The sequence below is a fragment of the Telopea speciosissima genome, chromosome 2 (assembly GCF_018873765.1).
Source record: "Telopea speciosissima isolate NSW1024214 ecotype Mountain lineage chromosome 2, Tspe_v1, whole genome shotgun sequence".
Classification (NCBI taxonomy): domain Eukaryota; kingdom Viridiplantae; phylum Streptophyta; class Magnoliopsida; order Proteales; family Proteaceae; genus Telopea; species Telopea speciosissima.
Window position 1 is genome coordinate 78,790,138 of NC_057917.1, and position 253,078 is coordinate 79,043,215.

A 253,078-nucleotide genomic window follows, 5' to 3' on the forward strand; every position below is an offset into this window, starting at 1 on the left:
TTCTGGGAGAGTGAAGCAACGCCATTTTGGGTGTTCTTGCAAGATCTTCATTGTAACTTTCTGTGATTTATGTAGTGAAACATCTTCGCCTTCGCCCGTGGACGTAGCATACCATACTGGTGTGTGAACTATGTTAAATCTCCATGTCATTTTGCTCTGTTTTTTGTTTTTGTTCGAGTTTTGTTTGGTGTTTGTTCTAACAAATTCACATGTGATAATGACGATTTTTGACAATAACATCATTCAAGTTCATGTTCAATTTATTTTAAATTTTTTTGGTGTAAATAAAATCATTTTAAAAAAAAAAAAACTGTTGATCTAAAGAAGTTTTAAGAATAAGACATGGAAAAGAGGATTACAATTTCTAAATAAATTCTTACAAAAAAATTTTTCAAATATATCTACAGCGGTGTCATTTAGACAATTATATATGGAAAACCTTACCTTTTGTTGTTTGCCCCTTATCTAATTCCCAAAATTTATTTAATGTAAGAGTAATTTTGTCATTTCACATGGGCAAGCAAGAATAATTTTGTCATTTCACATGAGCAAGCAAGGGTAATCTTATCATTTCACATGAAAATGACGTAATGATAGATCACTTTCAATTTATTTTCCCCTTTTATTTATGTATAACTAAAATAATTTTATGAATAAGTTAAGGAGCAAAAAAGGTAAAGTTACAACTTTTTAGTTCGCTTACTTGGTGACAACGAGATACACCCATTAAACATTGGGAAACAATTCTCATAGTGTAAATAGGGATATCGATGTATCAGACTTGAGTCAAATTACCATCATTCCAAATCTAATTAGGAATGGTCCAATCCCATCTTAGAATCTGATGGAACATTCACATCAGATTGGGTGTGGGTTTAGTCTTACATCGGGCGTGTGTTGTGTATATCCGCTATTCCACTGTCTTAAAAATCGATTAACTTTTTCGGATTGGTGTGTGGTTTGTGTGATTACACTTTCATCAAAAAAAAAAAAAAAAACATTCACAATGTGATCCAAATTTGAATGGCCCTATCATGCAATATCTTATTATTAGTCTGTTTTTTTAACAAAATAATATCATAAGATAAAATATATTTTTGACAAAGACAAGAGGACAAATGAGACCTAAAAATGAAATTAATAAGTCTTAAAGAACTAAAAGTTATTAAATTTAAAAATTCACTTTAGATATTATGAGCTCCAAGGGTAGCTCAAGATGTCACTTGCAGCACAAGGGTGTTTTTTATTATTTTATTTTAGTTTTTTCAAATCAATTACCAAAACACTTTTTTATTCTTTTTCCTTTTCATCGATTATCACTAGTAGAATAGGGTACCCCTAATTCCCTACTCATACATTATATATGTGTTTGATTTGTTTAGTTATCAAATCATGAAAAGATTTGGGTCGAATCAATACGTAGAATCTCATGCTTGCTACATTAGGAAAGGGATAGGATCTCATTGAGATAATCTATTAAAGATGTTTATTAGATAATATTTTAATTCTCAATTAAAAAATATATATATATTTATTAATAAGTACACCTTGATTGATATAATATCACATGACAATCCTTCGGGCATGAAAAATATTACTGTCACCACTCACCATCATAGTCCACTGCAATTCCTTGTATATAGAATTTATACCGTCAATTGGGCCTCTAAAATGCTTTTAGAGCGGTAATCTGCAGATAGAAAACCACAATGATTTCAAATTTGATTTCAATAGTCTTGTATCCAGGCTGCCCCGACTCCAAAATCGTTGTTTGTTAACAAAGCGGGATACTATGTCAAACCCATGATATACTAAAGGTCAAGTAGCTTGATTCTCCATTCATGGTTCAAATCAAATTTGTGGGATGGCGGATCGACAGTTTCGTCCTTTCATCAAGTTAATGTTGTCATGCAGATTGAGCCCCAGGAGAGGCAAAGGATCATTTTCTTAACGTCAGACCCACGATCTACTAAATGGCAAATAGCTTGATTCTCCAATCATGGTTCAAATCAAATTTGTGGGATGACGGATGGTCTCATCCTCTCATCAAGATAACGTTGTTATACAAATTGAGCCTCGAGAGAGGCAACTTTTGGGATCAAACATATCAAGGTTTCATTTTTTTTTAAAACATTTTATAAATAATTTACAAAGTATTCCATTGGTACCAAATTTCATTCAATCATGTATAAATAATCTCTCTCTCTTCTCTCTCTCTCTCTCTCTCTCTCTCTCTCTCTCTCTCTCTCTCTCTCTAATGGAACCAGATTTCATTCAATCATGTATAAATAATCTCTCTCTCTCTCTTTTATATATTCTTCTTTTTGAAGGAAGTGAATTCCTTGTTGAGTGTCTCTTCATTCACAGCTAAACATATAGCTAGAGAGACATCAATCTTAGTACATCAAAGCCCGTACTGCTTAACCGCAATGACAAGGATCTCTTAGGTCTACGTGCTAATTATTGTTTTTAAATCAACATTGTTAGTAACACATAGGAATGCCCAATTCTATTTCTAGTCTATCAAGAATTTTTAGTTTAATTCCTAAGGACAATAATCGCCCACAAAGAACTGATGCTGCAATAAACTCTCCCTCCCCCTTCTAGAATCATTCGTTTTGGGTTGGGGTTTTTTTTTTTTTTTTTAGTAAATCCTTCTGGGTTGGGTCGAACTGTGCTTGTTGGGTCCGTATTGGTCAGTTTTTTTTTTTATGAAATCTTGACAGATTATGGGTTGGTTTGTAATTCAATTTATTTTTGTTTTAAGTAATTTTAAAAGGGACTTTATTAGAGAGAACAGAGAAGAAAGAGAATAAATCCCAAAAAAATAGATTATAGAAACAGTTTGTTTATGTAATCTTTTGGATGAGACCCATCAACTAAACAATTTTTTTTTAAGTCCTTATCACCCGAATATAAGACATGTGACGATTTAAGGACCCAAGCCCAGAGTTAATTAAGACCCCACCATTTTTTTTAAAACTCCTTCCATGGCCTATGAGCTCTTTCTTCAATTGCAAAAATAGTACATTTGAAGTAAGATTCATCTAAGACAGTTATATTTGAAGTAAAGACTCTTATAAAGACACCAAATCTTGGAGTGATCAAAGCAGAATCAACAAAATCAAATTATTATTTGGATCAAATCCTTAGTCTTTCAAGGATTCTTGCTCCTTTTATTCTCTTTAATTAAGAAATGGTTTTTTATTTTAAAAGACCAAACTATCCCCTTATTTAAAGGGTTTATACTTAATATGATTTAATAACAAGTGGTAGTAGAGTAATTTTGAGTAGGGGTGAGGGGTTCCAAGTAACAAATAATTGATATATGGCTGCCAATTAAGTTCTATTTATTATGGTTTGTTCCATTACCAAACCCTTAACCTACCATACCAAAACTGAATCAAAAACCAGAAGTTGGTGAAGTCCCCTTGTCACAAATTTTCAAACAGAATCCTTCTCTAAAACTATTTAAAAACAAAAGATCAAATAATTATTCTGTTCTTGTTACTTTATTATTATCATAACCATTTTTATAGATATTATTTGAAAGATTTTCAAAGTTCAATAATTGATTTACTTAGTATCTAAATATTTAGTTGATTTATTTAAGTTGTTAAGACTGAATTGGATTCTATTTCTTATTTAAATACATGAGAATGTGTCCCAAATTAGGATTGTTTGGATTATTGGAATAAGAAAAGATATTGAGAGAATATTTGAAAGAACTTGGTGTTTAATTTTATATGTTACCTGCCACTCTAATGGAAAGAGAGATATAGAGAAGAAAGACAATGAAATTTGGATGAAATAAGGATAATTAATCAAGGAGATCCATTAATTAAAGAATTAGGGTTTGTGATTCATCTGAAGTGGCTATTCTATACTACTCTTGTCTAATTGTGATTTTGCTAATTAAGATTCTTAGTTGGATTAGTTGTATGCATGAGTGGTGAGGGGAATATCCTAATTCACGTTCAAGACTACATCAATGTTGTGGGCCGAGGATGGGTCATCCTCTAGATTTGGTACCTGACTAGGCACCTTGGTAGTTCTCAATGATTCTATTCTTTTTCCAGATATGATCCTAAAGTGAAGAAAGATAATATCATGGATTTGTGTCTATCTCTCTCCTTCTCAAAACAAGGGGGTAGAGGTGTCTTTTCATATGGTGAAGAGAGAGATAGACTCATAGGAGTGCTGACATATACAGGCCACACTCCTGAACAGAGAACTTTCTCCCTATATATATACAGTGAGAACCAGAGCAAGGATGGGAAGAGGAAGTGGGATCCTCAAGAGATAGAGATCGATGTTCAACATCTATTGAAGATTGCTTGAAGTAGGCAGAAGAAATATGTTAGGAACTAGGCCGATACATCAAGTGGTCAAGTGCCTAGTGCACTTCATAGCTAGTGGTGCGTAAAGGCCCATTGCTATCGGGAGGTCTTGAGTTCAAGTCTCCTGGTTCACATCCGACATCCCTCCATACCTATCCAAAAAAAAAAAAAAGACCGATACATCAAAGGCTCCAAAGTTGATGGAACGCGTTAAATCAAACCCTTTAACCTATCACATACTAGGCTGGCTTAATCTAATGCCTATACACTAGATTGAACCTCATTAGGCACATAACAAAATATCTAGCCTGAGAGTTTTTCCTTAATGCGTTGCTGGTGATGAATGTGTAGCTAGTTGTAAAAAGGATGCTTGTCATGATTGTAATTGTTCTTTGGGAAAAATAACTCTGTCCGGGAGTGTGGCCTACGCTAGCATTCCCATGGGTCTATCTCTCTCCTCCCCATATGAAAAGACACCGCTGCCCCCTTGTTTTGATGAAGAGAGAGATAGACTCATTGGAGTGTTGGCGTAGGCCACACTCCCGGACAGAAAACTACTTCTCGTACTCTTTATAAGAAAAGTTTTCTGAATAGAGCAAACTACACAATCTTACAAGGTCATGTGTCGAATTCCAACCTTAAATTTGATTATTTACCCTTTAATGTAATCGCATAGCTAGCCTCCCATGTATTTTTCATGCGCTCCCTTTTGATTCATGCACCTTTGGTTGTCATAGATTTTCAATGCTTTATTTTGCCACTTGGTAAATTCTATTTAATTTTTTTTGATAAACAATTCCATTTAATTTGAAAATGCCTAAAGCCTAAAAGCCTTACACATGCCAAGCCTCATGCCATTGATTATTGAGGCAAAATGCTGATATTATCATATATTTTTCTTTTAAAAATGTTAATTATTTTCATTTTTGTATTTATTTTTTTTTTATGTCAATATGTCCGATATTTTTGGATAGACCTTTATTTATTTTCTTATTTATGTCAACATGTCAGATATTTCTGTATTTTTTTTTTAATTAATGAAGATCAATCGTCATGCCTCTAGGTTTATACCTCATCTTTTAGGCAAGTAAAATGCCTTAGAATATACTCTTTCATTTAAAAACGTGGACACGTGCTGGAGGACAAAGTTTTCCTCCACCCATAAAAGACGGTTCACCCACCACATGTCCTAGGGTTCACAAACCCCTCCTAGGGTTTTGGTACGTTCCAAAATACCCTCCCAATACCAATTCCCGTCCTCTCCTACCCTTCAATGAATGGGATCCCATTTATTGCGAGTGGAGGAAAACTTGGTACTTTTCTTAAAATCTTTTGGATCTAGATTTAATTCACTTATAAGATTTTAACTGATGAAATTTTCTAATTCAAGGCAATTAATTGTCGATTTAACAGTTTATGAATACACATGTAAAGGTAATTAATCATGGCGAAGAACCAAATCAAGTTCAATATACCATGACTCATATGGTTGAGATGAATACCCAAAGTTGAAATATTGCTTATTATATATATAGGGGCGATGTTCTTTGCCCAGGAATACATGAGGTGCAAACTGTGCCCAGACACATGGGGCAAGACGAGCTGGTCATTTTAGGGGGCGGATCATTATAAATTGAGGTTTTGTTGAACCAAGTTGAGTCTGAAGTAGTCAATCACAAAAATAAACTTTACATTAATTAATTGCAGTCACAATACAATACCTTCCAGCACAAAAGCGACCTCCCTAGCAACTAATATGTTAAAAGACCCCCTGTACAACACTAGAAACTCCATGTACCATAATTTCCATAACCATGGATGGTATGAATCTTTACAAATTACAAATATAATCAATTCCAAACCTGTAAAAATATCTCCAAATCCCTCACTACCCCACCCCATCCTTAATTTCATGACACATGATGTTCTCTCTCTCTCTTTGTCTTTGAAAATTCAATATGGGCTATTCCACATATTTGACAAACCCAACTCAGATAAAAAGCTTTCTGGACTTCCTTCACCTAAAATTGGAGACTCTTCCACCTTCAAATTGGTATCATACTTGCTGATGTGATTCAACACTGCTTTTATAACCCTTTTATCACAAGTTGGATTTGAGAAGGTATTCATATCATCAGATCCTCCCCCAAAATTGGTTAAATTACTCTTAGTGAGTACATTTGGTTCCATTTGAGCATAAGCTGACATGTTTGGGTTGGCCTGATTTTGAGCAAAACTGGAGAAGCAGGGCACTTGCTCATACTCAACTAGATTAGGTGGAGTTTGCTCAAAACTGATGTAGGAATCCATTAAAGGTGGAAGTGAAGAAGTTCCAGAGTCTTCATAGCAGTTTTCCACACTTGATTTGGCAGAAACTCCTCTATTTTTATAGAATACTCTACAAAGCACCCAATCTTCCTGCTTACACACACAAAAAGGAAAAAAAAAAAAAAAAAAAAAAGGGTCAGTTATGATTCCATATAAACAAAAAATAAAATAATCTATAGAAAAAAAAAAAAAAAAAAAGAATGTCTGCAACTATTTCTTAATTACTAGGTTAATTATTCCCATAACTGGGGTCAATTATTCATTACTTAATAAAATAGTAAGGAAAAATTTCCAAAATATACCAAAAATTGTCTTTTTCATTCTTGTGAATAGGAAGTGCTTGGTATCTAATTATACGAGCCAATTAAGGACAAAATATGGAATAAATTTTCTAATTGTGAAGACTTTTAGTGTTTTTTTTGTCCACAGGTGCAGTTGAGGAAGGCATATAAAAATTAAGAAAAAATTATTAATTTTGTCTTATATGATGTTTAATTAAAAATAACAACTTGGGTTTTTAGTAATAAGAATGAGAATTGAACCTGAAAAGAGTTTTTTGGTATTAGCTCTGGAGGTCCTTCAATCCTGAACTCATGCATGACCCAGTCTGTCTTTTTCCCTTTGGGTGCCCTCCCTTGGTAGAAAACTAGGGTTTTCCTCATACCCACAAGGGTCCCTTTCCTGATGATCTGTCTATCCTTTCCTGTGGCTTTCCAATATCCGGCCACTGTCGCTCGGTTTGTTCGAAGTCCGGTCGCATACTTCCGATCACGCTGATTGAAGAAATACCATTCCCTTCCTCCAACACAAGCCACTTCTAATCCACATAAGAATTGTATAATCAATTTACATAATCTAGGAAAATGTAATTAATGATGTTGTTAGTTAGATAGTTATATTCCAAAGATACAATGTAATTAGAATCTTTTAGTGTTAGTAGTTAATTTAATTCTTAATTAATTCCCTAATATGCCGGCATTGATTAATGGTACCAAAACATATATTATATGTCATAAGCTCATGAATTATGAAACCTAACCCTAATTAGTCTATATATGTCACACTCAACAACCTAACTATATATGAACTAGTTAAGAATTTTAATGGCTAATAGACACCATACTTAACAAGTGTGTGGTGATTGTGGGTTTAGGTTTTCTAAATGATTTTGACACTTGTGTTATTATCAAAAACTATCACAAAATGTGTACTATATAGGTGTAGTTGGGTTTATCATGTTTGTCTTAATTACTAGATTCTTGATCACAGAGATTGATTAGAAAGTCAACTCTCTTCATATCATTTTAAAAACTTTTTTAATGAATTTTTGAAAAAAAAGGAGCATTAATCATCTTTGAATTTGTTACCTCTAAGAAACTTCTTGAAGAATCTGTCAAGGCCTTGAAGGAAAAGGATTGATTATGCCCATTAAAGGGACATGACATGAAGAATTGAAGATATTTTAATTTCAAAAGATGAAGATGGTGAAGAAGTGTGGAATTCTGCAAATTTCTAACAAACCCATATTGAAATTTTGGAATGAATTCAAAGAAAAGATGAAGATGGTGAAGAAGTAGTAGTAGTAGTAGAATTCTCACCAGGAAGCTCCCAAGGCTCACACTTGTTCAAATCAACTTCAATCATCATAGGAGATTCTTCATAAGAGGAGTTGCTCATCCCTTTCCAATTATTGCCCATAATTTTTTTCATCAAGTAATCACATATTAGTTCTTCATCTCTTGGATGGAACCTAAAACCTGGTGGCAATTTTGCCTCCACCATACTTAGAAAGCTCATTTTCCCACAACCCAAACAACCCAAACAGAGAGAGAGAGATAGAGAGGCTTAAGAGAGTGAATCCCAAGAGAGAGAGGAGAGGAGAGGAGAGGAGAGAAGAGGAGAGGCTTAAGAGAGTGAATCCCAAATAAGGGAATGAAATGGGTATTATATAACAAGCCCGCCAAGTCAACTAATTCCAAGCATGAATCATGGATTTGAATAGTTTTTGTCTCATTTTCTACTCTCTTTTTTACCATTTTTGTTTTTCAATTTTTTATAATATAATTAGTGGAATAAGGGAAGTTTGTTAATTAGTGGTTAAATTGTTAAAAGAGGATAAAAGCTAGAGACGGGTCTTGAGCTCCTTCTCTTTGTTCTCTAGAGGTGGGACCCACTGACATGGTCTAAACTGGTAATCGCCAACTCACTGACGTGGAAATTTCTGGGGTCATTGCCCATTTTGTCTCCTCAAGATAGATAGAATGGATGGCACCGTCATCAACAGTAATCCCCAAGATTGGTAGGACCCATCACTTGCTGATGTCATCACCCAATTAAGTGTTCTTTTCAGATTTTTTCGTGGCATCCAAGTTTTGGGTTGTATCCTTTATTTAATTTATTTATTTAAGGCTTTATAAAAAATAAATTTTATTCAAATAGAAGTTTGTAGTCTTTATTCCAAACTTGGGTTTAAAGGAGGCTTAAGCATTGAAAGTTTACAAATAAAATGACAAATTAATCCTAATAAACAGGTACCTTTAGGCCTTATCAATAAATTAAAAAAAGGGTGGCATACTAGAGTGGCACTATTGATTATTGAACCAATTATTTTTTAGGGTAAAAGATCGTCGTCTAGTCACATAGCCTCTACATCAACACGGAACCGCATAGGAGCATCAAACATTAATGAGATTCTTTTTTATTTCAAGAGGGGATGGTTGTAATTTCGTACACTACTATGTGTGGTCGTAGGATCCACGTAATCTGGTAGAGTTCTTTTTCCCTACTTCTTAAAAAGGGAGGTTCTGTGACTTAGAAGCTTAGAAAAAACCGTAACAATGTGGTGCAATATATGGAATGTTCCATACATAGGAGAATTAAGAGATTTTCATGAGAGGAGGAGAGTGATGGAGAGAGATCTTTCAAGCAAGTGAATAGAATTGTTAACAAATTAAGTGCGATGGAATAGTTTCGTATATGAGAGGACAACAAGGTCATTTCATGTGAGAAGAAAAAGAGAGAGAGAGAAGCTCAAGTCAAATAAGGCTTGTGGTTAGCATTTTTTAGTAAAAAGAAAAGTATACTCTTAAAAATCATCAAAACATGATCCAGAGGGAAGCCTGGAACTTGGTCATTGACAGAATCCAAGCCCTAACTGATCCCCCTGCCAAGAGTTGTCATTTGATGGAAGTATATATGTGTACATGTTCATATCAAATTATTGGGTGAACATTATATAGAGCTTTCATTCAATAATGTTTAGACTGATAATCATGATCAAGACCCGTTGCACTAGGGTACACGCGGCGACACAAGATTGTACATGTTGTATACCCCTTATAATAGTCAAAAGAAAAATGATTATGAAAATTTTAATTCCCATGGCTGAGAAAAACCCAATTTTTTTTTCTTGTTATGAACTATGCCATGTGGCTTTGGTATACTGGTTAGTGTTTGAATCATATATAGAGTATGAAAATGATTATACTTGACAAAACAAAAAATATCCATTTGAGTTTAATGACCCTAATAATGGATTTTTCTTCCCTTTGTGGGTTCTCAAGAATTCACAACCTTATATAAATTTCTACTTGTAGAATTGATTATTCTTGTAAATGAAGATAAGAGAAAGGGAAAGAGATATCTTCACTTACTTGCTTTTGACTAACTCTTTGAATATGTTTCTCAAAATATATATAAGTGGAAAACAAAGAAATTGATGGGCATTTTGTATTTTGCACTTAGTCCTTTGTTTTGAAGAATATCCATGGAAGCAGTTATTGTCATCTCTTTTTTTGAGATAGATAAGTTATTGTCTTCCTTCCTAAACATTGGGAATTTATCTGAAATTCCATGTCATAGCAACCCAATTGAAGTGGTTTATAATTATTACAAATGTCTTCTAGTATGACAAGGATCACTTGTTTGGCAACACGTGATCCGGTGAGGCCACGCCACATGTCGATGATATATATGAGTGAGAGGAAAGATGAGAATTCTTACTTGTCTATGCCGTCCGTGTTCCTAACGGAATTCCTTGATGACTTTACGGCCTCAAAGACTAAAAACAGTCACTTAAATGATTAAAAATTATTTTAAGTTTAAATTACTTAAAGATAAGATTACTATTGATACGTTTCTTTTAAGTAATTGATAAACCTACCTGCTTTAAAGTTCCAAAATTCCTTGCTTTCAAATTATTTTATATGTGGGATTCATCTAGACAACATTTGGTTGTATAGGGAGACTTCAAAGTTCCCTTGTAGAAATTGGGCAGAAATGAAACCCAAATGATTATTTTTTATAAAGTGAAAAAAGGGCACAAGCCCACGATGTCAGAGTGGGAAACATGTGCGATGAAAATATGGAAAATAGATTCATTCAGTAAAAACTCACATTTTATCCGAGGAGAGAGTGTGCCAGACTCTACCAGTGTGAGCCCCACGGCTCATTTTGTTAGAGGGAATGAAAAGAAATTCCCACTTCTAGATAGTGCTCTTTTATTCATAATTTACACATAAAAAATGTTCTTAACATAAAATCATAACTTGGAATCATGGTGTTTTTTTTGTTATTCAAATACAGTGTTTCAGAGTAATCATTGATTCCCAGTCATGACTCAAGAAGTTGGAGGGGAGAAAAAAGCTCTGCGTGGGCCTCATTGTAGCTCCACCACCAACTTGCAATACAAAAGCACAATTTGTTAATAAAATATAACATATATATTATTATTATTATTTTCTTTTCAGTCTTTTCTAGTATTTAAAAAAAAAAAAAGTTGTGAATCCTCCATGAATAACTATATCTACCACGTGATAGTTTTCTTTGCTCTCAACTTTCTGAACATGTTATCTACATCACCAATTATTCATTCATCGAATTTTGTTATTATTATTATTATTTTGTGTGAAAAGAAAATTTCTTAATTAAATAAAAAAATGTATCTACATCAGCCCTAGTGGCTACAGGAATTATATATTCATCATTACAACAAATAAAAACATTCAAAAAATAAAATTAGTTTCGATGTTATATTAGTTTTCACCATGTTTCCATAGATTAGTAGATTGCTAGAAATACCAAGAAAAATCCAATACATGGTAGAGGTCAAGAATATTAATTCTTTAATTATCCAATAGTCAAGTTGTTTTGCAAAAATAATTTTTCCATGTGGAAAGAATAGTTTTGTCATGGACAGTAAAAGAAACCTTTTAATATGAAAAACCCGTGATGTTTCATTCCCCCTAGACAACTATTATTTAAAGGGATTTAAATGTGCAATGTGTTCATATTAAGTTAAAAATTACAATGAAAACTATATGCAATTTGGTTTTTAATCTTTTTTTTTAATGCAATTTTTTTTCTTAATTCTTCTTTTTTTTAATCTCTCTCCCTCTCCCTCTTTGGGTTTTTTTGGGGGCGGGAGATGGGAGCATTTCATATTTTGTCTTTCAACTTAGGCTCTCATCAGATCACAGAGCAACAAATTAAGGGTTGTTCTTGAGACCTATCATATCCTTTTTGACAAGTTTCAGACCTATGACAATGTGCCACGTATCAAAAACTCAAGAAATTTCCAATTTATTTAAGAATTTTTCAAGATTATTCATTGACTCCACTTCTAGAAGGCTGATTGAGAATCAATACAGAACAATGTGTTCATGATTTAGATAGTCTGCATCAGCTTTCACACGGCATTAAACACCCTACTGATTTAAGTTTTTTCTTTTTTAGCTTTTCATTGTAACCCTATAAAGAAAATGACCTTAATGGTTGAACTAGATGAAAATGAGAAAGAAAATTTGAGAGAAAGAATAATAGAGGAGAGGGTTCTCTGAGCAAGCGACATAGAGGAACATACCAATGAATTATGACAGAATGGTTTTATACATAGAAATACAACGAGATCATTTCATGTGCAGAGTAGAGAGACAAAGAAAAGAGAATGCTAGCATACCCTCCTCTAGATACTCAAAGAACCTTCTCTCATAAAGTTTTGAAATGCATAGAGCGGACCCAACTAGTTAAATGATGATGTTACCATTAAACTTTGATTTCTATTTTATCAGCTCCGCATATTTAATCTTCTATAATTTTGGGCTTCTAAATAAATCATAAAAGTTTTAGAAACTAAATATTAAATGGATCGTGCATATTTTAGTTTTCTTTGTTTAGGTTTTGGATTTAATTTTCAGTCACTCGTGATGAAAAGAGAACTTATTCACTCACCACGCTTGGTAGTTGGATGGGTCACTAGGGTGAGGGGGGTTTTTTTTTTTCTTTTTGTATGTTGGACCCAGTTTTCCTTCACCCATGTTGAAAAGAGAATGTATTCACTCACCATTTTTGACATTGGATGGGACATTAGGATTTAGGAAGAGTTAGATTTTTTTTTTTTTTTGGGGACATTATTTTCCTTCATTCATGATAAAAAGAGAATCTCTTCACCCATCACTATTGATAGTTTGATAGGACTCCTTAAACAGTGAAAATGATATTTTTAAACTTTGTACAACATGGAAAGAGTAATAATGAGATCACAATGGTAGGTGAACAAGAGAAAAACTTCCTCAAGTTTTAATACACGAATTGGACTTTCTAATAACTGTGAAATGGTAATTGCATTTAATGAAAAAACTCTCAAACCCTAAATTCAAACCATTGCATTCCAATATAATCACGTCTTTTTAACACTTAATATCCCTTTAGGACTATAGTACCAATAAAATTATATTAAGTTCACTACGTCCATACAACAAGCACCAGTGGTCTAGTGGTAGAATAGTACCCTGCCACGGTACAGACCTGGGTTTGATTCCCGGCTGGTGCAATGTATGCGGGGATTGCTCAGTTGGGAGAGCGTCAGATTGAAGATCTGAAGGTCGCGTGTTTGATCCATGCTCACCGCACGATATGTATATATATTTTTTAATTTTTTATTTTTGATGGACAAAAAAATAAAAATAAAAAGAGGAATCATTATTCCCTCCAATTCGCTGCCCCCTCCAATTCCTCACATGGGGCAGAAATGACCATCCTACTCCCTGTCCAAAAATATTGCTCAAGATGGAGTCCACTCCCCCCTGTTAGAGGAATTGGAGGTGCCAGGGGATAATTATTCAAAAAGAGGGTAAGTCCATGGATTCAAGAATCGGAATCGGATTTGTTTTGATACTCGCCCGGCCGATCCCCATCCAAAATCTAGGGTTAGAACAAATCTCATCTAATTTTGGTGGATTTGATATGATCCAAATCTCAATTCTACTATTTAAAACCTTAGATTAATCCCATGATACTATTTAAATTATTGAATCATTTTGTATTGGAAACTTCACTACAAAGCACATAAATACATCTCCCATTGTTGGATATTGACCTAAAAAGTCTTAATTGATATACAGGATCTTTCTCTTAATCAACTGCTTAACTATATAACAAACACATGTGATCTAAATATGCCTCTCTTTTTTTTTGGTAAACAAATATGCCTCTCTCTCACAGATACCATCTTCTGAGTCTCTCTACCAGGAAACCATAGCTGTCCATTTCATCTAATTTTAATTACTTAAATAATTAGAACTAAACGACAAATTAATCATACGTAATAACCATTTTATAGTGCCCTAACCTTACGTTTGCTATCGCATGCCACCGTCACCCCCACCTTTAATCTCCCTCTTAAAGTCTAATTAGATGCTCTAAACCATTTTCTCATGTAAAGCTGTCTTGTTCTAGATCGTCAAATAGCTAATTAATTAACATTAAACTAACCCACCCACTTGTTCCTTTAATTTAAGTTGGTTTATAGTTTTGTTGGAACATTTGGGGTAGAAAAAGTTAGGAATTGGGGAAGTGGGTCAAAAAGAGTGAGGTAACAAGATAGAGCTCAAATAGACCTGTCTTTTTCATTCCAACCTACCATTAGATTGAGCTTAATTTGGGGACAACTTAATTGGTACCTTTGGGGAAGTGTACTCGTTCCCACTTGAAGATCGATGGGCATTCCTCCAGGCAAAGTTGAACAATTCTAATGCCGAAAAAGAACTCTTTTCGAGAGCATGATTCTTGCGTTTAGACTCAACATGGGATGAAATGATAGTCCTGCCCTTGGTTGATGCTTCATCAGAGAACACTTTCCCAATTCTAATAATCAAGGATTATCAGAACTGCTTAAACAAGGCAAAACCCAGCATTAGAAAGAATTTGAGATTTAGCCCTAATGGAAAAACCACCACGTACATGCTAGTAAGATGATACAAATATAGACCCCATTAGGTGTATCAATCAGTCAGTTTGGTCCAGTTTTGGTCTATTTTGGGTTTGGTTTCGAGTATGTATCGGGTTGGGCTAACGGGCTCTCATATCAGTTCGGTTTGGACTGAACCAGTTAGTTTTGGTTGGTTCAACCGCTACGAACCAACATTTGACACCCCCTAATTAAAACAAACATGGTGCCCATCAATCAGCATATAATGCAATAGCACAAGTTAATCTACTAGCTGAGATAAAATTAAAAGTGGGGAGCTAGAGATAATGAAAGATACATCATATTTGGATAACCATAACCTCTTAACCTATCATCAGTCCCTAACCTCAATAATTATTTTGACCTTTCTTCTTCTTTCTGTCCAAACAACAACAATATGACATGCTTGCCAGAAGGCTTATAGGTCATCACTGAAAAGGATTGGGTTTCTATGTAACAGGTTTGCTCTCTCATGTAAGGATTCAAATCCCAAATTTGAAATGGTCATCACATGAGATTGACATCTTTGTATTGCAAGAGCCTAGTCCCTACCAAAACCTTTTCCTTTTGATCATCTAAGAAAGTGATATTTAGTTGTGTCAATTCATGAACAACAAAGGAATGCATTCTAAAGTTCTTCATAGGGAAATTTAAATCCAATCCGATCATTACCTCATTGTTGCAACACCTACCCATAACAATCCAACAAAAAGTCTCTAAAACTATGTGATTTTTGTTTGAACTTTTACCAAAACCCTAATAAAAGAAAAATAAACTAGCCACATCAAGTTTTAAGGGTGAATTTTACGCGAGTCCCAATAAATGGTATCAAAGCAGAGACGTGGAAACTTCGGTATGCCTCCGACAATGATAGAAAGAAAAAAAAAATCTCTTGTTCACTTGGACATAAGTTTTGCAAATATTTAATTTAATCAGATAAATTAATCTTTAATCAAATTGGCATCTTGTCACAACTAATAGCAATATATACAACCTAGATAAGGTCAAGGATCTATAGTATTGGATGTATTTTGGTATTAGACGACATGAATTTTTGGAGTATTCAGAAGGGATTTCAAATTTTTATTTGACTAGATGAAAAGAAGTATTATAGAATAGAATACAATATTAGACACAAGCACAGGTTACTAGTCAATCTATGAGGCTACCTCTTACAAGAAAAGTTGCCTAATCTTTTTTGTATGTTACTTCATATAATTCTTCTCTAACTGAATATACTAGGAATAATGAATCAAAATAAGTATATTCATATCTAAACTGAGGAGACCAAAGGTTTATAGAGATGATGTTAGATAGAAAGTCTATTATACAATCAGAAAGGAATAAAACACATCAGTTTTTCTGGATAAGTATTAACTAAGTCTTATTTAGGGTAGACCAACTTCTTAACAAAGCTAATTAGAAGACTCTTTACCATTTCTCAGCAACAATACAACTTGTTTCCATTAAAAGATTCTGGTCTCTCTCTCTCCAACAGTCTGCAACTTTGGGAACAGCCTTAAGCAATACGTTAAGACCTAATCAAAGAATAGATTATTCAAATAAATCTTGCTTAACTAAAACGTGGCTTCAAATCCTACTGTTTTGGTAAGGAAACTGCAACTGAAGATTGGTCTTTTTGGTATGTCTCATCACAATTTGTAAAATAGCAGATCTTGGGTTTTTTTTATTTTTTATTATTATTATTATTTTTAATAAATAAATAGCAGAAATTCTCTGAGTAAACCATTGATATTTCACCATAAGGAGGAGAAAAAAAAATCTGAGGTTGAAGGGGTTTTTCAGTTTTTCTTTATCTGCTTGTTCCGAGTAAACCAAATCCAACAGTTGTGATAATCTATAGGGAAAAAGAATGCTACCTAGGCGTGTGGCAAGCATGGCTCCTGTGTCTAGACAAAGTACCGCCCTGCCCCCATGGAAAGGAGGAAATCTCGCCTAAGCAGATGCTTACACACGCGTGTAGGCTCTAGAGGCCCAGGCATTTTCTGGCCCTAATCTATATTACTGACTCTGAAAGAACTTTTTTAGGTAAACGACTCTAATAGAACAAGCCCTGAAACAAAAACTAAACACTCATGAAGTCCCAGTTTTTTGCTGCAGTTAGGTTTTCATTTGGTTGGACCATGGTTGTTTCTGCTTCCAAACATGCTGTTCTTAGTTGATAGGAAAGGCCCCGGACCAGGGTTTCAACAATTGGGATTGGACTGATCCAGATTCTGGCTGATCCGAGTCATCTGATCCTTGTACAGAAACTAGGGTTAGGGCATGTTTTGGTCAAAATTTGGTGGATTTCTCAATAAACCTAACCAATTCCAATCCAATCCAATCGGGATCCCAATTCCGGGTTTTTAAACCCTGACCTGGGCCTTTTTATGCCTCCAAAAAGGATACTTTGCAACAGGTACTACCACCCGGTTCAACTTTGGGTTGTCAATCGGTCAGTTCGGGCTCAATCGGCTTCAGTGTGGTAATGGTGATCCAAAACCAAACCAATAAAGGAAGCTTTGTTTCCATTCGATTTGGTTTCCATAGACGTGTTTGGGATTTGGGTCCACTAAGAAGTAAAAACAACTTATCTTGCAAAGCATTGTCCCTAATCACCAAGAATTCTTTAAATTAGGATTAATATGAACCCATCTGATTTCAATGCCACAGATCCACCGAAAAATGAAAACGGTATTCTTGAGCACAAGTTAGGCCTCCTGCGAAATTATGCCATTGTCACCTTCGGTGGCACAGAATGGTATGGATAGCCCAGAGCTCCAGAAGTACCATTCTAGATTGTTACAACCGTTCTATCTCAAAAGCTCAAGCTTTTGAGTCCCCCAAGCACATATCAAGGATCAACACACCTCTTAAAAAAATTGTACATCAACAAAGCAACACAGATCAAACAAGGAGTTTGTGGATCCGCACAACTAGGGTTGTAGCACCTTCACAACAATGGACTCTATCGTATCCAGAAAAACAATGGGATTCTAACTGGCCTGCCACCATAAGAACTTCTAATACCGACTCACTAGCTAGTTCCAATTCTTTCCCGCCAAATCCATCTTCGCCATTAGTGTCACATCACAGATTGACTTTGAGATTTTCCCTCAAAATTGCACATGTTGAAGCATTATACTTCTCCAGATAGTTGAGCTATTCTCTACGGATGTCACCACCAATTAATTCACCTCTGCCTTGGTGGTTATCTTGCCGGTTGCCTTTGTTAGCAGATGATGCTTTCTAAATCATATTGCCATTGGAAAACCCTTTAAGATGGTTTAATCTGTATGCTGCACAAGTCAGCTACAGGGCGCACTAGCTAACGCTAGCGCCCTTATTTGGTTTAGTAAAGGGGGTCACCCTTTTAGTAAAGGGGGTCGCCCTAAATGAGTAAGGCTGGATTTCATCTCCTGCACCCTGATTTACAACCAGCCTGTGGTCAAGCTGGTCTAAGACCACCCCTGATTTACAACCCTAAAGCAGTCGAGCTGGTCTACGACCACCCCTGTAGTTTTCTTCGCAGGAGTGCGCATCCACGCACTTCCGTTTTCTACGCTGCTGCAGCATCATTTACGGATGAAGCCGAATCAGAGGTCTCTCGAGTCAGACCCAATCCAAATACACCCATAGCAAACGAATGCAACATGAACCCTCTCCCAGAAGTTTAAGATGAATAACAATGGAGGATGACATATGAAGCATTTGTAGTCCAAACAGGCCATAGTCACAATCCAAAGAATACTCACTTCCTGTGACAACATATGGACTACAGAGACAAATATCTTGTTTAACAATATGAATAATCCAGATAAAAAAACAATTGAGAGATACAAAGCACATGATAAGCCTTCAGCTCTTTGAAGCATCAACCTGCCAAAAAATAGGAAGAAAAAAAAAACAAAAATTACAGTAGTGCTTTGGGGACTCGGTACCAAAACATGCCTTTGCCCAATGCAAAGCACTCTGCTTGCATAACAAATCCCAAACCGGTACTTTTGCCGCCTATAAGCTCCGTGTGTAAACCTAAAAAACGAACCAAGAAACTTCAGAGCCTACGTACACAAGGACCAAGCACATAAATATCCAACCTACGTAACACATCCCCACCAATACGTTGCAGCAACCACAGCACAGATCTAAGGTCTTCACCATGAGAGTCAGCCCAGACCATAACCAAAAAGGCTCTTGAATGGGGCTAGCAGAAGCCCCAGTCACTGCCACTGTTCATTCGCCTTGCAAAAGGAAATGGCCATACATGATTCATGATCGATTATAGAAATCAACTAAAGTTCAAGGTCAAATTCATGGCACATCCCATCCAGCTGAATCTGTCAAAACTGAAGCACAAAAGAGATACCCATATGCCATATCCCTCTAATTCTGTTTAAAACATGATAGGCTCTAGCATGCAATACTTACATTCTGCAACATCCCCATAATGAAGAAGAAAAAACAGATGGGTTGTAGGTTTGTAATTTCTAACACAAGAAGTTCCTACTAACTGCAACTTATTTGACCAGTTAAATCCAATAGTTGAAATATCACTCCATAAAGTATGTTCATATAGAAAGACATAAAAAAGAACATGTGTGAACAAAGCAGAACCTATACATTTCATTGAAAAAACAAGCAAAGGTATGACATGTCATATCCAACATAATTTGTCTTTTTGACTTAACAATTCTGATGGAAGCAAAGATATGAAAACATGTTGTTAGACAGGAGGTTTTTATTCAGCATCCAAAAAATTGGGGTTCGATTTGAGACAAGGGTTTGGGAATCAAATATTAAAGGTGATACTGTATATTCTTTTTGGATTTCTATTTAAAATTAATTGGGTTGGTACAAGTTTCCCTTTTTTATTTTCACATCTTGAACAGTAGCCATGGAGGAGGAGCATTGGCATTCAAGTATGATCATAGCGGAGATGAATTAAAGTGTTGACAGGGGGGGGGGGGGGAAGATAAAAACAGGCTTTAGAATAGATTTATGGAGTCTGCATGGGTACTATAAACCATAAAAATCTTCAAGGCTCAACCTCATGAGAATAGGGTTGTGATGGATTCAATCTAACATCATCATAGATTTCAGAATCCTATCCACAATAGAATCATAGGGCTCACAACCAGCAGATTAAACACCTCAGATTAACCCAAACAAGGTCACATGTAGGTAACTAATAGTATGTCAACCCCTCAAAGCAGGATGAAAATCCAACGGTTGGATTCCAAGTTATTAGCAAAGGAATGAAAATAGAAACTAATCTCAGAATTGGAAACAGATTATAACTTCAAATCCCCAAGGCAGAATAACACAAGAACATGGACAGAATCAACACTCCATGAATCATATGTAAAAATCAGTTCATTCCCACAGCTAGATGTTTCAGATCAGCAATACACAAAATAGAAACTTTGGCTCGGATTTATTAACCATAAATGCACATCAACCCATAGGATAAAACAGTCCAGAATTCCAGTCAAAGGCAGCCTATGAATCTATGATTACCTCTTGGAAGCCTCAAAGCTGCTGATTAATCCCACAGCCAGAATCTAAGATCAATAACTCCACCAAAGTAGAAACTCAGAACAGAATTTAGAAACCAACAGTACTCCCTATCTGCAGGGTAGGTCAAACCTTAACCTTAATCGAAGGAAAGCTAGGGTAGAAACTCGTACACGTCAAAGTATTTCCTCATTCTAATACAGTGAAGAAATAGCATTATCTTACTGTCGCAGTCCAGCAATGGCAAAAACAGGAGCCACAGGGTACTGTTAACATGAATGAGTCCTCCAATCGATCTCTCTATCGTAATCAATACTCCTCTGCACTAGCACAACTGGGCAGCAGCTTAATCTCCAAGAACGGGTCTCGAGCAACTTCAATCCTTGCTGGAATTGCAAGGAATGTGAAAGAATAAGAAGGGATAAGACCAAGGCCTCTCACCTATGGCCTAGGTCAGTTTCTCACTATCCTAATGCCATCACACCACTGTTGCAAGGAGTCTCACCATGCACACTGTCTCTCACAGCAAAGGCAAACAAACAGTCAAATCTTTTCTAAACTTCAAAAATCGTGGGGTGTGTGTAGGCAGCCCCTCTTTTATTGATAAACAACAACCAATACCCACCCCCTTGCGTGGAGAGGGAGATCTCTCAACAAAATAGAAACTAGTCCTAGTATAAGATCTAACTTCTAGATACAACTCAAATAGAAACATTCACTAAATTAGAAACTACTACTAACATAAAGAGAATCTAAACAAAATAGAAACCGTAAAAGTCCTCCACACAGAGACTGTTTAACATGTAGTATTGGACCTAAATCGGGCCCACGAAAAATGGACCAATAGCTGGGCCCAAAGGCCTAGGCTGGCTGGCTGGTTGGTTCTTTCTTCTGCTCCACCCCCTTCGATCTACATAAGGTTGAACTCAGGCTCATTAAACATATGCAAAAGATAAGCTCACTTGACACGTTAAAGGATTTGCCAGGGTTACAGACAGCCTAGTTTGCCTCACTAAAGCTTCTTTCCAATGTCAAGCCTATATAACCTCCAGCCTATATAACCTCCTCTCCGCAGTTATCTCTTATCTGGAGTGAGCTTCAGTCTATCAGCAGAAGGTTGCCTTCTAGGGGAGATAGTGTCTCTTGGAATGCTAACAGCTCTCCTGCATTCTCCTCTAAAGGAGCTTGGAACCTTATCCGGCAGAAAGGTCCGATGGCTATTTGGAGGAAGCTTCTGTGGTTCAGGCATCACATCCCTAGGCACTGCTTCACTGCTTGGAGGGTCTTCACTGAATGTCTTCCTACGCAAGCCTTCCTTTGCAGGCGGCACATCCAGGTGTCCAGTTCTTGCTGCCTTTGTTGGAGCAACTCGGAAGACTTGGCTCATCTGTTCTTTGATTGTCCAGTCTCCAAGGCCATATGGAAAGGCATCCTCTCCAAATGCTGGCCTGCCCAAAGAAGGATTCTCAGTTTCTCTAGAGAATGGATTTGGGTTGACATGATCTATGGAGGAACTTCTGTGTGTGATTCAGTGGGAAAGATGGCTTTCTGTGCTGCTATTAGTCACATTTGGATGGAGAGGAATATTAGAAAATGGACCTCCAAATCGCGTATCTTTCAGCAGATATGGGATTCCATTTCCTTTGAAATCTCCTCAAAGCTGTTGTCTGCCCCTCCCTCTTTTTGTAAGGACACCCCAAGGAACAGGCTTATTGTTGTCTCCTGGGGTCTCTCTAATGTTTCTCTTCTAGCTTCTGTTAGCTAATGCTCTCCTAGCCTTGGGCTCTTGTATTCCCCCTTTGGGGGCCTTTCCTTTTTCTTTAGTAATTATATTCTTTATTCACCCAAAAAAAAAAAACCTCCAGCCTACAAGCCTAAAAAGAACAATTAAAACTCATACAAATCAAAATCATCAAGATTGAAAATTGTAAGTTATGGACATAGGGACTAAAGCTGCATATACAAAGATTTTAACTATAAAAAATAGGACCGAGTTTTCCTTTAGCCATGGTGAATGGGAATCCATTCACCGCGGGGCTTCAGATGCGCGTGGGAGGGTATTTTGAGGAACATACTAAAAACCTATAGGGATTTGTGAACCCTAGGATGTGTGGTGAACCTTCACTACATGAAAACTTTCTCCTAAAAAATATAATTCTTTATCTCTATGAGCAGAGCCCACCCTAAGTTTGGCAAAATGAGCTTGGGTCAAGGCACCAGCTGACCCAGCAAGCTAGAAAGTTGAGTCAGTGAACACAAACTTGTGTTCACAGCCCTAATTAAGGTGCATAATTTGTGAGTACAAAGGAAACCCTAACCATCCAATCTATATATTTCTTCTAATGGACTGGTGATGCAATCTGAGGAATTCAAAAAACCCGGATTGGATCGCTTATGGGCCCACCCGAACTAATATCAACTCAATTAAACAAGATAGTGGTAAAACTATAACAAGATGAAGTTTTCAAAGGAGGGTAGCAATTTGGTAATTAAGCAGAATCTTAAGGCCTACTTAGGAAGGTAAGGGACAGGGATGAGAAAAGGATTAGAATTAAAGGAAAAAATGGAATGAAACTAACTAATGGGACTAAACTGAATTAGAAATAAAGAGGCAGGGTATTTATGCAAATCACAACATAAAAAAAAACAACCTACAATTAGAGGTTGTCTTCAACCTTTCGACTGTGAGCAGGGAAGCGGTAAACCAGGTTCATAAAATTCGAGAGAATTCTCTCATAACAAGTCCAAACAAACTGGGATTTTGGGTACCTAATTACAACTAGTATTCTTCTGAAAATATAGAATTAGCAGTCCCAGAAGATTACGGAAATAAAGGATAAAATGTTCTGCTATCAAACCTGGCGGTTGGGGGGAAGAGAGAGAGGGCTTGAGTTTCAACTGGAAACTCCTACTTCCAGCAGGATATTGTGCTGGGAATCTGCAGGTAGGGTCGCCCTGAAGTAGCAATTTTAATCCCCAAGTTTAGAGTGAAAAAAGGAGACGCGAAACAGATTGAACAATTTCTCAAGGTTTGAACTTTTAGCCGGCAGCAGGGGAAAGTTATAAAAAATGAAATAGTAATGACTAAGGTGGGATGGAGAGAAGATTAGAGTAGATGAAGAAATAGATCGTGAATGAGGGAGATGGAAGCAAAGAATGGAGGAGAAGAAGAGGGGATCGATGAGGAACAAGGGAGACAACTACACAGAGCCACACTTGGCTCCAGCTACGGCAACAGCAACTCTACTAATTTCAATTCATTAATCTCTGTGTAGTATTGAGCTTCAGAATCATATATATAAAATAAAGACTCCTCTAAAATAGAAACTACTCTCTAACTAGGATACTTACTCAAACAAGTAAACTTGAAATAGGGAAACTATCTCCTACATAATCTACCAGAAATAAAACACAATAAAATAAAAGATTACAAGATATCCTCAAATAAATGAATCACTACTAGGCTACCAGAACTTATTAAACCAAAAACCCAGTTTAGGTCCGGTTCCCCTTGGTTTGGATCACCAAATCCGGTCGTGTTGGTCCAGCCACCATAGCGCTACTGCATCAACTGGTCAAAGTTTTCTTCCAACCACCTAGAAGAGTGATAAAAAAGATAGTTATAAAGTCAACAGGATCGACTCTAGGTATAGGAAATGCCATAGGTTGAACCTCTATGGTGGCTCCTAGCCCCCACATGAATTGTGAAAATAGGCATTGTCGTCAGACTGAATGCTCATGCTGTTGTCTCTCTATATATATAAATGCAAATGATATTGCCTTAAGTGTTTACTAAAAAAATATCAGAGGCAGAATTTTCATTGTCATGAGTTTTAGTATGTGTAACATGTCAACCATAGTTCAAGTAAAATTGATGGGAGGCATAGTCCAGACTTGCAGAACTTTTCAAGTAGGTAGTATTATGAACAGTGTAAGACTGACACACTTTATCTCTCATATTATTACTAGAAGATATCTTGAGAGAGAGCGAATAAATGCCTAAGGTTGAGCATGACTGGTCATCTGAAACACAATTTTTAGAATGAGAAAGAGAATTCTCAATCATTGAATCTAGAAAACCTGTCACATAAACCAATAAAGACTATCAACCAACAGTTTATCAATACACATTGTATGACTCATATGAATGTTCTGATTCCCACCATGGGGGCTCACATTGTATGATTCATATGAATGTATTGATCCCCATCATGGGGGCTCCCATTATGGTCAGCCTCTTATATTCCAATTTCCCACTGTGCTGATTATGCAACGGACATACACATATTTGATACATCAAATGGAGTGGTGAGCCTGACCAGCATCACGTATGGAGCTGTCATCGATCAAAACCAGCATCATGTATGGAGCTGTCATCGATCAAAACCATATAACAGTCTATCCAGAGGAAACTTCAATCCCTGGTCTCAAGATATAATGCAGAAATATAAGAACAATTACACAACTCAGTAAACCTCAAGTGAGTGAAGACATTACATTCTTCCAAATGCAGATTACTCTCTCGAACCCTCCTCTGCTGGTGAAGGTGAAAAGCTTTGCCTTGCCCCCAATTGAAGGCTTCTTTTCAAGACTTGTGAATCTACAAAGAACCTTTAAATGAAACAAAATGTGTTAGGTATTAAAGAAAATGAAAAAATAATAATAATAACAAAGATGATGATGGAAAGACCTGCAACTAGAGAAAGGCATCATTTGGTTGTGCCACCCAAATGCAAGTTCTACCAGTTCTCCCATATTGGAAACTATCCCACTCCACTTAGTTATTAAATTCCTTCTGTCATTGCCAATCAAGAGAGAGAGAGAGAGAGAGATGTACCCAGCCCATCGGGCAAAAGAATTTCATTTTTGAAGCAACACAATTTCTGTTTCATAGTGGTGGAGATGGATTTCTCTACATGCTAAGGTAGCTTCCTTAGGCTTTCAGAGGTGGATTCCTTCGATTCTGGGTAGATTCCAGGGGCTGTTCCTTTTGTTATTCTTGTGGCTTAATTTTAGTTTATGTATTGACCAGGTCAGTAACTGTTCTCCAATTTGTATGTTCTTTTTTCTGGTTGACATACTCTGCTTCTGCAATCTCTGTTCTCCAATTCATATGTTCCCCCACCCCCATCCTGTACATCTCCCTCCTCTCTCTCTCATCTATCCCCCTCTCCCCACCCCCACCCTGATCTCTGCAACTGCCTCATCTTCTGGAATTAATTAGATTGTAACAGGTGGAATGGGGATTCTAACCAAAAAACAGAGGGAGAAATGTATTGAGCATTGTTTGCAATTGGCTTCAAAAGATATGAAAAGGGATTTGAGATCTTTGAGTTCCTTCTGCGTGAAAGCTCTGAAGGAGAGAATGTGTAACATTGAAATGAGGAGAACAGAGAGCAAGGGCAAATAAAATGCAGGGAAGAGTTACATACTCGCAGAAAAGAAACGAGGATTGCTTGAAGCTGAGTGAGTGTTACCCATGTCTCTGGGCTGAGACATCCCTGGAGGCTTCTAGAGAGAAGGTCTCGGTTTGGGAGACGAAGAAGATGCTATTGCTTCCACTCTTGTCATTCGTCCGAGAAGGTTGCTAGTGAAAATGGGAGAGAGAAGAGGGCAAGGAGGAGGGGGAAAGAGAGAAGTGTTTCCATGTAACCAAATGCATTTCTAAATTGCATAAATACTACCCAAGAAGAGAAACAAAAAAAAATTCTGACTCAGAAATATTTCTATGGAATAGAAATGTTATCAAACAGGCCCTTAATGGCAAGCAAAATGGATCCCAAGCAACAATCTAGATTTTATGGAAATGAAAAGAAAACTACAAGGATCAGGCCAAAAGAAGCAGGTCCTGAGAAGAGAAAAAAGAACGAACATTAAATCCTTAATTATTCAAGATAAGAGAATTCCCTAAACTCCATTTAAGCCCTCTCCTTTGCATACACTAATTTAGCGGTATCACACTCTGGAAAAATTGCACCATTTTAATTGCAATCTTACCTATACCACAAGGTTCACTTCAGTATTACAAAACTAAGTCTCAGCCTAATCTGAATTCTATTTTGAAGCTATTGAATTTCTCCATCTTCCTTATGATCCTGCTTTCTGAAAATGTTGAACCTTTTCTGTTTTGCTCATCTCTTGTTCTTTCCCTATTCCTAGTTGGAGAACATTTTGCTAATCCTGTTTCCAGTATGATAATTGTCAGAATACACCTTGAATTTTCTAATCCTAGTTGCATTAGGATATCCAGTTCAACATTAGTTGCTCAGTGCAAATGGATCATTTCCTGTGGATTTTTTAATATTAGGTGCAATAGGATGGATCACAAGCTCCAATCTATTGACAATGGCCTGACAATGGTCCATGAACACAGCATAAAGAGAATCAAGGTGAAAAATAACTCATTTAAGTAGTCACTAGGAGATAGACAAGCTAAGCAGTCATTAAGTCATAGCAACTTTCATTTAACCCCTTGTACAACTTATTGGTGAAACACAAAGCGAAAAATACAAAATGAGCTGCAAGTAGAAGACTTCCCAATCTTAGCTTCTTTCAGCTAGTCCTTTAGAAAAATCATTTATATAAGAGTGGCAGTGAATAATATGTTACCAAAATTTATTTTCTTGGAGGGAGTAGTAAAGAAAAAAATTAAGAATCCAAAAAATAAAAAATCAGGTCTGAAGTTAGAGATCAACCTAGAGACGGAATTTTGAGAAGATTGTCCACATGTTCTCTGCGAAGGCATTCCATCCACTTCTCATCAACAGATTCCCATAACCTATCATGCAAGCAATTTGAAGATGAGTGGTGGGCAACAAAGGTTTCACAGAGGAATCCAGATATACAATACTGGAGCAAAAGCGTAAACCTTGAAGAAATCGACCACATGAGCGTCATATAGAGGTCTGTAAGGTCTGAGGAAATTTATAATCCGTTCTAGGTTTTTAGCTGCAGTCTCGCAAGAATACCTGCAATGGCGAGCCATCGAGCCATTGAAGAGTCTGAGACAGAAGTAGAGAAAGATGGGTCAAGGAAGGAAGGAAATTTCATCTTTCTAGTGGTGATCGTATATTTTTCGGGCCACGTGGTATTCTTTTAACCCAGTAAATTTAACTTAGGGATTATAAGTAAGAGTGGATAATGGGCCGTGGGTCCTCTCTATTGCTTAACCAATGTTAGGCTTGTTAGCCAATTGGGGTGGGCTTAAGTCCATTAAATATACGAAGGTTTTTTTATTTCTTTTATTTTTTAATTTTTTTAATTTTTTTAATTTTTTATCGCCTTCCCTTTTCTTTTGTGGGTAGGAATAATCTTTTGATGCAACTAATCCTACCTCGAAGTCATTCTAAATGAAGAGATTTTATGAGGTAGTGTTTAGTGGGGTCCAGATATTTTAGACATGATGTTCCCAACATCATTTTATCATTAGGGTAATGAATTGTTCGACACAAGTGTTACTGTTTTTTTAATATATATTTTTTTTGGTAAACAATTTTTTTAATACTAAATACTATGATAAAATTGATGTATAAAATACTCATAATTTATTTGACTTTGTAATTATTGTTAGAGCAATGGATTGACACATTGCTAGTGTGGAATGGAATCTCTCATGCCAAACCAATGAGGGCATGGAAGATGGCGCATGGTTCATATAGAGAATGCATGATACTTGCAACATAGAGATCATTTTTGCTTATTATTAATATACGTCAGTTTTTTTAACTAAGATACATTTTGACAAATTTATAGATAATCTTTTTTAGGCTAAAGTTTGTATGTATGGTCGTGTATGTGCACGGTCAACATTTAGAGAAGTCAGATGAGTATAAATGTCCATCCAAAATGACGATAACATCCCCACCCTTTTTTTTAATGGAAAAAAAAAATATTATTAAAAACTGAACAAAACTACAAAAGGTTAGACTTGATATAGTTTTGATAATCAAACTAACTGAAAAGGAATACTAGAGACGTTATCAATAGCTTCTACTAATTCTAAGAAAGGTCTGAGAAGATTCCAAGGTAATTTAAGGTAGTTTGTTGGTTTAAAATATTTACATAGGTATCTATTACAAAACTACACTTGATTGATCATAATTCTTGCTTCTTGAGTGCATTTCCATCCTTTGAGAATCTCAAAAAGTTCTGCTTCCGTTCATCATGAGTAGCAAGTTCACCTACATCTGTTAGCTTACTTTGTTCATCTAGCAAAGTGTTAAAAGTCCAGCTGGTTATTCTAAGGGCTGGTTCATATATGTTTGCACCAATTAAATCAGATAAATTCATTTTGATATTAGCAGATAATTTTGAGAAAGAAAGAGAGAGTGTGTTTTGTGTATAATTCAAATCAGATGAACCTCTAGCTGGAGGGTGAATATTTATAACAGATAGCCATTTTAAAACGTCCTGAAATATCAACATAGGGTCAGTCATAGAAGTACCTAAAATTACTTTATTCCTTCCATTCCAAATGAAATAGCAATTTACAATAAAAACAGAGAAGGACCAACTCATAGAGTGCTTATCGGATGCATGGGCTTCAAGGATAGAAGCATAGAGGTCAGTAATAGTGGGGGCTGTGAGATGTTCAATTCTCAGTCCAATAGGACCAAAAGCCCATATACGCTTAGTCCAATCACATGATAAGAAAAGATGTCATATGGATTCATTGACAGAACCACGGAAAACAGATGTAGGCTCAGGCATCCATTTCGAAAAAAAGGCTCGGACAGGGATCCCTACATGTGAGACATGCCAAAATAAGATTTTAAACCAAAAATGAATATTAATTTTCCAAAAAAAATTCCACCATTTGGATACTATGGGGCTATAATTTATTGGAGATGAAAGGAAGTTGGCAGTGATCTTTGTTGAAAACAACCCATTTCTCGAAAGGGGGCATCTCCAACAAGCATCAGAGTCTGATAGAGTGAGTTTAAGAACATTATTTGTAATAAGTAAAGAAAAGCAGGAGAAAAGTGAAGTATGATTCCAAGCATTATTAGAAAGTAAATCCTGAACAGTATTATAATTAATATTACAGTTCCTGATGTTGGCTAAGAAATTACCTGTGGGTGAAGGTATCCAGGGATCAACCCAACATGAAGTGGACTTACCATTCCCCACTTGACGAAACACCATGTTTTTCAAGTCTAGTAAAACAGAAGCAATGCTATTCCAAGTCCATGAGTATCGTTTTGCAATTGTTTTGGGATAAAAAATAGAGGTTTTTGAAAAATATTTGACTTTTAAAATTCTAGCCCAAATGGAATTAGATTCTGTAATAGGCCGCTATCCTAGTTTTAGGATCAAGGCTTTGTTATGCACAAATGATTTTCTAATTCCAAAACTACCAACTTTAGGATGTTGACAAATCTTGTCCCAACCAATTAAATGACATTTTTTCTTATCACTATGTTCATTATTCCATAATCGATTATAGATAGAATCCAATTCTTTGCACACTTCTTTCTTGGGGAAAAGAAAACAACATCCCCACCCTTCCTTTATGATGGAATAGACGAGAGAATATCCCGCGCATGAATACCATTATCTATTTTTTACCATTCTTTTCATATATCATAATAATTTATATTTATACAAGATAATTGTATCAACCTGCTTTGTGTATATTAAAGAGTGGTGTTAAAGAGGTTACCCCTTGAAATAAGTCTCCACATGGCAGCTCTAGGGCTTCTTTTGGTTGCTAATAGTATTAAAGAGTGACATTAAGGAGACTATCCTTTAAAATAAGTCTTCTCATGACTATTCTAGGGTTACTTTTGGTTGCCCGTGATTCTAAAACAAGCAATGTCCTAGGAACCACATTCTAGGAGGTCCTCTTCTTATTTTCAATATATACAAACCAGTATTAGTAGAAAAGTGCAGCAATTAATACACATCATACAACACAGTTTCATGATACAATATAAAAATCAATTATACAGATTAAAAAAACTAAAATCAAAATGAAACTTGTTTGATTCAGTTTGATTTCAACTTTCATGTACATGTTTAATTCAACTCATACACTTTTGATATTTTGGTTTAAACTATTCATTTTATTCGAATCATATATGTTTTCTTTATTTAGGTTCATTTTTATTTGATTTACTCCGATTTGATTCATATTGTTGATTTTTACCTTTTTTTTTTAAATTGAGTAAATTTTTATTTCTAAAATCAAAACCCATTCGATTTTTTGCAGATTCATTTTAAGGGTTGACTTTCAATTTCAATTCTAAATTGATAACCTTAAGTATGAATTTGTGGAAGGTGCTAGCGCATATTCTGCTCCCAGATAAAGAATACTCCCCCAAAGATAAAGCATATGTTGAAAGCTTCTTAAATTTTGTTTAGGTCAGCTAGCTTCTTTTTTTTTATATTGGTAAACACACAAAACCACACGCCAGCACCCCAAAGGTTAACTGACTTTTAGGGCCACAAAATGGTGTGTGTAAGGTCAGCCAACTTGAAGAGGTTTTCCAAGCATGGGATCTATTTTTGCCATTTGGAAGTGAAATTTGGAAATTATAAGTAGTAATTGATGGGAATCCTAACATAAGAAATAATAATGTGTAAGTAACACTAAGATCTAAACGAAAATTGACAAATTTGTAAACTTGGGAAGACGGTTCATATATAAGAGGCTCACATGTCAAGGAGGAGAGTATTATACTAGTAGAATGACCAGCATTTTCTCTAATTTAATTTAGGAAGATAGAAGTTTACGATATTGTACGCAATTGATGAGGAGGAGGTATGAGAGAAGAAGATTTCAAGAGATATAGACCTAGTCTGAAGACGTTCCAATAATATGATGGGAACACTTCTGTAGTGCAAAAATTGAATTGTTTATTTGCGATTGTGTTCTCGGAACAGTTTGGCTTTGTCTGTTTGCAAGGGAAATGAAGGGAAATATGTATTTCCTAAAGAGATATTTAAATTGCCTTTCAATCAAAATATCATGAAAGATTTTTCATGTAAAATATATTTTATTTCTTGATAAAATATTAAATTTCAATTCCCTTGCAACCTAATGGAACCTTTAGTTTTCACCCAAAAAATAAAAATAGAACCTCTAGACTACATTTGGATGCCAAGAAAAGAAAAGAAAAAAATATATATAATGAGACAAAAATTATAATGATGGAATGATTGATTTATGTGCTATCTCTTTCCTAAAGAGTTGATCCAACAATTGATTTATGTGTATCTTTTCAATATTTTTTAAATGTTTTGTTTTCTTTTTTTTCTCTTGACATCAAAACATAGCCTCAGGTGGAAATCCGACTTGCAACTGACACATGTGTGGATAATGGATTCAATTGGTTCTAATATTAGGATATTCTTTATGGGAAAAAAGATCAGTTGGTCATAATATTAAGATATTCTTTATGGGAAAAAGATAACTACATTGTACAAATTCCTTCATATCCTCCTCACATAATAAACAATAAGGACCCGGAATGACATTTCTTTCCCATTTTGACCATGATGGATGATACAATTTTCTATCATCATTAGTGGTAGTGTGTAGATTCTTTCTTAGTTCTTACACTGCCCTTGTAGGAAACTCTCTCTTGTTCTTTATATAAATGTGTTTGATTGTATAATTGGGTCTAGCACTTTAGTGTTAAGTTTTTCGAGAGTTCGAACCTGCTACCTAGAAAATTATTTGCTCCATTTCCTGCCTGGTCTAGTTCCCCAAGTCCCTCTAATAGGGGGTGGATCCCACTCGAGCAATGTGTTCGGACAGGGATAGGGTGGTCATTTTTACCCCCTATTAGATGGACTTGGGAAATGGACCAGACTGAAAAATGGAGCAAATAAAGATCCCTTCTACCCCGACCCTTCTTACAATAGTAGTAGTAATATAATAGTGTGGTTCAATGGGGCCCCTTAATGTTTCCTTGTGACTTGTGAGTGGGGCTTAGTATTAAAAAAGGGGCGTTGTTCTCTATGCTACAGCGCAGGTTGTGCTTAGGCACATGGGGTGGGTGCAATGACCAACCTGCCCCTGCACAGACTGCCCATGTGCCTGGCAGGCTGCGGCCGAACATTCTCCCATTGAAAAAACAAAAGTTTAGATTTTTCTCTCACGTGACAGATAATTAGATCACTCCTATTGTACGAAGGAGGGCAACATCGTAATAACATCAGTTTCATTATAACCAATGAGAGATTCACAAATCCTAATTGGCATCCACAAGTACAATCAAATCCTCAACTGTCTAGGTTTCAGCACTTACTCATTGTATTGAGAAACTATGGGCGCGTGCATCTCCACACGGACCACACCATTGCTGGCTTCCAAACTATGGACACGTGCATCTCCACATCCTTAACTGTCCAGGTTTCAGCTGAAGTATTCTATCTTTTTTTTTTTTTTTTTTGGCTATACTTTTTTGGCATCCAAACATGGCCTAAAAAGAAAAGATAATAAAGGAAGGAAAAAGAAAAGGTTAAGGCTTCGGTAATGGCTACTTCTAAACCAAGCCGCCTGGTCCAACCAATCTACCCAAAGGTCCAAACCCACATTTATTCCTTAATCCCAGCCTTTAGATTGGTATCTTCAGCTGATCCAACCTGGGTCCTTGCATGTATATCCTAAAGAAGAAAAAAGAAGAAAAGACTGGACCGGCCAACCAACCTGGATCACCCAGGCCCATCCAATCTACCAGAAAGGACGAAACCCACCTTTTATTCCAATCTGGGCCAGCTTTTTCTGGTCCAACCAAACCAAAACCTTGCCACCTAAGGGAAAAAGCAGGTTACAGTTGTCCGTATTTTTGTGTTTTAGTCATCACCCTGCATCCAAACAGTCCGCATGAAGTTCTGAGTTTGACCAATACAGAGAATCCCTAAAGTCAAACACGTTAAAGAGAATCGAATGGAACACGTATAAGGGCATGTCCGTAGTTCTAAAAATAATCAAGGGCAAAATAGACAAAGCGGTCACCTTTTTCAGCTTTTCTTAAATTTATTTTTTATTTTTTAAATGAAGAAGGGAAGGTATAGACAGTTTATAGTTTATACTTTATAGTATTATACATCGAGAAGAGAATTTTAAAGAGAGAGAGAGAGAGAGAGAGAGAGAGAGAGAGAGATCTCTTACTACAAAGAGACCTCTTGGTTGTGCTTAGACTCCTTAGAGTGGCTTTCATCGATTTCCGTCAAGTAGTGCGTCCCTGTAAGCCTCGTTAGTTAACCCTTGGTTTCTCTCTTTCTTCTCCTCTGTGTCTCTCTCTGTCTCTTACTCTATCTGCCCAACAGAGAATACCAACTTCCTTCCTGCACAAGGGGTCACAATCCAACCTCCTTTACATAAATTTTTTTTTATATTATAAATATTACGTGTATGTTTCAATATAGAAAAGAGAGAAAGTGAGGAAGAAGGGTGCAACAGGGCTTCATCTAATGTGGAAATTTAGCCGCTTTTAAGGTATCTTTCTTTCTTGGGCAGTTTCCATTGTAATTTTTTTTTTAAATTTAATCTTTATGGGTTATCTGTATTTCCTTTAAATGAAATATATTGGACAAATTGAGCAAATGGGTTTGCTGTATAATGGTTGTTCAGTCTTCGTATTTTTTATTTAATTTGTAGAATTTTGGGTGGTCAAGTCTGCCAGTTTTGGGTATTGTTTTTGTGTAATAATTTCGTTTCTAAATTGTTTATTTATCTTTACATTGATTCAAGATTTGACTGAATGTTTAGATTTTTCGTGCTTGGGTTTGGATGACCAGATTTGGTTGATCTCTGGTTTGAATTGACCCTTTTTGGTTGTTGGATTTCATAGGGTGATATGTCCTGATAGCAAAAGGGGTTTCCTTTTTGGATAGTTGGGTTTTGATATTTGACGGTTTTTAGATATTGAGAGCATATTTTGTTAATTTCTGAGGTTGCAACTTTCTCCTCCCTCTTTTTACCTTCTCCTTGTCTGGGATTTAATGCTGGAACTTCTTCTCTGGCAGTTTTAAAATTATGTATCTTCTGTGAATTGATTTTGGTCGCTCAGGATAGTGGCTGTTTGTTTCCTCACAAATTGAGAGAGTGAGAGTTAGGTTTCGTGATTTCTTCCAGTCAATAGAACAGTTTTTGCAGAAAAGCAGGATTCTGTGTTGTAGAGGTTAGTTTTCTTCTACGTCCCTGTTCAGATATAACAATCTATCTAGGGGTTTCATGGAAGATTTCCTGGTTGAGACATTCGCCTGGGATTCAAGTACATATATGTTTCTATCTACTGTATAGCCCTCATTCTTTCAAAGTTTTCTACTAGTGATGTGGAATTCCTCATTTAGATTAGAACTTAACATTGCATCCAGTTAGATCCAAGATCGGTTTACATGTGCTGTACTTGATAAGATCTTTTGTTCTAATTTTGGAATTAAGTCTGAAATAAATTAAAGATCTAATATTTATGCTTGTGCTCTTTCTGATGAAAATAGGTCCATTCTATTATCAGAAGGATTTTGAAAATATTACGTTGTTTCTCTAGTCATCTTATGTTATATTGCAAGGTAAGAATAAATTAACCAAGGCCACCCTTTGTCATACTGCAGGATTGTAGACTCTAGTTGGGTCATCCAGTGCAGGACGGAAAATAATGCCCTGAATTTAGCATTATGTGTAGATATGTTTGATAGATTAAGCTAGGGGTTCTTGTTTCACATGGAACAACTATAGTTTTAGCATTTTAGATTCATTCCCTGCGGATCAAGTAATCTTCTGGTTTCGTGCTTACTGTACCCTCGTAACGTTGGCTAAGATACACAGTCTAATTCTTAGTAGGGCCTGTGTGACAGTCTGAAAAATTCAATCCTACCCTGATAGAGACCCTTTAATGGACATTGTTGGAGAGGAGGAAAAAACAGTAGTGTGAGCGCTCATGTTAATCAAACTCTGCTGTGATTTATATGGCAATATTGTAATGGTTTTGTTGAAGAAAACTAACACAAAAGCTTAAGCTATTAAGTGGAGAGACTCAACTTATATATGAACGCATCTAAGGTCTTGGAGTTTTCCAATATGGGATTAATCCCAACACTCTCCCTTATGTGTTGCCCCCTTTTTTGGGTGGTAGTCATATGGCATGTGTGGCCCTTCTTTTGAGTGACCATACATAAATGTATTATTAATGTAGTGGATACCAGGTTAAAGAAGTTTAACTTAAAGGCTTAAGATTTTAGATGGAGAGTCTCAACCAGTATATGATGGCATCCAAGGTCCCAGAGTTTTCTAATGTGGGATTATTAATCCCAACACGTTTTTTACCTAAATTTCATTCCTCACTTTCTTTGTGATTTTTCATACTTTATTGGCTGCTGCTTATGAAGTTTGAAAAATTTAACCACATAATGACAGGATGGGAAAGGAAGAAAACAACAGTTGAGAATGGTCTTTTTTTTTAATCATTAAACTCGATTTGGGTTTATATGGAAGTGTTTAATGGTTTTAGATGTGAGTACAATTTATTGCCTTATAATAGAGTGTTTGCTGTGAGATAGATGACCAAAATTGGAATGCTAATTGGGCGGAGAATTTCATGTGTGGTAGCTGTAGATTTTTAAGTGTAAGATACATCCTAGTTGAGGTTCATTATTAGAAAAGTTATATGTCTTCTGGTTTAAAAATTTACAGTTTTGGGGGATGGGTTCATGTAAGCCTCGTAAAAGGAGGTATAGGTTCAGGTAAGTTGAGTCATCAGATGTTTGTGCACCACAGATAGGAGTTTCATTTCACAGGGTCTTTTATGGTTCACTCTACAATTTTGTTTTTTGAACTTCTCTACTACCATTGTGAATGGATCAGTTTTCTAAGGACTTCTTTACATGCCACATTGCCACCATATGCACTACGAGATATTGTGTTTTACTTGTAATTCCAGTACTATTTTAAACTTTTCATTTGTTTATGGTTTTTTTTTTCTCGCATTTTTCCCTTTTACAGTCAATTATTAATGGGGACAGAATGTGTCCATGGTTGTTTAAAAGAAGAACATCCTGGAATCACGAGTCATGAAAGTTTTCAGCATGATACTCCCTTTAGCATGAGTAGGGAATCCAACACTACTTCAGTAGTTTCTAGCAGTAATGTCATGGAAGCGAGTCAAGCGACCACCGAGATACCACTGGTAAAAATGGATGCTGAGCCTAGCAGTTGTAAGGAAGTGAAGGCTAAGCGATCACTTCGGTGTAGAAACTGGATAGATTATGGGGTATTTGATATTAGTTCTGAAGAGGAATCTGATAGTCAGAAATCCATGAAGGTTGTTTTTAAATTTATATTAGATGGCTTTCCCATATTTCAATGTCTATTGTTGTTGCTTAGTCGGTGTTTCAACTCACATTTTCTTAACGTCACCTGCTACCAACTATCGTTATCATATTTTCATGTTCATTTCCAGCTTAATACATTTTGGTAGCTTTAATAGCTACTCTTAGTTTTCGAAGATAATGCTTCAAGTTTCTTTGAAGAAAATCCCTAAGGAAATTGATGCTTTATACTTCTTTTCTGTCTTAAATCTTCTCCTAAAGGAAAATTTTATGTTTCTAAAATTTTAACATCTTATTTGGATGGTTAAGCTGGACTCAAGGTGCAACGTCATGGTTTTTGTTTAGATATCAGTCAATCAAGTGACGAGTTCAAGACCCAACAAATAATTGAGCATTTTTTGCGTTCCTTAACAGTGTCTGTCCTAAATTTAGTTGGCCCCTATTTGTTGGACAGTCACATTTTCTAAGTTTCAAAATCTGACCCTAGTTGAATAAGATAGTAATTGATATTAGAATTACAAATAATTAATGTTGTAATTATTACTTTATTTATTCTTTAAGCATGTACTTTACAGGGGTTTACAAAGTTGCTAATAGTCCCTGTTAGGAACTTTAACATGTCTAATAATTGAGATATGTGTTAAGTGGTTTGTACTATAGTTATTGTCTTACCAAAAGTAAGGGTGACTGTTAATTGGTTTCCCATATAAAAATCTGCTTTGACCCAATAGTTGAGCAGGATTGACTAGACCTTTGGATTTCATCTGGCTTTGGTTTCAAAACATTTACTAAATCATGATAGGTATCATGGATTCTGTAACGAAGGTGCATTTTAGCATACATAGGGAATAAATTTACAAGTTAACCATTACGTATCTCATTATAACTTTTCACTCAGGACCGAACGATGAGACGCAACCAGCGAAATGATGGCACCATTGAATGTTCAGGCAGTCCTCGAAGCCGAAAGGTATACTGACTCAGATGATTTGTAATGAAATATTATATTTATTTTCAATGGGCATAGTAGCTATATATTTATGTAGTTATACCTGAATACCTGTTGTTGGTTAAACCCCATGGGTAGAATACTGATAACCCTAACCCTAGTTGTTAAATTCATTCAGTGGCTATCTCTGAAATTTTGGTGAGACCTCTAAAATATGAAAAACTTAAAAAGTAGGAATAGTAAAGCATTAAAAAAGTTTAGCTCAAACAAAACATTAGTACTTTCAATACAATGTTGATAAAATAAAACAAAATTATCACATCCAAGGGTCTTGGACATACTGAATGGATTCAACAGGTTTATATGGAGTCCTGTGTGTGTGTGTGCGTGTGCAACAACAATGAGTTTGAATTTGATATCTTATGCACTTGACGATGGAGCCCATTGATGCAGATTTATCACCAAATTGGGCTTCTTTGCTCAGGAATAAGTCTAGGGTTGGGTTGTATACATGTTGGGCCTTTGATCCCATGGGTTTTCTATGCAATAGGCCACTTTTATGGGCCTATAATATGGGTAATTAGGTTGCATACGGGATTAGTTGTTTTGGTTCCATACTTAGGTTTGGATTGGGTTAAGCCTTTCTTTTTTAGTGTAGGAGTCTATTTTTGAGTTTTTTATATAGGTTGTAAGGGGAGCAAGTATTGAACGCGAATTTTGATATTAATGAAAAGCTTTTTGTCTTCTTCTCTAGTGAAGATTTTTGTCTTGTGTTTGATCTAATTGACAGCTTGCAGTATGAAGCCCGGGTGGATCGTTTGAAGGAATCAGTGTTTGATCCGATTGACACCTTGCGGTGGGAAGCCCGGGTGGTTCTTTTGAAGCTTTCTTGCAAGTCCAAGTTCTGATTTTTTTTCTTTCAAGGATCTTCATTCAAACAAGCTGTTGTCCAAGAAATTCTTCAACAACAGTGAGTTTGAATCATCCCAGACCCTATCCATTCTTCTTCTAATCCTCTAAACATCCCAAATCCCAAATCCCCCTTTATTTTTCTTGTTTTCCCAAAATCCTAAGATCTCCCCAGTCCATTCCAGCCATAGAAACCACCCCAAATTTGGATCAAATTCTCCTCTGCCCCCATAGAGAACTCGATCCAAGCCTGGTTCCTTTCTGACCACTCTAAACCCTAGAAATCTCAAATCTCCCTCTTTACAAAACCCAAACCCTAACCACATTCCTTTGCTGCCAATTCATTCCCGGGCCCTTCCATCCATTAATTCTTAACGTAACCTTCACTGGAAGACCCCCCAACATCAATTTGACCTAACCTACCATCAAACCCTAGATCCCACTAAACACTAACCCTAATTTGACTAAAATCACCTATTTTGACCTAGCCGAACTATCTGTTTAGATCACATCCTGGTTATTGGCTTCTAGTTGGATCCCTTCCAATCTAGATCTACATTACCCATTATCCAAGACCACCAGCTTTGCTTAATAAACAGTTTTCTTCTCACTATATGCTGTGCTTTCTTTAAATATTCAAGGAAACTAACTTTTGTGTTTTGGTTGTATTCTGGTCTATTCATTTGATGTGAATGTTGCTTCCTAGTTGTTTGGACAAAAAACCAGAGTATTTCATACCCCTTCACTATTGCTTAGATTTTAAATATAATCCTCTTTGATGGAGTGAGTAATGTAAGCTAGGGTTCGGTTAAGCAACTTAATCCCTTACAGTAGGATTGTCCAATCATGTCAACAGTCCCAATATGTTACCAGTCCCAGCAATTTAAATAACAGAAACTCTTCAAGGAAATAGTGCAGTAAAATACCCAATCATTACAGCCTTAACAACACCCAACAAAATTTAATATGAAGTCTAGATGCCAAAGGAATAAAAGAATCACATGCAGGTCTATTGCAGGACAGCTAACTGTTAGAACAACCAGAAACCCAACAGGTTCCAGAAATAGTAATTAAATTTTCTGATTGGAATGATGCCCTGTCGAGTGTAAGGAATAAAGTGTGGAATGCCTTCTCAAAATTACAGCCCAAACCAATGGCTGGATGTAGAGTTAGACCAGGATTTCAAAATTAGAAACGAAATTCAGAATTAGTAACTCACTGGTAGAAGTCAATCCGACCATTGAAATGGAATCAAATCACTGTTGAATGAAGGCAGAGATATGGTTAACATGATACTAGAGGGGTGTCTTCAATTGATGAAGAGTTCTATCAACTTGAAGTTTCTGCTAGTAATCTCCATATTAAAGGATGCCACAGAGTATAAGATCAAACTCCACACATCTGATCTGTTGAGGAGCTCAATAGGTCAGATTTCGAACACCAACAACACTTCCAAGAGCCTTCAAAGATGTCTCAGTAGCATCCAAACAGTAGCACCTTCGAATGTCTCTCTTTTGTTCATAGTTGCAGGTTTACAGAAAATAGAAAGTAAAATCGATAGAGAAGAAGATAGAAGATTGGGAAGAAGAAGGGGGGTAGGGATAAATGGTTCGAGTCTCTCATTCTCACCTAGGCATCTCACCTCGAGGTCTCTCACCCCACATAAGACTCTCTCCTACACTACTGCCTCTCACAGAACCCATGGTTAACAAATCAGATTTTTTTTTTTTCATTCATTCAAATCGTGGCCAATAAGATTCCATTCTCTCTATTTATAATGCTTAACATAGTTGTTACAAAATTAGCAACTCCCAATAGCGTGAGGAGGTTGCTTGGCTGCCAATAAAACTGAAAAAAGAAATCTGGAAAAATAGAAACTCTAGTTATTGACTCAACAACAATGCAAGAAAATAGAAACTAATAGATAATATCCTAACAAACATTGGCAGCATCTCATCCAAGCCTGCTGTCAATATTGGCCCCCAACACTATTCATGTTTACAGTACCCGTGTGAACAGTGTCTTCATCCTTTTCTTCTTAATGCTTTGATCTACATCAATGAGTCTAACACAAGATATTTGCCTAAGGAGTAGAATACACATCAGTGTCAGTCATTAAGGCTGCATTTGGTAACACTCTGGTGGAGTGTTTCTGGCACTTTCTTATAAAAAAGCATAGCAAGCAAGCTTGGTAGTACCGGTCCATTTTTGCATTCCCACAAAGTGAACTGAGCCGTCATAGTAGAAATGAAGAAGCATTTTAAAAATGCATTTTCACTATTGTAGCAAACCAACCTCGTGATGGCCCTCATCTTGATGAGTTGCATAAGACTACGATCCTGTGTGGAGGCCTAGATGTAAGTATAGAAGGCCCACAATGTGCTGGTGGCAGTCCAATGGGCTAAAAATAAGCTTTGGATAGTTATGTTACAGGTCGGGCCTTTTCTTTTTTCCTTCTTGGGTTTATAAGGGGTCTAATTTATAAGGCCATAAGGAGGGGGGTGTTGAAGTTAGGTTACAAGATTAGTAGTTAAGTATTTGAGTTAAATTAGGAGAAAGTTTCGAGATTTCAATTTTGGACCTAGTTGAAACTTGAAACTGAAATATTTTGGATTTCGACTTAAATTTGACCGAAACTCTGCATGTTTCAGGCTTTCAGCTGACCATTTTGATGGTCAAATGACCATATTTTAGACCGAAACTTCAAGGAAACCTGTCTAAGCATTTCTAAACATATTGGAAGTCATTAGTACTTTTAAAAGTTAATTGTAGAAAACCTAAAAGGGATTTTTATCAGCATTATTAGTGGTGATACTCTGCTCTATATCTGTATCCTCTGTTTAACTTCATGTTTCTCTCACGTCACTTTGTGGTTGGTGGGGGTGCACTAAATCAGTTTTTAATTCTCTGCTCTTACTTGATGACATTTATCCGAGTGAAATGAATCAAATGTTGAGATGTTCAACTAGGTATCTGCCAGATGGCTTCCACAAGAAGCATGCAGGCCAGACATTGAGGATGCTCCTGTTTTTCATCCCACTGAAGAGGTATCCTTTTGAGTATTTCGATCGAGGTTAGAAATTATTTTGGTGGCTTGGTTGAGTGACACATCATTGATTGTGTATCTTGATGTTCCATTCATCAGGAATTTGAAGATACACTTGGTTACATAGCAAAGATACGCAAGAAAGCTGAGCTGTATGGTATATGTCGGATTGTGCCGCCTCCTTCTTGGAAGCCACCCTGCCCTTTAAGAGAGAAGAACATATGGGAACATGCTAAATTTTCCACACGTGTTCTGCAAGTAGACTTACTTCAGAACAGGGAGCCCATGAGAAAGAAATCGAAAATCCGTAGCGAAAGGAAACGCAAAAGACGACGGCGTTCGAGGATGGGAACAACCCGGAGACGGACCAGTTCAGAAGCTTATGAAGCTAGTGAGTGTGTTGCATCTGAAACAGATGAGAAGTTTGGGTTCCAATCGGGTTTAGATTTCACACTTGAAGAATTTCAGAAATATGCGGATGATTTCAAGGATCGTTATTTTGGCATGAAGGATGCTGAAGAGAGCTTAAATTTTGTCAGTGTTGAACCCGATAAGCGTTGGATGCCATCGGTAGAAGATATTGAAGGTGAATTTTGGCGGATAATCGAGAAACCAACAGAAGAGGTTGAGGTATGGAAATATAGTTATGCAATATATTTATGTTTCAAGCAAACTTTCTCTGCCCTTGAATATACATGATTTCATATTGTATAATTGCAGGTTTACTATGGCGCTGATTTGGAAACCGGAGTGTTTGGAAGTGGATTTCCTAAGGCATCATCTTCAATAACTGGAAACAACTCAGATCGGCATGTGACGTCTGGGTGGAATTTAAATAACTTTCCTCGCCTGCCAGGATCTGTACTATGTTTTGAAAGAAGAGATATCTCAGGGGTTCTAGTGCCATGGTTATATATTGGGATGTGCTTCTCATCATTTTGTTGGGTGAGTCTACGGTCCCACTATGATCAAAGTTTTAAAAAGAAAGTTGTGAGAATATAGCATGATTTTTCGTTGTTCATATGTTTCTACTTTCTAGAATCTGATATAGCTGTGCTTATTCTTCATTACTTTCTTCTCTTTTTTCTTTTTACTACTAAATGTAATAATGATACAATATGTATTGAATTGATAAAAAATGTTCAATATTAAAACAGTCACAGAAGAAGATATACTGGATGACACAATTGGCATAAAGGTATCAAAGGCTTTTCCGTCGAATTCTTATGTTCAGTGAATATCATCTCCTGGAGAGGAATGTAAACCATTATAATGATTGTGATAGAACATTTTGAGTTTTGTATACGCAAAGCATCATAATATTGAATGTTACCATAAGAACAGAAGCGTAGATACCCAACTGATATTAAAAATAAAAAAGAAATAATGATACTTGTAGGAAGTGCTTTACGGATACTTGTACAGTTTAACCATATCTCTTGGGATGTTTTAAAAGAAAAGGGAAAACATCATCTCATAACAAATTCCTCATTATTATGTTTTTGCTATTGTCTTCCCCGAGTTATTTTGAATTTAAACTAGTCAATTACCTTACTGTCATTCATAGAAAACGATCCCATGTGTGTGCCATCTCATCTTATGCTCATGTCTATGTTTTACCAATGGTCTTCAGCCAGTTGGCAAAGAGTGGTTTCTTCTTGAACCATTTCTTCCATTTGGAAAAGAAAAATTGGAACATGTCACTCATACTTTCCATGTACGCAAGTATGCTAGATAGAGATGGTCATTGGTACTGTAAACTATACGATGCATTTCATTGCTCCAAATGCTTGAGGAAGTGGTTGTCCAGAAAAATATTTCTGAGAACCCTAGAGAACCCTTTTTCCATTGACAAATTTGTTACATTTTGAATGTTTTGACTTTCGAGTTCTGCAAAATGTTACCTATCTTGTAGCTAAAGTTCTAATTTTCCTTATCATAACTGACACCTTCTTCCTGCTTTCGGTTTTGCTGCTGTCAATAGCATGTTGAGGACCATCATCTCTACTCTCTAAACTATCACCATTGGGGTGATCCAAAATTATGGTATGGAGTACCTGGAAACAATGCGGTGGAATTTGAGAATTCCATGAGAAAGCATTTACCAGATCTGTTTGAAGAGCAACCCGACTTACTTCATGAACTGGTAAGTGATTGATATTTATCACATTTTGTTTGATCATGACTTGATCTGAAGTAATGCATGTTTTAAAACTGAAGATGGGTACAAAAATTTTGCACAGTTCAGGTGATGGACTTTGTGGACCTCAAATGAGAAATTTGCAATATTATTGTTCTAGTCTTCTAGGTTTGACTGAATTTCCATACTTTCCCTTGCTGACTTTGTACTGTTTCTTCTTTATAATAATAATAAAATTCATCATTTAAATTCAATTTTTTTTTGTTTATTTTCCTCAAAATTTTTGATTGAAAAATCACCCTTTGCATCTATCCTACAAAAATTAGAAACTTTGAGTGAGTCTAGATTCTGTACAAGAGGACTAAGAGCAGTATTCTTACCCTACCTATGCTTTGTACCTGCAACATTCATTGGTTCAGGATGCACAGATTCTGCATTGGAAACCTCTTCAGCTAATAACTTTTTTCAAACAAAATGATCTAACATCAATTCACAGGTGCGCTTTTGGACTGCCTGACATATTTTTAAATTTAAAAAAAGGGCGTAAGATTTGAGGAACTGGCTCCTATCCAGCCGTGGCAGGAGCTGGAGCGTCCAGCCCCGCTAAACGACAGTAAAAACAGGGGTGGGGTGGTCATTTCACATGTGGGGCCCAGGTGGGACTCACCTGTGAAATGACCACCCCCACCCCTGTTTTTGCTGTCGTTTAGCGGGGCTGGATGCTCCAGATCCCACCACGGCTGGACAGAATCCTTTTCCAAGATTTGATAGTTAGGAATATCAAAGAGATTAATATCTGGAATTGAAGATCAATTTGGTGGGTACCATTGTTGGTGATTTCTTTTGCCTCCCTATGACAGATGGCCTGTCTTCCCTACCCAAAAATTTGGTAATTTATATTTCACCATGTGAAACAGGTTACTCAATTATCCCCATCAGTTTTAAAATCTGAGGGTGTTCCAGTTTACCGAGTTGTCCAACATGCTGGAGAGTTTGTTCTCACATTTCCGCGGGCATATCACTCTGGCTTCAACTGTGGCTTCAATTGCGCAGAGGCTGTGAATGTTGCTCCAGTTGATTGGTTACCACATGGACAAAGTGCAGTGGAGCTCTACAGTGAGCAATGTCGCAAGACATCTATATCCCACGACAAGCTGCTTCTAGGGGCAGCTCGTGAAGCTGTACGGGCCTTGTGGGAGCTCTTAGTACTGAGGAAAGAAAGTATGGAGAATTTAAGTTGGAAAAGTTTTTGTGGTAAGGATGGGGTTCTCACAAAGACAATTAAGGTGAGTAGTTTTCTACATCTATGCTTTTATAAACTATGTAACTTATACTGAATTAGGTTTTAGTTGTGACTTGGGATTTCTGTTGATTTGTAGACCCGAGTTGATATGGAGCATGAAAGAAGAGACTCTCTTCCAATATTTTTGCGGTCCCGAAAAATGGACAGAGACTTCGATTCTACTGATGATAGAGAATGTTTTTCCTGCTTCTATGACTTACACCTATCTGCTGCAAGTTGCAAGTGCTCTCCTGACCGCTTTGCATGTCTTAAGCATGCAAACCTTCTCTGTTCATGTGAAATAGGCCAGAGGTGTATGATTTTTCGCTATGACTTGGATGAATTGGACACTCTTGTAGAAGCTTTAGAAGGACAATTGAATGCTGTTAGTCAATGGGCCTTGAAGGACCTTGGATTGGTTGGCATCAATCACACAGATGCTGGTGTCTGTAAGCTGGACCAAGAGAGAGAGACAATCGGGCCTGATTGTCTGGAGCACATGGAAAAAAAAATTTCTTGTTCCCAAGGAATAGATGAAGTCCCTTACATTAACAAGACTTGCAAATCTGATCATCATTATTCTTCTGAAGTTTCAAAACGGAAAAAGGGATTATCTAGTTTATGTGAATCTCTTGTCAAGCCAGAAGTAGAGAATGGGGTCTTGAATAAAGAAACTCTGATCATAAAAGATGAGGGAGGACCGCTGCCGGACAAGTATATTGATTTAAATCTTGAGGGTCCGCTGGATGAACATGGAAGTGGGGTGCAAGAAATGGCAGATGATGCTTATAATAAAAGCTCTCTTAGAGTTGCTGAGACCTGTCTATCAGTGGTTAAACAAGAGAAAGTTAATGGTTCAAATGTGTTAGTAGAAACCGAAACAGTGGGTCCTGACAGTAGTGGGAGGTCCCATCCTGTTCCTATTATTTCAATTTCTGATTCTGGCTCCTCAGTCTCTCGTAGTCGTTCTGCTGAGTTAAATTCTTCTTTTGTCCATTCCAACAAAAAGCACCCATCAAGTTCAAGGGATTCTGGAGAACAGTGTACTTGTAGTGGTAATAAGCTTTTTGGTGTTGACCTTTGGACTTCTCATCAGAATTCATCTTCACCCTCATGCACCACCATCACTAGAACTGAAACTAATGTTTCCAGTTCGACTTCTCTAAATGGACAAAATGGTCCAATGCAAACGTTAGATTTAAATGTTCAAGCTATAAGCTTTGGAGAAGTAGTACCCAGCAAGTTGTGGTGTAATAAGCGCACCATATTCCCGAAAGGTATGTTGCACTCAGTCCTCCCCCAGAAGCTCCTATGGCTTATTTGCCAACCCCATTTAGCAGCTTAAGGCTTAGTTGATTGGACTTAAGTTGTTCATTTTCCTGTGACTTGGCCTTGGCAGGGTTCAGGAGCCGTATCAGATTCTTTAGTGTGCTTGATCCAACACAGATGTGTAGCTATATTTCGGAAGTTCTGGATGCTGGCCTCCTTGGGCCTCTTTTCAAGGTGAAGTTTCTTTGTTCCGTTTCATGTTTTAGATAAATACTTGCAGTTTATAATAGAGGGGATATTCCATTTTTTGGATCCTTTTACATCATCCACTATAACTTTATTTATAGCTGCAAGAAATGTGTGTTTGTGAATACTGTGCGTCTATGTGACACAAGATTAAGCTCTCTTATGAATTATGATGATAAGACTTCACAAAAATAAAATAACCAATACAGAATGTGAATTGTCTTACTTGTATTTTAGACATAAAATTTTAGGTTTCAGTGCATGGCAAGTTCCTTTCACTTAGTCTTTCGTCTTTCATTTACTGTCATAATTTCAGAGGGACATCATTTACTTTCTATGAAAAATTCAGAATCTCTGTTACTCAAGTTATCATTATCTTGGCTTTGTCATGTTGCATTGCTATTCTTACAATTGAAAGCCATATTCCAGGTTATGGTTGAGGATTGCCCAAGTGAGGCCTTCACCAATGTCTCAGCTGAGAAGTGCTGGGAAATGGTGCTTGATAGACTAAAACAAGAAGTATTAAGACAGACAACACTTGGAAAAGGAGGACTGCCCCCTATGCACTGTTTGCAAAGTCTTGATGGGCTAGAAATGTTCGGGTTTTCATTTCCACCAATCATTCAGGTAAGTTCTTTAGGAACCTCGTCCACATTAGATGCTACCTCAGGGAAATTGCTTTATCTTTTTGATATAAAATTATAACAATCTGTTCTCTTTCTATTTAGCATATGAAATCCTTATAGCACTCATTGTTTAAAATTATGACAATTTATGGTTAAATTAATGATAGAAAATATGTTTATTGCCATATAGACTGGGGATAAAATAATGCAAGCAGAGTAAAAGCTTGCAGTTAATGGCCACAAAAGCAAACAAGATCTGGTTTCTAGATTCTAAACAGAACCCAATAACCTGCAAACACATCACTGCTGACCCAGAATACTAAATTAATTGATTTATCCTAGAAAACATTAAAATGAAAAAATCAGTGAATAAGATGAGAGGAAGTACTATTTACCACAAACAAATCAGAGATTTGCCATCTATCAAAGGAGAGAAAAAAAAAAAAAGAGGCAAGATTTGAGGTTTACCATCAAAGCATGGGATACCCATTCCCTTCTCAATGATTCACTAAAACCATTTAATTAGTCAACCATAATTAGTATGTTTATTTAGTCCTATGCATAGAAAGCTAATTAAACCATTCCATTAAGCGAGTTTTTTGGCTATATATATAGAAAGCTAATTTGACCCACTTTGGAACTGTTCCTATTAAAATAAAACTTACGGTTATCTGTTTGTCACTTGTTTATTCACTATGGTTTTGCAAATGAGGCATCACACCACTTTTTGGGCTTTTTTATTTGAACTGGATTACTCCTACAGATGTGTCAGATCTGCATTGTTTCTGGGATTCTATCTAATTGGCTCTAGTGGAAAGATTATGTGGAGATATACCATTGTGGAGATCCTATTGAGTATATGGGAGGAAAGGAACCTGATGTCTAGGGAGGTGACGAGGTCTCCAAGCAAGGTCTGTGACATTATAAAGAGAAGGAAAAAACATTGGCCTTCCAATCAATAAAAATTCAGAGGTACCCCACTGGATTACATATCCCACAGGGAGGTGGTGAGATTTGAATGGATGACTCCTTCAATGTCCTCTGTAAACTCAATTTTAAAGGTAGTAGTTGTGGCAATCCAGGCCCATATTGGGTGGATGGGGTGTTTAAGGGACATGTTGGGAATATATTACTAGCATTTTTGGGTCCCATTGGGAGAGGGGTCTCCAATACAGTAGAAATCAAAGTGGTCCTAAATGGGTTATCATTGTTTGCTTTAGTCATGGACCCACCTTATCATTGAAGGAGATTTGGCTTTGGTGGTAAAATGATTGTCCACGGATAAAGTCCCTTGGAATTTAGCACATCTTATTCGGGGAGCGAAATCTCTGTACAATCAGGCAAACATCTCATTTTCTCGGCAGCCTAGAAGTGTTAGTTCCTTAGTAGATGCATTAGCCAATTACTCAGTGACGGACTTTTTTTTGTTCTGTGTTTTTGTCATCACGCTCTAGTGAGGCTTCTTGTGTTTGGTGTAGAGTTTTCTCATGGCAAATGCCTAAATTTTGTTGTTATTTTATTAAAAAAAAAAAAAGAAGAAAATAATTAAACTGACTCTCACACCCCTAGACTGACTAGACATAACATAACTTAACCTAATCTAATAAAGTTACTAGCTAGGCCTCGCCAATTAAAGTTTCTATAAATATTTAAAACTTTTTGATCCCCTTCTCTAAATAATTGGATTTACCAATGGGCCTATTACATTTGAAACACATAAGCTTATAAGCCCAACTTGTATGTGACTGAAGCCAAAACCCCGTAAAGGCCAAAGTTCAACTTGAAAGACTGGTTGATCAAATGTGGGTTGACAGTTTTAAAGAATTATGTTTAACTATCAACTTGCATTTTAAGTTTCTGCTGAGTTAAATAACATTAAATCTGCTGTAATGATGTCTTTGTAAGGACAAATCCATAAGAGGGTGCCATTTTGAACTAAACTTTGTACCGCAATTGACAAGTTACTAGGATGAGAACCTCAAACTGTATGTAATATATAATATAGCATAACATGATCTTTGATCTGAATATTAACTAGAGCTTCTGCAGGCTATCGAGGCTCTTGATCCAAATCATCAATGCGTAGAGTACTGGAACCAGAAGCTGAGATCAAAAGGAGAAGATTTGAGTAATCTCCCTGCAGTGAGCTCTGTGGTTTTGGGCAATGGGAATGGTGGTGAGGGATGCCATTTACGATCAAGTTGTTCTACAGAGGAAACAAAACCGAAGATCTTTGGTCTAGACTTGACAAAACTGGATCAGAATAAATCAAATTCAGGAATCCATTCGGTTGATGAGGTGCAGTCTGTGTTGAGAGGATTGTTCCAGAAGGCAAATACTGATGAACTGAAGATGTTGCAGAGAATATTTTGCAGTAACTCATGGAGCACCGAATGGAAAGCGGCATGTAGAACTTTGAATCAAGAGATGGAAATGGCTATAAATAAAAAATGAAAAAAAAAGAAAAAAAGATAGCCACCATTTTTTTGTCAGGTTCCTCTTCACCCCCCCCCCCGGCGGCAACCCCTTGTATTCCCCTCTAAATCCCCCATTTTGTAGGTCGTTTCTTTCAAACCTTTTTGTTCTTTGCCTGCTCATGATCATATGGTTCTTCTTTCTGATCTCATTAACTTGTCATAATCCAGGCTTCTTGTGGATAATTATGAGTAGTGAAAATTTATTGACTTCTATTTTAGATGGCTGTTTCAATCTTTCAATTCTCTGCAATTTGGACTTGGGCTGGCATTTTCAGCAATTTAACTCAGAACTTTTGGGAAAGACAACGGGCAGATGTTCCATACACACCTATAGAGGTCTCATTTAGACATTCCATTACATGGTTTCGAACATTGGTATTGGATCATTCGTATCGGCTGATACTTGACCGATACTTGACCGATACTGTATCTAACAATCTGTGGCAAGGTTTTTTTTTTTTTTTTTTTTTGCAAGTAGAGGCTAAACCATCTAATATGGACCCGGTATTGGTATTGATCTTGGCCAAGATCGACACCGTTAACAATACGGATGCCGATACAAATACTTAAAACCAACACCCTTTGTCTAAAAGAGTAATTACAATCTCCATCAAATAGCCTTAACAGTTGTCTTTACTGAGTTGTTAATTTACCTCTGAAGTATGCAATCTTTGCATATCAAAACCAGTTATTCATCCATGTTATTTCTTGTGGGAGATCTATCTCCATTTTCTCAACCTCTTTTGTAGGTGTTTTCCTGTTGGCAGCATTGGCTTCATGTGGAGTTAGTTTCATTCAGAAATATTTATTAATAGATTGAGCTTGGAGCCTTGGACTACTGGTTTGGAGAATAATTCTTTTTATGGCAGAAAGGAGAGTAAGTTCAGCTCCTTTATAGGACCAACAGACAAATTTGAGTCATTTAAAGCTCCACTTGGTTAGGATTGAAGTGGAGAGGAAGAGAATTAGTAGTTGATATAAAGTGATATGGAAAATAGGTAGGATCCACTACACAGAGGAGGTAGGAGATGTAATCTTTCTTTCTTTGGGATTCCAGGGAAAACTGGAAAGTGATTACCAAACTGGATGGAACAATCCATATTTTATTAGTTGTTTGTAGTTTTCTTGGGGTCCTATCTTTGGAATTTAAGCTCGGCTCAGGGTGCATCCAACCGTTGGGCTGTGCCGCACACATCTCTAGGCATGCACCGAGGTGTGTGTGGCACAACTCAACTGCTGGATACCCCCTGGGCGTTGAGCTCACTGGAGACGATCCTGATCCCTACTTTTGTCATGCCTATGGGCTTTGTTTTTGTATTCTATTTTTATCTTAATCCAAAATAAATATTTTGTTCTTGGATCACCTCATTCTGTGGAGCTCTTTGGCAACTGCTTCTTCTATTAAGGAGAAGCAAGGCTATATAATTTATTTTGAACAGCTTGTTTTGTTCTCTTGTTTTATTAGAGGTCACATCTAATAATTCCTACCCAAAAAATAATTACCTAATAATTTTCTTCCAATGAGTTGGTTAAGAATGGTTTGGTGAGAAGGGAAAGCCCTTGTATTTTGGGAGAAGCAAGGCCATAACCCATTTTTAACAACTTGTTTTGTTCTTACCAAAAAAAAAAAAGAACAGCTTGTTTTGTTAGAGGACACATCTAATAATTCCTACCCAAAAAAGAAAATTATCGAATACTTCCCTTCCAATGAGTTGGTTAAGAATGGTTCAGTGAGAAGGATTGGATTCCTCTACGACGTAGGGTGCATCACACATTTTGTGGTGCGGCACCTCAGCTCAACACGTGGACAAGCTTTCCTTTGGACAACCTGGATTAAATTGCGAAAGCTAGGTGCACATGCGACGTACAGGAGGATTTCTGGATTTTGAAATTCGAATATCCAACTTGATGATCCAGGCCATCTAAAGAGGAGCTCGTCCACATGGTGACTTGTGGTGCCACGCCACAAGATGTGCAGCGCACCTTGCGACCTAGAGGAGCCCCATCCTGGTGAGAAAGCCCTTGTATTTTGGGAGAAGTAACGCTATAACCCATTTTGAACAACTTGTTGTGCTCTTACCCAAAGAAAAAGGACAAAAAAACATAAAAAAACAGCTTGTCTTATTAGAGGTCACGTCTAATAATTCCTACCCAAGAAATAAAATTACCTAATACTTCCCTTCCAATGAGTTGGCTAAGAATGGTTTGGTGAGAAAGCCCTTGTATTTTGGTTCAATGAGTTGGCTAGGAATGATTTGGTGAGAAAGCCCTTGTATTTTGGTACCCTCTCTTACATGTATTTATTTTCATGTTAATCACTTCACATTTCTACTTGACCAAGGGGCGTAACAATGCACGAGGTTCCTGCCATTGCAGGGTCTAGGGAAGGTTATAATATATGCAACCGTACCCTTGTTTTCGTAGAAAGGCTACAACCTTCCATACTCAAGCCCATGACTACTAGAAATGTGATGATCATTTTCAAAGATGTCCTCGTAAAATTGTTTATTTGCTAATATAATTTTTTATTTATTCTCTTTGAAAAGTTAGCTACTAATGACAAGTTAATTATATCTCGTCACCATTACAAAAATAAGGATTTAATTGATGACTAGTATATATCATTATGCTCCTATTTCAAACCCGAAGAATTCAAATATAAGATTAAGAGAACAATAACTACAAGCCATCAACTAAATCTTTGTTGTTATGGAAGTGCCAAGCATATTTGATTGTCACTAAAAACTTATTATAGTGAAAATTAAACAATCATATCTGACTAAAAGGATCCTTAATTACATCAATGATAATATACCTTTTAGACAATTAAGACAACCACAAAGCAAAGTGGAATCCTCCATGTAAAAGAGGGAGAGACCCACTTCATTTTTTGGTCAAAGAAAATAAAAACCATATTATATAGCATTCCGGGCCATATGGGCATATATGGCTAGAATTCCTCTCAACCAATAAAAATTGTTGTATTTGGTAATCTCCTTGATTTTCATACTAAGACTTTTAATATGCAATATTGACATGTAAACCACCCATTTATAAAAGCTAAAGATCAAGTTAGAGGGTTTAAACGGGGCCAAGTGACACACTTTTTGGTTCCTTTTTAGACTCTTTCATAATTATATTTATTATAAATAAGTAATATCTTATATATAATCTGATATTATATTTCAGCCATTTCATACTTAAGTAAGGGTTAATTATGCTTTTAACTGATATGGATTTAGTGTGTTAGGTATAGTTTGATCATGATCTGAAACGATAAAGTTTTCTTGTACTTAACTCTTAAGGTTGAAGTTTAAATACAAAAATATAAATAAGAATTGATTCATATTTAGGATTCATTTGGATATCATGTTGGATATGGATCCGTATTTATAGATTCAAATTGGAAATCATCCAAAAAATTAATTATAGATTGGCTGTTTTTGCTCACAGTTGAGAAAGTGCACAATAATAATTTATTGGTGCACGTGCATGGACCTACATGGAATGCATGCTAATACACTGTGGGGGTATTAGACTCTGAAATTTGACACATGTCTTATCTAAACTATGTCTTTTATCTCCAATGGTTAGAATAGATACATCATCTATCCACGTGGTAAAATATGTTTCTTGTGAAGCTTATTTATGTTCATCATGCATTCCTATATTTGTCAACTCTCCATTTATTGGTATGCACCTACTGTATAGTCTTTATTTTTCAAAATTTGATGATTTTGTCATTTGACTAATTACAATTAGGATTGTAAATAAATAGTTGAAATCCATTTTCATATTCGTGTTCATATCCATTTTAACACTATCCGAATCTATTAAAAAATTAAACGAATGCAAATACAGATAGGTTATAGTTATCTGAAAAATTATATTTACATGTAAACGGATAAAATTCAAGTATTAAGGCAGATCCCCCACCCACTGTGTAGGGGGAAAACAAATTTAAAATTACTATTTTGGAGCCAACTTTAAGCTTGTTCATTAATTTGATTTAGACCAAACCTCCCTGTTCCTTGAGAGTGAAGTCGCAGCAGATATTATGATCCACCATCATTTTCAAAGCCCATTAATTGCAAACGCTTTGATTGATTGAAAGGATTGATTTAAGGCCAAAGGTGGACAGACAGTTCAGTTTCAGTTCTATCTTCCTACTATCTTGTCAATTCTCATAGCCTCGTAGCCCCAACTCTACAAAAAAAACCCAATCCCCAGATTTTTGAACCATTAGAACGGACTGATTTGATCAACTCGCTCAACAAATCACCGCAGTTTTTGGTTTCTACCGTTTTGTACTGTCAATCGGTTGGACTAAACCGGTTTTGGTTTGTTACTAAATCAACTCAGTACCAATCCGTTAATGAGAACAAATTTTCAGTTTCAATCTAGTTTGAACTGATTTCTTTCTCCTTTTTTTTTTTTTTTTTTTGTGTGTTCTTGTTTCGTAATCGGGTTCATAATGGGTTTGGTCCTGTCTCATTTTTTATTCAGCTGGTCTGATTCGATTCTATAAAATCCCAACCTAAAACCAAACTGATAATAATTTGATCCGATCCAAGTTGAACTAGTTTGAGCTAAACATTGACACCTCTCTCTCTCTCTCGTGCGACATTGTGGCTCCCTCTTACTTTTCAATAATATGAAGAACATTTTAATAATTTAAATAGAAAAATTGTTAGGCAGGGGTGAAATAGGGCCGGGTTTTAAGACCCCAACCCAATCTTGAGTCCTCTTAAGTCAGATCACACCCAACCTGACCCTGAAGTCGAGGGGAGATATCTTAGCGCAAACCCAACCCCACTATGCTCATCCTAGCCCATCTTGACCTTGTTTGATGCTAGTCAAGTCGGGTTGGCCCTGATTTTTTGTCAGGGCTGGATTGACCTTTTTTTCTGGCCACTTGTGTCCTTATATGTACTAAAAAAAATGAGACATCATCAACATCAATCATTCTTAAAATTAATCCCAAAAGCTTAAAACCTTAAACATAATATGTAACAATTAATAGTGAAAGAATGTTGCTTGGTCACATGGCCTTGTGCCTAGACATAGCCTCCTGAAATGACTGCCCCATCGCATATAAAATGAAAAATCTCTTTATTGATATCCATGCGCATCCCCTCATTAGTCCCTGTGTTGGTGTAGTTTCCATGCGATCGAGCAACATTCTTCTTCCCTAGTTAATATATGGGAAAGAGAAAGCTACTTGGGCACGTGCAGATGGTGCAGTGTGTTGCCTCCACGCTCAGACACAGAGGCGCGTGAAATGATCGTCATGCTTCCATGAAAAGATAAAAAATCTCAGCGGTGCAGTGGTCATTTTGCATGCCCCTGTGTCTGGGCACCGCATGCGCCGATGTAGCGTTCTTTCTCCTTTAATATATAGTTGGGGGAGGGTTCTCTACTTGGCAACATGACCTTGTACTAGAGCGGGAGCATCGAGATTTTTTGCACACGGGGGTAGGGTGGTCATTTCACCTCCTTTGTGTTTGGGTGCAAACTCCACACTGCCAGGCAGGGGCTTTTCCCTTTATATAGTTATATGAAATCAGTGTACCATTGAACTGAGCCTGAGGCTTCAGTTGAGACCCAACCCGGTCCAACCTCGGGTCTGAAAAGCCCAGCCAGGACCTGTCCGGGTTGAGGGAGGGTTCAGATTCGTATCGTCAAACTAACACGGCTACACTCCTAGTATTAGGTAAACTGGCAACGTGGCGTAGAGGTTCCTTTGGGTTCGAGTGTCCGACAAAATCACAATATTGACTGGACCGAATATGGGGGGAACTTTTTGTTTTTTGTTTTTTGGTGAATGAATATGGGGAGAACCACAGTGTCAAAATACGCCGGTTTTTGTCTTGTTGTTTCAGCCCTCATCGTACGGTAGACAGTTACCCAGCAGATCCGACCTTTTGTCCGTATTAGCTGGGTAATTTTACGACACCACCCCCTACTAACTTTCAAGGACAGTTATCGTCATTGGAAAAGCTCTAGTTGAATTACAAAAACAACATCCAATTAAATGACAGGTGAGCGTGTTTCTGTAACTTCACAAAGCACGTGAGGAATTTCAGTTGTTGGCGTTTTGGGTTACCATCCTAACATTGTTAGGGATAGGTTCACGATGATCGATTGATGTCGGTAGATTTTTCTTTTATTCCATAATTATCCCTCCAACTTATTGAAAAATCTAATGGGAAGGTCATGTTTGTGAGGTTATTATTGTATTTTAGTTGTTTTGGTTCTTATCCGCTCCAAAACTCTTCCAACCGACACCGTCCCGTCAACTAGACTGCAACGGTTTCCGTTGAGGAACGTTTACTAACACACGGCCTGGGAAAAGCCACGTGTAGAAACTCTAGATAAGCACACTGCTCAAAATCTCTTCATGTGACAGCTGTCCAAAGAAGCCGCAAAAGCCGCTTTTCCAGATAAGGACGAAGGGGAAAAGGTAGCAGTTGATAGCCGTAGGATCTGGATGCTGATGAACGGTTGGGATGATTTAAGACATGGAGATAAGATTAGAGGAGCAGTAGCACTGTAGCAGTAGGCCAGAAGCCAGCTTTAACATTTTAAAAGTCACGTGCTTTGGCGATGGTCTCGAGGAGTCGTCAACGTCACGACGTCAAAGAGAACAAAAATAATCGCTGCCCGAATGCGTTAAAACTTCGTCGCCTTCCAAGAAAGAGCTCGAAGGAAAAGTACCGCCAAAAATTCAAACCAAGCAGGAAGTGGGTAGAAATCCAGTAAGAATCCGACCCGGTTGTTAATGGGATCTGGCTGTCTATAGCAGTATAGCTAGGATTAGAGATTAAGGGGATGGACCGATGGACTAACACCACCGACCACCGTTTTAGGTATCAGTATCGGATCCGTCGTATCAATGATTCGTATTGGTATCAATTATGAACGATGTCGATAACTGATTGATACGGATCGGTTAGTACGATATAAACATCCATTTTTTTTTGTTAACCAATGCTGTTTAGATCCCTCATTGATATCAACATTGATAATTTGATATCGCCGGCCACGGGTACTTGTACCAATCCTTGACTATTGAGACCTTAACTGTACCAATTCTTTTCTCTAAACTTTAAAAATGTGTGGATTCCTTTTGATGCCCTCTCTAAGTCTCTAACAAATTATAAGGGTCGGCCGGTATGATTTTTTATAGGCAAGAGATCATTGTTTGATCGTATATCTACATCAGCGTGTGGGTCAATGGGAGAGCACGCATCGTTATCTACCCGGGGGTAAGGGTATAGTTTCATGCTACCTTGTGAGAGGATTTAGGGGGCGTGACCAAGCAAGAATCTTTTTGTCTTTTTTATTTTTTTATTTTTTATTTTAAAAACATGGGATCAAATGGATTGGTATCTTTTTCAAATCACTTATTGGTGGTGGTAATCTGCAGATTTATTCCCACATTGACAACATAGGAAACCTTCCCATTTTAAAGGATCCTACTTTAAAGAAGGATACATCTTTTTGAACCAAAAGTGGTGAGAAAGAATCCATAACTTGCTTCTTTTTGTTGGGGGTGGAGAATGCTATCTAGTTATGCGATTTCTATACCTAGACACAGGAGTGTGTGAAAGTACCGTCTTACCTCTTGTGAAATTAAAAATCACATCTATATTGAAGCCATTGTGTGCACTCTGATTGACCCTTGTGCTGGTGGAGACACTACACAACTACACAACGATCTCTTTCTCTTTTTTTTCTTTAAATGCTTTCCTCCACTTAAGGTGAACTCTTAACCCAATTATTTATTTGAAGCTCTGAAATGCTCTTCATTGTTCCCAAAGTCTCATTCAAGTACAATGATGACTATTGGTTGAAGAGATTCCTTTTCATCGTGGGTGGAGAAAAACTCCGTCCTTTTTTGCCTATTGAATATCATTTTTCCCTTGAACAAGATTAAAAAATCATGTAATTTCATTTGTATTTTAAAAAAAAAAAAAATAACAAAACATTGACAACTCTTGAGAAATTGATACCACGTTATGCACTCTCATTGATCACTACACTGGTGCAGGGACTACACAACTGATCAACGTTCTCTTACCCATTTTAATTTGTGTTTTTCAAAACCTTGGAGACTAGTCAAACTTGGAATTGGACCTTTTTCCATTTTGATGCAAAACATATGAGCAAATCACATGATGAAAAAAAGGTGTCTAATGTAAACACATGTAGTGCTTATGTAATTATAGAAAATACATCTACATAATCTACTCTAAGGAAATTCGTTGGAGTGAATCAGCCACTGGTGAGAGGATTATTTTCCTTTTTCTTCATTAGAACAATGCAGATAGAGTCAACAACTTGGTCAAATTTTGGACTATATATAGTGTATTGAGACTAGAAGGAGATGCCATAGAGATCATGAACGTATTATGTATATTGACTGGATCCATGTTATAAACTTTATTTTGCAATAAGGTTAGGTTCAAGCTTGGCTTCTTAGCCCTCATGGTCTATGGTGGTAGATCTATGGCTACCACCAAGAGCTTCCCATCCTCATCCAAGATGAGAGAGCTCAACCCATTGCTTGGGATTGCAATGAGATAGAGATGCATCGGTATAGAACATGAAAGGTTACACATGTAGTGATACAAAAGTTTCAAGTTCCCTCAATGAGTTAAATTGGTGGACTCCTCTACTTGACGGACCTTTATCTGTTCCATTTCCTGGGCAGGTCCATTTTCCCAAATTCCTCTAATAGAGGGAGCCACAAAAGATCACCCTGCCCCTGCTCGAACACACTGACTGCCTGGATGGGGTCCACCTCCCTCTATTACAGGAACTTGAGGAAATGGAGCGGGCAGGAAATACCTACTTGACACTTTTGTTTGTCTTTGGTCACATTACTTACTCTCCAATATGGATCCCTACAGAAATTACTTACAACTAATATTGAATGAAACAACTCGATCTAAAGATAGCATATGCGAGTATAATTCAATATTTTACTAAAATTTAGATTAGATTATGATATTTTTAAGGCTGTGTTTGGTATGCATTCTAGGTCGATATGTTTTGTATTTTTGAATAATAAAAGCAACTCAAAGTATTTTTTGTTTTGAAATTCATTAATTTTTGGATTACAATATATGAAAAAACCAAACTCCATATCCACTTTTGCAAATCACTCAGAGTAATTTTTTTCATCTATCCTATCTGACTACCCAATCGCACTTTAATTACAACTAAATGGGCGGGGGAGGGGGGAGTGAAGACATTACTGACAAAGCACCAACCAACTAAGCAAGCAGTTGTCTTCCTCAAAGTAAATTTACTTTTGAGCCAAAATAAAATGGATATAAGAAACCAGATTTTAAGTCACTCCTTCCATTTCCTACCTAAATTCCCTTCTCAACTAATACAGTACTTTTGATAACAATTATTGTCTATAATGGAACAATTTGCTGGACACGAATTATAAACCCACTTCCTAATCAGAAACAAGTCATCCAAATGAACAACTTTAATTCAGTTTTCCTAGTTTTTAAACTTGTTTTGTTTTGTTTGGAGAAGTATCGTTGAAAGACTAGAGAGAAGAATGGTGAAGGTAAGATTCGATCTCAATTTTTTTCTATCTCAACGCATGTTAATTTGCTATTTAAATCCTATTTTCTACCATTTACCTAAACCTTATAGTTAATTAATTATTTGATTTAAAGAAATTTTTACCCTACTATTTGTTTTCTTAAGGCTTAAAGTGAAGGAGAAGGCCGAGATCAACTAGATCTATTATCAAACGCTTCAAGGTCAAGCACTGCTCGATTAATAATCAGATGTTTTCGGTATAAGGTAGTGGCTATGTTGGGACCAACAATTTATAACCGGATTCACCCATTAAAGTCAATTTTACCTAAATATAGGCCGTATATGACCATTTTAATGATCGTTGATAGACCACTTCATTAATTAGCATGTTTAAAGCCCGATTATGAACTAATATCCGACCAATCGAATCGAAATTTGTCCATCCCTGACCAATTGTGGCGTGATCACCTAACAAGCATAGACAATACAAAACCTTAAATTAACAAGGACCAATTAAGATTGATTGATAACCGATCAAACCCGACTAGTTGACACCCCTACTTATGCTTTTGAATTGAAGGATTATACACCCACCCCATGAGGAGGATTAGGTCATCACTATCAGATCGTAAAGTTCCTCCACCAACACAAGGGACAATGAAAGCATGTGTATGGGAAAAATTATCACCTCCAGTTTGCTGATCGGCCCAGTTCCCCAGTTCCTCTAATAGGGAGATGGTGGACCCCACCCGGGCAGGATGTTTGGGCATGGGTAGAGAGGTCATTTCAACCCCCCTTTGTTAGAGGAATTGGGGAACTGGGCCGGTCAGCAAACTGGAGGTGATAAAGATCCTGTGTATGGGGCATCTACCTAGATGAGATTTTTTATTTCATTGGGGGTTGGATGGTAATCTCTTATGCTCTTGTCTATGAGTCAGGATAACATTTTTTTTTTCATTACGAATTAGGTCATAGCTGCCTGGTCGTGTAGCCCCTGCACCAATACGGATCAGTGGCATGGGAATTGGTCATTTCACATACAATTTCGTATAGTCTTCTAATTCAATTTTGTCCTCTAGTGGGTTATATTTGACGCACTTAATTTCATTTTGTCGCAACTCGATGAGCTACGTGGCACTTGCTTTCTTTTGTCGCAACTCGCAAATGTCACTTTCGTAGTTCTCTGCACAACCAAGGGCAGAAACTGTTTAAGCTTTCCATCTAACAGAGAATTAGCCTACGTGGCCCTAAAAGCCACGTAAGCAACCAGTTGTCAGACTGAATCGAAAACTTGAAAGGTGGATCCGTGGTCCGCTTCAACTATAAAATACCAGTAGGACACACACCAAAGCATTTCCATACCCTAGTGGAGCGGGAACTACGACGCTTATCTCCGTCGCTCTTTGAGATTTCTCTCTCTATAGATCTAACGGTATATTCTTCGCCGGCGATTGTTTCAGGCGAATATTTGAGTTTTCTTTTCAAAACCATTATTTCAATTCGGATAGTTTTCCTTGGATTTTGGTATCCATTCGCTATTTCTGGTTGTGTTTTACTGGTTTCACGTGCTGCATGATCATCGGTAATGGCTTCGGCTTGCGTGAACAACATCGGAGTTTCGCCAGAGAGTTTCCTCGACTGTACTCCGACGTATCCGACGTACGGATGGTTGAGCCCTAGAATCTCTTTCAGTCGTGATTTCCCCGACGAAGAATCGAATGCGAAGACGTCGGCAACGGCTGAAAAGAAGTCGCATGAGAAACACGATCCCGAAGCTTACGGCAAGGATGTCGGAGATTTCGAGTTCAGGCTCGAAGATCCGGTGACAATGCTCCCGGCTGACGAGCTATTCTCCGATGGGAAGCTTATGCCTCTACAGCTTACAACGGTTCGTCCTTCTGTTGCTTCGACGGCGGTGACGTCTACTTCGGAGGAGATAAGGTCACCAGAGGCTGTCAAATCGCGCCGAAGAGCTGAGCTGTCCGGGACAGATCCGTACTTGTTCTCCCCTAAGGCGCCGAGGTGTTCGAGTAGATGGAGAGAGCTTTTAGGCTTGAAGAAGCTGCAGGGTAATCAAGCTAAGCAAGATTTTCAGAAGTCAGCTACGTCTTTCGCTTCTTCAAAGAATACTAACCCCAAGTCTTTGAAGCATTTCCTCCACAGAAACTCAAAATCTTCGTCAGCGGGTGTGGATTCTATGTTGAGCCTTCCGTTGCTGAGAGATTCTGATTCGGAGTCCATTTCTATTTCTTCCCGTCTTTCGCTTTCTTCTTCGTCTTCTTCTGGCCCCGACCATGAAGATCTCCCTAGGCTTTCCCTTGATTCGGATAAACCAAATCCGAGCCAAACAATTTCTCTGAGCAAGACCCCACTAAGGCTTAGAGTAGCGAAGCCAGCAACGGCGAGAAGTACCACTGCAATTGCAAGCGAGAACATTAGGCCTTTTGCGGCTGAGCATCCTACGGCGAGGGTCGGACGGAGCCCGATTCGCAGAGCTCCTGATTCAACCACTACTCCTGCTAGAGGGGTCTCTGTTGACAGTCCTCGGATGAACTCTTCTGGCAAAATCGTGTTTCAGAGCTTAGAGAGAAGCTCGAGCAGTCCGAGCAGCTTCAATGGTGGTCCGAGGATTAAACACAGAGGGATGGAAAGATCTTACTCTGCAAATGTCAGGATTTCCCCTGTTCTAAACGTTCCGGTCTGTTCACTTCGAGGATCGTCGAAGTCTGGTTCTGTCTTCGGGTTCGGGCAGTTGTTTTCTTCTCCACAGAAGAAGGATGGGACGTCCACCAAAGGCCACACCAACAGAAATCGCACTGACCGTAATTGATTTGGTTTCGGAGTAATTTGGTAACATTTTGAAAATTTTAACTTTCGTTTTTCTCCCACCCCCTCACCGTTCTTATGCTATTCCATTTTGCGGGGTCTTATTCGATTGAAGATATTAGATGTATATATGCGGGGCTTTCAGCTAATGTAGGATTTCTTCCATCCATCTGCAAAGGGTTGGGATCCTTTAGCTTTTCTGTTTCTTTGATTTCTTTTTATTTTGCTCTGTTTTTGCTGGTTCTTGTAATCTCTCCTTTGAAAAGGTAGTCAGTAAGAGATTTGATCCAGTTCACAAGATAATTTTTATTGTAAGTTTGCTGATTCTCTTTTGTGTATTTTGGTATATTCGTTGTGGATTTTACTAAGTTGTGCGTCTTCCTCTATACTGTTCTCAATAGCTTTTCCTGTTTATTTTATTTTTTCTTTTAATGAGTTTTTGGTGGTGCTGTTGATTCCTGCTGTATTTGCCATGTCTGTTTTAGCTTTTCCTGTTTATTTTATTTTTCTTTTAAAGTGGGTTAGGTCTCAGGTGTCTCAGGTTTTTTCCCCGGTTGAGATGGGTTGGTGCAGATTCCCATTGGCTCAAATTAATCCCTTCATGGTGAGTTTACCAATATTTGCAATCTTTTTTGGCTTTGTTGCTTGATGCTTCTTCTCCTTCTGAGCTTATTATTTGATGAACTCCTCATCTAGTGGGGTCATGATTTACATACCAAGGTTCCCTCATCATACGGTTCGTGAGGTTCCCTTAGGGATGCTTGACACATGTCAAACAAAAATCCAAGGGCTGGCTTTTCAAATATAGTTTAAGATGGTGGTTTCCAATGAACGTGTGATTCTGTCTCCACTCTCCTCTCTCCACTCTCCACTCTCCACTCTCCACTCTCCACTCTACTCTTTCCTCAAAACCAGACTTGCCTCTCTCCTCTCTCTATACTATTTTCAATTATAGTTTAAGATGGTGGATTTCTCTCTATCTCTATCTGTTTTGCTAAAAGATGGATCTCTAATTAAGGAGCTAAGGAACACTTGCTAAAGAAAAACCATGCATCCTGCATATGAGCTAAGGAACACTTGCTAAAGAATGATGGGATTATTAAAGAATGAGCTGCAGTGATTAATAATGAAGGTTCCTGTTTTGTTATTTTTAAAAAGATGTAAAAAAAAAGAGGCTTCAACTTCAATCTCCTCATTCCTATCCATTATCTCGGAATACTGTGGCATTAAAATTGAAGTTATAAGCAGGAAATTATTGACAAGAGTACATGAACAGGGAACTTTAATGATGACGGAAAGTCGAAAACAGTGTTGGCAAGAGTTTTAAGACTAAGAGGAGGCTTACAGAATTATGAGTTGGTAGGGCTTCTCAGTTTCTTCTTTCTACCAAGGAAGCTCTTGTGAGAAAAAGTGGCATCAATCTCAATTAGATTCTTTTGAATTGCAGTAAAGTTCCATTAAGAAGCTTAAACCCTCTTAGCCATTGCAAGCTTTATACTCTTTTTGCTTTTTGGGTAATAATTTATTGAAGAATTAGAAGGGAACAAGGGAACGGAAGAGGGGACATGAGGACTTGCTGCTTCAGGGAAAGGAGAACACCGTTGTTGGGTTATCGGAAAAGATGAGTACCTTCTTCAAAATCGCTGTTCTTAGTCAAATAAACTGCAAGACAATGTGATATTATTCATAAAAAGTATCAAATCTGAGAAAGAGAAATATAACGAGATCAGAGAGGACAGAAAATGAAAGCATAGAATAAACATGAAGAGTCTGGAAGTATAGAGAGGAGAGAGAAGAGCGTGGGAAAGAGGAAAGAGTGGAGAGAGGAGACGTGAAAGTTGCTGTTTCATTGAGAAACTGCAAAAGTGGAGAGAGGAGAGAGAAAAATCTGGTTTTGAAAAGAAGAGCAGAGTGAAGAGAACGGTTTTGAGGAAAGAGTGGAGAGAGGAGAGAGAGGAAGTCACTGCTTGTTTGGAAATCACCATCGTAAAGTATTTTACCTTACAATCGTTGGATTTCTCTCTGACATGTGTCGAGCATCCTGAGAAAAACCTTAGAACCGTATGGTGAGGCGTCCGTCCAAAAAAAAAAAAACCTTCTGAATCATGCATTGATATTCTATTTATGTTTTTTGACCGAGTCTGGGAAATGATGAAAAAGATAAATACGGATAAGCAGAGGCTCCAATGGTTGAGCTATGCTGAATGTTTTTGCACGTCAGTCTGATCCCAAAACAGTGTTTTCATGCCTTGTCTTTTATCCTGCGGTCTTGCGCAGTCTCTTCGCCTTTGTTGTCACTATCCTCCCCGTGCCCTGGTCTTATGCTAAAATACGCCGGTGTGCTTGATCTTTCAATTGGTCTCACTTCGATTCCTGTTTTTTGGACTGTGTGGAAGGCTACGACGCCAAGAGTACTGTGTCGACTCCCGAGTCCCGACTCTCCCGTCCTTAGATCTGTTCCATGTTCCCCATCTTATATTTTAGAGAGTATTTTCCCAAGGCAATTTAAGGTAATTTTAAATTTATTTTCTTTATCGGTGAGAACATGATTCTTTAATATGATTCACTATTTTCCTAGCGGTTATTATTATTATTTTTTGTTTGAATTTTTTAATTGAAGGGTATCAGTGAAGAGGTAACATGGTAATGGACGGTCGAGCTCTGAGTAGATTCCTCCGTCTTTAGTCCTCAACAATATCATATCATAAGCTAAAGACACTGCTGTCAAAGTGTCTTGTCTTTTGTTCTCTGTTTCTTCTTTTACTCTAGTGGAAGAGCCAAAGCACTTGCTCGCAGAGACATGAAATATTCCTGCCCTGTGTTTTTTCTCCATCACCACGTGGATTTTTTTGTCTTTCCACCAAGGAGAGGGGGGGGGGGGTTTGATTTGAAGCAAAAATAGAATGTGGACCCTGGTGGTGGATTCCTGATCCTCCATCAAAATCACATGGCCCCCACATCTCTCCATAGAGGACTCTCTGATCTTGCAGATGTATGGTATGCTTATCGACGGTCCAGTGTTGATATAGACATTCTTCCTCCCTCCCTCCCCCTTCTCAAGCCCTTAACATTATCATAAGCTACATTGAATTCCCAAGCTACCTTGTCTTGTAAGGCTCCTTCTTCCCTTATGTAAAGAGGCTGCTACCAGTCTGTGGCTAACAGTACAATTTTAATTGATTTTTCTTCCTTGGGGTGGTGGGTAAAAGCTTAACGAGTTGTTGGTCAGCCTATTGAAAATTTATGTGATCAATGGGCGTCTTTGATGCTGCCCTGTTGATATTGTTCAGTTCTACCTAATTGGTTATCACTGAACCCAGGATTTTTTGAATTTGATTAATGGATTTTAATGGGGCCACGACTGATACTAGTAAAAGGCACTGAGTCAGATAGGTGGAACTTCTATGTTCGGTGTAGCAGCAGCTCAAATCCAGGTGGGAAGAGATCCAGAGCAATTGAGCATTGAAAACGAAAACTGTCTAGACAGACCTAACCCCATAATAAAGGACTTCCTCTTGCCCACACTAAACCCTTCTTCCCCTTCTTTAATCTTTGGCACTGAACTCCCAAGTACACTAGGAGGAGGGGCTTGCCCAGTGGCCATTGTCTCCCACCATTCCACCTTTCTCTGTAGAATCACCCCATCTTCCCATTTGGGTACCTTTCAACACCGGCCATCTGAAAAGAAAAAAAAAAAGAAAGTGTCCTTTATCTTAGCTTTATAGCCTGTAAAAATACTGGCGATATATATATATATATATATATATATATATTGAAGATATAATATATGGTATTTTCAGAACTTTCATGTGGGGGATTCCTCTTTTATAATTTATTTTCCATTTCTGTCATTCCGGGAGGTCACATGAGGTGTCCGGTTACTAAATGTGGGTTTTTGTTGTTTCTTCCATTCATCCCAGTTTTGGGCCCCCGGCCCCCACTACAGATAATTTTGGATCTTTCTTTATAGATTTTGGGGTCATTGGTTGAGATTTTCTACATTGGTCTATGTGCAACTTTTGTATCTTTTTGGAACTAACTCAAGTGGGGTTGGTGGGGTCCATCCTAGCCCACTCAACCAGTTGAAAGACCAAGTCAACTTGTAATCATAGCGGGTCGTTTGTTAAGCCTGAAGCCAAATAAATGGTCTGGACTCTGGACCTTAACTAGTGTTTGGATGGGCCCCAAACAGGTGGTCTGGTTTTTTTTATTAGTTTGGATGGCCCACTTAGAAAATTTCTACACGGCTTAAATATTTGTCACATGGTTGGTTTCACTTCTACCAGAGTTAATTGAGTGACAAAATAAAGCTATCTTAAATCTAGATATATGGATGGTATATGTTATGTAAAAGTCTTAATGTGGGATTTTTTTTTTATTGACATCTCTCAAGTATTAAATAATTTGTATGTATATTTTTTTGTCCTTTTGAGTACAATACATTTTTGGGCGATTATGCTATGCCTAGGAGCAAAGGCTGCGCCTAGACACATGGGGTGGCCAGTGTAAATTGGGTTGAGGACATTACTACCAATGGGGGGTAATTACCGTTTAAAGGAGGGTGAAATAAGACATTATTGGTATCTTTCAAATATATTTAGGCTGTGTTTGGTACTAGGCAAATTTTGCAGTCTTGGATGATAAAAACAATTATTTTATCATCCAAGAATTTGAAAACAGTCTAAGATGCATTCCAAGAATGCATATCAAACGCAGCCTTGGAGGAAAAAGAAAAAAATAAAGGGTAAAATACACGTATCCCCCTATAATGCACCCAATATTCCTCGTACCCCTCTAAGCTTCTAATAAGTCCACGTACCACTCCTCAATATTCCACGTACCACCCCTGCTTTACCCCCCTAATGCCATTTAAGTCCACACAAGGTATTAAATGCTAAAAAAATACCAAATTACCCTTTCTTATATCTTTTCTAAAACTTGAAAAGACCTAATTGTCCTGATCTATTTGCTAAAATTTGAAAAGATCAAAATGCCCTCATCTTCCCCAAATCATCATCTTCTTTTTCATACCCACTACCTCTAACACCACCACCTCTACCACCACCGCCACCCACCATTAACCCATTAATTTACTATTCCAATCCCAGATAGAATTCATGAATATAAGGCGGCTGGCGCTTGTAGCATAGGGCAGCCAGCCAGCCATCTCAGACTCAGAGTCACACTCACACACAGTACAACTGAGATTTTGAATTCCCGTCCCACCAAAGCTGAAAATCACACATAAAAAAATATTAAAACTAAAATAAAAAAAGAAGAAGGAATCATCCAAAATCTGAGATTTTTCCCCGAAACACCTCCCACCTTTATCCTTCTGGTTTTTTGCTCTTTTAGTTTTGTCCCCTTCTATTACTCATTCTGCTTCTAATTTTTCCCCTTTTCTTCTTTTGTCTTTTTTAGGTTTTCGAATTAATTAACGATAGAAGAAAAATATATTGGTTCACAAGACACAGAAGTCATAGCACCACCTTCCCATGTCTCATTCTCTCTCTCTTTCCGCTACCGGTCCAATGGTTGTGAATGTTGAGTTTCCGTCTGGACTTGGGGAATTGGGAGGAAGAGAAAAAGAGAGAGATGGGTATGTGATTAGTACTAGTCCCATCTCGTTGATTGCCGCTCTTTTTGGTTGTTTTCTAATTCTCAGAATTTTTCTTTCTTTGTTCCTTTTTGTTCTCCATTTTCCCTTTCGTTTTTTCCTCCAATCAAGCTTAAATCCACCACCGCTCCCTTACCACATCTGCGGTGTTGGTGGAGGAATAGGCAAGGGAGGGGGACAGGTGGTGGAATTGATAAAGGTGGAGGAGTTGGAGGTGGGGTTTCACCAGTGGTGATGGTGTTAACGGTTGGTGGTGGTGGTGGTGGTGGGTATGTAAAAGAAGATGATGATTTGGGGAAGATGAGGGCATTTTGGTCTTTTCAAATTTTAGCAAATAGATCAGGGCAATTAGATCTTTTCAAGTTTTAAAAAAAATGTAAGAAAGGGTAGTTTGGTAATTTTTTAGCATTTAATATCTTGTGTGGACTTAAATGGTATTAGGGGGTAAAACAGGGGTGGTACGTGGAATATTGAGAGGTGGTACGTGGACTTATCAGAAGCTTAGGGGGTATGAGGAATATTGGGTGCATTATAGGGGGGTACGTGTACTTTACCCAAAAATAAGAGGTAAAGTTGGATGGGATGCAGGATAGGTTTCCCTCAGCTCTTTGTTGATATATGAGCCTGCCATTCAGGGGGGCAAGGTGGTCATTTTGTCTACCCCCATGTGTTTGGGCGTAGCTTGCTCCCCCGGCACAGAAACATTCTTTATATTTTTTCAGGTAAAACTATCATTGTAAATGTTTTTAGGTGAAGGCTCTTTGTGCTATTGGGGCAGGGTACGCTAGCATCTTTGTGTCTGTCTTCTCTTCTTCATATAAAATAAACTCGCTGCCCTCTAATGTACAATACCATTTTATCGCTTCTCAATTGCATTTGCTCAAAGATCCTTCTATGCTTTTAATAGCCAAATGTTGAGGGGAGGGGAGGGGAGGGGGGGGGGGGAGCGAGAGGATTCATGAGGGTGTTAATCGGTCTGGTTCTAGTTCTATTACATTTTGATAAGGTATAAATCAATACCAAACTAGATTGGAATAATCAGTCCAAAGCAAAATCGTTTGCATTCAGTTCGATTTTACTGGTTTCTAATATGCTTTTCTTATCCAGTTCATATTGGATTTGCATGCAGTTTGTAGTACTGGTTTTGAAGAACGGTTTGCAATTCTGATTTGCAATGTGTTTAACTCTGGTTCGCATTTGATTTCACTAGTGTACCCTTTAATTCGAGTATCTTTGCACCAAGTTTGAGAGCATGAACTAATAAGTTCAGAATAATTAAAGCTTATTTCTCAATATTTATTGTAGATTCCCTTACTGTCTAACATCATGAAAAAGCCACCTTTAAAATTCAGAACCAGCCTTTGGTTGATCATAAGTACAGAAAATTGAGTTTATTGTACCTATTTCATTTAGAATTGTCGATTTTCTGGTGTAAATCATACTGAACCTGGATGATAACTTAAGAAATCAGAATCGAGTCATTTATGCACGCAGTCCGATTTGATTATAAACAGTCATGTTTGATTTAGGTATTGGGTTCCAGTTCCATTTTGAAATCCTTAGGAGATCCTTAGGAGGGCTTTTGCAGGAGTAATTGACTTAATGATTTGATCAACTGCTTCATGGCCTCTATATTTTGTCCCTGGCTTGCTTGGAGTTGGGAAATAGCTTTGAAGTAATCTGGGTCTGGGGTCCTCTTCAGACCCAGATTATTGTGGGCTTTCAATTGTGGATGCTTTGATGGTTTCCTCTCCATACTGTGGGCTACAGCCTACAGGATTCCCATGTCTGGGACCACCCCAAAGCTTGTTGGTTCCCATGTCTTGTTTCTGCTTTTTCAAAAATAATGCATGGATGATTGGATTCTTCCCGACCCAGTACATAAAAAGAAATGGGTGTGGAAGACCGGATGCTTTATAACTTTATTTAGATGACTCAAAACCTATCGGGACAAGAAATTATATGTTTTATTTCTCACTCTTTTTTCATAAACATGTGTGATTATTATTATTATTATTATTTTTGATCGGTGCTAAGACTGTGCATGAACTGGCATATTTTGTTGACTGCAAAGGCAATATCAGGGCGTGTCAGAGTGGCATACTGAAGACCCCCAATCACGCTGCGATATAAAGTAAGGAACAATGAAGGTTATTTTAGAATTCCAACTAATAGGGAAAGTAATAATGACTCTAGATTCGTTGGTGATTCTTTACTTTTGATGAAGAAAACTTTTGTCTTATTATTATTAATTTTTTTGGTGGAATTGATGAATAAGGTAAATGATGCATACACTAATAGGGTGTAGTTAAATCTAATATGTTCACATTGTGGGTTGTAGAGCCAAAGATGGGGATGTGTGTGTGTGTGTGTGTGTGAGAGAGAGAGAGAGAGAGAACACATCAGGGGAGAGAATTGGGTTGCAATAACGGACGTGATGAACAACTGAGATGCAAAGAGGGGGATTCGAGGATCATAAAATGTTAGCATATAAGATTCTATTAGTGGAGAGATTTGGGTTGCAATAATGGACGTGATGAACGACTGAGATGCAAAGAGGGGGATTCACGGATCATAAAATTGTAATGGTAATTGATGGATGAATGTTATTCTTTGAAGATCTAATAATCTTCTGGTCCTGAGGTTTGTGGTGGCTCCTGGTGGTCTCTGTTCTTTTCAAAGATAGAGTTCTTGTGCTATTAGGGTTCCCTTTTCTTTTTACCCCCTAAAATTTAAACACGCACAGATCTACCTGAAAATTTTTCTCTGTGGTTTCCACACACAAAAAAATGGAGCTTAAGGTTCAAATAATATGCCACTTTCTTTTCAAAACTGTGCCCATATTTGAGCCTATATTGTTAAAGCTCTTTTAATGTGATTGGGTCTCAATCTTAGAAAAGGATTGGCTATAGATTAAGGCCAAATGTTCTGTGTGCCGGGAGTACAGGCTCCGTCCAGACACATGAGGGTGGTTGAATGATCACTCTGCCCCCTAAATGGCAAGCCCATATGTCTGGCGCAGGCTGCACTGCGACAAAGAGAACATCAGCCCATAGATTAATTGGGTGAAAAGTACTCAAGGTGATTAAACGATGAAAGCAGTCAAAATTAAACTTTGTGCCAAATTAAATTCATTAGAAAAAAGAAAGTAGTAACACAAACTTTATGCCAACAACTACTTGTGTGGAATCCATTCAACCCTTGCAAAGGAGTGGAAATCCTCATTCCAACTACTTGGGTAGAATATGTTCTACAGACACTGGGCTCTACTTGGGTTCCCAGGTTGAAGCCTTCTGTTTTGACCATTTTAATAGACTAAATTCAGCTTAAATTTTCTGCATTTTGGTTTGTTCGAATGTAGGAAAGTTGTCCACTTTATTTAAACAGCATTGGTTTGAGCATAAGGCTCGGGTCTACGCTTGAATGCGCTTTATTAGCCAAACCATAAACCAGATTTGGACCAAAGTACAAAAGGTTTTCTGGGTCAGCATCCTTAGAGTTAGAGAGGGTTCTCTAAACCAATTTGGCTCTCCGGCGGTTCAGCCCAGCAAAACAAGGGGTGTGGGTTTTTGGTCATTTCACAGGTGCGACCCAAGTGGGCCCCCTGTGAAATGACTATACCCCCCCTGTTTTTGCTGGGCTGGACCCTCCAGCTCTCGCCACGGCTGGACGAGAGCCAGATCCTCTCTAATCTGGGTGTTTATTCAGAGGCTCTATAATCTCAACCCAGGCCCAGCTATCCCGGGCACAGCCCAACCCAGATTGGCCTGCTGTGAACCAGAATGGCTTTGATTAAAACCCTAATAGTCCTTTTTTTTTTTTTTTTGTATAAATTTTAAATTTGCCCCATTTGAGGGCTAGGTAGGCCTGTTTAATCCTGGCGGGCCCTATTTTTTGCCTGTTATAATAAATCAAGAAAACATAGATCAATAATATATCAATAACATGTAACATATATAGACATTAAATTAAAAAAATAGCATTCATAAACAAACTTCAAAGTTAAGGACAAATACCATAACCAAGGAGAAAAGAAATGAAGAAATGAGGTTAACTATATTTTTACATATTTTTACATACAGGGTTAGGTTGGATTCAGAGATATTGAGGCCTCACTCAGCCTGATGCCACCGGGCCTAGAAATCTTAGCTCTAGCCCAGCCCAGCCCAGCCCAGCCCAGATCCTGTCGGGCTCAGGGCGGTATGGGCTCGCTAGCTCAAACTTTTACTCCTAGATTGGAGTGATTCCTTCCCTCCTCAGGTGATGAATAATAAATTGGATTTATAGTTTTGGTTCTGAAATATTTTGATTACAATATACAATATAATAAGAAGACAAAAAAAATTCAACCTTTGAAATGGGTTAGAAATTGGGAGTATTGAAGCTAATATGTTCTAAATGAGACATTTTCGTTCTATCATAAACCAAATGATCGGTTCATTGGTGGCATTTGGGTTTTCTATGTAACGAGGATTAAGTCTGGGCTAAAACCTATGAGTATTTCCACCCAAAAAATGTCAATGTGTGTCGTATTTATTATGTGAAGAGGGTATAAAATAATCTTCTCAAGGGCGGTGTAGCAATCATTTTTTCCTTGGGCGGCTGACAATGCCATGAAAACAAAGTTTATATTAGGAGGTAAAATGAAGAATCATTTTACTTTGGTTGTAAAAGGGGCAGCCTTACCCTTGCTTTTTCTGTTTCCAGATTTGAACCCGCCACCGCTGGAGGGGAGTTAGGTCCTATATCTTCATATGAAGAATTTGGATTGCAATGAAGCTTGATAGATTGACTATGAAAATATTCCCAAATTTTCAGCCCTAATGGATCTTACATATGATAGTTGTTTGGAACCTTAAGAAAAGCTTCTTATCCGAGCCCTAGATATACCCAATTCAAAGCTACTGAGCCTTTCTCAACTAATAATTGAGGAAATTTAATCTTCATAATTCAATATATACAAAAATGGATTAAATAATTAGACCACACAACTTGAACAAAATGAAAAAAAAAAAATTTAAAAAAATTTTTAAAAAAATCTAATACTGAATTGGAGTAAAATTTTAGCCTCTTTTGACATTTTACATTGTCTTTGATCATCCATTATTCTAACTAAAGTTTTATTATTTAAGTTTCCATTCACCCAAGGTGAATAGAGAATCTCTTCATCAATGGTGATGTAATGTTATAATTAGACTATGGTTTCATCATTAACTCTCACCTCCTATTCGTTCAAGGTTTGAAATAATCGTTTACAGATTAAGTGGATGTAAAGATTCTCTCTTCATCATGGGTGGAAAAAAAAAAGATTCTAATAATAAATAAAAAAAAGCCACAGATCTTTTTAGTGATGAGAATCGTCATGAAAACCTGCAAGTCTTAATTCAACCCATTATTTGGGTGCTGGACCTGACCCGACCTGACCCATTTCCATTGCTACCTACAAGAGGTGGTGGGGGTGAGGAGTTGGGTGATGGTGAGAGTCTTATTGTCATGGATGGCTAGAAACCGAAAGAGTAGTTGCATGTGCAGACAATGTGAACAGATATGCGCCTTATTTGTGTGTGTAGAGAAGTTAGGCAAATTGAAGGTTATCATGATATCATCCAATGTGAAACCTCTTACATTTTTTGTGGCCTCCAAAGTTTATCTACAGATCTAAACAATGCACCGTCCACAAACAAAAACCATATTAGCGACCCTAAGGTTTCACATGGAAATAATTCAAAATCTAGATTAAATTGAAAGACAAAAAGTGGTCCCCCCCAACCTCCATTTCTTCTCCTTCGTTCAACCTAAATTTTTAAATGATTAAGCCCATTATATTTGGATCTTGGGTTTAGGTAGCATAAAATTCCATAAATTACTGTTTATATTAATAAGTGAAATAAGTGATCGAAAGAAGAACATGTAGAGAGATAGAGAGGGGGCGAGGGGCACACCTGATTTGATAGTTTGAAATCTGAAGTCAGTAATTATAATTTTGGGACCCATGACAATACCATAATAATCCAACACAGCAGCAGCTTTCGTGAAGATATTTACACAAGACAAGACCCTTAGCAGCATGTTCCCTCTGGCATCCACAAAGTATAACAGCCCCGAGTCAACTCTGTTCGTTCTATAATTTACAATGCTTTTATTTTAGGTGAAATTTGTCATTTCACGATTTATTGTGGATAAGCTTATATTAATTAGTGGCTCACCTAATCTTATCACATACCAAAATCATGTGCCATGTGTTGGCATGCGACTCCATCTAAGTTTTTATTTTTATTTTTTAATGAAAGACTCCATATAAGTTTATATGCGCATTTGGGATTCTAAAGTGTTAATGTGCATGTTTTAATGGTCTTGGATTTTCAAAAGCAAACTAGACATAGGAGAAACAGACGTAAAGTTCTATCTATCTATTAGGCTTAGAAGAAGGTTGACGTCTCCCTCGTAACTCCGAAACCACCCACATTGTATAAGAAAATAAAATTGATCTTTCATTATCATCAATTGATTTTAGTATAACGGTAAACGTTTGATCTGAAAAATCAATAATTGATATCAAAATTAAGATCACATGTTCGAGTCACTCGATAAACATTGATGGGTGTGATTCTTGGGCCTTGAAGGCTAGAGTCTATAAAATTAAGAAAATTCCACCCCCTAATTGTTATTACATTCATTAAATTTCTACATGGGATGCCTTCCCATGAGTTATACTAAGCACCCTGAGTCGATCATCAGTACTTGAGTTCCTTAAACCTAACTCCGGAGTTCAGCCGGGCAGTGTCCGATTCTCTAACTAGGGAAGTAGGGAGTCATTCATTAAACCAGAGCCAAAATTGCTGACCTAAAAACCAGTCATTCACACCAACATGATTGTGAGACATGTAAAGCAGCTACTATTGAAGGGATAACCTGTGATGCCCTTATAAAAAATGTTTCTATGGCTGTATTTAGATTCCAATCGAATGACCTATGCACATCCATATTATTATAGTTTGATTCTAATCAGACGGTGATTGTGCCCTCATGATCTATATAATTGCATGAGTCACTATAGATACAAGTTCTGTCTGTAAGTGTGCCCAATCATGGGAGTCTTTCTCCTGTTTTAACCCACGTGTCAAAATGTTAGGGGGTGGTTGCGTAGACAATAATAGCTCACATACTATTTGTCTTGGTTCCAAAAAGGATTATAAAGCCGAGAAGTGTGAACAGATACGCCTGTTACAGAAACAATAAATGGATTTGGAATTTGATCTTCTTTTAAATTTCGAATATTCCATTCAAATCCTTCCAATCATGGCCTTATAAATACTCTCCAGTAACACCAAATCAAACATCATCGTTAACCCACTCAAAGAATTCCCTCAAAACTGTTTCTGTTGTGTCGATCGAGAGAGAGAGAAAGAAAGAGAGAATGAAGGCCACACTTTCAGGACTGCTTCACATTCTGGTGTTACAGCTTCTGCTTGTTCTATCTGCTTCGCAGGATTTCGATTTCTTCTACTTTGTTCAACAGGTGAGTTGGGTCTCTTCAGGTCAGAGAGAGAGAGAGAGAGAAAGATCACTTTATCTTCTTCTCCTCTTCTAGGGTTATTCTGAAACTTTTATGGAATCGATTCTCTAAATCAATTTTTTGTCTTTGAATTCAGTGGCCAGGGTCTTACTGTGATACAAAGCAGAGCTGCTGCTACCCAACAACAGGGAAGCCTGCATCAGATTTCGGCATTCATGGGCTTTGGCCCAATTACAATGACGGCTCTTATCCGTCCAACTGTGATCCCAGCAGCTCCTTCGACCCATCGGCGGTACTCTCTTTCTTCCCCCTTTCTACTTCTTCTGTTCTTTCTTACGAATTTGGAATCCTCAGATTCGAGTAGATTTAAGCTGAAAGCAGTTTCCAATAGATAGTTTGTAGATACACGCAAGGAAACAGTGAGGAACTGGTTTATGGGCTTTTGAGGGCTACTAATGGGCTACATTTGGGCCTTGTTTGTCCTTGACTGTTAAGTCGAAAATGCCCTTGAGATGCTTTTTGCTGACAAATTTAATGGTTCGATCGAGCAACCTGTCTGTTACTTCTCTTGTTTGCATTATGTGGGCTTTTTATCCATTGTGGGCCCAAACCTGTATCTTTCAAATTCAATTTTAGTATCCATTAAAAAATCCTATCTAGAGGATTTCATGGGATTTGGATTAGCCCATAGGAAATTACCAAAACCACACCGAATCTTTCCTAAAAAGAGTTTTTTTACGGTTAAAGCAAAAGCGGAAAGCCCACCACCTTTGTTTTCTTCCTTTTGCCAAAAATCTGGCCAAATTCCTCATCTAACGCAGAAAGGAAAAAAGTTTGTTTCAGTTTGGAGAAAGGGAAATTTTAATGTCTCCACAGCTAGTGACAACTGGATTTATCACAATTTGCCACTTTGAACTCATGAATATTGTTGGTTTTGTGTGATAGACCATCCCAAATCCATCTCTCTTCTCATGAAATTACAAAAGTGCCCCAATGGAATTTAAGAGCATTTTTGAAAGACCTACTCTGGTGATATGTCTAACTGTCACCAGCTAAGGGTCACAGTATTTAAACAGGGGCCTTTGAGGGCATATTTTGAGCTTTTGGCCCATTCATATATAAATGGGTATTGGGCCCATTTATCTCTGTTACTTTCATGGGTTAAACCCATGAGCTTGTAATGGATTAGTTTCTCTCTGATTACCTTACATGTTATGGTGCAGATCTCAGACCTAACCAGCAGTTTGAAGAGTAACTGGCCAACACTAGCTTGTCCAAGCAGCAATGGCCTGAAATTCTGGTCGCACGAATGGGAAAAACATGGGACCTGCTCGGAATCTGTCTTCGATCAACACGGATACTTTGAAACAACTCTCAACCTTAAGAAGAAAGTGGACCTCCTCCAAATCCTCGAAAACGCGGGTACATTTTCCTTCAAGAAATTAAACTTCAATTAATCTATTCTCATGCCCGGATCATTTTTTCATCAGGGAAAAATCAAAACTCTAGAGTAGCAATACCTGACATGAACATGGCCCATAAAAATATGATGTTAAAAATGTGTTATGTTCATGTTGGACTAGGGGTGTCAATTGGTCAATTCTGGTTTTGGGCTGGTAATGGGCCAAACTGAATCTAAACAGCCGAAGTTCAGTTTCAGTCCCGTTCGGTTTGGTCTGTTATCATGTGGGCTTAATGCCTTAACAAGCTCTTACTGGGCCTGGTCTAAATTAGATGGGCCAGGCCCATAATTGCCAACCTTACTGTTGAAACTCCTGATTGATCAAACTCTTAACAATTGCAGGAATCCAACCGGATGGGGGATTTTACAGCTTGGAAAGTATCAAGGGAGCCATAAGGGATGGAAGTGGATACTCTCCCGGAATAGAGTGCAATGTCGACGACTCCGGCAATACCCAGCTCTACCAAATATACCTTTGCGTGGATAAATCGGGGTCCTTCACCGAGTGTCCAGTATTCCCGAACAGCCGGTGCAGTTCAAAGATCGAATTCCCTTCTTTCTAATACATAACTAGTGAAGCAAGAGAGATCATGGATCCCCCTATTCCAATATTATTGACTTCGTAAATCAGTTTCTTGCCATTGGTGATAAATAAAATTTCATTGAGGTGATCTTCATGTATTTGTATCCAAATTATATAATTACACCACCAATCGATTAATCCATTAACATTTATTGACATTGCAACATAAAACCTTCATACTGAAGCATCTCATTCTTAAAGCACTACACTTCATTAAAGGGTTCCATCTTTACCTAATCCTTGCCATAGCTACCAAAATTGGGACCAGAAAAGAAAACGGAAATGGATGGTATGGGTTTTAAACAACATAAAATTTCGAACGGTATGATCGATAAAAAACGAGACAAAAAAAAGGCAGTATACACATATAAATTGAGAAACTATTACCTGAATACCTACAGCTAATGTTCTAAAATAACTATAATATCAAACATATATTCCACAACCCATTATAAGTTCCAAGACGCATGTCAAAATTCTTGTTGAACAATGTTGCTTGGCTATGGTGTTGTTCATTGTTTTACGACACAACCGACACACTCTTGGAACGATGCATGTTCAGTTGGAATTGGGAGTCATCGTTTTAGAAACCCTTATCAATAGATGCAGAAGTTTGTAGCTCAATTTCAAGGTACATGCATTGAATACGAGTTAAAGGCAGTAGCATGAAAAGTTTAGCCCTTTGAGTCAGCTTTATACCGACAAAAGAAACAGGTGGAGTTCGATAGTGAAAGATATGGTCAGTTAAGTAAGTCATTGTTTCAATAAGTCCAAGATCCTAAAAACGCCAAAAAAGGGAATGCTTGTTGTTTGCCACTTTCCCATATGTTTGGGAAACAAATGGCAAAACGTGTTTAAAAGAATAAAAAATGATTATGCGTTTACCATCGAATTTTGAACATGTTTTTACTAACTAGGATCCCTACACACTATCTCATACTTTGTTAAGCCAACGGTATAGGGAGTATAAATGTGAAACGACACTATTACCCTGATTGGATCCAATACAATGTTCCTCCCTCAGCCATGTACATTTCTTGATCCTTGACTTCCTCCACCTACTCCTTGCAATCCCTCCCGCCCTTTGCTACAAATACAAACACGCCCTACCTCTCTTGGTTTCACTCACAAAATATAAAGAGCTAAACAGTTCGACCAAATAATCAAAACAAGATGACTAAAATGTCAAAGGAAAATGGCCTCTAAGAAAAAGAGAATTTACAGCTAAACCCAAAAGACCCAACCCAATCTTAGCCCTCTAATCTGCTTAACCTAAAATTCGATCTTTACCATCTTGTATAACTAAGGCTCTCTACATAAACATAAATAGTTGTGTTTGGTATGATTTATGATTCCTATTTCTCATTAAAATAGATCAATATATAAATATTATTAACGAAAATTAGAACAAAGCCTCTCTTTTGCCCCTCTTTCTCTCTCCAACCCCACCCCACCCCACCCCACCCCACCCCACCCCCCACCCCACCCTACCCTACCCTGACCATAATATATAAATAGGATTCACTTAAGCATACCAAACCTATTTTTCATTATATAATCTATTATTTCTAGTAGTTACCAAATGATTATTGTTTATAGCCCATAATCTATTATCATAATTGGTTATTCATAAATAGGTCATAACTGTAAATATAAATTATGTCAAAGAGCGCATAAGACCTTTTTTTTTTTTTTAAATTCTTTTCATGCAGAAACATCCTTCAATGGATAAAAAGGGAGTACCCAATGCATGAGGGTCCCACTATTGCGGGGGTTTGGGCCTTTAGGGAGGATCATTATGTATGCAGCCTTACCCCTACTTTCGCAGTTGCACCAAGGCCACCCTCTCAAACAACCTTCAATGGGGATACATACCAAAATTTCATACCAATCAATAAAACCACGCACATTGTTTTATTGCAACAGAAAACCTTCATAACATAACATAACATAACATAACATAAGAAAGGGTCTTATTCATAAGAACTACTACTACTCTTCATAAAGAGTTTATTTGCTTCTTATATAACCATTACATATCATTATTTTCATACATGAAGTGGCTTTGATGGTGGGCTACCTCTGCAATGATCAATCGGACTGCAACCTCTTTGTGGAGGATTGGCTTGAATAGGTGGTGTGTTCGAAGGAGGACGATCTGCTCCTATAGCAGGGAACCCTATTTCTGCATAAATATGATATCCAGAACTGGAGATTGCAGAAATGCGTGAACCATGAGAGGCTTGCAGTAGCACTGCAAACAGCAGCAACCCAATAAGCAAGAGCCCAACAGTTTGGATGGAAGACCTGTGAGTTTTCTCCATTGTTATAGAGAGAGAGAGAGAGAGAGAGAGAGAGAGAGAGAGAGAGAGCAAAGAATGGATAGGGTAGAGAATTGGATATATTTACCACCTATTTATAACATAGTTTCTCCGAAAACATTTTAGGGTTCATAAAGGAATGTTTTTAAAACATTTGTCTAAAATAGGAATGCATTAACTAGGGTAAATGGGTAGTAATCATCTCTTATCAGTAATTTAGGATACTTTACATATATAAAGTAATGAAAATTACAAAAATGCCATAATATTCCTTCAAATCTAATTTATTCCGACCAAAATCCCTCCTCCTTCCATATATCTTTGTAGCATTCCTAATATGGATTATGAAAAGATTAGATTCATTAGTTTTTTTGGTAGTAGCTTCATAAAAATAATAGAATATCTACAAGGCAATGCCTCTCTCTCTCTCTCTCGCTATTGTAATCATGGTTCTGAATCTCGGATCGGATCGGCCGATATTGGCCCGATTGGATCGGTATCAGTCGAGGTCGATCCCGAGATTAGATTGATACAACAAGGTTTGACTGGATCATTCTTTGGATCGGCCAACTCGGTTGGATTGGCCGATCCGATTCGACTGAATTTTTTTTTTTTTTTCCAAAGTTTTTAGGTTTTTTTTTTTATTTTTTATATTATCTTGACCGATATTGACCGATACCAACCGATATTGACTGATCCGATCCGGATAATATCGGCCGATCTGATCCCAAGATCAAAACATCCACCAACTTTGGCCCATACATGATCCGATCCATAAAAAAACAATTTTGGGGGTGTTCTGACCGATTTGTATCGATCCGATCCCAATCCGAAAAGGTTTTAGGTAATGACCAATACCGAGTTTGATACCTGGATTTTGAATCTTGATTGTAATGCTTTTTATTGGGAAATTTAGCTGGCTACCTCTCATTCTACTAAACTTCCCTGCAAACTCTATCCTTTCACTCCTAGGAGAGATATCTCAGTAACTCAAATATATTGATATTAGGGTCTGTATGGCAACGTTTCTGTTTCAAATTAAATACTGTTTCTGAGTTAGAAACAGTTTTTTGTGTTTATGTGATTTTCGACATATCCTTCTCTACCCTATCCATTCTTTGCTCTATAACAATTAATGGAGAAAACTCTTCCATCCTAACCGTTGGGCTCTTGCTTGGGTTGCTGTTTGAAGTCCTACTGCAAGCCTCTCATGGTGCAAGCCGGCCTCATCTTTGATTAATTTGAAGTTTACAACCCTATTTTAGGTTATCAAATTATATAAAGAAGAGGGCATTAGAGTTGTTTCTCATTTCAATTCATGCAAAACTAAAAGTCATAATTTGATTTAAGTTTGGGAACAAAAAGGACAATTTAATTTTTGATGCTCCAAGTTTGAAATCTTTACAACAAAGTGTTCACATGCATTAAAGTTTACTACTATATATATGCTGTATAGTTTGACAACTGAATACATGTAAATGTGAACACAGGTCTCGATCTCCATAATGGGCAGAGTTTTTAATTAATAAGAAATCTCACATTATACCCTCATGATGCCGTGTCTGGTCCACAAGTTTTGAGGAAAAGAATCGAAATATATATATATATATAGGATAAGAAAAAGAGAAGAAATCAGTCCCAAATTTGTTTACTAGGTCGGCAACACGTGGCAAGTTATGAATGCCTCAGACCTGTAGAACAGTTTGGGACCAATGAGTACCCTCCTCCCCCAAAACAGAGTTTCATATATTGTTGAATACAATAGTATTAGCATGCAGAAACCAAGGTACGTATAGTATATTAACTAAACTAGAATTAATATTTAAACAGGGAAGTTGACTTACAGGATGAGATGCATGTTCATCATGCAATAATGAATGAATAATAGATTAATGTGATGCTTAAGGATATACTATGACGAATATACCCTTCAAATCTTTCTACTTTGGCCTATAAATATATGGCCACACAACCAATGTACCATCCATCAACAGAACCTAGAGACAGAGAGAGACAGAGAGAGAGAAGGATGAAGTCCAGAGTCGTCCTCATTCAGATTCTTGTGTTGCAACTCTTAGTAGTTGTGTGTGTTTCACAGAATTATGATTTCTTCTATTTTGTTCAGCAGGTAAGTTTGGGTCTCAAAGACCCACTTCAATTACCAGTGTAGTTTCATTCTTTCCTTAAGAAGAATTCTATAACTTTAAGGACTAACTCATTTATGTAATTCTCTTGTTGTATAGTGGCCGGGGTCGTACTGTGATACAAGTAATGGTTGTTGCTACCCTACAACAACAGGAAAGCCTGCAACAAACTTTAGCATCCATGGGCTTTGGCCTAATTATAATGATGCCTCCTATCCATCTAACTGTGATTCCAACTACCCTTTTGATCCATCACAGGTAGTATTACTCGATGAGTTCATGTTGAAGAAATAGAAAGTTCTTCATTGCTTAATTAATTTCTCTGATATCTTTTGTATGTTATGGTCTAGATCTCTGACTTGGTAAGTAGTCTGCAAATAAGCTGGCCATCACTTTCCTGTCCCAGCAGCGACGACACAAGTTTTTGGTCACACGAATGGGATAAACACGGTACCTGCTCTGAATCAGTCCTTAATGAACATGGTTACTTCGCAGCAGCTCTCAATCTTAAAGGCCAAGTGAACCTCCTCCAAATCCTCAAAAGCACAGGAATCCAACCAGATGGTGGATTTTACAATGTGAATAGTATCACACAAGCAATAGCAGGAGCAGTTGGATACACTCCTGGAATAGATTGCAACAAAGACACATCAGGCAACAGTCAGCTATACCAGATATACCTATGTGTAGACACTTCTGGAGCCAACTTCATTGAGTGCCCAATATTGCCAAGTACCAAATGTAGTTCAAGCATTGAATTCCCTTCTTTTTAACATTAAAATGGAACAGGGTTGGTTCTTCTAATGTACCAATTTAAGGCAATAAAAACTTGAATTTGTCTGCAGAGGATTGGATTTCCATTACATTAGTACAATCCCATGTGTTTCTCTGTACAGAATGTGTCTGGTAACTTACCAGTTATAAAAAGATTAGATTATTAGAACTTGAAAGAAAAACCAGGTAAATAACTCATTATCAATCAATATAGATAAGCATCAGAAGAATGCAATAAAATTTTCCTAATAATCTCAGTCATGCTCTTCGATTAAAGGTTGAGTCATCTTAGGTGATCGAATCCAAACAACATCGAAATCTTCGAACCTTGTCCAATTAGGCCAATACCTAATAGGATAGTACCTGCTGTCCTCAAGAGAATAAGAGTAACACCGATTTCCATATCGATGAATCCTTGGAAGATAGACATTATTCCTTGATATTCTTGGGATTTCAGATTCCAAAAGAGAACAAGCTTCACTCACAAAAAGAGTCTCACCCTCCAAGCTCCTTATCTCAACCCATCTATTCTCATACAAGTCTAACTTGAATATATTCGGGTTCCGAGGATAAAGCATGTGTACAAATAAAAGCTCTCCCTTGAATTCAGCCATGAATACAGCTCTCCACATATAATTCAGATCAGTAAAACGAATAGGCATAGGTGGAGGTACAGGAAGGATACTCCAAGTATATTCCTTTGGATCAAAAACCCCAATCATATTGAAATTGTGAGTATTCAAACAGTAAAACAATCCATTACAGAAAAATGGAGTTAACCCATAAACAGCAAATTGCAAGAGCTCATCCTGATAGAAGTGATTAATGGTAGTCCACTGTGAATCTCCGAAATGCCAAATGTTAATAGTAACACCTGGAAGTGTATCTGGATAAGTATCTCTAATTGCAAAAACCATGAAAGCAGGGGATGTTGGAGCACAAGATAAGGTAACTTCAAGTTCTTGAAATTGTTCAGGATCAAAATAAGGAAGATCAATTTTGGAGTTGGTGAAGGGATTTAGTAAGTAAATCCCAAGAATGTTGTTGGAAACTAAAAGCCAATCATCCTTGCTGGAGTAAATCACTGCATTTAATAACTCTGGGACTTGGTGAAAATAAGATTTCCTCTGTGAAGGATCAAAGAACTCGCAAATGGCATCGTCGTTAATTGGGTGGAACAAAAGAATTGGAGTTTGGTTGATCACCCGATGTGAACGATCCAGGGAATTCCAATTCTTACATACATATGAAAAACGAATGCTATCTTCCAGGGTGAGATTGGTTTCGATGAGCTTGAGGAGATCTGTTGGTAGGTCAGACCAGGGTCTCTGCTTTTCTACTGGAATTCCTTCTTCCAACCTATATACACACCATTAATAAGTCAATTAAGAACTGGAATAACAAAGAAAGAATATTTGAAAAACAAAGAGAGGAACCCAGTGAATTAACTCACAGTTTCTGCAATTTTTTAGTCTTATACTTCCTCTTTCGAGCCATTTTTGAATAACAATCAAAGTACCTAACTCTCTCTCTCTCTTCACCCCGACAGCCCACACACACACACAACCCCCTCCCTTTTGCAGAGAAGGAGGAGGCGTAGGGAGCATGTGAAAACCTGTGAAGTCTTCGTTTGTATATTATATAAAGGTCGAAGGAAGAGCAATTTAAAATGCCAATTCCTCTGAAAACAATACTTTTTCATGAAACGATGCCAAGAAAAAGGTACGTATCCAGAAGATGTGATGTTTCGAAGTACAGTAATGTCTGTTCCCTTGTTCGGACTTTAACGAATGTAAAACTGATCTCAGTGGTTCGTTGACTTTGGCTGACCCGAGTCCTACAAAATTCAATAAACCCAAGTGGAGTTCTACCTGCAATTTTGTCATGTGTATGTCGAACTCTTATACCCGTTTTGAAGATTGATCCACTTGGATATTTTTTGTTATGTTTTAAACAGGATTTTTTTTGAGGTTTGTGATGTTAGTAGAGGGCTTGAGCTGATAGATGGGAATAGATCATACTAGAAGGATTATTCATATATTATACCGGATCAGACTTGTTGTGTACGCAAGTGAAACAAGTGAAATTTGGAGGTTTTTGAGTTTAGGTTTCTAGGTGAGATTCTTGAGAGATCTCCATTTGTATCTTCTTCCATTTACATAGTGAAAGTTTCGTCTACCAAGTTTATTATTTAGTGATCAAATGTTCTCTTAATTTGTAGCAAGTTTCTCACCAAAAAAATTTTGTAGCAAGTTGAATTTTTTTTTTCCATGACATGTGATGCAAATTCATCACTCAAATAGGTTTATTTTATTAGAAATAAGTTAAGGGTTGGATTATATACATGTTGGGCCTTTGATCCCATTGGTTTTCTACGTAATAAATCATTTTAATGGGTCTAAAATATGGATACATAGGTTGCATACGGAATTAGTCCTATACTTAATAGGTTAAAGATTAGGTTAAGCTTTTTCTTTTTAGTGTAAGAGTCTAATTTTGAGTCTTTTATATAAGATTGTAAGGGGGCCAAGTATGGAATACGAATTTGATTAATGAAAAAGTTTTTGCTTGCTGCCATAGCTGTTGCTCTGCTCTGTTGAGTGAACCTTGTGAGTAATATCAAGGTGAAGGGTTGGTGGATTCTAGTGACTCATTGCATCTGTTCATGATCGGAAGGTTCTTCTTCAAGCTTCTTCAAGTTGATGCTAATATAGATCTTCAAGTCCAGTGAGTTTATTTAAATTCTTGCAATTCCCTTCTTCCTCTACTCCTCCAACCTAGCCCTAACCCATCCCATCGATTCCCCCTAACCCTAACTTCACTTAAACACTATTTAGCCTATTCCCTTCATCAATCATCATTAAACGTCATCCACAACCTTTATACTTTACTCGACAACAACCCTAATATCAATTCTCCATTGCAGCCTTATAATCCCTTAAACCCTAATTAAGCCCTACAGCCCCAACTTCAACCTAGACCTAACCACCCATCAAAATCTGATATTTTTATTTTCATTTCACTCCCCATACTGCCATTAACACTCGACCAGCTCACTTTCCCCAGATTCCATCTCTAAACCCTAGATTCTAAAAACACCCAATTTTTACAAGGCCTCTAACCTAAAACCCTAGATTTCCAACTTCATCCAAATCAAACCAAACTTATATTAATAGACTCCTAAAAACCTGCACATCATTACCAAATAAAACCCTAGTTCAAAACCCTAACCCTAACCCTAATTTTGTCCTAGTTTATCTATTCTGTCACCTTGATATTACTCACAAGAGGAGAAGAAGAAGTAAGAATTCACTTGAATCAGGAGCAATTTGGCCATTTCAAAATAACAGGGGAGAAGAAAAAGTAAGAATTCACTGGAATTAGAGGTAGAACTTCTGACAAGAGAGTTTGAGTAAATAGAGTAAGTTCAGGAGAATGAAAGAAATTTTCCTGAGAAAAAAACTAGTCATTACTTTACTTTTGGGTTTTTACACTATTTCCACTGGGGGTGCAAGTTTGGCCCTGCGAGCTAGAGCCCGCCCAAAAGCTAAGCTCAACAGGGCCTGGGTGGGCTTTTTAGCCCGTGGGCTGAGTTACCAGTGAGATTTCCAAACCTGGAGTAGAGCGGGCCTGTGTTTGGGTTGAGGTCTTTGTTGAGCCTGGTCCAGCTTGGCCTTGTATTATAAATATAAAATGCAAAATCATACATAATAGCCCCGGCCTTGCCTAGCCCTAACATGGCAAAACTAGAGCTTGAGAGGATCAATCAAGACCAAGCCAGATCAACTCGGACCAATTAGGGTCAATCACACTCCAGCTGGTTGGGTTGAGCCCGGTAGGGATGGGCCTGGGCTGTGCCTGTTATATCCCAGCCTGACTTCGGGCTATGCTGGGTCTAGGTTTTAAAAAATCCTGTACAGCCCAGCCCAGCCCTATTGCACCTCTAATTTCCAATCACTTCTTTGTTCTAACAAAAGGAACCCTAATTTTTGTGCATTTCTTAATTATGTGATTAACTTCATCTTCTTTTCTTTTCTTCCATGGGTGAAACGTGTAACCTATTTAGTTCAAAATTTGAGCCTGGGACAACCAACATGTAGCCTATTTATGATAAACTCTTACTTAGAACACAATTTTTTGCCATTATTTGAATAAATGTATATATCAACTATATGTAATGTGAATCTCAGAAGAGAACATTGTTTTGAAACCTTTTAGGCTAGAGAAGAGAAGATGCTTGAGGGGAAATCTATATGAATGAAACTATACTGTGACTCTATTAATTAGGATTTGACTAATCAGTATTAGCTAGGGATTACAAAGAACCCAACCCTACTAAGCATTACTAGATAGGGTATTAATCATATAAGGGTGGACTCCAGATTGCCTCTTTGTTTATGGAGGAGTCCTAGGTTTGCCCTTGATGGTCTATTTAATCCAATACCCTAAAGGCATACAATATTTTTCCGTGAAATAAATGAAACCTTAGCAAACTCCATTTGGACTGAAATTTGACATGTAAGCAAGAGGCCTTGGGGTCTACCTTTTCATACATTTCGGCCCCACCACCTGACATGTCATGTGGCAAAAATAGGTGAGCACCCATGTGTGTATGTGAGAGAGGGCCAAGTCAATAGTCCACATGGCAGAAAACCCATGATCAGATGACAAAGCCCATATAAAGGAACAATGGAGAGATCCATTTCTCTATAATGCAAGAACTACTTTTTTTGTTTTTTTGTTTTTTTCGCTTTTGTCATGGAAACATGTAGTAGGCTGTGATATCGATTATATATTATAAAATTTATGCATTACCAACTTATGATCTCCTCCATTCTGTTTTAAAAGAGAAAAAAAAAAAAAAAAAGACCAAATTTTTAATTGCAACAGGACATTGTGAACTGCCTGAGATTTACACAAACCTGGCCCAGGATTAGTTGGCTGGACTCAGTGTTAGAGAGTGGATAGAGAACATTGTTTTGAAAACTTTGTTTGATGTAAGATGAGCTTGAAGAAGTATGGGCTAGAGTTACACATTGGGCCAAGCTAACCTTTTTTCTTATAAGTGCAAAGAAAAGGTCCGTATTCGGCCCAGCTATAGTTTTAGGTTTTATTGGACTAGCTGATCCATGCTGTTGAGTACATGGATTTGTATTGAGGGCATGCATTCAACCAGGCCAAGTATTTGGATCGAATCGGGCGGATCAGAACCGGCCAAACACGGATCTATCTGAGACTTGCTAATATTTCATAGTATTGACTAAAGATTGTATAGGATTGGACCGGATGAGGATCAAGTTGCACAGATCCGGTATTGGAGGTTTAATTTCTTGTTTTAGATGAACGGGCTTTATATATGTTTGAAATATAGATGGATAGATCCACAGCTACCATTCTCTTCAAGTTCAAATGGGCATTGTGACACAACAAATCAAAGAGGTGTGAAGACACGCTTGGTCGAATGGGTCCTACATCCAAACACGTGAGTATGCAAAATTATCATCCAACCCCTCCTAAAAAAGGAAAGAAAAAAAAAACCATATGTATTGATGCTCCGGGTTCGATTTAGAGTTTCAATCAGGTCAGGCCATGGGTCAAATCACCACCCATATAAACCGGGCCGAATCCCAAACATTCATCCGGGTTTGATCAACACAGAGAATTGAAACCTTTTCCCCTTCTGGGATATAATACCCTTTTCTATCATTGGGTGTACTTTTGTTTCTTGTTGTAACAGTCAGAGATATCTTCTAATTGGTTACTCCTTGGGAAAGATAAAAGATAAAAGATGATCAAAATCAAATCCTCGAAACCCATTGGCCAATCAAAACACGACACAGTGTACTGGCATGGGCATTTTATAGACTAAAATCTCTTCTGGTCTGTGTTGCTCTCTTTCTGTTTTCTCTGACTATAGAAACCCTTTTGTCCTCTCAATCCAATCTCAAGTACCCATCTTTTAAAAACCTAACACACACTTTTAAGTACTATTGACCTCAATTTGACAAAAGGATAAAAGGGTCATTTTGCACTTATCCACTTGCATATATGTTGGTTTATCATTATGATGTCAATGCAATGGATTGTACGAGTTTCCAGTAACATAATGAATGGCCTACAAAAGGAGGTGACCACCTACACTTCCCAATTGGGTTCACCCATTTCTAGGAAAAACCTAATCATTAAAACCATGGCTAAAACTTTATGGCTATGAGAGATTGAGAGCTTAAATCACCCCAACAAAAATCCTGTTTTTCATAGTTTTTTCTTTTAAAATGGAAAATACAATCACCATACATATTTTTGTGCACTCCTTCTCACAAACACCCATGGATCTCATACACCATCTTCTCAATAAATGCACTTTGTATTGGACGATTCATCATCCTACTCTCCTATTGGTTGAGAATTATAATTTTGATGTCGAATGAAATCTTCTCTCATTTTTTTAGGCAAAAGTTTTTTTTGATTTGATGACCAAAGATTGAACAAAATGATATGGATTCATACACTAATAAAAAAAAAATACATTAGCATTTTTCATCTCTTATTGAACAAAGTTCGTGAAATACTACTCAACTCTTATCTTACCATCATCAATATTCCTTCTTTTTTGAACCATCGATCAGAGAACCTCTTCACCTTTTTTGCACCACCGGTCAGTACAGGGATTCTTTTCCACATCCCTTTACATCTTGATCATGTGAGTCTCACATTAACACATATTCTCTCTTCCTTGACCATATGAGACTTATATGGCTATACCAAACAAAATCGTTTCCCATGCGGTGATTCGTGTAGGATGGAAGATCCCATTCACCCAACTGTCGGCATGGGAAACCCTCTCCTTTCCTATTCCTCCTAGTCCTGCCTAGTTTGGTTCGTGAAGCTTCCTTGGCCCACTATTGCTTAATATCTGCACTAATGTATTGGATGGTATGAGGTCAGGAGCAATTGGACCAGATGGTTTCTTGTGATGGAACATGTGGTTGCCAATGTCGCTATATTGTGGGACTTGTAGGTCAATTACCAGTTCATGTTAATCCAAAACATTTATTGAGCATGAAAGCGAACTGTATGGCTGAGGTTTTGGTAATTTCTTGATCTACTTGAACATGTTTATGTTACATTAGGCAGCAACTTGCCAAATTGCTTCTCTTTTTTTGGGTTTGAACAACATGTCCAAATTGTTTCTCGTTTTTTTGGTTGAAATTTGGATGAGGGTCTTAAGTATTCAGCTAAAGGCAATTGTTCCTCTGAATGTGATGGCAAAGGCTTTTTTTCACTTTTTCATGACTTACTAAACTGGTCTATTAATGGTATAAAATGGAAAGTTTCAAAAATTGTATATATAGCATGCAGCTTCTATTCATAGACCGAAGGTTTACAATGTTATTTAGTTGGTCAAAGACTTCCTAAATGGTTTGTATTGAGAGCATGGTTCCTAATCTTGGAAATTGGATTGGAATCGGTCTCAGTCGATATCGATTTGGATCGCCCTGAATCGAGTCGGATCAGATAGATTTACCTTTGCTTTTAACAAAAATTGGTTTTTATTATTTTTTTACCCTTTGATCGTCCGATCTGAGATTACGAACCATGATTGGCACAGCTATGGCACATGAGGAGACATGCATGGGTGTGAGTTGTGGCTCGATAATAGCCCTTGTCTTGAAATAGAGTGTATGTAGTAACACCATGGCATCATGCTGTCATTATAGAAGAAAGAATAGGAGCGATTTGGAAAACCAATGAGTCGTGACAATTCAAAATATGACAATATAATTTTTCGTGGTAATTAATGTCTACTTCTCGAAAAGGATGAAAAACTTGATTAGAATTACCTTGTGGAAGGCTGGTGTGTGTCACCCTCCTTATTGCTAATGCATCCTAGCATGCAATCGTGGTTTGTCACAACAACACATTTTGTGCTGGGGGTTGGCCTCGCTGCATGCATTGACAACACAGGTATTTCATAGATGGATCCTATAGATGGGCACTCAGAGCGAGAGTGGCTGATGGGTGTTTCCCTTGTAGGTTTGGTTATTGACAAAGATCATGTTCAGCAGCAGCTGCTAGCATAATGTACTATCGAGTATGTGGAAGCTCAAGATTGTAGATGTACTAGCACTAATTATGCATCAATGCCACACAGGCTTAAGTGAATGGACTATCTGGCCAATGTATTATACGAGGGTGTGCCTATCTTGGAAAACACTTGGGTTCAGTGTGCCTAGGATGAGTCTATGTTGGTGTTAATTATCAGCACATCTTATGTGATAATGATGACTGATATGGACGAGTGTATCGTAGATCTGGCAAACCTTCAGTGTACATTGTGCTATTCAAGTGGTTCTATTTCTACATCTTAGGAACATGCATGATGGTTAGTTTAGTAATAGCCTTAAATTGGAATGGCATAAATGATAAACTAAAATGATTAAATAAAAGATTAACCCGATATTAGATGATGATATATACACGATCACTTATCATTTGGTTTGAAAAACTCAAAAAATAAAGGATAATTTAATTTGCCAAAAAAAACAAAAGAGTTTAAATTGATTTATGTGCCAATTTACAAAATCGCCCCATTCTCATACAATCATACTCCTCGATTGTTAAAAGGATAATTAATCCCAAATATGATAAGTCCAATCAACAAATGATAAGTCCTCTCCAGTACCTAATACACTGTCCATGGAAGCTTTTTCACTTTTTTTGTTTTCTTTCTTTTGAATTAATTACAGAACAAATTTGAAACCCACCAATGAAGATCATGATTTTAATTCTTATTATCCACAATTCTCTTTACAGTACCTAGTTCTTGATGCCTTCATATATTCCATGAACTGTTTGTTTCCATTTAATGCCTGCGAGCTTCATATGGTGTAGACAAAAGATGCCCATCTGTCAAAGATAGCTTTAAAATCTATGGACATCACAGAAATTTTTGATCGAAGAAGACGAAAGCAGCAACCTAAGTTGACCCACTGATCTACCGTCAGATTTGGTGACCCTCTGAGGGGTGACACGTACAGTAAGAGATGGATTGTCTGTCTAGTTATGAAAAACTCTCCCCCATCAGTCTCTCTCTCTCTATATATGACGTCTTCCATTCTACCTATAGCTAAAACGTTCTCAGTGAAGTTTAAGGTTCATACACTAACTACACACTTTGGAGTCTCTGGGAAGAATTTTCTGTGCATACCAAGCAGAAGGGGCTCTGAATCAGGTAAACTTGATTTCTTTCATTAATTTCCTTTTTGGTTTTTGGGTGCCTTTTCTTGTTTTGTCAAATTTAAGTTTTTGCTGAAAGACGTAAGAAAGGTTGAACGTTGGTAAGTGTTGGAATTCAGAAAGAATGCTTGCTAACAATGCAAATGGGTTTCTCTTGCTTCTTAATTTGCTTGTTTCTATTTGGGATTTTAATTTTTTCTTCTTTCCGGAACAACTATGGTTTCTGCTTTATCTTGACTCCTCTAGTGGATTATTTCTTGGGCTTCTTCTCTTGCTGCTAAAAATTCTTGCTTTTTAAAATTTTTTTAAGAAGTTCTAGATAGATGACCCAGTGATTCTGCAATTCATACTTATTTTTTATTGCATTTCTGTGAGTTATTTAGCCATTGTATTTTCTTACTTGCAGAATTTCTCGTCTATTCTTCTTCTTCTCCCTTTTTCGAAGTTAGTTTTACTTCAGTTTATTTTTTTTCCCATTTCTGTGGGGTTACTTTGGAATTATGTTTCCATATTTATACTTGCATTTATTTCTAAATTTTGCCTTTTTTGGGTTGCTTTTTTTTGTGGCTGTGACTTGGAGAATCTAAAACTGAGGCATTCTATTTAAGTGGTTTCGATAAGTTGGGTTTCTGTCCATTGCTTTTATGTCCCACGGCAACTTTCAAATTCCTTATTTGGGAATTTTGAAAAGGGCAGTTTTGATTCTTCTGTATAGTTGCATTTTATTGCTTTTGATCCTCATTCTTCTATTATAATGTAGGTTTTGGCACGCAGACCTTTTACTGTTTTTAGTTTTATAGTTTGGTACAATTATTTTTTGTCATGATTACGCTCTTGTACTGTGAGAGGTCTTGCTTTATTTATGCTGGTTTTTCATTTACTCATCTTTTCTTGTTTCCAGAGTAACTACTGTCTGCCGGCCCGTGAATCACTGTGTCTCCAAGTGGAATATGGAAGGTGATCTCCTCCCTCTGGGACAGCAGAGGAAATCCATGGGGTGAGTGGCAACTCTGTGTGTTTGTGTGTGTGTGTCTTTCTTATTTCAGCTTGCTCATTAGTTTCTGCTAAATGTTCTGATAGAAAAATAGGAAAAAATGAAGCTGTATTTGTTTGTCAAATTCAGTAGGGCTTATACTGTTATACATGCTTGACTTGATATACAGGCCTGACCACGAGCTTGTAGAGCTCTTGTGGAGAAATGGGCCAGTAGTGTTACAAAGCCGAACAAATAGAAAACCATGTCTCATTGCTAATGAGTCTAAACAAGTTCAAAAGACTGATCAATCGATGCTCAAGGGAAATGGGGCTTTTGGAAATTCAAGTAATTTGACTCAAGAAGATGATACGGCATCGTGGATCCAATACCCACTTGAAGATTCTCTGGAAAAGGACTTCTATGATTTCCTCTATGAGTTTCCAACTACCAATCCCCCTGAGGTTTATAAGCCATTCAAGCAATTTGAATATGTTAAATTTGGTGTGGCTGAGGAGAAGAATGTGGTGGTCACTAATAGTTCACTGAGATCACAACCACCCATTTTCAAACAATCAAATGACCCTTGTTTATCTGAAAATCAAATGCCTCCTCCAAGATTGCAAGTTCCTGCTTCAACCCAGCAAGATCCTAACTTGGATGAGATTGGAAGAGTTGTAAACTTTCCCCATTTTTCAAAGCCAATCAAGACTGCCTTAGGATCGGTAAAAGGATTAATTGGAGAGCAAGGACGGGAAAATGTGACAAGGGGTGAGGTTGGAGACTCCTCAGCCATGACTATTGGTTCAAGCCACTGCAGCAGCAACCATATTGCAACTGAGGCTAATTTGAGTCGAGTTTCCACTAAAGGAGTTTGCGTGACTGGCATATTGCCTGGACCAGCCAAAGGGAATGTTAGAAAAGTGTTTGCTAAGTGTGAGAGAGCACTAACTGGTTCCCTTGAGCCAACTGTTACTTCGTCTTCCGGTGGATCTGGGAGCAGTTTTGGAAGAGCAGGCAAACAGTCTAGTAGCACTCCTAGTAACAAGAGAAAGAGCAGAGATGCTGATGAATCTGAGTGCCTAAGTGAGGTAAAATCCCATTCCAATTATATAACTCTTGTTTATATGCATTTCAACATAGTTGAATTGCTGAGCTAATGGTATCATTTATATCATGCAGGAAGCAGAATTTGAATCAGCTGAGGCAAATAAGGCAGTTCAAAGAACTGGGTCTTCTCGCAAGAGCCGTGCTGCTGAGGTCCATAATCTGTCAGAGAGAGTAAGTTCAAATGAATAGCCTGTAAGTTTCTTTTGGCTGACTATATGAATAGCATTCTTATGGTATCTCTTTTATATGCAGAGGAGGAGGGACAGAATCAATGAGAAGATGAGGGCACTTCAAGAGCTTATACCACACTGTAACAAGGTCTGCTTTTCCGCTCTGGTTTTTTTGTCTAATTTCTCACAATAGCAAGAGCTATACCTGCTTGAAAGAATAAGTGTTCGATTGGTGGATTTAGCTGAAGCTCAATCTCAATTGGTGGCGTTTTCTGTTTCATCACTGTGCCTTTGAGTTGAAACCCTTCAAACCTTCAAGGGATTTTACAAATCTTTGGCATTGGCACCAGAACTGATGCAACTACCCTTCCTCTGGTCATGGAACCATCAGTGCAACACTGAAGCAATATGCTGGAGTTCAGTCCCAGTAACCATAGCAAGAATATTTTGTATTTTGTCAGAGTTGTCAAGTTTAGGGAGTCCTTAGTGTTGAATATGAAGTTTTGGCTCAAGGCTCAAGTCATCCCACATACACATCCATTACAGCAGGAGTAAATGGAATAATTTCTGCAATTTTAAAGTTGCTGATGTGATCAAAGATGCGAAAGAGAATTAAAAGTAAATTATACATTTTGTTACAACTTCTGAATATGTGCCACTCTATCATGCTCCCTGTCAAGGTTGTCACCTAGGCGACCTGGGCCTTTTTTTTTTAAATGGGCGCCTTGTTGGTGTTGCCTTAGTTTTGGACCCCACTCGACCACCTTGGTTCGCCTAGTGCTTTGAAAACTATGCTCCCTGTTGTCATAAGATCCTTATTTGATTACTTTGATGCTGAATTAATACTCATTCTACAGTCGGACAAAGCATCCATGCTAGATGAGGCGATCGAGTACTTGAAGTCACTTCAGTTACAAGTTCAGGTTAGAAACTTGGGGCCTCATAACAACATCCATTCTCATTCTTTCCTCTCAAAATTTCAAAAGATTAATGTTTATATATAATGTATGAATGAATTGAGAAGACACACTGAACATTCAGAGCACGATTTTAGTATACAGTATCGGCAGCCATATCAGTCACTGACGATGCTGATACCAATATGGATCGACCGTATCGGTCCATATCGGGCCGATATGGGATTGAAAAAAAAAAACAACTTACCTACAATCATTTCATTTTAGTCAATTCACAGATACCATGTCAGTCTAGTATCGGTATTGGTCACCGCAGATACCACTACAGATCCGCTGATACGATATCAATACCCAAATCCCTTTTCCAGAGCTATTCTCATTGTTAACTTGTACTTTTAGTTAAGTACTTTTTTTTTTTTCATGTCTGTCTGTATTAGTTAATGTGGATGGGGAGCGGAATGGCACCAATGATGTTTCCTGGTGTCCAACACTACATGTCACGAATGGGTATGGGAATGGGTCCACCTTCCTTGCTCTCTATGCACAGTCCAATGCAATTGCCAAGGGTCCCAATAGTTGATCAAGCAATATCTGCATCTCCCACACCAAACCAATCAGTGATGTGCCAACCCCAAGTCTTGAATCCAATTACTTTCCAAAACCAGATGCAAAATTCTAATTTCCCTGAACAGTATGCATACTACATGGGCTTCCACCAGCACATGCAACCTGCACCTCAGGTCTGTAGTCTTATATTTTTTTCTCTGAGATGTTTGTTTTGGTCTCTTGAATCCAATTAATTTCCAAAGCCAGATGCAAATTCTAACTCCCCTGATTATCTCCTTGATTTGTCTTCACAGTCAATGAATATGTTTGGATATGGTTCTCAAGTGGTGCCCCCAGGCCATAAAATGGTTCCTCCCATCACTAGTGGTGGACCCTGCAATGGAGGAATTCCAATCAACAATATTCAAAGCCACAAACTTGGTAAGACTATTTCCTTTTCTTATATATAATATTAAAAGTTGTGGAACTAATATTCTTAAGGAGAATTTTGAGTCAGCATATTTAGATGTTTAATGGATAAGGCATCAGTTTGGATGAAATCATACCTATCTTTAAGTTGAAGTTGGATACTTTTGTAAATGGATGCTTTTCCTTGAAGACTTGAGTTCTTAAGCTGTTATCATGGAGCAAGAATATTTGTTTAAAAAAAATGGAATTACAAAGACCTAACCACTTGTTTGCCTTTCCACCCTGTACCTTTAGGAGAACTGAAATGTTTGTGCTCAATACCTCACTCCTGAAGGGGAGATGTGGATCTTATGGTAGGGAATAGGTCTCATGGCTGGAAGCACTGTATATGTGGCTAGTCATGAAGATCCCTCACTTTATTGGCCACATATTTCCTTTACAATTCACATTGCTGGTAAATTTTTCCATGTAGGAGCGAAAACAAACGTGACACGTGGGAGAAAGTAAGAAACCATTGCCTATATTATATAATTTTGCTCTTTTTTAGTCATTTAAAAACCTGTCTTATTATTTGGTCTCATTCTAAGAAATGCTCAAATACAAACCTCTATAATGACTATCATCTGTGACGTTAACAGGTTAACCTCCGATAATTCATTTTTATCGTGATGCTAATGGTCCCCACAGTGAACAGAACACACCCGCCATGAGAACTTGAAGACATCAAGGCTTCCTCTAGGTCCTTCTGCATCCAGGGACCAATTGGAGCAATTAAATCGTTTGTCATGGTGGAGACAATTACTGAACTTCCATGATTATGACTTATGACTGCAAGAGTTGTGGTGAAGGGTCTCATACGTACATATCATCAATTAAATGGTGACAGAGAAGTCTTTGGACTATTTCAATCAAGCATTCAAGCTTCAAATCTGAGCTGTAAATTGATCTCTGGTTCAATTATCATAATGATCCCCCACTGAAATTTTGGAAAGAGATTCATGTTATTGTTTTGTATGAAAGTCTCAGTATGGGGCAATGTACAAAATTTGTAGCTGTTTCTAATATATGAGCACCTGGTCCTCTCTCTCAAACCTCTGGTTTTTTCTTAGTGTATTTGATTTTCTTATTCCATGGAACCCTTTTTGTTTTTTTTTTTTTTTTGGGGGGGGGGGGTGGGGAGGGGGAGTTTTCTCAGTAATCCATGCTGTTCAAATGATCCATCTCAGCTATGAAATTTATTAGTTAAAAAATGACAGATATGGATGATTTTTAGCCATTTTCTAACCTTCTTTGGAAGGTCAGAACGTAACATAACTGCCATACAGAAGGAGTGTCTTTTGCAAATGTTTGGAACTGATCCTTAGCAGATCACAATTTGTGATGTGGTTGTGTAGGATGTCTTTCAGCTTCAGCCATGAGTCTGTGACATCCAATAATGGCCAATGCCTTTGTTGTACCTTCTATTTCTAGTTTGGTTATATAGCTTGATCTAGGAAAAAGAGATACACTCTCAACTTAAAAGTATCCCTTAAAAATAAAAAACCAATCTCCAGAAGGAATTTACAGAGATTATTTTCCAATCCTTCTTATAATCTGCATTTGTAATGCAAAATAGTGAATATTTATCAAACACTTATTTTAGTCTCATTAGTATCTCTGCAACAACAAAGTGATAAACATTATACAAAAATCTTTTGTCTTGGATCATACTTGAATTATTTTGCTAGTTGGCAGTGGTCCCTTGATAATTATTAAATATAAAGCTAGCCAGCTACCTATTGATCTTGTGATATTTTGATTCTAGTTCACCCCACTTGTCCACAAGCAAAGACATGAACATGGATAAACTTCAATTCTTATTTTAATTCAAAAAAAATCTCAGTCCTTTTTCCCCCTCATTTTTTACTTCATTTTCCAGTTCTGAACATTATGCTTATTATCCAGTGCTTTGATCTGGAATCAATATATATATATCAATTATGTTTTCTATAGTAGGCTAAAAAATCTAAAACATTATCATTGAGACATTTTTATTCCCTGAACAACCAACAAGATCTTTACTATATCCACAACCTGATCTTGAAGAGGCCATGATATCTGGTATCATGTTTCCAACTAGCCAGGAGAAACAAGAACTAAGGAATTTCAAATTCATCAAGTGGCACTCATGAAAGAATCAATTTTCCCCCAGACCTCTTCCTGTCTCTTAAGAAAAGTTTCAGGATATATATATATATATATATCTGTCATCACCTATCCAAAGTTTCCTTGCTCACCTTCCTTGGATGATGGTAAGAAAATGACACCCAAATGAGGATGTTCTCTCTGATATTTTATTTACAGTGGTACTAAAGTTATGGATAGAACATGTTTGGTTTCTGAATCTAAATTATTGGTTCTGAGCAGGTTCTGTGATATGTAAGTCAAACAGAGCCAGAATTTGGTCTGGTTTGTGGGCTCAGAGTGAGAGAGAATATGTCAAGAAACAGATAACATTCATATATGGTGGTGCAGACAGGTCCCTCTTTCTTCCACCTTTTATTTGATGTTGAAAGCTATGTCCAAAGGGGGGGGGGGTCCTACCTCAAAATATGGCTTCAGTTTCATGGTCAGATTTTTTCTAAGATTCCCTCTATCCACAAGTTGAGTTCTTTGATCATGTTCAGATATTTTTCTTATTATCATACTTAATTCTTTTGTCTTTGAAATAAACAATTAATTGGCTCAGTTGACATTTTTAAGATTAATATTTTTTTAATTATTAGTGTCCTTTCTTCTCCCTAATCATGGGGAGGATTAATAAAGAATAATATTAATTAATCAATGGTAATGCGGCGAATCGGCAACTTAATCGTTTAGTCTCTAATCGTAATCCAATCAAGATTTGGATTATCTTAACATTCTTTCCTTAAAAGTATTCTAAATGAAAGTCTAGTTGAAAAGAATAAATTCTTTTCGACCCTGACATTAGTAGATAAACAATATTCCATCAAATTTTTTAAAAGTTGGTTTCAGCCAATGAACTGGAAGTGGACGATTCACTTGTTGATAATTTAATAGCCCAATCCGATATCAAAATAATCTGAAATATATCCAAAAAAATTTAATATCACAAATTAAGCTGGTGATATTCCACCATAAGCTGATGATAGTCCACCATAAACCCGCGAAAATCTCTTGAGCCTGGCCAAAAAACCAGAAAAATGCCGGCTATTTGAAATATTATTATGGTTAGGTTGAGCAAGGCAAGCCCAGAATGAGACTGGGATGGGCTCGGTCCAGATCCCAGCCATCCCAAGTGCCCAACTGCACTTTAGGTACCCAATTGGGCCTATCCATGTAAACAAGAAGTCTAAAACATTAGTGTGTTAAAAGAGAGAATTTGATATCTCATTTATCAGGTCCCATGGATCAAGTCCCACCTTGGAGGCCCATACGTGGACCTGATCTGTGCTCCAATCCATAAATGGTTTGAACTCCATTGACGAGTCATGTGGATTCCATCAGTGCACTTACAAGATGGTTCTCGTACGTGAACCTGAGCCAACCTCTCTATTGACTGTTCCATACCATTTTGGGAGAGGGCTTGTTACATAGACAGTTTGCAGTTTCATGCCTTGGAGGAGGGACATTATAGGAAAACAATAAAAATAAGAGGGGCATATAAGACACTTTACAGGGGTGATGTTACAAATTCACATCCTCTACTTCTGCCTGCCCTTACTGCCATGTGCGCCCCATACACAAGCAAGGCGGAAGTTACTGCCTTACCCTCGCTCGGGCAGGGGTAAGGCGGTAACTTTCGCCTTGCTTGTGTGTGGGCACAAGGCAGTACCGGGTAGGGTGAAAGTAGAGGATGTGAACTCGGGCAGGGGTAAAGCGGTAACTTTTGCTTTACTTGTGTGTGGGGTGCACACGGCAGTAGGGGCAGACGGAAGTAGATGATGTGAACTTGCTATAGTAATCAAAGTCTTAAGAGGGGTGCCTACATACAATTTTGAAATTGAGCTAAGGCTGTGCAAATTTTTTGCCCAACAATATTTAAGCCTCTTGTGGTTAGATCATTGAGTCATCGAATTTTTTAAAAGTATTAGTCTCTTAGTCCGTTTTATCCAAATCTTTCTTTTTTTTTTTTTTTTTCATATCCAAACTTATTAAAATTGAATTATGTTGTCTATCTCTCTCCTAAAATCCAAATTTTTTGAATTTTTTTGTTCTTTTCTTTTCTTCACATCCAAATATTGCCTAAGGTCCATTACCATTACACAGATAGGGATCGGGGCCAGGAATCGGTATCATCCAATACCGATCCGGATCCACCGATCCAAGAACGATACCTCAAAGGCTCAAACCATGCAGGGATGGTATTTCCGGCCCAACCAGCCGGGAAATCGGTGACCTTCACCCGGTCCCATTCCTGGGTGGGTCGAAAGTCCGGGTCTCTAAACAAGACGGCGAGAAAGAATACAGAGAAAAGCGAGCGAGAGGAGTTCACGCCAAACGCCATAAACCCTAAACCCTAAAGCCTTTTAGGCATCACTGCCTTCACTAATCACTGTCTCTCCAAGTCTGCTTCAACATGGGTGCTCGAGGTTCAGGTTTCTGCTCTGTAATAACCCCTCTCAATTCTTCAGCTTTGATTTTGGGTTTCTTTCAAAGTGTTTGATTGTTGTGGTGATCACAGATAATAGCGACAACGATGAAGTGATGGAAGGAGAGGAGATGGAAGAGGCAAACGCTCCCTTCTCCAAATCTCGGAAAAAAGCAAGGAAGCATGTGGAGCAATTACAAAGGCTTCAAGAAAAGGTGGAGTCTGTTTCTTCTTGTGCATTAATTCTGTTCAATTTCAATTCATCTTAGATTTCTATTAGATGAGGACACCTATATTGCATCCCCCCCCCCCCTCACAATCATCTATTATTTGGAGTTGTAGACGATAATTCATTTATGTACTGAGAAGGGTCTGTTGGAAGACTATTTAGTATGGAAGGAGCTAGAGTCGAATCTGTGGCAACAGGAGTATGTAAAATAATACTGGGTTTTAATCCATACTGGTGTCAGTTAAGATTTATGTTTATGTTATTTGCCCCTTCGAAAGGTAATGTTTGTACTGATTTGTCAATTTGAATTTGTGATATGCATTATTCGTGGAATTTTGAGAAAAAAAATGACAGAGTAGAACTGAATGGTGAATTCGGAAGTGCTTGAATAGAGGTTTTGAAAAGTTTTAGGATGTTTTGATATTTTGAAACTTAAATTAAGAATAAATCTGGGCTTGGCGTCAAATCTTCCTTCATATTAAAAATGCACGAAACTGTTGTAGAAAAGTTGGAAACTGATTTGCATTTCTTTTATCTAATGTAATTTCCTGTGAGCCTATGATGTTTCTGAACACTTCCTGGGCTGTGCCTCTTTCCTCTTTCATTTTTTTTTTGTATTTTCCTTCGTCCATTTGTCATTTTTCATTTTTCACTTCTCATATCATTTTCCCATTCTTCTCCTTCACTTCACAGTTTTTACCTACTTTGTTTGATTGGATCCATATAGCCGACCCCATTAAGTTGGGATAAGGCTGAGTTTGTTGTTGTTTAGACCCTAAGGTCTCCTGTTCACATGTCAAGTTTCAGCCCAAAAAAGGTTGGGCAAGTGGAAAAGTAAACATTGAAAATCCAATGGTGAAATGAAAATAATGGACATCTGAAAAAATCAAAATACTACGGAAAAATATGCCAATACATTGGAGGCTATGTGATTCAATTTGAGTCTGAAAGTCTATGCATGGCTAATCCAGGCCATTTTCCAAATATCCAACGGTTAGATATGCCACATCACTCTTCCACATCACACAACTAGGTAGGCCGTGAAGAGCCTAGATGGAATTGATCAACTCCACAGTCCAGGGAAATTTTTTTCTTAGTTTGTACCTATGATGGAGCAGGGTTTGTCTTTAATTAACTTAGCACGTTGGGTTCTTCATATTTGTGCACGGTACATCAATCCTGTAGTTGGACAGCTTTGCATCTTCTGGCTGATGATTTGAAATTAAGTTCATCTTGATGATGGCAGTATATATCAAAAAGCGTACCCAGTGCACGAGGCTCCCGCCACTGCGGGGTCTGGGGAGGGTCATAATGTACGCAGCCTTACCCCTGTTTTCATAGAGAGGCTGTTTCCAGACTCAACCCAGTGAGGCGATTACCACTTGGTCACAATGGAGCAACCTTTACCGTTGCACCGAGGCCCGCCCTCTCTTGATGATGGCAGTAAATATCGGAATAAACTGCGAAAATTCCACCTACAACAGTATATGAAATTGAAATGTCATTGGGTTGCTTCTAGAATTATCTTTCACTACTGAAACTTTTTTTTTCCCGTTTTACAATAAACAATCACAGAAATTTATTAATCGTAGAAGGAATGATAAAAAGATCCCAAAGACAATAGAAAAGCACCCAAAATAACACGAGCATGGAGGATTACATCCAGGATTACAACCTTTAGAGGAGAAAGATTCTCCCGTCTGTCCATGACAATGAATTTCCAAAACTCCTCAACCTATGAACACCCTGCTTAGCCAATTGATCCGCCATTTCATTTGTTGATCTTGGCTTCCAGCTGAACAAGCAGTCCATGTGACTGTAAAACCAAATATCTGACATGCCTAAATACATGATTAAATTTAAACCTCCACAGAACCAAAGTGCTAAAATTCATCCAAACCAAAACAGTTGCTGAATCTCCTTTCACCACAATGTCATGAAGCCCCTCCCTTACAGCATGCTCAAGTTCAATCTGCAGAGAGTTCACCTCCAACATAACTAAAACATTTTTAGTTTTGTATAACAATTCCATGTCCTATTTGCCATTATGTGTGCATGCATGGTCTTGGTGCCAGTCTTGTTGTTGAGTCTTTTCAATTTTTTTTTTCCACAGGACCCAGAATTCTATGAGTTCTTGAAGGAGCATGATAAGGAGCTTCTAGAATTTGATGATGACATTGATGTGAGTGCCCGCTGCAATATTGCACATTTTACTTTTAATTCCTTATGCGGTTATACTCACAAAAAAGATAATGTTGACTATCTGTTTGTGTGTAGCAAGATACTGAAACTGATGTGGATGAAAAAGCACTGCAAGAAGATGATGAAACTGATGTGGATGAAAAAGCACTGCAAGAAGATGATGAAACTGACGTGTATGACAAAGAGCATCGGGCTGGTGTTAGAAGGACTGTACAAGAACCAACAAAGAATGTAATTACAATGGCAATGGTTGATTCCTGGTGTAGTGCAATCAAAGAAAATAGCAAGCTAGGCGCTATCCGTTCACTTATGCGAGCTTTTAGGACTGCTTGTCATCATGGTGATGATGGGGGAGAGGAGCCTTCATCAAAATTTAGCATCCTGTCTAGCAGTGTCTTCAATAAAATCATGTTGTTTGTTCTAAATGAGATGGATGTAATTCTTCGCAGATTGTTGAAATTTCCTGCTTCTGGAGGAAAGAAAGAAGCCATAATAAATTTGAAGAGCACCAGGCAGTGGAAAAATCATGGCAATTTAGTGAAGTCATATCTTGGAAATGCCCTCCATGTGTTAAATCAAATGACAGACACGGAAATGATTTCATTCACTTTAAGGCGTCTGAGATACTCATCCGTATTTTTGGCTGCCTTCCCAAGCTTCTTAAGGAAGTATATTAAGGTATGGAGAAATCTGCATGGTGTTTGTTTACCTTCCATCTGAATGTTTATTTGCTTGCTAGATTTAGTCAGTGGCAATGTCTCAGACAAGAGAGTGGAATGTGGATGGAATACATGAGATTTACATAACTTAAGGCAGATAACAATTACTTTATTGACGTATCATGCCTTAAGTAATCTTTGAGAATAATGAAGGAATGCTACCCTATAATTGTACTTATGGTACTACAGGGTTTGTGCTTCACATTCGTATCAAATGCAGTGGGCTCCAGATCATCCAATCATTGGTTCGTTCATTACTCACCTGACTAGCTTAAGTGATTGGATATTTTAAATAAGCCAATCAGGATGATTTGAAATCAAAATCAGGATAGTAGCACTCGAACAGTGCACTTTATGTCTGTACTCTGTTTGATATTTTATTGTGATACTACATTGGAATCTGAAAATTTCCGTTATTGTGATTTTTTAATTTTCTCTAGTTAATTTGTTGAATGACTTGTATGACTTACTTTCTTCAGGTCACTCTTCACTTTTGGGGTACTGGGGGTGGTGCCCTTCCAGTTGTCTCTTTTCTGTTTATAAGAGATTTGTGCATTCGGGTAGGAGCAGATTGTTTGGATGAGTGCTTCAAAGGACTATACAAGGCCTATGTTTTGAATTGCCAGTCTGTAAATGCAACAAAGTTGCAGCATCTTCAATTTCTTGCAAACTGTGTCATTGAACTATGTGGAGTGGACCTACCAATTGCATACCAGCATGCCTTTGTTTTCATTCGACAGTTGGCTATGATTTTGCGAGAGGCACTTAATATGAAAACCAAGGTATGATTTTGCAGTGAAATGAAGAGAGGAATTTGATCATCATAAGATTAGGTGCTTAATATGAAAAATATTGTTTCTCCAGCCATTAGTGGGTTGCTCTCCCAAATGGTCTGTTTACTTCTTCATCTCTTACCATGTTCGTACGTAAAGCTGTTTTATTTTTGTTCTTTTTATTTTCATTATTATTGTAATGGAATCTTTCAATCATGAGCAGACTAACATTTCTTGTGCCCCTTTGTTGCTAGGAAATAATTTATTTCCCCATTTATATCACTGGGCATTTTCTCCTTAAACCTTTTATATTGCCTGGAATTAAGAAAATTAAGGCTTTTATCTAGTTCCCATTTCCTGAAAAGTACTTAGAGTAGTAGCATATTGCATCTACCACCCAAGAATGAATGAACTCTAAGTGAGGGAAGCTCTCTGATCAGTTGCCCTGTTAGAATACAACCTGAAATTTCTTTCGTCCGGCTAGATGTAGCCTTTTTGTTGGTAGCCAGGTGGATACCATGTACCTAATTGTGTCCAGTAAATTTTTTTTGATTTTGTTAGGAATCATATAAGAAGGTATATGGATGGAAGTTCATGAGTTGCCTTGAGCTTTGGACTGGAGCTATATGTGCCTATAGTTCTGAACCTGATTTTCAACCTCTTGCATACCCACTGACCCAAATAATTTCTGGGGTGGCTCGTATGGTTCCAACTGCCCGTTACTTTCCGCTCAGGTTGAGGTGTGCTAGAATGCTCAACAGAATTGCAGCCTCCACTAGTATGTTTGTCCCTGTTTCCTTCCTCCTGCTGGATATGCTGGAGATGAAAGAACTGAATAGGCGCCCCACTGGAGGTGTTGGCAAAGCTGTTGATCTACATACCCTATTGAAGGTAAAGTTTATTTTAAAGTTTCTATGCTGTTAACCTGTTGCGTTGTAGAAGCTCCATTGTCTCAGGATTCTTGGGAAACTTCTTATGGCAGGTCCAGAAGCCTGTATTGAAGACACGTGCATTTCAGGAGGCATGTGTGTTCTCGGTTATTGAAGAACTTGCTGAACATTTAGCTCAATGGAGCTATTCCATTGCTTTCTTTGAGTTGGCATTTATTCCAACTGTACGATTGCGAAGCTTTTGCAAAATTACCAAAGTTGAGAGGTTTCGGCGAGAAATGAGGGAGCTTATTTGTCAGGTGCATGCCTGTGCTTAACATGTCCTATGTTTTTTAACAAACATGCTTCTATTTCTCAACAATGTTGCTCCCTTCCCTTGTTTCCAATGCCACAGATTGAGGCCAATGCTGAATTTACAAATTCAAGACGTATGACTGTTTCGTTTTTACCGAATGATCCTGCCGCAGCATCATTTCTTGAGGTTTGTATTACCATGTTCGCTTCCTTCCCTGGTATGCACAGATATGATCAAAGAAATAGAACATTCATGTTCTGCACTATTTTGCTATTTATATGGAGTTGTTTTGATCCATTCAGTTGGAGAGTATTGTGCATAAACTATGGACCTCTTAAAATCATAAAATGTACTTTTGGTTGAATAGATGTGGAGCATAAAGTCCTTATATTGGATGCTTAGGATCATCCAAACATTATTTTATTCTGGCTGACTGGTATTCATCCACGACAGAGCATGCAAATTGAGGATTCACAGATTAGAAATTTTGGTGACCCATGTGATCCCATTGTGTGCATGGACATATTTTGATTCTTCTATGGATTAAATCCTTACTCTCCTCGCCCTGGATGTGTTTTCTTGCTTTGGTCCCATTGGTAAATTATCAAACATTTTCTTTCATGTTAGGCTGAGAAAGAATCAGGAACCAGCCCTTTGTCGCAATATGTTGTTACTCTGCGCCAAAGAGCACAACAAAGAAGTGATTCGATGGTGGAATCAAGGTTTGGATCCATCTGTTTTGCCATGTCTAAAATCCATAGTAAAAAAATGCTTCTGAATAAATTTTAATTGTATTGTCAGTGTTATCGTTGGAGCACACTCGTCTGTCTTTGGCCGTAAGAAATCAGAATCTGATGATGACGACGATGTTCAGGATGAAGAAGAAGGTGCTGCAGTATTTAGCTCATCCTGGTTACCAGGAAGCAGTACCAAGTATGATCCAATTGTGTTAGCTTATGCATTTTATGCCTGTCACCCCTACAAAAATTGGTTGGACTGAAATGTTTCTTAATGCAGGAGTGAAAACCTAAAGCAGGTGAAGTCAAAGAAAAGGAAGAGACATGGGAAACAGCAAGAAGAGGTAGCGTTAGATGAGGATGTTGTGGAGGAGTTGGTATTAAGTTCAGACGAAGATGATTCGATGAGTGACACCGCTTTTACAGAGGAAGAGGATAAATCAAGATTGGTGTCTTCAAAACAGGGAACACAGAAACAGAAACCTTTCAAGGATTCGTCAAAAAATAAAGGACACTCCCATGGCAAGAAGCCAAAGAAGAGGAAGAGAACTAAACAGGCAAAGTAGCAGGTGTTGAACTAGTTTAACAGTAAGGGAAACCAAGTGAAAGATCAAACAAATGGTTCTGAATCAATTGAGCATAAATGCAGTGAATGAAAAGGTAACAAAATCCCCATCTCCTAGATACATTTGGCAAACCTGTGGTTCTATTGGCCACTTCTTCCTCTCTGAAGTGTGTCATTAAGTTTTTTGACTCATGGAAATTTTGGACTCATCTTCCACAGTAAGACTATAAACTGTGGTGGATGGAAGTTTCCATTCAAGGAGAAATAGGGTTGTGGAGGAAAGGTTGATCGATTGCAATGTGACTAATCTTAAAAGATTGATCAATTGTGGAAACCATGAACACTATTCTCATGAGCAATTTTGTCATGTAATCTGCTGAATAATTTGCTTCTCTATGAGCATGGATAATATGGAACAATTTTGTCATGCGTAATATCCTTGATCACCTTTACCATTCTCCATGAGCATGCAGAAATATTTAGGATGCTTTTGAATTATCACAAGGCACAGAGAAAGATTGCAAGCATCTCTCATCATTCACTAATTGTATAGCTTCTTGGATTACTACAAGTGCAATCTCCCTAGAACTACATTCAATTCCCTTGATTCTACCTTTGTGGTCCTTAACGACACAATTGCAAAGGAGACACCAGTGCATCAAAATTTACTTTCACGAAGGATCTATTTGCTGTAAATATATTTTCCTTATGTGCTCTATTTTAAAGGCAATAATCACTCCTGTGTCCATTTGTATACACACATTAACAACCATAGTAATCACCATCACACTCAAAGCTGCCAAGTTTCCATAGGGCTCGGATGTCCCCATAGTCCCTATTGAGGGCATATAAAACCCAATGGAGGTGCACAATAGTGCAGTGCCAGTGAGCTTGAAGAGTTGATCCTCAACTCTAGGCATGGTTGTGGTAAGATCACCTGGGATTTTTATGGCTATTGCTAGTACCGTCATGGTGAATGCGTTCATTGGAAACAATTTACATGGCAGAAATGGTTTCTTACGAATGAATAATCCATATACCAAATCAAAGGTCATGCAAAAAAAACATACCATTGTTGCAGCCGCAATGTACGAGCCAATCAAGGGAATGGGCGAACCATACCATTTTGTAATCAGTTGTCCATCAACACACCCTCCTCCTTTCCCCATTTTGCTTCTTCTTTTTGTCTGTCTTCTTCCTTCAACAAATTGAAACAATGAACATTACATGTGTGAAGAACTGAAATATATATATATAGTTCTGCAAGTCGACGAGAAACCTTAAAGTATGCTTCCATTCAAACAGGCAGGTGGGGACAGTACGTAATAAGAAAAGAAAAAGTTCAATACTTTTGCATATCAGAAGCCCAATTCATTAAATCATATCCTTGTCATTGATATAAAAGACATATTATCTACTGATATCAGAAACTATATCATAATAATGAATACACAAAACATAATATACAACAAAAAAAAAAAAAAAAAAAAATTTAAAACAATGAAAAATCAGAATAGAACTAAGAAATTTCTACTACCTCTAAAATGAACATATATAAAATCTTGGATAAAGTTCTTTGCACTGGGGGCATAGGGTATGCCCAGACCCATGGGGGTGGGTGAAATGACCAACCCCCCCCCCCCCCCAATGACTCAAACCTTGCCCCATGTACTTGGACGTAATTTGCACCTAGATGCGCTCCTGGACAGAGAACGTGCGCCCATAAAAATCAATCTAGAAAATAGTGTAGAGATACAAAATCCTAAGATATCAAAAGCCTTTGGGGGCACCCTTCAAGCTGAAAACCCTCTCCGTCTCCCCTAATTAAATGTCTAATATGCCCCTACTAGCATTTTAGTGTCAATTTTTTTAAAGGTGTTATTACTCTTCATTATTTTTTAAATCATCAAAGCAATGGATTTTTTTTTTTTGGGGTTAAAAATTAAAAGAATGGATGCATAAATAAAAGAGGTGACAAACGATAAGTTTAACCCAACTCTTTTATAAAGTGATTCTCAGTTCACAGTGTTTTTTAATAATGAAAGCTAGATTAGTAGCCCCGATGATGGACGCATAAATAAAAGAGGCGACAAACGATAAGAATAACCCAACTCTTTTAATAAAGTGATTCTCAATTCACAGATTTTTTTGGAAAAATTACATATCTATCCCCTGTACTTTAGCCTAATTACATTTTTTCCACTTAATTTTCTCTAATTACATACCTCTCCCTTTTACTTTGATAAAATTATTATTACACTCTTGCCGTTAACATCCGTCTGTTAAGTACTGATGTGGTGTAGTTAGATTTTTCATAATCCCAAACTAACCCTGGGTTATCCTTGTGAGATGACCATTTACCCTTTTGATTAAAAACGAAAATAAGAAAGTATGACTTACCTTTTCTTCTATCTCCCAACTTCATCCTCAACCTCTGAACCTTGATATCGCCGGCGACGATACCCCCTTCATCCTTTTCATACACCATTTAAGTAGTATTTCTTCATTTGCCTTCACCTATCATGTATCCCACTTATTAATTTTTATTTCTCCTGGATTATTTAAGAAGTGGATTTCGCAGAGATAGTAAGATACTGACAGAGAGGCAAAGGTAGTCCCATGTTTGTCTGTTTCTTCGCTTAATCCTTATTATTGCCTACATTCCTCAATTTGTCTCTAATTTTGAGGCGAGGTCTTGTCGTTTCCCTGATGAACGAGTTGATTTCTAGTTTTGTGAAGGAGGATCTTCTAACAAACTGAAACCCAGATCCTTTCGAGCCTTGAGAATCAGGTCTCGAAGCATTAAAGCCTTTCAGGGAGATGGGTTCTTGAGTAATTTTTTTCCCCTTCCAAGTCCTGTAGTTTGTTTGGGTTCAATCTCTGATGCGGAAGAAAGATCTGCTTTTTATTGGTTTACATGGTGTGAGCAGTCTATTGGATTCTGCTAATTTCATCTTCAGACTTGTGGCAGTGCTGGAATTCTATTTTTGGAGAGAGATCAATTATCAAGATCCTCAATTAAGTTTTATCCACACAGCAGATCATCATCAATTTTTCAGGGTAAATTCATCCTCACTAGAAGGCCACTCGACGTCTCGACCTACTTCTGGAGCTGACCTTGCCGATCCTATGTTTTTGCTGTCAGACTCACTCCATGCGATACCCTGTTTTAGGGTAGTTTTTTAGGAAGGTTATTTTTACAATTACTCTTGATCTTGTCAGCAGATCTTATTGAATTTTAGGGGTTTTATTTACCTTCTATAAAGGGTCCTTCTATATCAATTAGAAGCCAGTCTGGACTCCTGTTCTCTGGTAATACTTTTCTCCCTATCCACCCAGCGGTCCCTGTTTTCACCCTCTCTTTTTTTGGTAATCAATTTCAGCAGTGTCTCTAGTTTATCAGATCAATCTGAGATTTCAGGGTTTTGTTCCCTATTCTGGTGGATCTTTCGATCATAGTTTGGTGGTCATCTGCTACCATCATAATTTGGTGGTTTCTTTTTGAAGAATTCTCTTGGCAAGGCAAATTTTTATCTCTCTGTTGGTTCATGCAGTAAATGATTGGGACCTTTCCTCTGCTAAATTTGGATCCGGGCCGTAGCCATTGGAGGGGTTTTACGTGGCGGTGGTTGTTGAGAGGGAGATGGTTCTTTTGCTTGGGGATTTGAGTAAAGTGGCAAACAAGAAGACCATCGCGGCTTCTGTTTCTTCCAATGTCGTCTTCATGGCCAAGAGAGAGCACATTTTTGGGAAGAAGGTCTATGGTACCAAGGCTCAGATCTGTGACAATGGGCAAATCCATAATGTCAGAATCGAGTGCGACATGGTAGGCCTGAGCGACCCATGCCTTTCGATTCACATGGACAGTAAGATGGTGATGCAGGTGAAGCGCCTTAGGTGGAAATTTAGGGGCAACCAGACCATCTTGGTGGATGGGCTCCCTGTGGAAGTTTTTTGGGATGTTCACAATGGCTCTTTGGGACAGCTTTGTGGAATATTCCCTAACCTTCGCTGGAGATGGCTTGCTTCGTTTCGGCCGGCCTGAGTTTGCAGGAGTAGTTGCCTGGAGGTTGCTGGAAATGAACAAAGAACAAACCCTAATCGTTCTCCTGCAAGGGTAATATTGGCATTGCATTTTTAAAATTTTAGTAAAGGATAATATTGTTTTTTCCAATCATTAACTAACAACAGGCTATCTAACACCTTCACCCAAAAGCGGTCGAAGTGTAATTGGAGAAAAATGCAAGAAAGAAAAGTATAATTAGCCCAAAATACAGGGGAGGGATATATAATTTTCTCTCGTTTTTTAATAATGAAAGCTAGGTTAGTGGCCCCGATGATGGATGAATAAATAAATAAAAGAGCTGACAAAGGATAAGAATTGGATTTTTTTTTTAATTTTTAATAATGAAAGCTAGGTTGGTAGCCCCGATGATTCTTCTTTTCAGTTCTCCATCTTTTTTTTTTATAATGCATGTAAGAAACCTATTTCTACAATAATAATTATAGATTGTTATAATAAACTAATGGATAAACTAATGGATAAATTATACGTCACTCCCTGATTTTCAAATGAAACTCAGATACTTAAATCATCTTCTAGTTTAAATCTCAATATAACAAAATAGTCTCTACAATTAGTTTTATATTGTTAAGTGATGATATCAACGTTAAATAAATTTAAATCCTTAAAATCTCTAACTTTCTCTTTCTTCGATCTTTCCGGAGAATCCACATTCTCTCCACCGTTCAAAAAAGCAGATAGAGATAGAACGGAAAATAAAAACAAAATCCAATCCACATAAACGATTCCAAAAAGGATTATTTTTCAATTAGAAAAAATGGAAAAAGATATATGGAATTAACGAGGTGGACACATCGACATTATTTTATCTCAAAAGCTTCAAAAGAAACAAGAATAAACAGATAAAGACAAGATTAGAAATTTTGTTTCTTCTTATTCTCAAAAGTAAAATTGAAATCAAAAGAAGGAGAATTCGGTCATCATATTCCCTTACCGAAGATAAGTTTGTATCCAGATTGCTTAGTCTGTCGCTTCGCGGGTGAAGACCGACTTACTCCGCGTGTCAACTGTCGGGATTTGTCCATTTTATGAGCAACTTACATCGATGGATAACACCTTCCACGGCTCCAATTGATTGAATCAATCTCAGAAAACGAAAGAGAGAATTTCAGATTTGAGGTTTTGGCGTTTTGCTCGATTTAACTCTATTGATGAACCTGATAGCCCTATCTCTGTTTCTTCAGATTTGGCTGTTTTTGGTTTTTTTTCCGGAGTTTGTTCATCATCTTTATGTGTTCACATAACTGAAGTTTCACTTTGATTAGACTTGCAGAACATAGAGGAAAGGGTGGAGAAAGAGGGGGAGGGGGTAGTGATGATTGCACGGGGAAGAGCATGGTGTGGGATGGGGCTGCACGGCGGTAATGGTGGTAATAGTGATGGCGTCGTGGTGGTGGTGGATGGGGCAATGGTGGTGGTGATTTAGGGTATAATTGAAAATATCAAAATTGGTCTCTTGAATATAATTTACAAGCTTTGGGTAACTAAAGTGCATTTTCTACCAACGTTGAGTACCTCAATTGTCATTGTTTATCTTATTATGATTGAAGTTAAAATTATCATTTCATTTTTTGGTTTGATTTAAGTTAACACCATTAATTTAGAGGGGATGATTTGAGTATTTTAAGTTATCAGGGGGTGAATTGAGTTTCGTTTGAAAATCACCAGGGGGGTGTCATATAATATACCCTAAACTAATTAAACTTCTGCAAGAGTGGGCTATCAAGCTCTAAAGAATTGGTTGACAATACAAAGTCAAAGTCTTAGTATGATAGAACCATGGAATTTCGAAGGGGAGCTGAGACTTGATATGAGGCTAGGCTAAGGTCAAAGATCTCTCCATCCAAATGGTTAGTTTGCCAATTTGACTCTTTTTTTGTTTTGGGAAAAGGTTCTCTGTCTGGGAGTGTGGCCTATGCCAGCACTCCCATGAGTCTATCTCTCTCATCCCCATGTGAAAAGACACCTCTGCCCCTTTGTTTTAGGGAGGAGAGAGATAGACACATGGGAGTGTTGGCATAGGCCACACTCCCGTACAGAAAACTGTTTCCCTTTTTTTTTTTTAATATAAAAAAAGAAAAGAAAAATAGATTAGGAAAGAGAGCTGTCTACATTTCTCCATTTAATACAAAATGTTGCCTTGTTTGGTGAAGCAAAATGAATCAAAAAGTTAGTAAGAGTCAACAGGTTAGGATCCTGATGAAATAAAAGAGGAACTCTTGAGGTAATATCCGAGATCTTCAAAAGTTGTGGGACCAAAAGCCAAGGTCATGGGATTTTTGGAACAAGAAGAAGATCGAGCATCCCTTCATTCAAGCACCAAACCGCCATATTTTTCATGTTTAGTCTCACAGCATGGTCAAAACCCTTTAACAGACTTAGAATTATTGGCTCCAAAAAATGACCTGTGTCCAAAAAACCTGCAACGATCAAAACAATATGTCCTTCTAAGAGAATGTAGGAAGTCCACCCAACTCTATCTAGGACTGAGTTAGAAGTTCCAAGTTCCTGTGCAGATCAAGAAAGGATAATGTAACTTAGATAACATCTTAAGTACATCAGAAATAGAAATACCAAAATTATCCTGAATAGATATAACACTGAGAATAATAGGGGATGGGGGTGGATATTAAAATCACTCAAGACATTTTTCAGAATACATGTCGGGCAGATTTTATAATCCCATGAGTTATTTTGTTTTGGTGATGCCAAATAAAATAACAAATTATAATAAAATCGAAACAAAAAAAAAAACACTTAAGAATTGGTTTGCCAATTTAACTTAAGTAGCCCTCTATATAGTAGATATTTGGTGGAACTTTGATTTAGGGAAGTAATCACGAATAGGGATAGAATTCACTTTACTCTAGGCAATTTTTCCCTGAATGGGCCATGAAGAATTTCCTTTCTATTGATATATATACTTTGGGCAAGTGTCATTACATGGCTTAACATAGGAATTTCAATCTACATAGCCCATCTGGTTTTGTCATTTCGAAAAGTAATGCGGCAATTCCAACTGAGACATAACGTAAGTCTTTCATTAGTCACTTGTTAGATTCCAAAGTCAAATTCAATCATAGAACCCTCCCCCTAAGCCTATAAACGGATCAGATTTGACTCGGATATTGATCAGATGTGATCGAATCCGAACATTTTCTGGCCGAATACGGATACCTCTAAACAGATTCTGATGCGAATCGAATTCAGATTTTTGACCATTTGTTTACATCTCTGTCTTGTATAACCAAGACCTTCCTCTCCCCAGTGGATACAATTCACTCTCAATCCATATCTCTTAGATCATGATTCTATTTTCCTCATATTCTAGAACCTGTTGAATCTTCAAAAACCCTCAAGATCTTTATTTACTTAATTTTTTATTATTAAGTATTCAGATTTTCAAATGGATTTTTATCGGAATATCTCTAAACGAATACAAATGTACTTAAACAGATATAGATGCGGATCGAATTCAGATTTTCGGTTATCCATTTACAATGCTTCCCCTCCCCCCCCAACTAAAATAATTTTTTTTTTCTTGACATTTTCCTTAAGGCTCGATTTGGTTGTAAGGGAAATTAAAGGGCAGGTTTGTAATCATTACCTCAAAAGATAATATTATTAACTCAAAATCATTCTATATTTGATTATAAAAATTCACTTTGCATTCATCTAAATCCGTTGGATTTGAAAAGTAAAATAAAAGTTACATTTAAAAAAAAACTTATTACTAAAAATATTAAGAAATTTAAGTAATTTATACAATCATGTTCAATAATGATTACCAAACTTTTCTTTTTGGGTCTAAAAATTCACTTCCCTTAACTTTAATTTCCCTTGCAATCAATCGGAGCCTTATACATGCAGCCATGAATTTCCTTCAAACACAAGGATGAAATTTCCATCATCCCATGCCAAAGTACATGTTTTTAGAAATCGTGCCTCATTTTGGATCAAGCCCCATTTGAGAGTCCATCCCTTGTTTCCCATTTGACTAACATGTCAAATTTCATACTCAAATTCAATCAAACACCCTATGTATGTCGATGCATCCCTACATTTCTCAATTGTCCATTTTTTGGCACGCATTCTCTCAGTAGTCCTTAATTTTGCAATACTTGACTTTGCCACTTAACACAACTCTGATTTGGATAAAACTTGACATGTAACAGGGACCCTAGGATCCACCTATTATGGCATCTGGGCTCACCCATTGTAAACCCTGAAGAATGGAGCACATCCTAACAGAATAAAAGGACTTGCTTCTCTAATGTGGTTCCATATTAACCAAATTTATTTTCAATCCTAGGAAAACGGCATTAATAATAAAAGTAGAAAGCGAAAAAATACATACCAAGTTTTAAAACTTCATTCACTGATCTAAACCATCTCAATCTAACAAGGTGTGAAGGACTGGAACATGGAGAAGTAATCACTCGATTGAGAGCCAGACTGATGTCAATATACATTCATGGAACCCCACCTATTTGGACTGTTTGCAGATGATGATTGATATCAACTTCAACTTAACTACTTATCAACTGGAACCAAACACAACAGCCCTGCAGCTGAATATGCCAATGGAAAAGCACATGATCAGGTATAGTTCACAGAAGCAAGAGCATCAGAGCAGGTCTGAACAACGCTATGCAATTTGGTTGTAGACAAGTAGAGGTGGTTTCAGATTGTCAGGAAACTGTTCATCTTTAGCAGCATAATGGATACTTGGACTGGCAATCCTGTTCTACATGATATTTGTAATATTAAAGGGGAATCCAACAATAATACCCAAGAGGCTGAGAAGGTGAAACCAAACTGAACTAGAAAATGTGCAGTGCCTAAACAGATGAGATAACAATCAGGAGTTCAGAACCAGAATTTTTTCTGCTTTCATACTCAGTTCAGTACCCATTTCTACAGAGTTGCACTGAACTGGGTAGTCCATTCTACCTCAACTAGGCATCTCAGCCTTGTTTCAAATACAAACCCTTCCCCCACCAAAAAAAACCCAACAACAACAACAACAAAGGAAGCAGAATCTCATCTAATCAATCAATACAAGTTTCCTGCAAACTGCAAAAACCAACCATGTTCCTGAAACAGGTTTAGGCAATCAAAACCACATTGAGTCATGTTACTCAGCAGTTGTATGGCCATCCGATTTTAAAACTGAGGGATGGAGAAAACCTGTTCTTGCCAAACACAAAGATTTGCATTGGTGTTACTTCATTTGAAAGATCCAAACACCTGACTGTGATGAAACCTTCGTTAATTTGAACCTTTATGCTTTTTTCCCCACCCACATCAGTATGCCCCTCAAGTAAGCTTTTCCTAAATAGTTTGGTTGAGGTCAGATTTTCCATAAAATACTGAAGAAGGTACATCACATTTTCACCTTTCTTTATGAATTTAGTGAAGGACTTTAAGGTCACAGAAACTAGTCAAACATTTCTTCACAATGACTGGTTGGAACCAGAATAAGAAAAGTTAAAGATTAAAAATAATAAAGCAAAAAAAGAGGACAATGTTCTTTATGATTCACACGTAAATGGAGACATCAGTCCCCAAACATTACTAGCACTTGAATCATTGACTTCAATTTAACAATCTCAACAGAAAGAAAATTTAACTGGTCAATTGGTATCCAAAAGGGGGCAAAATCAGAGGAATCCACAGATTATCATGTTGCTCATTACAGCAAGAAAAATGTGATAAATTTAAACCAACTATTCAATATACTTTTCTTCAAAACAAGGCTGAGGTTTACAGCCACAAAAACCTTTCCGCAAAATCAAATTGAAGAGTCAAACACTAACAAGTATAGCTTGGTACAGAATACAAACTATTTCCTTCCTCTACTAAGCCTCTGAAGGTGATAATTGATGCTTCCCCAAGGCTTTCTACTCTTCCCAGTCTGCAATTGTCAAGAATGATGGGAAAATTGGATTAATTTGATTCCACAGAAAAGAATAAGCAAATTGTACCAGTCATAGATGGATTAAATGATGTAAGTTCCATATTCCAAAGAGAGAAAGTTTCCTCAAGTGTATTGATGCTATAAGAAATTAAAACCTGAGCATCCATGCAGGCACTAAGAAGTTCCTTCTGCCGAACACATTTACCGTCATTGTTCTGGTTCAGCGCCAAACAATTCAGGAAGGTTACCATCTCCTTCATGCAAGGCTTCCTAAGAGTTCCAAACTTCTTTGGATTTATATACAAACCACCTTGTTTTCGACCCATCTCTCTTAGACCTACAGAATGCAAGCAAAAAGTTGCTAGCTTAACTGATAAATTGCGACCCAAATTATATTTAAAAGAGGGTTTCAAATTTCATTATAACTTGGGGCAGGAAACAGAAGGATGAAAAACAATAAAAGGCACACTCATGATAAAACATAAAATCATAACAAATTCTTTACTCATGAAAAAAAACCCAACACTTCCTTGTTTCTCTTTATTCATTTATTCTACTTGGTAATTGATTATGCTCTTCCTTGAAAAAGTTGGAGGTTTCCCATTGTTAAGTGAACTTAAGGTGAAAAAAAAAACCCAAGGTAGTTAAGAGACTTGACAATAATTAGAATTCAGTAAGCAAGAAAAGAAAGGATTACTCCCCTCCTTAGAATTGAGGCTACTGGATGAACAACAAATTTGAGATCAACAGATAAAAAAGGATTGTATTACTTTGATGTACCAATAGAGCATGTACAAAAGGGAAAAGCATTCACTACTCCTAAGATATACTCCTGAGACTATGAAACCTATTCCTTACGTTCAACAAATGTAAAACTTATACCCTTATCAGATCCCAAATGTTATGTATGCAGTACAGGGCCTTACATCTCAACTCTCAAAAATCCTTCATAGTCCAAAAGTGTAAAGGGGGTGAAAAAGACTGATCACCAATTTATATTATTAGATCTGAGGCAGTTGTGGAACATGCACTTTGCATCTTAAGTGCAGTGAAAAATTCAAAACCAACTAGAATACCTGACGGGTTTCTAGAAGCCCAAGGAACTAGGTTTCGGAAACTTGGATTAAATGAGAATCACAGTGACAGGTTTAGAAACCAGAATTCAGAATAAATTGAATAACAATTAATCCAAGAATCGAAATGGGATAATAATCTCGTTGAATGTCAGAATAATGGAGAAAAATAACTTCCCAACTTCTGGACCGAATCTGATGGACGGGTCTGAAGTTTTGGGATAGTCCTACTGGGGTTAAGATTCTAGAAGCACAACTCAAATTAGCAATCCAAACCAGTATATTCAGGAAACTTCAGACAACAATAATTATGAACTGATTTTATGGATAAACAATGCCTTGTGTTAAGTTATGTACATGTACTGCAGGGGTATTTATGTCATTTACCTTGTAGTACAGTTGGTGGTGATGTTCTTTGTTTATGACCACGATAGGGGGAGTGTCCCTATCGGGATATAGGTTAGCTTAGTCAGTAGTTTGCTATTAGTTTAAGTCTTACTTTTATTCTTCTTGTAATTAGTAGGATTCTTACTAACAGTCTAATTGCAAAGTTATAAAAAACTGCAGGGTACCACGGTAGACTAGGTCTGAATCTATCGTGGTTCAGCACATACTCTCTCCCATTGTTCAATCTCTCTTCTACTTTGCAGGTATTAGTTTCAGATCTTGTTTCGCTACAAAACTATAACAGCAAGCAGAAATCAGATCTGAAAGATCAGCCACGAAACAGAAGAATTCAGAAAATCTTAGTGAGAGAAGGATTTGAAAATAGGACTTTTTACGTTCAAAACAGTAGCAGAGCTTTAGAACAGAAACCAAAAGCTTAATATGAAATCAGATTTGACTTCCAACGCTTAAAATTTAAATTAAAAAAATTCCTTGTTGGAATAAGAATTCAAAAAACTTGAAGTAAAACTGGGTTTTATGCCAAGATCAGCACACCAGAACATTAATGGAAGTTAAAACTTTAAACAAAAGGATAGCAATTTCGGACCATTAACTAGAAACAGATTCGGCAACTAAAAGATATGAATGAAAGAAAAGTTATGTTACTTGGAATCGATGGAAGGATTACAGAACAGAAGAAGAAGAATAGAATAAGAGGATAAGACCAGGCTTCTCACCTAGCCTTGCTGGAATCCCTCAAGCGTATTGGAGTCTAACCAATAGAATAGTTGAATTCCACAACCAGATTCTGAATCCCACAGAAAAAAGCAGCAAAAAGCCATCTTCATTCATCAATAGATTCGTGTACAAGGCTGGACCCCCTTACAAACTCAAACACTAAAAAGAAAAGATCTAAACCAATCCTTAACTAATACGGTAACATACACTAACAAGGAAACTAAAATAATGAAAGAAACTGATTCAAAGCAGGACTGGACTTATAGAATTCTAATCCAGCCTAACTAAAACACTTTATAACTATTAAAATAAGTAAATACACTTAACTTATTCCATGGCCTAGCTTTTACCCATATTATAGGCTCATTAAAGTGTCCCTTTACAATGAAAACACATTGGATCAAAGGCTCAACACATACATAATCCAACCCAAAGCTTGTTTCCACTAAAATAAGCCCAATTGTGATTTATCTGCATTAATACCTTTCAAATCTAAACAGCAGGTCTTTGAAAACCAAACCGTTTAAACCATTAGAACCATTGATCTGTCCTTGTTCTGGTTGTACCAATTTCTGGAGCCACTTTTCACTGGAAAACATGGTTTTCGTCAAAGACTGTTCAATTCAATAGTCAAACTAGACAACTGGACCAGACATTCCTAGGTTCATTGGTCAAGCTAGACCAAAGTGGAGAATAAAATCTAAATTTCTAAAGCCTAAGGCTAAAGTCAAGGTTCATACTCGGAAACACTAGAATTATTTTTTAACTAAATGGACGTGTCTGCTGATTTCATAGTCCTCACAATAGGCTTCATCGTCATAGTATGAGTTATTTGAGCAACAAGATTCAGCTCTTCTCCATAATCCTCGTTAGGCTCTTCAGCTACCCATGTACTGCAGCTGCAATGGGTCTTCTAGTAGGGCACTGGTTTGACTTATGCCAAAATTTATCACGCCAACAGCACTTTGTGCCTCTTAAGATCTTCAATTGGGGCTTTACCTTTATTATCTGTCCTCTAACTGTTAGTCCTATTGTTGGTCACAGGCATGGTTACCAGCTTATTGGATCTGCTGTTATAATTTTTGGATTTTTCGTCTACCACATTTTCAATGAAAGTTTGTTGATTGGGTCCAGTTCTCTTCCACATGTAAGGCCTTCTGGAATCAATCTTTACATCGTATATAGCAATGAGATTCAAGGCTTTCTTAATCTTTGGATTGAAGCCATTCTCGAAATACCAGAGTATATCCACTATCTTCATCTATGCTACACCTTGACAAGAGCTCATCAAATTTCTTCATATAAATCTATAAATTACCATCTTAAGGTCAGAATTAGAGCATACAACTTGCTCTGAAAATCTTCGGGCAAGTATTTATCTTTAAGCTTTTGCTTCATTACTTCCCAGGTTGTTGGTGCTTGATGACTGCACTTAAGCTTTTTTTTCAAGGTATTTTCACCATGTCTTTGTTTAAGCTGTGAGCCTGGCCCTGGCATATCTAATTTTTCTATCTTTTGACATGGTCTGCCAATCAAAGAAATCCTCAAGCAAAGCAATCCAATCTAGAAATACTACAGGATCCATCTTTCCAGTAAAATCAGCAACCTTAAGATGTAAACTTCTCAGTTATATAACTTGCTTTTCAGGTCCATCCTCTTCTAACATGGTACGAATAAGTTCAACTAGAGATCCCCTCTGACATGTATTATTCCTTAGAGATCCATTGGCTACTTTAGGAACTGCTTGAACATTCACTGGGATACCTGCAGCTGGTATGTACTGGAATGTTTATCATCAACATCCACGTGTTCTATTTGGTCTTCAAAGTTGTCGCGGAGAATCCCTCCAACTGTAAGTTTCTGTCTAGATTCAGGAGAAGTAAGTCTTTCATCAAAATAGTCCATTTTTCTAATATCCTAATGAGAAGTTCATCTCTTTGCCTATCAGTAAACAAGCCTCAATAATTTCTTCCATGCCTAGTTCACATCCTCTCAAACAAGCTCTTACACCAATTTGGTGCAGCTAGAAGAACTCCAAACTTCAATGAACGCAGGTCCAAATCCCGCAAGTACTAGGAGAAAATTATCACACCCCAAAAGGTTTGTTGGATCATATTATGATAAGGGATTACAGAAGGAAGAAACTTTGAGAATTCATTCTCTTTCAATAGGGAGGAAATTAAAGAAACAACTTGAATTAACTCACAATTCAATGAGACCAAGTTCCCTGTAAACCCTATGAAGCATGATGTTCACAAAAGGCCGATTACCCTCTCAAAACAACAGGTGCAACTTCACTAGAATTAATTTCTGGTCAGACTTCAGAGTATGAATTTTTTGACCTAAATTCAATGCATAAAACAGCAAGAGAATTAAAGGAAATTAAACAAGCACATGCAAACAGTAATTGCAGAACACAAAAAGGATGAATCAAATTGAAATTCAATCAAGATATCTCGAAATCAGATTATACCTACAGACTGGTAAGCTGTTCGTGCACAGAACTGAAGCAAATCAATATAACAGAATTCGAATTGAGAAAGAAAATAATCTGACCTCTCGAAATTGATGAGAACTAAGATGAACAAATCTAAAAAAAAAAAACTTGATCATGTTCGCTGGAAGTAAAAAAAGAAAAAAGAATAAAATTGAGGAGGGGGTGTGGGGGGAAGTGTGGGCATTAAGAATCCTAAACCTCACTATTCATTAAATCTGACGCCTCTAAAGAGCTAAACACCAATAGAGAAAACACATTACACATTACCTGAAGTTTCCCAACTAGAAGTATTAAGATTGATCTAACAAAACCACAAAACCAACACTTATTCATTTAATGGAGCCCATGGCAGAGATTAAAACCCAGTGAGAGATCTCCTATTGCTTCATATATTTTCTTAATCGAAAGTAATTAAGCAAACAGAAAAGCCTATCGCAGGTTCTGAAATCTGGGCATGAAGAGAACTGCATCAACATAGATGGGCAAATTGGGCATCTGGGGTCGAACGTAAACACCCATTAAATACAGAAAAGAGAAAAAAAGGCTCATTTAGCTTCTATGTCAATCAGATTCCCGCAATGAAATACAGAAACCAAGTGGGGAAAAAAAATCAAAGGTTCAACTCGGAGAATCAGCCAGAAAGAGCTCAGAAACATACCAGTGACGTCGTTCAGAGTGAGTCACGGTTATCGCTACAAACGCGTTCGCCCGAGGAAGAGAGGGAGATTACGTGTTTGGTTATATTCCGATACCCATTGATTTGTTAGTTTAGGGGTGTCAAAACTCAAAACGGAGGCCGAGCCGGAAAACCAAAAATTGATCCGATCGAACTGCATATGGGTTTCGATTCGGGTTTTTTTTTGGGGGGTTTAGATGGATTAGCTATTGGTCCAATTCGATTTGGCCCAATATATACTAAAAACCAATAAGATTGTTTGACACTCTTGAAATTGTGAAATGGAAGTAGGAGCAACAACTGTTTGACAATTCGGGAGTTGTGAAATCAAGGTTTCAAAATTCGAGATATAGGATCGAAATGGAGGCACAAATTGAAGTATTTTATGTCCGTAGTGCATAAGGCAGCTTGTTGACCCAAACTATATTAGTATGAATCATCTTTTGTAAGATTCTTTTGATATTTTTGTTAGTTGCTTCCACTGTGGGATTTATTTGTGACGTATATACTGAAGAAATGTGTCTCTTGATATTAAACTTTTTATATAATACCCTCATCTTTGAAATGTGAATCTTGATTCGATATCAATTCATGTGGTAAACCATGTTGATGGATGATGTTCTCATTAATAAACTAAACTAATCTAGATGTTGTATGTTTGGCATATGTTTATGTGTCTATTCACTTGGTAAAGTAATCTAAAACAATTAAAATGTATTCATGAAGATTAGAAGATTTGAAAATAATCAATTATATCTATGTCCTAGATGACGAATGACCATGGAGAATTCAACGTGTGCAGCTTAAAAGGTGGTATATATCTCAAAAGTATTAGATATTTGCCAATTTAATACATAACCACCCTCTGAACTACACACATTGAGCTCTTCATAACCATTCTCCAATTGAGGCATAGATGTTATTAGAAAAATAGTCCTCATGTCATTTAATGGTCAGGAATTCATATTAGTGGAAATTGACTATTTTACAAAATGAGTATTCGGGATTTTTCCAAAGAAGGCAGTATCCGGTCCATCTATAATCTGGATGTGGCCGGTTCGCTTTTGATACAGCCGGCTCAACCATCTAAGTAGACTTGGTAGAATCTGGAAGACTTGATAGCAAGTAAGATAGTTGATTCACATTCTATCGCTGGTCAGTGAAAAATGAGTTTATTTTTTTAGTTCTCAAACTGGTTTCTTTGATTTCGTCTCGAACTTGAGTTCTCATTTTTTTATGGGTTGAGGATGGAATCGATAGATTATCTACCCCAATCATCGGACCTCTCTCCGTCGATTCTTTCCTTCCTCGGAGAGAAATTTCAGAAAGAGGAGGATCTGCAAAAGGCCACTGGTCTTGTTTTGGAGCTGCAGAAACGATGCTCTGATTTGGATCACAATCTCATTAGTCTGAATCAGAGACTCGAAACAAGTGTTGTTGCTTATGCTTCACACTCGGAACGAATTTGTGGTCTTTTCGATGGAATAAAGGCCAAACTAAGCGATCTTAGGTCATCAACTCGCGTTTCTGGATCTTTTTTAGGTTCGCATAGCTTTCCTTTTCAGTTGTCTCACCAATTTTTTAAAAAAAAATATTCTGATGTGAGGATAGCTCATAGTAAAATCTTCTGGGTCTGTTTAGATGGAAGGGAAGGGAAAGATTTGGGGAGAGCTGAACAGATTTTGGTGGAAGAGCTTCCTACACTGGCAAAAGAAGTGGCTAGGGTGGAGGCTGTTCGCATCTATGCAGGTGAGTTCTTCAACTCCATTTTTTTGTATATCCAAATTTATTCCCCTCGAAAAAATATTTGATGGTTGAAATTCTTCTGTTTTAAAAACCACATTTCTTAAGACCTTAATGGGTAACTGAAGTGAGAACAGTACCTGGTCAGTGGACTCCATCCCTAAGAACTTCAAATAAGCATCTCTGCTAATAACAAATTGTTTCTCATTGTCATGGAAAGGTTAACATTTGGCAAATAACATCTTTGACCATTGTTTGACACCTTTTTATGCTCTATCGTAGATAGAACTCATCTTTAATTATGAGAACAATACAGAAGTATAATTGTGGAAAAATTAAAATGAGAGACTTTCAGCTTATAATTGAGGAGATAAAGGAATAGGGATCATGCATTCATGCATTACAGAAACATGCATTCCCAAAATCTTTAGCCAAACGTTGTTTATCATGGATCCTGAAAATTGTTACTTTGACCTTTATGCTCAGGTGTTTAGTGGAAGTTATTTGCTGCATTATTGTAACCCTGGTACTAGTAGAGATGAGCATTGGTTAGCCAGAGCATCTCCTGCAAGTAACACATCACTTTTATGGCTAGTTATGATGAAATGTGGGCAAATGATCTCCACACCATGAGACCAGGTGAGGGGGTTGAAGTTAAAGAGAAGACAGTGATGGATGGGGAAAGGATAATAGTAGATGAAGATATTAATTCTGGTTGTGGTTTAGAATGATGTTAGAAGAAGAAAGAAGAAATATTGGAATATGTGGAATCAGGTAAAGATGATGATCCTAAGGTTGAAATAATTTATAATCAGAGAATAATGCTATTATTAAAGTTTTAGAAGAATGCAAACAGGAGATGGGACAGCTATTAGGGAACAAAAGTTTCTCAATCAGGAATTCATATGTTCAGGTAACAATGGAGGATGTCTGAATGATGTTCGAGCCATTGTTCTTGATCTGGTAGATGTTCCCAAAGTAAAGCCAGATTTGATGCACTGAAGTAATCCAGTGGTGTTGCTGGAGAATCCTTCGCTCACATTTGTTTTTTTGAATGGATGGAACATTATGAGATTGTGAGGCAAGATTTCACATACTTTGCCCTACAATTCTCATGTCAATTCTATGATCATGTTTCAAATTTCCTTTTCAATAAATTTTGAAAAGCTTATGGTCCAAAATTCTTGGTTGATTCATGCTCCCCACTTCATTTAGTTTTGTTTTCGGATTGAGTCTAGTCAAATATGGTGTTATTTTGGGTTGTCGATTATTTTAGGTGTCATTTCCTTTTCTTTTCTTTTCTTTTTTTTTGGGGGGGTGGGGGATGGGGTTTGACTTCATTTCTTGTCTGTCTTCAGCATTATTGCTCAAGTTTTTTTCTGCCTCCACAAAGCATTTTTTTACACCTTCTTAGAAAGGTAAAATGTTTGCCCCTTCCTACCCCCCTCATAAACTAGAAGAAACACTATGTGATGTAATATTTTCTGCTTTGAGATCTGATATCTACACTCTTGCCAGATGATTCTTGAAAGTTGCAACTTCAGGTTATAGCAATGCAATCTGTTCCCTTCTTGCATTTGAGATTTTTCATTTCTGTCCAAATGGCTATATTTGCATCACCAGTCACCTAAACATGTGATCTACTGTATTCTGCGCAAGAGAATATTAATTTATGTTGCTTTTCTATTATTTGAAGATGTGCAAGTATGTTGTGATTGATGTTGTGAACATTTAAGTTTAATTGGCCTTGGGAATTGAACTTCTCATGTTTTTTCGAGGAAATATGAGGCAACAATCAGGGTCTGTAAGGAGGAACTGCCACTTGTAGAACTCTTGGTTCTTATGCAAGGAGAAGTCCCCATCTTATCTTTATTTTACCTTTTGGTAGTTAAGCTGAAGTTCAGGTTCAAAATTTTTATCAGAAGTTTGCATTTTAGGTCGATGAAACCTGACCAAAAGATATAGGATTTCAATTACACCCGCTTTACATCTGCTGTATATTGGTAACAGAATGTGGGCGAAAGATATACGGGTCTGATGGCCTCCTTCCTTGTATGTTATCTCATTATTTATCGAAAGTTCTGATGGTTAACCTGTAGGATATCCTCTAGGCCAAAAGGTGATATTATCAGATTGTCCAGGTTCATACTTGAAGATCCACTAGTCATAGTGGTCAACGCTGAATCAAATTGTAGTATCCCATGAGTTAATGTTGAATCGAATCAGGATTTGAAGAATGAATCGTATGTTTCAAAATGATTCTCCAAAACAATAGGAAAAAATGCAGAAAATTATAGAAAAACTGAAACAAATAAAGAACTAATTTTCCTTATAATTTAATGCATATGCATCTTTGACCACTCGAGCCAACCTTCCTCAATAATTAGGTGTTCCCAAGATCATTCCGCCTTCACTTCCCGTAGTCGGGGCACTTCGTGAACAAGCACTAATCAATGCTCAGCTCATCTCATTCCCTGTATTTCTCTCAAATTGAGAAAAAAATATTAATGATCCCCTACTACATCTCTGTCGAATTTTATATCAAAATAGCAGAAACAGCTATGTTTCAATGGGTCAGATCCACTTACTTTTTCTTTTGTCCATTAACTGAAAACCATATAATATTGTTTGGAAGCTCATACAGTGATACTGATATTGTACAAGATTCACATTATATTCCTGTGTAAACATCCCCATAGAATGAGTGGACGTAACAACTAAAAGCAATTAAGAAAACCAAGAAATTGAAGTCTCCACCGAAACCTCCTCAAATCACCTCCATGTGTTGCTTCTAAGTAAGAGGAAATAAAGACAACAAACATAATCAAAATCCATTAGGTATTGAAGATATCTACGTTTTGGGTTTTAGGGAAGAAAAGCTAGTTGTGGGTTTTAGGGAAGAAAAGATTGCGAAAATCCCTGATTCATGCTCAAAGGAACGCCAAACAGAAAAATAGGATCTTTCAAACCTTTGGAAAAGTGTTAAGAGGGGTTAAAGAAAAGAAGAAGAATTGAGCAAAGCAACAAAAGAAATTAAAAGAATGAGTTTTGTTCTGACCGAGTTGACTGATTCCAATGAGTCCAGCTAGAATGTGACTCACCAGGTGAATCTGAATTGGCTTCGCACTGAATTGTATTGAAACGTAGGATCCAAACTATGAATTGGATCGATTTTAAAATAGAGATACCAATCCTCTAAAGTTTTCAGTTTTTAGTTTTCTCTTTCCTTGTTTTAATCTTTTGACAGTCTGAACATCTAATTGGGTAACGTATTGGCTCGGAGATAGCTTGTGGTACTCATTTAGAAGTGAATCCCAACTTCTTGTCTTTGGCACTGTCAGAGTATGTTATTACTTGACTACACTGGGTACCCTTCGTGTTTTCCTGTCAACCTTATCCCTTTTGTAGAAGTTATTATTCACCTGCATTGCCACCTAATTCTTTATATTGGTTGTGGTTTGATGATGAAAATTGCTTTATTGTTTTAAATCTTTCAGTATTTTATTTATTTCTTTGCTTCCTCTCTCCCAGAGACAGCGCTGAAACTTGACACTCTGGTTGGGGATATCGAAGATGCTGTCTCTTCTACCATGACCGGACACTTAAGGAAGCATCGTTCCGTGGCCAATTCAGAAGTGAGCACATTATCAATGATTGAGAGAGCTGAATAACAAAATCAATTTTCTTTTGCAGACTCTTAATTGTCTTCTTGATTTGTTTACCATAACTGCAGGAATTGCGTATGCATGCTATTGAATCTCTTAAACTCGTTGAGGATGTCTTATCCTCAGTTGCAAAGAGCCGGCCCCAGTGGACGCGTCTTGTCGCGGCCGTTGATAACAGAGTTGATCGAGGTTTGGCCATTTTAAGACCCCAGGCAATTGCAGATCACCGGGCCCTTCTTGTTTCCCTTGGATGGCCACCACCCTTGTCTAATTTGAATTCTCCAAATGCCAATGAAGGAAAACCATCTGAGGTCTTGAATCCGCTTTTCACAATGCGAGGGGAACTGAAAAAACAATATTGTGAAAATTTTCTCGCCTTGTGCAGTCTGCAGGAAGTGCAAAGGCAGAGGAAATATCGGCAACTTGAGGGACATAACCGAGAAGTTGCATTGCACCAACCACTTTGGGCAATTGAGGAACTTGTGAATCCTATCTCATTGTCATCCCAACGCCATTTCTTGAAGTGGGTAGATAAACCAGAATTTATTTTTGCTCTTATATATAAGGTTACCAGGGATTTTGTTGATTCCATGGATGAGTTGTTGCAACCATTGGTTGATGAAGCTAGGCTAATGGGTTACAGTTGTAGAGAAGAATGGATATCAGCAATGGTAGCCTCATTATCGACGTACTTGGCAAAAGAAATCTTTCCTTCTTATGTTGGCCAACTGGAGGAGGATAGTGTCACTGGTGTTCCATCACAGGCTAGGATGGCATGGCTGCACCTTGTCGACCAAATGATTGCTTTTGACAAGCGAGTTCAATCGCTGATTGTACATTCCGGAACCTTGCTTTCTATCAAGGAAGACGAGAACTTACAGAGAATTTCTTCGATGTCTGTCTTTTGTGATCGTCCCGACTGGCTTGAGTTATGGGCCGAGCTGGAGCTTAGTGAAACACGTGATAAGTTGAAGCCTGAGTTGGAAAATGAGAGAAGGTGGACAACCATAGTTCAGGGGACAGTTCTATCAGGATCTGAAGATTACAAATCTCCTGCAGTTGCCAGTGATTTTATCTATCGTTTATCTGCCATCATCGAACGTTGCCGGCCACTTCCAAGCATTCCATTGAGAGCAAAGTTTGTCAGATTAGCAGTTGCACCCATCATTCATGAATTTCTCGACTGTCTACTTCATAGATGCCAAGAAGCAGATGGGTTGACTGCTCTAGCAGATGATGATGCCCTAATCAAGGTTACAAACTCAATCAATGCTTCTCGATGTTGTGAATCTGTTCTGAAAGAATGGTGTGAGGACATTTTCTTTCTTGAGATGATGTCTGACCAGGATTGTCAAATGGGAATAAAATCTGATGACAGTTTAACTGCAGAAACAAATGAAGGACCTGTGAGTAATATTTTTGATGAGGAAATTATGAAGTTGGAGGATTTCAGAAAAGATTGGGTAGTTAAAATATCAACTGCTGTTTTGAGGGGATTTGATGCACAGTCTCGCGAGTATGTCAAGAACCGAAAGCAGTGGCACGAGAAAGAGGAAGAAGGTTGGACAGTTTCAAAGACTTTTGTTGGGGCTCTGGATCATCTGCAAGGAAAGATACTGAAACTTGAAGAGGGTTTGAATGGGATTGATTTTGTCACAGCCTGGAGAAGTGTGGCTTCTGGGGTGGATCGGTTATTTTTTAATGGGGTTTTACTTAACAATGTGAAGTTCTATGATGGGGGTGTTCAGAGACTTGGGGGTGATTTGGAGGTTTTATTTGGAGTATTTAGGGCTTGGTGTTTGAGACCTGAAGGATTTTTCCCAAGGTTGAGTGAGGGTTTGAAGCTGCTGAGGATGGGAGAGAAGCAGTTGAAAGAGTATCTGGAGGTAGATAAAGAAAAATGGTTGAAGGAGAATGGGTTAAGACATCTTAGTGTAACAGAGGTAGAAAAGATTGTGAAGAATAGGGTCTTCATAAGTTAAAGGCTCTTTTATGTGGATAGGGGGTCTTCATGGATTAAAAGCTCACCTAGGTAGTCATTGTGTGAAGGTTCTTTAGGCATTCCTTTTATTATTTTTTTTTGGGACAAATTTTTATGGTCGCAATTTTCAATCTCTTACTCAAAATAAGGGAGAGAAGGTAGTTCATGAGGTTTCTTGTTGATGTTGAATATCTTGTACATGGCCTGTGAGATCCCTCATCTACCGTCTTCTACTTCCCACCCCAACCTGTTTGATTATGTAAGACTACCCAAAATTCTTTTAAACTCGTGTAAAAATAAAACCATAAGAATGTTATTTTCAAGAACATTATTGTTGGGTGGGAAAGTGACACTGTTATATCCATTCTCAACACACACAGACACACTGATGTTATCATTGACTTTCTATGCTTTCTACTAGTTCTCAGCCAATTCTCATCACCAATAGAAGCTTTAAAATTTCAAACAAAAGAGGCAGGTTGGGCATCTATGATTATGTTCAACATAATCCTCTGTTTCAATTTTCATGAATTAGACTGTGCAAGAAATCCACCAGAAGCAGAGTCTAGGTAGTGGGCCTGCGGTCGCTCGACCAAGACCGACCAAATACTAAGACTGATCGTTTATAGCCCAATTAAGCCAATTTACCCAATTCTAGCATTTTATGATCCATTTAAAGACCTTTTATAGCCCAATTAGTCAATTGGTCCGTTTAAATCTTGATTACTTGAGCTTGATTATCGACCGGGCCCAACTGCTTGACACCCCTAACGGGGAGAGTAATTACTCCCCAAGGACGTTATTTGCCCACCACGCATCCTATCCTTGACTACCAACTATCCCCATTATTTCATTATTTTTTCTTTTTCTTATTGGACACCCCTTAAGGTGTCAAATAATTTGTAATCTTACTTTTTTTTATCATTTTAGTTAAAGATACATTTTTTTTTAAAATAAAGGTAAATCCTATCATTTCATATGTATACACTCCAAAAAATGTGCAAGACAATAGCAATTTTTCATAATGACACTATGGTAAGTCATTTTCACATGTATCATTTCAAGTTATCTATACAACTACAAATATCTGTCTTTTGTCCTTTTTTATCCCTCTCCTAATGCCATCTTATTATCACTCTTACCGACTTTGGTTGATTGCAATGGAAATTAAAAAGGTAAAGAAGTGAAATTTTCAAACCTAAAACAAGAAATTTTTGTAATTATTACCCCAGACCACATGATTATATAACTTTTGGTCACCCAATGAATCACTAACTTCAAATCATTTCATATTTGCTATTTTTGTTTACCAAAAGAAAATCATTCCATATTTGGTTATTAAATTCTAGTTTACTTTACATCCAAATCTCTTGAATATTAATTATAAAAATTACATCTAAAAAGTATCATTACGAAATATGTTAAAAAAGATTTAGGGTAGGAGATCATGCTTGGTTGTGTAACTCTTACACCAAGGTGGGGGCTAATGAGAATGCGTGCACATGGTATCAACATGGATGGGTTTTTTTATTTCATCAGGAACAAAATGGTAAATTTTTGCGCTCTTATGTCTATACTCTAGACTCTAGAGCGATCAAGCAAGATTCTTTTTTCCAAACTTTAATATTTGATACAATCATGTTAGACTAATGAATAAAAAATTTCTTTCTCTAAGTTTGAAATCACTTCCCTTCAATTTCCCAGACTGCAAGTGCCGGCAATGTCTCCCCCTGTGTTTTAGTGTTTGAATGCAAATTGGAGTAGAAGGTTGCTCTTGCAAGTGCCGACAATGTCTCTCTCTCTCTCTATGTCTCTGGTGTTTGAGTGCAAATTGGAGTAGAAGGTTGTTCTTGCAAGTGCCGACAATGTCTCTCTCTCTCTGTCTCTGGTGTTTGAGTGTAAATTGGAGTAGAAGGTTGCTCTTGCAAAATGCCGTAACTGAAAAACCATGTCACTAATATTGGAAAATCTTACATTTTCCCTGTAAGAACTCTAGTAATCTAGTAGTTATCTGTTAGTGAATTAGAAAATCTTGGTGATACCCAAAATTACATTTTCTTACAGAGTGTAATCTTGGCACTTGCTCCAGGTGTATTACACTGTTCAATAGAGATTGTATGTGTCGATCCATGTGATGAGAGCAAGGAGAAATGCTTTGAATCAGTGATTCAAAGTAAAACAAGAAATTGCTCAGCAGCGAACCTTCCAACCAGAGGAGATGAGATATATGAAGTGAAGCCAAAAAAAAAAAAAAAAAAAAAAAAAAAAATTTTAAAGATCCACAATAATCGGTATACATGACTTTTTCTTTACTTAAATTTTGATAAAAGAAAAAAGAAAAAAGAAAAAAAATGAAATAACAGACTCTTCTATTTTGTAGGACTTTGGATGATTCTCTAACTCTCATTCTCATCTTGAAAGCAAAGAACAGCCGGAGCTTGCCAACGCCGATTATCTTCAGGTACACTTCCACTGCTTTGATCTCTGGATAATTTTTTTGGGGCCCTATTTGAGTATCTCTTACTCAGTTTTCTGGTTTATAAAACCCAAAATTCGTTATAGTGGTGTTCTTAGTTTTGGAAATCTCCTTATTTCAGTCGGATTAGAGTTTGGGAGACTACATTAGATTAGATTAGAGATGTCAAAACCGATTGAATTCAGATCTGAGTACCAGTCAAAATACCTATTACAGACTAAGGAGCATAGAAAATTTTAGCAGACTTTTAAAATTTCCACAAAGACAGACAATTTATAAATGATGAACATTGACAGAGTGTACAACAAGTTCTATGTTAGGCTACCCACTGTGTCTGGATTTCAAAAGAAAGAGCCTGATGATCCCTTTGTCATCTTGAATAAGTTGAATAGATGCAAAGCTGAGTTGAATTCAGGTTTCATTCCATCCGAAAATACCTTCGAAAAGGAGTTTTTACTTGAGCAATTCCCAACCTGATCCTTTGAGTTCTTTGGGGTGGGATACAATTTGGCCCAAACCCAGATTGGGGACAGCTCACACATCTAGGACACCATGGCCTAGTTAACATATGGAAACTCTGATTATTTAACGAACTGAAGTCACCATGGACCTCTGTTTCTTGCCCATGTTGATGATCATCTCATGTTTCTGGCTTGTTATTTGCAGTGAGTTTCTGTTTACAACTTGAAAATGGTTTCACACAAGATGATTCACCCCAAGGGGACTATGGCTCGTGTTTCACCGATAGGTATCACCAAGGAGATCTGCTTGGGGATCATAGTTGCAACTGTCTTTGGTGGCGCATGGAAGTGGAAACAGTGGGAATGGCAACGAGATCATAAGATAATTTATAGCCAGTTAGAGAAAGATGAAATCAGTGTGGTTAAAGAAGACTAACTCTGTTTTCAATGGTTTGATTCTCCTGATACCTCAAAAACTCTTTGTTTACTTTTAATGGACTTTTAGAAGCTAGGATGCAAATTAATGAGCATGATACTTGGTAATACGTTTGGACCAAGAGAGAAAATAAATTTGTTGGTACTGAAACTTAAGAGCACAAATTTTCAATTATCCATTTCTCAATATAATGGGTTTCTGTTTCTTTAGAATTAAGGCCAGATTGGTTTTGAGTACTCAATAAAAGGTTTGTAGTAATTAGTAATTGGGGGCATGCCATGCATGCCAGACACAGTTGGGGGGGGGGGGGGGGGGGAGAGGGAAATGACTGCCCTGCCCCGAGATGCCAGCACACGTGTGGCCCCTGCGCTCCCCCCCACAGAGAACGCTCTCTCTGATTTATTATTAATTTGTATTCCTTGTTTGCCAATTGCTCCTCAATGTCACCTACTGTACATGAAGGAAATATTGAAATAACTTATTTGGTTTGTGAATGTTTGCAATTAAGGTTTCAATCCAGGGATTAAAAAACAGAAAAAGAAAAAAGGAAAAGGGAGAAAATTAGGGTTAAAAGAAGGGGTGAGGTACTCATGAGGTTTCTAAGGTTTAGGGTAAGGCTAAATAAAAAAGATTCAAGGGAAGATGAGAGAAAACTTTGGACGAAAATATACTCCTACTTCTAGTGAAAAGATGCATGCATTTGCCCTCTATCCAGATAAACGAACGGCCGGATAGCTCTTGTTGCAGTCATGGGCCTAATTAAACTACCTTTGGGCCCGAAATGTCATCTCTTTGGACACATGTAAATGCTGGGGCTAGGGCTTTTGCTTGGGCTAAAAGATGCCCATCATATCAAGCCCATGTTAGATTATCATGAAAATAATGTTTTTTTTAATGTATAGGGAGAGTTTCTTGTGTAGCCTTAATATGCAACATATGGCCAAAAGATGGTTAAGGAGAGTTATTATTATTATTATTATTATTACCTCACACTGGGTGAAGAGAAATCTACTACTACTATCTCATATTTTGACTCCCCCCTCCACGGTTTTAAGAATCATTATCGGATTGGGCATATTGGCTGATCTGTATCAGTGTCGGTCGTGCTTGATATCGATACCTAAGCGGTACAGTATTGGTGAATCAGCTTGAACCCTAGATTTTCAATAGAAAAAAATGGCTATTTGATCCAATATCAGTATCGTCGGCGTTGATACCAATGTCGGTCTTGATGACAGTGCATAGACTAGCGAATGCATCGTCGTCGAAGCCTGAGACGTTGAGGTCCGTTTGCTAGAATTCAATTTCAAGCCTACTACTCTATGGTTTCACAATTTATACAGCTAAAGCTGAATCATCATCCATACTCCCTCCCTTATAAGTGATGTGAAGATTGAAAGAATATTCTCCATTAATCTTGACTGTTAAAACAGTTTACAAGCCCGAAACGATTCCGCTTTTGTGAGGAATTTCATCAACAATATATAATCGATACTAAAACTCGATTGCAGAAGATAAGTCAATGCTTAAAATTTGTAATTTACAAAATTTCTCAATGTGTAAAGTTTTCAATGTGTAATAAACACTATGGAGCCTTGTGTACAATTAGATCATAAATCCAATTGTACACGTTAAATTTTTATTATTATCAAATCTGTAATTTTCATAAACCCTATTGTATGAGGATTTGGCTCCTGTCCTGCAGTGGCAGGAGTTGGAGCGTCCAGCCCAGCAAAACCACCTAAAAATAGGGGGTGGGATAGTCATTTCACATGTGGGGCCCAGGTGGGACAAGGGCTTTTTCAATTGTATGATGGGGTGATGAGATCCCGATTGAAGGAGTTAAAAGAGTTAGGGGAAGTCTAGAAGAGGCTGTGCGGATGACATAGGTAGTATAGTTTGTATTGAACTCCATGTTGGTGACCCCATCTAGCTGAGGTTTTAATGACTTCTTGGGCGGTGCCTCCTTTTTGTTTTTTTGCACTTCTCATCTCTTTTATCTTCATTTCTTCATTCCTCTTATTTTTGCTCAGCTATACTGCTAAGTTTGTTGTTGTATCAAATCTGCAATTTTATTGAGATTAAATTGGGCATCAGTATGAAAAGATTAACTAAAATCAATACAAGAAAAGCACAAACAAAGACTATAACTGTTGAACAAAATGAAATGCTTCAATGTAATCCAATAAAAGTAAATAAATAGGTAATTAACAATAAGAAAGAGACAGCGGATGGGGTTATCTCTACCTGTTTAGTTCTCTCCAATATTTCAAGTTACAGACAGATCCGTGTTGTCGAACATATTTCCAGTCTTGTTCCATCCAAGTAACTAAACATGCATGGATCACACATCAACCTTAGCTTGTTCTTCATTTTTTCTTTCGTTAGGGATTAGGGAAACCCATTATCCGTTTCACATGAATATTGTAGGGTAAGTATAGGGGAAACAAGAAAAAAAAAGAGTCGAATTCCATTTTCCAAATTGGAAGACGCTTAGTAGAAATTTTATATACGTCAAGTTGACAGTTAGAGAGGATGGTGAAACATGCTTTTATCATTTCATTGAAGCACTTGTATCATAATGTATGCATGAACATCTCAGACTCTTGGATTCAAAGATGTACAACACATTAATTAATTAGTAGCTAATGTAAACAATATTACAAGAACAAATTGTACGAAGTGAATAAAAATTACGTGATCATCTTGATCCAAAATTGTAAGAATAATTGCTCTTAATGTACGAGGTGAGGATCAAGACTCATGTTTGCCTAGACGAGAGAGAGTTCTCTTTGCAAACACAACATAGGGATTGCACCAATGAGATGCAACAAAACGATATCATATAGAGTAGAGTAATGAGGTAATTTCATATGAGGAGGAGAGAGATAGACATAAAGGTGCTAGCGTACCATGTTTCAGACTCCCGACGTCGGCTCAGAGAACCTCTTTTTCCATAGACTTTATCACAAAGCTAAAAAAATTAGAGTGGTATAAGGATTAAAATGACTCTTATCAACCTTGACTAAGTCATACAATAATCAACATTATCTATAGAGCATAGTGAGAAAAGAATAAATGATTGAAAAATTATTTTCCAAAGTATTGTCTGTCCATAGATATTGCACACTACTCACTTTATGTGTCGGGCCGGGCTAAGCTGGGATAGACCATAAAGCTGGGCTGATGTATATTCAGGCTAGGGCTAGGCTTGGAACAAATATTTTTTGGGCCTATGTAGAACCTAGGTTTTTTTGGTCCATCATTGTTATCTGCAAAAAATCATGGAGAATGGATCTGCTCCGAAGAAGGTGCCGGAGCCGGCGTCGGAGAGGTTGGATGTTAAACGTCTTGTTTTCCTTAAATTTCGTTAAAAAAAAAAAACCGACTCTCCTATTTTGTAGGACTCTGGCTGATTAACAGATTTCGATCCTATCCAAATCGATCCAGATGAAAACACATCGAAATCTCTCATTCTCATCGTGAAATCAAAGAAGGACCGCCGCTAGAGCTTGGCAACGCCGATTATCTCAGTTACAGGTAGGCTTCCACTGTTTACTCCTCCTCCTCTCTATTGCCTCCTCTTGTGTGTGGTGATTCATGTGATTGGTGTATCACTCCAATGATGTTGAGAATGTGGATCTCTTATCTCTTTGAAATTTGTTTAATACTCTGTCTAAAATTCAATAAGAATATAGATCTATGATCTCTGGATAATTTTTTTTTTTGCGAATCTATCGTAGTTTTTGGGCCCTATTTCAGTATCAATTACTCAGTTTTCTGGTTCATAAAACCCACATATGTAATGCTGGTTCATAGTTATGGAAATTTCACTATTCTACTCTTTGTTTCTTCTCCAAACGAGTCTTAATAGTTAAATATGGTGTTTATAGGTTTTGATTTGAGTTGACATTGAAGACTTCCTGCAAGTTTTTTCGCTTTTAAACCATAATTTCAGTTTTTTGTTTCCCCTTATTTCATGTTAATCTGTTAAAAACCAGTCCTTTAATCTTTTTGTTTTCCATCCTACCTTTGGATTTGTCTCAACAGCTGCATTGATCAGTTATAGGATTATGGTTTAGAGGCTGCATCTGGTATCTCTAATAACCCAAACAGGAACAGCATCTAGTTATCATTGTTAAAGTCCATCACAATATGCCCTCCCATCCCCACCCCCCTTTCTGCAGGTTATTCTTTCAAGTAAAGTCGACAACAATGCCTACTGCATATTATATTACTTTGGGAACTCTAAGAGTCACCATGGAGCTCTGTTTCAGCATTCATAAATATTTTTCTATAACATTGGAGGCTCCACTTGAACACTCTCTTTACTTTTGTGGTTGATTGAAAGATATAACATGATATGTTGCCCATGTTGATGATCATTCCATGTTTCTGGCTTGTTACTTGCAGTGAGTATCTGTTTACAACTTGAAAATGGTTGCACAGAAGTTGATTCACCCCAAGGGGGTTATGGCTCGTGTTTCGCCGATGGGTATCACCAAGGAGATCTGCTTGGGGATCATAGTTGCAACTGTCTTTGGTGGCGCATGGAAGTGGAAACAGTGGCAATGGCAACGAGATCATAAGATATTTTATAGCCAGTTAGAGAAAGATGAGATCAATGTGGTTAAAGAAGATTAACTTTGCTGTCAATGGGTTGATTCTCTTGATACTTCAAAAACCATTTTTGTTGCTTTTTATGGACTTTTAGAAGCTAGGATGCAAATGAGCATGATACTTGGTTAGTTTGGACCAAGAGAGAAAATAAATTTGTTGGTACTAAAACTTAAGAGCAGCAATTTTCAATTGACCATTTCTCAATATAATGGGTTTCTGTTTCTTTGGAATTATGGCCAGACTGGTTTTCAATACTCAATAAAATGTTTATAGTAATTGCTGAGTATAATATAAATCTGATTTTGACAAATGTGCTTAACATACAAGCCATAGTTGTCAAGAACCAATGTTGCAATCAACAATGTTATGAATGATGAGCTGCAGTCCTTGATCACCATTTGCCATTATAAGGTAGAATGAGGTTGCATTTGTTAGCCCTTTATCCATAACTACAACCACTGCAACTGTTTTCGATACATTTCAAAATGCAATTGAGGCTGTATTTTCAGGTCTCAAAATTTTGGTGTTTCCATCAAGGCATAAGCATTAGTTACAACCTATTTGGTTCTCTTATTTTCATCCATTACTGTCCTTGGACAATATATCTGGCTTCCTTATGCATACCTTTTGGATTATGATTTTGAACAATTACCAAAACAATGTGAAACAACAACGCGATTTTGTTTTTTAATCTCGACTCTTACATCTACTTAGATGGGTCATTAATAGAGTTCTGCACTTACTGCCTCATGCTTAACTGCATTTATTTACTTGGGTATGCATGGTCTTTAACTTAGAACTAGAACTTTTCTTAACCAAAGATAATCTTAGGATTTGTAGGCAAATGCTGTGTGTTTGCAACTACAAGTTTCAGCCCAGGAAATAAAAAAAAGAAAAAGAGAGGAGAATTAGGGGTAAAGAAGGGGTGAAAAAGATGCATGCATTTGCCTTCTACCCAGATAAACGGCCGGATAGTTGTTGTTGAACTCATGGGCCTACTTAAACCGTCTTTGGGCCTGAAATGTCCATCTCTTTGGACACATTTAAATGCTGGGGATAGGGCTTTTGCTTGGGCTAAAAGTTGATCATCATATCAAGCCCATGTTAGAATGTCAACAAAATAACGTTTTTTCATGTATTTACTTTTGTTTCTTACGTTACAAAAGAGAGTTTCTTGAGTGGCCTTAATATGCAACATATGGCCAATTAAGAGTGGCCTAAATTACGTGGAGAAGTTGTCTTTGGGTCCTCTGCTTACATGTTAAATTCCAGCCTAATAGATGGCCATGAGTAGAAATAAAGTTTGAAAAAATTTTGCTAAAAAATTGTTAAGAGTTTTTTTTTTATAATTCCACTCTAGGATTGGGCGTGTCGCTTGAATTGTATCAGTATTGGGTGTGCTCGATATCAATATCTAATCGATACAGTATTGGTGTATCGACTTGAACCCTAGATTTTTTATGAAAAAATGGCTTTTTTATCCATTATCATATTGGTATCGTTGGCGTTCGATACTAGTGCCTATATCATGATTCATGAACTACATCCTTGTACCCTCCCCCGCAAACGACAAATGATTTAAGGTTAAATTATCCAAAATAAAATTTTAAATCATGGATTTTTCAACATCAAGTTGGTAAAAAGAGCGAAATTCTTTCGGAGTTCCATCAAAGCACCATGGGAGTTCCGTCAAAGCACCAGAACCCATGGATGAAGAGAATCTCTTTTCACTATGAGTGAAGGAAAGCTCTGTCCAATGCATGGTTTGAGGTATCGGATCGGATCGGTATCTGCCGAGATCGATCCCGATACCGATCCGATCTAGTTGTATGGACAGGGATAAAAATGTAAAAAAAGTAAATTTTTTTATAAGAAAACAGGGACAAAAATGTCATATTTGCTTGAGTTTGGGTGATCCCGATCCGATCCTGATATCACGAACCATGGTCCAATGGCTAGAGATACGAACAATTGAAGATAGAAGAGAAAAGGGGGGAAATGAGAGGCAATAGGACCTGATCCAGGTGCCTGTTATAGCGATGTACTGGATCTCATCTGTAGGAAAAAAAGAAGTTTAAAAAATTGATTTGACGATCGCGATGGGACTCGAACCCACAATCTCCCGCTCCGGAGGCGAGCGCCTTATCCATTAGGCCACGCGATCAATTGATGATACTTTTTATATACATTACTTATTTGTTGTGAAATCTATGTTTCACATCAACATTGTTCACAGCCAAAATGGCTCAGATTCTACTTCTCATTTTGCTGAGTTTGTATCAGATCTTCATCTCTCAACAATTCTCATGGAGCACTCTGCTTTGCTTCCTCAAAATTTCCAATTCATATTCTCCAAATCTTCGTCCCTCATTTTGCTTTACTTATTCTGTTGATGAAACCATAATTGCTGATCCTAAGCTGAATTTCATCTCGGAGCAGGTGAAGAGCTTAAAATCACTAAAACCCCTAAAGATAGAAAATGAGCGAAAAGGGTGGGAAGAGAGATCGAAACTGAACCCGAACGGATTCCTAAGTTCCTTCTTTTTTCATAGGGTGAGTAATCTGATTCTGTTTCATTAAATTCTTCATGGTTGAAAATCTGAGTTGTATAGTCAGCAAGTCTAACTTACTGAAAAAGAAAAAGAAGAGATCTTAGCTTGATCAAGCTTTATATAATGGGAAAAAAGGGTTCTTTGTGATCCCCAACTCTCTTTTTTCTGTTCTGTTCTTTTGACTGGATATTATAAAATGGTGGAAACTCTATTTGTTGTTTTATTATATCAATCCATTCCCATGGCATATGAAACCAAAATCTCTCTGAAGTTGGCTTAAGGAGTACTACAATGATGTCTGCTGTGCTTTATAAATTAAACAATGGCTTAAGGAGTCAATAAGTTAAACCATTTCCAACTCCTTTTTCCTCCTCACTTGGAGTAAGATTTTTCTCTTTGAGAAAAGTTTTCCAATATTTTTATTCTGATTCTATTAGAAAAAAAGACTCTTATCATTAGAGAAAATACCTTCCCCCATAATTAATGGTTATGAGAAGGCCTATTTGTTTGTTGTATTTGATATTTGAGCCATTATTTTGAGAAAACATTAGAGAAATTTATTGCTTGAATGGATGATGAAATAATTTTACGGTTAATTTATACAATTACTTGACAACAAAGTTGGATGATCACCTAAACTGATAAATAAAGAAATAAAAAAATAGGAATAACACAATTAATCTTAATATAAAGATCTTACAACAAGAAACTACTCTCATCTCTCTCAACTTGAACTCTCTGATAAAAAGGAAAACAAAATGTTCAAAAGCTTCAAACCAAATAAATGAAATCACAGGATACACTAATCCTGCTGAAAGAATGAACACCCAACCCAATCTTAAAAGAATGTAAAGAACAAACTAATCTAAATTAGATACATAACTAAGTGTCTAAGTCTCTTAACATCTCTACTTGGTCTTGAATCGGAACAGTACTCGCTTCTTCTTGTAGGAAGCATTCTCAATGGTGAGAACAATTTTCCCAGGTTCATTATTCCTGAAGTAGTTACGGACTGGCTCTTCATTTGCAGAGATCTTCTTTGGCTTCTGGATGATGACAGTGTAAGAACCCTCATCATCTGGGACAAATTCCTCCTTGTAGGTCACCTCCCAACCCAACACAGTCAGGTCCCATAGAGCAGTGGTTCCAACCTGTTTATTAAACATTAATGGAACAAAGGATTTAAACTACTAAATCCTCGAAGGAAAAACAGAGGCTTATGTAAAGAATTTCATTTTTAATGATACCTCTGGTACAGGGATTTCAACAGTTTCTTTTCCTCCACTCTTGACATTGAGCTCAGAGACACTTCCATCTTCAAAGAACTCAGAATCGTTTTCCCTTTTCAGGCCACCATACTGGATGGGGATATTCTCAGCAGGAATGTACCTGGAAAAAAAAAATCAAATTGGTTTCATTTGCTTCTATTGGAACCTAATTCTTTTTCTTATGATCACAGAAGAAAAGGTACTTACTTGAGAAGGGTTTCAGAAACCTTGGATGGGCGAGCAAAGACAAACTTGCTCTTGGTTCTTTGGGTTAAGAAAGGAGATAACAGAGCATTGAAGGCATAGTACCAGAAAGGCACATTGATGAAGATCTGCAACCAAAGAAATGAATGTGAAGATCTGCAAGCAACCCTTTCATCAAATCGATCCAGAAATTCAATACATAATGTTAAGAATGAAAATATGATATGGAATTCACCCAAAAAAGAATCAAGATATGATACAGAGCCATTTTTAAAGAAACAAAATCCGATCTTGGGATCTCTCTGATTACTTAAAATTTTCAAATTTCTTTTTCCTTGTTATGATTCCAATGTTATTAATGCACATTTCTGAATAGGATATTGTTCAAAGAGAGAAAAGAGAAATGGCGTGGGAGAGATTCTTACATTTCTTGCGACGAACTCAGGGTAGTTATCTTGGAGGAGCCCAACAGCTTGCTTTGTGGCAATCCGAAGTTCCCTCTTTGAGGGTCCAGGCGAGTTCTTGAGATCATTAATTTGAAGCAAGGAAGAGACACCACCTGGTTTGAAATGAAGCTTCTGGATGCCCTTCTCCATCAACTGAAACCTCCACCGCAGGAATTGATTCCGTTTCTCCTCGGTTCCAAATGTCTTCTGGTAAAGCTCCTCATTCTGAAAGACACCATAAATGTTGTAACAAACAGGGTGTCCTTCGTGATCAACGCCATTCATGTAAGCCACTGAGTTGAGATCTGAATCCAAATCCTCCTCCAATATCGAATCTATATTGAGCTCTTTCCTCCATTGAAGGGTGTTCTTCAACATCTCAAAGGCGTCATTGACCTTGAAATCTCGAGCCCTCATGAACTTCAAGAGGATGACATCGGTGCCTTCTGCGCCTTTGCTGGATAAGAGAGGGATTCCCCAAAGGGAGATGTCCGTATCAACTTCTACGGCTTTTTCTTCGGTACCCACATCATGTTTCTTCTCTACCTCAGCTTCTTGGAGTGGTTTCTCATTGTCAGCCTCTCCTTCTGTTGCAGATTTCTCCTTTTCTATAGCTTCTTCTTGTGCAGGTTTCTCTTCGGCATGTACTGCATTCTCCTTCTTTTGGCTTTCTTCTGCAGTTTTGTCTTCCTTTTTCTCCTCTTCCTTCTTAGCATCCTCCTTCTCTTCCTCCTCCGCAGGTTTCTCCTCCTCTTTCTTCTCTTCCTTTTTTGCTTCTTCTTCTGCAGGTTTCTCCTCCTCTTTCTTCTCTTCCTTTTTTTCTTCTTCTTCTGCAGGTTTCTCCTCCTCTTTCTTCTCTTCCTTTTTTGCTTCTTCTTCTGCAGGTTTCTCCTCTTTGGTCTCTTCAACGGGTTTGTCTTCCTCTTTCGTCTCTTCCTTTTTAGCTTCCTCCTTGTTAAAGAGATTGTTTGCGAGGATTGCTTCTTCAAGCTTTGATCTTAACTCGATCAAGGCCTTCTTCTCGTACTCCTTCAGATCTGAGAGGAAATAACTCTCCTCCTTGAAGGAAGAACTCTTTGAAACCACAACAACAGCATCTCCAGCTCCGGCTTGGGCTTCTGCTTCAATATTCTTTTCCTCCACCTCTGCTGTTTTGGGTTCATCACCAACAGCTCCCTCTGCAACTTTACCGGTCTCAACCGATGCTGCTACGTCGGCAGGGGATGTCTCCTCCACATCCTTGGTAGTCTCTGCTGGTTGAGAAACAGGAATTTCTTCCACTTGGGTTTCGTTGGCTTTAACCTCAGCAGTCATAGTTGATGGTTTTTGGATCAGAATATGAGATTTTCCGACTGAAATCTAGACGGAATGCAAAAGGGAAGAAATCCACAACCACACCAGGCTTCCCTGTTTCCTCTCTCTTCTTGTGGAACTGAGCAAGAGAGATGCCGGCTTTAACGGTTATATATGCGAAGTGGGTTGGGGACTTGGGGTTTAAAAAGCTGGAGTTTCCAAAATTCACCAACGGTCACTGATCTGGAGCCACCACAGGAGCCGTTGGGATTCTCCCACAAGAGTTTTGCTAGGTAGGTTGGAGAGAGAGAGAGAGAGTCGTTAAGGGCCCCACTCATCTATTTTTAACCTTTTACATAGATTTTCCACCCAAACAGCTAGATTCTCATCCATTCCACGAAATGATTTTCTAGGCAATTTTTTATACCGTGAGAAATTAAAATCACGAATGGGCTCCCCCTTAAAATGGGCCTGTTAGTATGGATCATAAGACTTAATTCAATTAGAGCTCTAACTAATCTAATCCATGTTTAATGCAAGTGAAAATATGCATCCTACATCCTCTTATTGTCGGGATTTGAATCTAACAAGCTCTAAGTGTGGGATCTTAACCATTTTTTTATATTGCAATTCCTAATTGCAGTATCTAATTGAAAGATTAGCTTTAACAAACAAAAAAAGATGTACATCTCTCTCTCTCTCTCTCACCATATGGGTCCCCCTGTATACGAATAATCATGCACCCCCTCTCGTGTGCCTTGGTGTGGGAGATGCCATTACATGCGAACAATGTGTAGATCCCCTGACATTTTATGTGATATGAATAGTATCAGTCTGTTTGGCAACCCAAAAATGACCCTTTTGGCCATTGGTTCCCGTCTTGTTTTAAGTTTCATGTTAAACATGTCATCCAAATATAAATTGATTTATATTTGGAGGGTGTGAATTTGCCCAAATGGACTTGATTTTTTCATTTTAGAGGAAGAGATTCGCTGGTTTGACATACCAAAAAATGTTCTTAAAAAACGAAAAAGAAAAAGAGGAAATGCGTTTAAAACCATCATTTTGAGGCTCTTTAGGCTTAAGTTCAAAACTTCCGTTTTTTTTTTGGGTAAAAAGGTTCAAAACTTAAAAAAGCTAATAATAGATTTCAAATGTGATTCCTGTTTTTGAAAGGGCTTGGGCTCAGCCCTGGCCCAACTCAGACTCCAAGTCTTGAGATGATAAATTGTGCAATTTCTCAAATAAATGGTAAAAATGCCTAGTGTACCATGTGAAGGTGATTGGTGGTGAAGCATGTTGTTGCCCTTTCATGCTTGTGGGACCCCTTGCCTTGCCTGCCCCAAACCCTGAACTCCTTCCACTTTTAGGAAGCCTGGTTTCGATGGGCCCACTTATTAGTTGTATTCTCGTCCATAACGTTCTCCTAACTCCTCCCACTTTTTGCTTTCTCATCGGATGCCACTTATTATAAGAGATAATAAAAAAATATAATAAATAATGTAACAACTCATGTTCTCTTGTTTATATTTTCAAAAGCTGTGTCATATTCTACCCATAATAATAATAATAATAATATTAATAATAAAAGCTATGTCATATAAAATGTTGACTTGATGTGGGTCCCAGTCAATACAATTTCATTCGAAACCGTTTAATAATTCACAATCTGAAGTTTCAGAAACGGGTTTGATTGGCTAAATCGTGTCAAATGGTTTCATATAATTATCAATATCATAATGAACTATTCGCTAGCAAATTTAGTTTGATAAATTTATCAAAGCACCATGGTTTTAGTGCACGGTATCGGAGTAGGTGTCAGTCAACTTGGAAATCAATACAGTATCAGATCAGTATCAATATAAATTGATCGTAGTGGACAAAATTTGCCCTTGGTTTTTTTTTTTTATAGATTTTTTTTTACCATTTTACCCTTTGTCCATACTATCACCATCCCAAAAATACGGATACCTCAAACCATGCAAAACACTTTATCTTCATTGTACCATTTTGAAATGGTGTGATAATTCTAGCCATTGATGAGATACTTACATGGTCTGGATTAGTCACATGCATGTCAGAATTTTAGAGCACCCTAATTTAATCAAATTTCCCCCTCATTTATTAACACACACACACACATACACACACAGTCCTGAATTTTCGAAACTCTTTTTGGCCACTTGACAAATTTTATTTGAGTTAAAATTTTGCATGTCAGCAAAGTATTGTAAGATCTATTTGTTCAAAAAATTTAAGTTCCATCTAATTTGTCCAATTGCATATATTTGATTCATCTTGATAAGTCTGCTTTGAAATGCTTTACCTTTAATATGTCATGTATCTCCTGTTAACAAAGATTAATAGTTGAAAAATCAATAAATACAATTTTACATTTGGATGTACAAAGACTCAAAGAGGGGGGGGGGGGGGGAGATCCAATATAAGAAAAGTGGACATTAAATTTGAATATGTGGCCTTCAAGGGGCATGATATCTATCTATTATTCAGTTTGGCCACAAAAACCATCTATGTGACTCAGCGTTAGCACCATCACTGCTTAATCTAAGCATGGTTTCAAAATTCTAGGTTATCAAAATTTTAGGTTATGGATTATTTTATACCTTCCTCCATAATAAACAGTGGGATTCATATTGATATTTCTCTCTCCTAATATGATCATATGGGTCCCATGTAGGCCCATATTTTTCAACTCCACATTGGTTGTAGTGTGTAAATTCTTTTGTACATTGCCCTCATAGGAAGCCCTCTAAAAAAAGGATCAATGTTCTTTGTAGGGAAGTGTGGTCCTACATGCGTGGGGGTCAATAAGAGCACATGTGATGGCATCATAGGAGTGAATTTTAGCCTTTCAGGAAGGGTAAAATGGTCATTTTGCCCCTTTATGTGTGGCATGGCAGTATGTTCCTCCATAGAAAACTTTCTTCTAAAAAAGGTATCATATCAGTTATCATGACCAATGCCAATTTGAAGGATACAAACCGATCCCACACCAATTCGTAAAACCATGATTGTCTCATCTGAAATCATGGTTGTAGTGCATGGTATCGGGATGAGTATCGTTAAACCTAAAAACTGATACGTTATTCAGATCGATATCAGCATGAATCGACCGTATTGAACAAATTTACCCCTAATTATTCTTTAAAATATATATTTTTTTTTATCATTTTACCCCTTATTCATTCCATATCACCGATACGATATCAATACAATATTAGAAATCGATCACTTGCAAAACCAATATACCTCAAACCAAGTCTGAAATCTTGAAATTTCACTCTCTCTCTCTCATGGCATAGTACAAAATAAATTACTAGAAGCTATGGTACAAAATAAAACACAGATCTTCCCTACCATTTTAAAAGTACGTTAACGTCAACGTCAGACCATAAAGACAAATTCTTAGGTCGGTTGTCGGTTAAAGAAAAGAAATTGTATGGAGAATTGGGGTCATGATTTTGTCAAATTATGTATACATATATATTGTCATGCAGCTGGCAAATCCATGTAACGTTATTCTATTGGACTAGATCCAATCTTTTTATTTTATTTTATTTGATAACATACTAGATCCAATCTTATTGTATAACCAATCATGTAGACTACTAATGGATTGATTGAATAACCCATCAATATGGAAGACTTATCTTATTTGGAATCGTGGCCCTTGCATTGGAAGCATCAATAGCGGTTAGGAAGTCATTTTGCCCCATCATGTGTTTACGTGTCCAGAAATCTTGTTTCAAACATATTTCTTTTTTTCTATTATTATTAATGAAAAATTTGTGTCTATTTCATGAATTTTGGTTATATAGGATGTATACAATCGTAGATATCTGGACTGATTGCAGATTGATTAGATAACAATCGATCTTGTCATTGGTTAGGAATCTTTTTTCTTTGTTCGTAGATATTAACTATGTTATTAAGTCTTTCGAGTTTTTTTATGGTAGTTGATTCAAATTATTCTTGTTTCATAAGGAATTATTTGATAACATGGGGCCAAATAAATCAAATTAAAGTTGTCTTTATTATGCATTCTCGAAATAAATTTTCGGTCTAAAACGAATTCTAAAACAAGAAAGTAGAGAAATACCAAACATAGCTAAATCGACAGGATTCCTTTGAATTTCTTCTATGAAAAGGAGGCAATGCCAAATTAAAGAAATTAGACATACACGTGTTGTAAAGATCAAGTTTACCCGCACAAAGAAAGTTGCAAACTTGGTTGATTAATTTTTTGTTTTTGGTAAAAGTTGATTAATTAACTAAGCTGCTTAACAAACACTGTAAGAAATTTGGACTCAAATATTTACTATGACAAGAAAAAAAAGGTTCTGACACACCCATAGTAAGAAGCTTTTCTACATATATTGCCATTTGTAGAGATGATTAGTTATTTTGACTGGTGGATGGAGATGCCATGATTTGGATTCATCACTTGTCGAATTTTAGAGCCCAATTCAATCAAATACCCTTCGTTTATGTATCCTAAACTGTACAAAAACCTAATAAAAAAATCGAAACTGAACCAATTGACATCTTTAGTTTAACCTTAGTAGGATTAACTTTACCTTAACCATTCCATGAAATTCAAATTAAATCTCTGGTAGAAAAAAAAGGTGTATGTACCCAACGTATGAGGCTCCCGCCACTATAGAGTCTAGGGAGGGTTTTAATGTACGCAACTTTATCCTTGTTTTCGTAAAGAAGCTGTTTTCAGACTTGAACCCGTGACCACTTGGTCAAAATCTTTAGTGCTTTTTTTTTGGGGGGGGGGGGGGGGGGGTAAGGATCTTTAGTAGATATCCTAGAAATGGGAATTAATTATTCAAATTTCACAACTCATGTACACTTCCTATCAAGAACAACTCACATATTTATTTATGTTCCACACAAACTCTAATGTGACAACCACTTATTAAGCTATTAAACCATAGCATCAGCTGAACATAGAACAGTATTAGTACCCCATAAACTTAAACAAACTGGTTCAGATACTCATCAATACTGGGGTATTTCACCTCAGGATAAAGCTCAGAAGTTTCTACTCCAAAAGAAGGCTGGATCTCAAAGTTGGTTTGATCATCCATCACAAAAATCGAATGACTAATCGTGGCTATCACCGGCGTCGGTGACTCTGCAACATATTAGATGAAAAATAAATTACAATTGGGACCTTAATGCAAGTTTCAAAAGCTTTAGCTTAGTTTCCATTCTAACATTACCTTGGATGTTTTTCAAGACTTGCTCCTCTGGGACATAGACCTTCTCAAGGGTTTTCCCAATCTTCTTCTCCCATAGGGTTACAAGTTCATTGAAGGAGAGAGTGTTGATTGGAGGTTTTATATAGAGGATCTTGTTCAAGGTCCTTGGATCATCCACAGCTCTAATTGTGTAGGTTGCTATGTCTTCCTCCTTGTTGAAAACCGCTGCATATAAGAGTGAGAATGCCAAGAATAAGTTTGTTTAACTTTGCAAGTTTAGGAATCCTAACCATTTGGGCCCATATAGTGTATGGGCTCATTTACCACAAAATAAAAAGAGTCCCACTATTTCACATAGTACATTAGAGGCCCATTTCAACTTTAGTCCTTTAATTTCTTCACAATATGAAGCTAGCTAGGGGACACTTAAAAGGTTGCAAACTATAAAGAGAAAGGATGTAGTTTGTTACCCTTAAGAGTTTCCATCTCCTAATATCACAACCTTGTCTGTAGGAGGAGTTGTGGCTCCAGGCTGTGCAAAATTGGGAAAAAAAAAAATCCGGCGAAACAGTTGCAGGAGACATAAGTGTAGGGGATCGCTTCAGCTTCAATGGTTCGTTGAATTTGAGCTTTAATAGCAACTACAGACTTCGTCGGCTCAACTGCATGGACGCGGTCGACATCATTTCCAAACTCCGAAGGGAAGAATCTCTGAAGAAGCAAGATTTTCAAACATAAAAGTTTCAATTCCATATTATGAAGCATTTGAAAGGGCCATCATGGTGTGAAAATTAGAGCTCATCAAAGTAGAAGAAATTCTTGAAGCTAACTAATTTTTTTTTTTTTTCTTTTCTTTTATGAAAAGATTTGCCTATTTAGGGATGCCTTTAGACTCTGTTCTTGGGTTTATAACTAAGATGCCTTTATTTTTGGGCCTGAACCCAACCCATGGAAACATCAAAGGCCCAAACCAGCCTTAGGGTGGCTCTTACATTCCTGGTCTGTGGGTATCTTAGTTTTTAAAATTCAAACTTTTGGCAACTTTGCAAATGAAAAAAAAAAAGTAAAACTAAAACGAGGACTATTAATGGAATTGGAGCCGAAACTCTAAGACATGACTAACCCAAGGAAAATGGCTGTGACGATAGTGTTTCTCAATTCAAAATGGTCTGGTCTTTTTTTATTATGGTTTTGTTATGTGTCTAATGGGTTCGATCCAGTGTATGGACGATAGATTAGACCAACCTAGTGTGATATAGGTTAAAAAGTTTGATTTAACACGTTCCATTAATTCTGGAGCCTTTTACGTATTGACCGGTCAAGTTACCTCACAGGATTAACCACTGGCTCCCACATAACCAAGAATTGAATATGAGAACCGTTTTCGTACATCCTTAGACCAACAGATGGAATCAAAGAGAGTATAAAAAAAAAGCTAAACATTTTAATTACCTTAACATTGCCAGCTTCTTTTATGGCAGCAATGATCTTAATCTGATCTACCATCTGGCCATGACCCACTGTGGCGATCACCACATCTATCTGCTTAATCACCTTCACCAGACTCTCATGATCATAAATATCTCCCTATACCAACCCAAAAAAAAAAAAAAAAAAAAAAAAACCCAAACATTAAAAACAAAACAAGTGAAGTAGAAACAGAGCGAGTTCAACTCAACCAGTTCTGACTCTACTCACGTGGGCCAAAGTGACACCAGAGTTCTTGAAGCTCTCAAGGAGCTTGACCTTTGCAGGATCAGAAGCTGTGCTCTCCGTGACTAAAGCGAAGGTCGGGTGGCCTGACTTTGCGCTTGCTTCTACAATGAATTTGCCGACGTAGCCAGTCCCTCCGATGATCAAAATCTTGATCTTTGCAGCCATTGAAACGCACAGAGAGAGAGAGAGAGAGAGTGGTTAACGGGCCAAGACAACCATTGGTTTTATAATGAGCCATGCATGACTTCTTTTTTGTCTTCGTAGAGATAAGCCGAAGAATTAGGAATGAAAAGTCAACTATTCATTTTACACAATCCCCTATTTGACACTTCCTGATAGAGTTTTAAAATGACCCCGTCACTCATTTGGTTTTCTTTTTACTAGAAATGAATCGTGACTCATGAGTCATGTTTGTTGAATGAAAATATATTGTAGAGAGAGAGAGAGATAACGCTATCCGATCATTCGCTAGACGCATAATCGCCTTGGGGTGTCTGAAATGACCGTCTTCATGTAAAGACAGAAATCCTAGGCAATCACATGAGATTCCATATTGATCCAATGATTCCAACCATTTTGAATTGTGAGCAATAATTTTGAATTGATCTCCATTGACTCGGTGTGGAATCTAATGTGGCGGCTTGGGAATTGAGTGCAGCACGATGGCTGCTCAAAATGGGTTTTTCATTGCATAACACTTTGTTTTGGCCAAGTGGATATATTATTTGGTGTAGATAGGAATCTCCTTTACCAATCACATCTAGGGTTTTAGTATTCTGTATCGATTTGTTTTCATTAAAAACATAGATCTCTCATTTTTACCTCTGTCCGTATTGATCCACTAATACAGGATTGATATCGATCTCTATTGATACTGATATTGATACAGATCGATCAACCCGATACCAATACTTCAAACCATGGTCACATTAAGTCTAGGTTTGGATGTAAGGGCAAAAAATGGGCTGGGATGGGCTTGGTCTCAGCATAACTATGATCAGCTCGCTTTCTTTCTTTTTTTCATTTTTTTTCCTCCGTAAAAGAAACTCCATTTCAAGGTTTTTTTTGGGAATAAACTTCTCTACATAATGGATATAGAAAGAATCCCCACACCCATGATGATGTGACCACTGACCATGATAGAAAAGGGTATTTTCAACTTCGTCAACAGTGATGAAAATGTAATGATAACCCTAGAACTCAATCACTTGGTCACATTATCAAAGGAGAAGTGATTTCTCTACTCCATGTATCGTTCTCTGATTCTCCATGTTATTATTTTTGCCATCTGAATAACCTGTAGTAGATAAGATCAGAATCAACCTGGCTCTTTAGGTCGATTTTACATTCTCGAGAACGCCCAAGAATGCTAAATCAACTTAATGCATTCCAAGAATGCATACGAAATATTGCCTAAATTGACCCCAAAATCGGTATTTAATACTTTAACCTTAGTTTTTGAAAAATGATTGAATGACCTAGATTGGCCAATCTGATACCGATTTCTTTAAACCATGATAATTAGTTTATGAAATTAAGAATCTTTATGTAGATAACACAGAAATGACAGGAATTAATGATTTTCATATTTCACAACTCCATGCAAACTCCATCAAGAACAACCACATATATATTTATGTTCCACAGAAACTCTAATGTGATAACCACTTATTAAGCATGCATACAGGACATATATAGAACAGTAGCACCCCATAACCTTAAACAAACTGGTTGAGGTACTCATCAACACTGGTGTACTTCACATCAGGATAAAGCTCAGAAGCCTCCCCTCCAAAGGAAGGCTCAATCTCAAAGTTGGTATGATCTCCCTTCACAAAAACCGAATGACTAATCGCGAGTACGACGTTTATCGGCACCGGTGACTCTGCAATATATTAGATGAAAAACAAATTATTAAAATTGGGATTTTGAAGGAACTTAGTGCAAGATTAAAATCTTTATCTTAGTTTTCTTTTCAATATTAACCTTGGATGTCTTTCAAGACTTGCTCCTCTGGAACATAAACCTTCTCAAGGGTTTTCCCAATCTTCTTCTCCCAAAGGGCTACAAGCTCATTGAAGGAGAGAGTGTTGGCCGGAGGTTTTATATAGAGGATCTTGTTCAAAGTCCTTGGATCATCCACAGCTCTAATTGTGTAGGTTGCTATGTCTTCCTCCTTGTTGAAAACCACTGCACATAAGAGCAAGAATGCCAAGAATAAGATATCTTTATGGGCCCATATAGTGTATGGGCTTTTTTACCATAAAATAAAAAAGGGTTTTTAATTATTCACATAGTACATTGGAGGCCCATTTCAACTTTAGTTCTAAATTAATACACCCTTAGGTTTTATGAGGAATTTGAAGCTAAGGGATACTTAAAAGGTTGAAAATTTTAAAGAGGAAGGATGTAGTTTGTTACCTTTAGGGTTTCCATCTCCTAATATCACAACTTTGTCTCTGGGAGGAGCTGTGGCTCCAGGCTGGGCCAAATTGGGTAAAAAATATCCGGCGAAGCAGTCGCAGGGGACATAAGTGTAGGGGATCCCTTCAGCCTCAATGGTTCGTCGGATTTGAGCTTTTGCCGCAAATACAGACTTTGCCGGCTCAACTGCATGGACCCGGTCGACATCGTTTCCAAACTCTGAAGGGAAGAATCTCTGAACAAGCAAGATTTTCAAACATAAAAGATTCAATTAAATATTATGAAACATTTGAAAGGGCCACGTTGTAAAAATTAATAACTCATCAAACCATAAGAAATGCTTGAAGGAAACTGATTTTCTTCTTTTCTTCTAGAAGAAAAAGATTTGCCCAATTATACATGTTTTAGGTTATGTTCTTGGGTGGGTTTATAACTAGATGCCCTTATTTTTTGGGCAAACATCAAAGGCCCAAACCTGGCTTAGGCTGGCTCTTACATTCCATTACTTGAGCAGAAATAGTGGGAAAATTTTCACTTTCTTAACCACACCCGTGGTAAGTTTGGGTTTGTGGCAATCAAAATCGACATGTCCAAGGCTTACGATAGAATTGAGTGGGACCTTCTTCTTTCTATTTTTAATTTTCTTGGGTTTGGTGAGAGTTGGTATTCTCTTATTCGTGCTTTAATTTCTTCCACCTCTTTTTCTATCAAACTGGATGGGAGTCCTTTTGAATTCTTCACTGCTTCTAGGGGATTAAGGAAGGGATGCCCTCTTAGTCCGTACCTGTTCCTTGTGGCCATGGAAGTTTTATCCCGTCTTTTCTCCACCTACAGAGATTTGAATTTGTTTCAGAGGATAAAAATTTCTAGGTATGCGCCTGAGGTCACACATCTTCTTTTTGCGGATGATATTTTCATCTTTTGTCGTGCCAACTCTGAGGACTTGGTTACTATTAAAGCTATTCTTGATCTGTTCTTGGATTTATCGGGCCAACAGATAAACTTGTCTAAAAGCAGTATTCATTTTAACAAGAATGTTTCTCATGCTGATCGAATTTCTCTTTCTTCTCTTTTAGGTATTAAGGAAATGTCTATGGATTCAGTGTATTTGGGTACTAACTTGTTTCATGGCAGGTCCAAACATAGAGAGTTGGAGGGTGTAATTGCTAGACTGCAAAAGAAGCTTGCATCTTGGAAAGCTAATCTTTTAACTTATGTTGGTCGTAGTATACTTATTAAATCTGTGCTTGCTTCAACACTAGCTTTTTTAATGAACTATTTCCGTTTCCCCTTAACAACGTGTCATAAAATTGATTCCATCTGTCTTAATTTCTAGTTGGGGAATGGCAAAACCACAAGGAAAAAAATTACCCTTATCTCTTGGGATAAAATGTGCACTCCCAAGTCTCATGGGGGTCTTGGGTTTCGCAAGGCAGAAACTTATAACAATGCTCTTTTAATGAGGTTGGGGTGGAGGTTGATCACTGAGCCTTCCTCCTTATGGGCCCGGATTCTCAAAGCCAAGTATTTCCACAATCACTCTCTTTTTGACCCGTCCATAAGGAAAAAGAAGGGTTCTTGGGTGTGGAATAGCATTTTGCATGCCATACCTAAATTGGAAAAGATGGTAGTTAAAAAAGTAGGTAATGGTTCTTCTACGTATTTTTGGTTTGATAAGTGGATCCCAGGCTTGCCTAGTAATCTCTTTGACCTATCCTCTATTCCATTATCCCCTTTGGACCGAACAATGGTGGTAAAGTCCTTCTTACAAGACACTCATTGGAACTCAAATCTGTCTAATTCTAATTTACCCCACTCAATCACTACCCTAATACAATCTATTGATATTTCTGACTCTGATGATAAGTGGTGGTGTATCAAAGCAAACAATGGTATTCTAACCACCAAATTAGCTGCCCTTGAACTGAGTTCTCATTGTTCTGCTTTGTCTACTGTTGATATTTCTTGATGGAAATTCTTTTGGAAGATTCAGATTCATCCTAAATTTAAAATTTTCATGTGGCGTTTATTACATGCAGGACTTATTAATAAGGATTCTCTCTCGAACTGGATCCAGATTGACTCCACTTGTGCTTTATGTGGAACTGGTGTTGAATCATCACTGCACCTGTTCCTTTCTTGTGATTGGGTCAAACACATTTGGGCGGGAGGCCCTTTGGGGCTAAGAACCGACCGTATATCTTTGGCTGATATCAAATCTTTCTGCCTGTCTTTTTTTCTCCAGTTCTAGTCCGACAAACATTTATGTTTATGATTTTTCAGCGTTTTCTTTATTACTTGTTATTTTATTTGGGCTCTTAGGAATAGAGTTGTGGTGGCTTTGGAAAAACCTGATCCTTTGTGGGTTTTAAAAAACATTCAAAAGTGGATTTTGGATCTAAACGTATCCCCTCCCACATCTCCGCCCTTGGCTGTAATGGACCATGTTGATTCCCTATCAATTCCCCCATCTTCTTTTAAACTTCCTATGTTTGATTTTCCTATATTGATTTGTGGAGGATACGCTACCTCTGGACTAACTACAGCTGGATGGTCCTACTTCTTTTTGATTGATGGCACACTAAAGTTTTTTGATACAGGAACTAGTCCACAGTCATCACAATTGGTGGCTACCCTTTTTGCTCTTCGGAGAGGTTGTGACCGTGCTGCCTGTATTGGGTTGAAGATTAAAGCAGTCTGGGTTGATCAGAAACTGATTGCGCAAGCTCTTCCATCTCCAACCAAATGCTCATGGCCATGGTTTCTGTTTAAAGACTTCCTTTATATTTCTGCTCGAACTCAGGATGTAAATTATTCTATGTGTGGTGATGGGGTGTGTCTAACTTTAGCTAAAAATATGGGTAGGAACGCCTGTTCAGGGTCTGTACTGTCAGCTGTTTAACTCTCTTTGCTTTGTGTTTTCTTATCATCAAAAAAAAAAAAAAAAAGCCAACTAATAAAAATATGAAAATCCTAATAGGAAATGAAACAAATATTTGACATGTGGTAGTTCTATTGGCGCCGATATTTTGTGAACTTATCATCTATCAATTTTATAAGTTTCCACCCGATATGTTATTCCCATGTGGATATCAAAGTTTTTAAAATTTCAACTTTATCTCAATAAAAAGGTGAATTATTATTTTCACAAAGGTTTGTTATTTTGTCAAATGTCACAAGACATCTGTTCTGTCATGTGGATAAATGATATGTTCATTCAGAACATTGGAAAGTAACGACATGGTCTAGAATAGTCATGTGCCAAAATCTAATTCAATCAAAATAATTTTGTATTGTTGCACATCTCATGTATGTCTATGCATGTGTACTAGTAGTCTAGACATTACTATGTACTTTCCCAACTTTGAGTAGAACAAACGACTTAGATTTAAAAAAAAATTTATAAAAATAGATGAATCAAATTTGTCATGTGATCTATGAAAATGGGTAGGTTTTATGCATGGCCGCGTGAGGGAGAAAGGATTACGAATTCATCAAATAGGGGTTTTTTTTTTTGTCATTTCGGCCCTCCCTTATGAAGGAAAACAGGACCATGCATGTAACCTTTTTTTTTTACCTTACAGAAATATCACCTTCCATTGTTACATGTATAATTACCCTAACTAAAGGGATGGCAATATAGATTGGGCCCAAAACTTAGACATATGAATCAAAGGTGATTGCTTCCAATCCAACCATTTATTTGACATGAAAAAACCTTCATGTGGCTCAAAAGAGATGGTCCATAAAGATATCTTATTCTTCATAAACAGCTAAATCTAAATAGAGGGTAAACCAAAATAGTAAAAGAGTCCTCACATTACCCTCCCCCCCCCCCCCCCCCCTCCCCCCTCCCATTTACTTACCAGGGTAAAAGACTGAAAACCCTAATTTTTCCTTTCTAATATAAGTGATGCAAGCGTATGTTCTACTTCTTCTCCCTTGGATCACCTCAGTGGTGATGGTTATAATGATAGAATCCACTATCCATTGTCAGCCTATCCGAATGGAAACAATCTAATAATATTAATGGATCTTCATTATGGATATCCTCATAATTTAATAAGTTTTTTTGATAAAATAATTTAATAAGTGGAAAGCAAGTATTTAAAGCCGTTTTACCTCTAGAATGCTTGATATAATGTTGACTTCTTCCTAAGGCATTACTGATAAAGTTAGGTTTTTACCAAAAAAAACAAAATGGGAAAAAGTTCTTTATCCGAAAGTGTGGCCTACGCCAGCACTCCCATGAGTCTATCTCTCTCCTCCCCATGTAAAAAGATATTTCTGCCCCCTTATTTTAAAGAGGAGAGAGATAGACACATGGAAATACTGGTATAGGCCACACTCTCGTACAGAAAACTGCTTCCCAAAAAAAATTAATGATAAGTTAGGTAGTGAGTTGATGGGATGCATGGAGTGGGACCATTATTCCAACAATCAAACCAGATTTGAACCGGGGAAAGATCCGGTTACATATTCTAGCTTAATAACCATAATAATAATAATAATAATAATAATAATTCTATTATTTTATATATGGAGGATGAGATTTCATTCTCCCATCTAATGAAATGATAATTAGTTGGACCGAAAATGGTCTGGTCTGATCTGTTCTTTTTCATTTCATGCTTTTTATGTTCCAAAACGTACAGATGAGACCATGGTTCTTGATCTCGGTATCGGTTAGATCGGATCGGATTGGATCACGATCAGATCGGCTGATATAGATTGGGGATCACTCAAATTCAGGCAAATATGATATTTTTGTCCCTGTTTTCTTATTAAAAAACTATTTTTTTACTTTTTACCCTTGTCCATACAGCTGGATCGAATCGGTATTGAGAGCGGTCTCAGATGGTACTGATCCCATCCGGCCAAAATCGACCGTTCTGATCCGATACCTCAAACCATGGATGAGAGACTCCAAATTTTGAAGTTTAAAGATTAAAGACTATAAGTAAGCATTTTACCTTAACATTGCCAGCTTCTTTAATGGCAGCAATGATCTTAACCTGATCTACTATCTGACCCACAGTGGAGATCACCACATCTACCTGCTTAATCACCTTCACCAGACTCTCATGATCATAAAGATCTCCCTATAAAAATAAAAAATAAAAAAATAAAAAAATTTTTAAAAGAAAGAACCCCAACAAATCCTCACGAAGTTTAATTAGTATCTGAAAGCTTAAAAGCAAAACAACTGAAGGAGATACAGAGCTACTCAACCAGTTCTGATTCTACTCACATGGACCAAAGTTACACCAGAGCTCTTGAAGCTCTCAAGGAGCTTGGCCTTTGCAGGATCAGAAGCTGTGCTCTCCCTGACCAAAGCGAAGGTCGGGTGGCCGGATTTCGCGCTTGCTTCTACAATGAATTTGCCGATGTAACCAGTCCCTCCGATGATCAAAATCTTGCTCTTTGCAGCCATTGAAGCGCACAGAGGGAGAGAGAGAGAGAGAGAGAGAGAGAGAGAGAGAGAGAGAGAAGTTAACAGACCAAGTTTATGAGAAAGGCAGAAAGAAGCGTTCACTTCGTGGGGTTTATATTGTCATCTCAAGCGAGCGCAGCTAATTGATACCTTTTGAAAAGGGTAGGATGGTTGAAATTACGAGAATATCCTTCCTTCGTTTCTACATGAGTGGTGAGTCTTGTCTTCGTATCATCATAACTTTCATAGTGTCCAATCAAAATCAGAACAATAAGTTAATCGGCTCTAACCATGAGTTCTAGAAGCATTGACTAATGGGTGGGCCGGTTTTGATTCCTAAACGTTTTCAAGTAGGTTTGACTTTAAAAAAATTAAAAAAAATTTTCTTACACCGATACAAAGTTGGATGAATCTAGTGTGCACTTTTCATAAGAAAAGAGCAACTCAGTACATGAGGCTGTCGCTACTACAAGGTTTGGGAGGGGCAAATGTGTGCATCCTTACTCCCTACTTCGCAGGGAGAGGTTGTTTCCAAGTTTTAAACCTGCAACTTTTCATTCATCTACATGTATGCAAAAAGGTTCTTTGAGTGGTTGAAACATGGTACATTAGCACTTCTGTTTCTCTTTCTTCCGCATATTAAATGATCTTGTTGGCCTCCAATATACGATACTATTTTGTCGCACTGCGCTCCCCAACTGCCACTTATTTAGAGATCCCTCTCCCATATGTTGATAATAGTAAGAAAAAATTTAAATGCATTTCAAAATAAGTTCCAAAGAAAAACCATCAGCTAGAAATTATCCGATCATATTCATTTTAATATGTACAATGGTTTGGTAGCCCAACCCTGAGAGTGCAAATCATACCCCAAAAAACATTGGAACAAATGAGTGTTTTAATTGAAAATTACTAGTGAGCTCGGAAGTTTTTTTTTTTTTTTTTTTTTTTGGGGGGGGGGGGGGGGTGAAAACTAGAGATGTAAACAGATCGAATTATAGTAGCATTATCATATTCGTATCCGTTTATATTCGGATGGATTCGGATAGTTTTCGGATAGTGATTTTTTGAATACGGAATCTCCTAAATGGATATGAACGCGAATCGAATATGAATTTTCGACCACCCGTTGACGTTTTTACCGTTTTTATGATGAAGGTTAGGGTTGAGACTTGAAAGTTCAACAACTACCATTTCTTTTACTTTTCTTAGTCTTTGATTTTCTCACATAGATACGTGATTCCATGTATCACATTGCATAAAACAATATATATAAATCAATAAAAAATATAGAAAAAGAATTACATTATCTTAACTTATAAAATTGTAAAAATAAGACAACAAAATCCAATAAGGTAACTTAAAAGGATAGATGGATACAGAGATATATTTCAGATATTTTATTACCGTCAAATTGCTAAACGAATCGAATAATAATCGATCGGATAAGGGGATTATCATGTTCATATCCGATTAATTTCGAACGAATTCGAATTCTCCTAAACAGATACGCGGATCGAATACGGATTTTCGAATATCTATTTCCATCTCTAGTGAAAACCAATTTAGTCAAAATCTCTTTTCTACATATGGGAGAGTAGTTCAACACTGAAGGGTTCCTCAACGCCTACACAAGGAATCATTTTCTACTTAAAAAAGGGCCATTACCCAGTGTTTACCCCACCTATGCGAGGTCCTGTAGCGATGATTTTAAAGTCGGTTCTAACCTATGGCATTGTTGCGTAAAATGACCATTCTCAAGACTCGAACCCGGGCATTTGCCCACTACTACCTGAACCTTTTACATTTGTTCTAAGCAACTGCCCGAGGAATCCTTTCTTATGTGCTACCATAAAAGCCATCATGAGTCAGCTTTGCACCGAAATTTAATTGACATATCAACAGCTGCCTAAGGCAGTAGGTGAGCTGTGGTACACTTCATGCCCATGTTCATCAGGAGTCTCGAGTTCCAATCTCCTGGCTGGTAATTACACTCCCTTCTCTAAAAAAGTAAGATATATATAAAAGCTCTCAATTCCAACAAAAAAAAACAAGAGTTGACATGTTTCGCACACCTTTGCATCGTTACATGTTGAAATTTATACCGATCTGATTTCCCCTCTCCATGTTTTGTTAGGGTAGTTTTAAGGATTACATGAATAAAGTCTAATAAACAAGGGGCAAACTCCAAACATGGTAAACTATTTGGTTGAGATCAACAACAAATTTGGCATCCGATCTATCTATGGAGTTTCCTAGCTATCAAACAATCAGAATTCCAATTCATCTTGTTCATGTTCCACCAACTTCCCTTGCATCATTTTACTGGAAATACTAATTAGTCACATTATATTTCAACGAATTTCCTATGCTGACATGTCAAGTTTAAGCTCAGAGTTTACCAAGTGGCAAAGCCGCAAAACAAAAGTATTGAAAAATCCAGGATCACAGATAGGGTACATGCCAATACTTTTGACCACTGAGAGGGTGCATCCCAATACATAGCAGCGTTTATCATGAGTCTGAAATTTGAGAACATGTACAATCTAGATCATTTCTTAGACTCTCTAATAGTGTCTCTCTGTGGAGTCTATGCTGTTCTCTAACAATCTCTGTGAAGAACAAGTTCCCAGTGGGGTTAATGCTTTCACATCAAGTTTTCATCCCGTAAAGTATGAATTTTGTAGCTGAAGGTTTCATGGTTCCACAGCTTTTTACTGGTGATTCCACCGGGCAAAGGTTTAAGGTTTCATGGTTCAGTTCACTTTCCAGATATATGGTCAAAGGAGAAGTTTAAGGTTTCAAGCAGTTCTTTTCCAGACCTCAACATGTAAAACCATTAAGACAACCAACGACATCAGCGTTAATAATATTAAAAAATTATCATCTCAACATTCACAAGTAAATAACAAAAATAAGGGAGGGAAAAAGAAGTTAAATCAGTAATACATTAGCAGACTTAATAATATCATTTTTCCAGAAACAGGAGGCACAAATTATGAAGATCAAAATGAAGAACGAATGATATATATTTCATTTACTGATTGAATCATTGAAACTGACATGATTTACAGCAAAAACAGAATTGAATAGAGATCCATAAATATTCCATGTTTATACGATAATCTTGTTACAATTTGGATATGAAAATTTGATCTGCTATATCAGAGGCTTGGGTTATCGCCATTAACTTCACCATGGTGGCAGAAACTAGGAATCTACGATATTGTAACCATCATCCTTGGTGGGTTCCGCCTGCCAATAAAAAAGATCTCTTTGCATGGATTATTCAAAATCAGGTAGTGCTCGCAACCTCGTTACCCACACCATGTTGATGTGTGATTAGTCCTCTCGACACAGGTTCTTGAACATCACATCATGCTGGCTATCTCTTTAACCCAATACAATTCAAGCTCCTGTTGATGTGCTCACTTTTGGGATGGCTTATCAATGTCTCTGAATTCACCCGTAATCCTGGAAAGCAGGTGCACATTTTCTCATTTAGAGATATGGTTTCCTGAATGGTCCATCAAAGAAGGGCTTCTTAAATAGCCCAAATTTTGTGCACAAGTAGATCCCAAGGTCCCCTCCCAGTCCCGCGTAAAATTTCAGCCCAAATAGAAAAGTCGCCACATGGCAAAATAAACCTTTGAAAGTCCAGGACTACCAAGAGGATGGACTCTAGTATATGGACTACAAATAGGGTATACCATCGAATTAGACTCTGAAATTTGACACATTTTCAATCCAAACCATCCCCCCATCAAACAATCCGAATATGCCATGTCATCCTTCCACATGAAAAATATAGGTGGGCACCTGGGAACTCATTACCATATGAGTTGTGCAAAGAACTGCTTGCCTTTCTTTACCAAATAAAAAAAAAAAGTCAAGGAATATGTTCATTACTTTATACCTGTACTCTAATAGAATATTGCATGAAGCTTAAAGGCAAAAAGAAAGGAGAAGGCCCCAAAACACTGAAAACTGAGCTTATGATAGGCCTGAGCCTCTCCAAATGACTGCAATTGCGTAAGAAGGCAAGATAAAATTTTGCCAAAAGTGACGTGAAGGCAACCACGTTTTTCCCACCATATCTTCACTTGTCCCATCCCTTCACACTAATACTGAGATTGAATTAGCAGTCCTTTTTAAAATTTTCAAGAGACTTAATTTATTTCTCAATTAAAAAGATTTTAAAAAGAAATAAAAAGAAAGGAAAGGAGAAGGAAAATGCAGAAAATATTCAAAAAAAAAATCCTGAAGAAAATGAAGACAAAGAATGAAAGAAGAGAGACCTGAGGGCACCAGAGAACTCAACATATCAACAATCAGAAAGGATGAATCATCCTTCCATGTGGCACAATTAGGTGTGTCTGTCCACCTATTTTTATAGATGTGCCAGTCGGGAGAAACATTGCCTAAAAATAAAACATAAAACAGCATCGCAGTGCACGAGGCTCCCGCTACTGCAGAGTCTGGGAGGGGCAAATGTACGCAGCCTTACCCCCGCTTCTCGGAGAGGCTATTTCCATGTTTCGAACCCAGACCCTGATGGTTGCAATAGCACAACTTAACCGTTGACTAAAATTAAACAAAAAATAATGATGGAAGATTTTGCTGGATCAAAAATCAGATGTATGAAATCATTAGGATTAAGGCTGCATATATAGGAGATGAGAAAATGGACCCTTGGCACTTTCTCCATTAGAGACGAGAAAGTGGGCCTCTGCACTGTGGGCCTCCTTCGGCTCCTGTTCTAATACCAATTGTGAAACAACCTAGAGGAGGGTAAATAGGTTGTATCCATAGTTCTAAAACTTGTCTCAACTCGGCAAGATCTCGGCTCTCGTCTCGTCCTAGAAATCCATCTTGTCCTCTTTTCCAAAATCTGAAACCCTAACCCTAACTTGCTGCCCATTCAAATTTACACACTTCCATCCATCAAAACATCTCAGGACCTTCACTGATAGACTCCCTTACCTCAACTTGACATAATCCATACATCACACCCTAACCCTAATTTCACCAAAACCCTATTTTTGACCTAGCCGATTTACCTGTTCACAACAGATCCTGGTTTACTGGCTCCTAGTTGGTCCCCTACCAATCTAGGACTACATTAACCTATGGTAAATGCCTATCTCATGACTCATCAGATACTTAAAATCACTAAAGTCTACAGGGGTTTCGTGCTGTGCCGAATTCACAGGAAGTGTATCATTCTTGTTTGTCAGTAGGGCGTACCCAGTGCATGAGGCTCCCGTCACTGCGGGGTCTGGGGAGGGTCACAATGTTCGCAGCCTTAACCCCACTTTGAGGGGCTGATTCTTGACTTGAACCCATGACCACTAGGTCGCAATGGAACCTTATCGTTGTGCCAAAGTCCACCCTTCTTGTTTGTCAATGAAACATATATTAATTCAAATTCATAAATTAAGCACATTACATTTGACATAAGCAGATAGTCCTCAATGCATCTTTTAGAGGGGGATATGCATAATTTCTCCCTAAATAAAATGCAAGTTATTACAAATAATACCACCTAAGAGCCAGCAATTGGATAAGAGAATAAATCATAAAAAGATATTTGCATTAGCCAATGTATATGTCAAGCTAGCTTGTATTCACAAGTTATTCATTGCAATTTACATAATAACCAGTTCGCCATTGTAGAGTTTATGGGGAAACAAAGAGTTTGATGACATCAACTGATTTTTCAGCCTAATCATCTAGGCATAACCATCAGATGGAGATTCCAGATACAACTCAACTTGACTAAGCCTTCTCCAAACTACATTGGATCAGCTACATGGATCCTATTTCACCATCCAACTCCGTGATGCATTCCCGCGTTTCATCGTAAGATGATTTCACGCAGGGATGAAAAGGCCGACCGTCTCGTAAAGTTGATTGAAACCATGAAAGCCCTCAACCCAAAGATATTTATATACTTTTCATCACTTCTTCGCAAGGACGGTGGGCCTTGGTGCAACGGTAAGGTTGCTCCATTGTGACTATGTGGTCACGGGTTCGAGTCTGAAAACAGCCTCTCTGCAAAAGCATGGGTAAGGCTGTATACATTATGACCCTCCCCAGACACCGCAGTGGCTGGCGGGAGCCTCGTGCACTGGGTACACCCTTTTTCTATCACCTCTTCGCAAGAAATTTTGGTTTACCCTCGATCTTTTAGTTCCTCTAATCTACATCAATAACACCCCTAACTGATGCACTCAAAGGCCTCCATTGCATATGCACAAAGTACATCAAATGTCTCTCTCAACTTATCTTCTATTAGCCCACCCCTACATCATCTCAAACTTCATCATTTCTTCTTTTCTTTTTTTCTTTTTTTCTAATTTTCCACTCATTTAAGGGTGTCAATTTGGTACGGTACCGAAGCCAAACATGAAACAACCCATACCGATACCGTACTGTACCGAGTACGGTACCATTTTCCCATACTGATATTGTACTGTATGGTACCGGTTCGTATACGATTTTATTAGGTATGTATTGGTACGGATACGATATTCGTTAGACGGTTTCTTATTATATATATAGAGATTAGTATCTATAACATGAAATATACTATATTTAGTATGTTATATTCTCATATATATATATATATACTTATATATTATTTATTATATAAAAAATAGTATATATATATAAGTATATATGTAGGTAAACGGTATGGTACTGGTATTCGGTACTATATCGGTATGTACCGCAGGTATCAACCTCCATACCTATGCCGTACCGTATAGAATACGGTACATTTTCCCATACCGGTACTGGTAATTCGGTATAGTACCAGTTCGGAAAACGGTTTCAGTACCGAATTGACACCCTTAACACATCCATCTCAAGCATAGTTCAAAATCTCGCCGAAATTTTGGATATTTCGGCTAGGCCCAAACGACATGCTATGTCGAAATGAAAAAATGTAATATTTTGGAAATTTTGGCCATTTCATTTTGAAAATCTCGGAAATTTCGGTCTAAAAAATGCACTGTTCTGTCAAAATTTTGGTCATTTCGATTCGATATTTCGGCATTTTACACCCTGAAATGGTCAAGCAAAACTCTGAGAAAAAATACAATACTTCGGCGAAATTTTGGCTTCGGTATCTTGGAAATTTCGGTCTAACCGAAATGGCCTTCTGAGACGAGATTTAATACTATGATCTCAACATCCTCATCTCTGTCATCTCAGATACACATTTTTTGTTAATATATTCATTATTGTTGCCCAACGTTCAGCTCCAGCTCCTTATAGCATTGCTGGTCTTATAGCTGTCCTATAGAATTATCCTTTTAGTGGGATAGGACAATCATTAAATGCTCTAAAGGCACCTCTCAATTTCATCCCCTTGCTCTAATTCTATGAGTTACATCATCTTCCATTTCTTCTTCTTTATGTATGATTGATCCTAAATAACAAAACCTACCACTTTTAGTCATCTCCCGACCAACCATCCTAAACTCTTCATTTTTTTTTCCAATTTTTTACTCAAGTTACATACCATAGATTCTGTTTAGTCCTGCTTCTTTTAAATCCTCCCCCCGACTCTAAAGCATTCCGTTTATGTCCTACTTCTTTACATACCAATTCTTTCATTTCTACAGCCAAAACTATATTATCAACAAATAGCATAAACCATAGAATTTCATCTCAAATGTGTCCAGCTAATTCATCCAGTCCACAAAAAGAGAGAGAGAGAGAGAGATGAGAGCTTAAAACTGATCCTTGATGTAACCAAACTGTAATAGGAATTCACTTGTTTGCACTCCCATGGTTCTAACACTCGTCATAGTTATTACATCAATAATAACTATTTGCGACATTTCATTTATTCACAGGAATTACCATCTAACAAATCCAAAAGGCAAAGTTTTAAAAGACATAAAAGTCATTATGATATAACAAACAAAACTACCAGAAAAGCCACAGTAATATTGTGATTTGCTACAAGAAATGGCATACCTATTATATGACAAGAAGGCATCACCTATGCTCCCTATGACCTTATTCCGCACCTTCCGCACACAAATCTGAGGATTAAAAGGGGGGAAATTGTAAAATAACATAAGGCTCTTTCTTAACAAGTAAAATAATTATTCAAAGTTCCAACTCTCTTGCACTTGATAGAAAGAGTTAGAATGGAGGAAAAGCATTCATGAAGCCAACAAAAGTAGGTGGGATAAGGCTAGCAACTTAAGTTGAATCCAGAACTCACTTGCACTTGATCAATAGGACCAGCCTGTGGATCTCGATTTCGATGAACAACAATCCCATTGTCACACTTGTTAATAAAGTGTGCACTTCCACTGATATCATACAGATTTGGAGGACTTCCAACCCATTGGTGTAACTATGACAGATTTGAGGGTCAGCAATCAAGACAACAAGCATCAAGCACAACGACCATATGACATGAGTGATATACCTGTCTAGGATGTGCTACAAACCAAACATGACATGAGTGATGTTGAGCAAAACGTTTAATCTTTGTAAGCATCTGACTCACATACTCTGTCTCTGTCCTGTTGCAAATAAAATTAGAGTTTTAAAGCACCAAAGGTACAAATATAATCAATGATCTGTCTAAGATATGCAATAACCCAAGCGCAGAATGAAAATGGAGCAACGCATTTAATTCTATAGAGCATCCAAATATTCAGTGATTTCTATCCCGAAATATATCAAATTGACTTTCGAAAGCCACATGTAAAGTATTTATACTACAAAGAAAATACGCAGAAAATCCATGGGAAGAAGACGCTTACCTCTCAACCGTGCAAAACATGTTATGTGCAAACTGAAGGTTCAAAATTTTCCATCTGATGCACCCCAAGAAGGATTTCTGAGTCAAACGATCATGAACAAAAAGTCTAGATGATTTTCTGGGTTTTTTTTATCATAACCATTCTGATTGCCAAAAATAAGTCCCATTGATGCAGTGGCATTATCATGGCTGAACCAGCATGACCCGATATGGAAACCTGTCCAAGGCGAACCCAGACCAAATTGGGTTTTTTATCCAATACGGGTTAGAAGGGAATAATTTTGTCATATTTTATGTCGTTTTATACTGGTGAAGTTTCTGTTTAATAGTAGTTGCCAAGTTTGATTCAATTTCTATTTTAAGATTAAGTAGGAGATTAGAGTCTTGCTTTTTATATACATGAAACCATCGAACAAGGACACAGTGGAATATTGAATGAAGTTGAAGTTTACCAGCGGTGGTAAGTTGTGCTAATATGCTCTGCTTGAATGAGAGCTTTCTTTTCATAGGTGAGTCCCTCTTGCTCCCCCTTCCTTTGCTTCTTCCCACCCTCGTTAGTCTTCCATATTCCTTTCTTATCACTGTTATGTTCTATTAGTCTCTCTATTTTATTCTGGGTGGTACTGGCAGCCCCAAGGTTCAAGTTGATCTCCCTCCTACTGGGACCTTCATCTTCATATTGTGGGGGTTACAGGGTGACTTACATGTAACTTCTTTGCTGGACGCTTGAATTGAGGACTACAAACTGAACTATACCAGTCCTGAGTTCTTCCACCAGACCTAGTTTCAGCAGTTTTATTTCTTTTGATACGGTCTCGATAGGACTAGTTTCAGCAGAAATATTAGAGATTTCTCCAAGATTCTCGAAATATTTAAAATTTTGATCGAGTTATTCAAAACTGTGCATATTTTATGTCTCATATGTCATCTCGTTTCGAGAAGCTTGAGATCCTCGAGATATTCAAGATCTCACCGAGATTTCGGCAAGTTTTTGAACTATGGTATCTGTTGACACACGGAAGATAGAATCATTTATAATTTACAAGTATTGTATCGTATCAATACCCAGAGTAGATACAAGTTTTTTAATTTTTAAAAATTGTATCGTATCGATACCCACCGATACCAATATGTATCGGCTGTACATCTAGAAATGGTTGGGCAACATTAATCTAACAAAAATCTATGGTGAGAAATATGCCATCTGAATAAGGAATTCACTATTACAACTATATCTTAATAACAATAATAGTAGGATAAAAGGTAGTGTAACAGCTGTGTGCTGAGCCTTGCATAAGAGGAACCTGATTTTGAACCATATGGAAGGGCAATTAGATTTGATAGAATACCCCTGGACTGACCCCATGTTGAGTTTCATTGTCCAACTGAACCATATTGTCACGGACCTACCTAATAGGATGTCAATGTGGCACTCACTAGTTCACAGTGGCTAGGAGTAAGCCTGAACAAGCCACAAAAGGGAAAGGAGGGAAGCAAAGCAAAGAGACACATATGAAAGGATATCAAAGCACCTTCATTAACTAAAGCAAAGAATTACAACCTTGCTCTCTAAAGGGGATCACCTGGCGAAGTGAGTAGCAAGAAGATGGGCCTCAAGCCACCAATGTTGGGGAAAACAACCAAAGGCTACACTCCTTGACAATTTGTCCCTCCCCCACAAGGTAGCTTTTATGCTCTTTAGGGATTTCCTGAAGGAGACATGACCCCCATGAAAAATCATACTTATTACAATTTAATTACAAAAATGCCATCAGTCACCACCCCCATGCCATGGCTAGCTCTCAAGCCCAACGTATGCCACAACCGTAGGCCATACAAAGAGTCCTTCCGGAGTATCTAGCAGTGAATCGACGGTAGTAGCTCACCAGTCCTAGGAAAGACCGCAACTAATGAACATTGGTTGGGGCCTTCCACTCTTGGATGGACTTGATCTTGTTTGTCCATCCGAACCTGTCCACCACTAATCGCATGCCCTAAGAACCCAATGTGTTGTTAGGCAAATGAGTACTTCTTCCTTTTATACATATAGATGATCGTCCCGAAGCAGCTGAAAGACCCTTCTGAGGTGTTCAACATGCTCTTTCATGCTTGAATTGTACAACACGATGTCATCAAGAATCAAGAAATCAAGATGCACCACAACAAACCTATCAAGATAATCATGGAAAACATGATTGATTAGTGTACAAAATGTTGTTGGGGCATTGATTAGACCGAATGGCTCGACTAGGAACTCGAAGGCACAATATCTTGTGACACAGGTGGTCTTAGGCTATTCACGCTCTGCAACACAGACTTGATGGTACCCCGACCTCAGGTCAAGCTTTGAGAAGTATTTGGCCCCTCCAAGTTGGTCAAACAAGTCAGCAATCAAAGGTATAGGGTATTTGTTCTGAATTGTGACTTTGTTGGGAGCTTTGTAGTCAACGCATAACCTTAAGCTCCCATCATGCTTACGCTTGAAAAGCACAAGGGCCCCATAGGCTGCTTTGGAGGGTCGAATGAAACCTGCTTCAAGTAACACATCCAATTGCTCATGAAATTCAGTCAAGTGACTTTATTCCAGGGAGGAGCTCAATCTCATGGCTTATGGCCTTGCGAGGAGAACGGTGTTTTGGCAACTCCAAGGGCATCACATCTTTGGACTCTTCCAATATGCCATAAACTTGGTTGGGTATTGGCTCCTTGGTTATCTCATCAGTCTCCACCTTCAAAGCAGTCAGGAAGGTATGTTACCCCCATTTCAGCCCCTTCTCTAGTTGAATGGCTGATATGGTCTCACTGTGCCTTTCTTGGGTACTGCAGGAACAACATAAGGCTTGTCCCAAATAAACATAAAGACTCTAAACATGGCATGGGCACCGCTTTATGGTTTTGCAAGAACTCCATGCCCAAAATGACTTCAAAGTTATCCATGGGTATCGTCATTAGGTTGGTATTTCCAGACAAGAGCCCATCTCAACAGAAACAGATCTAGCAGTGTTAATCACCGGTCAAGCAGCTGAGTCAATTTCCTTGATACAACTCAAGTCCTTCACCAAGTTCAGAACAAGTCATTTTGCCATGATTCAGAGACGAAATTGTGGGTGGCTCTTGTGTCCAACATGGCTATAGTGGTTTTCCCGTTGATTTTTGCATTATCAAACATCAATCCTCAGGACGGAGCCTTCTTCTCATCAACATGCCCCCTTCAAGGCATACAACAATCAAAGAGTTCCCACATGTAGCTCATCATTCTCACCACCCCCACTCTCTACATCCTCAACAGGCGGAGATGATACTTGTACAACATGGAGGGTTTCTTTGTGTGGGCACTCTTGGGTTCTATGTGAACCATGGCACAAGAAACATCTTGAGGATGGTCTTGACCTGGCTGTTAAAACAATGGAGCCCTTTGAGGAGGGAGTAGGCCTGTTCGAACCTCAATCCCTTCCACTCTGATATATATTGTTATTGTAGGTCCTTACAAACCGTCCATCCCCACTAGTTGAGATAGGGGCCCTTCTAACAAGTGGTTGAACATAGCCAGTCAAACGTTCGGCTGCAGCATATGCTGAAGCGAGGTCTTGCACCCTTTGTTGATGCATCTCAGGCCTACACCAAGACTTTGGGCCCTCTATGAAGTGGAACACCCAATCCTTCTCAGATTGTGCCAGTGTGTTGCAATAGGTGAAGCTTGAGTTGAGAAAGGCAGTCGACGTTTTCAGGGAGAAATTGACTCTTCAACTCCTTTAGGTCCTCCCATGTGTCAATGGTACAGTACCCTTCTTGGATAGCATGGTAACTTGAGCGCCACCACAGCTTTGCATCCCTTGTGAGATACATAGTAGCCATAGACACCTTGTCCGCCTCAATTGGTTTTCTGGCACGGAAGTATTGGTCCATGTCAAACAAGAAATTCTCTAATTCCTCGGAAACTTGAGCACTCCCCATACGTGCCCGACTCAGGTACTTGTATACGAGGGCGGGGCTCTATCACCTTGGCACCACCAAAGCCAACTACCCTCACTAGCAAGTTGACTCAACTCTTTAACTCCTCAATCATAGCTTGTAGGGCTGCCACTGCACCCCTTATGTCTTCTTCCAGCACCTCCATGGCATTGGAGACTTGTACATACCCCTCATCAAGGGCATCCACCTTCTCAACGAGTGGTTGTTGCCCTTTCCCCCAGGGGATTCCCACACCACTAGCAACGGTAGGTTTTCCACCAAACCCTCAACTGTTTGCACTTGGGCCTCGAGGGCATGGCTTCTCCTTTCATCAAACGTGGCTCTAATATCAACTATCACAGATCTACTCAATTGGGTGCCCGTGCGGCACTCACTAACACGTAGTGCCTAGGAGTAAGCCTAAACAACCACAAAAGTAAAAGGAGGGAGGCCAAGCAAAGAGAGCAACCGACTTAGCAGCCACCCTTTGCTCTTTCTTTTTATTCTCACTCACGGGTTCTTATCGGGGGATCAACTAGGCTGAGAGACCTGAGTGAGTTTGTTGAGTGCCCATCCACTGGTAGGCCCCTCGCCAAATGGAAGAGCACAAGCAACGGCGATGGCTCCATGATAGCACATTCCCATTTCCCCTCCCTACCGCTCGTTGGATAAGGGATTTTACATTACCATCACACCTCCAAGAATTGCGAACCACCTAGCTGCTTCGCCTAACACTAATGGAAAGAAATCAAAGCACTTTCATTAACAGAAGCAAAGCATTACAACCTAGCTCTCTGAAGGGGATCACCAGGCAAAGTGTGTACTAGGATGATGGGCCTCAGGCCACCAGTGTAGGGGCAAGCAACCAAACGCTACACTCCTTGACAACATGTCACTCCCCTACGAGGTAGCTTTTTTGCTCTTTAGGGATTTCCAAAAGGAGACATACCCCCCCTAAAAATCATGCTCATTACAATTTAATTACAAAAATGCTTAGGCCACGACCGTAAGCCATACGAACAGCGTTGTATGAAATGGCCATGACAATATGGCCTACCTAGTATTAGACTTGTCACCTTGTATATTTAAGCCACTGACCTTCCACCTCATATATGGGATTCTAACCCCCTAATGGCTAGGGTTTACAAAACAAAGATTTTTTACAGAATCGCACGTAAGGGAATAAAACTCAAAACAAGTCAAATTGACAATTAATTTTGATTGAATGGTCTAAACATTCAATAGAAGATATTTGTAAAACATGGTAGCAATCCAATGGCTGGATCCAAAACTGTGAAGGTTTCCTCCTTGGAGTAGGACTCTAGAATTCAAACAATAATAGAATTTGATATGCAGAAATTCCAAAATTCAACAAAACATTAAACATAATTCAGAATTGACTAAGCAGGAAGTTAAACAACCGAGAGAAACAGAGCTAGCCGTGAAAGCAGAAACCAGTTTTTGAAATTGCAAAATTGAAGAGTTTTAGAAGAATGACTATGAAATCGATGGTGAAATCAGGCCTTAAAATAAGAATTGAAATTATGGCCAGAATCAATGGTAGCAGCAGGACAATTGTTGGGCATATGGCAGTTGGTGTTGTCACTGTTGTCAACACAGTTAGGATCAACACACTCACACAGGTCATGATGCTCAGTATGATAGACAGACTTACACTGTGGTGGACAGTAGTTCAGTGTAGCAATACAACATGGGCAGTGTGATGTGGCAGCAGAGTCAGCAGTCAAAGAACAATTTTACGGTGACAGAGCAATGAAAGTGACAGTGGCAGTATACATGTGACATTGCATATAGAGCAGTGACAGTGGCAGTACAGTGGAAGAGTTACTGAAGCTTCCAAACATCTGTGGCTGTGGTTTATGATGTTTGGTGACATCACAGAGATTTCCGGATGATGCACATGTGTTGTGGCAGCTCAGACAGTGACTGGACAATGCAGACAGACCAGAATCAATGTATACAGTGTTGGGTAGGTTGCAGAAGCTTCTGGGCACATATGGGCACATATGACAACATATATTAATGATTTGGCAGAGCTGGAATGGTCAGGATGTGACATGGCAGTGATTTAGGGTCATATGGCAGTTTGGTAGACATTCTGAGGTATCCCGGGATGAGGGTCAGCTATGGCATGCTTATTAAAGGCTTACACAGTGTTTGGCAGAAGGTCGAAGCAGCAGGTAAACACCCCCGTGCATCAAAAGTTGTGAAATCATAGGTTCACACAATGGCAGCATGTTTGGAGCTAATTTTGGAAGGCTTAATGGCAGAAATGGGCAGAGTGATCTATACGAAAAATGTAGTTTGTCAAGTCGTGGTTCTAATGCAACTGGAAGTGCACTGTTTCGATACCGGACGACAAAGTAACATTGATTTTTGTATTGTCGCGCAGAAACAGAGCAAATTGGGAGAGTTTGGAGGAGTTTCGGGAGCATTCTGTGAGTTTTCTCTGAGAATATGAAAGGTTACAGTAGCTTAAGCCCTTCCTCATCCCTAATTCTCTCTCCTCGCGTTGGAATCCATGCAAAAGGTGTTAAAATAAAGTTTTTATCCTAGATTCCATTCTAGGCTCTCTGGTAGGCTGGGAGGACCAAGTCTGGTAAGTATGTATACACTAGAATACTAGATCATAGTGCATAACAAGTCAGAGGTTTTAATGTTTTATAGCCTTTGGATGAGCGAATCCAGAATATTCAAACCTGATGGCGGAGACGACGGTGCGCTTAGGCCTGTATATGGTTGACGGTAAAGATTTCGTCAGTTGTCTATTCATTGGTCGGGTGCATGTAAACTGGTACACCACAATCTATATAATCAGGCGGCAAATACCGTGTACCTACGTGTATAGGGACGGTCCAAGAAGATTCTCTTCTGTGTTGTTCTATTCGCCATGTGCTTAAAGAAGTTTATGTGTAGCGCGGATATACGATACATCGCGGAGAGATTCTAAATGATTGGTCGAAGTTCTTCCCACAAGATCGTGACAGACAGGCACCAATCCTTTATGGTGATCTACAGAAGAAGGTCTATTTGGAGCAACCTCTTGGGTATGTTGCTCAGGGGGAGAATTCTAGCAGAGTATGCAAGCTACACATGACCATCTATGAGTTAAAACAGGCACCTAGAGCCTGGTTCAACAAATTCAGCTCAATTGTTTCTCATTGTGGTTTTTCCCAATATTACTCTGACCATTCGGTGTTTGTACGACACTAGGGCTCTAAGGTGGTTGTTCTCGTTGTCTATATAGATAACATCATTAAATCTAGGAATGATGCATCCAGGATTGTAGAGGTGAAATCTTATCTACATCAGCATTTTCAGATGAAAGACTTGGGTGCCCTCAAGTATTTTCTTGGCATTGAAGTCCTAAGAAGCAAGAAAGGAATTAGCCTATCACAGAGAAAATATGTGTTAGATATCTAGTCCGAAACTATTGGTACTCCTATGGACCCACATCAGATATTTGGGACGACTAATGTTGAAGACTTTGAAGATAAACACCAGTATAGGAGACTAGTAGGGAAGAGTATTTATCTCACTATCACTTGACCGGACATATCATTTGTTGTTGGCAATATTAGTCAGTTTATGCAGTCACCAAAGAAGACTCACTGGGATGTAGCTTGTTTATCGTATTTTCTAAAGGGGCTTCAAAAGGGGCTTATTTATCATCCTCGTCAAAGTGTTGATCTGGTAGGATTTTCTGATGCTAACTGGGCTGGTGTTGATGGAGATAGGAGGCCTACCACAGGGCATTACACGCTTGTTGGTGGCAAATCTAGTCACTTGGAGAAGCAAGAAGCAAACAATTATGGCTAAATCCAGTGTTGAGGCTAAGTATCGAGCTATGGCTCACACTACAGTCAAGTTGATGTGGCTAAGATCGTTGCTTCAAGAGTTGGGATTTTCAATTACTCAACCTATGAAGATGTTTTGTGATAACCAAGCTGCTAACTACATTGCCAAAACCCGGTATTTCATAAGAGAACCAAGCACATTGAAGTTGACTGTCATTTTGTGAAAACGTCGCCATGAAGAAACTGATTGTAACTCCATTTGCCTCTCCTGCTGATCAGCTTGGTGATGTCTTTAATAAGACTATTTGATCCCGCTTTCCGGAAAGGCTGCTCTAAGCTAGGCATGGGTGACTTGTATGCACCAACTTGAGGGGGAGTGTTAAAGTGTGCACCACAATAGGGGGAGTGTGCCTATCGTGGTTAGTTGTGATATGTCTCTTGTTTTACTTTATTTCTTTCCTAATTAGACAAGATTTATGTTTCCTAGTTAGGCTAGGCTCCTTTTAGTTTTTTCTATCTTTTGACTACTGCAAGGACTTCTATTGCTTGCGTGATTGTAATTGTTGATAAATATGTACAGTGTCATAGTGAGGGCTGCCCAAGGCATCGCTTGCTGATCTCCTTGCAATCTCTCCCTCTTCTTCCTCAGTTCTCCTCTTCTTCTTCTTCCTCTCTCCCTCTCTTGCATGCTTACTGGTTGCTAATTCCTGGTATTGTTACAAGAAGTAACTAGGGCTGGTCTATAAAAAAATAAATGTATATAATATATTATGATTTGATGTCTATAAATTTTTGCACTTAACCAGGATTGTTCGTTCTCTCTTCAGTTTATTAAAGAAAGTTTTAGAGCCACCACTCTTTTTTAGGGTCATATCCCATGTTTATCACATTTTCTTTCTTTGATTTTCAGCATAGAAATCAAAGGTTTCAATGGTGTTTGAATCTAATCTTTTGGACCCTACTCAGCCGCTGCATTAATTACTTTGCTGGCTGTGGTTGTAAGCCTTTAGGCTGCATTTGGTTGCTTTGCCGGGAAGATGCATGGTAATGAAAGTTGAGTGAAGAGCAAAGTGAGGAAGGTGTTTCCCATACTGTTGTTTGATAGCACTTGGGAAGATAGGGGAAAAGATGGGGAAGTGGTTGCCCTCATAATGTTTTCTACCTTTTTATGGTACATACGTTGTATGCGTATATCTACTATCTCTACAAGAGGATAACAATCATTCAAATGGGAAAAGACCAAAACAAGTATGTCTACTATTTCTTGCACAATTGCAGAAAAAAAGTATTACATGGATGACCAGAACAATCATGTTGCTTCTCACTTCTCCGATGAGACTGAATCCATGATCACAAAAACAAGGCACAGACGGGACAGAAATAAAACATCCATGATTATTAAAACACTCACTGGTTTGGAGGACGCTGATGATCAAGTTCATTGTATGGATCAATCACAAGCCCACGCACCCCATGCCTTAAAACAGCTGCTTTGGCAAGCGCAAGAACCCATTTAATGGATGGAAGACAGTCATCCTCACATCTGTTTTAAAAAACCAAAGGCAATCCAACAACAGCAATGACATTAGTTAAATCATGTCTGCACGTAGAGAGCTTGGTATGCTGATTGAAAAACATCTGCATTCTAAATTAAGAAACTAAATTATAGTATCAAAAACATTCATGGAAATTAAAAGTAAAGTAATATGAAATCAATTAATTGTTGTCATTTGAAAGTTCAGTAAATTGAGGAAATTCCTTTCTATGCTTGGATTACGTTCCTTGGTAGTTGGTATAGAAACCCCATGCAATCTACTAATCTTCTCAAGGGCTGCACATCTGTCCGCCTTAACCAATTACATGGTTCAAAATTTCGACTGAAATGTCGAAGTTTCAACAGCATATTTCGGATCCGATGCTGGTCAAAACAAAATCACATACGAATTGAGGGGTTTTCAATGTTTTTTTTTTTTGCCGAAATGGTGGACCGCACTTCTGTGCCATTTCGGCCATTTCAGTAGAATATTTCGGTTTCAAATCTTGAACCTTGACCAAATGTCAGGCTACCTGTCTTCTCAGCATTCTACTTCAAATTACATGGACTACAACTAAAAGATCTTATCTATACACATTTTAGATGGTCATCGCAATACAAACAATAGAGGGTGGGCCTCAGAACAACGGTAAGGTTGCTCTGTTGTGACCTAATGGTCGCGGGTTCGAGTTGGGAAACAACATCCCTGTGAAGTGGGGGTAAGGCAGTGTACATTATGACCCTTCCCAGAACCTACAGTGGTGGAAGCCTCATGCACTGGGTATGCACTTTATTGCAATACAAACAACATTGTAAAATGTTCTACATACACCCAATCATATGAACATATGTAATCACAGTTGAAAAGAATGCAATTAATATATGCTTACAATACTGGATTGATACAATGTTTTTGCAAGTTGCAACATCCATTAATGAGGCAGTTAAACAATAGTAGCGGCTTGGGATTATTAAGTCATTTTTTTGAATCTTTTTATATTAGGGAAATTGGATATGAATAGAGATTTTATTGTTATTTAGTTTCCCAGTTTATTTAGTTTCTATACTCAGTTATGTAGAAGAATAGGAGTCTTTGCTTACTTATATTTTTTTTGGTAAATGAATATATTACCGAACCCCAAATGGGGGCAGGGGGCAGGGAAAGGGAAACAAAATACAAGAAAGGAAGAAGGGAGGCAAAAGGAAGGGAGAGGGGGGGGCAAACGGGCGGCAACCAGCCTACGCAGAGGAGGAAGGCCGCAAAAGGGCAATGTCAAGGCCCCAAAAATTTACAATATGTCTGTTCTTCCGGTTGTCTGTGGAGTGCCTCTGCCGGATGTGTCTGAGCTTGGAAGAGACATCGGAAGAGATGGCTTTCCAAATCACGTCGAAAGATCTAGAGTTGGAAGTCCATCTCCTGAGGTTTCTTTCCAGCCAGATATGGTGAATCGCAGCGCCAAAGACTAGCTTCCCAATAATGTCACAGATGGAGTTCTCTGAGAAGTTTTTGAGCAACCAGAGCCATTCATGGTCAAAACTCAGGACTCTTCTGCTTACTTATATTCATGTAACCATTGAATGAAATTGGTGGATTTAGGCTGTGTTTGGTAACAATTTTGCTCTCAGAAAGTACTTTTGACCCATAAGTACCTGATTCTACTCACAGAATAATTACAGGAAGTAATTTAACATTTGGTAACCTGACAAAAAAAAAATGCTTCCAAAACAGTGGGAAAAAAAAAAACAAAATGGCATTTGGCAGGCACTTTAACGGAAATCCTTTCACCATTTTTTACTACATTTTCTTCTCCAGTGAGGACGTAACAAAATGCTTCATCAAATTTTTTTGCAGAACGTGCATCATCAAAACCAGAACTCCTCAAATGAGGACTATGATTTAGAAAAATACAAATTGACTTTCGAAAATGGTCTTCCAGACATTCCCAAGAGATGACATCCACAAACAGGAAAATAACAATACAAATTTATTTTTTTCAGGCACATGTAGAATTGTCAAAAAAGTTGCTTAATTTACAATTGCTTTTATAAAAATTTGAGCAGCCAAATCATCACACTGAAGCATTAAATTTTAGACCATAGCAAACATGTAAAATTTGCATATGGGCAACTAGCTCTAAGATCTCGATTCGAAAATGCAGACCTACCAAGCCAGAAAATGAATAAAATGACAAGCAAAAAAAAATAAAATTAGCATGGGTTGCTCGGTTTGTTGTCTGCAATACAAAATTATCATTTCAGAAAGCTCAAATCTCAGAAAAAGAAGCCAGGAAATATAAAAACAATGGGTGATAATAAAATCGATGCAAAGATATTTGAGCATGCATATTTGGATTTGTTAATCAAGGTGTATCATGCTTTGAGGTATGGAATAAGCCAAGTTTCCCAAATACGACATTTGAGCGTACAGTTTGCTCTCTGCCAAGGACACCCGGCGGAGCAACCTGGAGATACTCCTGATTCCAACAAGCTTGGCCTCACTCACAATGGAGGCTGGATGAGAGAGAAATGAGTAAGAGAGAAAACCAGCTGGCGGTAACCCTATTCTCCCTTCTTTTTCTTCCAATCGATCTTCACGGCTGCGAATCTTCTTCCAATGTGTCTTTAAGGTGAAAAGAGAACTCCATAAGATCTTATTACATGGTACAGCCCCTATTGGACTCCTTTACATTTCTAGGGTTCCAAGAGAGGCACAAAGAATGAGAGGGATCTCCTAGTTAACTCTCAAACCTTTGTGGCTTTGATACCAAGTTGGAAATGAGCAATGATCAAGGTGAGAGAGAAGTAGGAACAAATAGGAAGATAGTGAGAGGAGAAAGAGGAGAGAAGAGTTAGATGAGTGTAAACTTATGGAGAGAGTTGTAATGACTCTCCCCTATATTGATTCATTAACATAAGATGATGGAAATTGCATAAAACTCCCTAGGGAGGTAACAGGTTAAAAACATAAAAGCTTAATACAAGCTAACTAACAAGATAATAACTAAATAACCAAAATACCCTCATAACTCTCAACAACAGGAAGCCATATTTTACAAATACACTTTTGGGAAAATGAATTTTACAAGGAAAAACCACCTAACAAAAGTCAGGTGAGAGTAAGGGCCTGCATTCTATGTATGTTCCTTCAAAAGGAACTTTTTATCCACCCCTCCTTCAGAAACAAAGCTATAAATTTTATGGAACTTCTCATTAAAAAGTCCACTTACTCTGACCAGATTTTATATTCTCAATTTTACATAAAGCCACACACTATATAGTTTTAAGTAAAGCTGCTTCCACCCACCACAATGCAACGGATTCATGGATTGCCAGGCGATGCTTGACTATTATATCCCAATATCACTCTATACAGGAATAAGGTGCAGCATATATGAACTAAACGGGAAAACTTCCAAGGAAAACAGAGAAAAATTGATCTCATAAAAATGAAATGCTCCACATATGAGATAGTTTCCTGACCTTATCAGATGGAAAGTATCATTTAACCATTCCTTTCCTTGTTCCAAATCTTCAATAGTCATCCGTTCAACCGATCCTCCATACCTATGGTTAGATATGGTTAAATAATTTGAAACTTTTAAGAATCTTTTAATGCAAATCTCAAACATCAATTTTAGTATAGAAAAATCAGTAATAGACTAATAGTCACAGTTATTTGATTATGGGTGACCAACCACCTCTAATGGTCCTCAAATTCACATTATAGATGACAACCATCCAGGATATAGAATAAATTCATCCTTACAAATATATGATATGAGGAAAACAAGTTTCAATTGTTGATATAGCCATCACCCCCATAATATAAAAAAAAGGGACTTAGCCATTAACCCCAGAATATTAAAAAAAAAAAAAAAAAAAAAAGGGACGTGGATATGTTCTTATGCGTGGGTGAGTCGACACAAGCATTTTTTTTGAATGTGTTACACATGGAGGCATCGTGCACAATTAGCACCCAAATATCACAATTGACCATCTCACCTGCTACTCATGTGGTTAAGTTCAGCCCAAACAGAGTTTCCCACATGGCAAAACAAAGCCAATTTTTGAATTTTTTTTTCTTTCTGTGTTTTTGTCCATTATATGCCAATGCTTTGACAGCTGATCTTACAATGGGAAAAGTCAAAAGCAGATTGTGGGCTATATGGTTGAGGTGCCTCATGAAATTTCAGATGTAGTCAAGACGGTTCCCCATCTATTCAACAGTTTGAGCGCCCACGTGAGGTATCCTTGTGGTTTGGTACCACTTGAATGATATGACCACCACTCAAGGTAAGCCTAAAGGGGAAGACGGGAAGGTAACTGATTATTGCAGGACAAACAACAATTAATTCAGATAAAGTTCTATCTTAGAAATCGTTTAAGTGATACTGGTACATAACATCTAACGTTGACTTCAAGCAGAGGTAGATTATTAGTAACCCTATAATCCATTCGTGGCTGAGTTGCTTTCAAAATAGACCGAGTTGATGCAGTTCAAAAGCATGGAAAGAGATCTCGGTCGAAACCAACCGAAACCACCAAGATATCTCAGTTTCGCAAAAAACCGAGACGAGTTAAGGTGGGAGTTTAAAAAGTACAGGGTTTCGGTTGGTTTCGACTGGTTTCGACCATATTTCGTTAGTTTCGACCTAAATACCTATATAAGTATCACTTATCCCCATCGAAACTTGAAGAAACTTGGCTGGAAACCCGAACAAACACTTATTTATGCCAAAAACCAGGCTAGACACTTATTTATGCTTAATATCATTTAAGTAAATGTTTTTATATTTGGTATTTCATTTACTTAACATATTATTCATAAATAAGCAAATACCCCTATTTGAATCCAATAAAAATAGTTAAGAATCAAATTCCAAAAGGATAAAAAAAAACCCCCAGTTCAAGAACAAAAACTAGATTTTCTTGGTTCACTGCTTGCCTGCCAACCCAAACACCTGTAAGATCATGTTGGTGGTCAAGTAAGATAAACCAGCTAGATGAGTTCTCTGCTTGCTCCGGTGTCTGGCTCTCTGCCTAAAATCTGATCAAACTCCATGTGAAGCCCTACTAAAAAGACTCAAAGTCGATGGCGTCTTCTTCCTCCTTGCCTTCTCCCCCTCCCTCTGCTCCTCCCTTATCCCCTCAGCCTGCTACTTGGAGTTCTCTGCTTGCTCCGGTGTCTGGCTCTCTGCCTAAGGGCCTTCCTCTGCTTTTTGTGGCTCCTACTTCAGTTGGCTCATCCAAAGTTGCACTCTGCTCACCTGACCTTCTTGCCACGGAAGCAAAGCTTTGGGAGAACTGCCTTGTCGGTCATTTCCTTGGTTCCCGTCCACCTTTTCACACTGTGAAGCTGTCCCTCTCCAAACAATGGAGGGCTTAGGGCTCCATGGATTCCTTTCTTCTGGACAACGGCTTCTTCATCTTCAAATTCTCTACGGAATCTGACAAGACCCGTGCTCTTGAGGGTGGCCCCTGGCTTGTAGGTAAGAAACCCATCTTCCTACGTCAATGGCACCGTCACCTCCAGCTCTGGCGAGTTGATCCCACCTCCATCCCCCTCTAGGTTACTCAGCCGGGGCTTCCCCTGCACTACTGGTGCACTGATGGGCTCAGTTTGGTTGGCTCAGTCTTGGGCAACCCTCTCTTTTCTGATGTGAGAACTACACGAAAGGACAGATTAGCCTACGCTCGAATTTGCATCGAAGTCTCGGCAGCTGAACCACTTCCTTCCTTCATCACGGTCAAGGAGGGAGAAGAGTTCTCTTTTGAGCAGGAACTCCATTATGAATGGAAGCCTCCCCACTGTGAAGTTTGCAAGACTTTTGGTCAGAGCTCTCAACTCTGCAAACCTGCTCCTGCTGCTGGCGAAGGCGAGAAGATGGCCCCTGATTCTGTCGGACCTGTCGATGGAGTGTCATTGGACCCTGCTATTCCTGTCGAAGGAGTTTTCGATGGAGTTTTGCCTGATCCTCTCCCCTCCGCCGCTAGCAACTTCCGATCGCCTTCCCGTGGGAGAACTAGGAACAAAGTTCGTCATCGGAATCCTCGCCGGAAGGTGACCGGCCAGCTACTTCCTCAAAGCCAGCAGGTTTTCAACTCTGACCAGAACAGATTCAGGGTCCTTGCCACTGATGACGATGAGGCAAATGAGACTGGTCGTATCTCGTGCCCCGAAAAACTCCCTTTTGATGTTCTCCCCAGGAGCCGTTCGAGGATGTCGTAGGATCCACTCTCTGATCCTTCCTTTCCTGGCTTGCCTAGGCCTCCAGGCTCTGCAGCTGGTCTGAGGTCGTCAGCCATGGCGAATAGCTTTGCTCTTGTGACTGGATCTGTGCCTGCGCTTTCTTCTCTAAATACTGATGAAGCTCCTTTGCAACTGGCATCGTTGTCGCCTTTATGCTCTCCTTTTGTGGGTCATTCAGCCTTTGACCCCCTTGTGGGCCCCCCAGGTCATTCTCTCTCTTTGGGCTTGAGTCGCGATGACCGTAGGCTTCACCCTTCTAACTCAAGTGAATCTCTCTCACCCTCTGTTATTCTCTCGGGTTCTCGGGTCCTCGGGTCTCTTTAAAACCCGCAAATCCCAACCCATCAGTAACTCCGTCTTCTTCACCCGAGATTTCAAATATTTCTCCCTGCCCTGCTCGATCGTTAATCACTTGTGTTTCCCCCCTCCACTGCTCCTACCAGCGTCGTCACAGAAGTGAAACTCATTCGAGATCAATCCTGTCCAGGCTCTGTGAGCCATTGTTGCCTCTTCCCCCTCTTTCCTAATGTTCCAAGGCTTCATCTGGAACAGTAGGGGCTTGAACTCCCCTTCTAAGCAAGCTTCTGTTCGTTCCAAGTTGCATCAGTCTCGGGCAAACTTCTGTTGCCTCCTTGAAACTCATATTAAAGAGCCAAACCATGCAAAAATTCTGCATTCTTTAGCCCCTGGCTGGTCTTTCCTCTCTAACTACTCTCATCACCCAAATGGTAGAATCTGGATTCTTTGGGACCCTTCAAAAATCTCTTTATCTCTTCTTTCTTCTTCCTCTCAGTTTATCCATCTTTCTTTCTCTGACTGCCTGGGTCATTTTTCCTTCTTCTTCACTGTGATTTATGCTCTCAACAGTCATGCTTTGCGAACTCCCCTGTGGTCAGATCTTCTTTGCATTGCTAGACAGCTTGGTGATTACCCTTAGGGCTTGGGGGGTGATTTTAATGTGATTAGATTCAGTCATGAAAAGAAGGGTGGTGATCACTTGGACTGAGAAGCTATCAACTCTTTCAATGAGTGTATTGAAGACATGGGTGTTAATGATCTAAGATGGACTGGGTTCCCTCTTACTTGGTGCAACAAAAGAGCAGGTCTTAATAGGATCTCTTGTAATCTCGACAGAGTTTTGGTCAATGAAAACTGGCTTTCAGCTTTTCCTTCTTCCCATGCCAATTTCGACAGTCCGGACATCTCTGACCACTCCCCCATTTCTCTAGCCATTCAGCCCTTCCCTTCATTTGGCCCTAAACCCTTTAAATACTTTGACATGTGGGCTTCTCACCCCACCTTCTTATCCACTGTTCTTCAAGCTTGGGAAGAACCTGTAAATACTTTTTCTTCCCCTCTCATTGCTTTTTCCAAAAAGCTCAAAAATGTCAAGATAGCTCTCAAGGACTAGAATGTCTCCACTTTTGGCAACATATCTCAGCAGGTTTTGGATTGCAAGGACAGACTTGGCTCTATTCAGATGCGACTACAAGCGGATCACTATAATGGTGGCCTAGCTGAGGAAGAAAAAGCTACTTCTCTCGAACTCTCTACCTTGCTAGCTCGTGAAGAGAGCTTTATGAAGCAGAAATCTAGAATCAAGTGGCTTGATCTGGGGGACTCTAATACTGCTTATTTTCACAGATCCCTGAGGGCCAAAGTTAATGCCAACTCCATTGTTCAGCACACAGCTCAAGATGGTTCTACTATCTCCTCTGTTAAAGAGATCAAAGATTTGGCTGTTCAGCACTTCAAGGGTCTCTTCACCAACTCTCATTTGGCTCTTCCTCCCTTCCCGAATGGCATGCTCAACAAATTCATCCCCCCGTCCCTTCATGATTCTTTGAGCTCCATTCCTAATGAAGATGAGATTGTGGCTGCCATCCATTCTCTTGAGGTGTCGGGTGCCCCAGGCCCTGATAGTTTTAGCATGGGGTTCTTCCTAGCTGCCTGGGACATAATCAAGATGGATCTTATTGCTGCTGTGGTCAGTTTCTTCTACAATCCTTATCAGGTCAAAGGCATTAATCACACTTTTCTTTGTCTCATCCCTAACAAGGATGGTGCTGCTGCTATGAATGATTTCAGGTCCATTGCTCTATGCAACCTTCTGTACAAATTCATTGCCAAGATCCTTGCTAGGCGGCTCAAAAGTGTGGTGGATATTCTTGTAATTGACAACCAATCGGCCTTCATTCCTGGAAGACACATCTCCAACAACATCCTCATTTGTCACGATATTGTCAGAGGTTTTGAGAGGAAAAATCACTCCCCTGCCATTCTCTTGAAGATTGATATTCACAAAGCCTTTGATTCTTTAAGATGGGATTTCATAAGTCAGGTGATGACTAAGATGGGGTTCCCTTGTATCTTTGTAAACTGGATTCAGCCTTGCATCTCTTCCCCAAAGTTCTCTGTGCTTGTTAATGGCAGCCCGACAAGTTACTTTGATGCCTCTATGGGAATTAGGCAAGGCTGTCCTCTGTCTCCTTATCTGTTTACTTTGGCTTTGGAAGCTCTCTCCAGGGATATCCAACTCTGTACTGATCAGCAGTGGATTGCGCCTATGCCTAAGTGTAAAGCTCTCAATCTCTCTCACCTGGCCTTTGCGGATGACCTAATGATCTTCTCAATGGCTTCCATCGCCTCTCTGGAGTCTATTATGCTTTGCTTGCAGCACTTCCATGAGATTTCGGGCCTTCGCATCAACCCCTCAAAGTCTCTTATATTCTTTGCAAGGGTCTCTGAGATGGATAAGGCTCCTTTTCTTACCAGATCTGGGTTCCAAGAAGGCCACTTGCTTGTCAAATATTTGGGGCTTCCTTTGATTCCTGCCAGGCTTTCAGCTCATCATTGCACCCCAATGCTCGATCTCATCCGCAAAAGGCTTCTGTTATGGAAAGGCAAGCTTCTCTCCTATGCAGGACGGTTAGTTCTTATCAGATCAGTCCTGGAATCCTCTTACATCTACTGGTCTGGAATCTATGGGTTGCCTCAAGCTACTATAAAGTCTTTGGAATCTTTGCTGGCTTCTTTCCTTTAGAAGGGTAATGAGACTTACAAATTTCTTCATCCTCTTCCCTGGGCTGCAGTCTGTCTACCGAAGAATGAAGGAGGCTTGGGCATCAGAAGAATCAAAGAAGTGAACTTGGCGGGTATCTGCAAGTTAATCTGGAAGATTACCTCTAAGCAAAAGAGCATTTGGGTGGACTAGATTTACTCAGGGTACCTTCGGCATGATTCCATTTGGACAGCCTCCCTGTCGGTGGATTCTTCTTGGATTTGGAGAAAAATTTTAGACTCCCGACACCTGGTCAAACATGTCATCAAATCTCAGACTGGGGATGGGCTCTCTTCCTATCTTTGGCTGGATCATTGGCACCCGAGGGGAATTCTCCTCCCTCTGATTACTCCTTGGACTATTTATGCTTCGGGCCTCCACAGGCTCTCTTTGGTGGCTGACATCCTTCATCAGTCCGACTGGGCCCCCCCTCCTACTTCCTCTCAGGACCTTGCCTCCATCTGGAATGACCTCGCCTCCATCTCCAGGAGGCCTTTTGACAATCAGGACTGTGTAAACTGGATGGCAAACAGCCCTCCGCTCTTCTCCTCCAAATCTGCATGGGACATCATTCGGCACAAGGGTCCTCTAGTCTCTTGGAGAGAGTTGCTTTGGTTCAAGCACCATATCCCTAGGCACTGCTTCACTGTCTGGAGGATCTTCAACAATTGTCTCCCAACTCAAGCTTTTCTCCGGCACCGCCACATCCCGATCTCCCCCTCTTGTTGCCTATGCTGGACCAACATAGAAGACACGGATCACCTCTTCTTTGAGTGTCCTACTGCAACAGCGATATGGAAAGGAATCTTGCTTAAATGTTGGCCTACTCCCAGAAGAATCCTTCCCTTCTCCAGGGAATAGATTTGGATTGACATGACTTTCTCTGGTCGCTCTTTATGTGAGACTGTTGGGAAGCTTGCTTTTTGTGCTACCTTGAACCACATTTGGATGGAGCGTAATATAAGGAAATGAACCTCCAACTCTAGATCTTACTGGCAGATTTGGGATTCCATTTCTTTTGAAATTATGGCGAAGTTATCGTCTGCTCCTCCTTCTCTTTGTACTGACACCCCAAGGAACAGGCTTATTGTTGAGTCCTGGGGTCTCTCTTCTGTCTCTCTTGTTTCCCCCAGCCCGTAAAGCTGAGGCTCGGGGCCTTTCTTATTTTTCGTTTTGTTGCTCCCCTTTGAGGGCACTGTTTTTCTTTTTTCCTTCTTGGTAATGAATTTCTTATTCACCCAAAAAAAAAAACTAGATTTTCGGCGGTAGGTGAAATTTTTAACTTTCTAACGCTAGGGTTTTCCTCAAATCTAAAATATTCATAAATCATAATATGGTAAAACATTGCTAAAAACCAAAAGTGCGGTAACACATTCATTTGTTTTGATGTCTAAAAAAATGTTTTCAAAAGGAACCAAGGGCTTTTTGCGCGAATGCTGTCAAAATCGCTTTGAATCAAAAATATTTTTTTAGATACCAAAACAAATGATTATTTTACTGCACTTTTGGTTTTTAGCAATGTTTTACCATATTAAGACTTATGAAAATTTTAGATTTGAGAAAACCTTAGCATTTCAAAGTTGAAAATTGCACCTACCGCCAAAAATCCAGTTTTTGTTCTTAACTGGGGGGTTGAGTTTTTATCCTTTTGGAATTTTATTTTTTAACTATTTTTATTGGATTCAGATAGGGGGTATTTGCTTATTTATGAATATTATTAAGTAAATGAAATAATTTCATTTACTTAAATGATATTCGGTATAAATAAGTGTTTGTCCTGGTTCGAAGTCAAACTCCTATTTGGACTTTGATTTTTAAAAATTTGATAGTGTCATTGGGTTGAAATGGCCCAAAAAAGCTATATACCAAGTTTCATGACCTAACCAGGACAAAAATCCACCGAAAACATGGAACAAGTTCACCAGCTATCTCGGTCCAACTCGATTTTCTGCCTGGCTGAGTTGGGTCCCGAAACCGAGACCTTGAACAGTGCCGATAGCTAGCAGTCTGTTTTGTATTCTTTTTATTTTCCTGTTTTACCCCTATGTTTAGTTAGGGTTATTTCATTATAAATAAAAAGTGTTGAGTGGAGATATTGGTCGACTCACATTCTCTTCAAGTCAACTCTCTTCTCTGCCTCTTTTTCCCTCTTTCTTCTTTCTTCATTCTCATTATTATTGGCCACATCAGATTTGTCTTTTCTCTGTAGAATCAAATCTCAGTTGCAGGTTTTGGTTTCATATACTCCCTTCGATTATGGAGTTACATGAGGTTTTCTAACCATAATCCTAAGGTGATTAGAATACCCCATTTGTTTTGTTCAGGGCAGAATGTTATTTAGACTCCTACAGGGCAAGAGTAATAGCTCATGGAGCTCTAGCAGATCCATTTATCACAGAGATACTACCCTCATATCTTTCAGATATTAGGAGCCTATGATTGATTCAGCACCACAGAGAAGATTATTGGTAACTGGGTTCCCCCCCTACCCACCTAAGGCCTTTGAAGAATTTAACTCAAAATCGATAAGCATTGGGAAATCTGGGGCCTCCTGGTATTGGAGCAGGAGGAGACAGTTGAGGTCTATAGTCTATTCTGGACCAATAGGAGAAGGTACTCAGCAAGAAATAAATAGAGCTTATTTCACATGACAGGATTTTTGAGTTGGCTACTAGGGATGGTCCCGCATCATTGTGTTGATGAGGATCTACAGAAGTGGCCATTGATATTTGTGGAAATCCTTATACCTATCAGACATTTGACACCCATAGTGAACTCCCATTCCAGTGGTTCTAAGGAGAGACAATGAGAAGAAGATGCCTTTGGAAAACAACGGTGATGAGACAGCAAATTCTTCCAAGCATTGCTTTTCCTTTCTGAGATCTAGTTCATTAGTTGTATGTTGTCGCTATGGTCCATTTTCTGTGGTGGGCTTTAATACTGTATTACTCCTCCCTTAATAAATATTATTGTAAGAGGGATATCTAGATGGGTTGGTATGGATTCCAGGCAGACCTTTCTCTACCATGTCGCATGTCAGGAATGTAATCGGAGTAGAACTCAGAGTCTACAGCTCACATGTCAAGTTTCATTACAATCAGAGTTGACCAAGTGGGAAAATCAAGTATTGAAAAATTAAGATCAACAGAGGTTGCATGCCAAAAAATGGATGCCCAACAAATACAGGGACACATGGAAACACATGGGGTATTTGATTCAATTCGAGTCTCAAGATTTGACGTGTAGCCCATCCAAACCATTCCCTAGATATCAAACAGTCGGGATGGCAACATCCCTCCACATGGCAGAAATAGATGGCCCACTTAGAAAACCTCTCTAAGCAGGCCAGCGTAGAGAATTTTTGCCAAAAGTATTGTTCACATACAAACTGGCAAATATAATATTTTCCCAACCAATTACAAAAAAATTAATTTTGACCCAAAATCTTCACTCCAACCCAAAGAGTGAAACCTGAATGATAGGGTAATTTCTGGGTCTCTGATATTTTGGTGCAGAGCATTGATGTCTGGCAGAGTAGGGAACACTCAAGGGCGTAAAACAGAAGTGAGAAGAATTTTTTGATGAAGTCATTTTCCCAGGCTTTAATAGAGCTCGGCATAGTAGCTTTTCTTGATAAGTTGGTATACAAGTCTCAGGCCTTGGGGATATATGCCTATGCAAAAAGCATTCTTATCATACTCAGCAATTCAGTGAATAACTGAATTTCGTGCTTACTCACTGTCACTCTTCCTCTATGTTTTGAGCACTTAGCCTGCTCCAATGCTCAGTTGGGGAGATCCCAACTTCTCTCCCATTCACTTACAAGTTTGGAAAGAAGTAGAGAACCCCCACCCCCCGCCAACAAAAAAAAAAAAAAAAGAAGTAACATCACATGTCAAAGTTCAGTTAACCCAAAATCCTCTAAAACAATCAGATTGGCCAAGATAAAAAAGCATCAAGTTATCATCTTACACGTACCTAGAATTGAAGAAAGGTTTTTTTATGTGTTTCTCCAAAAGCTTTCTTGCATGCTCCCGAACCTAAAGATCAATAGATGAGAAGGTATTAGAAAGAACATAAAGGAACAAGAATAGGTGGCAGTAGTACAAAATTTTTCGAGTCAAAATTACTTATCAGTTTAACGGGTAGAGAGTAGAAGCACATAGACACGTAGTAAATGAACAAATGTATTATTGACGCATCCGAAGGGTTACAGGGGCTGCACAAAGGCTGGTGGCAGTCATCTCTGGCTATTTATTAGGGATAGCAACAGGACAGGTTTGCACAAGTTTGACTAACTCAAACCATACCTGAACTGCAACCAGGGTAGACCAAGGCAGGATGGACCAAAAACCAAACCAAGTTGGGACACGACAGGAGAAATATGGACAAGACCTGGTCAGGGATTCACCGAATGAAAACCAAAACCAAAATAGGCTTTTGCAAAACCTACAAACGAGTGGGAGCCACTTCTGTTATCTTTCTTTACTTCAGTAAATAAGGGGTCCTGTCATCCCCTTGTTGCTATGCTACTTCTTGTATTTTCTCGTTTGACTCAGTTCTAGTAAAGTTGTTACAAATTAAACCCCGCCCCCTCCAAAAACAAAAAAAACAAAAAAAAAAGAAAGGAAACCATGCTTACTTATGAAGTAAGGACATTAAAACAGATTGTCAGATTTAAAATAATAAAAAAAAAAAAAAACGAAGACAAATGATACAGTTCAAAAGAACAAGAAGGCCAGCAGCAAACCAGGTCATCAAACTGGACCAAGAATGGATAAATATGTTTAATTTTAAGTTTCCAAAGGGTTACATGGGCCATGGGCTTAATCTTTTGGGTTTATTATTGTAATGGGCCAATTCTAAAAGCCCAAATATTAGGAATTCAAGTCCTATACGGGATTAAATAGTTAGTTTCTAATTTGTAGTAGTCTAGAAGCTTTCTATTTTGTTTTCTCTAGAACACTCTTGCTTGTGCATGAAGAGTTACTATTTTCTTACAAAATTGTAAAGTTATAAATAAAGGAGTAGGGGGATCATCCTACCCCAACGATTTTGCCAAAAAACTATAGCTCTTTGTTGTGATTTGCCGTGAGATGCAATGGCACCCTTTGTGGGATGCTATAGTAGCTTGGTGGGGTGCCAGGTTGGACTGGTGAGATGCTAATCAAGTTTAGCGTGGGAAGCCTTGTTCATATCCTTCTTCATCTATCTTTCCCTTCTTTCATTCAATCCGTCTTTTCCACACCCCCTTCGACGTCCTCCTGCCATACCCTCCCCCCCCCCCTTCTACCTACCCCCTTTCGTACCTCCTTCCATTCCTAGGGTAAATAAGCTTACCTTTCTTACGATTCTGCATAGTGAGAGGCATATCCATGACCACTAATCTATGTTGTGTGGTTAGGCTCTCCCTAGGTATAACCTTACAGTCCTTCTATCAAACCTTCTAGTTAAGAAGAAATCTATTTGGCTACTATGATGCCCACTCTTAGAGGTAACTAAATGGTCCTCACTTTTTCAAAGTAAGCATTTACAATGGGTACATCATAAATCACAACAAAATCTAAAACTGAAATCCCCCACTCATTCCTCTCTCTGAAACCATATCCTTCATGTAGACCTTCATAGCCTCTATGACCTTTCCCAACATGTCTATTCAGATTAACCCTTGTAATAATCTTTTCTCCTTGACTAAAACCTTGTACTAATCCATCCATGTGTGCCCAAAATTATAGCTTACTACTTTCATCCAATCCTACTTGAGGTATGTAAATGCTAATTATATTGAAAACCTCTTTCTCCAACACAAGCTTGATGGATATAATCCTATTTCCAAATCTTTTAACATCCACCAAATCATTCTTTATATCTTTATCTACTACTAGCCCCCTCCACTTTATTACTTTTATCCCCCGTAACAAAGTTTAAAGTCATCCAACTCGTTAGTTTTTTTACCCTTCCATCTAGTCTCTTAAATACAGGTTATGTTAATCCTTCTTCTCCTCATAACATCTATCAATCTAGACTCTTACCTGTTATCAAATATCGGTTTAGTTCGAAAACTAAAATAACTAAGGGTTTATTTCATGGTTAAGCAAAATGGTCAATTCGGTGAAGTAATAGCCCAAAATTAGTAGTACAGGAAAATTTTAGGCTTAGTGGGATATGAGATTGGCACAAATGGCTGAAACTCAAAACTGCAAAGAGAAGGAGGTGGCTGAAACAGAAATACCAGATATAGGTATTCAGTTTTGTAAGAAAGCCAGAAAGGACTGTTACTGGGTTATGAAGGGTGTGAGTAACTTGGAAGCAATTTCTCTGCAGTATGTGTGTCTATGGTGAAACAGATTAACTGGCCAGGTGAAATTTTGGGTAGGACTAATGGACTGGCGTTTGGTGATTTTGGTCTATGGTTGGAGGTAATAAAAACAGCTGAAGATGAGGTTTTTCAAGAAGAGTTATGATGCAAATTGGTACAAGTTGCAGAAACTCTGACCAATTACAGAAAACAGAGCAGCAAAGAATAGAAACAATGGAGAACAGACAGAGGGATAATGTTATCAGGGTTCCAGAGATTCCCAGTAAAGGGAAACATTGCATCTCCAACCTATTGGCAGTAGCGAAATCTAATTTTATTTTGTTCTTAAAGAGAGGAGACACATTCATCGGTTCTGCTTTGTGGTCCTTACCACCACTCCTATAGCTTGAATTAGAAGATTGGGGGGGAAGCAAGACTCAAAGAATCATCTTGGATCATGTCCTTTTGACGCAGAAGCAGCGTATGGCCAAACATTTAAAATGTCACATAACAATGCTTAGGATTTCAATGAATCATCTTGGATCATGTCCTTTTGACCTGAATATTGGAGGTTTATTCTCACTTCATGGAGATTCTAGAAAAATTCATTGATCTTGTTGGTCCATACCAGGATTTCCACAAAAAATTTCTCTAATATGATTCAGGGCTTGCTACTGTTCATTAGTGGAAATATCTAGAAGCCAAATACTATTTTATCTGTTTGGCGGGAATTTGAGTACTTAATCTGTTTGGATTTGGGGATTCCTAACACTAGCTTGCATCACTTTGCCAGGAACTCTTCTTTATATCTCGGGCGTTTGAAAAACAAACCTAAACATGATACCTCAACTATGAAACCTTAAATGAAGAATTGAAATATAAACCATATTTGCACCTGGTGAATCGGATTCTCAATGAAAAACTCAGAGGAACCCTAAACCCTGCTTAAACTGTATACACAAATCCAAGCAATATCTGGAATCGGTGAATCTCATTGAGAGCAAAACATCAGACAAAGGAATAAGTTACCAGAAAACTAAGAAAATCAAAAGAAATAGGAAAATTTGCCATCCTGGGTGCTACTTTCGAAAATCACTTACCTGGATGACCCAAAGCTTTCCCCCCCCCCCCCCAAAAAAAAAAAAGCATAAACGTATAGAAAATAAGAATAGTGAGAAGGGGTTGCATATAATCTCAAGATTCTTCGATCTATGGGTCTTGCCATGTATTAGTCTATCAGAGACTAAATGAAAGAGGTCCAAGTAAGAGCTAACAGAAAAATTAAACTTGATACAAAAATAATTAGATATTTAAATAAACCAAACATTTAAAGAAAAATAAAACAGAAGAGAGACCAAAGAAAACAAATCATAACAAAAGTGAGAAAAGATTGGGTACCACAAATAAAACCGAATTTTAAAACAATAAATTGCTAAAGAAGCATACATTGTTCTCCATGGAGCAAAGTGCAAATCTCCAGCCTTCATTTTCATTAAGATTACACAAGATGGCATCTATCCACTCACTCTTGCCTGAATTGGGAACCCCAGTCACTATAGTCAGCTCTCCCGGCATAATCTGCACATGACAAAGCATTCAAAAACTATGATTAAAATGTATCCCTCCAACTAGTAAATTGTAATACATGAACTCGTTATTTAGCATTGCATGCGTGCAGTATTGCATGTGCGGTTCAAATGACTTCACCATCCTACTCTGAGCCCAAGCAAATGAGCTAGCACTCGTCTGCAAGCATTTACCCGCCATTAAAACTTAAATGTAGGTTCCCCATATCTCTCGGTTACAAGAACCATATTTTGAGAGAGATCAATGAATATGCTCATATAATGATGCTGAGTAAATCTAACATCTGGTATACAGCTCCCCACCCCCATTGAATATTCTATTTTTATACCTTTAGTAATAGAATTTACAAAAACCACAAAATATACTAGATACGGGGAATATATAAGAGAAGATACATTTTCAAATCCCTCAGACTTCACACAATGTACTGTTTATTTATGATAAAATAAATCAATAAATAAATAAATAAATATATATATATTTGCACAAAAAAGTACAGATGAATCCACATCTATAATCAACAGTACGCATAAACTGATTATACAGGATTTTTTTGGGTGAATAATATATGGGAAAAATATCTCTACTCGGTGTTTCCTACGGCATCAAGTATGGGCCAATGGGTGAGCACGCTTGGGTATCTACCCAGGGGGTAGAGGCGTCATTTCACAGTGCCCTGTGAGATGGCGTAGGAAACACCACCAAGTAGAGATCTTTTCCCCATAATATATATATTACCAAAGAAGAAGAGAAAACAGGGACCCCCAAGGGGGCAAGAGAGAAAACAATGCTACATACAAGAGCAGCACCCCTCAAAGGGATGGGGTGAGAAAAGTAGAGAAAAGACCCCAGGATATAACAATATGCTTGTTCCTTAAGGAGGTGATACAAGTAGAGGAGGGTCTAGGAATTTTGCTACTGACTTAAAAAAAGATGGAATCCCAAATCTGACGAGGAGATCTAAAGTTGGAGGTCCATCTCCTGAGGTTGCACTCCATCTAGATGACGTATATGGTCGCTCCAAAAGCAAGCTTCCCAATCATATCACAGACCGAATTTCCAGCAAAGGACATGTCCATCCATAACCATTCTCTGTTAATAGGAAGAATTCTTCTTCTCCTAGGCCAGCATCTTTCGAGGACACTTATCCAAACGGATGAGGAGAAGGGGCAATCAAAGAAGAGGTGATCAACATCTTCCGTGGCATTTGGACAAAAACAGCATGAAGCAGACACAGGCATATGCTGGTGAAGGAGAAATGATTGAGTTGGTAGGTAATAAGTGAGAGCTCTCCAAACACAAAAACTGTGGCAGGGAATATGACCTTTAAACCAAACAAGGTTTCTCCAAAGGCATATGTGGCCCCGAGATTTGACCAGGTCCCAAGAGGATTTGGAGCTGAAGATGCCTATAGAAAGGGGGGGGGGGGGGCAAACAACAATGTCTCCATAACCAGGACTTCTAGGAATGGAAGGCAGAGCACTATAAATTTCAGCAAGGAGGGGGGAGGGGAGGTGGATCCAGCCATCCTGGCACAAGACATACACTACTAAAGAGTTCCTACGGAGGCCTACTCTGTGGATCTCTCTGGAGACGACTATGGGGAGGAGGATTCCCATAGGGTGCCAATGGTCTAACCACAGTTTCGGAGAAGAATCATCATCAATTTTGCAAATTGCAGTCCCAAGAGCTAAAGGTCTGATGCTGAGGATTTTTCTCCATACCCATGAAGCATCCAGACAGGTAGAAACCGTCCAAATAGAGTCATTTTTAAGAAGACCCACATATATCCAATCAACCCAAATACTTTTTTTCCTGGCAGCAAATCTTCCAGATCAATTTGAGAATTCAAACCGAATTTGCCTCTTCGATTCTTCGCAAACCACGACCTCCCTCTGATTTAGGAACACAAACAGATGCCCAATTTTTAGGATGAAGGAAACCAGATGATTCTTTTCCTTTCCATACGAAAAAAAAAAACATATACGAGCTTTAATTTCCTTGATGGTGGATTGAGGTAGCCCAAAGATACTAGACCAGTAAATATGTGAGGAGTGCAGGACCGGTCTAATAAACTCCAGGCACCCTGCATAGGATTACATTTTATTTGTTGTAATATGAGTATAAGGGTAGATTTGTCCTATTAGGGCACTCTTGTATTTGTGCTCTATTCTCATCTATTATAAACAACGAAGGATTCCTGTCAATATTAACAAGCCAATTATTCCCCAGCAATCATCATTGTATCAAAGCGGGGATACGGTTACCAACGTATGGCCGGAGATAACTTCCACTTTCGATTTTTTTTTTTTGGTTAACTTATTGTTACAATCTCTTCACCGTGCAGTCATGCAATGGTTCAGCCACTGGTCACGGTTTCTCTTCACTGTAGCATGCATTAACTGGAACCAAAGTGATGCAGATTCATCACCAAAATAAGCTTGTTTTATTAGGAATAAGTCTAGGGTTGGGTTATATATAGATATATGTTGCGCCTTTGATCCCATGGGTTTTCAATGTACTAGGACACTTTTATGGACCTAAAGTAGGGGTACATAGGTTGCATATGGGATTAGATCTATACTTAGTTTATTTTCATATTTTAGTGTTTTAAATTGGACCAGTGGTTCAACACTAATCCCACCAGCCTTGATCAAACACAAGACAATCTCCAAGGGAGAGAAAAAGTTACAGAGCAGCTTGAGCAGAATTTTCTAAAAACAGTGAGATAAAGAGGAGCCCCATGGTTAGCTTTATTTATATTGGCCAAAGTCCTAAATTCCTATGCAGCCTAGGAATAGGAATCTTAGGCTGTGTCTAAATACAAAACACTCCCTCTCTAAAATTCGCGGAGAAATGTGGACCTTAAGATATAACTTATGTTAAAAGATTCTATTCTAAAAGAGTATTCTAAAATCACTTACATTGGACCAGTGGTTCAACAAGTTCAATTTAAAACACTAAAATATGAAAATAAACTAAGTATAGAGCTAATCCCGTACGCAACCTATGTACCCCCACTTTAGGTCCATAAAAGTGACCTAGTGCAGTGAAAACCCATGGGATCAAACGCCCAACATGTATATAACCCAGCCCTAGACTCATTCCTAATAAAACAAGCTTATTTCAGTAATGAATCTGCATCACGAAGGAGTGAGTCTTGAGACTCATGGTGATTTCCCTTCGTTCCCTATGAGCTCTATCAAATTGGATGGGAGCAATATTTGATGTGTCTCGATCATGTTACCTATCCATTGACTCCCGTGGGTATATCGGGTACCTTACAAGTGAAACCAAGAAGCCTACTACTGCTGGTCCATCTCAGAAAAAATGGAGTTCGGATAACTCATTGGTAATGTCATTCCTCATCAATTCTATGCAACCTCATATTGCACGGGGGTATCTACTGTTGGATAGTGCTGCAAAGATTTGGAAAGCTACCCAAGAGATATTCCTAGGTTGGGAATGATGCTCAGGTCTATGAGTTGCACAATAAGATTTATGAAACCAAACAGAAAGACATGACTCTGTCGAAGTACTATTCAGAGTTACAGGTCTGTGGTAGGAGTTAGATTTTTATGAGGACTTTCAGGCTACCTGTTCTACAAAAGCTGCCAAATTCAAGAAGCGTGAGGATAAGCTCGGGGTACATGATTTTTTGGCTGGTTTTAATATTGAGTATGCCGAGATTCGTGCTCAGGCACTTAACCGTGATCCATTCCCGACCCTAGAGCAATCCTATTCTCTGATTCAGCTGGAGGACAGTCGTCGTACTACAATGTTGTAGCCCATATCACAGGAGCGTTCGGCTCTATACTCTAGGGTTGGTTCTCAGCCTCAGGGTGGTTTTACGCGCTCCAGTGATCGTCCTACTTCTGAAAGGGTCCACCTCACATGGTCATTGTCGTGGTCGTCCTAGCCAGGCTCACACTCACCACATTGCAACGTCTGACTCTACATCTGCCAACATTGGTTCCTCCCTCTCCCAAGATGAGATGCTTACTCTCCGGTGTCTGATGACCAAGTTGGAGCTTCACCACCATCTGCATCTACATTTTCCTTGGTCACTTCTGACTCAAACCTTGCTAATTTAGGAATCCCCTTCGGTGGTCATTGTGCCTCAGTCATATCCCATGCTTGGATAAAGGACTCAAGTGCCACTGACCATATGGCTGGCTCTTCTAGTTTGTTCTTTCAATACTCTCCTTGTTTAAGAAAAGACAGAGCTTGGGTTGCTGATGGTTCCTTCTCCTCTGAATCCGAAAAGGGTTTTATTCGTTGTTCTCTCCTATTATCTAAGCCAAACTGCCGCACACTACCTAACTAATGTGGGACTAAACTGCCCTCCCATTCATTGCCATGAAATGCTTTCATTGCATCAAATCCCCCCAACTTTGAGCCATAGCCCCCACATTGCCGGTGCACGGATAACCCGCTTTGATACCACTAAATGGTGTCCAACCCAAAAGCCTAAGCTTTAGGATGGAGAGGTCCTTCACAAGTTCATAAGACAAATTGTCGCACACTACATCACTACCCGACCGATGTGGGACTAAACTCCCCTCCCATTCTTGGCCATTTAACGCAAACACTATATCACACACCAATCCACATTATTTCAATGTTTCTTTTTTCATCTTTTTATTGTACAACACTTACCTTTGGAGCACCATCAAAACAATCTGGACAGGTACATCCCATGAATGATTGATGTGGGAGCATGATCACCACCACTGGATGTGGTTTGATACCCAATGTTGGGTCTTTGATTTGTATTTTGTACTTTCAAGGTACTATAATAATTTAGACTTAGTTATATAGAGCAGTTTTTGAATTTGGTGGAGTCTTTTCTTTATACTTATGTCATTTTTTATTAGATAGGGATGAATACAACAACTCAGCCTTATCCAAACTAAATGGGGTAGGCTACATGGATCCAAGTGAAGACAAGATAAAAAGATAAAAGAAAAGAAACGGAACACCACCACAACAACAACAAAACAGACTTAAACAAGCTAACTGTGGTCGGCTACGCAGATCCTTTCCCTCCAATCAGCCCTATTCGACGACATACTTGAAACAAGAACTAAACTATGCATGTCTTTCCTCACCACTTATCCTAGGGTCATTTTAGGCCTGCCCCTAATTCTTTTAGAACCTTCAATCAGAATCAGGTCACTCCTCCAAACAGGAGCATCCGAAGGCCTCCGTTGAACATGGCCATGCCACCTCAGGCGACTTTCTCGTAGCTTATTTTGAATTGGCGCTACACCCAAACCAGATCTAATAATATCATTCCTTATTTTATCCTTCCTAGTCTTGCCACTCATCCATCTCAACATCCTCATCTCTGCTACACTTAGCTTATCTATATGACACTTCTTGACAGCCCAACACTCCACGCCATTCATCATAGTTGGTCTTATGACTGACCTGTAAAATTTTACTTTAAGCTTTAATGGAATTTCGTTGATCTCATACCACTCCGGAAGCACCTCTCCAATTCATCCAACCTACTCTAATCCTCGGAGAACCATCATCTGCTATATCACCTTCCTTACTGATGATTGATCCTAGATACCTACAATGGTCATTTTGCGGGATCTCCATCTCATCAACTTCTACCCCCTCATTATCCATCTCAGAGTTGATAAAGTTACAAACCATGTACTCCGCCTTCGTACTACTTATATTAAAACCTTTTGATTCCAAGGTTGATCTCCATAACTCCCATTTGGTATTAGATAGAGATGAATAAAGAATTTATTTTGTGAAGAGTTACCAAAGTGAGGGAAACTTCCTCCTCTCCTCTATATTAGACAGATCGATCTCTTTTCTCTCTCCGTATTGATCTGGTCTCATTTCTTCTCTCTTTCTCTCCCTCCTCCATGCGGCTGTCTAATTCTCTTCCCTTTAGACAGCCTTGTTTTTCTCTCTTCTCCCTCCTTTCTCTCTCCATCAAATCCCTCTTCTTCACTATCTTTTCTCTTCCTTCTTCTCTTCTTTATTTCCTTTTCTTTTCCCATTGCAGACTATAGGAATATACATAACCAGCAAGCTTCCAGCCCTTGATTCAACAAGAAATCTCATTTAGATCTAGGCCTGTGGTGCAGCTAATTGAATCATCGATTCCTAATCTGGGATTAAGATTGGCTGGCTGCATCAACGATCCAGGCTAAAATATCAATATAGGAAACCCTGGTTCCAACTCTTGGGTTGTAACCCTGTTATTTTATGGGTTATTGTAACTTGAAATCCATTCTTTTCGTTTGTAAGATAACTGTCATGAACTTAAACAAAGATTATTGTCGTTACCCAGCAGGGATCAAATCCACCTCCATTTTCTCTTCCCCCCCCCCCAAAAAAAAAAAAAATAAAGCTCTCACCTTAAAAAAATGTCCCTCCAACAGGCTCCGTTTGTTTGCAAGGGGAATTAAAGGGAAGGGAAGTGAAATTTGCATACTTAAAAAAAGAACTTTTTAATCATTACCCCATGTGACACCATGTGACAATATATCTAACTCCAAATCATTCCATGTTTGGTTATTAAATTTCACTTTACTTTGCATCCATTTCCCTTTGGTTTAAAATGTAAAATAAATATTACATGTAAAATGTATCTTTACTAGATATGGTAAGAAATTTAAGTAGTTCATACAATCACACGGGGTAATGATTACAAAAGTTTCTTTTTCAGGTTTGAAAAATTTCCCTTCCCTTCCCTTTAACTCCCCTTGCAACCAAATGGAGCCACTATGAATGACCTGTTTTCCTTTTCTCTTCCCCCTGTCAATCCCGAATTGTACCCACTCTACCGCTTAAGGAATCGATTCAAATAAGTTCACTACATTACCCTAGTCACTTATTGCCAGATTTTAAACATTTGGAAAGGAAGTGGGTCCTAATGAGAGGGTGATATTGGACAGGACATGAATGTCTAATGCTGCTTTAACTACCTCTCCTAAAAATTTGGGATTACAGTCATTAGGATGGACAGATATATCTTCTTAGTTAAATGAATTTCTTCCAGAAGAACAAAACCTTTTAGACCGTAACTGTTGAGAGATAGATATTCAAAATTCAGAGATCTGAACCAAATCTTAAAAGGTGAAAAATATAAACTACACAATTCTTACATTGTAAAATTGGTCCAGACTCTTCCATCCAGTCGAGACACCAAGCTCATATCCTCTACTGCAATGATAATAGCAATCAATCTCATCAAAGTAATCCCCGAAGCTGAATAAACCACGTATTGGATATAACTCCGCATTATCAATCACTGCCTTTAATTCGGCTGGCCCATAATACATGAGCACCTGTGAATATCAATTCTAAAACATGATCAAAAACAACAGACAAATGATGATAAATTCAGAATCAACCACGAGAATTCATACAAATAATGATTAAAGAACAGAGTAGCAAGGATTTCAAAGAATGTCACAGTCCTCAGCAAGTAACTCTACTATGCCTACACATATTCAATCAGCCTTTTTTTTTTCGCTCACTTCTATCCAAGAAACAACCAGAATGAAGTCATAGAACAAGAAAAATTAAATTAAAAACAGCAATAACAAAATAATTGAACACACCCAAAATTTAAAAATCCTGCCACAAAAATAATCTACAGTTGGACAGCCCATTATGCCAGGCTGGGCTGGGCTAAGCTGGATAGAATTCAACCCAGTCCCACTCAATTTTATGTCAGGTAGGCTTGGGGCAGGCAATGCCAGGTTGGACCCAGCTAATATCAGGCTAGGCTCATCAGCACCAACGAAGAACTTTATTTAATAAATAAAGAATTACAGAACGAAGAATGCTGAAACATGGTACCAGATAAGGTTTAACGTATCGGATCGTATTGTACCCATGGAAAGAGAACTCAGTCGAAACCACCGAGACGAGATGTGGATGGAGTTAAAAAAGGCATTGGTTTCGACCAGTTTCGAAAGGTTTTGACCTGTTTCGACCGAAACAACCCATATTTCGCAAGTTTCGACACTCATGCTCATCGAAACTTGAGGAAACCTAGCTCGAAACCAAGACAGACAGTTATTTATGCCAGAAACCAGGACAGACACTTATTTATGCGTAATATCATTTAAGTAATATTTTTATAAATAAGCAAATACCCCCTATTTGAATCCAATAAAAAATAGTTAAAAAATCAAATTCCAAAAGGATAAAAAGTCAACCCCTCAGTTCAAGAACAAAAACTAGATTTTCGGCAGTAGGTGCAATTTTCAACTTTCAAATGCCAGAGTTTTTCTCAAATCTAAAAATTCCATAAATCTTAATATGGTAAAACATTGCTAAAAACCAAAAGTGCAATAAAATATTCATTTGTTTCGATGTCTAAAAAAATATTTTCATTTAGAGCAATTTTAACAGCATTTGCACACACCAAATTAAGTTTGACCGGTACATAACTCCTTCAGTATAAATTAGATTTATGCAACTTGGATTTGATGGAAAGCTTTCAACTAGGGGTTAACTTTTATCCTTTTGGAATTTTATTTTTTAACTATTTTTATTGGATTCAAATAGGGGGTATTTGCTTATTTATGAATAATATCTTAAGTAAATGAAATATAAAAACATTTACATAAATGATATTTGGCATAAATAGAGTCTGTCTTGACACCTATGATTCTCAATACACTGTGCTTACACTAGTAAACTTGGGTCAAAAACCACAAGTACCAAAATTGAGTGTTTTTTTTTTGTGTGAAAATAGTTCATGCATTGTGTTTAGAATGTCAAAAATAGGCAGTATACAAAAAATCAGATTAAAAAAGAGCATTTTTGGGCCTCGAAACCACCAGCAAGAGTTAGCTGGGAAAAAATCAAAGGTTTTCGACCAATTTCGACCATATCTCGGTTTCTAGCTGGTTGAAACCCGAGTTGTAGAACCTTGATTGTACCGTATCAGCTGATACGTATCAGTATCAATCAGTATCAATACAATACCTGTTTTAAAAAAACTATCATACCATTTGGCCGATACGGCTCGCTACAGTTGATACCTATCAATACCTATCGACCCAACCATTAAGTCGGTCCTTAACTTTTTTGCTAAAACCCTTGTTATTAATACAGTTGATACGTATCGATACCTATCAACTTGGTCTGGTGGGGCTTCATAGTCTTATGTTTGATTGCAGTTCACATGTAAGGCAGGATACACAGATGCAACCCAAGATGGGGATCATGGTGCTCGCCCAAAGCCACGAGCATACAATCCGAAGGGTAACGTGGCCTCGATCCACATGACAGTGATGTACTTATGAGGGGCATGGGGTCACTGAGCATGAGTTCAGATCACGCTGGTGCTTCATCAGGCCATGGACAGTATGTTTCTTCAGGTGCTTCTTCAGGCTATGAACATGGGACTTCTTCGAGGTATGGACGTTATGGACATGTCAGGCACAACCACAACTCAATACTGTACCGACATTGGCCACTCCAGAGCAATACACATGATTCTACTATGAGTGGGAGACACATTACCATCACTATTTCGACTGGGGTCAGTATTGTGCATATGTTTGGTCTATGCACAACATCATCCTAGTTGCTCATCTGTCTGAAAACTCTTCCACAGCAGAGTTTAAACCAGCCCGAAACTCTTTATGGTATTAAACTATTACTACATGTAAGAAACCTCATCCTTTATAACAATTTCAATTGAATGCACTTGTCTCATGATACATTCTCTTTTCTAGTGTTAATACATGATACATGTTATATATTGCTTATTTCTAGTGTTTTTTGCTCCAAACATGTATTTGTATTTCCATGTGTATCTTTAGCGTATCTTGAGTATCTCTGATATGATACGATGTGATACATCTCTTAAAATCACCCTCCAATACAATACCCGATACCGATACTTAAAACCTTGGTAGCAGATGCCCCTTATATAAACCTTGAAAACAAGAAATCCAGCTACAACTCAAACTCCTCTAAAGGACTAATTAAGACTCTAACTACACCATTCAATTTAAACTGCGGAAAACAACTAAATCAAAAGAAAATAAAATTCTGCAACTAGAAAATGGTGAAGTCGCAATCCAACTAGGTTTTGCTGACATCACTATAACTATACTTTTATGGTTTGAATTGCTTCTGGAATGCTCAAGGAAGCAAAAGCAACTGTAGCTGTTATGATCTGGATAACAAACAGAAGAAATAGAAGTCTGCAACTGCAGGTGCTGGAACTCCTATTTCTTCTTGGAGTGAGCTATCGGCTCTTCACCCAGACCTGGAACACTTGAAAACTGGCTCGGAAGGCCAGGCAGACCCAAAACAACACTGTATATGCTGCAAATTTTGAGTGAGAAAAGTAGATCTGACTATGTTTTCCCCGACATTTGGAAAACTGCTTTTATCCCTAACATTTGGGAAAGACTCTTATGTCCCTACATCAAGCCCGAACTTACAAGGCTAATTAATCGTATTGTAATTGTAAGTTTGTGACAATACCTGATCTTAACAACCAGGATCTGTGTAGAGAAGAAGAAGAAGAAGAGAAGGAAAGAAGTAGAAAATAAGAAGAGAGGAGAAATCAAGAAAGAGAAAGAAGAAATAAAGCTCACAATTAGTTTAGTTTCTAAACAGTGGCCAGCATATGTATTTATAACTAATAAATTTGTAATTACAAACCAAGGACAGCTACACTTATGTGTAATTACACATAAGTCCCTGTTAAGAAAAGAACAAACTAAATACTTCCCTACACTAGACAAAAACTAATAAACAGCAACCACAACTAATAAACAAAGACCAACTAACACCTAGCAACATTAGCAACTAAACACAATAATCTTAACAGTTATAACTAAATTTTAAAGTATAACATTTAGGACAACTAATATGCTTTCGGTGGTACCAGCAAATACCAGAAAGAATGTCTATCCTAACAAATACATGGTGTTCATCTTGTGGGGCACATCCAAGAGATCATTCAGGCCAAAAATCATCCTGATTGGATGACCTTACCCTCCTAATCTATTGAATCTCTTTGGACAGCTTAAGGACATACTATAATTGATATGAAACACAAGAAGAATATTGTCTAAAACAGTTATAACTAAATTTTAAAGTATAACATTTAGGACAACTAATATGCTTTCGGTGGTACCAGCAAATACCAGAAAGAATTGTCTATCCTAACAAATACATGGTGTTCATCTTGTGGGGCACATCCAAGAGATCATTCAGGCCAAAAATCACCCTGATTGGATGACCTTACCCTCCTAATCTATTGAATCTCTTTGGACAGCTTAAGGATATACTATATTTGATATGAAACACAAGAAGAATATTGTCTAAATTATCCACTTTTTTTATTTATGTGGTATATTTTTGGACCAGTGCGACGATGATTTTATGACCAGGCCCATGTCTTTTTCATTGGATCAAGTTCATGCCACGAAATGCATGTACTTAACTCAAACTTCAATTCGGGCCCATGAAATAAGCTCTTGTTGGGCCCAACCAAATGAATCTTTGGATCATGTGGACCAAAAAGTACAAGCTCAGACTGAACTGGCCAATGCAGCAGAGCTAAACTACATGATTGTAACAATTGCAATATGTTGCCAAAAAAAATAGCAATATGCAGGATTTTTAAGCTAAACGAATATGAACAATCAACAAGAACAGTAGGTACAGCATACAGATTGCGGCATGAGTGGCACATTACTACCACAGGGATTGTTCAGCTGTCATTGTGGTCCCTCTGCCTAAATTAGATTTCATCAACCGAAAAAAGCAGAGATTAGTACAACACCTCATTTGCGTCTTTACAAACATCAGATTCATCTTTCTTTGGCCACCTGACTCGCCAGCACCTGCAAGGCCACTAAATCAAAGCATTAAAAGGACAATCTAAGGAATCCTGCAGAAACCAAAACTTAGAGAAGAACCAAATGGAGCTCTGGAATCAGGATGGAAACAAGTAACCTTTCTCTTCCAAGGCGCCGTGCAAGCTCTTCTGCCAAAGCTTGGCCAGGTGGATCAGCGTCAGTAGCGAGAATTATGCGAGATGCCTAAAAGGATACCAAACTCTCAGGACTATCATCATATCTACATGAACACAAGTTCCATATAGATGGACATATGTCATACCCACCTTGTCCAAGTACTCTTTGCAGTTCCACAAATACTGAAACTTTGTATCCTAGCTTCAAAGAAGAGGAACATAAGCATTAGATCCAGACTCTTGAGACAATAAAACATGTCAACAATCACAATGACAGAAAGGGGGGGGGGGGAATGGACCACATCATCTGTTAAACTACCAGATGAGCTCACCAACCATAATTACCGAAAAGGAAACATCAAAGCAGCTCTACACAATTAAGATAATCAGTGAAGATATTTACAGACCAAAGCCTTACACCAAGCACTTTATAAGCAACAGAATGATGTTCAGTAATTTGACTGTATTGAGCTCAGATATTAGAAGCTCATGCATTATAATTTATAAACGGGATCATGAAAAGGTTGACTACCCCAAATCTGCCTGTTGCAGTTGTAAGGTTAAGGTCAAAACTATTATCATTATGCCTATCATCAACCAAAAGCTACCCCTTGCACAGGATTTTCTCTGACTCTATCCCCTATACCATATTTTCTTTTTATCACACATTATGAAGATAGACAATGGGATCAGTATACTCTGAGAATGCAGCAAGATGTTTTCCCATTAGTTAATAGAAAACTGCCAAAATAAAAATAAAGAGCAAAACTTTATTAACCACTTCCTTGAACCCTAAGAGTTTCAAGCACTAAAACAACAGATGGTCAAAACAATGGGAAATGTTCCAACAAAAACTAAAACAATAAGGATTATATCCGCCAGATTGTTTAAGTAGCTTTTTTATGACAAAAATATGGTACATGCAGCTGTACGGATTAGTATTGTTGCATTCACATTTTCTGTTGCTATTATCATTCCAATTAGCTGCTGATTATTGAATCTGAAGTCATTAACAGTAGCCAATGTGCACGTGCAAAAGCACATGTTGGGTCCCTAGTCAAAGTAGGGGGGAGGGAGTGTGTTGGGTCATGGATGCGTAGTCTTTTATGAATTTCTTACGTACCAAACTAACACAATTGAATAATCAATCAATCTAAGAAACTATTTTATCACAGCCAATTAAATTGCTTGTTTTACTAATATTATTATTATACAGATACATAGAGAGACAACGGTAAAGGTTGCTCCATTGTGACCAAGTGGTCACAGGTTCAAGTCTGGAAACAGCCTCTTTGTGAAAGCAAGAGTAAGGCGGCATACATCATGACCCTCTCCGTGGGAGGCTCATGCATTGGGTACGCCCTTTTTTTTAATGTAGAGAGACAGAGAGAGACTATTCATAACATTTTTGTTGGAAATTTATTGTTAAACCTTGAACTTTATGTTGTTGTTAACTTGTTATAGGGTTTTCTATTTTATCTACAATCTAAAAAAAAAAAAAAAAAGGTAGAAAAAAATTGAGTTTACTGACAAAAAAAAAAAAACTTAGCTCAATCTTGATTTAGTATTACTAACAAAAGAAAAGAAAAAGGAAACAACGTGCTCACATGCAATAGAAGATCACTGACATAGGCGTCAAGGAATAGAAACAAAAATAAAACATAGAAGTTGATGTATCATCTGTGTCCAGTCAATAAAACCACAAAAAAATGTACTGATTCTACATAGGTTTGTTGAGACTCCTCATTAAGGTTGTTCATTAAAGCTTTTTATCTCGCCAACAAACTTCCACTGACAAGGCTTTTCCTAGAGTGGGTAGTACTATGCTTTGAACAAATGGTTAAGCTAAGAATCAAACAAAATTCAGTAGCTTTGGATGATAAGTTTGGATTGAAATGAAGTATGGTAGCTAAGACAAATAACAAAGAATAGCAATGATAAGAAATGTAGCGATCATATAGAAGCTTTGTGACATGAGGTGAAGATTACAAGATCAATGGTGAGAAGAGCTGGTCAATGGGGAGCTAGGCTGAAATGATCCCATTCAACCACTTAACAGGAGGCACTGACCTATCCTCACTGAAAAGATACAGCTCAGTTAGGTTTATGGTCCAGTTTGTATCTGAACGGATAAATACAGAAGAAAATCTTCTCAAGCAACAATATGGAGAAACAGCCTGTTTTATTCTTTTATTCAACTCCTGGATCAAGTCAACACATCTCTTTTCCCTATACTACTCCTTGGGTTCTAAGAAATTTCTTGGAACAGTGTAGCCAAAGTACTCCCCATAAGACTTTCGGTTCAGGGTTCCAGAGTAAGGGAAAAAATGTTAAGTTAGCTTTTGAGTCTCGGTTTTCAAGTTGAGAGGTGGAACTCAAGAAAGGAGAATGGTAAAGATGCCTTGTACAGCCCATCTGACAGATCAAGGTGAATTTTGCATTTTATAGGTTTTTACCTTCTATTATTTATGTCCAATCAAAATGTATAGCTTTAGAAGAAATTCTGCAACACGAGTCTGCATGTTAGTGAACTGAAGCTGTTGTGTGGTAATAAAAGCAGAAGTGAGGAAGGCGTAGAGTTTCTTTAAGCTTATGGGGAGGGTACTGTGCATTTGCTTTACTTAATTTCAGATGGCAAGAGCGTTGTAGGTTGGGAAGGTTTAATTTATCAAGCTTTCATGCCAAGTAGGCAAGTAGCCATTTGTTGATGTACAACCTTGTAGACTCTCCTTGTAATGCCCATACAGTATTTATGGTTAACAAGGCCAGGCTATGTTCATATTCTCTAATCTCACTTATGATGCTTTTCTCATTTAATTGTTTAGTTTTTGTTCTCCATCTAAAAAACATTTATGAGGTGTTACAATACCAAGATAATGTAACCAGACCAAAGAAAGAGAAGAGAGACAAGCTATCCCAAGGAGGGAAACAGCCTGCGGCTAGAATAGAATTACCTTGCCGCAGGCTTCTGCCCTCCTTATTTATAATAGCCATAGTATAAAAACTAGTTATATTTCAGTCGAGATCTCGAGATTTTCGAGTATCTTGACCTGCTCGAAACGAAATGCAAGATCGATACCAATAAATGCAATATTTCGACCGATATTTCGGTCATTTCGCGATATTTCGAGCTTTTGTAACACCTCGCCAAAATATCGGCAAGATGTTACAAAGTCACGTTATAAATATACCATGTCTCGTGACTCTCGGTCAAAATTTCGACCGAGAGCTCACAATACTGCAATTTTTTGAGTTTTTGTCCTTTTGCTTCATTCTTCACTCATTTTTGCTGATTTTTGGTTTGTTCTTCGAATCTGCACCGCATCTACGCCGGAAGCACTTGGAGACTAGTACTTCCCTTGCTAATAACTCCAACAATGGTTACCTTCAGCATGTTGATGATGCAATTTACATGGCAACTGTGGATGACTACACTCGTTTCTTCTCCCAGACTATGACGTGCCATTCATTTGTCCTACAGTCGAAGAACAATGCACGCCGGCTCCATCGGACTATGAGTGGGGTAGATCCTGGACGGTGGAGTGATTATTATTAGAATATTTGTAGACATTTGAGTCACTTGATGACTACTTGACTTGTATTGGGAATTTGGAATATTGACATCATCTTGTTATTGACTTATTATAATTAATATTAGGACTTAAGTTATGAGTCATTGATTTTATGTAATTTACTTGTTTAAATTGCTTATTAATTATTAATTTATTATGTCCTCTAGTACTTAAAGTCTTAAACAATGTGTATGTGTAATTAAATAAGTTATACATTAGGATTCAACCATATACTGCCAATCAATGGTGCAAATCCAAAACAACACTTTGGGTCACTATTTTTGCAATTTGAACATTTACGTGTGTTTATATAGCCTAAAATAGGGTTTCCATAAAGTTTCAAGCCTTGGCCTAAAACCCACCGAAATGACCTACCGAAACAATGCAAAAAAATACAATATTTCGACCAAAATATCCGAAATCAGACTGAAATACCGAAACAAAACGAGTTTTTAAACCTTGATAATAGCACAAATAGTGAAAAAAGAGACAGAGACACATATACCCCTGTACCTGCGCAACTAACATAATGCCTAATAAATAAGACTGAAATAACTAAAAAGACCAAAGTGCTCCTAGAAACTCAACATTCCCCCTCAAACTGGAGCATATACATCACCCATGCTCAGCTTGTTACAACAAGAACGAAAACTAGGGCAAACAAAGACTTGGTGAACATGTCAGGCTGTCAGCCAACTGGTCTAACGAAGAAACAAAAGGAGTCTCAACCAGCTTCTTCAAGACCGCATCCCGAACAAAGTGAGAATCCACTTCAATATGCTTTGCCCTTTCATGCAAGACATGATTACTAGCAATATAGACAGCTGTTTGGTTGTCACAATGCATCTTCATAGGTGTTGGCACAAGGAAACCCATCTCAAGGAGCAAAGATCAAACCCACATCAACTCAGCAATAGTATGAGCCAAGGCTTTGTACTCTGCCTCTGCACAGGACACAACAATGATAGTCAGTATCTTACTGCGCCATGTAACTAGGTTACCTCCAACAAAAGTACAGTATCCTATAGTAGAACGATGATCACTAGCCGAGCCTGTCCAATCTACATCAAAGAATGCCACCAACTCCATATGCCTATTAGGACGATAAACAAGCCCTTTATCAAGAGCACCCTTCAAGTACCGAAGGATTCAAACAGCAGCATCCCAATGAGCTTTATGAGGAGACTGCATGAACTGACTGAGTACTCCAACCGCAAAAGATATGTTTGGCCTTGTAACTATCAGATATATCAACTTCCCAATCAAACTCCTGTAAGAGTGCACATCCTTGAGAAGTTCACTATCATTAACTCCAAATTTCTGATGAGGGTCCATAGGAACATCCACTGGTTTTTACCAATGTCAGATAGAAGATCCAAGACATACTTCCTATGAGACAAGTTGATTCCCTTTTTGCTTCTGATAACTTCAATCCCAAGGAAATAATGAAGTTGGCCTGAATCCTTGGTCTGAAAATGCTACTGCAAATACCCGTTTACCTCAGCAATACCACCCTCATCATTGCCATAAATGATAATATCATCCACGTAGACCACCAAGACAACTAACTTCTCTCCTTGGAGACGAACAAAAACCGAATGATCATAATACCACTGAGAGAATCCATACTTGGTAACAGTGGCATTAAACTTCTCGAACCAAGCCCGAGGAGACTATTTAAGTCCATAAATTGCTTTATGCAATATGCACACACATCCACTATTCTCCTCCTGAGCAACATACCATGGAGGTTGCTCCACATACACCTCGACCAAGTCATCGTAGAGAAGGCATTTTTAATGTCAAACTGAAATAGAGGCTAATTAAAATTAACAGCCAAGGAAATAAGAAGGCGCACAAAATTTAATTTGGTGACAGGAGAGAATGTCTCAAAGTAATCAACTCCGTAAGTCTGGGTGTAACCTTTGGCAACCAAACGAGCATTCAGCTGCTCAACAGAACCATCAGAATGGTACTTAATAGTATAAACCCACCGAAAATTTACCAGGTCCTTACCAAGTGGTAAATACACCAAGCTCCAAGTGTTACGAGTCAAGAGAGCATCCATTTCAACACATCCATGGCAGCTTTCCACCTAGGAAGATTAAAAGCCTCAATATGATTCTGGGAAATAGTATGAGTAGACAATAACAGAGCAAAACTATGAATGGAAGATGGAAGATGAGACAGGGAGACAAACCAATCTATCGGGTACACAGGCAATGATTTTTTAGTGCATGAGCGTGTAACTTTACGAAGAGCAAACAGTAAGTCATCAGGCACCGACGGACTAGGATCTGCCCCAGAGGGTGAGATTGGTATAGGGAGTGAAGTAGTTGGAGTAGGAAGTTCCGTACTGGGCTGCCCCCATCGGCTTCCAACGCTGATAAACCTGCAGTGGCAGTTCAAGGATAGGGAAAAGGGAGGCAATGGGAGGTGGTTAAGAATTAGTCCATGTGTCCCCAGACAAGGTGGTATGGTTGGAAAAGTAGGGGGTGCCTTCAAAGAAAGTCACATCAGCACTAATAAACCGTAATTGGGTAACCGGATCATAACACCGGTACCCTTTCTGAGAATGAGAATAACCCAAAAAGACACATTTGGTGGACCAAGGAGACACCTTATCACTGGGGGAATGCAAACTCTAGACAAAACACCAGCCAAAAACCCATGGAGGTAAGTTGAAAATCGGAAAACTAGGGAACAAAATAGAAAACATAGACTTATCAGCAAGAATCGAGGATGGCATGCCATTAATCAAATAGCATGCAGTTAAAACCCCATCACACCAGAATTGCTTCTGAACATCCATATGTAATATAATGCACAAGCTACCTCAAGTATATGTCTATTTTTGCTTTCCGCAACCCCATTTTGTTGTGGAGTATAGGAGCAGCTAGTCTAATGAATCATCCCATAAGCAGCACAAAAAGTAGAAATCTAATCTTGAACATATTCCAAAGCATTATCAAAACAAAAAACTTTAATAGGGGTACCAAAATGAGTCTTTATTTCATTATAAAAACGTTGAAATACAGATAAAAACTCTGAACGATCCTTCAAGAGGTACAACGAAGTACGACGAGAGTGATCGTCTACAAAAGTAACAAAGTACCGAAAACCATGCCTATTACTTGACAAGAGCCCCAAATATCATAATGAACCAACGAAAAACAAAGCAGGACTAACATAAAGCCTAATAAATAAGACTGAAATAACTAAAAAGACCAAAGTGCCCCTAGAAACTCTACACGAGGAATACCAGATTGTAATAGTATAGTCTTTTGAGTGTGTGAGACATCCACACTGAATTCGTTTCAGTTTTATATCAGTTTTGTGTTTGTTGTACTTTGTAGGTCTATCTCGAGGTCTAGTGTGTAACAGCACCTCTGTATGAAAGTCTCGTTGAATGAAGCTTGGTATGAGCACTAGCTTTAACATTGGCTAGACATCTTTCATAGGGTGCTAGGCACACAATACTTCCACATCAATAATTATTATACTCTGAATCTTCGCAGTCTTAAACCTGCAGTCTGTACAAGGCATCGACGAAAATATGTCACTTAGGGATCTCCAATCCCTACCGATTGCATTTTTTTCTCTTTTTTGGGGTCACAAAAAGAAATTGAGAAAATTACCTGATTACACCAAATGAGAGGTTCACTTGCCAAGATGCAGAGGCAATGAAAACTCAGCTTAAATGCACTATCCAAAGATTCGTATTACCAAAATACACAAAACATTGACTATTAATCTATTATACATCTAGGGAGCTCTTCTAGACTGTATACAAAAACAATAAATTTGGGGGAAGTGTTGATGAGAGATCCAAGCAGGGCTTCGTCTTCCACAGCACAGTGGCGGTGAATGCTGGATTTCAGTTTTGAGAAGCAAGATTAAGTTATTTCCTCATGCTGCTTTGATTCAATTTCAAGACCCTTCACAAAATTGGTACTCGGTCCTATTTTTGGTGCTTCCATTTGATTTAAAAAACACTTATTTTTGGGAACTTTGTGAAGAACTACTTGTTGGCTTGGTTCTGAAATGGAGGCATCACTGCAATCGTACACAACGATAGGTTCTTAACATCAGAAGTACTAAACCACCTGCAGATGCAAATCCATATTACAATCACGAAGGCCCCAAAGAATCAGAACCCACTAGTCTGCCATCCGAAATGTGGATTTCAGAAATACAATGGTCGGATTAGCTTTTCCGACTGCCACGAGGCTTTCCGACCTTGAGCTGACACTTCGGTTATTGACAATTGGATTGGCAATTTCCTTTGTAGCTTCATTCATGGGGATTCTGCTACAACACGGCCACTTGTGATTACTTTCTCAAATGTTTTGCTTTCTTATAACCCAAAAAAGAAAAAGGGCTACCCTTCTTTACTTCCAGGATGAAAGAAGGGTTCTCTTTCTCTTGTATAAGACAACAATAGCCATATCCCCACCCATTTTGGAAGCAGGAACATGGAGAGAGAAAGAGGAAGGATATTATATGGGGGAGGAGAGATCATGGAAAGAGATAGAGAATTTGGGAGAGAGAGGTAGGGAGGGTGGGAGGGAGGCAGGCAGGGAAAGAAACAGACAGAGGATCTGGGGGGTATCGTGGAGAGGAGAGATTTTGGGAGAGAGCTCAGAAGGTGGAGGAGAGAACTTGGAGAGAAGGAGAGAGAGGGAATTAGAAGTTGAAGTTAAGAAGTATACTTGAACATTGTAAATAGGTTTCCACGTATGAGATATATCATGAGGGGGTTGAAGATGATTCTGTTGTGAAGGGTATTTCTGTCAAGTGAAAAAGTTACCAAACAATCAATATTTCACATTTCATATAATAAAATAATATGATATTAGATGAACTCTCTCTGCTGATACTTGATTTTACTAGCCATTTCAACTGAAGGAAGGAATTTCAAATTATCGCAATATTTTTTTTATTTTTTTTTTGGTAAATGAATATATTACCGAACCCCAAGGGGGGGCCAGGGAAGAGAGAACCAATATACAAGAGGGGAAAAGAGAAAAGGGGGGAAAGGAAAGAAGGGGGAAGGGGGGGCGACCAACCAGCCTACGCAGAGGAGGAAGGCCGCAAAAGAGCAATATCAAGGCCCCAAAAAGTCAAAATGTGCCTGTTCCTAAGGGTGTCCATGGAGTGCCTCCGCCGGATACAACTTATCGCAATATTAAATTGCTGGTTTTGTGTTCTTGGAGCAGCAAATCCATCTGGTGCACTAGGCTTCGTCATCTTTGATGTTTTACAAGTCCACGTGATTCCTATCTTTTGAATCTGTATTAAATTAAAATTTCCTTCAATTCAATCATTTGCTGTACTTTCCAGTTGACTCCTGAAATTTCCAGTAACCAATATTCAAGTGTTTCTTCATATTCCACCGCATGTTTAACAGCAGGTCAAACCCTATAGATTGTCTTTATTCTATTATAGTGGAGATCATGCTGAGTTGGCAACTCTGCATGTTTAACATCAGGTCAAAGCCTATAGATTCTCTCTATTCTATTATAGTGGTGAGCATGCTGAATTGGCAACTCAATTTGGAACTTTAACTGATAATATGAAGGTACAAAGAGATCTGTAGAACAGAACACCATTATAACGGAAGGGTCCACTGAATAAAGCAAGTTTAGTGGCCATGCTAACAAATTCAATCAGCTGCTACCATAGTTGTCACGGCGTCACGGCGATCCAAGTCGGTGGAGGGGTGTCACGTCGATATATCGACATGTCGCCCGCCATGGCGTTGCCATGGCGAGCATGTCGACCATGTTTTATTTTTTATTTTCTCTATTTTTAATGTGTTAATAGATGTATACTCAAGCCATGTTTTATTTTTTCTCTATTGTTTCTCAAGTTTTAAGAAGAAAATTCAGAAATCGAAGAAGAAATCGAAGAGGGAAAGAAGAAATCGAAAGAAATCGAAGAGGGAAAGAAGACAGGAAGAAGAAATCGAAGAAGAAATCGAAAGAAATTGAAGAGGGAAAGAAGAAATCGAAGAGGGAAGAAGAAATCGAAGACAGGAAGAAGAAATCGAAGAGGGAAAGAGAGTCAGGAAGAAGAAATCAAAGAGGGTCGCCATGGCGTAGGTCGCCATGCAGCCCTCTCCAGCGCCAGGACGCCATGACAACTATGGCTGCTACAGCATCTTCAGCATCATGATTTCAACCAAAGGCTTAAGAAAAAGATCTTCAAGTGATGGGATTACTGCCACAGCTTTGCTTAACAAATTCACTGCTCCTAGCCTCCTATAGAACATCCTATTATAATTGTGATAGTGAGATTAAATGATAAATTCCAAGAGGAGGTTATTGATGATTCTTTACAAGTTAGGATTCCAATGTGAAAAGTATTTTTATTTTGAAAACAATGTCCAGAGAAAAGAAGATTCAGTTAATTGCAGAAATCCAAGGCCTATGCTAGTCCAATGTTGCAGCCAAATGCACATCTGCACTACCCCAAACTTCCACATAGACTACCCAACCACCCATGAATAAAGCAAGGAATGGTAAGGGCATAGAGGAAGACAGCTAAATAGAAGAGGATGAAAGAAAGAACAGAACCACTAATTTGTCCCAGTGAAAATAGTAATACAATTTCAGTTATTAGAAAATAAGAATATAAGATTTCCAAATGTAGTCATTACCCAGAAGAGATTTAAAAATGTTTAGATGGATGGATGCTTTGCGATTTGTTTCTTAGCCTACAATTTGTCTTTCAGGGTTTGATGGAGATTGAAAAGAAATTTTATTCTACAGGCTTCGTAACATTCACAGAACACATCAATTTGATCCGACTTTCACAACATCACATGCAAGTTTGATCCTTTTGTTCAAGAAAAGATACTTCTTTGCATGATGAGTAGTTCATTATCTAAGCAATTCCCAACCACCATAAATACTTGTCCACTCAAGAAATTGAGGCCCGTGGCAATAAATGGGCTTGATAACAGAATAGGCCAGACTCATCTCACTGTATCACATTGTTTAGATGACAAAATTCTATTTGTTATATCCGCTTAACCCAAAAGCTCGAGCTGTTAGGAAGGACACACAACAATGTATATCAACAACCCCTGCACATGCAGACCCACAAACATGGCTCTGCATGTGACACCAAGGTTACATAGCATAGGGGACCAACAACACACTCCCAGAGTCCCATGCACCTACCAGGGATCGAATACCCTACCTCATGGCTCTGTTACCATGTTACAATGATTTATCCTAAAGCTCAAGCTCTTAGGAAGGGCACACAACAATGTTTATCAACACTATTAATAATGGAAACTGAAAATATAAACAAAATTTAAGACAAGCAGCAATGTTAAGTATGTTTTAGAATGAGCAGACCTTCTCTATAGATGGCAGTTCTTTATTTGAAACTTTCGAAGGTGCCCCATCAGGAACACTGACACAATTACGAAAGCCAGCTTCTTCCATTGAAAGCTTATCAATTTCACCCTCAACCTATAATCATAAGAAAATGTTAATCAAAACAGAAGAAGAAGCTTTTAAGTTTAAACTAAATCAACATTGCAGAGTACGATACTTACAATGATAATCTCACTTGCTTCCTTTATATCATCCAGTCCATACAATATCTTTTCCGATTCCCTTTCCTAAAGATGAAAAATTAAACAGAACTCAAGCCATAATACCATTACCTTTCATCTTTTATTGAAGCATGGGCATGCAAAGTTATCAGAATATTGTTAGAGAAAAATCCAAGTGCACTTGGTAGCTTGTGGTGCGTAAAAGCCCATTGCTACCAGGAGGTCTTGGGTTCAAGCCTTCTGGTTCACATCTTCCCTCCCCCATTAACTATCAGAAAAAAAAATACATTCAGCTATGCTTATGGCATCACAAATTTAACTCCATGGTATAAAAAGACAGGGAACTTGGATTTCATGACCACCATATAAGAACTCATTGACTAAATTAGAACCCGCAGAGTGCATCAGAACCTGCCAAAAGCGTTTATCGATGCCCCGATACTTGCAATTGACAAGCTTTCCATTTCGTCTATAAGTAAACGCAATAGCAAGCTGTACATAAAATCAGAATGGCAGTTAGCAAGGGAAAGAATTAAACACTCAACCTTTAAGACTGGAATGATAGAGTGTCAAATTTTACATTTTAACGTAGTCTTGTTCACACAATTTTCCTACCCTTTTTTAACATAATAGAGGACATAAGCAATCTGGCTCACATATCATACGATGAACTTAATGTGAGGAAAAGAGGGTTAATAATGGTTACAGGGCAGTCCATTAATTGAAGCTGGCTGGCATTGATTAAAATGGTCTTGACCAACAAGTCATCTATCTCATTACTGGCCACATAATTGAATAACTTGGATGGTTGATTCTTGACCATCATAAGAGATCAACTTTTAGTCTAAGAGATCCCGTCTAAAATGTTGTCTCTCTTCCCTCTAGATGGGTGTAAAATGCTTGTCAAAGATCAGACAGACAGATTCCTTTCCACACATCTTCATCTCTCCAAATGTCTTAATCATTTTATTTTCCAAAAAATAATGGTCAGGGTCTTCCTCATATTTGTCACAGCATCATCTAGGCGATAAAGCATTCCATGGGGCTCAAGGTTCTCAAGCCTCAAGGTATCTGGTCACTCGGAGTATCAAGGTGCCTAGACCTAGGAAACAATAAGGGAAGAGTATGGTCTCAAATGAGTGACATGGTACTACCTTGGCGCCTTGGCCCCCAACTATACATCACCAAGGACTGTGGGGCTGGCAATTGTCTTGGTTCACCTAGGCACCATGACTACTATGGTTTTTTTTAACCCCAAAATTACCCATAAAACCATAAAAGAAAATTATCAGCTGAAGATAATAGAGTTCAGAACCTCGGGACCAGATTTTTGCATAACAGCATTTCTCCGCAGAGTTTCCCCTGATATCTTCCGTACAGATAAGTATGCCAATTGCTGAAACAAGCCCAAGAAGGGAAGTATCAGACCATTTACATTTAATAATTGGTAAATTGAGGAACTACTTGAGAATACACAAAGCTGGATATGGATTCCACAATCCCAGAATAGTTATTACCTGGTTCAAAGAAACATGAATTAAAAAGGTTACTGGCCTACTGCATACCAATAACATGCAAGTACTTTCACAATCAACAATGAAGGCTATCCTAGCAATAGCCCACATGAACCAGCCATGCTCAAATAGCAAGGAAACTGCATAGTCAGACTGTTTAAAGGCACCATTACCAATAATTGTAAGCCTTTATTTAGTAAACCACCAAAAGAGAACTCTTTAATGGAAGAGCACCAGTTATTTGACTTGCAGTAAATTTTGAGCATGATATCAAATTCCATGAAATAACGAATGATTAAGTAATCAAGGAATCTAGCACCGCTGTTAATTCAATACAACAAGCAATATTCATGCGGTAACACGGTTTTGAACATAAAATGTGTCAACAACATAACATTTTCTTTGTTTTTCTGTAACCCCCCCCCCCCCCTCTTTTCATTTGGATATATAGTCTCTGAAGGCTGTTATTGCTGCAACTCATGGTCTACAAAAACAAAGTGGGGACCCATGCCAGTGGCACCTTCTTATGTTCAGACTCAGACATTATGGGATGGAATTATGAAAATTAGACCTTTCTAAACATGTCAAGCTGCAATTGGATAATGTTCTGCCGCTTAGCTTCTGGAGTTGGGGTGTAATCATACTCTCGAGAAGGGCTTCCTGTCATGTATGATATGGCTTATGACAAGGAAGTCAAAGTGGCAAATCATCTTTTCTGGCAGATAAACGTTAGATCATGAACCCCCAACCCATAGAAGAAATCTTAATTGTGACAATATCAAATCAATATAAACCCGTAACTGTGTGGTGTAAAAGTAAGAGAGAGCAGAATAATGAAGAGAAGAGAAGAGAAGAGAAACTGATCGAATAGAATTTGATCTGCCTCCTATCAACAGCATATATTTATTAAGTCTTGGTTATATGATAGTACAATTAGCTCCCATATGAACTGATAGATAATTACCATAAGCCCCAAATACAGAAATTAATTTACAAAAACCCCTTGTGGTACCTAATATACCATTACTTTAACATTAATGATTGGGAGATATCACAGTATGATGCTTCTTGGAGTTGCTTTGTTCCATTCAATGCAATCAGCAGGAATATGATAGAGAGACTTAGAAGTGGAGAGCTCCATGTCCTTCCAGTTAATTTTCAACTGAAAGCTATTCTGCCCCACAAGTAAGAAGGCATCATCAGTTGATCTGGGCCAAAGGTTAACCCCACTACAGAACAAATTTCCACATGGACAGCTTATAAAAGCACTATTTTGGTCACCACATTTCTAGGATCATGTGCTTCAAATCATCGGTTAATTTTGTCTTCAAGAAACTGGAATTTGTTCTCCATCTAATACATTCATATGTCTTTGTGGAAGACATAGAAGCTGAAACAATTAGATCCAGGGTGGTGCAGTGGGTTCCCGCAAGGAATTTTTTGTCCTTCTCAAAGTTTGACACACTCCGTTTCTTCTAGATAAACAGAAATCATTGTGTTCACTAAAATCTCGGGCTGTTAGTTGGGGTGTTTGGAGGGTTACAAACAAAAGGGTTTTCAACAACCAAGGAGTACCATCCCAAAAACTGCTGGCTAGAGCAAGAGATTCAATTTATTGATGAGCTTCTATCTTTACCGAGTTCAAGAAAGTCAGTATATTGTAGACCAGAAACCGGTGAACCTTTTTAGAGAGTAATTTTATCTTTGCTGTGGTCCAACCCTTCTTTTGTTGTGCCTTGTACAGTAATGGGAGGGCCTGCCTTTTCTCTTCTCATCGGTAAAATCTTTTTGGCTCATCAAAATAAAATGGATCCAACAAAACTGAATTTAAAGTAGAAATACGATAAACTAGAAAAAAGTAATAGAGCAACAGAGATAAAATTTGAAGGGAAGAGGAATAAAACAATTACCTCTTTACCCAAAGGCACCAACCCAAGGCTCTCCTCCGTGATTAATCGTTTGGGCGTGAATTTCGGGATGGAATCGACTCCAGCATAGGTCTTGCCCTTTGAAAATGCCTGCAATCAAATAGGAATCAACTGGCTAACTGCAAGGGAACTCCCAATTCCATTAACAAATTTGAATGCCAAAACAGTGATGCAGATAAATCGCATAAATGGGCTTATTTTATTAGAAATAAAACTTGGGTTGGGTTATGTATTTGTTGGGTCTTTGATCTCATGTGTTTTCATCGTAATGGGCCACTTTAATGGGCCTATAACATGGGCAGAGGCTAGGCATAAGGTATTAGTTAAGTAAGTGTCGTTATTTCTTTATTTTAATTGTTATCAAGTGTTTTAGTTAGGCTGGATTAGAATTCTACAAGTCCAGTGCTGTTTTGAGTCAGTTTCTTTCATTATTTTAGTTTCCTAAACAATTTAGATACCTTATTAGTTACGGAGTGGGATAGGCCTTCCCTTTTTATGTCTGAGTCGGTTTTTGACTCTTCTATATAAATTTGTAAGGGAGACCAGCATTGTAGTCTGTAGACGAATTTGATGAATAAAGTTTGGCTTTTGGCTTTGGTTCTGTGGTGATTCAGGATGCTTCTTCCTTGTGGAGATTCAAGGTTTAATCCAATCAATATCTTGTGGTGGGAAGCCCAGCAACTGTTGCCCTTCATTTTGTTCTCATTAAGGTACTGATCTGTCCCTATATTTCCTGCAATTCTATCAAGTTTTAGTTCCTGCAATACCACATTCCTATCCTCACGATTACTGCTGTTTGAAGGTGAATTATATTGCTGATTAGGATTCTGATCTCAGAAACCTTTAACAGACAGTACGTCCTTTCATAATCTAATTTCAAACTTCGATTCTGTTGCTTATTTCATAGAGTCCTACTTCAAGTAGGAATGATCTTTTGACTTGAAATCTGAAATCGACGTATGTTGTTTACTGTTCTGTTGGGTCTGAAACTGATAACACATATTGATATTCTGTTATACAGTTCCTGGTTTGACTGTGTTTGACCAATCCTAGTGGCACTAGGACTTGCCCACATCAGCAGATCTGACCATTGGATCTTGCTGGAACTTTCATTAAAGTTTATACCCTCTAAAAAGAGAACTCAGACAGACTTCCAGTCTCATTGATTAGCTGATTTCATTCTATATGTTTTCTCCTAATTCTGGAAATTTTCTACTCTGTATTCGATCCTGTTTCGGTTCTGGTTTTAACTTCTAAATCAGAACTACATTAAGTGGTATTAGAGCTAGGTAGAAGACAATTCAAGAACTCCGGTGTCCTGGTCCTCACAATAGGATTGTTGAGATGTTACAGCAGTTAACTTCTGATCAAAGAAGAATGAATGAAAGGATGACAGCAATGCAAAATTGAATTGCTGACCCTATAAAAAGGCAATTATGGACCTCCTGAAGAAGAGGTGAGACATCCAACACAGTCTACAGCTAACAACCATAATCAGAGGTTCATGAATATAGGCCCAAAGAGGGTTTATAAACCCCAAACATCTTTTGAAGACCACGTCTGTGCATACTTTCATGTTGGAAATGGTACACCCCAAGGTGCTTTGTTGATACACAAAAGGTCAAGCTAGAACTGGGGGAGTATATCGGAAAGCATGACCCACAGGTATTCTATGACTGATTGGCGAGCTTAGATGACTATTTTGATTGGTTCGAACTCTATGAAACAAGAAAGACGAAGTTGGCCCAAACAACTCTATGAAACAAAATAGAACAGTATTCTATCACCTCCCTTTCTCAAAAATCGGGCTAAGTCGTTTTTGTCCCCACTACCCTCACTCACCCCGACTTTACTTACCCCTCCGTGGGGACCCCTATGGCTCCCTCTCCTTTGTCCATACCCTCTCTGACCCGGCCCTCCATCCCCTCTTTGGCTGACCCAGCTGGGTCTAATGGGCCAGTTCCCTCTTGCCTCTCGGCCCATTGCTCTAACTCTTCCAGCCTTACCCTCCCTGGTTTGGGTCTTAACCCCAATTTTGGGTAGCACCCCCCTGTGCATCACTCTACTGCCCCCCCCCCCGTCTCTTCATGTTTTTCGACGTCGTAATCCCAGCTCCCCTCCTTTCTCTAAAAAACGTCCCTACACTACCTACTCCCTGCCCGGCCCAGAGAAAAATTCGCCTCTCAACTTGGATATCAGAAATCACGCACTCTGTCGTGAGAATAGAGACCTGGGATAGAGGGTCTTTGTTGAGCCTGTCTTGGTCGTCTTTGGAAAGCCAGGCATTTTTTTTTTATATTTAAGTGCGCTGTTTTTCTATGGGCTTTTGCCCCCCTTTCTCTTGTCCTTGCCTTTTGGTAGCGTTTAGTGTTGGCTCGTGCTTGTATGTTCCCCCCCTCTTTCTTCCTTTGGTATTGAATTATTTATTCATCTAAAAAAAAAATTTGATTGGTTTAGCACATGAATGGTGAAGAACTTATGAAAGGAAGCTTGAGAGTCATGGTAGAGCTCCCACTACGTGGATAGAGATGAAGCACGAGTCGAAGAACAAGTACCTACTAGAGCATATTCAAAGAAAGCTCTTCCTTCAAAAAAAATTACCACCAAAAGATATTTAAAGGTGAAGAGAACTTAAAGCATCCATCCATTGAATTCAATTCGTAGTTAGAGAGTGTTGGAAGTCGAACACCATTAATGTTAAAGCGCAGGCTGAGCTCAACTTTGCACCATAAAAGGAAAAAATGAAGGAATTCAAATAAAAGGAGCCTGAAGTTGAAGTGATTACAATAAACTATGATGATAAAGAAAAGGCAATGCCTGAAGCTTCAAAGACGGAAGATCAACGGGGTAGAAGATTCTACTGAAGAGACCTACGTTGAAGAGATCAAGGCAAACAAAATTAAAACAGTGGAAGATGAGGTACTGCCGTATTAGTCAAGAACACTCCACAGAACACTCCACAACAACAAACTAAGCATTAGCCCATCTAAATGGGGTCGGCTACATGGATCCTTCCAAATCAAAGTAAGAGAAAAGCAAGAAAGGAAGACATAAGAGATGAGAAATATGAAAAAGAGAAATGAAAGTAAGAGGAAAGAGTCCCAGCCCAAGGAGTTCAGAAAATCTCAGCTATATGCGATCGGCAACATGGATCTTTACCCTCCAATAGGCTCTATCCGAGTTCATACTTGGTACAAGACCCAGCCTACACATATCATTCCTTACAACCTCTCCTATGGTCATTTTAGGCCTGCCCCTAGCTCTTTTAGCTCTTTCAATCTAGATCAGATCACTCCTTCATATTGGGGCATCCTCAGGCCTCTGTTGAACATGACCATACCACCTCAAACGACATTCTGGAAGCTTGTCGTTGATCGGGGCAACTCCCAAATCAACTCTAATACATCCATTTCTTACTTTATCCTTTATAATTTTGCCGCACATCAATCTTAACATCCTCATCTTTGCAACACATAGCTTCTCTGTATGACCCTTCTTAACTGCCCCACATTCCGTCCCATACATCATATCCGGTCGAACAACAGTCCTATAGAACTTTCTTTTAAGCTTTAAAGGAATATGTCGGTCACATAGTACTTCGGTCCCACCTCTCCACTTCATCCATCCCACTTTAATTCTCTGTAAAACATCATCATCTATATCACCTTCTTTATTTATGGTTGACCCCAGGTATCTAAAATAGTCACTTTGCAATATCTTTCTCTCCTCAATTTCCACCATGTCATTATCCATCGTAGTGTGACTAAAGTTACACATCATATACTCCGTCTTAGATCTACTAATCTTAAAGCCTCTTGATTCAAGGGTTGATCTCCACATCTCTACTGATGCAAGAGAATCAAGGACCAGGCTGACCCAATTGGTGCACTACCTTGGACCGACCCAAACCCAGTTGAACCAGGTCCAGATTGAGTGTTTGGATCTAGTAGGATTTTAGGAGTTTATGTTATTTGGGGAAATAATGTGTTTTAGTTTATTTTAGAAGTTAGTTACCTATGATATTTGATTTTTGAATTGTTTTAGTTTCCCTCTTTGGATAAGTTTTAGTTAGAGGGTGAGTTTTAATTTTTTAGGAGTCTTTTATTTTTCTTTATATATGATGTAATCCCCATCATTGAGATAATGATTAGTGAAGAATGAATTCAGTTTATGAGTTTGTGCGTGTGCACCCCCCTCTCCTTCTTCCTCTACTGTTTCTTCTTCTCACGATTTCTTCTCTTCCCCCCCCTGCAATTCTTATTTTTTTCTGACTTCTCTCTTCTCCTTTCCCGTCCCCCATTATCTACCTTAGCGTTGATCCTTGTTTTAGTCTCGTCTACCAAAACGATATCATCGGCATAGAGCATACACCATGAGACCTCGTCTTGAATGCTCTTGGTTAGTTCATCCATGATAAGTGCAAACAAATAAGGGCTTAGAGCCGATCCCTGGTGTAACCCAATCGTAATTAGAAATTCTTTACCCTGGCCTCCCACAAATCGCACACTAGTTACCACGCCCTCATACATATCTTTAATGACATCAATATATTTACTCAACACCCATCTCTTCACAAGAACATACCTCATTAAGTTTCTAGGGACTCTGTCATAGGGCTTTTCTAGGTCAATAAAGACCAAATGGAGATCCTTCTTGCTAGCTCTACATCTTTCCATAAGTCTCCTCAGTAGGTAAATAGCTTTTGTCATGGATCTACCTGGCATAAAACAAAATTGGTTCTTCGAGATATGCGTCTCTCTTCTCAGTCTGGCTTCAATAACCTTCTCCCATAGTTCCATAGTATGACTCATTAGTTTTATTCTTCTATAGTTATTGTAGCTCTGAATATCGCCTTTATTTTTGTAGATCGGCACTACAATGCTTCTCCTCCAATCATCTGGCATTTTCCTTAAGAGTCCATAATCTTGTTAAACAGCTTCGTAAACCAATAAACCCCACAAACTCCTAGGGCCTTCCATACTTCAATTGGGATCTCATCTGGGCCCGGTGTCCTACCTACTTTCATCTTTCTTAAGGCTTCTTTAACCTCCGCCACACCAACCTTTCGAACATATCTATGACGTGTGGTATCTTGATGAACAATGTGATTATCCAAGCCGTTCATATTCGAGCTATCTCCATTTCATAGTTCACAAATGTACTCATCCGATCTCCTCACAATGTCCTCATCTCGTACCAATACTCTTCCATCATCATTTTTGATACATCTCACATAGTTGAAGTCTCTACTCTTCCTTTCTCTTATTTTAGTAATTCTATAGATAGCTTTCTCCCCATCCTTAATATTTAGATTAAGATAGAGGTCCTAATATTTCTTTGCCCTAGCCTTCCCCACAATCTTCTTGGCCTCGTTTCTGGCTTCATTATACCTCTTTTTATTTTCTGTTTCCTTAGTTCGTTGCCATGACTGAAAACACTCTTTTTTGGTCTTGATGGCGGCTTGGACCCCTAGGGGTCTGATGCCTACCCTTTGCTTCCTCTAGGACTTCTTTGGTAACACTTTTAATATAAGTCATCATCTCGTTCCACATGACATTGGTGTCCCCCTCAAAGTCCCACTTCCCTTGTTTGAACACATTTTCAGTAAATGTACCTAAGGACTCCCTCCTACTACGCTTCTGAGGGTGAGACACAAATCCAAGAGCACCAGTCTATGTTGGGTGGTTAGACTCTCCCTAGGGATAAACTTACAATCTTTACACAATCTCCTGTCTGCCCCTCTAGTAAGGAAGAAATCTATTTGACTAGAATGATTCCCACTTTTGTAGGTAACTAAGTGCTCTTCTCTTTTTTCTGAGACAATGTTCAGAATGAAAAGATCATAAGCTACCGCAAAGTCTAAAATTGAGGTCCCTGCTTCATTCCTCTCCCCAACCCCACAGCCTCCCTGGACACCTTCTTTGCCTCTACGATCGCTTCCAACATGTCCGTTCAGGTCCCCTCCAATAATAATTGATTCGTCCTGGCCAAAACCCTGCACTAAATCATCCATGCGATCCCAAAATTGGCGCTTACAACTTTCATCCAATCCTATTTGGGGTGCATACGTGCAAACAATATTGACAATATTGACAATATTGATTTCATTTTATATGTTTACTCCTAATTCTGGAAATTTTCTACTCTGATTTCGATCCGGTTTCGGTTCTGGTTTTAACTTCTAAATCAGAACTACATTAAACAGTCTCCCTCGAAAATCAATTATACCAATTTTACCTGCAATTTACCGCTCCACCCACATTTGCCTCTAAAACACGTCCACGATGCAAGACCCCTATCACAATCAGAAACACTAGAAATCAAAAAACATTGACTCACATAACATGAAAAGGAAAAAATTGTTTGCTGTTCTTTTTGGGGGGAGGGATATTTAGAATAAAAAATAAATAAAATAACAGATTTACCCATCTGCACTGATGAAAATTGATAAGCTCTTCTCCATTGATTGCCCACCTTTGCACTAAGATGCCGAGTACATCACATGTAAGTACATGTTTACAAATGATTGCAGCATACAATGAGTAAACATGGTATATTTTATTGGAAGGCAGAACCAGTACACATGAATGATGAACCCGACATGTGTAACAATTGGACCCATTTAGAACATTCTTAATGCAACGCTAATCTCGAACCAGTGAGATCCAGCAGGAGATCAGCTTGCGACAAGATCTCAGGTAAGGAATAAAACCAGATTTCCAAAGAATATAATATCAGAAACAGGCTTGATCTGAAGCTCCCTATTTGAAGAAGGAATTTCCAAATCTGGAAATCGATCGAAGGTTCAGACAAACCAGGTCAAAGATTGATTTCCGTACCAAATAACAAGCCTAATGATAGTCAGCAATCTGAGATCAGACTCAAGTCAATAAGGTGGGGGAAAAATAGAAAGCACAGGTACTAACCTGGAACCGATGGAGAAGAGAGAGGGAGAAGAAGAACAAGATAAGACAAGAAGGTTAAGAAAAGAAGCCAGTCACACATGCATGCACAGTAGCACAACACACAAACTCAAAATTTCATTCCAAAAATCCATAAATTCATGTCGGATTCCAAATTTATAAAGACCAAATAAACTAACTTTAGGATTCCTAAACCAAATAAACAAGTATCCCTTCAAGTTACCTAAAGAAAAACAAACATAAAACTAACCAAATACTTGCTAAAGAAGACTCCAAACAACATAACCTACTGACTAACAACAAGAAATTAAATACTTTACTAAAAAAGACTCCAACTTGGCTACATAACAACACATGGGACCAACACAATCTTATCCATGTACTTGATCCTGTATTGAGAACTAAAACCCCAAAAGAGGCAATTATATCAATAAAAACCCAAAAATAAAATTCCGAACGCACATAAAACCCATCCAAGGGTCGAAGTAAAGTCTTTTGGGGCCCAACGGTAACAATCTGAATTGCATCAATTTGCCACGTCAGAAATTAGCCTTTGAGCACTATTTTATTGAATCTTTTCTGAACAACCAGGAAAAAATTGGGACCTTAGAAGAAGAGGGGGTGAAAGGTCCTTAGTTACCTTGGTTTCTGATCAAGCTGATTTTCTGTCCAAGTGGTCCCGGACAAGAGTGCCACTGATTGAAAAGCTCAAACTAAAAAGTAAAAACAGTTTGCACTCTAATAGATAATTCATATTGTAATAGTCCCATCAGGTAACCTTAACCCCAACCTTTTTTAGCTTATAGGATTCCTCCAGATTGACAGATAAATTATAGAACTTAAAAGGGAAGGAATTTAGTTGTTAGATGGTTAAAATTATCTCATTGAGGGCTTTTTTTTTATTTTTTTTTGGGTGTAACAGAGAATCAAAATGGTTCTACTGATTACACAGCTCAGAGTGAAAAGTGAAAGATTACCTTTAGCATACAGTAAGCAACCTGCCAAACTTAATCTATATTCAAATAGTCAACAACTTCTATGGTATTAAAAATTGTAGGGACCACAGCATTCCGTAATGGATAGTATATCTCTGATTACTAATAGTTTTTAAGACGTCCTAGATATAGAGTGGATTATAAACTTTTAGAATATACCACACACAACTTGATGCAGGAAATTTGACAAAACCTGCAGGTGATGGATCAAAACAGAGAGAACCTAAGGTTAAGAGCAGTGTACTGGTCTGCAGAACAGAAGAATCAAAATAGGTTTCTGTTCAGCTGGACCAAGAGGTGTAATGGAAAAGACAGATCACGATGATGATGAGTGGAGTGAAGAAAAAGATAAACAAATAGAGGTTCGAGACAAAGACTGAAAAATCTATTCCAAGAAAGAATGGACAGAGTACACGGGGAATACATTACAACAACAATAGTCCAAACAAGAGGCTGATGCCTAGAAAAAAATCTCCCCCCCCCCCCCAAAAAAAAAAGACTAACCAATTGGGTACGGACCCAAGCAAAAATGTACAACACATCCCTCCCTCCTTAGCCAGCTGATCTGCTAAAGTATTAGCAGACCTTATCTTCCAAGAGAATGTAAACTCCCCACTGATGCAGATGCCAAGCTGTTTCGCAAGAAATATATCAAAGGCACGCTTAAGAAAAGGGCTGGTTCACTTAGCCAATTGGTGAACCAACCCACTGGACCATAGGGCCAACCAACCTTGTGTTAGGCCAGCCCAATAGTGCTGGGAGTTGCTGGATCTCCCAAACCCAGATCGTGGGGACAATTTTTCATTGTTTTTAATATCTTTAAGCTGAACCGATGGAGACAACTTAAAAGGTGGGGACCACAAGCAATGAATTTCGGCTGCACCTCTTAAGCCATCCAAAGTGGGGCCCACATGATTCGGTTGAAGAGATTCAAAGACTTTAGATTTAGTCAAGTATTTATTAGCTACTAATTTTGTTAGTTTCTATTTTTATGTTACCAGATTTAGTATCTATTTTCCAGTCAAGCTTAGTTTCTATTTCTTTTGTACCTTGAGGTGCAAGTATAAGCCCTCTATATATTATAAAGGCTTTAAGGAGCCTCCCCACGATTTTTAGTAGATGAATGAAATTGCTTTTGAGCACAGAAATTCTCCTTGTCAAGTTGAATGACAATGAAGGGCTGAAGGAACCTGGCTGAGAGAGCCTAACCCACCTATCTCCTACTTTCTATTTTCCTCTCTTCTCTATCTTCTCTTCCTTCATCGATCTCTTTGTGCTGCTGTGTTACTGTGGCTACTACAACCATTGTGAAGACCATCCGAAGGCTGCTGCTGCTGTTCCCCAGTGCCCAAAGTATTGTTTCTGTTGCTGTTGCTGTTGCTGTTGCTGTTGTGACCAATCGAGTGCAGGCTACTGCTGAACCTGCAAGTTGATCTGTTGCTGCAACTTCTGAAACCCATAACTCTACAACCCCCCATCAGAACCTGCTGGGTTTTGGAGCATAACATCATTACCATCAACCCCTCCATTCGATCCCAATTTTGGCCCATTCTGTTGGCTAGATTGTTCCATAGCCCAAAACCTTCTATTTTCATTCCATCATCATAAATTCACACCGGTCCATCAGAACCTCACCAAACTTGCAGCAAAGCCTTCCCTCAATGGGCCCTACACTCGATCCAAACTTGAGCCGCAACTGGTGGCTGGTTTGGCCTTCTAATTTGGTGTCGCTGCCATATCTTCCAACTCAACCATCAGAATCAATTGAAATTTTCAGCAGTGCTTCTCCACCATACAAGCACCAATCAATCCAAGTTTGGTTACATTCTCACAGCTGGTTTGGTTGAAACCCTAACCTTCTAATTCTGTCCTTTGTTACTATTCTGGTTTTGAGGGCTATTTGGGACTAGTATTCTAGTCTTACATTACCCAACAGTATACACAGCTCTAACTCTAGCTATCCTAATGGGAGATAAATAGCACCACTGTCCTCCACATAGAGTCTGCAACCATCAGATCACCAATTGTGAATCCCCTTCCACCAACACATTCAACCACCTCATAAGAGACCTCCAAACCTTTAATAATGGGTATTAACCCAGCTATGATTGAGTGCTTCTGTTCTAACAGGCCCTCAGAAATCCAACAAAGTCAACCCCTCATGATCTCTGAAAAGTGCTCAAATACCCATGGCCTGAATTGCCAATAGAAATCTCCTCTATGTTCAGCTTGATTACATTCATAAATAAGGGGATCCATGAGTGCTGAATCTGATTGTGCATGACCGCAGATTGCAGAAAAAATTACAAAGCCCCAGTGCCACATAAAATAATGCATTGAGATCCCCTCACAAATCTCCAGGATATAAGCCAATCTCGCAGTCCACTCCATGATGACCTGAATAACCTCTTGAGTAGATCTCTGCGGACCTCGAAACATCCTATGATTCTGTTCTTCATGAAATCGAAACAGTGGACAGAATGATAAACCTCCACATGAACTTTCCACTTGTACCAACGAGAATTGACTGCCAAAACTCCATGAGGTATTGGACTCCTTGTAGAGGTCTCCAATTTATAGAACAAACAAGGAGACAAAATGGGCCCAAATAGCTCTAGCGAAATCACGAAGGATGAAAAAATGACAAAAAGATTCCTCATTCAACACTCAACAGGCAGAAAAAGACATACAAGGGGAAAAACAAAGTTCCTTTTGACCCATCTCTGTAATCTATCACAAGAAAGGTTCAAATCTCGAATTTGAGGCCGGTTTCTGTCAGCCCCAAAACCAAGATATGGTCGAAACCTGGTATTTTTTCAGGCCAACTCGAAACCTTGGTTTTGAAACCCAAAAAGTAGTTTTTTGCCCTGATTTTTCTCTGTTGCTTATTTTTTGACATTTTAAACCGAATCCATGAATTAGTTTCACAAAAAGCACACTCAAAATGGTACTTATGGTTTTGACCCAAGTTTGCTAGTGTATAGTGTATATTGTTCTTGGAAATGATATCGAACCAGGTTTGGCACTTGTTTATGTTAATTGTCAAATCTCAAATGTTTTTATATTTGTTATTTCATTTACTTAAGATAAAAAGGGTGAACCCAGTGCACGAGGCTCCTGCCACTGTGGGGTTTGAGGAGGGTCATAATGTACGCAACCTTACCCCGCTTCGTAGAGAAGTTGTTTCCAGAGACTCGAACCCGTGACCACTTGGTCACAATGGAGCAACCTTACGGTTGCACCAAGGTCCACCCTCTATTTCATTTACTTAAGATATTATTCATAAATAAGCAAATATCCCCTATTTGAATCCAATAAAAATAGTTAAAAAATCAAATTCCAAAAGGATAAAAAGTCAACCCCACTGTTCAAGAACAAAAACTGAACTTTTGGTTGTAAGGGAGATTTTCAACTTTCAAATGCTAGGGTTTTTCTCAAATCTAAAAATTTCATAAATCTTATTGTGATAGAACATCACTAAAATCCAAAAGAATGGCAAAATAATCTTTTGTATTGGTATCTAAAAAATTCTTCTCATTCAAGGCAATTTTAAACAGCATTCACACACACACTAAATAAGGTTTAACCGGAACATAACTTCTTCAATATAAATCAGATTTAAGCAATCTTGGATTTTTGGGGTAGAGCCCAATACCTAATAAATCAGAAAAAGAAAATCCATTCCCTCATTCTCTTTCATAGGCACCTTACTTTCTTTATCAGCTATCTTGTAATCTCTTATAAAAATAAAGGGACCTCTGTCATTATTGACAAGTCAAATCATTCCCTCAGTCTCTAATTCTCAACTTATGCTTTTCATTTTGCTATCTAATGTAAATTTTCTGTTTCCATGCAAAACCCAACAACATTTCTGTATTGCTAATTATACCCTATACACTTTGTATATTTCCTCTGGGTGAATAAAGTACTTCTACAGAGAGAGAAATAGAACGAGCACAAGACCATATGTATCAATATCAAGAAGTTACACAATAAGAACAACCAGAATTGATAGATGAAGATGCTTTCAAGTTTGAAAAAAAAAAAATCTGTGTACAAAAGTGAAAATAAACCAAAACATTTAATAAATAATAACTATAAACGAAGCCCAGTAAAAAAATAAAAAACTACAAACTAAAATATACGTACCTCTGGACATAGCAGGTGATTATATTTCCCGGGAATAAAATCATCGCAGTCAATTCCTTCCTTTTTCAATTTCTCCTTCAAGAGCTTCATCTGAACTGAATCAACTGTCTCTTCTTCTACACGCCCCACATCTTCAACTACAAAGCAAAAAAGAATAAAAACCATACCTAAGATAGATAACAGAAAAGTATAAGAAGAAAAAGACCCACCTGGTCTAGGGACCCTGGAGTGAGGTATATTGCAAAACCTAGAATTTTTCATAAGAAAATGGGGAGAGATAGAGATGGGTTTCGGTGGGCAATGAGTGAAGAGAAGTCGACATGAGTGGAAATGGTGAGAGGGTGACGAAGACAATATGGGTATCGCACAAGGTGTGCATTTGAGTAGGTGCTTGGAGCCCATGAGTATGTTGAAGTAGAGGAGTTTGTGAAGAGAGCGGTGTGGACGAAGCAGCATTTCTTAGAAAGCTCTGTTGAGTTCCAAGCTTCAACAAGCAACCATGGCCAAGAGAAAAGCATAGAGACTCTAAAAGGATATTTTTGGTTTAAAATAGCAGAGAAAATGTATGGACAGATGATGTTAGGGTTGTTTCGCTCACTGCATTTTCCCTCCTAAACCTTCTCTTCTCTCTCGGGAATCTGGAGAAACGATTCCTGGTTTTAATCCCGGTCGGATCAATCGGTTCAACCATTGATTTGACCAGGTGTGATGTCAAACAAACACTTCGGCCGGCAAAATAGAGTTTTGAGCGCCTAAAATAGCATATCATTAAGATGAGCCAAATCACAAATTTCAATGAAATCATGTTTATTTGAAGTTATATTTGATACAAGGATAAATTACATATCACCCCTTAGTTTTCAAACGAAAGTCAAATCTCCCCCTGATTTTTTAAAATTCTCAAATCACCTCTTATATTAGACCCTAATATGACAAATTAGTCTGTACCATTGGTTTTATGTTATTAAGTGATGATGTCAGTCAAGTAAATAAATTTAAATCCCTAAATTTTGGTTGAAGATGAAAGAAGGGTAGTATTGTAAATTTAATTATAATATTTTAATACAAGGGTAAACTAGTTCTTTCACACCAATAACTAATAGCAGACTAACATTATTATTATAGAGGAGGATGGATGAGTATTTTTTAAATCAAGGGATGATTTGAGTTTTGTTTGAAAACCAGAGGGTGACATATAATTTACCTTTAATTTATATTGTTGGTGTTTCAAACCGCAGGTGGTGAAGAACCCTAGTTAAGAAGCAAAGCTCCACTATGGTTCAACGAAGCTGCCGATACTAAAATAAGGGCTAGTCGAGACCTGAGATTTCATCTTCTATGCAAAATCTGCAACTTCTCTTACTTATTCCCATTTTCTTTTTCTTCCTTAGCGTTAGCAATTTGCCTTGGAAAACCCTTTTTCTGTAACTCAAGGTAATGGCTGATATCATCTTAAAAATCTGCAATTTTTTTTACTCTTCTTCCCATCTTCTTCTTCGTTTTTTATTTGGAGGCAATGGATTTAAGAATTTGGTTCTTTAATTGAAGGTGTGAAGAACCCTAGCTGAGAAGTGAGTATCCACTGTGGTTCAATGAAGCTGCCTGTACTCGAATTATGGGTAGGTGAGACTTGCAATTTCATCTTCTGTGCAAAATCTGCGACTTCTCTTACTTATTCCCGTCTTCTTCTTCTTCCCTAACGACAGTGATTTACCTTTGTGAATCATTATTCTACAACTCAAGGTAATGGCTGAGTTGATCTTCAAAATCTGCAGTTTTTTTTACTCCTCTTCCCATATTCTTCTTCGTTTTCTATTTGGAGACAATGGATTTAAGAAATTGGTTCTTTAATCGAAGGTGTGAAGAACCCTGACTGATAAGGGATTTGCTAAAAAGAACTTTTCTTTCGCAACTTAAGGTCACAGAATCATGGTAACCAAACAGTTCTCAGGATGATTCAAGTCACAAAATCAAGGTAACCAAACAGTTAATTTGGCATGGTAACGAAACCATTGATAGTCTTTCCATTGAACCACCACTATAATCGACACATGCACCAACAAATTTATGTAACCAAACAAGACCAAAAGGCCTCTGTTGACCATAGTCATGCCACCTCATACGATTTTCTCGCTACTCCCAAATCTGCTCTAATATGAGCGATTTTTACTTTGTTCTTCCTATTTTTGCAATCCATCCATCTCAACATCCTTATCTCTGCTATACTACGTATATCTATATGATGCTTCTAAACTACCCAACATTTTTCACCATACTCCAAGCTGGAACAGAACAAATAAAATTAATTTGTTTCCATCTCTTGTAGTTGTTGCCATCAAAATGGTCTATATATTGTCAAAATCATAAATGACCCTTAAGTTGGCCATAGAAGGAGTTGTGGATGCAACAGTAGGACACAAGAGTAGCAGTTGTAGGGATTTAAGCCATAGTCTTATAAATTCAAATGAATATTCAATGAATAATTTGCAGGCTATGAAAATATAAGACTTATCTAACCAAGAACTTGAATATGATTTGAAGCTTGAACTTGAGTCGATAGTTGTATCCAATGACAGAACAACAAAGGAGAAAGTCAATACTTGTATCAAATGACAGAATAGCAAAGGAGAGTCTCTTGATAATGTCTAAACAGAATCCGATTGCAATAAGTGTGGGTAGAGTCATACTAATGGATACTCTCCTTAAGGTCTGAAATGTCCCCTTATTTTAATACAACCTAGTGTGTTGGGGTTTTACCTTTAAGATAAAACAACTTCCATAATCAAAATATTGTTTTTCACACAACCTTTGATCAATAGAGAGTGTGAAAACTATGTCCAATAATTGAAATAAAACAAAATAATATGGAAATATTGAGAATACAAGAGGCAAAGCAAAGAGTATGTGGAGGGGTATGTAAAGGTGTATATGTGCATGTGTGAAAAGCACCCCGAACCCAACCCCAACATCCTAGAAAATCTAAAATTTGAAACCTTTTTTTTTTCTATAGAAAAATTTTGAAACTTACAACAATATTTTTATATATTTAAAATACAATACTAATTAACATTTTGTCTTGTTCATGTATGCTTGTATATTATTATTATTATTATTATTTTGTTTGTATGTATCCATATGTTCTCTCAAACCTAAATAAATTTTTTTTTTTTCATTTTCTTTTTTTGTTGGTATACACTCTTTAAAATTATTGATTAATCATAAAATAGAGCACTATTTGGTATTCTTTCATTTATCATTCTTTTTCTTACTAGTTAATCATTAGCACATCTAAAAAGCCAAAGGGTTAGGAAAACAAAGAGAGATATGGAAAATTTAGGTTAGTCTAATTAATGGTGCCATGGTAGAAAGTGAACCAAGAGGAATTTTTTTTCTGTCCTGTTCCCTGCCGGTAAAGTGGTCCAGTTCTAGTCATAGGGAGGTGGAAATAACATTTTAACTTCCCTCGGGCAGTGTGTTCAGGCAAGGGGTTAGATTGTCATTCCCGACCTTTATGAGTGGAACAAGACCACTGTATCGGGCAAGGAACAAGAGATGATAATGATCCGGACCAAGAGACAACATGCAATTCAAGTCTCAATGTATGTTGTTAGTATCGAAGGGTAATATCGTTATATAGACATACAAATGTCCCTTTTTTTCATGAACTATTTATACTATGATTCTTTCTCTCAATCCTAATTACCAAACTTGTGGTTATCATACATAGTCTCTATGGCTTGATGTTGTTTGTGCCACAGCACAGGTTGTGCTCGGATGCACGGGGGTGGTATTTCTATCATTTAGGGGGATACCACCCCATATATTTGGGCACAGCCTGCGGCTTGCACATAGAACATATTCCCATCTTTTTTTATTGTCCTCTAGATCGTGTAATTTAGTCTTGTTGTTCAATTCAGTTAAGTCCCATAATTTTATCTCATATTGTGATACTTGTATCAAAAAGATAAGTTGCTAGCTTGTAACTCTTTACCACCTCGAACTCCTTAGAAACAAAATTAAATTTTAGAATGGTGCTGTCATAGTGAAGCAAATCAACTAATTAAGACAGTTTGTTAATTTGCTTAGTTCATTTCCCTCACCTTCCCTACTTGTAGAGTTCTAGCAAAGTAAGCATAAGATGTAGAGCATGATAGGGGCATTAACATGGATAAGATTTTTTATTTCAAGGGTGTAGGACGGTAATTTAGCATGTTTCTATGTCTGGGCTAGGGGTGTCAATTCCAAACCCGCACCGATAGGACCGACCTATCCCGACCAATCAAAACTCAAAATCAACAAGACCGAATAATAAACGTGCTGGGCTTGAGACCGACCGATTATTATTCGGTCGTTCCCAGTCCAAAGAATGAGCCCGACCGAATAATGTACAATAATATATATATTATATACAACATGTATTAATATATTAAATTTTAAACCGATCTCTGTCCGGGAGTGTGGCCTATGCCAGCATTCCCATGAGTCTATCTCTTTCCTCCCCATGTGAAAAGACACCTCTGCCCCCTTGTTTTTTTTTTTTGTTTTTTGGAGACAGGATGGGTATCCGACCCCTCCTTTAGGCCGACTAAATCCCCCCTGGGCTCGTACATGACCCTCACGCCATGCACAGGAGTTTCTAGACCCTAGTGAGCCTCAGGCGGGTGGCCCCAAGAAATTATGCAGCGGTGAAGGTTTGATCACGAGACCTCGCTTCCTGAGAGAGATAGACACATGGGAGTACTGGCATAGGCCACACTCCCGGACAGCACGTGATCACGTCATTCACTCCATTTTTTAATTAAAAATTTCCCCACTACAGCAGCCTGTCTTCAACTTCAACATCGTAGATTGGAATCCTCATTCCATTTGTCTCTCAACGATTCTCTCTCTTCTGTGTTTTCTTTGCTTTTTCTATTCCTTGCTCCCTTCTCTTCTTCAACAATCGCCGCTGCAGATGTTGAGTTCCAATGACCAAGCCCTCGAGCGGGCTTTCACAGACGTGTAAATCGTTTGGATTGGTTCAGCCTTACTATTTTTTGTGTTCTCTGATATTGGATCGTTTTTTGCTCTATTTTCTTTAGACATGTCTTTCTGTTCTCAAATTGATCACTTGAATCCATATGTTTATTTCTTCGATTTTCAGGAGAGGTGGGTCTGTTGTTTGAGTTCAGATCATTTATTAATTGTTGTTTGTTGTATGGTTAGATCTATTTCTGATTTTTTTCTGTTTGATTTGCTCATATCATTAGTAATCGTGAGACTCTGAGATAAAGAGGCTTTGGCTTTGTGATTTTCCGTGATGAACAATCGATAAGGAAATGCTATTGAAGAGACTGATTATGGCCCGGTAATCGACCGACCGAACCTTGCCGTGTTAATGCCTCTCTCAAGGCCCGATCACGTAAACGGTCGAGAACGGTGCTATATTTTAAATTGGTGGTGTCCGATAAAGTCCGACCGAAACTGACCGTCACCAACCGGTTGACATCCCTAAATTCTGGGCACAGGATACAAGCGACCAGGCAGCGTTATATTTAAACCCTACCCCCGAGATTAAAAAAAAAAAAAAAAAAAAAAAAAAAAAAACTCAAATTAAAAGTTGCAGATTGTGTTTGAGTCGGTTAACCCGAACCTAAAATCCAATCCACTGCACCGACCTCAGTTCTTCGACTTCCGTCTCGCTATAGAGTCTTCGATTTCTATTTAAAGGCTCCTTCTCCAGTTCTCTTTCTACCCGCCACAATTATCCTTTCCTTATTTTTTCCAGAAATCCCTAAAACCCTACCAGAACTCTTCAGTCATGGCGATCATATCCGACATCGAAGAAGACCAAGAATCGCAAAACCCTTCAACCTCTTCTTCCCCTTCAGATTCAACTCCAGGTCCCTACGATGAAGTCCTGAAACCGATCCTCGATAAACTAGGCACTCTTGGTCTAGTGGAGACAGTGATGGACTTCGTTCGTCGGAAATCGGATCTGTTCAAGGACGAATCTGTAGAGAAGAAGATTTCAGCCATTCTTTCTTCTTTGAAAGAGAAGGATACGGAGGAGAGGAAGAAGAGGGCAGAGGCGAGTGTATTGAAGGATGCTGGAAAGGCGGAGAAGCGTTTGAAAGAGGTGGAAAAGAAAGCCAACTCTAAAGAGAAAGAACCAGTACAGGAGTTGAAGGCCGAGACCAAAGCTGAGGAGAACGGAAAGCGAGGTAATTCAAAAAAATTGTAGTTTCCTTTTATGTAAAACTTTATATTTTTTTCTTTCTCTTATAATATAATGAATTTGTGGTTGTAAAACCCTAACCTGGTCGTTTCTCTTTAATGGCTTGCCTTGTATTTCTGAGTAATTAATTAATCTTGATCTAGTGGCACAGGGGTTGACTCCTGAAACTGAGTTCAGTGCGTTTTCCGTTTTGCGTTGTGCAGAATGTTCATTAAGCAGTTATCTTTGAGCTTTTGGCACAAGGATTGACTCTGCTATTTAGTTCGCTTAGTTCTCTTAGCAGCATTGTACAGAATGTTGATTGAGTAGTTTATCTGCAATCTTTTGCATAATTGTGCTTTGTTGTTTACTTATTGCGACTGTGTGTCCGTTTTTTTTTTTTTGTTTTTTTTTTCGTATGACGTTGGAAGTAACTACTTTGTTATTAAAAGAGGGAACTTTAGCTGCAATTCATTAGTTTGATATAGGGTTTCACCTCTGTGAACAACTGAATTACATCAGATTATCTTTACCAAAAAAAATAAATTACATCATATTATTCTGTTTATGTAAGTGCATTATCTCTGTTTGTTTGTATGTTGCAGGTACATTATTTTTTTATTGATTATTTATTTAATGCAAATTCTTTTAGAACTGCCCTAGAACTTTTTTTTTTGGTGGGGGGGGGTTGGTGTTGGAAATACTTCTTCCCTGCAGTTTTTATGAAGCATTCAGGTCAGATTTATAGAAAGGAGACTTATGTCCCATTCTAGGATTACTCTTTGTTTATTAGTCATTGGGTTCAAATACCTTAGAAAGTTCTACCAGGATTGTAGGACAATGGAATCTTGAGCTCTCTGCTGGGTTGCCAAGAGTAAACTGACACAAGATCATATTTCACAATCCAATCATTACACAAACTATTTATTGGCTGTAATAAAATGTTACAAGAACTAGGGTAAAGCTGACTTACATAAGTAGGTAATCAACTATTCCTCTCTAACACAAACTTGTAAACATCGTTGTCAAGGCAGTTTATTTTTGGACCGGTGCCTTGGTCACCTAGGTGGCGGCAAGAGGCCAAGGCGTGTCGCTTAGTTTTTTTGACCTCTTGATTTCCTGGGTTGCCTAGATGCTGTGACAACTATGCTGGTAAAACAGTACGACTTTGTTCTGTTTGAACTCTCTGAAGGCTCAATGAGGCCCGAGAAATGGAATGTTAGTGTCAATCTGAGGAGTAAAATCCCCAATGGGACAGTTGTAGGAAATAAGAATTCTGAGAGAAAGGAAAAACAACTTTATTGTGCTCTTCCTTGGACGAGTTATACTAATGTATATGCATTTTGGATACACAGTAGACTATTTAACTCTATTGGCTATTTCCTGCATAGTTGTCACGCTGTCTAGGCGACCCAAGGCGCTGGAGGGGGCCTAGATGCTAGGCGATACCAATAAGGCAATCAAGGTGCCCCCCTCAGCTTCTAGGTGCCTTGACAACTATTTTTTCCTACTTGATGTTAGTTTTTGTAAGTGATTTGAAATGCCTAAACTTAAATCGTTTGCCAAGGTTTAAAAAATAGAACTGGATTCACATTGGAATCAGCCCACCCTGATTCCAAATATGCCCGATTCTCAAACCGTTATTGGAATCTGCCATGAATGCGTTTAAATCTTCATTTTGGCCTCTTTTTTTGGTTCTTTTAGTCAATAGAATAGCAGAAAATCAATTAAACTTACCTCTTGTAGTTTGATGTACAAGGACTTTGAATAAAAACTCCAAAAATTAAAGACCTGTGGTAATTTTTGCTTCTTCTACTTGATTCCATTTTATAGGGTTCGACTGATTCCGGCTTATTCTGATCTGATCGGAAGCGATGGAGGTTGATCCTGTGCCTGATTTTGGGTTTTTAAACCTTGATTGTAGGTTGAAGGAAGCCATTAGCTTAGAATCATATGGAGCTTAGCATAGTTGTCAAAAGCATCGCCAAAGCGGGTGCCTTGTTGCTGTTGCCCTGCATCCAGGCCCCCCTAACGTCTTGGGTTGCCTAAACGTCGTGACTACTATGAAACTTGGTTTAGATTTTTTTTGGAGATATCTGTTTCTTGCAGCAATTATAGTTCAAGTGAAAACATAAAAATGCGAACTTAACATAACTACTGTAAGTAGCAAGGTTTAAAAACCGGAATCAAGAGCATGATCAGTCAACATCAATTCTGATTCGGATCGGATTGGAATGGGTTGAAATTGGTCAAACCCTAGAAAATGGAATCACAAAGAAGAAGCAAAGATTTCCATAGATCTTTAGATTTTTGGAGTTTCTGATTCAAAAGTCTTGTAGATCTAATTATAAAAGGTAAGTTCCGTTGATTTTCTGCTATTTACTTACTAGAAGGAGGGAAGAGAGCCAAAAAATGAAGATCTAAGTGCATTCATGGCTGATTCTGTCAAAATCTTTGAGAATAGTTCTTAATCAGAATTGGGGTTGATGAATTCTGATTCGATTGGCTGATTCTCACTGATTTCGATCCGATTTTTTAAATCTTGCCTATAACTCCAGCCCCATTGAATACATAGGGTCATTGTTGGTTGTTGTCGTTGAACCCCGTGTAATTTTTCCCCCCGCTTTGTGTTTGTGGTGTTTACCATGTATATTTGGCTGTATTGTTTTTGGACTCGGTTTGTTATGTAAAAAATTACTATAATTAGTGCAAGTGTTACAGTGTATCAGAAACTTCCAACTCATTACTATGCTTCATTGTCAAGGAAATGTTTGCCGTTTATGCTCATCAATTTAGGTTAAACAGTCCATTAGAGGATTGTAGCTGTCTACGTTCTTCGCCACTGTGCTCCTTTGTTTTAAAAGTAGCAATTAATGTTTCACATTCCTTTATCTGGTATTATTAGGATGATCACTGCATCTCATATCTTTGTTCTTGTGAACAATGAGCAGAACCAAACAAGGGAAATGGCATGGATTTCGAGAATTATTCCTGGACACAAACCTTACAAGAGGTCACAGTCACTGTTCCAGTTCCTCCTGGAACCAAATCAAGATTTGTTTCTTGTGAGATAAAGAAGAACCACCTGAAGGTTGGACTTAAGGGCCAACCTCCCATAATTGAGGTAAGTTTGTAGCATGTTTTTGTTGTGCTAATCAGACCAACTATTTTCTGTAAAATATGGAATATATTTTTTGTTGCATATTTTTTTTTTGGGTATTTTGTCCTTCTCTGACATGAATAGCCAAATAATTACAGGGAGACCTTTACCAATCTGTTAAGGTTGACGACTGTTTTTGGAGTATAGGTATGTTACCATTACAAATCTGTATTCTTGTTTGGACTAGTGGAGTATCAAGTATTTGTAGCTCTTCATCAATAATATGCTTCTAAAGCTATTTGCGTTGAAATGGTCATTGAGTCTATGCAAGTAATAACTTTTGAGCATCTGTTGCATACTACATGTATGCTGTCTTTGACACACGAAATTTCTTGGACATCCTTTGGAAACGATGCCAGTATTGTTACGAACGAAGTCATCTCTTCTGTTCATGATCTGTTAGAAGCAAACTAATCACCATTTATATTTCCCACAGAGGATTCAAAGTCTATTTCTGTCCTTTTGACAAAGCAAAAGCAGATGGATTGGTGGAAGTGTTTGGTGAAAGGCGAACCTGAAATTGATACTCAGAAAGTGGAGCCTGAGAACAGCAAGCTATCTGACCTGGACCCTGAGACTCGACAAACCGTGGAAAAGATGATGGTAATATCCTAATACTCTTTTTTTTTGGTGTGTTGTTTTTTTATATGGTAATTCTCTCTTATATGTTTTTGATGGTAATATCCTTAAAACTCTTTTGTTTTTCTTTGGTGTGTTGGTTTTTTTTATATGGTAATTCTCTCTTATATGTTTTTGGATGAGGCTATGGAAATTTTGGATACCCCCAGTACAGATTGACAACGTATAACCGTACTCCAAATCCATTAGTACAGTTTAGTTTAGAACTTTAGTGTCGCATGCTGGCCTTAATTTCTTGGGCTTTAGTTATTTTAGATGACACATGCAGTTGATTCAACTTTTTGTATTCTCTCTCTGGGATCTGGTACCTATTTTATTTGCTTACATGCTTTGCCCTGTCTTGCAGTTCGATCAACGACAGAAATCCATGGGTCTTCCTTCAAGCGATGAGATGCAGAAGCAAGAGATTCTCAAGAAATTCATGTCTGAGGTAAAAAGACACACACAAGGATTTTCATTCCATTTCCAGGGTATAATGCTGAGATTTAATTACCTATGCTCTTTGTGCTCTTTGTTGATGCAGCATCCAGAGATGGACTTCTCAGGGGCCAAGATAGCATAGACGTTTTTTTTTTCGGTTTGCCAAGATAGCATAGACTTGCTTCTGTTGATACTTATTTTTTCGGTCACAAGGACTTCATCTCTTCTTATGTTACTTACTGCCCTTTTGGGAGAAGTTGCATGTTGGCTGATTTTTTGTTCAGTTGTTTAAAGCAGTACGTGAGGGCTTTTTATTTTCCTTTCTGCTAGTGCAAGTTGGGTTTGATTTTATGGCATTTACTTTAGGAAGAAGGTTAATATTTAATTTCCGACCCCGTGATGCCTTGACTGGGCATGAGGCATGAAGGAAATACTTGGCCCCCATGATCAGTCACCATAATGAAGAGGCCGGGATCAAGTAAATCTCAGGCCTCCTTGGCCAAAAGAGCCTAGTTCATTGGAGCACGTAACTTAAATTTAACCCAACACTCTTTTTGGTTGAGATATAATTTCCCAGCTCACAATTGGTACCAATATACTCTCCATTTGACCATAAGAATCTTTAATCAATTGAGTCTAATTCTGTATGAACAGAAGATGGATGTCTATTGCAAGGCATATAATATAAGAGTGGAGAGGATGGGAATATGCTTCTCACCCGAATTCAAGAATTTGGACATCCAACTCTAAAGTTCTGAATCGACTCTTTGGATTAGAGACGAGTAGTGAGCTTTTTTGAGTTTGCCACTCACATGGGGAATTCCCAAATACAAGTTTAGACCATTTTTTGGGTAATGGCAGATTTGAAGTGGGTATGATGTGAGACCTTTCTGTGATGTCTCACTTGACAGATGAATTCACATTGGGCTCTAGTTCTGGAAATATTGATACACTGCTCCGAAAACATGCAAGAAGTGGTTTTAAGATATCTATGAATGTGGTCTTCAGAACTAGTAGCATGCTCAAAGAGAGTGAGACCATCTTCAAATGCCATGTTGTTTATACTCTCACCCCATTGCTTAGATAATTTAATGTCATTAATTCTCTTTGATAATACTTCGACACACAGTACAAAAAATAAGGTGAGGGGAAACGCTATGGCGTAAACCAATGCTGGGAAAGATGAAATAAGGGGAGAGCCATTCAGAAGGCCTGATAGTTGTGGACACAAAATATAACTATAATTGACTAGAGTTTGACCCAGGCAAACCCATTCTTAAGTCATAAAGTTTATTCATGTCATGTTTAATTGATATGAAACCGAGTCCCATTCTCTGTTTGATTCTATGAAGAAGGTACTGACATAAAAGAACATTATTTTGGATATGCCATCGGAGAGTAAAGTGATATAGGTTTGGTTTCAAACTCCAAAGGTACTAGCATAAAAAAAATTTTGAATAGTGGAAATAATATCAAGGCTAACTATATGCCATACCGTTTGGAAAAAAAATCCCTGAATACCCATATCTGATTCCGGTGATTTGGAAGAAGGCATGCTTATATCAATGATGATAATCTTCAGTGGTAAGATGGCTCATGAGATGGTCATTGACATTATTAATTCGTGACTCTTCACCTAATATGGGTTTTTTGGTGAAGCTTTCCCTAATATGATTAAAGAAAAGCATCATTCCTGTTATGAACATTAAGGCTGTGTTTGGTATGCATTCTTCGTCAATTTCGCATTCTTGGAATATAAAAACAATTATTTTTATCATTCTAGAATACAAAATCGACCTAGAATGCACACGAAACGCAGCTTTAGGTTGGGATTGGTATGCATGCTTTGAATGCATTCTGAGTCGATAAAAACAACTATTTTTATCATTCGAGAATGCAAAATTAGCAAAGAATGCACACCAAACACAACCACAAGTATGTATTTATACTCTGAAATGAGAGTTTATTGCAACAACCACAGGTATTCTATTAGTAATATGAATACCAATGTGATCCATACTTCTTATATGATTACGAACTCTGTGTTCTAAGTGTGTGGGATTGATTATTTCTTTAAAATTCAAAGGAAAAATTTATGAAACAATTAAACAACCAATATTCACTGATTTATGGACCAGAGTATTGGGTACTAAGAAATCAAAATAAAATAAGAAATAAATAAATTAGTTAGAGCTAATTCAAGAGTAGCTCTATCACATGAAAGGTTACGAGAAATTGTTTGAAGTGGCATGAACACGTGCAACAGCAGCCTTTGAATGTCTTAATAAATATGGAAAGCTGATTTGATTTAGATTCAAAATCTAAAAGAGATGACGGGTTAAAATGTTAAATGGATCACATATATAAATTATGATTGGATCGGTTAACTCAAATCTACAATCCACTGCAATAACGGAACCATAGATTATCCCTTTTTTTCGTTGGGGGGGGGGGGGAGCGTAGGGGGCCATGCATACTGCAATTAATGAGAGCGCACACTGACATCTTGGGAGTGGGATTTCCACCTTTCATGGGGGTGGGCTGGTTATTCACTCTGCACTGTGCACGGACAAAATGACCGGTGCACCCTGGTCCTTTTTACCTTTCCAGGGGTGCACCAGTAATTTCACAAGCGGCTGTATCTGGCGCAGATACATGCCGCATTGCGTGACTGCCTTTATTTCTGTCCGACAAGATTTATTCAAATGATTAAGGTAAACCCGCGCTAATCCCGACTTATTCTCCAACCCGGAGATCTTCGAGATATTATTTAACTTTCTCCGATTTCTATATAATGGCTCTCCTCTTGCAGATCAAGCTGCCACTCCAGTGTTCTCTGTTTCCTTCTGGCCGAAATCCCAAAACCTTGCCGAAGAAAGTTGCCACTAATAACATAATCTCCAGACTTCTACTACTTTTCAGCCATGGCGATTAAACCGCAAAATTTTTCAACATGTACATTCCCTTCAGAATCCTCTGAAGGTCCATACGATGAAGTACTGAAATCGATCTTCAATCAACAAGGCCCCCTGGGTCTAATGGAGACAGTAATGGACTTCGTTCGTCGGAAATCGAATCTGTTCAAGGACGATTCAGTAGAGAAGAAAATTTCAACTATTGTTTCTTCTTTGAAAGAAAAGGATGCAGAGGAGATGAGGAAGAAACCGAAAGCTAAGGAGAGCCGAAACGTGCGAGGTGGTTTCCTGTATATCTCTCTTAAATTTTATAATGAATTTTGTTGCAGTTTAAACCCTGAATTTTGTTGCAGTTAAAACCCTAACCTACACGTAAGCTTTAATGGCCTGCCTTGTAATTCCTTCATAAGCTTTGATCTAGTTGCATAGGGATTAACTTTCTGCAACTGAGTTCACTGTGTTCTCTGCTTTGCATTGTGCATGTTGATTAGGAAGTTTATCTGCTGTCTTGTGAATATTTTTTGTATTTTTTTTGGGGGGTTAGTTTTTGTATAATTTTGGAAATAACGACTTTACTGTTTGAGGAAGGAACTTAGCTGCAATTTATTACCTTGATCTAGGGTTTCACCGCAGCGAAACAATTGAATTACAGCTTTTATCTCTAATGTTATGCTCCGTATTTTAAGTGCATGTATGCAAGTGTATTATCTCTGTTTTTATTTGTGGTATGTGTAAATTCTCTTTGCTGAGATTTAAATGCTATTTCTCTCGTATTAGAATAAAGTTGATTATGGATCGTTATTCAATAAAGTTACTTGGAAAAAACAGTGCTGTACATGCTGTAGTTAAATAGCATAAGATTGCTGTCTCTGCCCTATTATTTTCACTCCCAAGAAGTAAATTAATTGCCTTTCCCTGCCCCACAAGCATCCCCCCCTTTCGTTTTTTTTTGTGTGTGTGTGTGTGTGGGTGGGTGGGGGGGGGGTGTATACCTTTGCCTTCCAGTTTTTGTGAACACTCAGGGCATACTTAGAGAAGGAGACTTATGATGGGAATTATAGGATAACTAAGGAGGCTCATGATGGGAATTCTAAGATAACTCTTTGTTTATTCCGCATTTGGTTCAAATACACAGAGAAATTTTGAACTCTTTACTGGATTGCCAAGAGTAAACTGATGGAAGGGTTATGGTTCACAATCCACCCAGTGCATGGAAACTATTTCTTGGTTGAAATCAAATGTTACATGAACTAGGGTAAAGCTGAGTTCCATAAGTTAGATAATCAACGTTCCTCTCAAATGCAAACTGGTAAACCACCATCACTTTGTTTTGTTTTAGATCTCTGAAGGCTCAATGAGGCCTGAGAAATAAAATTTTAGTGTTAAACTGAGGAGTAAAGTCCCTATGAATGTGAGGGGATAGGCGTAGCAAGCAAGAGTGTTGAGAGAAAGGAATAACAACTTTATTGTGTTCTACTCTGGAAGAAATACACAAATCTATAGGCATTGCTGATCCACATATTAGATTATTGAACACTATTGGGCTATCTCCTGTCAGATGCTAGTTTTTATGAGTGATTTGATATGCCTGAAACTAAACTGTTTACCAAGGTTAAAAACTCGACCGAGTCAAATTGGAATTGGCCGACCTAGACAATCGGATCAAACACAAGACAATTCTCCTTGGAGAAGACAAATTGCAGTAGCCTCCTGGAAGAATAATTTTTCGAATTGTGAGGTAAGAAGTCCCCCACGAATTTCCTTTATTTATAAGGGTCATAAGAACCCCTAGCCGACTCTACATACAAGACACATCCTCCCACAAAACCGTGGAGAGGAGTGGACCTATTTGCCAACAAATTAAAAGTCATGTGACAACTTAAGTAGTCACATGACCACTTAAACAATTAAACTAAAATCTACTAATTTCACTTAAATTGAACCAGTGGTTCAACCAGCTTTGTGCCGGTTCAATTAATTACATCAAAATAAAACAAAATATAAAAATCTACTAACTACTAACAGCTCTAACACTATTTGGACTGCTTGGACTTCTTCTTCTTCTTTCGAATATAAGTCTACAGATCTGCATCACCAAGACATGATCTGAATCAATTAAAATGAATAAAAAATAATTATGTTTTAATTGGTTTAAAGAATTTTTTCCTCATTTTTAACTTTGATTCTAAACTACCCATATCTCATCCAAATTCCAAAGAATTACGATGAGACTCAATCCAGACGTCGCTGAGAGGATGGATGACCTCTTTAGCTATAAATTTGTCTCCCACACCCATGTTTTGAAGCATCTTTGGAGAGTGCAAGTGAGTTCTGTTTTGAGTGCAGTCTGCTATTATGGTTTGGAGCATAGACTTCTTGGTTGCCTAGGTGGGCAACTTGGACACCTTGATTGCCTTGCTTCCAGGCCCTCGCCAACGTCTTAGGTAGCCTAGACGCTGTGATAACTATGGTTTGGAACTCTGATCCTCTGAAATGTGTATGATCTCCATCCCAGGTTGCCATTTTTTTTTTTGCTTCTTTCGTGCATTGTTCTTTGTTCTATATGAAGTTCAGATTATTTTGTTTGCTATTTCATTTGTGATGTCTCATTAAGAGCAGGTGTATACTACCGCTGCCTTGATTAGGCAGTGGTGGAATGCACTAATCTGGGTTAGTGTTTGGTTTTAACTATTTTCTTTTTATTGTCTTCCCTGTTATGTCATTTCATGTCCTACACTTGACATATATATATGTATGCATTTCTTTCTTCTACAGTTTATGCATTTATTTTTGATTTTCAACTTAGGAATGGTATCCCATATGTTCATGTTATTTTTCATGTCTTTGTTCTGCATGATTTTTTTATTGTTATTAGCATGTTTTTGAGTTTATTTCGCCCTTTTTGCACACCTTGAATCAATGTTATGATTTTTTTAGGAATTATTAGTATCATTTTTGTATTTTTTATTTCTTGTATAGTGGTGTTTTTGTAAATAGAGAATTTTGTAATAGTTTTTAGATCCGATTTTAAGCTTCGAACATAAATCATGTAAGAATAAGTTAGTTTTCCACTAGAGGGTATGTTAGTAAAAAGGGCGTACCCAGTGCACGAGGCTCCCACCATTGCGGGGTCTGGGGGAGTTGGGATCAGCTACCCACATGGGGAGCAGTGGGGACAGATCCCAACCCTCCATGGGTTGTGGTATCCCCCTCTGAGGTGTGGGACCCACGTCCCATTCGCCCCATGGAGGGTTCAGATCTGTCCCCACCTTCCCCAAGTGGGGAGCAGATCCAGACTCGGTCTGGGGTGGGTCATAATGTACGCAGCCTTACCCCCTTGCGAAGGTTGGAGGGGTATGTTAGTTGTTTTATTTATTTTTTCTGTGTCTGATATTTTGATGACAGTGTATGCTACTCCTCTCATTTCGATTTATTTTTCTTATTTGTTGATTATTATTTTTTATTTAATAGCATAATTGTAATATTACATGTTTGTTTATTTTCTGACAAACAGTAACTTGGTTTTTTATTTTGATGACAGTGTATGCTACTTCTCTTAGGGTTTCTTTATTTTCTGACAAACAGTAACTTGGTTTTTTTTTTGGTTCGTCTCTTTAAATTTGTTATGGAGTATTTTAGGCTGACTAGGGTTATATGCTCTAACCTTTGTTTGCATGCGTATAGGGAACTAAGGGAAGTCTTGATCACTATTTTATTTGTTTCTTGTTTATTTATTTGATAAATTAGGGATTTATGCTTGATAACTAGGAATATTCATCATTTAATAAAAGAACCAAATAAATAAGAAGACTGGTTTAATTAGATGGATTTGGATGGCCTAACACCTTCCTCCGACCCGACCTGTTGGACCGTTTCAATTGGAGTTGATCTTTTTTAGTTGTGGATACTGGACTCTTATCCAGGTGGCAATTTCTTATTCCTCCATTCCCCAAGGGGGGAGGATCTGGGAGACCTTCGTTCTCAAAGTGACAACTCCTTTTTATTTGTTTTGTTGTTATATTATTTAATTCTTGTATGCTATGTTTAAATTAACCACATCATGCATTGCATACACCTCACAACGTGCATCGCAAAGATCAACCTCACAAGCCACATGGTATAGTTATTATGGGCCCGGTGTGAAGACACAACTTAATCATAGTGAAACCACAGCCCTTGGTCTTGTACCTTCGGGTATATAAAAGGGGCACATAGACGTACCCCTAGCTCACCGTGAAGGTTGGGTGAAAGGTATTAAGTGTGAACCTCATGTCCAAGAAACCAGCTTCAGGCATTATGTGGGGATATAGAATCACTACAGGCTACGACACGGCTAGCTTAATGTTGTTTGTGAATCATGTTGACATAATTTTGACCCGGTTCTGTCAAATCCATACTTGGTTAACCCTGTTCTCAAACTGACCTAGTTTTGGTTGCATGGTTCTCAATATATGTAACATATTTGACCCGGTTTTTTGGTACCCATATATTGATCTCCATGTTACCAACCGACACGGCAAGGGTTACATGGTTTTCAATATTTATACTTGTCCTGAACATATAACTCTTTATTGTTCACTAAGAGTTTCATGGTTTTCAATATACGGACTTGTGTCTAACCTGGAACGGTTCAATACCAAAACCATAATATTTAAGCCTATGATAAGCAATATTAACCTCTGAAGGGTATTCGTTTCTCCCCAGAGGCAGTGGCAGCAGATATGTGGGACTGTCCTGATGAAAAGGAGCAGGTCAAAATAAGGAGTCTCCAATGGGGATATACTCAACAGGACCAAGAAATTGATGATATGATCGCTCGATATGACTTGGAAGCAACCAGGCAAGAGCCTAACGAAGGAGTTACAGCCTTCTGCAGAAGATTCAGAAGTAAGGTAGGACGGATGTGGGACTGTAACCGTCCTTCCGAAAAGGAGCAAGTCAAATTGATGATAAAGAATCTCCGACAAGAATATGCCCGATGGTTTTTTGCCAAGCCAATTACTACTTTTGAGGCTCTTATAGATGTGGGTTATCAAATTGAGGATGCTATTGACTCTAACACTCTACCCATAATGGAAACTGAAGCTATGATCGTCGTAAGTGATTCTCTATCGGAAGAAGAGGAATGGGAACCAGAGATTGAAAATCTACATGAACAATTTGATTTTGAACTGTATTTTGACTTGGAAGACCAGGAGTACTACTGATGCAGCTTCTCCTGTTTCTCCTTCCTTGACCCTTCTATGATCTACTTCTGTTATGGTTATCGCCTGGTTTGATTTAAGAGGTCCTTTCCAGTTTTTATGTTTGCTGTTTTTAGCCATCCTAGCCACCTAGGTATATGTTTTATTAATTTTGAATATTTAAGGATTTCCTGCTGATGACTTTGTCGAAGGTGGGATCTTATTTCCTTTGTAATTATAACAGATAGGGTATGCCCTCCTTTCTTCCATTGTAATATATTTTCATTTTTAATACAATCTAACTTTCTAGTTAAAAGAAAAAAAGTCCTCTATTTACGGATGATTGCTGCTTCTTATCGAGAGATTGAAGAAGAGGGAAGTTATTTTTTAATAAGGCCAATTCTAATTATTGCATTAAAGCCTATTTTTTTTGAGATCTTTACAATTCATCTCCACATCTAAAATCTAATTCAAGATTAATCTATTCTGCTCTGCTCTACTTGGATCTATCTCTGAAGGATTTAATAATCTGATTGTTGAATCGGATTACAAGGATGTGACAGCTTCTCTTCGAAGACGCTCTTCAAATGCCCTTTGGGAGATATGTTCTATCTTGGAAGACATTATGCATTTATTCTCTTATTTTGTTTCATGTAATTATCAGTTTATTCCAAGGGAGATTAACAACATTGGTGATTTCCTGGCAAGGAAGGCATTATTTTGATAATGTGTACGACGGTTTGAGCCAAGTCTGATTCATGGTTACAGGAGATGTGTATTACTCTTGCTATGAGCTCTTCTTCTTTATTAAAAAAAAAAAAAAAGAAAAAAAGGAAAGGTCCTAAGCTTACCGGAGATTTTGAAATCGCCATCAACCCTATTATTTGAGTTACTCCAGTGTTTTAAAAGTAACAATTAATGTGTCATATTCCTTATGTGGTATGAGGATTCGAAACATTTGCTCTCACAATTCCATTTCTGTTTAGCAAAATAGTTGGAAATATTTAAAAAAAAGAAAAAAGAAAAAACGGGTATAAAAAGCTCACATCCTTCTTTATAATGTATGTAACTTTACCCGGCTTTGTGGAGAGGCTGCTTCTCAATTTGAACCCACCACCACTAGGTTGCAATGCAATGCAATAACTTGCACAAACCATTACCTAATAATTCAAACCCGGAACAACCAAATCAGCTATCCACATGGTGGAAACTGGCAGATTTGTGTTCACTTAATGCTAGTTAATGGCAATGAAAAAACCTGTGGAACTGACAGATTCTGGTTTGTGTTGAATTATTCAATCCAAATGCTTAAGCTATTAGGTGAAAACACACCCAATTAGTACATGAAGTCAATTAAGGTCCTAGAATTATTATTTTTTCCTTCACCCACCATGGAAAACTTTCTCCATAAAAGTAACTCTATAAAGCTCAAGTATATAAACTATTGAAACCAAAGAATTCTGCAGGCTACTTGGCTTCCAAGAAATCACATATGGACTGTTATATTTACCTTTTGAGCCAATAGAAACTGTTGCATGGTCTCTGCAGAATGACAAAGAGAAATCTAAACTACTAACCCATATGAACTGATTAACCAAAGCAACCATGCTCTGCCCTCTATTAGGGATGGGAAGGGTATCAATCCAAACTGATTCAGGATGTATTAGGATGAAAGCTTGAACCAATGTTGTATCGGTCTTCATCTGTGGGTGTTAAATTGTAAAGAGAGCAACCACGATCAGAGAGGATGGAAGAGACAACTTGCATTACCCTAGTTAAGGGTATCAATTTTGGTTCCCAAAAGCTTATTGATCTGGTTTTGGATTTATCGATAAGTTATTGGTTTGGTTTTAAATCCACCAATTAAGCTATTGGTCTCCCAACATTTTCAGAACCGACAGACCAATTAAGAACCGGTGGAACCAAAACCGATCTACCAATTAAATTATGGAAGAGATAACTTCACTCATGTCAAGTTTAATTGATATGAAACCGAATCTACCCCTTCTCTTTTTGTTTGATTCAACGAAGAAGATCATAACATATAAGAACATTATCTTGGATATGTCTTTTCTTCACAAAACAATTTTGATTGAAAGAAATAACGATAGGAGAGATGATTTTGTAAACAAATTTGCATAGATCACAGATATAGATTATATTTGACCCGTTAATCCAAACAGATTTCTATCGTCCGGTCAGGGTGCTATCCCCTCACATGGGGATATCTATCTTGGATTTCTATCCTTGGACAGTGTGTTTGGATAGGAGGTTAAATGATCATTTCGCCCCATGTGAGGGGACAACACCTTATTGTCCGCTCAGAGGATAAAAATCCTAACCCGAACCTTCAATCCGATCCACTCCTTTCACCCAAAATAAAAAAAAAAATAAAAATCCGATAACCATCGCAGAAAGCTCCCAATAATAACATAATCTTCAAACTTCTAATACTTTTCAGC

General features: G+C 38.1%; 16 protein-coding genes, 4 non-coding genes and 1 pseudogene across 35 annotated transcripts; 12 read left to right on the forward strand and 9 right to left on the reverse strand.

Moving 5' to 3' along the window:
• Positions 1 to 6,237: 6,237 nt before the first annotated feature.
• Positions 6,238 to 17,934, reverse strand: LOC122651642 (NAC domain-containing protein 21/22-like). 2 transcript variants are annotated; one of them, XM_043845117.1, is made up of 4 exons: positions 17,929 to 17,934; positions 8,267 to 8,323; positions 7,211 to 7,485; positions 6,238 to 6,758 (listed from the first exon to the last, which is right to left on the reverse strand). In XM_043845117.1, exons 2-4 carry the CDS (start codon positions 8,313 to 8,315, stop codon positions 6,294 to 6,296), a joined length of 789 nt encoding a protein of 262 aa, XP_043701052.1. In that variant the 5' UTR covers positions 8,316 to 8,323; positions 17,929 to 17,934; the 3' UTR covers positions 6,238 to 6,293. The 2 variants fall into 2 exon arrangements, with proteins under 2 accessions (XP_043701052.1, XP_043701050.1); XM_043845115.1 differs by lacking the exon at positions 17,929 to 17,934 and having other exon boundaries at positions 8,267 to 8,560.
• Positions 13,427 to 13,497, forward strand: TRNAG-GCC. Its single transcript has one exon. It is a non-coding gene; the product is annotated as a tRNA-Gly (tRNA).
• On the forward strand, positions 13,504 to 13,576 carry TRNAF-GAA. Its single transcript has one exon. It is a non-coding gene; the product is annotated as a tRNA-Phe (tRNA).
• Positions 16,620 to 49,694, forward strand: LOC122651640 (lysine-specific demethylase JMJ18-like). 5 transcript variants are annotated; one of them, XM_043845112.1, is made up of 14 exons: positions 16,620 to 16,637; positions 33,787 to 33,877; positions 36,383 to 36,701; positions 37,607 to 37,678; positions 41,536 to 41,613; positions 41,712 to 42,242; positions 42,333 to 42,557; positions 43,597 to 43,758; positions 44,670 to 45,038; positions 45,132 to 45,940; positions 46,040 to 46,311; positions 46,434 to 46,537; positions 46,979 to 47,176; positions 49,225 to 49,694. In XM_043845112.1, exons 3-14 carry the CDS (start codon positions 36,393 to 36,395, stop codon positions 49,627 to 49,629), a joined length of 3,534 nt encoding a protein of 1,177 aa, XP_043701047.1. In that variant the 5' UTR covers positions 16,620 to 16,637; positions 33,787 to 33,877; positions 36,383 to 36,392; the 3' UTR covers positions 49,630 to 49,694. The 5 variants fall into 5 exon arrangements, with proteins under 5 accessions (XP_043701047.1, XP_043701045.1, XP_043701048.1 ...); XM_043845110.1 differs by having other exon boundaries at positions 45,132 to 46,311; XM_043845111.1 differs by lacking the exons at positions 16,620 to 16,637; positions 33,787 to 33,877 and adding an exon at positions 34,107 to 34,562 and having other exon boundaries at positions 45,132 to 46,311.
• Positions 49,695 to 60,621: 10,927 nt separating this feature from the next.
• On the forward strand, positions 60,622 to 62,429 carry LOC122650267. Its single transcript, XM_043843635.1, has one exon. It carries the CDS (start codon positions 60,805 to 60,807, stop codon positions 62,047 to 62,049), a length of 1,245 nt encoding a protein of 414 aa, XP_043699570.1. The 5' UTR covers positions 60,622 to 60,804; the 3' UTR covers positions 62,050 to 62,429.
• Positions 62,430 to 64,185: 1,756 nt separating this feature from the next.
• On the forward strand, positions 64,186 to 64,278 carry LOC122653312. Its single transcript, XR_006331747.1, has one exon. It is a non-coding gene; the product is annotated as a small nucleolar RNA Z122 (small nucleolar RNA).
• Positions 64,279 to 70,026: 5,748 nt separating this feature from the next.
• Positions 70,027 to 77,309, forward strand: LOC122650268 (extracellular ribonuclease LE-like). Of its 2 annotated transcripts, none has more exons than XM_043843637.1 (5): positions 70,027 to 70,059; positions 75,056 to 75,181; positions 75,315 to 75,470; positions 76,402 to 76,600; positions 76,983 to 77,309. In XM_043843637.1, the coding sequence occupies exons 2-5, from the start codon at positions 75,080 to 75,082 to the stop codon at positions 77,201 to 77,203; spliced, it is 678 nt and encodes a 225-aa protein (XP_043699572.1). In that variant the 5' UTR covers positions 70,027 to 70,059; positions 75,056 to 75,079; the 3' UTR covers positions 77,204 to 77,309. The 2 variants fall into 2 exon arrangements, with proteins under 2 accessions (XP_043699572.1, XP_043699571.1); XM_043843636.1 differs by having other exon boundaries at positions 70,044 to 70,055.
• A 2,579-nt stretch (positions 77,310 to 79,888) lies between these two features.
• LOC122650270 (extracellular ribonuclease LE-like) lies at positions 79,889 to 82,475 on the forward strand. 2 transcript variants are annotated; one of them, XM_043843639.1, is made up of 4 exons: positions 79,889 to 79,918; positions 81,601 to 81,672; positions 81,788 to 81,946; positions 82,039 to 82,475. In XM_043843639.1, the coding sequence occupies exons 1-4, from the start codon at positions 79,889 to 79,891 to the stop codon at positions 82,459 to 82,461; spliced, it is 684 nt and encodes a 227-aa protein (XP_043699574.1). In that variant the 3' UTR covers positions 82,462 to 82,475. The 2 variants fall into 2 exon arrangements, with proteins under 2 accessions (XP_043699574.1, XP_043699573.1); XM_043843638.1 differs by lacking the exon at positions 79,889 to 79,918 and having other exon boundaries at positions 81,559 to 81,672.
• Positions 82,476 to 82,716: 241 nt separating this feature from the next.
• LOC122651175 (F-box/kelch-repeat protein At1g57790-like) lies at positions 82,717 to 83,959 on the reverse strand. Its single transcript, XM_043844489.1, has 2 exons — positions 83,916 to 83,959; positions 82,717 to 83,821 (listed from the first exon to the last, which is right to left on the reverse strand). Exons 1-2 carry the CDS (start codon positions 83,957 to 83,959, stop codon positions 82,717 to 82,719), a joined length of 1,149 nt encoding a protein of 382 aa, XP_043700424.1.
• Positions 83,960 to 92,192: 8,233 nt separating this feature from the next.
• LOC122650266 (transcription factor PIF4-like) lies at positions 92,193 to 96,940 on the forward strand. 2 transcript variants are annotated; one of them, XM_043843634.1, is made up of 9 exons: positions 92,193 to 92,458; positions 92,604 to 92,699; positions 92,866 to 93,766; positions 93,858 to 93,956; positions 94,038 to 94,103; positions 94,813 to 94,878; positions 95,310 to 95,612; positions 95,733 to 95,859; positions 96,486 to 96,940. In XM_043843634.1, exons 2-9 carry the CDS (start codon positions 92,653 to 92,655, stop codon positions 96,488 to 96,490), a joined length of 1,614 nt encoding a protein of 537 aa, XP_043699569.1. In that variant the 5' UTR covers positions 92,193 to 92,458; positions 92,604 to 92,652; the 3' UTR covers positions 96,491 to 96,940. The 2 variants fall into 2 exon arrangements, with proteins under 2 accessions (XP_043699569.1, XP_043699568.1); XM_043843633.1 differs by lacking the exon at positions 92,193 to 92,458 and having other exon boundaries at positions 92,512 to 92,699.
• Positions 96,941 to 100,289: 3,349 nt separating this feature from the next.
• On the forward strand, positions 100,290 to 107,278 carry LOC122652006 (nucleolar complex protein 2 homolog). 3 transcript variants are annotated; one of them, XM_043845624.1, is made up of 12 exons: positions 100,290 to 100,445; positions 100,532 to 100,653; positions 102,781 to 102,849; positions 102,945 to 102,962; positions 103,002 to 103,547; positions 104,068 to 104,370; positions 104,923 to 105,252; positions 105,344 to 105,550; positions 105,646 to 105,732; positions 106,174 to 106,268; positions 106,348 to 106,479; positions 106,564 to 107,278. In XM_043845624.1, the coding sequence occupies exons 1-12, from the start codon at positions 100,427 to 100,429 to the stop codon at positions 106,847 to 106,849; spliced, it is 2,214 nt and encodes a 737-aa protein (XP_043701559.1). In that variant the 5' UTR covers positions 100,290 to 100,426; the 3' UTR covers positions 106,850 to 107,278. The 3 variants fall into 3 exon arrangements, with proteins under 3 accessions (XP_043701559.1, XP_043701557.1, XP_043701558.1); XM_043845622.1 differs by having other exon boundaries at positions 102,945 to 103,547; XM_043845623.1 differs by having other exon boundaries at positions 100,553 to 100,653; positions 102,945 to 103,547.
• Positions 107,279 to 110,491: 3,213 nt separating this feature from the next.
• Positions 110,492 to 110,893, forward strand: LOC122651176. The gene has a single exon (XM_043844491.1). It carries the CDS (start codon positions 110,492 to 110,494, stop codon positions 110,891 to 110,893), a length of 402 nt encoding a protein of 133 aa, XP_043700426.1.
• A 5,737-nt stretch (positions 110,894 to 116,630) lies between these two features.
• On the reverse strand, positions 116,631 to 122,289 carry LOC122649657. Of its 3 annotated transcripts, XM_043842891.1 has the most exons (4): positions 121,950 to 122,011; positions 121,349 to 121,384; positions 117,008 to 117,189; positions 116,631 to 116,849 (listed from the first exon to the last, which is right to left on the reverse strand). In XM_043842891.1, exons 3-4 carry the CDS (start codon positions 117,176 to 117,178, stop codon positions 116,778 to 116,780), a joined length of 243 nt encoding a protein of 80 aa, XP_043698826.1. In that variant the 5' UTR covers positions 117,179 to 117,189; positions 121,349 to 121,384; positions 121,950 to 122,011; the 3' UTR covers positions 116,631 to 116,777. The 3 variants fall into 3 exon arrangements, with proteins under 3 accessions (XP_043698826.1, XP_043698827.1, XP_043698828.1); XM_043842892.1 differs by lacking the exons at positions 121,349 to 121,384; positions 121,950 to 122,011 and adding an exon at positions 122,206 to 122,289; XM_043842893.1 differs by lacking the exons at positions 121,349 to 121,384; positions 121,950 to 122,011 and adding an exon at positions 120,050 to 120,074.
• A 1,102-nt stretch (positions 122,290 to 123,391) lies between these two features.
• LOC122652218 (RINT1-like protein MAG2) lies at positions 123,392 to 129,926 on the forward strand. Of its 2 annotated transcripts, none has more exons than XM_043845899.1 (4): positions 123,392 to 123,765; positions 123,865 to 123,972; positions 127,498 to 127,601; positions 127,700 to 129,926. In XM_043845899.1, the coding sequence occupies exons 1-4, from the start codon at positions 123,471 to 123,473 to the stop codon at positions 129,611 to 129,613; spliced, it is 2,421 nt and encodes an 806-aa protein (XP_043701834.1). In that variant the 5' UTR covers positions 123,392 to 123,470; the 3' UTR covers positions 129,614 to 129,926. The 2 variants fall into 2 exon arrangements, with proteins under 2 accessions (XP_043701834.1, XP_043701835.1); XM_043845900.1 differs by having other exon boundaries at positions 123,868 to 123,972.
• Positions 129,927 to 139,696: 9,770 nt separating this feature from the next.
• Positions 139,697 to 139,769, reverse strand: TRNAR-CCG. Its single transcript has one exon. It is a non-coding gene; the product is annotated as a tRNA-Arg (tRNA).
• Positions 139,770 to 140,817: 1,048 nt separating this feature from the next.
• Positions 140,818 to 166,557, reverse strand: LOC122650132 (patellin-4-like). The gene is made up of 6 exons (XM_043843448.1): positions 166,552 to 166,557; positions 149,662 to 149,668; positions 142,055 to 143,404; positions 141,633 to 141,757; positions 141,405 to 141,546; positions 140,818 to 141,308 (listed from the first exon to the last, which is right to left on the reverse strand). The coding sequence occupies exons 3-6, from the start codon at positions 143,387 to 143,389 to the stop codon at positions 141,066 to 141,068; spliced, it is 1,845 nt and encodes a 614-aa protein (XP_043699383.1). The 5' UTR covers positions 143,390 to 143,404; positions 149,662 to 149,668; positions 166,552 to 166,557; the 3' UTR covers positions 140,818 to 141,065.
• LOC122650133 (phenylcoumaran benzylic ether reductase Betv6-like) lies at positions 148,205 to 177,947 on the reverse strand. The gene is made up of 8 exons (XM_043843449.1): positions 177,932 to 177,947; positions 171,701 to 171,705; positions 157,991 to 158,190; positions 157,713 to 157,841; positions 152,737 to 152,974; positions 152,302 to 152,505; positions 151,999 to 152,200; positions 148,205 to 148,334 (listed from the first exon to the last, which is right to left on the reverse strand). The coding sequence occupies exons 3-7, from the start codon at positions 158,171 to 158,173 to the stop codon at positions 152,034 to 152,036; spliced, it is 921 nt and encodes a 306-aa protein (XP_043699384.1). The 5' UTR covers positions 158,174 to 158,190; positions 171,701 to 171,705; positions 177,932 to 177,947; the 3' UTR covers positions 148,205 to 148,334; positions 151,999 to 152,033.
• Positions 148,372 to 148,902, reverse strand: LOC122651177 (phenylcoumaran benzylic ether reductase POP1-like). Its single transcript, XM_043844492.1, has 3 exons — positions 148,890 to 148,902; positions 148,621 to 148,824; positions 148,372 to 148,532 (listed from the first exon to the last, which is right to left on the reverse strand). The coding sequence occupies exons 1-3, from the start codon at positions 148,900 to 148,902 to the stop codon at positions 148,372 to 148,374; spliced, it is 378 nt and encodes a 125-aa protein (XP_043700427.1).
• LOC122650134 lies at positions 149,072 to 150,515 on the reverse strand (annotated as a pseudogene).
• LOC122650131 (twinkle homolog protein, chloroplastic/mitochondrial) lies at positions 161,521 to 232,670 on the reverse strand. Of its 2 annotated transcripts, XM_043843446.1 has the most exons (21): positions 232,313 to 232,670; positions 232,104 to 232,240; positions 226,462 to 226,517; positions 226,274 to 226,331; positions 220,019 to 220,126; positions 217,910 to 217,990; positions 217,006 to 217,086; positions 216,595 to 216,660; positions 216,392 to 216,508; positions 205,603 to 205,650; positions 205,434 to 205,519; positions 205,261 to 205,321; positions 200,600 to 200,782; positions 193,323 to 193,454; positions 189,557 to 189,618; positions 179,748 to 179,831; positions 176,145 to 176,276; positions 166,626 to 166,722; positions 166,416 to 166,550; positions 166,163 to 166,230; positions 161,521 to 161,647 (listed from the first exon to the last, which is right to left on the reverse strand). In XM_043843446.1, exons 1-21 carry the CDS (start codon positions 232,557 to 232,559, stop codon positions 161,602 to 161,604), a joined length of 2,085 nt encoding a protein of 694 aa, XP_043699381.1. In that variant the 5' UTR covers positions 232,560 to 232,670; the 3' UTR covers positions 161,521 to 161,601. The 2 variants fall into 2 exon arrangements, with proteins under 2 accessions (XP_043699381.1, XP_043699382.1); XM_043843447.1 differs by lacking the exons at positions 226,274 to 226,331; positions 226,462 to 226,517.
• A 5,227-nt stretch (positions 232,671 to 237,897) lies between these two features.
• LOC122650021 (protein BOBBER 1-like) lies at positions 237,898 to 242,854 on the forward strand. Of its 2 annotated transcripts, XM_043843316.1 has the most exons (7): positions 237,898 to 238,306; positions 241,251 to 241,423; positions 241,558 to 241,606; positions 241,896 to 242,062; positions 242,445 to 242,528; positions 242,622 to 242,645; positions 242,680 to 242,854. In XM_043843316.1, exons 1-7 carry the CDS (start codon positions 237,904 to 237,906, stop codon positions 242,692 to 242,694), a joined length of 915 nt encoding a protein of 304 aa, XP_043699251.1. In that variant the 5' UTR covers positions 237,898 to 237,903; the 3' UTR covers positions 242,695 to 242,854. The 2 variants fall into 2 exon arrangements, with proteins under 2 accessions (XP_043699251.1, XP_043699252.1); XM_043843317.1 differs by lacking the exon at positions 242,680 to 242,854 and having other exon boundaries at positions 242,622 to 242,660.
• Positions 242,855 to 253,078: the final 10,224 nt, after the last annotated feature.

Coding starts and splice junctions, on each gene's coding strand:
- LOC122650021 (XM_043843316.1), top strand. CDS start 237,904: ATGGCGATCATATCCGACATCGAAGAAGACCAAGAATCGCAAAACCCT. Junction 241,607..241,895: donor CGACTGTTTTTGGAGTATAG/GTATGTTACCAT, acceptor TATTTCCCACAG/AGGATTCAAAGTCTATTTCT. Junction 242,529..242,621: donor TCAAGAAATTCATGTCTGAG/GTAAAAAGACAC, acceptor TTGTTGATGCAG/CATCCAGAGATGGACTTCTC.
- LOC122650266 (XM_043843634.1), top strand. CDS start 92,653: ATGGAAGGTGATCTCCTCCCTCTGGGACAGCAGAGGAAATCCATGGG. Junction 93,767..93,857: donor AATCTGAGTGCCTAAGTGAG/GTAAAATCCCAT, acceptor TATATCATGCAG/GAAGCAGAATTTGAATCAGC. Junction 94,879..95,309: donor CACTTCAGTTACAAGTTCAG/GTTAGAAACTTG, acceptor TGTCTGTATTAG/TTAATGTGGATGGGGAGCGG.
- LOC122651642 (XM_043845115.1), bottom strand. CDS start 8,465: ATGAGCTTTCTAAGTATGGTGGAGGCAAAATTGCCACCAGGTTTTAGG. Junction 7,486..8,266: donor TGAGCCTTGGGAGCTTCCTG/GTGAGAATTCTA, acceptor TATGTGGATTAG/AAGTGGCTTGTGTTGGAGGA. Junction 6,759..7,210: donor TACCAAAAAACTCTTTTCAG/GTTCAATTCTCA, acceptor GTGTGTAAGCAG/GAAGATTGGGTGCTTTGTAG.
- LOC122650270 (XM_043843639.1), top strand. CDS start 79,889: ATGAAAAGATTAGATTCATTAGTTTTTTTG. Junction 79,919..81,600: donor TAGATTCATTAGTTTTTTTG/GTAGTAGCTTCA, acceptor GTCCTCATTCAG/ATTCTTGTGTTGCAACTCTT. Junction 81,673..81,787: donor TCTTCTATTTTGTTCAGCAG/GTAAGTTTGGGT, acceptor CTTGTTGTATAG/TGGCCGGGGTCGTACTGTGA.
- LOC122650267 (XM_043843635.1), top strand. CDS start 60,805: ATGGCTTCGGCTTGCGTGAACAACATCGGAGTTTCGCCAGAGAGTTTC.
- LOC122651640 (XM_043845110.1), top strand. CDS start 36,393: ATGGGGACAGAATGTGTCCATGGTTGTTTAAAAGAAGAACATCCTGGA. Junction 41,614..41,711: donor TTTTTCATCCCACTGAAGAG/GTATCCTTTTGA, acceptor TCCATTCATCAG/GAATTTGAAGATACACTTGG. Junction 42,243..42,332: donor AACCAACAGAAGAGGTTGAG/GTATGGAAATAT, acceptor GTATAATTGCAG/GTTTACTATGGCGCTGATTT.
- LOC122651177 (XM_043844492.1), bottom strand. Junction 148,533..148,620: donor AGTCTTGAAAAACATCCAAG/GTAATGTTAGAA, acceptor AATATGTTGCAG/AGTCACCGACGCCGGTGATA.
- LOC122649657 (XM_043842892.1), bottom strand. CDS start 117,178: ATGGGTCGAAAACAAGGTGGTTTGTATATAAATCCAAAGAAGTTTGGA. Junction 116,850..117,007: donor GTGCCTGCATGGATGCTCAG/GTTTTAATTTCT, acceptor TGACAATTGCAG/ACTGGGAAGAGTAGAAAGCC.
- LOC122650133 (XM_043843449.1), bottom strand. CDS start 158,173: ATGGCTGCAAAGAGCAAGATTTTGATCATCGGAGGGACTGGTTACATC. Junction 157,842..157,990: donor CTGGTGTAACTTTGGTCCAT/GTGAGTAGAATC, acceptor TTATTTTTATAG/GGAGATCTTTATGATCATGA. Junction 152,201..152,301: donor AGTCTTGAAAGACATCCAAG/GTTAATATTGAA, acceptor AATATATTGCAG/AGTCACCGGTGCCGATAAAC.
- LOC122650268 (XM_043843637.1), top strand. CDS start 75,080: ATGAAGGCCACACTTTCAGGACTGCTTCACATTCTGGTGTTACAGCTT. Junction 75,182..75,314: donor TCTTCTACTTTGTTCAACAG/GTGAGTTGGGTC, acceptor CTTTGAATTCAG/TGGCCAGGGTCTTACTGTGA. Junction 76,601..76,982: donor CCAAATCCTCGAAAACGCGG/GTACATTTTCCT, acceptor TAACAATTGCAG/GAATCCAACCGGATGGGGGA.
- LOC122652218 (XM_043845899.1), top strand. CDS start 123,471: ATGGAATCGATAGATTATCTACCCCAATCATCGGACCTCTCTCCGTCG. Junction 123,973..127,497: donor GGCTGTTCGCATCTATGCAG/GTGAGTTCTTCA, acceptor CCTCTCTCCCAG/AGACAGCGCTGAAACTTGAC. Junction 127,602..127,699: donor GTTCCGTGGCCAATTCAGAA/GTGAGCACATTA, acceptor CCATAACTGCAG/GAATTGCGTATGCATGCTAT.
- LOC122650131 (XM_043843446.1), bottom strand. CDS start 232,559: ATGCTGCTTCGTCCACACCGCTCTCTTCACAAACTCCTCTACTTCAAC. Junction 205,651..216,391: donor AACTGCCATCTATAGAGAAG/GTCTGCTCATTC, acceptor CTTTGAAGCTAG/GATACAAAGTTTCAGTATTT. Junction 193,455..200,599: donor GTCTGGACCAATTTTACAAT/GTAAGAATTGTG, acceptor TGTCATGTGCAG/ATTATGCCGGGAGAGCTGAC.
- LOC122651175 (XM_043844489.1), bottom strand. CDS start 83,959: ATGGCTCGAAAGAGGAAGTATAAGACTAAAAAATTGCAGAAACT. Junction 83,822..83,915: donor ACTAAAAAATTGCAGAAACT/GTGAGTTAATTC, acceptor GTGTGTATATAG/GTTGGAAGAAGGAATTCCAG.
- LOC122652006 (XM_043845622.1), top strand. Junction 100,654..102,780: donor TACAAAGGCTTCAAGAAAAG/GTGGAGTCTGTT, acceptor TTTTTTCCACAG/GACCCAGAATTCTATGAGTT. Junction 102,850..102,944: donor AATTTGATGATGACATTGAT/GTGAGTGCCCGC, acceptor GTTTGTGTGTAG/CAAGATACTGAAACTGATGT.
- LOC122650132 (XM_043843448.1), bottom strand. CDS start 143,389: ATGACTGCTGAGGTTAAAGCCAACGAAACCCAAGTGGAAGAAATTCCT. Junction 141,547..141,632: donor GTTTCTGAAACCCTTCTCAA/GTAAGTACCTTT, acceptor TTTTTTTTCCAG/GTACATTCCTGCTGAGAATA. Junction 141,309..141,404: donor TTGAAATCCCTGTACCAGAG/GTATCATTAAAA, acceptor TTTAATAAACAG/GTTGGAACCACTGCTCTATG.
- LOC122651176 (XM_043844491.1), top strand. CDS start 110,492: ATGGTTCTTTTGCTTGGGGATTTGAGTAAAGTGGCAAACAAGAAGACC.